At 45.1% G+C, this 257,834-nt stretch overlaps 4 protein-coding genes across 8 annotated transcripts; 1 reads left to right on the top strand and 3 right to left on the bottom strand.

Moving 5' to 3' along the window:
* Positions 1 to 16,711: 16,711 nt before the first annotated feature.
* On the bottom strand, positions 16,712 to 38,707 carry atpaf1 (ATP synthase mitochondrial F1 complex assembly factor 1). Of its 2 annotated transcripts, XM_038794017.1 has the most exons (9): positions 38,308 to 38,707; positions 34,795 to 34,903; positions 32,459 to 32,515; positions 31,176 to 31,238; positions 27,162 to 27,212; positions 27,020 to 27,067; positions 24,789 to 24,884; positions 19,486 to 19,593; positions 16,712 to 18,365 (listed from the first exon to the last, which is right to left on the bottom strand). In XM_038794017.1, exons 1-9 carry the CDS (start codon positions 38,535 to 38,537, stop codon positions 18,138 to 18,140), a joined length of 990 nt encoding a protein of 329 aa, XP_038649945.1. In that variant the 5' UTR covers positions 38,538 to 38,707; the 3' UTR covers positions 16,712 to 18,137. The 2 variants fall into 2 exon arrangements, with proteins under 2 accessions (XP_038649945.1, XP_038649946.1); XM_038794018.1 differs by lacking the exon at positions 38,308 to 38,707 and having other exon boundaries at positions 32,459 to 32,513; positions 34,792 to 34,903.
* Positions 38,708 to 38,731: 24 nt separating this feature from the next.
* On the top strand, positions 38,732 to 59,934 carry lrrc41 (leucine rich repeat containing 41). Of its 2 annotated transcripts, XM_038794015.1 has the most exons (10): positions 38,732 to 38,943; positions 39,522 to 39,608; positions 47,190 to 47,260; positions 48,238 to 49,939; positions 50,980 to 51,219; positions 51,924 to 52,088; positions 53,204 to 53,302; positions 55,459 to 55,581; positions 57,046 to 57,121; positions 58,392 to 59,934. In XM_038794015.1, exons 1-10 carry the CDS (start codon positions 38,826 to 38,828, stop codon positions 58,630 to 58,632), a joined length of 2,922 nt encoding a protein of 973 aa, XP_038649943.1. In that variant the 5' UTR covers positions 38,732 to 38,825; the 3' UTR covers positions 58,633 to 59,934. The 2 variants fall into 2 exon arrangements, with proteins under 2 accessions (XP_038649943.1, XP_038649944.1); XM_038794016.1 differs by lacking the exons at positions 55,459 to 55,581; positions 57,046 to 57,121; positions 58,392 to 59,934 and adding an exon at positions 54,205 to 54,996.
* A 7,793-nt stretch (positions 59,935 to 67,727) lies between these two features.
* Positions 67,728 to 112,668, bottom strand: rad54l (RAD54 like). Its single transcript, XM_038794014.1, has 18 exons — positions 111,740 to 112,668; positions 108,741 to 108,806; positions 105,603 to 105,725; positions 100,001 to 100,061; positions 96,843 to 96,978; positions 94,512 to 94,581; positions 91,527 to 91,815; positions 87,826 to 87,950; positions 85,892 to 86,042; positions 85,525 to 85,651; positions 84,917 to 84,991; positions 83,538 to 83,677; positions 82,631 to 82,741; positions 79,789 to 79,912; positions 76,755 to 76,833; positions 73,008 to 73,187; positions 69,546 to 69,709; positions 67,728 to 68,641 (listed from the first exon to the last, which is right to left on the bottom strand). Exons 1-18 carry the CDS (start codon positions 111,740 to 111,742, stop codon positions 68,440 to 68,442), a joined length of 2,226 nt encoding a protein of 741 aa, XP_038649942.1. The 5' UTR covers positions 111,743 to 112,668; the 3' UTR covers positions 67,728 to 68,439.
* Positions 112,669 to 130,041: 17,373 nt separating this feature from the next.
* On the bottom strand, positions 130,042 to 169,154 carry pif1 (PIF1 5'-to-3' DNA helicase homolog (S. cerevisiae)). 3 transcript variants are annotated; one of them, XR_005460304.1, is made up of 14 exons: positions 168,979 to 169,154; positions 163,548 to 164,118; positions 161,207 to 161,336; positions 160,092 to 160,217; positions 159,160 to 159,313; positions 154,840 to 154,954; positions 152,011 to 152,117; positions 150,035 to 150,174; positions 144,978 to 145,084; positions 144,540 to 144,627; positions 138,006 to 138,151; positions 133,825 to 134,016; positions 131,901 to 132,057; positions 130,042 to 130,684 (listed from the first exon to the last, which is right to left on the bottom strand). XR_005460304.1 is itself a non-coding variant. In XM_038794012.1 (13 exons), exons 2-13 carry the CDS (start codon positions 164,109 to 164,111, stop codon positions 130,622 to 130,624), a joined length of 1,932 nt encoding a protein of 643 aa, XP_038649940.1. In that variant the 5' UTR covers positions 164,112 to 164,118; positions 168,979 to 169,154; the 3' UTR covers positions 130,516 to 130,621. The 3 variants fall into 3 exon arrangements, 2 of the variants coding, with proteins under 2 accessions (XP_038649940.1, XP_038649941.1); XM_038794012.1 differs by lacking the exon at positions 131,901 to 132,057 and having other exon boundaries at positions 130,516 to 130,684; XM_038794013.1 differs by lacking the exons at positions 131,901 to 132,057; positions 168,979 to 169,154 and adding an exon at positions 168,742 to 168,854 and having other exon boundaries at positions 130,516 to 130,684.
* Between the last annotated feature and the right edge of the window lie 88,680 nt (positions 169,155 to 257,834).

Here is a 257,834-nt window from a genome sequence, read left to right as displayed (position 1 = left end):
AGGCTGGTAGGATTTCTATTCTCGTCCAGAACCACGTCGCACGCAGTCACTGGGGTGGCCCCAACTGAGATGTTAATGGGTCATCGGCTTTGTACATGACTGAGTTTGATTATTCCGAACATAGGCATGAAGGTGTGCCATAGCCGAGATTTGCAAGGACGCGTCCAGTTCCACATCAACCTCTTCGACACTCTGCAACTGACGATGCAGTGTTCATTTGTAACTTCAATGATGATGCTTGCTGGCCCTCTGGGATTGTTGTTGTCAAACACGTCTGGACACCTACCAGGTTCGGGTCCGGGGTCAACTGATGCAACAGCATTTGGACTACCTTCACTTGAGGAGGGTGCTCCCACGTGAAGTCCTCAAAAGAAACCTATCCTGGATCCTCCGGCTCCATAATAATACTGACCTTTATTGTCACAAGTAGGCTTCCATTAACACTGCAACAAAGTTACTTTGAAAAGCTCCTTGTCGCCACATTTTGAACCTGTTTGGACACATGGAGGGAGAATTCAGATGTCCAAATTATCTAACAGCACGTCTTTCGGGACTTGTGGGAGGAAACTGGAGCACCAGAGGAAACCCACGCAGACACGGGGAGAACATGCAGACTCCACACAGACAGTGACCCAAGTCAAGAATCTAACCTGACACCCTGGCACTGTAAAGCAACAGTGCTAACCACTGTGCTAATGTGCCAACCTGCTGCGATGCCTCCAGTCTCTCTCGACGTCGTATTGTCAGATTCTGAAAAGGTGATGAGGACTCCTGAGGTTACGGACACTGATCAGCCACCTTCTCCTGATGATCCGCCACGGCGTTCCTGCATCAGACGGCTTTCCCCAGAACTGTATACACCGCCTAATCCAGCAAATCAGCTGAATGATGAATTGCCAGGGCCGAAACAAGACAACAGCCACTGCTTGCTCATCCTTCTCCGTCTCATCGGTCTTCAAGGGGGTGTTCAGACTTTGGGGAGGGAGCAATATAATAGCCTGCATAGACCTAAGGAATTGGAATGATTATCTCCTCCATGGTCCTCGCAGAGTACTAGCTCCCCCACTATGGGTGGGGGATCTCTATTAATTGCTGTATAAAGTCGGCCAGAGAAGGAGCACAGTACGGATCTACCAGGCTGTGTACATAGTGCATTGTAAATAAAATAACATTTCTTTATTTCACTCGGTGTGGACTCCCTTGTCTTTATTAAAGCACCCATCAAGGCAGTGTTTAAGGTGTCTGTAAACCTCCCCTCAGTGCATATACTGAAACACAAGCAGTTCATGAAAATCCGCAACTCCTCTGAATTATTATAAAGTCTAATTTCTAATACCAGAAATGGTGGGGATCGCAGGGATTATTGGGAGGGAGGAACTGAAGGTAATCAATACTAGTAGAGAAATGGTATTGGGCAAATTGATATGATTGAAGGCTGATAAATCCCCAGGGCCTGATAATCTACATCCCAGAGATCAAACCACTGACCACATGTGTCAGCATGAGATAGATAAGTTGAAGTCGTAATTCCAGATCTGGAGGGATCCGATGTGCACCTTTGGAGCTGTAAGAATCAAAGAATACGGAGGAAGGTGAGGTAGATTGGGGTGTACTGGGCGAAGCCGCGCAAGAATCCAGCGATCTGGAGGAAGTCAAGAGGACTGACCCTCCTCCTCCTCGGTCTGAGGATCCTAGCCTCAGTCTCTCCTCTCCGCAGGGAGAACCAGTTCAAAAAAGATCACGTTATATGAACCATCTGCAGATGCTCACAAGTTCTTTAATTAAATCCATCAACAGGGGTTTCTTCGCAGTTTAGATGCAAATGTGGAGAGAAAACGCCTGTTGATGTGATTAGTTTCGGCTGTTTGCTCAGCCTTACGAGACCCTGGGGGGTGGGGGGGGGGGGGGGGGGGACACTTGGGGAAGTGAAGATGGTCATACTAACGGCTGTGGGACCTGGTAGAAGGTCTGAATGAGTGCAGACAAAGGAAAGGGGAACATCACACATCCTTTTCTAACCACCGGTTGGCGCTAATGTCCCAGGGATGTGACACTACAGTTGAGAGAATCAGAACACCCACCTTCCTCGCAGACAATCCCGTTTAGGAAGGGGAACAGCATGAATGTCAAGTCTTGACGGTGAGCAATCCCAAGGGACCATTCGTGTCAAAACAAAAAGGGGAGAAGCCTGGGGCACCAATGCCTGGGCTGGGCAGCCTGGAGCCTCCGCCGCCCCCACCACTAAAAACATTTGTTGAAGCACAGCAGGCAGTTGAAGATTTTAATCAGGTCAGGAATGGACTGTTTCCAGCATCTTAGAACAAATGCAATCTAAAATAGTGATAGAGGTTGGTCTTGTCCTTAAGGACGCAAGTTATGTGGTGCCGATCCAGGATCGGAACCAGATTATCAATCAATGTCATGTTGTCCAGGGACACCGAGGTGTGGAAACAACAACGAATGAATTAAAGGTTTATGTTGGTGGCCCAAAGTAGATGGAGATGGAAAGCATTATGTGGAGAATTGTCTGGATTGTGCCCAAAATAATCCAGACAAATAAGCCAAGACAGGAGAGTTTAGACACCTCAGGCCGGTAAATGGGCGGTGGACAAATTTACAAATAGACTATGTAGCTCCCTTGCCACCATGTAAGGAGGGTTACATTCTGGTCATCATTGATACCTTTAGTAAATGGATTGAAGCATTCCTACCAGGGTGAACACGGCAGAGGTAAAAGCCAATGTGCTGGTACAGCAGGTGTTCACTACATGGGGACATCCCGCAGCATTGAATCAAACCAAGGAACTCATTTCACTGCCCAGGTGATGCAGAATGTAATGACCCTATTCGGAATGAAACAGTAATTCCACATAGCCTATCCCCCACAGTATAGTGGTATAGTGGAAAGATTGGAACCAGATTTGAAAAACATGATTTGGATAACTGTCCAACAAAATACCTCCACTTGGAATGTAGTCTTGCCCTTTGTCCTAAAGATAGTACAATATCCAGCTCAACAGGTTTTACTCCCATTGTCCTGACGATAGGACGCCCCATGAGAGGGGTGAAACTTTTGTTGGGCTCAGATATGTCAGAGGCAGAATTGGAGGCTGTCAGCCAGGAGAAGGCTGTACAACAATTGATGGATAATATCCAAGCTGCTCTTATAGCTGATGCAGTGAAAATGGAACAGGAAAAGAAGGGGGCGAAGCACATTTTGATGAGGAGTTCAAGACTGTGGAGTATGAGATTGGGAAAAAAGTCATGCATTCAAAAGGCATCTTGACAATACATGGATAGGATGGGTATAGAGGGATATAGCACAAGGAAGTGCTGAGGGTTTTGGCCAAGGTTAGTATCATGACCGGTACAGGCTTGGAGGGCCAAAGGGCCTGTTCCTGTGCTGTATTGTCCTTTGTTCTTTGTCCAAATCCACCAACTGCCCATAAATATAGTGGACCACATTCTATAGTAGACAATACACATCCCTCGGTTTACAAAGTCTTATTAGACTATGATAAAACCGGGTGGTACCATTTACAGCTATTCAGCCCTCAGGGTAATCACCAGCCCCATGTGGATGTGGGTGAGGAAGAAACAGTTACACCTCCTGCTCCTTCCGAGTACGGACTGGAGCATCTGCAGGTGCTGCCGCCAGCTCTAATCAGGCGCCAAGAGGCAAAATCTCGAGGAGATACCCCCAGTTTGAGAAAGCGATAAAGGGAAAGGGGAGAAGATTAAGCCGATAAGATCCGAGTGAAGAAGAAAGTTTGACCGATTGGTTTGCAAGATCAAAACTGTAAATAAGAGCATATACTATCTTGACCTCAATAATAGGTACGGAACAATGGACTGTGGCACTATAGCATTAACAGAGATAATCATCTATGCAAATTACACCACGATATCCGGGATTCACAAAGCAAGAACTGTGAAAGCATGAAACAATGTCCGATGGGGAAACAACAAGAATTAATAGACTGGGAGAACTGTAACAGGACCTAAAAATGGCATTGTCTTGAGGAATATTGGAAAAACACTGCATGATGATGTACACCATGAATTAGTATCAGTAGTTTTAAATGTTGCAAAGTTAGGACTCCTGAATTGAATTCCTGCCCAGATCAAGAGATTATATAACCGACAGACTAAAATACTGTTAAGCCAAGAAACAAGGGATGACGAGAAAGGGAGATGAAATGTCGAGTACAACAATGTTAACATTTTAAACTTGCAGAACCTGGATGAAAAATTAAGAGTTTGAACAAGGCAAGTGAAAAGTATGTTGGGAAAATTAAACAACAAAACATCTTTAAAAAAAAAACCCCACGAATAACCAGATAATAAAAGAGAACGCTAATGATTGAGATCAGAATTAGAATCAAATTTGTTGCAAAATTTGTTTTATGGAAATTGGATGATAGAGCAATTGAGGGGTTTTATGGACGAAGTGAATAATGAATTCATTTGGAAAGGGAACTAAAATCCATTTAATTTGAAATGCTGCAAATTTCTGTGAAAAGAAATTCAGTCTGTGAAAAAAAAATAATTTATGCAAACCTCGAAAGGCCAAGTAAGTAATCCATGTTTAGGGAAGATGTCACTATTCCATTACACAAGATAAGGCAAATTTGGCAGAAATCCAATTCGAGTCTTCCAAAGCATTTGGAGGAACAGAAGTTTGGCGTCTCAACTTTCTCTGCCCACTCTCCACTCCTTTAGGTTCGGTAGGAAAATTAACCAGTTCAGCAAACAGCTGATTTGTTCTAAATTGCACAGAGAGTTGTGTGTCTTTGATTATGTATTGCGCTATGTTAATTTATATAAAGTTTAATTGTGAATTGGTGGGAATTCAGCAAAACCAGTTAAATGTGAAATTTTAAGCATGGTCCAGAGGAATTTGGAATAAGTGTGAGAATTATAATATGTTTGTCGCATCCCCCTAGGTAACGGAACAAAACATTAGTAGGAACCATACTGGACAAATGTCAGCAAGCCAGCAAAATTATAATCGGTCCCTATCCAATATACCTCTCCAATCAAGCCAAGTATGGATTTAAAACAAATGAGAAATGTTGAATCCCTGGTAGGCAGAACGCATAGTCGAAAGTAGAAATTACAGAACAAGGTTTAATTCGATACAATTACAATACTTCTCCATTCCATTAAAGGGCTCCCAACCTGCAGCTGGGCAGGGTTTTTTATAAAACTGGGCTCACCGTGTAAAGGGGAAAGCTCTCCCCCTTAAAGGAGAAGGCCTGCCTGCCTGAATGGAAAAGTACATATTCTGGGGAGGTCATGGGAAACCATATAGTCCTGATCCCAGGACTTCCATTGCGGTATGACAAGAATATCACTTGTATCCTAGAAGTTAGAAACCTAAAAGCAGAGATCACAACGGTTGCACATGTGGGTGAAAGAGAATATTGTGTTACCACCTCACTGAGAATACATTGGTATGGTACCAGAATATGCCCTGTTGAGAAATTCACATTTGGTGTAAAACCCCAAGTTTCAGTGAGAATTGGTAAAACTGAGCTGGTTGATATTCATACACGAAAGCAAGAGTGAATTGATGTCTCGGACAAAATTAAATCTGTATTTAAAGATTATTGGGGAAAATGTGCAACAAATGTACAGCTGTTGCCAGAAACGTTAAGAAATATTTTTAAAAGTGCCTTAAATATGCTCATATGACATATCAGAATGTGTTAGAAGGAGTAAGTGTAATCAAAACTGATTCAAATTAAATTAAAGAAACTAGTTGGTGGGATGATATTTGGAACTGGGGAACAAATATACAGCTGTACCCATGGGAATGAACTACATCACATTTAGCAATAATAGCCAGGCTTATTATATCAAACTTATATTAAAGTGGTGGAAAGTTGGGACAAAAAAATTAGAGATGGAGTTGTTTTTATAAAAATGGGAATGATTGATGGGAAAATGAGATGGTAATGAATTATATATATGTTATATGAATGCACGTTAATATTATTGCTTTAAGAAGTGATAATTAGTTGTAACAATTTTTGAACCTTTAGTGTCTGCCTGATGGATATGGGTTAGCTCAGGTTCTTTGTGATCCATTTTGTCAAATTCAATGAATCAAAGGGGGAGTGCTGAGTGGGAAAGATGGCCAACTTGAGCCGTAAGGCATGATGGGAAAATATGTCAATGACTATCTTTAAAGAAGCCAACAAGAAAAATGTTGCCCTGTGCAAAATGGATTTCATGAGACCCAGTGACAATAACATCACTGATAACGCCCTTGTTTTCAGAACACGGGGATATAAAGTGCGGTAGCACCGAGATTTAATCAAAGATAACCTGGGATCAACCGCGTATGTGCAGACCTGACTTTCGAAGCTCATCAGCTCCTAAGAGTGAACCTGGCAAAGCTCTCTCTAATGGAAAGTATACTTGATTCAAGCTGTGAGTCTTGAAAGTTTTGTAACTGCATAAATAAACACATAGCTGTAGTCTTGGTGAAGTCTTAGCGAAATAAGAAAAGTTGTATTTAAAGGTAAATCAACCTTACTGAGAGTACTCAATCCTGACTGCATTCATCAGTTGCGGCCAACAGAGGCACAACTTGCCGAATGGCCTCCTTCGGCACTGTAGGAATTGTATGGTTCCATGATTCCCACTGTCACCGTCATTTTATCAACCTGGATGGGTCTCCACTACTTGGGGACTCTGGTGTACCTTGGCAGTCTCCCTGTGGACTGTGGGCGGGGCCCTGTGGACTGTGGGCGGGCGGGGTGGGGGGGGGGGGGGGTGGGGGGAGTCCCTCCCTATTTGGGCACTTTGTTTCCCGCAGAGAGGCCCTTGACGGCAATGGCCAGCCTGTATAACAACACACCAGCCCTCATCAACCCACAGCAAGGGCCTTTCTGAATGGCCCCGGCATGTCCATACCCCACTCACCTGGTTGAGAGAGCGGTCCGTTTCCATCGCGTCCTCTTCTTCCAGTCACCATCCCAGTAGTGCCCACCGCTCCCAGGCAGCGCCTGCAGGTGGGCAAACATCCTTCAAAAGGATGGCAGCCCTGACAGCATGTAACATAAAATGAGCCCAAGGGTCCCACAAACAGCCAAGACAAGCCCCTGGCTTGGGATCCCATCATCAGGACCCCTACTGCGGTGACAAAAAACAGCTTTGAGAATTGCCTATTCATTTATCTCTAAACTCAGAGTGCCCCAATGAGACAAATGATCCCTACATTTTAATTACAAAACTGTTATAGTGTTGATGCAGTCTCAGAACATTCCCTGACAATTAATTGTCTGCTTTTGTTGTCCATTTATTAAATCCAGCAGGTTGTTAGCTTGGCACTTTGTGTGGCTGTTTTGTAAGCGGGCTAATCTCATCAGGCACTCACAATCTGACTTTGTTCTGAAAAGAGGATGGATGACAGGACACAGCCTCTGCGACATCAGTTTTGTGTCTTTCTACCCGACTATAATTGAGAACTTCACTGTGAACGATCTCTCGTTTGCTCTGAAATAAGTGCTTATTATCAGCTCCTCGCCCAGGCAGAGAAATATATTTGGCAGCGTTTGCTCGTTTAGTAGTTTTTCTTGCTCCATCAATGTAAAAATGAATCTGCAAAGGTTCCATGGATCATATGAAATGTGATTTGCAGCAATGCATCTTTGGTTATGATGTGAATTAAGGTACAGTATCTAAAAGTTGTAACTCAAATTTGTATCGACCATTTGCTTTTTAATTTGAATCAGTCTAATTCATTGTTGATTGCTGTTTACCTAAGCTTTGAAGTTTCACATGATGATTCATCTTTCATTTCCCAAAGATTGGTCGGATGCTAAAAGGCTCATGATATTCCATTGAGAACACTGCCTGCCCTAGGGCAGTACTACCGTGCTGGGTATTCTTTTTTTAAAATTTAGTGTACCCAATTCATTTTTTTTCCAATTAAGGGACAATTTAGCGTAGCCAATCCACCTACCCTGCACATCTTTGGATTGTGGGGCCAAGACCCACATAAACACGGGGTGAATGTGCAAACTCCACACGGACAGTGACCCAGAGTCGGGATCGAACCTGGGACCTTGGTGCCGTGAGGCAGCAGTGCTAACCCACTGCGCCACCATGCTGCCTCCGTGCTGGGTATTCTTCATGTAATGCCACATTTCGGTTCATATAGAATAAGAGCTTGTTTAGTCTTCAGTTCTGCCCTTTCTTAACATGACGGGCCAGATTTGAAGCTTGACGCAGGTGAAACTATGATCTGAAGCCAATGCCCACTATTCTGCAGTTTGTTTTATGGAGCTGTGCCACCTTCATCCTGCACATTTCAGCCCCATACCTTTTCCCCAAAAAAGTGAGGAAACAAGGAAGAAAATCTATTTCAAATGTAGTAAATCAGAAACTTCTGATAGGTTCAAAGAATTGCAGAGGTTTAATAATCATGAACAGAAGTTTGATCTAACCATCTTAAAATCTTAAGATCTTCTCTTAAAATCCTCACCATTTTTCACTTAACTTCATATTCTAAATCTCCTCAGAGGGACACCTGCTATGGACAGACATCTGGGGCTGTATTCCCCGATCCTGCGGCTATGTCCACAGGGTCTGCCTGGTCTTACGACCAGAAGGTCGGCGCCACCCCTGCACCGATCCTCCGTCCAGTGGGGGCCCAGCAGCCATGCAACGTAAAGCCCCTACTTGCAGATAAGACTGGAGAATGGCTGGGTCCGTGGCCATGCATGAGCACTGCGGAACCTGCGGCGTCCATGCCACGCAACATGGCGCCGGCAGCATGCGGACCCGGCCTGATAAGAACTTCCCCCCTGTAACCAGCCTTGGAACCCCCGGCCCACCCCTCACCAGTTCCCCCAGCCCCCGTCAAAGTGGAATGGCTCCCCCCCGACTGTGGCAGTGCTGGACTCAGTCCGTAGCCGCCATGTGAGGTCCCCGAACAGTGTGAGCACAGCACAAGCGAATGACGCTGTCGGGGACTCAGCCCATTGGGGCCAGAGAATCGGGGGAGGGCCTCAGGTGACGTCCTGAAGCTGGACATACGGCGTGCAGTGTACACCCCAAGTATGCCGTTTTTGAGGGGGTGGAGCATCGCAAAACTGCGCTGCCCCCATTCCGGCATAAATGGAGATTCTCCAGGCGATTGCTGAACGCGATTTTGGCAATCGGAGAATCCTGCCCATGATCAGCTCTCAACAGAGACTAAGAGACTGTACCAGGACAATAATTTTTTAATGTTTTAAGACGGTGCGGAAAGATTGATTTGTTCCAGGAGTGAAAATATAAGAAACCGGGCTTGGTTGTTTTATAAACAAACTTTATTAAAAGAAAACAACATTTAAACTTTTAAACTTCAACCCTAACAAGGAAATATTACATGGAGTGTCTTAACCGTAACACACTATTTCACATTAAACAACACTGTAACAGAACATGCAGCTCTCATGCCACTTTCACAGGCAGACAATTTCATAGAATTTATAGTGCAGAAGGAGGCCATTCGGCCCATCGAGTCTGCACCGGCTCTTGGAAAGAGCACCCTCCCCAACCGCACACCTCCACCCTATCCCCATAATCCAGTAACCCCATCCAACACTGAGGGCAATTTTGGACACTAAGGGCAATTTAGCATGGCCAATCCACCTAACCTGCACATCTTTGGACTGTGGGAGGAAACCGGAGCACCTGGTTCGATTCTGGCTTGCGTCACTGTCTGTGCGGAGTCTGCACATCCTCCCCGTGTGTGCGTGGGTTTCCTCCAGGTGCTCCGGTTTCCTCCCACAGTCCAAAGATGTGCAGGTTAGGTGGATTGGCCATGATAAATTGCCCTTAGTGACCAAAATTGCCCTTAGCGTTGGGTGGGGTTACTGGGTTATGGGGATAGGGTCGAGATGTTGACCTTGGGTAGGTTACTCTTTCCAAGAGCTGGTGCAGACTCGATGGGCCGAATGGCCTCCTTCTGCACTGTAAATTCTATGATAATCTATGAGACATCCTGTGTATTCCCACGAACGAGTTTAAGTCTGACAGAGCAATGTAACTTGGCCAGGCGTGGGTGTATCCCTCTGACTCTGAATCAGCAGTTTTTTTTTTCTCCTCAGTCTGTTTAACCTCTAAATTGCCTTCTACAATGAGGTCTCATTTCTGAACCCAACTTCTTAATATTTCCCTTGCGAGACACACCTGTTCCTGCCCACAGTTCGCGCTGGCACATACATTAAGAATCAGAAGGTAATAAATATTTCTGTTTCTAAGTCATCTTAAACATAGATTTTGGACAGTTTGGATCAACTATAGTTTTCTTCAAGCAGAAGATCAGAGGGATTGTTCCATTGACTCTGAAGGAATGTTTTTCGCTCTAATATAGTTCCTTCCTGTGTGAACTTGGATCATTAGGAATTGCAGCAATTATCATTTCTCAGCTCCTTCTTGCCTCTGCATAAATTCTCAATTAACTGGTTAAATTCAATGTACCTTTGAAATGTATTCTTAGCAACTGAGCTTTGCAGATTCGTCATGTGCTAAAACGGAGAATTGCTACACAGGATATATCAACCTGACTTGAAATGGAAGAATTTTGCTCTCTTCTCGAGCTCTTAAAACAACTTGCATTTATACAGCACCTTTAACTCAGTAAAACATCGCAAGAATTTCATGGGGATATTTTCAGACAAAATCTGACAGCAAGTCATATAGAGAGATATCATGCCAAGTGACCGACTGCTTGGTCACAGATCTAGGTTGCAAGGAGCATCTTATAGGGATTTCCAGTGCTCAGTCAAGGAATCAATGGTTATAGGGATAAGGCAGGAAAATTGAGTTGAGGATTATCACATGAGGTCAATCACAATCTCATTGAATGCTGGAGCAGACTCGGCGGGCCGAATGGCCTACTGCTGCTCTTACGTCTTATGCTCTTAGGCCCATAGATAGCTGAAAGCATGGCCATCAATAGTAGGGTGTTAGAAATCAGGAATGCAACGTGCCAGAATTGGTTAAGATTTCATGGGTGGTTCTGGGGATGGAGGAAGTTAAGGATAGCCGTGGTGGATTTGAAAAGTAGGAAACAAATTTTAAGATTGATGGAATGCTGGACCGGGAGCCAATGTAGGTCACTGAACACAGGGTGCGAGACGAATGGGACTTCTTGTGAACTGGGATACGACAGAAGCGTTTTGGATGAGCTGCAGTTTATGAAGGGCAAAGACTGAAAGCAATGGAATAGTCAAGTCCAGAGATGAATGAAACCTAAAGCGGAATAATAAGATCTCTTGCTATTGGCAACACGGGAGATCTGCAGCAACACGGGAGATCTGCAGCAACACGGGAGATCTGCAGCAACACGGGAGATCTGCAGCAACACGGGAGATCTGCAGCAACACGGGAGATCTGCAGCAACACGGGAGATCTGCAGCAACACGGGAGATCTGCAGCAACACGGGAGATCTGCAGGAACACGGGAGATCTGCAGCAACACGGGAGATCTGCAGCAACACGGGAGATCTGCAGCAACACGGGAGATCTGCAGCAACACGGGAGATCTGCAGCAACACGGGAGATCTGCAGCAACACGGGAGATCTGCAGCAACACGGGAGATCTGCAGCTCAGAGGGAACCTGGGTTTAAGTTTTCATATGTAACACGAGAAGAGCACAGATTGCAGTTGTGTGGCCTAGGAAGACTATAACACGGACTCCCCCTGCTGTTTATTACTTTAATCCTCAAATAATTTCCATGCAAATAACTATCCAATTATCTAGATATTGTTCACACTACCTATTTCCATTGCAGGACAATCTTTTCCAACTTTTACTAAAATCTGAGTAAAGAGTTCAGTCTAAATGTTGCATTATTGTTCCCTATCAATCCTATATGCTGCTTTGCATTTCCAGCCAGTTTTGTTGTTACATGAGATCTACATATTCGATCTAAAGCTCTTTCCTTTTAAAAGACGTATGCAAGGATTCTTCAGAAAAAAATAAAACTGACAAGAAAGATATTCTCTAGCTCTCTGAATATTTATGCATGATTGACTGCTCCTTCCACATATTTTGCAAATTACAAATGTGACTATCTCACTGGGGCCTGTCTGTCATCAAAAATAAAACAAATTCATGACAGTTCTAAACAATAATTAAAATTAAAATAAAGTGTAAAATAATAAAAAGACAATCATGAACGTTGCAATACGCAGGTCTTCTCAATTTACAGAAGGTGTACTCCACTCGACATTTTGTGTTAAAGTCCAGACATCATGGGCTGGATTCTCCATTTTTGGGACTAAGTCCTCAAGCTGTCGGGAAAACTGGTCTTTTCCGCCAGGAAACCTGACGCCAAAAGGGCACCGATTCCCCGTTTTGCTGGGGGCTAGCAGGCAGCTGTCGTAGAGCTCGCAGCTCTAGCTGCCAATACGGCTCCTCGCACTTCCGGGTCAGAGACCGCGGATGCGCACAGCGGCGGCCTCCAGAGGCTGCGCTGTACTCCATGGCGGATTCAGCCCATGGATGTGGACCGGCAAAATAGTACCCTGCATCGGCTGCTTGCGCGCCATGAGTACTCCACGAGTGCGCAGATTTTCAGTGGGGTGGAGAATTGAAGAACCAGCGTCGCTCCTGATTTCGTGCTCCAAAACGGATTCTCCGCCCCATCATCAAACGCAATTTTGGCGTTGGGGTGCGGAGAATCCAGTCCCATATGTTGACATGCTGGGTCCATTAAATTTTCAATCATTTACATGATACTTATTGTAATAACCTGCATGGAGCTCACCGGGCTGGCTTATCTTCCCAGTGTGGCTCGAGCTCCCCTGCAAGCTACGGGGCAAATACTATGTTTATATAAGGTCAGTCCGATAGGACCGGACTGACAGAGAGAGGACCTGGTGAAGTCTAATCGGGTCCCTTTGGACATAGTACGTATTATAAATAAACGTCTTGTTTATGTTACTCGTCTGACTCCCTTCGCCATTATTAAACTTAGGAGTGATATGTAGTGGCATGCAAAACTGGCACTTACATTTGTTTACCTGTCATTAGCGGGTTGGACGTGGTGTGCTCCGGTCCTCCGCAATTCTCTACCCCTCTCAGGTGGAAGTCACGCGGGTAAACTTGTGGTTTACTACAGGTCTTTACCAGTGGGGATTGGGCGCCATGGCTGCTGAGGGGGAGAGAGAAGGTAAGTGTAGTGTTAAAACTGTTAGAAATTGTGGGGTTTGCTGTCAGGGCCAGGGGGAGTAGCAGGGAGCGACTTGGTGAGACGCTCCGTGGTTTTGGGGGGTCCCCCTTGGGATCGGGGTGGCCTGGCTCAGGCTGCCATTGCTGCAGTATTTGTTTTAAACATCCCCATTTTATACAAGTTACAGGCCCCTGGCTGCTCACTCTGCTAACTGCTCAGTGTGTCCTGTAAAGGTTCACAGAGCTTCTGGTCATTTGGGAGCCCACCCAGACCACCCCTCTGGAAACCCTCAGACCCCAGCTGACCATCACCAGGACGGGCATGGCCAAGCTCAATCAGTGGCCCACCAGGTGCTGCCACTGCTCAGCGCACTCATCAGAAGCGCAGCCCCACTGCAGGGGACAGCAGAGCTTACCTCAAACAAAGGACATGCAGTGTGGCCTTTGGCACACTGCCCCTCTCAGGGCAGAGGCCTCATCAGTCACACTATCAGCCACTCCACCGAACCACCAGCTGGCTCTAAGCCCTGCCTGCCCCCTGCGCTCCTGCTCCCACCCATCCTGCCCCCAGTCAGGTTGGCACAACCTGTGTGTCACACCCAGGACTCACATCACACTGCAGCTACGCTCCCAGCAGACACACACTTCCCTCGCTCTCCCCTACCTGCAGGACCTGCCCACGCACAAGCACCTCAACATGGGGGCTTGATGGCACACCGTGACCCTCTCCACTGGGCAACCAGGTGCCACCCTGCTGTCGGGATAACACACGGCCCACCCAATGAGGACACCCACAGTAGACCACTGAGGAAACAGGACAAGGGCCGCAGAGGGCATCATTGCTACAGGTTGTGCAGCCACTGTTACCCCTGTTGATAGGGACGGGTGATGAGAATGGAGGCTCCCTGGTGCTACTCATTGCTGGGGACGGGTGCAATGTGGAGGACAACATATCGGAGAGAACGGTTGAGGGGTGGGGTGGGTTTTGGGGGGAAATGTAGAGGATGGATGAATACTCATCTTGATAACATGTCTTCTATTTTGCCTCCCTGCAGGAGATGGATTTTGGACTACAATGCTAGCCATCTACCGGGCCGCAACTGCCATTGTGGATGCACGGTGGCTGGATGCACTGGGCCTGCTTGGGAGGAACCTACACAGGAGGAGCCGCCCCAGAAGTGCAGGGGCCAGCCTGTGAGGCAGGAGAGCTGGCTGTCCAACAGGCTGAGGAAGAGGTGTAAAGGAGGTGCCACATGAGGTCATCTTTATACCATCAGCGCCTGTCCTTTGCGGACCTGCCGGACCACATGTGTCACCAGGGATACCGGTTATTTAGGGCGACCTTGCACCACCAGTGCCAGATGGTGGCACACCTGGCATCTCAGGGGTATGGAGGAGGATACCCCCTCCCGGTGACTGTGAATGTGATGGCTGCCCTGGTTTTTCCAGGCGCCAAGCGGGAACATGTCTCAGATCTTGCAGACATCCGTACACAGGTGCACCCATGCTGTGACAGATGCGCTATTTGCCTGGGCAGCAGACTATGTAAACTTCAATCTGGACCAGGCTCACCAGGCTGCACGGGCAGCGGGATTCGCACCATCACTGCCATGGTCAGGTTCCAGGGGATTATAGAAAGGAAACATCTCTCCCTATGAGCTATGGCTCATCAAGGGGTCCACTTCATCGGAAGGGCTTCCACTCCCTGAATGTGCAGTCGGTGTATGACCACCAGCAGCAAGTCTGCGTCCAAAATCCAGGCAATGCCCATGACTGGGCAGCACCGGAGCACAGTGGTTAGCACAGTTGATTCACAGCACCAGGGTCCCAGGTTTGATTCCCGGCTTGGGTCACTGCCTGTGCGGAGTTTGCACGTTCTCCCCGTGTCTGCGTGGGTTTCCTCCGGGTGCTCCGGTTTCCTCCCACAGTCCAAAGATGTGCAGGTTAGGTGGATTGGCCATGCTAAATTGCCCTTAGTGTCCAAAAAAAAAAGTTAGCTGGGACATCCAATTGTCCTGGGTGCCCTGCCCCATCCCATAACACCCACACCAACCTCCCACACCCCCCAACTGGCACACCCTCTACACCCAACCCCTCCCTCACAGTGGATTGAGGCAGGTTGCAGTTTTGGTGCAGATATTTAATTGTGACTAACTACAGTATTGTGCCCTGACCCCTGTGTCAACCTATGTGCTGCGCCTGTGCCATCTTAACTGGTGTCGAACGTTATCTTACATGGCCTACCACTCCTTCTAGGTTTGACCTGAGACAGCATATCAGACATGGAGACATCTCTCCCTCTGACCGGGACCAAGTTAGACTCGGCTGACTTTTGGGTGTCAAAAGTGACGATGTGCCACCCTGTTCTGCCAGTGTCAGGTGGGGGAGGGGGATTCAACACTTCCCTGCAGGAGTCATCGGCATGGGTCCCATCACGTCCTCCTCCCTTGCTGGCCCCCAGGCTACTCCAAGGGATGGAGGTGAGGCTCAAGTAAGCTCTGGATACTCAACCGTCACCTGGCGCTGCCAGTCCTGGAGGCCCGGTGTCATCTGAGCCGTGGTCCCGATGCCCTCGGCTATGGTGCACTAAGGCTGGGCATGTCCCTCAACGAGACGTGTACCGCACTGCCTCGGTCATGTCCCTCTGGGACTGTGACAGGTGCCAGTTCAGTCAGCACCCCGCCAATGCTCCTGAAGTCCTCAGCCATCACCGTTTGTGACTGGATCAAGCTCTGGAGTGCTGAAGCAATGTCCATGTGGGCCCGGTACATGTTTGCCTGTGACAGGGCTCCCACATCCTGAGCCTCAGGCATCTAACCAGGACGGTGCCAGTGATGTGCGCGGATTGCCGTTGTCCCAACGGCATCCACGTGAGTGGCGTAAAATGCCGTGGCAACATCTTTTTTTAAACATTTTTTTTTTTAAATTTAAATTTAGAGTACCCAATTATTTTTTCCAATTAAGGGGCAAATTAGCGTGGCCAATCTACCTGTCCTGCACATCTTTTGGGTTGTGGGGGTGAAACCCACGCAGACACGGGGAGAATGTGCAAACTCCTTACGGACAGTGACCCAGGGCTGGGATTCGAACCCGGGTCCTCAGCGCCGTAGGCAGCAATGCTAACCACTGTGCCACCGTGCTGCCGCCTTGGCAACATCTAACATTGACTTTGCAGGTCCATATGAGGGGCGGCACATGTTCATGGTTGTCATAAATGCACATTTCAAATACCTGAGGTGCTCCTAATGAAGTCATGGACTTCCAAATAAACCATCGGAAAGTTCAATGAGGTTTTCGCCAGATTTCAGATACCAGAACAAATTGTGAGTGATGATGATCCACAATTCACGGTTCAGGAATTTGAAGACTATCTAAAAATGAGTGGCATCTAACAGTAAAATCAGTGTCTTACCACGCATCCATGAATGGTTTAGCCGAAAGGTTTGTTCAATCCTTGAAGCATGCACTGAAAACCAAGGTTCAATAAATCGCTGTCTAAAGTTAATTTGGCAACACTACACACGTGACTATTCAGAGTTCTCAAACTTTACTATTACTGAAAAGGAAGCTGAAAGCTACATTTGATCCACTTTTACCGCAAGAAACGTCTAAGCTGGTAGGACGCAATTAGCAATTCCTAAGGGAAAGTAATTCCAAAAGACGCTTGTTTTGACAAGGAGAGCAAGTTTTGGTGCGCAGCCATACCACCAATGAGATGTGGATTCCTTCAATTGTATTGGCTCAAACTGGCCTTGCCTCCTATACAGTACAAACTGAAGATGAGCTTGTGTGGAGGTGATACAGAGATTATTTCTGTCAGTATTGTGTATGCCCAGAACTATCTCAGGATGAACATCCATCCAGATTACCGATCGTGCAACTGCAAATTCTGGTCAATCAGCAAGTAGTCATGGCAAATGAGAAGTTTTGTGTGATACTTTGAATGGCCAGAATTTCCGATCGTGTGCAACCAGTATAGTATCAACTAAAGCTCTAAATGTTGCTCAGCATGAAATATTGTTAATCAGTACTATGCTGTCTATGCTTTAGGCAGTAGAAGTGAATTTTTAAGTACTGTGCAAATGTAATCTCTTTTTGAAAAGTATATGTAGCTAGTTTATTACTAAGTTTTCATATGAGATTTGAATAATGTGCTCCTAGGATGAGCATCGCTGCCAAGATTGACATTTCCTGTCCACCCCAATTCCCCATAGTTGGTGATGAGCTGTCTTCTGGTGTCGGTACACTCATAATGCCATTCGGGTGAGAGTTCCAGGTTTTTGACCCAGTGATAGTGAAGGAACAGTGATATCGTTACAATTCAGCACGGTGTGCGATTTGGAGACTATACTCTCTGGAAATTAGAAAAATTAAAACATAAAAGGATTTGAAAAGGTTTGACAGGGAGATGCTGAGAAGCTCTTTCCGCTGATGAGGGGATTTGGAGCTAGGGGGCATAGAGGGATGGACATTTCAGACTGTTATGAGGCTATTTCTCTTCCAATCAGAGGGTTGTCAATCTTTAAATTAACAAATATGTGGATCAGGCAGGAAAGTGGATTTGAGGTTTAGGATCAACCATAATTTTATTGAAGGATTGAGCAGACTTGAGTGACCATAGGATCTGCTCCTGTCCTAATTTCTTAGGCTTTCAATTTCGCCAAAATTGAAACCCTTTACTTTTAGTGAGTCTCTTGCTCATGTGTTAACCTGTTATAGTGCCTCATCTGAAACTCTGCAAAGTCAACTGCTTCATCACATTCAAAGTTTGTACTTCATATATTCCCATGTGGGGTTACCGGTCATGAGTCCTCGGGGATCATTCTTACTTGGATCATCCCTAGTTGCTGGAAAAATGTTGTACTGGACAATGTTGTCCTTCGAAACTGCTAGCAAAAGTGCCAAACTTTTAGTGTCAACCTTTTTAGGTCAATAACAAAGGTCATAAGGATTTATTTATGTCTTCGCCTTTTCTCCAAAGTTACACAAGTCCTCAGTCTTTACACTCTGATTTCCCATCAACGAGGCTCCAATTCCATGCTGCTCGATCTCAGCAACAACTGACATGTGTTTGAAATCACTGGGTTTATGGTTAAACATTTCCACCAGATTGTAGATCTTTTGGCAGTCTGTTGCGTAAAAGAGTTGTGCTTCATTGGCTAGACACTGTGCCTCCTGTACATTCTGTAAGTCAGAAACACAAAGTTCAGTAAATACCAATATTATGACCTAGGTTTTTCAATTGAAATGCTGTCTGTAGCCTTATCTTTTCACTATACTGTTGCATCAAAATTGGAAAATTAAGACTTATTTGGTTGTTACATTTTCTTCTCCCCGAAAGGATGATTCAAACTGAGGCATTTTCACAGGGCAAGAAGCTTTGCAAAATTACTTCTATTTATCCATTTTACAAGTTGCAAAGACTGAAGTGCTCTTGTAAACAAAGGCAACAGCTGCACATTGTAAATTTGCAATCTAGAACATCTTTCAGTTTTAAAAACACTGCATTTGCCACTATTAAAAACTCAAATTAACTGTAATTACTGAAGTAATTGCTTAGAAGTCACTAAAACATCAGGGCTTTATGTTTTATCTTTCTTCATCTTGAATTAAAATTTCCTTTTACTCTGTTCAACAGTTTTGCATGCCCTTTAAAATAGTGGTTTTCTGTGGTACAGCATGCATTTGCATTATTGTTTGCTCCACTTGTAGTGGTGCACCCTCAGTCTCAGCTGACACTCAGGAGTTTGGAGTGGCCAAGGAATGGTGAATAAGACCCTTTACCACAGGAGATGAGAAAATGAATCAAGTACAGATCCTTCCTTGGGTTATTTTCATGATTTTTCTCCAGTTTAAATTGAGTGACCATACAAAGTGATTGTCTGAGTGGAAGGGATACACATAAAAACTGGTACTGTGCAACTCTTAAAGATCGCTGACACTTATCTTGCCTCAGGATGTATTTGTCGTCAGCATTTTCCCCACATACAGGAGATAAAGACTGGATCTTACTGCTTATGAATATTGTATGGTTTTTTCTTCAAAGGCAGCATTTACACATTGGTGAATACCACTGTCAACACTCAAAGAGCAGTGGTGTGCACTGTTCTTTACCTCTGAAATTAAAAAAACTCCAATATCAGTTTAATATAATTCTAACCACACATGATTAATTTGCCCAACTCTATAATTTTCAATTCAACTCCTAGCCAGATATTTAGAAAGGAGTCAATTGCCATAGCAGTCACTACTTTTGATGGAGATTTATTGCACATTTACCAAGTAGTAAAAGGAAATTTCTTACCAGAAATGTTGTGTCTAGTTCTGCAGTAAGAAGCACGATGCCCTTCTCCTTCTTGAGATCAGGATAATGATATATTATAAGCTGACTTGGCGAATTCGCCCCCAAAGACTGCAAGGCAAAGAAAATAAAACTTTGGAAAGGGTACAAAGAGACTTGAGAAGCACGTTACCCCAGTGGTTCTTGAACAGTGGGATAGTTGGTCTATAGACAAGCGGCATAACAAACAAAAAAGATTAAAAACCATCGTGGTTTAATGCAGCCATAATGATTCTTTTTAAATAATGACTTTTCCCTGCACATCTTTTTCAGGATAGCAGCCAGTGATTAGTGGCGTGCCTCAGGCGTCCGTGTTGGGACCACAACTTTTCACAATATACATTAACGATCTGGAAGAAGGAACTGAGGACACTGTTGCTAAATTTGATGTGATACAAAGATCTGTAGAGGGACAGGTAGTACTGAGAAAGCAGGCGGGCTGCAGAAGGGCATGGACAGGCTAGGAGAGTGGGCAGAAAATGTAGCAAATGGAATAAAATGTGGAAAAGTGAGAGGTTATGCACTTTAGAAGGAAGAGTGGAGGCATAGACTATTTTCTAAATGGGAAATGCTTAGGAAAACAGAAGCACAAAGGGACTTAGGAGTCCTCGTTCAAGATTCTCTTGAGGCTAAGGTGCAGGTTCAGTTGGCAGTTCGGAAGGCAAATGCAATGTTTGCATTCATGAGCAGGGATGTACTTCTGAGGCTGTATAAGGTTCTGGTCAGACCCCATTTAGAGTATTGTGAGCAGTTTGGGCCCCATATCTAAGGAAAGATATGCTGGCCTTGGAAAGTTTTCAGAGGAGGCTCACAAGAATGATCCCTGGATTGAAGAGCTTGTCATATGAGGAGCGGTTGAGGACTCTGGGTCTGGACCCGTTGGAGTTTAGAAGTATGAGGGGGGGATCTTATTGGAACTTACAGGATACTGTGAGGTCTGGATAGAGTGGACGTGGAGAGGATGTTTCCACTAGAAGGAAAAATTAGAACCAGAGGGCACAACCTCAGACTAAAGGGACGATCCCTTAAAACAGAGATGAGGAGGAACTTCTTCAGCCAGAGGGTGATGAATCTGTGGAACTCATTGCCGCAGAAGGCTGTGGAGGCCATATCAATAAGTGTCTTTAAGAGAGAGATCGTAGAATCATAGCATTCACAGTGCAGAGGAAGGCTGGAACCACAGAGCAGGGGCATGTCTGCCTGCATTGCTAATAATGAGAAAAGCACGGTAAAATATGCAAAGACATAGCCAATGTTATAATTAATTTACTGTGGATAGTACATCATGGGAAGTTGTGAATTTCTTTTAGTGGCGCATGGCATGAAAAAGATTGAGAGCTTATGAATTAGAGATACTGACATCTGACGAATGCTGACCAAACATCAACATGAAATACAATAGTTAAAATCAGTTCAGCTAACTATGGGTCAAACATTTATCTTTGCTAATCTGTTGAATTTCAGAAAGATATTTTAGAAAAAACCCCTAGGCTGTCTCCTGGGGGGGAGATTTGTTAGTACTCTTTGGGGGGGTTTAAACTAATTCAGCAGGGGCATGGGAACCTGGATTGTAGTTTTGGGGTGCGAGAGATTGAGAGTAGAGAGGTCAGGAGCACAGATTTGACTTCGCAGGAGGGCGGCAGTGTTCAGGTAGGTGGTTTGAAGTGTGTCTATTTCAATGCCAGGAGTATACGAAATAAGGTAGGGGAACTGGCAGCATGGGTTGGTACCTGGGACTTCGATGTTGTGGCCATTTCAGAGACATGGATAGAGCAGGGACAGGAATGGTTGTTGCAGGTTCCGGGGTTTAGGTGCTTTAGTAAAGTCAGAGAAGGGGGCAAAAGAGGGGGAGGTGTGGCGCTGCTAGTCAAGGACAGTATTACGGTGGCAGAAAGGGTGCAAGATGGGGACTCTTCTTCCGAGGTAGTATGGGCTGAGGTTAGAAACAGGAAAGGAGAGGTCACCCTGCTGGGAGTTTTCTATAGGCCACCTAATAGTTCTAGAGATGTAGAGGAAAGGATGGCGAAGATGATTCTAGAAAAGAGCGAAAGTAACAGGGTAGTTGTTATGGGAGACTTTAACTTTCCTAATATTGACTGGAAAAGATATAGTTCGAGTACATTGGATGGGTCGTTCTTTGTACAATGTGTGCAGGAGGGTTTTCTGACACAATATGTTGACAGGCCAACAAGAGGTGAGGCCACTTTGGATTTGGTTTTGGGTAATGAACCAGGCCAGGTGTTAGATCTGGAGGTAAGTGAACACTTTGGAGACAGTGACCACAATTCGGTGACCTTTACATTAGTGATGGAAAGGGATAAGTATACCCCGCAGGGCAAGAGTTATAGCTGGGGGAAGGGCAATTATGATGCCATTAGACATGACTTAGGATGTGTAGGTTGGAGAAGTAGGCTGCAAGGGTTGGGCACACTGGATATGTGGAGCTTGTTCAAGGAACAGCTCTTGCGTGTTCTTGATCAGTACGTACCAGTCAGACAGGGAGGAAAGGGTAGAGCGAGGGAACCGTGGTTTACCAAAGAAGTGGAATCTCTTGTTAAGAGGAAAAAGGAGGCCTATGTGAAGATGAGGCGTGAAGTTTCAGTTGGGGCGCTTGATAGTTACAGGGAAGCGAGGAAGGATCTAAAGAGAGAGCTAAGACGAGCAAGGAGGGGACATGAGAAGTCTTTGGCAGGTAGGATCAAGGAAAACCCAAAAGCTTTCTATAGGTATGTCAGGAATAAAAGAATGACTAGGGTAAGAGTAGGGCCAGTCAAGGACAGTGGTGGGAAGTTGTGTGTGGAGGCTGAGCAGATAAGCGAGATACTAAATGAATACTTTTTGTCAGTATTCACTCAGGAAAAAGATAATATTGTGGAGGAGAATGCTGAGACCCAGGCTATTAGAATAGATGGCATTGAGGTGAGTAGGGAAGAAGTGTTGGCAATTCTGGACAAGGTGAAAATAGATAAGTCCCCGGGGCCTGATGGGATTTATCCTAGGATTCTCTGGGAAGCCAGGGAAGAGATTGCTGAGCCTTTGGCTTTGATTTTTAGGTCATCATTGGCTACAGGAATAGTGCCAGAGGACTGGAGGATAGCAAATGTGGTCCCTTTGTTCAAGAAGGGGAGTAGAGATAACCCCGGTAACTATAGGCCGGTGAGCCTAACATCTGTGGTGGGTAAAGTCTTGGAGAGGATTATAAAAGATACGATTTATAATCATCTAGATAGGAATAATATGATTAGGGATAGTCAGCATGGTTTTGTGAAGGGTAGGTCATGCCTCACAAACCTTATCGAGTTCTTTGAGAAGGTGACTGAACAGGTGGACGAGGGTAAAGCAGTTGATGTGGTGTATATGGATTTCAGTAAAGCGTTTGATAAGGTTCCCCACGGTCGGTTATTGCAGAAAATACGGAGGCTGGGGATTGAGGGTGATTTAGAGATGTGGATCAGAAATTGGCTAGTTGAAAGAAGACAGAGAGTGGTGGTTGATGGGAAATGTTCAGAATGGAGTTCAGTTACGAGTGGCGTACCACAAGGATCTGTTCTGGGGCCGTTGCTGTTTGTCATTTTTATAAATGACCTAGAGGAGGGAGCAGAAGGATGGGTAAGTAAATTTGCAGACGACACTAAAGTCGGTGGAGTTGTAGACAGTGCGGAAGGATGTTGCAGGTTACAGAGGGACATAGATAAGCTGCAGAGCTGGGCTGAGAGGTGGCAAATGGAGTTTAATGTGGAGAAGTGTGAGGTGATTCACTTTGGAAAGAATAACAGGAATGCGGAATATTTGGCTAATGGTAAAATTCTTGGTAGTGTGGATGAGCAGAGGGATCTCGGTGTCCATGTACATAGATCCCTGAAAGTTGCCACCCAGGTTGATAGGGTTGTGAAGAAGGCCTATGGTGTGATGGCCTTTATTGGTAGAGGGATTGAGTTCTGGAGCCATGAGGTCATGTTGCAGTTGTACAAAACTCTAGTACGGCCGCATTTGGAGTATTGCGTACAGTTCTGGTCGCCCCATTATAGGAAGGATGTAGAAGCTTTGGAACGGGTGCAGAGGAGATTTACCAGGATGTTGCCTGGTATGGAGGGAAAATCTTATGAGGAAAGGCTGATGGACTTGAGGTTGTTTTCGTTAGAGAGAAGAAGGTTAAGAGGTGACCTAATAGAGGCATACAAAATGATCAGAGGGTTAGATAGGGTGGACAGCGAGAGCCTTCTCCCGCGGATGGAGGTGGCTATCACGAGGGGACATAGCCTTAAATTGAAGGGTAACAGATATAGGACAGAGGTCAGAGGTGGGTTTTTTACGCAAAGAGTGGTGAGGCCGTGGAATGCCCTACCTGCAACAGTAGTGAACTCGCCAACATTGAGGGCATTTAAAAGTTTATTGGATAAGCATATGGATGATAAGGGCATAGTGTAGGTTAGATGGCCTTTAGTTTTTTTCCATGTCGGTGCAACATTGAGGGCCGAAGGGCCTGTACTGCGCTGTATCGTTCTATGTTCTATGTTCTATGTATTACCACCAAGACTATAGAGCCCTTTAAACACCTGGCCTTAAAAGCACAGAATAAGTTAGCAGTTAAATATCACCACTTTGGTCTAGATGAGAGAATCTATAAAGCAACACCACAAGAGATCTAATTATGAACAAATTCACGGAGATATGCTGCTTTCATTGTAGGTATTTTGAGAACAGCATTAATGCACAGTCTGCAAGGTTATGATTACTTCTGCTACGTAATGCATAAATACAGTCAGGCATACATTAGATAAGTAGGAATATTTTATAAAGTAATTACAGTTTAGAGATTCGGAGACAAGAGTGAGACTCAAATTCAGATTTGCACGTCATTGAAGCACTTTCCAATATAGTTTAATTGTCATAAAAATTGCAATGAATTTACTCAAGAACCTTGTAGGGTAATTTTACCAGTCTCCACTTCCAGCACAAAGCTTCATCCACCAGCTGTACAGATTCAAAGTACAAATATTCTCTATCCTTGTTTTGTACTGATCACCTGGGACTGGGGGTTGCAAGTGCACAATGTAAAATGCCCTCCCTTTGGGAGATACTGTGTTAAAGTTCTATGTGGTATCCCCTTTCGAGAAACTGTGATAGAAAGTTTGATGAAAGCAGGTATAATTATCAAGAGTAATGTTGTTAACACATCAACATTGCAGCAATGAGCTGATAATGAAATGCTTCCCCCAACATCAGTTGTATTTACTCTGGTGCTCCTCCTCCAGTTAGTCACATACCTGAAGATTTATTAAAGAAGAAAAGTGAAGCTCAGTTGCAGACCACTGACCCACAAAGAATTCATAACCTGCTTCTCGTGGTAAAGCATACAAGAACTGGAAAAGAACAGGACAGTTATTAACATATGTGTTCAATGAACTATACGAGGAGTTCTGCTTTAGATTTCTTCGGCATGGAAAATGTTATAATATACAGCCTGAAATCATAGGTTTATACCAATAAATGACATGTTACACAGCTCGGAGTGGGGAAGTCTGTCACCAGAATCCCTTCTAGAATTTTGTCACCAAGACTGGAGAATTATTTTTTTGTCAGGTCATTATCAGAAATGCCAAGGAGATTGGGTAGAATATCATGGGCGGAATTCTTTGTTCCTGCAGCTAAGTGCCGGCTTGAACAGAGAATCCACAGGAGGTTCACATCAAAAGAATCGGCGTGAGCCCCACCGACACCGGCGCCGCGTGAAACACCTTGATAACGGCCGGGTCCCATGTTCATGGCTGATGGCCTGCACCAGTTGTGCTTACAACATGGCGCCGGCCCTGCGTGTAACCTACCCTTCGACCGCAACCCCACCCCAAGCCAGTGGCACGGATCCCGGACGAGTGTGGCGGCGGTGGACACAGTCTGCAGCCAACACTCCGATTCAGACCACACGTGTCCCGTGCCATCGGGGGCGGAGCACCATGAGTGGGCCAGTCGATGAAGTGTCAACGGCATTGCGACTGCGTGTGGCGCGCGTCACGATGATGCCAGTTGGAAGGGGGTGGAGAATCGCAAATTGGCGTGAAATCGGTGACGTCCCCGATTCCAGGGCTGGATTCGATTTTCCGCCCGATCACCGATTACGATTTTGGCGTTGGGCAACGGAGAATCCCGCCCCCCAGCTCTGAACCCAGCCACAGCAAAGCTTTGAACCTGGCTGCAACACAGAGAAGAAATTCATACACAAAAGGGAGGGAAGCCTGATTGCTGGATTGTTTTGACACAACAGCTGAGGTCACTATCTGCCCCATTGCTGGATATCTGACAGCATTTTTTTCCTCTTTTGTACCAAATAATTCTTAGGCTTGAATACTGTTCCCATGTTTCGTGAGGTTCTTCCAAACCATTCCACACACCTGGGCAGGATATAAAAGTAGCTGGCTTGATAGATCCAAACCATCCCGCCTAAATTCCAGCCTCTCGTGATCTTCTCAGCTCTTGCCAATCACATCTGAACTAAAACCAGCCATTAGCAATATTGATATCTTAAAAATGTTTCTATCATATTCCTTCTCAACTGTATATGCATTGTCCTTTCTTCAACCTCCCTCTATCCATTCCTTGGATTCCTATCTATTCCTTGCCCACAATCTCAAAGCTTTGGAATTCTTTGCCTTCTTCAGTTTCTCCTTCCTCCTTTCTACAATTAATTCCTTTTACTCCTCCTAACTGGAGAAAAGTGTTTCCCCAGGAATAATCTGTTGGTCCTGTTTGGAACATTACGAACAGGAGCTGGCCTTGTGCCTCTCGAGCCAACTCCACCATTCAGTAGATCAAGGCTGACCCCCACCTCAAAGGACCCTTGATGCTCTTACCCAAGAAAAATCCTCTCTCTCGGCCTTGTAAGCTCCACATTCGCAGTCTTTTTAAAATAATACATTTCTATGATCACGGTTGGACACTTCTAAGAAATCCTCACCATCATTCAAATCCCGTGCAACCAAAATCACAACTAACCCACCTCACCTTCCCACGATCAAAGAGCAGGGGCTGACAACCCAGAGAGGCAGGCAGCATCAGGTCAAAAGCCAAACTTAAATTACAAAGCAACTGCAAAACTAAGGGCTAGGGATTCTCAGGCGCAACAGCATCACCTACCTTGGACGACTGAGCAGTAAGTTTAATTGTAATGAAAATGTGCAGACTTGTGTGACAGAAATAGCACACTCGCAAATGTGCCATAAACATGACAAGAAAATGTTATGGAAAACAAGTGCAAGACTCTAATATACTTGGATGCGCCTTCACGTTTGTGTTTGTTCATGTTTCCTGTTTTTTCAATATTTGTGATCAATTTGACAAATTGCATATCTGCAGCTCAGAAATATATGAAGCAAGAACAAAATTTCCACTAAAGCAACAAGCAGAATTTGCATTATTTTTCCCACAATGTAACTAGTCAGTCACATATCATATTAAAACAAAGATCCCAATGTGTTGACAATGAACAGTACTGCATACTCACAGTGGGGCACTTCTGTGACCTGCTGTGCATCAGATCAAATGTTGCACCCTTTCAAGAAAAACAAATCTATTACAAAATGTGCAATTTAAAGGCCAAAACAATCAGTTTTCTCACATCAGATTTAAATCAAAGTGCTACTCACAGGAATTACTGCAGAGATAGTATTCCTCAAAGCAAAATACTGATTCCAAATCTGAAAAAAATATAAATATGAATGGAACACCTCAAGGATATCTCCAAGATTTAAACAGCTTTTGAAAGAAGCAAGTGTTATTTTTCAATGGTCTGCGATGAATGTTGGAATTTGAGATGTATTGCATTTTAGGTATTTGGTGCAGTAAGGGGAAAAGCCTGGGTTAGAATGTGTGTGTGACTGCTGCAATTATGTTGTAAAATAAATCCTAGTTTGAAAGGCAAGTATATTTTGGGAGCCAGGGGTGCAATTAAACCATCGAAAAAGGCTTGGGCAAATGCAATTTTGTTTGGATTAAAGGGAGTCCCTGTGGAGTTAATTATATTTCAGCTTGGTAAGATTATGTTGTTGCTGGGTGGAGCTAAGGCAGTGTTTTTAAACTTATTTTCCCCCAGGAATATCTTCTACCAACCGGCTGATCATTGGGACTCATGCTGGCCGAACTTCGCAACAAACCATTTTCACTTACCTTTAATGTGACAGGTGAGCTTGCTTGGTCCTTACGATTTCATTCCAATCAGATTCAATGCGCATATTAGATGCAGAGTTCAGCCGGTCTTTATCTTTGTGAGGGTGGAAATTCCAACCTCACGCATGTAGGTCGTTGTGAACCAATTGCAACAAAACGCTTCTTTTACTCAGCACTGGATACTCTTCAGAAACGCTACTCCGAAGCTACTACCGGGTGCCATGGTAGCACAATGGGTAGCACTATTGCTTCACAACTACAGGGTCCAGATTAGATTCCCGGTTTGGGTCACTGTCTGTGTCGAGTCTGCACATGTCTGCGTGGGTTTCCTCCGGGTGCTCCAGTTTCCTCTCACAAGTCCCGAAAGACGTTGGACATTCTGAATTCTCCCTCTGTGTACCCGAACAGGCGGTGGAATATGGCGACTAGGGGCTTTTCATTTTTAAAAATAAGTTTAGAGTACCCAATTCATTTTTTCCAATTAAGGGGCAATTTGTCGTGGCCAATCCACCTACCCTGCATATCTTTTGGGTGGTGGGGGCGAAACCCTCACAAACACAGGGAGAATGTGCGAACTCCACATGGACAGTGACCCAGAGCTGGGATTGAACTTGGGGCCTCGGTGCTGTGAAGAAGGAGTGCTAACCACTGCGCCACCGTGCTGCCCGACTAGGGACTTTTCACAGTAACTTCATTGCAGTAAGCTTACTTGTGACAAAAAGATTATTTATTTTACTCCAGAATGCTGACAGAGCCTAATGGACTTGTGGTATGTTTTAACGTGCTGTCACAGGTGAAGTGCAGAGTTCAGTTTCTTCATTTGGAGTCAGCTACAAGTTAATAATTGAGTCTGGGGTCTCAAACTCAAAAGGATTCGTCACCCATCTCTTCTCTTTCAAAATCTGAAACTTCTCTGGAAGGAATAAGATTGAAACATAGAACATAGAACACTACAGCGCAGTACGGGCCCTTCAGCCCTCGATGTTGCGCCGACCTGTGAAACCATCTGAAGCCTATCTGACCTACACTATTCCATTTTCATCCATATGTCTATCCAGTGACCACTTAAATGCCCTTAAAGTTGGCGAGTCTACTACTGTTGCAGGCAGGGCGTTCCACACCCCTACTACTCTCGGAGTAAAGAAACTGCCTCTGACATCTGTCCTATATCTATCACCCCTCAATTTAAAGCTATGTCCCCTCGTGTTGGTCATCACCATCCGAGGAAAAAGACTCTCACTGTCCACCCTATCTAACCCTCGGACTATCTTATATGTCTCTATTAAGTCACCTCTCAGCCTTCTCCTCTCTAACGAAAACAACCTCAAGTCCCTGAGCCTTTCCTCGTAAGACCTTCCCTCCATACCAGGCAACATCCTAGTAAATCTCCTCTGAACCCTTTCCAAAGCTTCCACATCCTTCCTATAATGTGGTGACCAGAACTGCACGCAGTACTCCAGGTGCGGCCGCACCAGAGTTATGTACAGCTGCAGCTTGACCTTGTGGCTCCGAAACTCAATCCCCCTGCTGATAAAGGCTAGCACACCATATGCCTTCTTAACAGCCCTATTAACCTGGGTGGCAACTTTCAGGGATTTATGTACCTGGATGCCGAGATCTCTCTGTTCATCTACACTACCAAGAATCTTGCCATTAGCCCAGTACTCTGCATTCCTGTTACTCCTTCCAAAGTGAACCACCTCACACTTTTCCGCATTAAACTCCATCTGCCACCTCTCAGCCCAGCTCTGCAGCTTATCTATGTCCCTCTGTATCCTATAACATCCTTCAGCACTATCCACAACTCCACCGACCTTCGTGTCATCTGCAAATTTACTAACCCATCCTTCTACACCCTCTTCCAGGTCATTTATAAAAATGACAAACAGCAGTGGCCCCAAAACAGATCCTTGCGGTACACCATAGTAACTGAACTCCAGGATGAACATTTGCCATCAACCACCACCCTCTGTCTTCTTTCAGCTAGCCAATTACTGATCCAAACCGCTAAATCACCTTCAATCCCATACTTCTGTATTTTCTGCAATAGCCTACCGTGGGGAACCTTATCAAACGCCTTACTGAAATCCATATACACCACATCAACCGCTTTACCCTGATCCACCTGTTTGGTCACCTTCTCAAAAAACTCAATAAGGTTTGTGAGGCATGACCTGCCCTTCACAAAACCGTGTTGACTATCGCTAATCAACTTGTTCTTTTCAAGATGATTATAAACCCTATCTCTTATAACCTTTTCCAACATTTTACCCACAACTGAAGTAAGGCTCACAGGTCTATAATTACCAGGGTTGTCTCTACTCCCCTTCTTGAACAAGGGGACAACATTTGCTATCCTCCAGTCTTCCGGCACTATTCCTGTCGACAAAGGCGACATAAAGATCAAGGACAAAGGCTCTGCAATCTCCTCCCTGGCTTCCCAGAGAATCCTAGGATAAATCCCATCTGGCCCAGGGGACTTATCTATTTTGACATTTTCCAAAATTGCTAACACCTCCTCCTTTTGAACCTCAATTCCATCTAGCCTGGTCGACTGAACCTGAGTGTTCTCCTCGACAACATTGTCTTTCTCCAGTGTAAACACTGACGAAAAATATCCATTTAACGCTTCCCCTATCTCCTCTGATTCCACACACAACTTTCCACTACTATCCTTGATTGGCCCTAACATCACCAACAATCTGTCCTGATCCACCCATGTTGACGCTACAACCAAGAAAGCACAAAAGCACCTTTACTTCCTCAGGAAATTAAGGAAATTCGGTATGTTCACAATGGCTCTTACCAATTTTTATAGATTTACCATAGAAAGCATTTATCTGGCTGCATCACAGTCTGGTATGGCAACTTCTCAGCCCAAGGCCGTAAGAAACTACAGAGAATTGGGAACACAGCCCAGTCCATCACCCAAGCCCGCCTCCCATCCATTGACTCTGTCTACATTTCCCACTGCCTTTTGAAAGCGGGTGGTATAATTAAAGACCTCTCCCACCCAGGTTATTCTCTCTTCCAACATCTTCCATCGGGCAGAAGGTACAAAAGTTTGAGAATACACACCAATTGATTTAAAGACAGCTTCTTCCCCACGGTTACCAGACTTCTAGATGGCTCTCATATGGACTGAACGTATCTTTCTACGCTTCTTCTCTACCATTGCAGCTGTATGCTTCACCCGATATTTATGTCTATGTATTCACATTGTGTATTTATAATATGCTCTATGTATTCTTGTATGGAGTGATCTGCCTGGACTGTACACAGAACAATACTTTACACTGTACCTTGGTACACGTGACAATCAGTAAATCAAATCAAATGACGGCGATGTATTATTTTGTAGCGTCATTCTCTAAAATGTGAAACCTTAATAAGTATAGTTCAGAAACATGAAACTTTAGTTTATGGCGAACTAAATAAGATGTTTGATAAAGTACTTGGTGCTTTTTTCAAAATTTGACTTCTTAAATAATTACCTGTCTTATTTCATCTGAAGTTTTTTCTTTCACCATATCGAGATTGAGAATTGAATGAAGCGTCTAAAACAAGAATTAATCAAAAGAATTCAACGAGCATCAGACAAATTAACTGAGCAAAGACAATAATGAAGGCCATTGAAGTTGGAAATGTTGACTGACATATAGACAAAGTAATCAAGCGCAATACTTCAGACTAAAAGCTGTTTTTTGTTTTCTTTTTATATCTTATTTATCTTACCTCTCTGAACAATGTACCATTCCATAGTTGACAGGTCAAGATGACCTATGTGAAAATAACTGCTGATCTATAAACAGATGCTAGAGCTCTCACTAGAGTTGTGAGAATCTTTTAACCTTCCTCTGTAAAGCACTCACTTCTATTCATCATGGAGTGAGGAAGGTTCCAAGCTCCATATTACTAGCATATATAAATGTAAATGTCGGCACAGTCCCAGAGGACCATAGGCTGCTCTCCCCTTTGAGAGCTGACTGGTGGTGATTTAACTTGAGGGGCGATGGGATAAGGTTGAGGAGGCAGGGCCTTCATGAATAACCATGGGAAAATTGAACCCACGCTGTTGGCGTCGGCATCACGAACCAGCCGTCCAACCAACTGAGCTAAGCGTCCACCTGCCAGAATATATACCAGATGATCAACACGCTGAAGCAGGTAATCAGTCAACTGTAATCCAGTTCAGGTTTACAACTTCAAAATAATCTCAATCTAATTGCCCAAGATCCCCTTGAATTATTCAGTTTGCATGAACGTAGAACATACAGTGCAGAAGGAGGCCATTCAGCCCATCGAGTCTGCACCAACCCACTTAAGCTCTCACTTCCACCCTATCCCCGTAACCCAATAACCCCATCTAACCTTTTGGACACTAAGGGCAATTTATCATGGCCAATCCACCTAACCTGCACATCTTTGGACTGTGGGAGGAACCCAGAGCACCCGTAGGACACACGCAGACACAGGGAGAACGTGCAGACTCCGCACAGATAGTGACCCAGCGGGGAATCAAACCTGGGACCCTGGTGCTGTGAAGCCACAGTGCTAGTCACTTGTGCTACCGTGCTGTCCCATGAGATCAAAGTAGTTCTAAGCTTTGCACAGTGCTGATCATAGCTGTCACAGTTTTCATTGCATTAATACAAAAACAAAGAAAACCTGCAATTTAATCGCATGGTTTAAGCAAACTTACCGAGTATAATAGTAATGAGTGAATTTCTCTATTATACCACAGCCTCAAAGATTCAGGAAAATAGACACCTCTTACCTTATCTTTATCAAAACCAATCGTCTTTCCAGTTGCTCTTTCACCTAGTTTTTTTGACTATGAAACAAAAAAAACACAAATTAGCATGCAACAAAGATCTCAAATACAATCAGGTTCTGGTCATCCCAGCACAATTTAACTATGAGTACCTTTAAAAAACTAACTGAACTCAATCGTAAGCTACTGCTCAAATCCAGGCACCTAGTAGTTTAATGAAAGGAACTTGCAAATGATTCTGTGCGACGGATTACTGATTCAATTTTACACTAATTACTGATACATTACATTTAAAAAGGATTTTAAAAGGGCGGCACAGTGGAATGCACTGCTGCATCATGAAGTTAAGGACCCGGGTTCGATCCCGGCCCCAGGTCAGTGCAGAAGTTGGAGTTTGGAGTTTTCACATTCTCTCGTGTTTGTGTGGGCCATGCTAAATTGCCCCTTTCTTGGAAATTTTTTAAATAGAAAGCTTTTAAGGTCAATGAGCACAACATAAAGGGCACAATCCGCCGGCCGGGATGCGCTCTGCTCGAGCGCAGTGCGGCCGGTGAATGCCGGGAGAGGCCCCTTGCCGGTTACCCGGCAGTCTTATTGCCTTGCGGGATCTACCCAAGTCTTGCGAGGCGTCCGAGTGAGAAACGCGCTCAGAAGGGGCGGAACCAAACAGCGCTCGCCAAAGCCAGTTTTAAACAGACTTTGGTGTGCTCACCTGGAATCTTCCAGCCTCCTACATGCTGTGTTACATTGGTACCTCACAAATAGACTTGGCAGCAAAGCCATGCAAGGTGTGAAATTGCAGTAACTACTCATTTGTTAGACATTAAACACAACAGAAAAAAGGTGGGCTGCTGCATTCAGGCATAAGTAACTTTTTAAAAGATGTGATGTTACCATTACTGCCAAAACACCTCTGTGGCACGGAATTTAATTTTGCAAGTGTGGAATCTCATCCCTTCAGAATTAATCTAGAGTTGGAAATTTAATTTAAAACTTTATCTATCGCTCTCTTAATTTCGTGTCCCTTTCTTCTTAATATTATTTGATAGCACAGTGGTTAGCACTGTCGCTTCACAGCGCCAGGCTCCCAGGTTCGATTCAGCTTGGGTCATTGACTGCAGACTGCAGAGTCTGCATGTTCTCCCCATGCCTGCGTGGGTTTCCTCCGGTTGCTCCAGTTCGTCCCACAAGTCCCGAAAGACGTGCTAGTCAGGTGAATTAGACATTCTGAATTCTCCCTCTTTGTACCCGAACAGGCGCAGGAATGTGGCTACTAGCGGCTTTTCACAGTAACTTCATTGCAGTGTTATTGTAAGCCTACTTGTGACAATAAAAATTATTATTATTTAAATCTAATTCATACTTTTTGCTTTAGATTCTGTAGACCTGAGAATCCTTCAATCTGATTGAAGAATTATACCGTTCCTTGAGCTGGGGATACATGCTTTAGGCCCCCCTGTAGAGAATTACACGCTGGATCAGACACCCAATGACAAATTTCCATTGAGAAGTCTACAAAATCTCTGGACAGCTGTCAGTGCGTGCTGTATTTTCGCTGCTGACCATAAAAGTTGGATCACATGAAAGAAACAGTGCAACATAGCTGATGTTTCCAACTGATAACACGTAGGCACTGCAACTATTTCTGACAAAATTCTGGCCATTCCAATACACTGCACAGAGCAATTTTCATTCTTCCATGGATTGATGCTTGTAATGAGCCAACAGACATGCAGAGTCTAAAGCAAGTATAAATTAGATGCAAACCATGTGCAACAGCAGCTTAGCAATATGACAAAAACACATTTCCATTAATATTCTTTCACTGACTTAACTGCAGTCACAATAGTTGTAATATCTGAAACATTTCAGAACATAATCACTGTGAACTTCCATGAAGATTATCCTGTTCTACCACTGCATTTCCAAGCATACTCCATGTTTCTGCTGTAGTTGCAGCATGGGGTAAATCCCAAAGAAAAATTACATTGTACCATCACCCACCCTACCAACTCTGGCCACCAACATGTCCAGTTGCATATGGCCTGTAAAAAGAAGAGAGACTTGGAGTGTGTAATTGCTAATAAGGTACTTGTTTACTATCAAAGTGATGTATAGCTATGGAGTTAACGTGCTCTGACCCACCCAGGCAGTTGATATATAGTGACCATTCTACTGCAAATATTCAAAAGAAAATGAAACCACAGAACTCGCACTCTAACAAATAGGGATTTGAGGAAACATATTAATTAATGATCGAATTAAGGTGTTCATAAGGAGTTTCTTTTTAACACAATTCAGGTACAACATATTTTAAAGAAACTTATACAGATTCTTGCCTTTTCTTCCATGAGTCTGATAAAGTCGCCCTGTTTTGAATGCCCTAATGGATGCCTCTTAACATCTTCTTTCTTTGCCATACGAGCTTCATATTCATCTGGTTTTAGCCTAGAATCCAAAAATATGTGCCTTTAAGGAGCTGTTTAATGCAAACTTTAAAATAAATTCATTCATGGGATGTGAACATTGCAGGCAAGACCAACATTTATTGCTTCCTAATTGTCTCAAGTAGGTGAGCCATTTTCCTAATCTGCTGCAGGCTATGTAGTACATGAATACGAAGTTGTGTTCAGGGAAGAGTTCCACAATTTGGCTCAACGACAGAGAATGAACAGCAATGTAGCCCCAGGTCAGGATGGTGTGTGACTTAGAGCAGACCTCAGAGGTGGTGATGGCATTTCCATGCATCTGCTGCCCTTGTTCTTCTAGTTAGTAGAGGTTTCAGGTTTGCAAGGTGCTGCTGAAGCAAACTTGGTGAGTTGCTGCAGTGCATTTTGTAGATTATACACACTACTGCTACTGTGTGTGGGTGGTGGAGGGAGAAGATTTAAGCTGGTGGACAGAGTACCAATCAGGCAGCTTGCTTTGTTTAAATGGTGTCAAGCTTCTTGAGAGCTGTTGGAACTGCACTCATTAAGTCAAGTGTTCGGGTATTCCAATGCACTTCTGGCACGTGCCTTGTATATGATGACAGTGTTGGGGAGTTCAGTTTTTGGTTAATGGTAATCTTGAGGATGTTGATGGGGGGGATTCAGTGACAGTAGTGGCACTGGATGTCAAGGAAAGAGCGCTGTGATTTATTATGGAGCAAAATGGTCAGCAACGTCTAAACCCTGCAGAGGTGAAGTTAAATGCAGACACTGCAGTCCAAGTTACTCTGCTCCTCTACAGGTTGCATTATATTGGTATCTCACAAATAAACTTGGCAGTGAAATCCACATAAGGGCGTGAAATTGCAGTAACTACCCATCTATTAGACAGGAAACACAATGGAAAAAGTTAGGGCTCTCTCATCTCATCTCTCTCTCATTGGCAATAGCTATTGCTTTAGTATCTGAGGAGTCACGAATGTGAACAATGTGTAATCATCAGCGAACTTCCCAACTTCTGATCTTATGATGGAAGAGAGGTCATTGATGAAGCAGCTGAAGATGGTTGGACCTAAGGCACTACCCTGAGATAATCCCGCAGTGATGACCTGGAACTTAGATGTTTGACCTCAAACCACCACAACCATCTTCTTTGTACTAGGTATGATTTGATCCAGTGAATGGTTTATTCCCCTGATTCAGTTTTGCTAGTGTTCTTTGAAACCAAACTTGGTCAAATACTGCCTTGATGTCACTCCCAACTCACTTCTGAAATTTAACTCTTTAGTCCATTTTTAAACCAAGACTGTAATGAGGTCAGGAGCCGAGTGGCCCCAGTGGAATCCGAACTAAAAATCAGTGAAAATGTTATTGCGAAGCAAATGTCATTTGATAGTACTGTTAATGATCCCTTCTAGCACTTTACAGTATTTGTATGGCTAGTCCAGTTGTGCTTCTGGTCTCTGGTAGCCCCTCAGGATGTTGAGAGTGGGGTTTTCAGTGATGGTAATGCCGTTGAATGTCAAGGGACAGTGGTTAGATTCTCTCTTGTTGGAGATGGTCATTGCTTGGCACTTATGTGGTGCAAATGATGTGGTGCAAATGTTACTTGCCACTTGTCAGCCCAAGGCTGGATATTGTCCAGGTCTAGCTGCAGTTGTACATTGACTACTTCTGTAACTAAGGAGTCATGAGTGGTGCTGAACATTGTACTATCATCAACAAACATTCCACTTCTGACATTAAGATAGGGAGTGGGTCATTGATGAAGCAGCTGAAGATGGTTGGGTCTAGGACACTACACTGTAGAATCAAAGGTTATCAGTGGGAGGTAGATGGGAATGTGGAACTCAAACACAAACAGATCAACCATGATTTTATTAAATGGTATGGCAGGCTTGAGATACCAAATAGCCTACTTTTGCTACATAGTATGTCCTTCAGCATTGTCCTGGAGCACAACTATCTTCCTTTGTGCTAGGTCTGACTCCAAACGAGTGGAGAGTATTCCCCAATTCCAATTAACTTCAGTTTTTCAAGAGTTCCTTGATGCCACAGTCAAATACTGCCTTGGGAAATACTTACCTCATCCAAGTTAGCAAAGGCTGTAATGAGGTCAGTTGATTGGGCCTGGTGGAACCCAAACTGAGCATCAGTAAGCAGTTTATTGCTGTGCAAGTGTCGCTTGATAGCACTAGCGACGAAACATTCCACCGCTTTGCTGATGATCGAGAGTAGGATGATGGGGCAATAATTGGCCGAATTGGATCTGTCCCACTTTCTGTGTACAGGACCAACCTGGACAATCTTTCACATCTTAGGCAGTGTTGTAGCTCTACTGGAACAGCTTGACTATTGGTACGACTTGTTCTAGAGCACACATCTCAGTACAAATGCCAGAATGCTGCCAAGGCCCATAGCCGTTGCAGCATCCAGTGCCGTCAGTTGATTCTTGATATCATGTGAAGTTTTTATTTCTGGGTTATGTGCTTCACTGACTAAGCGAGCACACATCACCCATCCCAAATTGCTCTCGAGTGTGGTGGGGAGCTGCCTTTTTAACCTGCTGCCGTCCCATGTGATATAGATACACCCACTGTGCTGTTAGGGAAGGAGTTACAGGATTTTGACCCAAAGAATGAATGAATGGTAATATATTTCCAAGTTAGGATGGTAGGTGGCTTGGAGGGGAACCTCCAGGTGGTGGTGTTACCATGTTTCTGCTGCCCGTGTCCCTCTAGATAGTAGCGGTCATGGGTATGGAATGTGTTGTCTAAGGAGCCTTGGTGATTTCCAACAGTACATCTTGCACATGGTTCATTACTACTGTGCATCTGTGCTGTAGGGAGTGAATATTTACGGAAGGGATACCAATCAAATGGACTGTTCTGTCCTGATGGTGTCAAGCTTTTTGAATACTGTTAAAGCTGCACTCATCCAGGCAAACGGGGAGTATTCCATTACACTCCTGACTTGTGGTTTGCAGATTGCGAACAGGCTTTGGAGAATTAGGAATGAGTTACTTGCCTCATGATTCCTGGTCTCTGACCTACTCTTGTAATCACAATATTTACACAGCTAGTCCAGTGTGTTTCTGGTTAATAGTAATCTCCCAGGATGTTGATAGTGGGGGATACAGCAACAGTAATGTCACTGAATCTCTTGGGGCGATGGTTAAGATTCTATCTTGTTGGAGATGGCACTTGTGTACGCGATTGTTACTTGCCATTTGTCAGCCCAAACCTGGATATTGTCCAGGTCTTGCTGCATTTGGGACATGATCGAATTGGCTGAAGACTGGCATCTCTGACACTGGCAAACTCAGAAGGTTGAGTACATCATCCACTCGGCACCTCTGGCTGAAAATGCAGATCCATAAGTCACACAATAAACCACGGCAGATAATAACACCACCTCCCTCACCTCCGCAGCTGCTGGATTTTGCTCTGGTATTTGTTGTAAAAGGGATTGTTCTGCAGCTCCTGCTCATTCCCGGTATGATTTAAAACGCCGCAGATGGAGAAAGTGCGGAGTTGGTCGGAGACCACACCGAGCCCAAGTGGGAGAAGGCAGCGATTCCTGACAGCGAGGGTCCGGTTGGAGAAAGACCAAAGTTCCCTCACCGCCGACATCTTATTGGCCCCCGTGCACATCACACGTCCCGGAGGGAACCGCGTCCCGGCATAAACGTTCCGTCCGCCAAACTTTAAATGACACCGCTTCGTAAATCAACTGGGAATAAATACTTCTCTAGTCTCACTGTATTGTATGAAGAACAGCCTTGACATGTAACCGCTGGGCTGAGCTACCAACGTGAACTGCGCGGTTAAACATTTCCACAGTGTCGGACTGATCGAGTTGGCGGACCTTATTCAGATGGACGCCCAGAGCGACGGGCGACCTTCTTCAGATGGCGGCGTAGCAACGGTGCGAGGGCGCGGATGGAGCCGGGCAATCCCGGGGCGGAGGAGAGCCTCAGTCACTATGTGCCCACTCTGTTCACCGTCTGTGCAAAGAATGTCAGTGAGAACATGGTCCGGCTGGAGCAGGGAGTCTGCGGTAAGACTTGAAGCTATAATTACAACAACGCTTCACTGCATCTCTCAGTGACTGAGGCCCGACCGGTCGGCCGGGCACCTGCTTGGTACAGGACATAAGTCAGACATAAGAGGAGGTTGGCTCGGGCAGCTCAGCGTCTGTCCGGTAGTCAAAATTGTGAAGGACCTTTGTCAGACTCGAGAGAGCAAAGCCAGCAACAAATTTCCACCTGCTGCCTTTTCAATGAAGTCGCAACTAATAAAGCAATTTAAGCGTAAAACCTACTTTGAACAGAGCCAAATGGGTGTAAAATTGGATCAAAGTGTGTGCATCCGACACTTTACTCTTGTGGTGTTCACTAGTCACAAAAAAGTCTATATTAATGCCATTGGAGATGCTGGCGCTGGACTGGGGTGAGCACAGTAAGAAGTCTCACAACACCAGGTTAAAGTCCAGCACGTTTGTTTGAACTTACAAGCTTTGGGATCAAAGCTCCTTCCTCAGTTGAAGTGGAGGCAACCTGCTATTCAGTGGAAAGTTTGCACTTCCTTGTAACTGCCACTTCTAAATCTCCATTCTGTGTTGTGCTCCATACACAGGTTTGCCAACTGCAATTCTTCGAGAGCTGCTGCAGTTCCTTAACATTTACGACCTGGAGAGGATTGAAGAGGTCGCAGCAAAAAAAGGTAAAATTACTTCAGAAATTTCACCTTCAAAATTCAAATGCCTGTAAATCATCTGTTTGGATCATTGAAATCTTCACAGTGTTAGGATATTCATAGAATCCCTACAGTGCAGAAGGAGGCCATTTGGCCCATCGAATGCACTGACCCTCTGAAGGTCAGGCTCCACCCTATCCCAGTAACCCCACCTAATGTTTTGCACACTATGGGGCAATTTAGCATAGCCAATCCACCTAACCTGCACATCTTTGGACTGTGGGAGGAAACCGGAGCACCCGGAGGAAACCCACACGGACACGGGTCGAAACTGCAAACGCCACACAGTCACTCGAAGTTGGAATTTAACCCGGGTCCCTGGTGCTGTGAAGCAGCAGTGCTAACCACTGTGCCACCCATATTCTTACAAATTAAAAATTATTTTTTCCCCCAATTAAGGGCAATTTATTGTAGCCAATCCACCTATCCCGCAACATCTTTGGGTAAGACACGGTAAGAATGTGCAAATGTGTAAGACATGGTAAGAATGTGCAAACTCCACATAGGCAGTGACCCAGGGCTGGGATCGAACCCGTGACCTCGGTGCCATGAGGCAGCAGTGCTAACCACTGTGCTACCGTGCCGCCCACAAAGTTATAAGTTATTAATTTCAATATCCGTCTTTTCCCCTTCTATATATTTTATCTGTTAATGCACTTGATTTGATCAAAGGAAAAGTTCTGGTCGAATTTCTTCTGAATTGACGTACAAGGTAACTGGTTAAGGCCACTTTTAATCAGAACCCCAATTCCAGACAACTGAATTTTGTTTAATATAACAAATGAAGGAAGTATGTTCCTTCTCTGATTTTTGAGCATCTGAATTTTTATTTTTAAAAATCTGTTATGTATTGTAACCAATGGCAGTCTGTATAGTGTGTCACATGATTATGTGGTGACATCATCAGAGGCACTTGGGACATTTGCCCTCTCTTCCATCCAAGCAACACCTCCGTAAAGAAAGTCTGACAACTGGTTAAATGATCTACAGTGTGACAACCTTTGTATCCTTTGTCTTTATTGTGAAGTAAAAGCAAAATCCCCAAAACATAACAGTAAAAGACAAAACTGGCAACGAGAATGTGAAAATAGTCAGAAGAAACAACACAGACTTGAACCTCAAGTTAAGGATCGATTTTCGGGCGAGCACTCCACCATTGATTGAAGTGCAATAAATCTGGCTGTTGGAAAATTATATTTAGCCTTTGCTGAAGGAGCACTCTAAACCTTGATTAAAACAATGTGGGCTATGGCAGCACGGTGGCCTAGTGGTTAGCACAACCGCCTTACGGCGCTGAGGTCCCAGGTTCGATCCCGGCTCTGGGTCACTGTCCGTGTGGAGTTTGCACGTTCTCCCCGTGTCTGCGTGGGTTTCGCCCCCACAACCCAAAAATGTGCAGAGTAGGTGGATTGGCCACGCTAAATTGCCCCTTAATTGGAAAAAATAATTGGCTAATCTAAATTTATAAAAAAAACAAAAAACAATGCGGGCTCAAAAACCTCCTAGAAAATGAGCAAAGTAAGGAAATAAAGGAGTATGTTCTGAAAAGTTATCAAAGCTAGGGATCTTTTCCAGCTGTGCGCTAATGCATGTGGTGGGCTGCAGAATCGGATCCTCGAGCTCAGTGAGAAAAAGAGAGAGCGCTTTTTGGAAAGCAACTGCTCAAAAAATGAAAAAATAATGCAGTAGTAACCAACATTAAGCAAACTTGTAGCTGAAATTTTCTGTTTTTAAAACAGATTGGCGTTTGTAAAAAAAATTCCTAGAGCCACAGTCCAACCAAGAAAATGACATTTTTAAAGAAACGCGAAAAGAAATAATACAAGTTAAATTGTAAGAGAAAAAAATTAGAGGTGAGGAAAAGTTTAAGAAAGTTCTCCAACGTAAGAACTGGGAAATGCGATGGCAGGAAATGGAGGCGCAATGGAACCATTCGATGAGACTGGAATCGTGGAGTTCCTATGAAAACAGATTGCAATGCTACCTTGTCAAAAACAGGATACCAGATCAAATTAAAGTAGCAACGTTCTTGAGTGTAATAGGATTGAAAATGTTCACCCTATTAAAAAGTCTTGTCCATCCTGCAATGCCTGATACAATAACTTACCAGGAATTGACCGAGACCCTTGAAGAACACTTCCCACCCAAACCATTAATTATAGGAGAGAGATTTAGAGTTAATCGACATAGTCAAGAAGAGAGTGAAAATATTTCACAATTTTCAGCAGTACTATGGAAATTAGCAAAGAATTGAGCGTTTGGATCGGTTCTTGATGATATGCTCCAAGACAGACTTGTGTGCGGATTGAGAAATGAGACAGTCCAGAGACGTTTGCTAACAGAAAGCTTTTTAACATTCAAACGTGCTGTTGAACTAGCAGTGTCTATGGAGTTGGTAGCCAAAAAAGCTTCTCCAACCCGAGCTGCCACCAAAATAAACAACATGAATACTAAGAAAAGGCGATCTCTCCAATGTGCAAGCATGGCCTCAGCTGAGGCATTCTCCACAGGAATGTTGGTGTTGAGAAAACAAATGCCATATTTCTGGCAAGAAAGATCACATAACAAAGGTGTGCTGGTCTAGACAGAATCCCCAAACCTCGAAGATGGGGAAACTCAAGAACACACCCATATCCACAAAAATAAGTCTACAAAATGACTGAAGACGATGAAAATTCCAGGGAAGACACAATGCTTACGGAGATCAAATAACTGAAACTCGGTGTATTATCGATGCAAGACAGAGGTTTGGGGTCTATTGAAACTGAATGGTAAAGAGAGAGACCTGCAAATATTTCCTCTCCTCAATAAACTTTCATCGTCTTCAGTCATTTTGTAGACTTATTTTTGTGGATATGGGTGTGTTCTTGAGTTTCCCCATCTTCGAGGTTTGGGGATTCTGTCTAGACCAGCACACCTTTGTTATCTTGGCCATGCAATTGATAAGAAAGGGGCTTCACAAGGAACCAGAAGATGACTGTGATTTTAGATACGCCAAGGCCGCAGAATATATCGCAATGGAGATCGTTTTGGGGACTCTATGGAAAATTAATTCCAAATCTCGCTACCGTATTAAAACCACTTCATATATTGTTATGTGCTAATCAACAATAGGCTTGGACAAAAGACTGCGAAGAGGCATGTAATGAAGTCAAAAATGTGCTGAAGAAATTTGAATTCTTGGTTCATTTCGACCCTAAGTTAAGAATACAACTCTCATGTGATGCATCGCCCTATGGGTAGGCACAGTTGTCGCTTATATAATGCCAAATGGAGATGAAAGACCAAAGCTTTCGCATGGGGAACGTTGACAAGCACTGAACAGAATTGTGCTCAATTGGAAAAAGAAGCCTTGAGTATAATACTTGGACTCAAATGATTTCATCACTGCCTGTATAGAAGACATTTTACCTTGTTAACAGACCACAAGCCGTTGACGACGATATTTGGTATACACAAAAGAATACCGTCTCTAGCAGCGAGTTGTTGTCAGAGATGGTCCCTCATCTTATCAACGTATAATTACGAGATTCCATAAAGAAGATCAAAACAGTGTGAATGCTGTTGCTCTTATCACACTTAACAATGCAGGAAATCCAAATCACAGGAGAACTATGTGTACTTTTCCCAGGTGGATAGTGTACCTATTACAGCATCTCGGGTGCAAAGACACATGAGGTCAGATCTGGGGATGGGGAAGGTCATGGACATCATCTTGAAAGGTATACCACTGGATAAATAGAGGAGGAATCCCGAATTCAAGGACAAAGAATTTGAATTAACGGTAGAAAACTGAGTATTTCTATGGAGAATCAAATTTGATTTGCTCTTGCCACCTGAAGCTAATACCATTTGTCGAGCGACAACAACAAAACCAAGTTATTTGGCGTGAATAGACATTGAAACCGAGGTATTTTGAACAAGGAGAAAGGAGAGTTTTAGCAAGAAACTAACTTTGAAGTGGGTACCTGCCACAATACTCAAAGATGTATTCCTTATACGATCCAAAACAATGACGAGAGAGTTTGGAGAAGATTTACCAATCAAATCCTCGCTTCAAAATGAGAATTTGCAGAGTCGGTATCTGAAAGGCCATGATGGAACATCAAAGGTTTGGCAGTCCCAGAACCTATGACTCTGATTCAGTCAAATGCAGATTCTACATTAGTTGACCCAACAGCATCTGTCGAAGCTGAAGAAGTGCCAAATTTATTAGATGATGTGCCTGAGCCAAGTGTGGAACAGACTAATAAGACCATAAGACCATAAGACATAGGAGTGGAAGTAAGGCCATTCGGCCCATCGAGTCCACTCCACCATTCAATCATGGTTGATTTCAACTCCATTTACCCGCTCTCTCCCCATAGCCCTTAATTCCTCGAGAAATCAAGAATTTATCAATTTCTGTCTTAAAGACACTCAATGTCCCGGCCTCCACCGCCCTCTGTGGCAATGAATTCCACAGACCTACCACTCTCTGGCTGAAGAAATTTCTCCTCATCTCTGTTCTAAAGTGACTCCCTTTTATTCTAAGGCTGTGCCCCCGCGTCCTAGTCTCCCCTGCTAATGGAAACAACTTCCCTACGTCCATCCTATCCAAGCCATTCATTATCTTGTACGTTTCTATTAGATCTCCCCTCAACCTCCTAAACTCCAATGAATATAATCCCACGATCCTCAGACGTTCATCGTATGTTAGGCCTACCATTCCTGGGATCATCCGTGTGAATCTCCGCTGGACCCGCTCCAGTGCCAGTATGTCCTTCCTGAGGTATGGGGCCCAAAATTGCTCACAGTATTCTAAATGGGGCCTAACTAGTGCTTTATAAAGCCTCAGAAGTACATCCCTGCTTTTATATTCCAAGCCTCTTGAGATAAATGACAACATTACATTTGCTTTCTTAATTACGGACTCAACCTGCAAGTTTACCTTTAGAGAATCCTGGACTAGGACTCCCAAGTCCCTTTGCACTTTAGCATTATGAATTTTGTCACCGTTTAGAAAATAGTCCATGCCTCTATTCTTTTTTCCAAAGTGCAAGACCTCACACTTGCCCACGTTGAATTTCATCAGCCACTTCTTGGACCATTCTCCTAAACTGTCTAAATCTTTCTGCAGCCTCCCCACCTCCTCAATACTACCTGCCCCTCCACCTATCTTTGTATCATCGGCAAACTTGGCCAGAATGCCCCCAGTCCCGTCATCTAGATCGTTAATATATAAAGAGAACAGCTGTGGCCCCAACACTGAACCCTGCGGGACACCACTTGTCACCGGTTGCCATTCCGAAAAAGAACCTTTTATCCCAACTCTCTGCCTTCTGTCTGACAGCCAATCGTCAATCCATGTTAGTACCTTGCCTCGAATACCATAATGAGAGTGTGAAAACAAAAACTCCTGAATGACGGACTCTGCCTAAACGGATCCGACATCTATTTAAAAGACTCTCGTACTGATTTTGTGTGTGTCTGTAATATTATTGAATAATAAGCTCCCCTATATTGGGTCACATTATGTGGTGACATTAGAGGCATTGGGAGATTTTCTTCCTTCCACCTGACACTGAGCAAGCAACTCCTATGTAAATAAAGTGTTGACAACTGGTTAAATAATCTACAATGTCACAACCTTTGTATCCTTTGTCATTACTGTGAAGTAAAAGCACAGCCCCATAAAACTACCAGTATACTTGTGTCTATATGTTGGATCATGCCATAATTAGCAAAGTAGTTTAAAAAAATTAATTGCTGAAAAAAGGCATGCTGTTGGAGTTTTTCATCTTGCGTTCATCAGGACAGATGCAAGAATACCAAATTTCAAAGGGAGGAACAGTTTATACTGCATGAGTAACAAGTGTTGATTTGTTGACAAGTCAACTCTGGTCGGGGTGTTGTCATGGAGAATACACCAGGGAATCTGGTCCCCCATGCTTCATTCAAAAAAGAGCAATGCCTGTAGAGTAAAGGTTCCTGTATATGATTCTATGTAGCTTCTCGCAAGTGTATGTGAGCCACATTGTGAGCCTGACTGATGATTTTAAATTGGTTGTTAGTGTAATTCTTGACATACTTGAGATTGGACAGTGCTTGCTGAACAATCACAGAAACACAGTGAGGGACAATACTTCCCTGGTGCATTGGTCAAGGCATTACCATGGATAATCAAATTCGACTTGCGAACCAATCAGCAACTTTTTCCTATGCAGTATAAATTGTTGCTCTCTTTGTAATTTTGCATTCTTGTATCTGTGCTGATGAGTACAAAACAAAGTTTAAACAGCCTATCTTCTTTCAGCAATACTCCAGTTCAGTACCATTAAGCAATTATAGAATCATAGAATACCTACAGTGCAGAAAGGAGCCATTCGGCACATCGAGTCTGGACCGACCATCCGAAAGAGCGCTCCATTCCCCCACCTTATCCCCGTAACTCCACCTCCCCTTTGGACACTAAGGGTCAATTTAAGTGGATTTGGCCAATCCACCATCTAACCTGCACATCTTTAGACTGGAGGAGGAAACTGGAGCACCGGAGGAAACCCACGATGACATGGGGAGAATGGGCAGATTCCACAGACAGACACCCAAGGTCACAATTCAACCCGGGTGCCTGGTGTTGTGAGGCAATAGTGCTTGCCACTGTGCTGCCTCGGTAATTATAAAAAATAATTACTCTGATCAGAATGCATTGACAATTATCTGCTCCAACATTGCGTTAGATTAATAGCTTAAAGGCTATAAAAAAGAACAAGGGAGGGTTGGATGACATTAGCCTAATTGTGTGATAATAGTGATATTCCTTCACTTATTTGTATTTTCATGTTAAACTTTTCATGTAGCTACTTTTCGTTTGTGTGTTGTTAAACTAATTCCCATCTGTGTCTTCTGTGTCAGATAAATACCAAAGAGTTCATAGCACAGTTTGGAGAGGAGCAGGAGAACTAGCCAGTGTTCCAGCCAATATTTCTTTCCCTAAATCAATATTACAAAAATAAACAATTACTTGCTCTTTTATCACGTGGGATGTTTCTAACATAGAATTGCACTCCAGTAAAGGCACAGAGCAAAGCTTTGGGATGTTTCAATAAGTAAAGCCATTATATAAGTGGAAGCATATATACTAAAAGCCACATTTATTTATACTTGTAAAGGTTAATGCATTTGCAGCATGTTTGCTCTTTCCCACACAGAATACAGTATGTTAATGGCAGTCATTCATCTCAAAAGACAATGATGGAAGATCCAAAACAGTTTAATTACTTTGCAATAGCTGAAATGTCCAATTCTTATCCCACAATCCTTACTGCACTGTGTGCACATACAAATCATGGGATCAGATGATGAGGTCTGAGCAGTATTGACTCGTGAACCTTGATGCACATCTTTTTAGCTTTCTTTTCTTTCCTTTCTCAACCTGCTTGATTCTTTGAAGAGGACCAGCCCTCCATTGTGGCTGCTAACTATATATTCCCAGCATTTGGTACCAGTGATAACGGTTTTCCAAACTCTCTGGTATACTTTTATTTTGTGACTTAATATGTTTTATAGGCATTTCAACGCAGGCTCTTTGGCTGCAGCTTTGGAAGGATTTAATTGGAACTAACCCTAAAGTAAGAACGGTAAGTTTATTCCACCCTGTCCTCTTTTCATAATTTTTATGCTGTCAGTTCTTTATTTGACGATTAATACATCTAGAAATTAACAGTAGGGAATTCAACACAGCATTGTTGCTGCCCTTGCACATTTTGTAAAAGCATAGACTGCAGCAAAACTGCTATTTGGAAAGCACTAGCATTTGAAATGAAATGAAAATGAAAATCGCTTATTGTCACGAGTAGGCTTCAATGAAGTTACTGTGAAAAGCCCCTAGTCGCCACATCCCGGCGCCTGTCCGGGGAGGCTGGTACGGGAATCGAACCGTGCTGCTGGTCTGCTTGGTCTGCTTTAAAAGCCAGCGATTTAGCCTTGTGAGCTAAACCAGCTAAATTTGTGTTTAGGTTTGCAATACATTCTGCCGAATCTAAAGAAGTTTAAAGCTAGTAACGAAAAATTTATTTATTTTATTACTCCGATCTTATTACAGTGATTTGTAGTGGGTTCATGCATCAGTCTGCAATAGTCAAATAAAAAGTGAATGTTATTACAGGGTATGAGAGCTAACAAATGTTGCGGTGGGTCTCCTATTCATTTGGCATTAATACAGATTGTCAATATTGTGCAATACTGGTCAACAACTTTATGGTTTACTTGTGACACAATCCTTTGCTCCTGTGCTAATTCTCCACAACAATACTGCTTCAGCATTAGCTGACAGGATCTGCTTGTTTGCTGTCGAAAAACTGGGTCTATCAAATCCAATGTTTGAATGTTACGGTGACTTCCCCTACATAGAGAGAGAAAGAAAGAACATTCACTTGTGCATTTCTTAGCAGTATTCGCACAAGCGTTGGCTGAGGTTGCTTGAAAAAAGTGTTCTAGAGTGTAGAGAAAACTGAATTAAAGTTTCTTCTTAAGCATTCTTGGGTTGAGTTTAGAGCTATCATCATAAGATATAGTTGCTTCTGTGTACTGATTTGTCTTTTCTTTAATATTCCAGGAACCTTTTAACTGGAGGCAAAAATTCCTGCAAACATTCTTTCATGGTGTCTTATGGGGAACGTTAGATATCTTGAATGACAGGCGTTTAATTAATTCTCGCTCTTCTGCCTTGGTACTCGGATCACGACATGTAAGCAAACTGGTCATACGCAACAAGCTCCAAGGTGTGAAAGAACTTGCTGATAATCCAAGTATTTGTGCCCGTTTGACCTGCACTGTGCATAAGCTGGTGTTTCAACATCTTCGTTCTGTGGATCCACTGTTAGAACACTCGCTGTTAAAGTTGCTTCATAACCTCGTTCACCATGGAGTTGTAAAGGAGGTGGCATTGTCACATTGGAATGAACCCCATCCTGAATTATTGTCTCACATACTAAGGACAAGTGCAGGACTTTGGTGTGAAGGGAAGAGAGAAGATGAGGTTACTTATTGTTGTGATGAGAGCAGATTAAAGATGTGTGTTAAATCAATGGAGCCAATGGCTCAGAGTAATATATTAGATTGCTGCCATCAACAGCCTGAAAAGACTACATACGGTACTTCATTTGATTGGACATTTACTACTACTGAAAGCAAAAAAATCATGTCTCCAAGTGTTAACATGCCTTCTGCTAACCTGATATCTCCAACTGCACATTCTGAAAAAACACAATGCGAGGAACTTTGTTTGATGAATAGTTCTAATTGCTGTGAAACACATAGGATTTACCCCAAAAAGCGCAGATCCAATGGCACAATGTGTGGAGCATTGAGCAGTCCTGATGTACACAATGTTGTTTCAAAAGTGCAGCCTTCTTCTGGAAGTCAAAGTATGGCTTTGGTAGAACCAGATTCTTGTGCACCTAGAAGTCAGTTAGAGCAAACGCCCACCTATACATCTGGCAAGACTTGTGATGAAAGCAATTATTGTAATGGGCAGAAGCTTCGAAAGGGGCAGTTATATCCTTATGCAGGCAGCAGGGTTGTGAAAGAGCTTCAATGTCCTGATCAATATCATTATAGTTCTGAAGAAAAACCAAATTATTCCCATGAAACTGATAGCAGAATGTTCACCGAACGATCATCATCCAGTTTGATTACTAGAACTTCAGAACAGTTAATGTCTCATTATGAGTTTACTAATGGTGTTGAAAAGCAAAATGCTGTAATTGCAGAGGAACAAATATACTCAGAAGGTTCGGCATCTCCTGGTAAGATTTCTGGAGAATTTGAATCAACAAATATATTAAATAGAACTTTGGAAGAGCCAGGTCTTTTGAATTCATGCACTTGGACCCCAGAAGATCCAGTGTCATGTTTTACAAACCAAAGATCATGTAAGAAGCCAAGACTCACTGATACATTTAACGACCAGTCAGCTGAAAAATCAAAGGTTACTGGTTCATCTGAAGCACTTGAGAAGCCAGAAGATATCTATGATTATATTTTCATGATAGCTGGAAATAAAACAGACACTGAGCAGAACATCTCAGAAACTGATGAAAACAACGGCGTCCTACTGGAGGGTTTGAATAACCCACATTTCTTTGGCCAAGATCAAGTGGACAATATACCTCTTTCTTGCTCTCCTGAGCTCTACCTGAGGAGTGTGTCAGTGCTGGAAATGACATCAGTCTCATTGTCATACAAGTCTTCCAGGATGCTATGCAAGTTGCTCAGTTCATGGGTGTCCCTCAAGAAACTAGTCTTGGAATATAATGGTTAGTTGGTAAGGTTTGTGAAGATGATATAAAATATTGCACAATTTGATTCTGTAGTTACTTCAAAAGCAGAAGCTTGCAATACAGCAACTTCTGGCATTGTTAGCTGACTTTATTTAGCTGCATTATGTTCAATTTCTAAAATAAATGTTTCACCTTTTTTTAATATAAAAATTTAGAGTACCCATTTTTGTTTCCAACTACGGGGTAAGTTAACGTGGCCAATCCACCTAGCCTGCACATCTTTTGGGTTGTAGGGGTGAGGCCCATGCAAACACTGGGAGAATGTGCAAACTCCACATGGACAGTGACCTGGGATCGAACCCAAGTCCTCAGTGCCGTGAGGTAGCAGTGCTAACCACTGTGCCACCCCCATAAGTGTCTCATCTATTCTTTGTTTGTGTAACAGCAAAGGACAAATCTTACTTCACATTAAAGTCGTGGATTTCTCCTCCACAAGCTCCTAAAAGGAAGTAAAGAATTAGACACAAAGGTTTGAGCACTTCACTGGAGGTTTTACCTCTGAATGTATTTTTTCAAACATCACTTACCATTTGCAATTCTCTTGGAAAGTATTTTCAGACTATTTCCACTTTCAGAAATGCTGTCAAGTTAATGTTTTCAATTTTGTGTCTGTTATTCACCTCTTTTCAATGTATGCCTGGGGCTGGGGATTTTTGTCCATGTTGACAAGTTTATGTATGTGTTTTAGTATCCTAGTGAATGGTTTACTGAATGACCTTTGCAACATTATTTTTGTTATTGTTTAAATTAATTTCTGTTTCCACACTGTTCCCTGGCTAAATAGAAGCAGGAAGTCACCTGTTGGTAACTCTCAGCATCCTCCAGACTAATCTTTATTGTCGCAAGTAGGCTTACATTAACACTGCAATTAAGTTACTATGAAAAGCAAGTAGATTAAGGTTGATTCAGCCACAGAAAACCACAACAATTTATATTTACCACTAAGAAACCATGGTCATGTTTTCTGTTTTATATGGGCAGCATTAGTTATACTCTCTTGTTGCTTCTGCTTTAAGGCCTGGGTCCTGCCATCTTTCCGATTCTCAAGGAACTCTGTGTCCTCTCCCGATGTCATGACAACAGTCTTTCCACTCTTGTGTTAAAAGATGACATCCTTCACCTTCCAATGATAAAGCTGGTTAAAATCATTCTCGGCATCTTCCCCCGCCTGCACACATTCCATATGGGCTTCCTGCTAGAAATACAAAACGAGTCCCTGGAAAATGAGTTGCTGATGGCTGCTGCAGAGGTAACAGGTGAGAAATACATTTTTATTGTATCTTTTTTTAAACAAATATATAAAATGAGTCACCCTTATTCCAAGGGAAACATGTTCTGAAAGCTCTTGATTCAGTCTACCTTGTCATCAGGTTGTTTGGGCATGAGAGCTATGTCGAGCTGGGAAAGTTAGTAGAGTAGCTGGAATGTAACCCAGGTTGAAATTATTTTTAAAGATTTTGTAGACGATTGCTGATGGAATTCCAGCTGTAGCATAGTGGTTAGCACAGTTGCTCCACAGCTCCAGGTACCCAGGTTAGATTCCCGGCTTGGATCACTGTCTGTGCGGAGTCTGCACTTTCTCCCCATGTCTGCATGGGTTTCCTCCGGGTTCTCCGGTTTCCTCCCACAGTCCAAACGTGCGGGTTAGGTGGAGTGGCCATGATAATTTGCCCTTAAGTTTCCAAAAAGGTTAAGTGGGGGTTATTGGGTTACGGGGTTAGGGTAGATACGGGGGCTTGAGTGGGGTGCTCTTTGCAAGGGCTGGCACAGACTCAATGGGCCGAATGGCCTCCTGCACTGTAAATTCTATGAAATTCGATAACCCACCTAGATAGTGGATGGCCCAGCAAATTACACAGCTATGCTTTCATGTTTTAATTGAAAATGTTTGTTAATTCTACTAAAATTTGGATGTTCACTTTAGAACGTTCTCTAATTGTCCACTGCTGTGTTTTCTCAGAGAGTCGTTTGGAAGATTTGAGTTTGAGTTGCACAGATAAGCCCCTACAGGTTGACTTGCTGCTGCCTGTTTTAAGACAATTGAAATTCCTCAGACGCCTGTGTCTGCACAGGGCATCATTCGGAGCTCCAGAGGACCTTGGCAAACTGCTGCATGCAACTACATGTGCGTGGTAATATACATTGAAGGGATAAGTCATATATATTTTTTAATTTTAAAAGATATTACGAGCATTAAACATCTTCGGTGGGATTCTCTTAGCCCGCGCCGGTTCAGAGAATCGCCGGGCCGGGTGCGATTCGCGTGATGCTGCCCCGACGCCAGTCCGCCAGTCACCGGAGAATTGGCGGCATTGGTGCTGGCGTGGCGCCGGTGGCACCCCCCCCCTTGCAATTTTCCGCCCGGGATGGGCCAAGTGGCTGCCAAGAAAGCCTGAGTCCCGCCGACGTCATTCACATGTGCTCTTACCCAGCGGGACCTCGGTGTCCATCCTGTCGGGGGCAGCCTGGTGGGTTGGGAGGGGGGTTCCGACCCCAGGATGGGGCCTCCACGTGGCCTGGCCTGCGATCGGGGCCTACCGAACGGCGAGTCGGCCTCTTCTGGTGGTGGCCTCTTACTCCGCGCTGGCCCCTGTAGCCCTACGCCATGTGGCTTCGGGGCTGGCGCGGAGAAGGAAGCTACCGTGCATGCGTGAGTTTGCGATGGTCGCAGTGTGCATGCGCGACTTTGCACTGGTCACAGTGTGCATGCACGCATTTGTGCTGGTCGCAGCGCGCATGCGCAGACCTGCGGCACCCGTTTGACACCGGTATCGGCAGCTGGAGCGGCATGGGTCGTTCTGGTGCCGTGCTGGCCTCCTGTAGGGCAGAGGATCGCTACACTTAGTGGTCCAATGACGCTGTTAGAAGGGAGAATCCCACCCCTTATGTATGTTTTCCTGTGAAACCAGAGATACTGATTCCCTTGCCTTAAACAATCAAATAAACCTGCAGTTTCGCTTACAGCAAATAGGTGCACACTGGCTCCAGGGAAGCCCTGTAGATGCATGTTTCCCAGTAATTATGTATTGACTGAGTTCAGTAATCTTCCCTGGATGGCCCATTGCTTGGAGATCACAATGATTTTCCTGGTGCTTCCTTCTAATATTTTCCAGTGTGATGGGGGATGAATCCAAATAGAGAAACCTTTGTTATCTGTCAACATGAAATCCCAGTTTGAAATGTTACCTTTATTTGCAAAGCAGCATATTTAACGTTGGAATGAACAATTTTGTCTCCTAGACTTTCTCTCTGCATTAGACTGGGTTGCCATACAGGATGTGAACCTTGCTGTTTGCTTTAAGGAAGTTCTAGATCTTTTGCGTAGTGCTCCTCTTAAAGGTGGGAACAAGCAAGTAGTGCAGCAATAGATAATTTAAATTGTTATGAACTGTAGTGTTACACAATGTCGGTGCAGTGTCTCGAATCTGGCTGTCCAAAAAACGGCATTGTCTGAAAACTGAAACTATTCAAATGTGCCACGCAACAATTTCAAAAGCTTAACTTACCTGGACAATTCGGCTCAGCACTGCATTGGCACAGTGGGGCACCGGACTAGTTATCCACTTCACCGCATGCGCCCCAGTCTATTTCCAAGCAAATCTTGACCCAACCAAGCTTGGCCCCAAACGCCCATGACCCGAATTTCCAGGCTCAAAATCCAGCATGGCCTTGGTCCTGAAATTTTGAGACACTGTACTTGTATTAGAAGTAAATTGTCATACTAATCTGAAGTTGTAAGTTCTGCTGCAAGATGCATATCAGAAGTTAGTAATCTTGTTTTCTCCTACCTCCTCCAAAAGTGTATGAGTGGAATGTAGGAATTAGGTTCTCTCCCCCCCCCCCCCCCCCCCCCCCCCTCGGCAAGAATGAGGTCAGCTCAGAACTCTGCAACAATCGCTTAAATTGTTTATTGTAGGTGCTCAAAAATGGTGTGGGTTGGATCACTCCTAATTGTGCCTATACTTTTGGATGAGACTTTAAATCAAGACCCTGGCTGTCCCCTCAGGTATATGTAAAAAAAATCCATAGCAATATTTGAAGAAAAGCTCCCTGCGCCATAGCCAGTATCTCAGCCAACGTAATTAAATCAACAATTTGTTTGATTTTAATTAAGTACCTCCAGTTGTATAATGCTGCATGCTGAAGTCCCACAAGGAACCAAATTAGGCCCTATTATGTTTTTAACCAAGATGAACAATGCCTGTATTGATATCACCATGTCTATTCATTGCTATAAATAGGTGGATGATCTTGCTCTCGTGGTGTATTGCAATCAAGGCGACACATCTCACGTGCAAGGGGCAATTACTTCATTGAGTGAATGGGCAACAGCAAATCATATGAGACTGTACCGCCCCAAAAATGCAACATATGGAATTCTGTTTCATCTGCAAACCCCGTGATTCCCTTCTTACCAATTTAGACAATGCTGTGATTATGCATTAAACTATTAGGAACCAACATTCAAAGTGATTTGAAATGGGATTGCCAAGGAGGTGAAGTGCTTAAAGAGCAAAATGGAAGACTTCACAAGCTGTGTTTTCTAAAGCATCACAACCTAACTCTACTGACCTCTTCACGACCCATTGTTAAATATGCAGCACAGGTTTGGAATGCTAGACTTACAGAAGGGCATTTGGAAAATGTTCAAAAAACAAGTATTGAAACTGATCCTAGGTACCAAAGCTACTTTGACCTAATCAAACAACTGAATGTGTTCCTGCGCTTAAAGGTGTAAAACTCTGTCTGGACGTTGCCAGAAAATCTTGAATCCAACCTCCCATTGTCACTGTCTTTTACGGCAGCCATGGAAAAGTAAAGGTACAATGGAATTAAGGAGAAAATACACCATTCCTCAAATAAGATATGGAGTGACTAGAATACAAGACAATCCAGTGTTCCATTTGATAAGATTAATAAATAGTATGTAAATGATTGAGAATTTACGATACTCAACCTGAAGACACGTGATGTACTGACCTTAATACAAAATACAGAGTGAAGTAAACCTTTCATTTTTATTCTGTAAATTAAGGAGACCTGCATTTTGCAATGTATTGTAATTATTTGTATGTTAAAATGTTCATAGTTTAAGAATCCTTATTATTTATACTCTTTTATTTTCGTTGTCTGTAAATGTTATAAATTGTGTCATCTAAATTCAGCGTCTGCTGCTATGATAATTTTTCAATATATCAATTATCTACTTAGCTAAATAGATCATCAGGTCATTATCTCATTGTTGCTTGTGGCACCTTGCAGTGTGTAAATTAGCTGCAATATTTCAGTACACTAGTTACTAATTTCAAACTGCTCCATTGACCATAAAACATTTGGGATGTCTTGAGGTTGTGAAAGTTACTATATTAATGCAAGTCATTCCATTTATGTATTACCTTTGAGGAATTGCAGACATGAATCTACAGTTTGTCTCTAGCAAAGGCCCTTGTTGCAAAGACTAAGAAATAAATGTCTTTTCCACTTCACATTCACAGGTTTAACATTGGATAACTGTCGGCTGTTTGAAAGGCAAGCAGCAGAAACAGTGTCTAAAATTGTCGCTGCTCTGAAGCAAAATCAGTCCCTCAAATTCCTATCTTTGCCAGCAAATCGATTAGGTTCGTACACCTAATTTTATTTTCGCTCCAAGCTTGGTTGGCGGTGTAGCTCGTAAACCTGCAACAATATTTATTATTGTCCCTAGATAAAATGTCCTTTAGTATCTCTCAACCATCATACAGACTATTCCCTATCTTTGTTTCAGTTGTACCACTTAAAATAGGAAATATACAGCCCATCAAAGGGTTTGTATATTTTTGGCAGATATGAAAGAGCAATAATTGTACTATGCTTTGAGTTGGTGGTAATTCGACTTAAGTTGTGAGTAGGATCCTATAAACATTTTTTTTTGTTCTTAGAAATTTCAAGTACAAATTCTGTTTTTGCCAATTAAGGGGCAATTTAGCATGGCCAATCCACCTACCCTGCACATCTTTGGGTTGTGGGGGTGAGATCCACGCAGACATGGGGAGAATGTGCAAACTCCACAAGGACAGTGACCCGGGGCCGGGATCGAACCCAGGTCCTCAGTGCTGTGAGGTAGCACTGCTAACCACTGCCATTGTGCTGCCCCAGGATCCTATAAACAGTCATTCAAATGTCTTGCCGTCATTCACAACTTTTTTTGGCACTATTTCATTTATAGAAATATTACCTAGCTGTAAACCAGCAGTAAACAATAAATATATTCTGACCTATTGCTTTTCAAACACGTTTTTTCCAGGTACCAGTAATCATTGAAATATTTAAGCTCCTTCATGATTTATGAAGACCAACCTCTAGATATTAGATTTCCAAGCTATTTTTGGAATTTGCCAACAACAGCCTTCCTGTCTGAAGACTGGTGTGAAGAATTAAATTACCATCTCTGTCTTGAATACACCACTATTTGCACAACTTAAAGCTTTTCTTTGCTGTTTGTTTACTCTTGCTGCTTTGTCAATTCTGATGCTCACTGCAGATATCCCAAGTCTTATTACCCAAAATTATCAGTGCTTTTTATAACCTAATAGCTTTCAGTTTAATTTTGATCATTTTGCAATGATACAAATATGATGTGATTTAAGATTTGTTCCTACTCTGGTGTGTATATTTTGTGGGCAACTTCATTAATATTGAATTGGTGAGTTGCCAACACTATGCATGTTTCTTACTGAAAGGGTGGGAAATACAATTGACCTTTTAGTAGGTACTGTTTTTCACTCTGAAGGTGTAAAGGAAGATGTTTATAGTGATGGGGAAAACTTATTAAATATCAAAACTTAGAAATCAAAACAAGTGAATGCAATAATATTGAGTGCCGGACCTTTCTAACAAAAAGGATTACATGGCGAAGAGCGGTATATTCACAGGTTTGGAGACAGAGCTTGGGGAAGTAATTAATTGAAAGTTTAAATACAGAAGTTTTTTCTCCTCCAAAGACCAAAAACAAGCAAGTTTGTTAGCTTCTCATACAATTTCTGAAATTGTGGCTGTTTTGAATTAACACCTTGTATATCAAACACTGTTCTTATCCTTACCAGGCAACGAAGGGTTGCTCTCATTGGCAAAACTCTTTACTGAGGATTCTTTGACATGCATCTCCAGCCTGAACGTGAGGTAATCAAATTTTTTCAAATTCCTTTCTCACTCCACACACATGCACACCATTCTCTCGTTAAGTGAGGAGATGAGGTGAGTTGTTCCAAGTTTGTAGGTGTTCAAGAATGGCAGAAAATAACTTGTGCTTAGAGAAATCTAAGCACAAGAAAGTTTTCTTACCTTTGGAATCTAACCATTCAGTACAACAAAAGGTTTATCTTCATTCACATTCATGCAAGGCTGAAGTTTCCGATATTCAAAATTTCCTCTTTCCTACAACTTCCTCCATTGTTCTCAGCTCGCAAGTCAGGTCATCTAGGGCAGCACAGTGGTTAGCACAGTTGCTTCACAGCTCCAGAGTCCCAGGTTTGATTCCCGGCTTGGGTCACTGTCTGTGCAGTGTTTTCACATTCTTCCCATGCGTGCATGGGTTTCCTCCCGGTGTTCCGGTTTCCTCCCAGTCCGAAGATGTGCAGGTTAGGTGGATTGGCCATGATAAATTGCCCTTGGTGTCCAAAAAGGTTGGGTGGGGTTACTGTGTTACAGGGATAGGGTGGAGACGTGGGCTTGGGTGTAGGGTGCTCTTTCCAAGGGCCGGTGCAGACTCGATGGGCCGAATAGCCTCCTTCTGAACTGTAAATTCTATGATCTACTCTCAGATCTCTGTTTTTGCACTTTTGAAATTGAGATGTCGGGGGCAGCCCAGGGTAACTTTCCAGTAGAAAAGTGACTGGCTTCCAGTTGTTGCTACAGCTGAGACCAGCATCCCAGCTTGTGGAAGGTGACAACTGTGAATGTACTTTTCTGCAAAGCTCTGTTGACATTCCACCATTCTACTCGGGTATAGCGATATTTTGAAGTAGCATACTGTATTATGGTTATAGGCAAAACCACCTCTTGCTGGTGTTATGTTTCCAAGGCCAACTGAGATTTTAAAAATGTAATTGGCATAAGAAGCAAAAGTGACAATGGAAGCGTTTCCGCAGTCAGTGGCTAGGGTTTGGAATGTACTGACAATGTGGTGGAGGCATGTTCAATCGAGGCATTCAAAAATTAATTGGACTGTTACCTGAAAAGTAAGAATGTGCAGGGTTATGGCAAGAAGTTGGGGAATGTCACTGATAAATTGCTCATTTGGAGCGCTTGCACAGACATGAAAGGCTGAATGGCCTGCGCTGTAACAATTCTATGATTCTATAATGGGATTTATTAAATAACACACAAAACAAAATGAATCATTGATGTATTTCCAATTGAGTTAAATCTCACTATGTAATTTATTTTAAAGTGCAAATTGTATTCGAGGAGATGGATTACTCAAGTTTGCAAAACACCTTCTGACCTCTGAATCCGAACTATCTGGTGGGCTGAAGCTAAAGGAACTAAACGTAAGCGAGAACCTATTCTTCAGAGATCCTGCACTGACTCAGGAAGCACTTGAACTCTTCAAAAATAAATGTCATATAATCACAATACAGTCGCTTACTGAGCCATTACAAGCATTTGCTGACCACATCAGTGTAATGTAGACATTTGAATATGATACACATCCAGAGGCCTCTTTGTTAACCACTATGAATTACCAGGTTCAGATGTCTTGGTTATTTTACTTCATTTATACCCAGAGCTGTTGATTTTGTAACTGGAGTGTTTCTGTTAATTTACAAAAGTGAATGCAGCTCCAAGAAAATATATCACCAATTGTGTTCTTAGAAAGCTATCATTTCTTCTTTCTTGCTTGGTTGGCTTAGGATCCAAGCTGACCTAAAGCACCTACTCAAGTAGAAATGGATGCGCTACATTGATGACCTGAGCATATTTTTGGGAGTCAAAAATGAGTTGTGAATTTGGACTTTATTTTTCAATTTTTATTTGAAAGTATTTTATTTTCCTTTTCCTTTTCCTACATAAAGCAAAAACGAGGGAAGACACTTTCCTTTTTGAGGGTGTAGCGGCAGGCCCTTCACAGCATGCTGGGCTGCACTGATAATAAATATGAATTTCTATGCCCTCTTAACATTGGTTTTCTAAATATTTTTAAATATTGTAAAACCGTTGTGTTCATTTAAGTTCTTTGCAAAGTGGTTTATTTTCCTTCTACGCAAATGTGATTTAAGATGAGCTTTGATTTGGACCAGTAAAGATCCAATCTCAGCCATGTTCATCAGATGGATGAAGGCCGTACTTGCAGAGACAGGGAATTCCACTGCATCATAACCTTCTGGGCATCCATACCTTCACTACAAGGACTCCTGCAAGTGAGATATGTAAAATGATCAACATTGATGCTTACAAATTGGAGACAATCACTTATGGCCGTGACTGCCTACGGCTGACTATACAGAAGGCATTGGAAAAGGTGAGCTTGAAACGGAAAGTTCAGCTGGCCAATGGAGGGCCCAGAGAAAAGAGAGGCCGATGAATTGTGCACCTTCTCAGTTTACTGTCTTCCTTTGCAACAAATGCAGCAGAGACTGCTATGCTGAAGTGGGGCTTCGGAGCAACATCAGGTGAAGCTTATCAAGTTGACTACCACAGCACAAACCTTCGTCTTGAGTCGGAAGGCTGCCGCCAGTACAGGATCCAATCTGTATAATTAGTCCTGCGCTTGTATGAAACGTTACTTAGATTCTAGTTTTAAGTAAGGCTGAAGTCAATATGATAAAACAGAGACTGCCCACTGTGAGCTGGACAAATCTGATAATGAGTGAAAAGATAAAAATCAGCCAGGGGTGTTTTATTATTACTTATTTTTTTTAATAAACATTTTAATGAAGTATTTTTTGGTTTTACAGCGACAACAAAATAAACAATATATATGGATCTATAAACATAGTGCAAAAGCCGTCTTCCTTTATTAACCCCCTATTCTAAGCTAAACTAACCCCCCCCCCCTTTCTGCTTACGATTAATTTTCCGCAAAGAAGTTAACGGTTGCCACCTCTGGGCGAACCTTAACATTGACCCTCTCAAGGCGAACTTGTTTTTCTCCAAACAGAGAAAGCTAGCCTTGTCCAATAGCCAGGTCTCCGACTTCAGGGGCTTTGAGTCTCTCCAAGCTAATACTATCCATCTCCGGGCTACCAGGGAAGCAAAGGCCAGAACGTCGGCCTCTTTCTCCTGGATTCCCGGATTTTCCGACATCCCGAAAATTGCCACCTCTGGACTCAGTGTCACTCTTGTTTTTAACAGCGTGGACATGACATCTGCCAACCCCTGTCAAAATTCCCTAATCTTTGGACATGTCTAGAACATGTGAACATGGTTCGCTGGCCCTCCCGCACACTTATCTTCTACTCCAAAGAACCTGCTCATCCGGGCCACTGTCATGTGAGCCCAGTGAACAACCTTGAATTGTATCAGGCTGAGCCTGGAACATGTTGTGGACGCGTTGATTCTACTCAACGTGTCCGCCCATAGACCATCCTCAGTCTCTCCTCCCAGCGCCTCCTCCCACTTGCACTTCAGCTCCTCTGTCTGCGTCTCCTCTGACCTTACAAGTTTCTTGTAAATGTCAGAGACCCTCCCTTCTCCCACCCACCCTCTGGAAACTACCCTGTCCTGTATCCCCCTTGGTGGTAGGAGCGGGAAGGTTGAACCTGCCTGCGTGGGAAGTCCCGCACCTGCAGGTACCTGAATTTGTTTCCCCTCGCCAATCCAAATTTCTCCTCCACCTCCGTCAAGCTAGGAAAACTCCCCATTATAAACATATCCCCCATCCTCTCAATCCCTGCTCTCTGCCATCTCCAAAACCCCCTAACCATCCTTCCCGGGGTAAACCGGTGATTATTACAAATTGGAGACCAAACCGATGCTCCCTCTGCTCCCGCATGTCTCCTCCATTGCCCCCAAGCTCTCAGGGCCGCCACGACCACAGGGCTGGTGGAGTACCGTGCCAGTGGGAACGGCAGAGGTGCCGTTATCGACGCCCCTAAGCTGGTGTCCTTGCATGACGCTGCCTCCATACGCTCCCATGCCGATCCTCCCCCCACCACCCACTTCCTGATCATGGCTATGTTCACCACCCAATAGTAGAACATATAGTGCAGGAGGCCATTCAGTCCATCGAGTCTGGACCGACCCACTTGAGCCCTCACTTCCACCCTATCCCCGTAACCCAATAACCCCATCTAACCTTTTTTGATCACTGAAGGGCAATTTATCATGGCCAATCCACCTAACCTGCATGCAGATACGGGGAGAACGTGCAGACTCTGCACTGACAGTGACCCAGCAGGAAATCAAACCTGGGACCCTGCTGCTGTGAAGCCACAGTGCTATCCACTTGTGCTACCTTGCTGCCCGGTGCTGAAGTAGTTACTGACGTTTGGCAGAATTAGCCCGCCCTCTCCCCGGCTCTGCTCAAGCATCCCCCTCTTTACTCGCAGGGTCTTGCCCGTCCATACAAAGCCAGTGATCACTTTGTTGACCCGTTTAAAAAAGGACCGTGGAATAAAGATGGGGGAGACACTGAAACACAAACAGGAATCTCGGGAGGACCGTCATCTTCACCGTCTGCACCCTCCCGGCTAGTGACAGCGGGAGCGCGACCCACCTCTGAAAATCATCCTTCATTTGGTCTACTAGTTGGGCCAGATTTTGTGCAGCCTTTCCCGTGCCACTTGGATGGCTAGATATCTAAAGCTCCCCCCTACCACTCTAAAACAGCAGCTCCCCCAGTCGCCTCACCTGGACCGCAAACATCTCACTTTTCCCCATGTTTAGTTTATACCCCGAAAACCGGCCAAATTTCCCCAGAATCCTCATGATTCCTTCCATCCCCTCTGCTGGGTCCGATACATGCAGGAGCAGGTCATCTGCATAAAGCGAGACTGTGTTCCAACAACCTGACCCAGTCAATAAAGCCCCGCCCAAATCCGAACCATCCCAGTACCTCCCACAGATATTCCCATTCTACTCGATCAAAGACCTTCTCTACGTCCATTGTGACCACTGCCTCCACCTTCCAGGGGTATCATGATCACATTTAATAGCTTTACATTGGCCACCAACTGCCTTCCCTTAACAAACCCCATCTGGTCCTCCCCAATAACATCCAGAACACAATCCTCAATTCTAGAGGACAACACTTTGGCCAGTAGTTTAGCGTCCACATTCAATAGGAATATCAGCCTGTAGGACCTACACAGTCCAAGTTCTTGTCCTGCTTCAGGATCAGCGAAATTGTGGCCTGTGACATCGTCGGGGGAAGCACCCCTCCCTTGCCTCATTGAATGTCCTCATCAACAATGGCCCCAATATCCCAGATAACTTTTTATAGAACTCCACTGGATAACCATCCGGCCCCTGACTGAATGGCCTTCAGACCCTCTGCTATCTCTTCCATCCCGATAGGGGCCCCCCAGCCCTTCTACCAGATCCCCGTCCACCTTCTGGAAATTCAGCCCCCCCCTAGGAAGTGCCTCATCCCCTCCGGCCCCATTGGAGGTTCTGACCCATACAGCCTACTGTAAAACTCTTAACTCCTTATTCACCCCTGCTGAGTCTCCAACCAGGTTCCCATCTCCATCCTCTACTTTCCCCATCTCCGTGGCTCTCTCTTTTTCAGCTGCTGTGCAAGCATTCTGCTGGCCTTCGCTCCATGCTCATAAAACGCCCCCCTCGCCTTTCTCAGCTGCTCCACTACCCTCCCTGCGGTTAACAAGCCGAACTCCGCCTGTAGCCTCTGCCGTTCCCTTAAAAGTCCTGCCTCTGGGGTCTCCGCATACCTCCTGTTGACCTATAGTATCTCCTTTACCAGTCAGTCCGTCTCCGCCCTGTCTACCTTCTCCCTGTGGGCCCGTATCGAGATCAGCTCCTCTCTAACCACCACCTTCAGTGCTTCCCAGACCACGGCTACCGAAATTTCCCGTGTCATTGACTTTCAGGTAGTTCCGAATACATTTCCTCAGCCCCCCGCACACCTCTTCGTCAGCTAAAAGACCAACGTCTAACCTCCAATGCGGGCGCTGGTTACTGTCTTTATTAACCTATAGGTCAACCCAGTGCGGGGCATGGTCTGAGATTGTGATCGCTGAGTACCCCGTGTCCACCACCCCCATCAGTAAGGCCCTGCTCAGAATAAAGAAATCAATCCGGGAGTACACTTTATGCACGTGTGAGTAGAAGGAGAATTCCTTCACTCTCTGCTGCCCAAATCTCCATAGATCCACCTTCACATGTTGAATAATTACTTGATGTAAATATTTAGTAGAGGGAGAGAATGGCATGCCAGACTTCAATGTGCATATTGAATTAATCGTGGGAATGTATGAAACTTGATGCAAGCAAAATATATCTTCCAAACAGAAAATGCTTGAAATACTCAGGTGTGACAGCATCTGTGAAGAGAAACACAAGTTTTGGGCTGATGACAGCATGGATATGTAGAGGGTAAATTGTACTTTACATTTTTTGAAGAATGATTAGTGGATAGGGGAAAATCACTGGCTTTTATTTAAAGAGGGCCAGAAAGCATTTGAGGAAGTTCCTCATAAGATACTGTTAGCTAAACTGAAACTCATGGGATTGAAGGCAAACATTGACTTGGTTAGGAAATTAGCCAAGTGACTGGGTATGGCTAATTGCCAGGATGTTGCACCAAGGCAGATGGTGGAATTTGAATTCAAGTAACTGCCAATTTTTGTAAAAACCCATCTGGTTCCATAATATCCTTTAGGGAAGGAAATCTGTCATCCTTACCTGGTCTGGTCCTACATGTGACTCCAGACGTACCAGCAATGTGGTTGACTCTTAAATTTCCTCAGGGATGGGCAATAAATGCTAACCTAGCCAGAGACGCCCACATCCCAGGGACGAATAAATAACAAAAAAAATCACTGAATATTTAGATGGTGGGATAGGGAGCCCCATATTAATGTTTTCCAATGACATGCTGTCAGCAGTGTAGGTGAAAGCATAATATAAGAAATATATTAATCTTATCAATAAGTCAGGCAATTTGATTTTGGTATAGGTAAATTTAATGTCAGTTTGCACCTAAAATGGAATAAAACAATATTATTTGTTAAAGGGTGAGGGGGTGAACCGGTAGAGAAATAGTCAAAAGGGCGAATGGAATGTCGGTCTTTAAATATAGAAGTCCAGAATACAAGAGAGCAGAAGTTATGCTACACCTATACAAAGCCCTGGTACCTTAATCTCAAGTACTGTGAGCAGTTCTGAGCACCGCATGTTATTTTCACACAAAGGGTTATAGAAGTTTGGAACTCTCATCAGAAAATGGGAATTGATGTTAGACCAATTATTAATTTTAAATGGGAGATTCATGGACTTTTGTTTCTAAAGTATTCAGGATTTTGGTGTAAACGCAGGGGTATAGAGTTAGGTCACAGATCAGCCATGATCGTACTAAATGGTGGAATTGCCTCTTAAGGGCTAAACGTGAGATTGTACTAGAGAGGATAAAGAGGCAATTTATGAGGTTGTTAGCTGGACTGATGAAAGTTTGGATAGGTTAGGGTTGTTTATTCTTTGGAATAAGGAGGCTGAAGGGATTCCTAATTGAAGTATATACATAGAACATACAGTGCAGAAGGAGGCCATTTGGCCCATCGGGTCTGCACCGACCCAAATTAAGCCCTCACTTCCACCCTATTCCCGCAACCCATTAACCCCTCCTAACCTTTTTGGACACTAAGGGCAATTTAGCATAGCTAATCCACCTAAACTGCACGTCTTTAGACTGTGGGAGGAAACCGGAACACCCGGCGGAAACCCACACAGACACGGGGAGAATGTGCAAACTCCGCACAGTGACCCAGCAGGGAATCAAACCTGGGACCCTGGCGCTGTGAAGCCACAGTGCTATCCACTTGTGCTACTGTGCTGCCTTGAAATTATGCCCTGAAATTATTATTACCGTGCTGCCATACAATTATGAGGAATTGAGATACCTGCCTTATTTTCCTTGGTTGAGCAGTCCGTAACCTGGATCATGCGTTTAGAGGGAATTCAAGGGGAAATATTTTCACCCTAGCTATTAATCTTTCTTGTCACAAGTAGGCTTACATTAATATTGCAATGACATTGTGAAAAGCCCCTAGTCACCACATTCCGGCACCTGTTTGGGTACAGAGGGAGAATTCAGAATGTCCAAATTACCAAACAGCACGTCTTTCGGGACTGCACCCGGAGGAAACCCACGCAGAAAAGGGGAGAACGTGCAGACTCCACACAGACAATGACCCAAGCCGGGAACGAACCTGGGACCTTGGAGCTGTGAAGCAACAGTGCTACTCATTGTGCTACTGTGCTGCCCATATCCGATGCAGTTATCAAGCTGGTGAGGATTTGGAAGTTAGAGCCTGAAAGTGTGGTAAAGACAGAAACCCTCATAACAATTTTTAAAATATTGGATAAGGTTGTTAGGTATTGCAAATATTGGATTTGCACTTGAAGCACAGTAAGTTACAAAGCTACAGATCACAAGCTGGAAAGTTGGATTAGGCTAGTTGGCTACTTGTTGGTCTGTTCAGAGAAGGTGGTTCAAATGCCTTCCTTCTGGTAAAAAAAACTTTTATTGTCACAAGTAGTTTACATTAACACTGCAATGAAGTTACTGTGAAAAGCCACATTCCGGCACCTGTTCGGGTACACAGGGCGAATTCAGAATTCTGAGTGCATATAGTTCTATTATTCTAAGTGGCCTCTTCCTTTTCACATATTCCTCATGGCAGCTGTGAGCAGCATAAAATGTACTCTGGTGGGGGGAGGGGGGGGGGGGGGGGGGGAACGACTTAACTATCCAATCACAAAGATCGGCTTTGTAGCACCACAACAGACCAAGCTGGCTAAGTGCTCAAGGGTATAGCTGCTAGACTGGGTCTGCAGCAGGTGGTGAGGGAATCAACAAGGGAAAACATACCTCAACCTCACATCACCCCTTGACATTCAATGGCATTACCATTGCTAAATACCCCACAATCAAAATCCTGGGGTTATCATTGACCGGAAACTGGACTACCAATTAGCACTGTTGCTAAAAGAGGTCAAAAGCTAGGAATCCTGCAGTGAGTAACTCACCTGACTCCCCAAAGCCTGACCGCCATTTACACGGCACCTTAGGAGTGTGATGGAATACTCTCCACTTGCCTGGATGAGTGCAGCTCCAACAACACAGTAGCATTGTGGATAGCACAATCGCTTCACAGCTCCAGGGTCCCAGGTTCGATTCCCGGCTTGGGTCACTGTCTGTGCGGAGTCTGCACATCCTCCCAGTGTGTGCGTGGGTCTCCTCCGGGTGCTCCGGTTTCCTCCCACAGTCCAAAGATGTGCAGGTTAGGTGGATTGGCCATGATAAATTGCCCTTAGTGTCCAAAATTGCCCTGAGTGTTGGGTGGGGTTACTGGGTTATGGGGATAGGGTGGAGGTGTTGACCGCGGTTAGGGTGCTCTTTCCAAGAGCCGGTGCAGACTCGATGGGCCGAGTGGCCTCCTTCTGCACTGTAAATTCTATGAAACACTCAAGAAGCTTGACATCATCCAGGACAAAGCTGCCCACTTCATTGGCACCCCTTCCACAAACATTCACTACCGATGAACTGTGGCTGTAGTGCATACCATCTACAAATGCGCTGCAGGAACTCACCAAGTCTCCTTCGGCAGCACTTTCCAAACCCACAATCGCTGCCGCCATCTAGAATGACAAGGCCGGCAGATAGATGGGAACATTATCAGCTGGATGTTTCCCTCCAAGTCATTCCCCATCCTGACGTAGAAATATATCACCATTCATATATCACCATTCCATCAATGTTGCTTGGTCAAAATCTTGGAATTCCCTTTCTAACAGCAATGTGGGTGCACCTACCCTGCAAAGATTGCAGTGGTTCAAGAAGGCAGCTCAATGCCACCTTCTCAAGGGCAATTAGGGATGGGCAATAAATGCTGGCTGAGCCTGCGATCACATTTCATCCATGAATTTTTAAAAAACTTTCCGTGAACAAACGTGGCAAAAACTTTCCAGATGTTCTCAAGTCCTGCTGCTCGGGATTAAATTTGGAGATGATACAAATTCAGGGGGCAGCATGACACTGGGGGCACATTTTTTCTGGCAGTATCCAATTAATAGGCCACTCCTAACCCTGGCATCCAATTTTGGGGAGATAGTGGCACAGTGGTAATGACGTTGGGCAAGTAATCTAGAAGCCTGGGCTAATACAAACATTGAAAATAGGGGCCTTCTCCGCCATTCAATATGATCGTGGCTGATTCTCTATCTCAACGCCATACTCCCACTCTCTCCCCATACTTGTAGACGCCTTTATCTCTAACTCACTCCTTCTTAAATATATTCAGTGACATGGCCACCACCTTTTTGTGGTAGAGAATTCCTTCGAAAATGGGCAAAATGCTGTCAGATGCAAGAAGTGGTCTTTAATTGAATGCAAAGTGGCTCAATTGACCACCTACATACTGCTGAGGTATCTGCTGCTGGCAATATGCCATGGCGGCTGCCAATGACATTGGGTTCCCATCTCAACACCTTAACTAACCATACTGGCACAGCCCTCCCAGCTGCCATCCCATCTCTGAAGGACTGGGAAAATTCAGTCCATAGCGTTTTTTGTCAGAAGCAAAAAAAAATGGAAACTGCATCTTCATAAAAACAAATGAGGGAAACATTTAATATTTAACAAAGAAAATGTACATTTTCTAGAGGACCATCCTTTCTCAATAACACACATGAAGTGATCATAATTGTACAGAACTATTAATTTAGATATGTGACTTAAAGATGCATGGTCTTCAGATGTCGAAAATTAATTCAAACTAGTTTTTTGAGGGTATCAGTTGTAACAGACAGGAAAGATGGCGTCACAGCCCCAAATTGTGAGAATTTTCAAGCCAGAAATTTCTCAAAAAAGGGAACTTGAAATATTTTACCCACTGATTTTCCTCCTGCATATTAGAATTTACCAATGTCTTGTGCAATATATACAAAGAAAAACTCCCATTCATAGAATAGATCGTAAAACTCCTCTGCATTGTATGCTGTTCAGTCCTTCACATTTCACTACAATGGAGAAGTTACAGGAGTGAATATTTTATATGAAAATATACAAAATCCAAGAGCACTTTGAGGACCAGTGATAAATATTTTAACCATGTATACAAGAGCTTCAATATGTAAAATATCAACTGAAGTCAAGGTGGGCGAAGGAGCCTGCTGATACTCATTGATATGCTATAATGAAGTTGAGGGACTCCAACTGAAAGCAGTGCTGTCAAGTCTGTGTTGCAATCAGACTTCACAGACATGAAATTCATTTCACTCCTTGTTTCTTTCTTCTCCACAATTTTGAATCAATCACCTCAGGTAACTCCACGCTGTTGCTCATGGGAGTAGTGATGAAACACAAAGGAGACTGCGGCATCCCAGGCAGACTGAAGGACCATGTCACGTAGTCCACGTTTACCTGCACAGTGGTTCCACTGGGAAAAATCAGACGTACAATCTGAGCCCTCAGGAGGACAGCGCACCTGGTGTCCATTGACACATCTGCGACACTTCAATCTGCAGAAAGGAAACAGGTGGTCGGTCACATTACAGTGAGCTTCAGATACAGACAACTAATAAATGTGCAAACACTGCTGTTTATTAATCATAATAATAGACATTATTCGGAATCAGAAAATGATTGACAGAGCACAGTTTAGTCCTTTGACTGGTTAGCTGTCCTCAGTTTTCCACTTAATTTCAGTGTTTTATGCAAATGTATGACTGGAGTGTTAGAAATGCAACAGGCTATTAAGAATGGTCATTTCCCCATGGTCAGGGAAGGGAGAATAACAAAGTCACTCTGGATTGCTGATAAATCTCAAGAGGAGATGAAATGTTTTACAGGCATTTTCATGTCTGGTAGGGGCTGGTTTAGCACAGGGCTAAATCGTTGGCTTTGAAAGCAGACGAAGGCAGGCCAGCAGCACGGTTCAATTCCCGTACCGGCCTCCCCAAACAGGCGCCGGAATGTGGCGACGAGGGGCTTTTCACAGTAACTTCATTTGAAGCCTACTTGTGACAATAAGCGATTTTCATTTCTTTTTCATGTCAGGCACAATATGTGGTACAAGGATATTAAGGCAATAAAAAAAATAAGTATATTGAAATCCCCATCTGTGTTTTATATTTCTCCATTAGCTCATCTTTCTCTTCGTCTAATGTGCACTTATTCATATTCTTAAGTGTTTTTTTTGGATAAATCACATCTTTTTTTCCCTCTCCCTGTGGGAAGCTTGGTGTCCCCTGCAGTTATTCTTTATACGCCTTATGGACTTAACCAACATCAAGGGAATAGGTTCATTATCAATCAAGGCACTGCCTTACACCAACTTCTTATACCACATTTTCTTGAATTCATACATTTGAAAATAGCTTCGCCTCAGGTTAGCTGGAAAGTTGATCCAGTGAGAATAGTTACCTATCGTGCGTGTCACTAGTTGTGTTCTCATTTAGAGTAAAGAGCTCCTTAAGTTCTCCGAGCGAGAAGTGTCGTTCAACATCTTGTTCCTCATCCACGACACAGCTACTCAGGGCCTTTTTATGTGTCTGACGCTGGAAAATCTTCTCCTCGATTGTCCCTGTCTGAAACAATACAGGATATTACATAGTGCGTTATCGCATCATTATCTCTCAAAACTCTTTATACAATTACTTATTTACTCAAGTACCGAGTCGACTCAAGCCATCATTTTTCATTTTGTTTGGAACTAGACCTCAACATCTGAAAGGACGCTCCATTTGGGAGGCGGTGGCATAGAGGTATTGTTAGTGGACTAGTAAACCAGAGACCCAAAGTAGTGCTCTGGGGACCTGAGTTCAAAACCTGCCAATGCAGATTGTGAAATTTGAATTAAAAAATATCCGGAATAAAAAGTCGAATGACCACGAAACCATCGTTGATTGTTTTAAAAATGGTTCACTAAATGTCCTTTAAGGGAAGGAAATCTGCCATCCTTACCTGGTCTGGCCTACATGTGACTCCAAAGCCACAGAAATGTGAATAAAGAACAATACAGCAGAGGAACAGGCCCATCGGCCCTCCAAGCCTGTACCGGTCAGGAAACCAACCTTTGCCAAAACTCTCAACACTTCCTTGTGCCGTATCCCTCCATACCCATCCTATCCATGCGTTTGTCAAGATGTCTTTTGAACGCTGTTAATGTATCTGCTTCCACAACCTCCCCTGACAACATGTTCCAGGCACTCATCACCCTCTGTGTAAAAGCCTGCCTCGCTCATCTCTAAATTTTGCCCTACGGACCTTAAACTTATGCCCCCTGGTGACTGACCCCTCCACTCGAGGAGAGAGTGCCTGCCCATCCACTCTATCCATGTCCCTCATAATCTTGTAGACCTCTATCAGGTCACCCCTCAACCTCCGTCTTTCTAATGAAAACAGAATCTATTCAGCCTCTCCATATAGCTAACACCCTCCAGACCAGGCAACATCTGGTAAACCTCCCCTATACACTCTCCAAAGCCTCCACACGTGGTAGGACTCTTAACTGCCCCCTCAAGGGCAATTAGGGATAGGCAATAAATGTTGGCACAAAACATTTAATCAAAATTTTACATGTAAATAAAACGAAGCTCAAATATTTTCTTAGCCAAAATTTATGTTATAACGCGTATGCCATAACAACTATACAGGAAAGCTCAAAGTTTACCATGGGGATACCTTACTTTCTCTTCACAGTAAAACAACCCTGCTTTGCAAAACAAAAAAGGAATCAATGAATTTGTATCAAAGAGCACCTGCTAATGCATGGCCTAAAAATGTTCTAAAGAAAGAAATGGAATTAGATGGCACCTCATCACATCCTCAGGGCGGCGCAAAGTACTGCATAACAATCGATTACTTCTGAAGTGGAATAATTTGTTATATGGGCAAACTGAGCAGCCAACTGTGCACAGAAAAGTCCCACAAACAGCAGTTGAGATAACTCGTGTTCAATCAGAAAACATCAATTCACAATGTACCACTCAGTAGTGTTGAAGTGTTAGATTATGTACTTAAATCCTGGAGTGAGGCTTGAAGATCCAATCTTCCAACTCAGCGCTAGTAATTGAAGCAACCTGACACTTTAAAGAAGGATTAAGACCAGGCTAACTGAACAAATGCAGGTTAGTATATTTATTTGCTTAAATACATGATAGTAAATCATGTCAAATCCTATTGTTTGTTCTGAAGATTTGAAATTAGCTATGGCAACCTGTGAAGAGATATTTAAGTGCCTCGATCTGTTCATCAAGCTAAGTTCCTCGAAGGTAATTGAACCAATTGCAGATTTCAATGGAATACATTTGAGGTAGGCTTGTTAACTCCCACAGTCAGAAAAGGTTGCAAGAAAAGGACAATATGTAGAAACATTACTTGTATAAGCAAGTATTCAATTTTTCATTATTTTGTCTAGTAGAGAAGTTAAAGAAAACTATTTAGATAGATACCTATTATAGCAGTTTAATTATTTTCAAGCTAAAGGATCAAGCGAATAAAGAGGTCTGATGGGATGCTTTACTACTTTCAAATACTTTCTAGAGACACATTAAAGCCCGACATCCAATAATAATTACCAAGAGTTTGTTGCTCACCACCCTCTCCCCTCCAACTCCCTTTGCTGTTGGTGCCAATGTGAATGACGACCGCTGACTGTTCACCCTTCCTGCTCAGGGTGCTCTGCAGCATGCAGTAACATCCTTGACCCAGGCACCAGGGAGACAACATACCATCCTGGATTCATGTCTGCAGCCACAAAATCATTTGTCTGTTCCCCTAACTATTAACTCTCCTATTGTTATTGTTTTTCCAGTCTTCTTTATGGTCCCCTCGACAGCTGAGGTCCTGGCTCTGACTGCACTCCCCAGATGAACCATAACTTTTGTTAGTATTCAGAAATTAATACCGGTTGCAGAGTAAGATGTACTCAGGGACTCCTGCAATACCTACCTGATCCTTCTTGACCGGCTGGCAGGCAACCATTCCCCCTCCCGGCATACCCTTAATCTGCGAGGTAATCACGGCTATAAAAATGCGATCCACAGAGCTCTCATACCTTGTGGATGCGACACCCGCTGCTGTTCAAGATCTGAAACCTGGATCTCGAGCTGCTGCATCTACTGACACTTCCTGCACATAATCCTGGAGCTCCCATAGGAAGAGGTGCACTCAGGGCTACCCTGCTTTTCCTCAATCTATCAGATAATAAATCTTGCTACTTAAAAACAAAAGACTCACCAGCTACTTACTTTTCTTCTGTTCTCACTTGAATACAGGAAGGTTACTTGAAATGCTTTATTCAATCCTTATCAAAGTACATTTGAATTGTTTAATTTCCCAGATTCCCTGACTAACTTCCGAACTTTGGAGAAAGGGCAACAAAGTTACAATTCTTGCCAGCCAATCGACACTTTGCTCTCTTGTATTTTTAGTTTTTTTCTAATCACTTCAATGCTCCTGATCTGCTTCACCGTGATCCCCGGTCTGCTTCACTGTGATTCCGGTCTGCTTCACCGTGATCCCGGTCTGCTTCACCGTGATTCCAGGGTGCAAACTACTTGGCTGGAATATTGCCTTCAACTTTCTTCCAGGTCTTATCATATAAATGCAGCATTTTAGGATGTTTTATTCTGTGAACTGCATGTAACTGTTGTATCTTTAGGCTAACAGTACGAAAGAAATAAATTGCTGATGCATGTGGGTTGAATGAAACATCAACAGAGGTTTATTAAATGGGTGTCCCCTATACGAAGGCTAGTACTAGAGTAAGGGCAAAAGCCCGCAAAGTAGCCAATGATGTCATACATGTCATGTGACTTGGTTCTTAAAGAGATATTACATACAAATACAATAACCCACATATATAACAAACCAGATTCTTACCGACAAAAGCCTGTAGATGTAGCAAATTTTCTTCTGTCCATCTCGCCATATACGAGCCATTGCTTGTTCATCATTAGCTGGATTCCAGTCTGGATCGAACATGACTAACCGATTGGCACCAATCAGATTCAAGCCGCACCCACCAGCTTTGCTGCTCAGCATGAAGATAAATTCAGGACTCTAGAAAAGAAAATGAATAAATAATGAAACCCTTGTAAAACCCATGTTCAAACTGAAAATTTATTATCGCTATAAAATTCAATTGGAAAATTTCATTGTTTTCCTGACATATCAAGATGCATCATATTAGATTTTCTCAACATGCCAAGAAATGGCCAAAAAGTAAAACCTCAGGATAGGTTAATGTTTCAAGTCTAGACCCTTCATAAGAACTGAATTCCAGCAAGAATAGCAAGCTGTATAATTATTTGAGCTATACAGCAGACTACAGTTATGTTTGGTATTGAGAAATATACAATGAGAATTTTGACACTTAAGCTACCATTATGGCCGAGGTAAATCAGTTAGATGCACCTAAAAATCCACTTTATAAAACAATTATATATAGCTGGAATTTGTGCACATTTTATATGTAGGGGTTTTGAAAGAAATCAAATAGGAAAACACTTTGTATACAATTGTTATTTACATTTAAGAGGTTGATTCTAATTCATGTGTTATTAGTTGGCCTTTCTAATAATCAAAAATCACAGAAGGGTAGGAAGAGCATCATGGTTGCGAGGGGGTAATGAACACCAGAGCATTTTCAAAATATATCAGCAGATATCACCAATTTTAGCACTGGCTGAGCTTAATTTGTCCTGATATTTTTTCTGCTACTGAGCTTCCTAATCTTCACACATCCTGCCACATAATAAGAAATGGAATATGACTACAGGGAAGCAGAATTTCCAGGAGACCGCTACTTGCCATTTTTTTGTCCCCACCTAGAGGAATTTTAATGAGAAAATGCAACAGTAAGGTAGTTCCACAGTTTTGTCAGCCCAGCTCCCACTAAAATATTCAGTCTCCTGTATTCCCTTCACTGAGAATGCTGGTAGAGTTAAGAAAAGAAATGCACCATTTCTCTGTGCTTGCTGCTCCTTCTCAACTTTCCTCTCCCTCCATCCACTTCCCTCTCCCTACTTTAACTTCTCTGGTGTCAACGGTAGCATTTCTGCCTCTCCGATTCAATACTCTAGATTCAAACCCAGGATTTGACCACATAAGCTAGGATAACATATCAGTGCAGTGCTACACCATATTATAAAAGGATTGAGAGGCAGTGGGACAGTATAGAAAGGAATTACAAAAATAAAATAAAAAATTAGAGTAATCAATTATTTTCTTTTCCAAATAAGGGGCAATTTAGAGTGGCTAATCCTACGCTACACATCTTCAGGTTGTGGGGATGAAACCCACGCAGAGAAGGGGAGAATGTGCAAACTCCACACAGACGGTGACCCAGGGCTGGGATCGAATCTGGGTCTTCAGCACCGTAGGCAGCAGTGCTAATCACTGCACCACCATGCTGCGCCCCCCCCCCCCCCCCCCCCCCCAGGAATTACAAAAATAACACCAGAAAAAATAACTCAGTAACCGGGTAGATGCTTTTATAACTATGAAAGGTTTTGATAAAGAAGCTACAGACAATACTTTCGTTTGTGAGGATGTACAGCATTAGAGGCCTTCAACGTAAGATAATCACCAAGAAATCCAAGAGGGAATTCAGGAGAATCTGTCCAGAGTGAGAATATGGAAGTTTGATATAAGCTGGGGGAAATGATTGAGACAAATAGTGAAGATGCATTTAAGGGAAAGCTAGATAAGTATATGAAGGAGAAGTGAACAGAGGAGTATGTTGACAAAAGTTAGATGGCGAAGGAGGATCAAGTGCAGTACAATCACTTGTGTGAACAAATAAATCTTTTATATGCTGCATATTCTATATTCTCCAAGGTGTATTCTTTTAGATGATATGTTAAACCAGTTTGCTGGATGTAAACAATCTAATGGTGGCATGATCAAAACAGCAGGGGAGCTTTCCTGCTTTCTGGCCAATAGTTGTCCTTCAAGCAAATCAAATTAACTGATCATTTATCTCATAATATGCAGATGCTGAAAGTCTGAAATAAAAAAGAAAAATGCTGAATAACCTCAGCAGGTCTGGCAGCATCTATGGATAGAGAACCTTTTGGACCTGTATGACTCTTCCTCAGAGCATTTATCACATTTTTATTGTATGAGGGATATTTACTGTGCGCATATTGGATGCCATGTTGCCTATAAAAATAGTGATTGCATTTCAAAAGCAATTCATGGCTGTGGAGTACTTTGATTTTGAGAATGTGAAAGGTGCCATATGCATCTTTATCTTTTTCTTCCACTTCTCTTTTTGCTGCTCCCTCAAACAGATTCTCATTCTATACTTCACTTTTCCTTTAGTGCTTTTACTTCCACTTCTCTTCATATAATGTAATTTTTCCTCCCATTTCTTTGACGAAGGAGATGGTAGTACAGCAGTAATGTTCCTGATCTAGTAAACCAAAGGTCTGAACTAACTCCTCTGGAGACACAAGTTCAAATCCCACAAAGTCAGATGGGGGAATTTAAATTTGATTATTAATGAACCCCAATAAATTATTTAGGAAATTAACGACAGGTTAGCAGGAGGCTTCAGTGAAAAAAATCCAAGGCCTATCCTTACTAAAAAAAAAATCTGAAATATCACTGATTCAGCAAATGTTAATCATTTAATTTTCATATTAAAGAGAAAAAACACCAATTTCATTGCAAATAAACCAAGCTAGGACCCACCATCTCAATGTACCCATGTGGTAAGATTACAGGAAATAGCTCATCTTGAATTCATTTTAGGAACAGGAGTATTTTCTACTTGCAGCTTCATTTTATTAATGTGGCCACCTCCGTATAAGAAACCTCAAAGTGTGATAAAATACTGAATTTCTAATTCCAGGCCAACGTGAAACAGGATGTGGCTTCGATAAATATGTAGTTAACATCAAATAAGGTTATTGGGGCTTACCAAGTGGCAAGCCAGGAGTGTAATGGAATACGTTCCACTTGCCTGGATGAGTGTAGCTCCAACAACATTCAAGAAACTCGACACCATCCAGGAAAAAGTAGCCCGCTTGATTGCTACCATTTCCACAAACATTCAAACCCTCCACCAACGACGAACAGTGGCAGCTGTGTGCACCATCTACAAGATGCATTGTATTGACTCATCAAGGTTTCTTAGACAGCACCTTCCAAACCCACGGCCACTACCATCTAGAAGGACAAGAGCAGCAGATACCTGGTAACCCCAACACCTGGGTGCTCCTCGCCAAGTCACTCTCCACCCTGACATGGAAATATATCGCCGCCCCTTCACTGTCGCTGTGGCAACATCCTGGAACTCCCTCCCTAACAACACAGTGGATGTACCCCCACACCTCAAGGACTGCAGCGGTTCAAGAAGGCAACTCACCACCACCTTCTGAAGGGCAACTAGGGATGGGCAATAAATGCCCACATCCCATAAATGAATACTTAAAAAAAAAAGATAGATATTCCACCATGTTCCCATAAACATGAAAGATCTGTATCTTGGTAGACTAACTCCATTCATTGGCGGGACAGTGACATTTCAGCAGCTGTTTCAAAGTTCCAGTCATGTGATACATTATCTCACAAATTACTTTATGGGAATAAGATGTTGCACAGAGACATGCTGTCACTTACTGTGGGATTATTGAAACGTTCCACAATTTTGGCCCTCTTTTTCACTGTCATGGTACCATCCAGTCTAACATACATGTATCTGAGAGAAGGAAAACATATTAAAAGGTTATTCTTCCTTCAAGAAGAAATAAACAATATTTAATGCTAAACAAGAAGAAACAAACATTCAGCCGTCTCAAGATAAAAGCAAATTACTGCGATGCTGGAATCTGAAACAAAAGCAGAGAATACTGGATTTTCTCAGCAGGTCTGACAACATCTGTGAAGAGAGAAGGGAGCTAACATTTCGAGTCTGGGTGACTATGTCGTTCAGCTACAGTATCCACATAATCTGCAGTGTGAACTGCAAAATTGCAGCAAGAGAAAAACACGTTACCTCAAACAGAAATAAACCAAAGGATGTTCTCAGTCTCACTGTTGTCTTTTATCATACACACATGCAAAAATGTCCCTGTAACTAAAGTTATAACCTAGAAGTAAACAATTTATCTTGTTAACCAAACAACTTAAGATTCTATGTCTCCATCACCTCTATTGCTGGTTCGTCTTTGTTGCACCATCTCCACTACAATGCTCAAAATAAATTATTTAAATGTAACTCTTAAATTGTTGGCATCTTCAGAATCCCCCAGTCACTCATTAGGTTTCAGCTGAAATTACTACAATGTATGAATCAAACCCTCCTACTAATGTAATAAAACCACTAAGATTCCAAATAGTAGTTTCTTTACAGTAATATACCAGAGCAAATGGTATTTTCTTAAATTTAAAAAAACTTCTACTTGCTACCTTTTTTGTCATTCACTTTTCTATTTTGATTAGAACTTTATTTTAAAATAATAATTCCAAATCATAATATTTCTATAAACGACAATTTTATAATGATTTGCGCAAATTCAGGACATTCCATGGACTTTTCTGCCTTGTTTCAGATTCCAGCATCCACAGTAATTTGCTTCTGAGATGTAGACACTGTGGTATTTTAGGAATGCGGCAGACAATTTTCACTCAGCAAGGTCGCACAAACAAATCAACACTCCAATTTAATAATATTGGTTGGGTATAAGTATTGGCCAGGCCACCAAAGATAACTTTACTGCTTTTCTTCAGATTATACATATATGTGCTATGATATAGCCCACAGGCCATATCACCACAGGTACTCTTCATTTATTTTAAAAACAAAATGTGGGGAAACTGAGTGCTGAGTATGTTAGTCCACAGATCTCTGAAGGATAGAGCCGTGAAGAAGACTTATAGTGTGTTAGCGTTTATTAACAGGGGGCTTGAGTTTAAGAGTCGCGGGGTTATGCTGCAACTATACATGACCCTGGTGAGACCACATTTGGAGTATTGTGTGCAGTTCTGGTCACCTCATTATAGGAAGGATGTGGAAGCATTGGAAAGGGTACAAAGGAGATTTACCAGGATGCTGCCTGGTTTTCAGGATAGGTCTTATGAGGAAAGGTTGAGGGAGCTAGGGCTTTTCTCTTTGGAGCGGAGGAGGATGAGAGGCGACTTAATAGAGGTTTACAAGATGATGAGGGGGATAGAGTGGACATTCAGAGACTATTTCCTCGGGTGGATGTAGCTGTTACAAGGGGGCATAAATATAAGATTCAGGGTGGGAGCTATAGGAGGGATATCCGAGGTAGGTTCTTTACTCAGAGTGGTTAGGGTGTGGAATGGACTGCCTGCGTAATAGTGGAGTCGGACACTTTAGGAACTTTCAAGCGGTTATTGGATCGGCACATGGAGGACACCAGAATGACAGGGAGTGGGATAGCTTGATCTTGGTTTCGGACAATGCTCGGCACAACATCGAGGGCCGAAGGGCCTGTTCTGTGCTGTACTGTTCTATACCTCTAGGATTTTTGCATCCATCAGAGAGGGGAATTGGGTGCTCGGTTCAACATCTCATCTGAAAGACAATACTTCTATCAGTACCGTACTGAAGCACCAACCTAAGTTACGTGTCCCGGCCTCTGGAGTGGGACTTAAACCAATTCAAGAAGCAAGAGCGCAACCACTGAGTCAAGGCAACATTTTTAGAATTGTATAAATACCGTTCTTTCCATTTTTCTATTGTCCGCATCGAGAATCCATGTGGGAGGTTTAGCTGTGGGAGGGACTGGTTTAGCTCACTGGGTTAAATCGCTGGCTTTTAAAGCAGACCAAGCAGGCCAGCAGCACGGTTCGATTCCCGTACCAGCCTCCCCGGACAGGCGCCGGAATGTGGCGACTAGGGGCTTTTCACAGTAACTTCATTTGAAGCCTACTTGTGACAATAAGCGATTTTCATTTCATTTCGGGAGGTTCAAACCATGTTTTTAAAAAAAAGCCTCTGATTGGCTGATAATGAGCTCCAAAATAAAGTAAACAGTTGGCTAAAAGCTTGGTCAAAGAAGTAGGTCTTAATGAGTGTCTTAAAGCAGAATAGAGAGGTTGTGAGGAGGAAAGGAAATTCCAGAGTTTGAGGCCTGGGCAACAAAACACATAGCCACCAAAGGTGTAGGGCTGGAGAAGGTTACTGAGATAGGGAGGAAAGAGGTCGAGGAGGGATTTGAGAACAAGAATTAGAATTTTAAAATTAAGGTGTTGCTCTACTGGGAGCCAACGTAGGTCCGGGAGCACATTGGGTAAATGGGATTGGTGCATGTTAGAGTACGGACAGCCGAGTTTCGAATCAGCCCCCAGGGACATCAGAACACCCAAGCAAATTTTTGAATTATTTTGCAGCATTATAGACGAAGGACAGCTGATCAAACTGGTAACTATTTCACCTCTGAATCAGAAGGTTGTGGGTTCAAACCCCTTTTATAACCACAGAAGCCAAGATTTACAACTGCTATAACTTTCAGCCAAATCTAATGATCAAATTCTGAAGCTGTTTTTTTGTCTTCAGAATACTTGTGCTATGTAGGATTTAGTCTCATGATTCGACGTTTAAAGTTTCTTCCTCCCTTATCCACATTAGGTAGGTCAAAAGTGTTCCAATACATCACTTATTTAGTTGCAATGTCACACAACTCACCTCCTGTCTCTGCAGAGCTTCTCAAACAAATCAAGAGTCTGTGTGTAGTTTGATACGAGTACCACCTTATCAGAGCTAGTACTTCGAGTTATGGCCAGGATATAATCAAGGGTAAGCATCTTGCCTGAAACAGTAAAACATGGGAGGATTCAAATAATTGTATTAAAAGTGTATTTTCCATCCTGTGGTATAATTATGAAATATTCCACATGCTGTTCAAGAAAACTGCTCAGTTGTAAAACTGAATTTCCTCGAGGTTAGAGTTATACCCAGGGTGTAACCCGGAGTTAACTGCATGCAGAGTAGAAAATGGGCTGAAATCTCAGTTGTAAAACTGAATTTCCTCGAGGTTAGAGTTATACTCGGGGTGTAAACCAGAGTTAACTACATGCAGAGATGAAAATGGGCTGAAGTCTGGTGAACGCAGGTCTTTTTCTGAAGATAGCCATGTGAAAACTCTCTCAAGGAACATGGGCGGGTCGTGGTTTTGTATGCCTCAGAAGCTGGACCATCATAAAAAAATTCCCCCAGAATTCTCACTGCTGGGGCATCACCTTCCCTGAATGTACTGCACGAAAAAATGTTACAAAATAACTATTAAAAAAAAATCACTAGAATGGACTCTCAGTTTCTCACGGATCCATCTGAACCTTCACCCTGAAACAAGCAAGAAAATTAGGCATTTCAGATTTCAAATCCAGCCCTGGATGGTGTACCAGATTTATGAATAACAAGCAATTTTGTATTGTGGCAGAAGACCAAGATTTGACAGCGTCTCCCAACAGAACATGATGACAGGCTTATCACATTTCAGCAATTAATACAGATTGGCCTGCATTGGAAACGTGGATGAGACTCCCATGTAGTTTGCCACATCAGCCTGTTGAACCGTGAGCTAAGTTGGAGAGAAAGCAACTGGCCCTGAAAATAGTAGATTCACTGTTGAGCTGTTGTGTATGTCTTACGGGACAAAGCTTATGTCAATGGTGATATTCAAGTGAAAAACCCTCCCAAAATAGCAATTCCCAAAGCGGTAATGGTCCAAGTTTATGATAAAGGATGGATGGATGAAAGCGGCTTGATAACATATCTGAGGAAAGTTTCGAGTTTCCGACTAGAGAAAATGTCTTCTCATCTGAGGCATGTTCAGATCACACCTTGGCCATGAAGTTGTTGCTGAAATTAGATCACAACAGTGATATTGCAGTGATTTCCCCTGGTCCATCCAGCTTTGTTCAATCATTGGACATCTCTCCAAACAAGCCGTTCAAGGATAGCATGAGAAAAAAGTAGAATGATTGGACGATCAGAGGAAAGAAGATATTTCCCAAAGATATGGCTCGGCATTAGTAATGTTAATTTGAATGGGTTGTAGAGGCCAGGGATGAAATCGGAACAGAGATTGTCATCAAATAATTCAAGAAACATAGGTTATCCAATATAATTGATTATCTGTGGAAAGGTATGGCCAATGATGATAGCATTGCTGATGAAGATGATGTATATGATATGCCATTCAAGAAGCAGTTTGGGACACATTATTTGTTTATGAAGATGAGGATTTTTATGGATTCTAATACGCGCACAGAGCAGACTCTCCTGCCAAGTAGTATTCTTTTATGCACAGTGAAAATAACTGTGCAACTTGCAATCGCGCGGCAATGGGAGAGGATGCATTGCAAACTCTCAAAACGATTACATATGAACATAAATGCAACATACGAAATAGAAAAGTCGGCCATTCAGCCGCTCATGCCTGCTCCCCCATTCAATAAGATCATGGCCAAAACTTGTCAATCAGAATCTAATTCCACCTGTAAAATATAGGGGCTGGTTTAGCACAGGGTTAAGTTGCTGGCTTTGAAAGCAGACCAAGGCAGGCCAGCAGCACGGTTCAATTCCCGTACCAGCCTCCCCAAACAGGCGGCAGAATGTGGCGACTAGGGGCTTTTCACAGTAACTTTCTTTGAAGCCTACTTGTGACAATAAGCGATTTTTATTTCATTTCATTCAATGACCTGCTGACTCTGCGTCCTGGGAATCATAATTCCACAGACTCAAGTCCCTCAGAGAAAAACTCTTTCCTCATCTCGGTCTTAAAAGGGAGACCCCTTATTTTTAAACCTAATCCCCTAGTTCATCTTCTCCAATACAGTGCATTGGGATGCAGTAAGTAAAGTTGCCATAGTCCCAGATGACCCGAGGCTGCTTTCCCCTTTTGAGGGGGAGAACTGGCTGGTGGTGATTTAACCTGAGTGTCACCACATCTCAGACGAGGGGCCAGCTTGAGAAGTTAGGCCTTCATGAATAACCTCAGCTACAGGAAATGAACCCACACTGCTGGATCTTCCTCTGCATCATGAACCAGCTGCCAACCAACTGAGCTAAACTGGCCCCCATTGCACTGGAGCTCCCATAATAAAAATTCATGAGCAAAGTTTTTTTCCATAATGTAGAAAAAATATATTATGACAGGCTTGTATCCGTTAGTCACTCATGAGACCTGACTGTTGTCTTATTACTTTACTTCCAAACACTTCTTTCACAAAACTGTTGAATAATAAAATCAGCCATGCCAGGGAGAGCAGCTGCTGCCTTATTGCACTCAGTAAATGGAAGGAATAAACAACATTTCAGATTGGCTGTCTGGATTCTAGGCACCTGTAGGCACCTTGCCCCAAGCAAACTTTCTTCTAGACAGGAATTGGAGGTGGTTCTTTACATGCAAATCCAAATCTGGAAATGTTGCTGCTAAAGTTATGTGACGTTTCTTCCAGTTTCTGAGTTAAGAAAGGGATTTTACCCATACCTAAATTTTATAGGCATTGACTTAAAGCTTTACCAGACAACTGAGGTTCCACAGATTTTGTGCTGTATCCTGATGGAAAGAGATCGAGTGCTCCCTGAAATCCTTCTTCACCTTCCACACACTTCTCATAGATCAATGCCGGGTCTGCGCAGAAAAGAAACAAAGCATTAGGTGAAACTCCTCACATAAAAGGAATTATTCATTTTTGATCTACTTCCTCCACAGTGTAATAAATTGTACCCAGACTTCTGTAGTATATTTTAGTTCATCTTTTCTCTCATTCTTTGGATTCCTTCAACCTCTGAGGCAAGCTACTCCCAGGCCTTTGTGATACAGCTGGTTGCCAGAAGATGTACAGCAGGTTTGTTCCCTTGACTCTGTCCCATCAACCTCACTTAGTGCCTCAGCTGTGAATCTTAGCACCTGCAAACCAGACCTGTAAACACACCTAACCTGCACATCTTTGGACAATAAGGGGCAATTTTTGGATGGTCAATCCACCTAACCTGCAGATCTCGACACTGGAGGAAACCTACCCAACCACGGGGAGAATGTGAAAACTCCACACAATCACCCAAGGCTGGAATTGAACCCGGGTCCCTGGCGCTGTGAGGCAGCAGTGCTAACCACTGTGTCACCGTGTCACACCAATATTCTATGCAATGTTCCCTACTATAATTAGTTCTTTCCTAGGATTTCAAAACTGAAATTCTGTCTTTCCCTCAACCTGCTACAAAATTTAGACTTCTAAAATTATAGTTGGAGTCAGTTAAACCTCCTCTTTTATACCTTGGTTTCTCAATAAAAAGAAAATGATTTTTAAAAAAAATTATTAGTATAGTGGCAATGAATTGAAGTATGAAATTTCTCTTTCAGAAATCTGGCTTTTCAGACATTAAAAAAGAAAAATGAATCCAAATCCAATCATTTTACTACTCACGGTTACAAAGTTTTTTCAGTGAAGTAATTGAAGATAGAGAAGAGACACTCATCTTCCCACTGTGAGATTGTTCCATTTCTATTGCCGGTTTGGCTTGTTTTAAGAACAGTTTGTACAACTCTGACTGCAGAGACGTCAGTCTGAAGAAAAGAGGCAGAAGTTTAACTAAAATTATAGGAGGACATGGGCAGGTCCACTTAATTTTCTTACCCTTCCCTGCAGGATGCAAGGGTGTTTGAAAGAAACAGACTCCAATGACAGAAGCATCTATCGGCTTAAGGTGGACATAAATATATTTAATTAGACAAGTGTAATTGAATTGTAGTTGCCCAGGTCATATTAGTTATATATTATTTGATTTAAAAAATATCATGCAGAGCAAAACCAAAACGAGTGATGAATGTGATCATTAATAATGACAGCAGAAGCCTTTACAATTCGCATAATAGTCGTATTGGCAGAGTGGAGTTTCCTTAAATTACCTTTATCCTCCCTTCAACATAAGTATTGCCTTGATACACAGGGAATAGAAATTATTGGAAAGATTTCAGAAAAAATTGCACTGAAGCAGCTGTGCCTTTTAAGAATGCATTATTTCCAAGCATTAGTACTCCCCGCAAGATTGTTCCTATTTACCAGTAAAGAATAAATGTTGCATTTTGCAGTCACATCAGGCCTGATCTTGTTCAACGGGAGGAACAGAAGCAGGCCATTCAGCCCCTCTAAACTATTATGCCATTCAATCAATCATGATGATCTGTATCTCAACTTCGTTTACCTTTTTTTGTTCCATATACTTTGATATCATTAATAAACAAATTATCAATCCTAAATACTTCAATTGAGGGGCGAATGGTCCAAATTTTGGGTGGAGTGTTTCCTGATTTCTCTCGTTCTCTTGTTCTAGGTTCCCTGGCAATGGAAAATAATTTCACTGCATCTATCAAATCCCTGAATCATTTTAAACAGCTTGATTATATGACCTCCATGTCCTCAATGCAAAAGAATACAAGCAGAGTGTGCGTGCAACCTATCTTCACAATTTAACCCTTTAAACTGTGGGACCATCCCAGTGAATCTGCGCTGTACGACTTCCAAGGCCAATACATCTTTCTTGATTCAGTGGCCAAAACTGCATGTAGGAGTTGAGTTCCCTTGTGTATCACAACAAAATAAGGAACACATTATCCCTCTCCTCACCATACAGTTTACATATGCCAGTAGAAAATAAGGAGTATATCATCCTGTGTCCTGCTTCAGGCATGCTGAATCAATGTGAAGGATTTAAACTGATACCAGTAGGTCAACTAGTTTTGCATTAAGGGATCTAAATCAGACATATTATAACAAAACACATACAATACTAAATGTGATATTACCTGCAGCAGACAATCTGCTCAATCTTCACCGGCAAGTATTTGGAGAGAATATCTGATGTTCTTCGAATTAAACACCTGAAATGAGGATTTGGGCGATATGCCAGATAAAACAAATGTTTGTTAACTCAGATTAAACTTGCCAATTGAGTAATTCATACATAAACAAGGAAGGAACTTTTAAACACAAAAATTGAATATTGCAAGATGAAGCATACAAGACACATTTGGACACATATCTTAAACCTGTGCACCTATCTCCCCTGTGATCTCCATCATTGACAAAAAACAAAAGCAGCAATATCACAAGAGCACCACCAACTCGAAGTCTCATTTCAAGACACACAGCATTCATATTTAGATATTTATTGCCGTTCCTTCTTTGGCGCTGAATCACAATGAGGGAACTTCCTAACACCATTGTGGAAGAACTATAGGACCACAAGAACTGCAACTCCCCCAGCACCTACGCCTCAGAGCAATGAAGAATGAGCCGGTTGTCACCCACATCCCAAGAACCAATACAAAAAAGATAATTTAGGAGTTACTCCGGAATACCACCAGTAATTCTTTTGCCAATTATTTATTTTCTTAAATATATGTTCCCTCACCTGTTCACAATGCCAATCAACTCTTTTAGCTTCTCCTCACCATGCTGTCTTTCATTCTCACTTGCAGCTGCGTCACGGCCCTTCAATATGGGCAATTCAAATCGCTTCTTAAATTCCTGTGCAGTCCCTTAAGAAAGGTTAGAATCATTATTAATCTGCTTTAGAATTAACCCGTAGCCACACGAGGTGAATCTTCAGGTTCTAGGGTACTTTGCAGCACTCAGGTACAGAAACTGATGTTTTATCTTTTGAATGCAATCAGCAACTAGTTCCAGAAAAAACTCTGCAGCTACATTAAATGCCAGCAAAGGTCCAATTTTAACCAAAATACAACTGTGCAGATCACACAATGGAAACAAATACTTACCGAGTATTCCTGCATTGACAAAATGTACAAGGCTGAAGTACTCAAGTAGGTCATTCTGAATTGGAGTCCCCGAGATCAACACACGGCGCTTGGCCTTTAGATTGTTCAGGGCCTGGTATGTCTGGTTGTCGGAATTCTTCAACCTGTGGCCCTGTAATGTGAATGGAATACTTTAGAAAGCTTTCACTTGCTTAATTCTTTTGGGGGTTTATATATATATATATATATATATATGTTTTTAATTTCTAAAAATTGCAGCAATATGGAAGAAATTAATATTGAACTCAAGGTGTCAGTGAAAATCAGAATCATAGAATTTACAGTGCAGAAGAAGGCCATTTGACTCATCGAGTCTGCTCCAGCCCAAGGAAAGAGCGCCCTATTTAAGCCCACACTCCATCCTCCCCGTAACCCAGTTATCTCACCTAACCTTTTTTTTTTGGACTCTAAGGGACAATTTAGCATGGCCAATCGACCTAAGCTGCACATCTTTGGGCTGTGGGAGGAAACCGGAGCACCCGGAGGAAATCCACTCAGACACGGGGAAAATGTTCAGACTCCACACAGACACCTACCCAGGCCTGGAATTGAACCTGGGACCCTGGAGCTGTGAAACAACAGTGCTAACCACTGTGGTACTGTGCCGCCCTTTTTAAAGTTTTGTTTAAAAAAGTTATACAGTACACATTGCACCCGAGTAGGTGTCAAATGTATTTCACACAGGACTGCATATCACATGTACAGCAGAGAGGCACCATATCCCTTGGGAGGTCCTGAACATCACCTTGTATGCTCATCTCAAATATGTGCCTGTTTTCATATGGCGAGTTCACAGGTTACAAAATCTACAGCATCGCACACATGTATCTCACACACAACGCAGGACATACCAGACCTATATGAAACATTAGGATTTTCTGTACACTATACAAGAACCAATACTGAGGCATACGTTAAGAGTGACTAATCAGTTTATACGCAATGTGTTCTGAATTCTGCAGGCAAGATGTAGAACTTAAGCAGGTTGTGTATATGTGCAGACAGTTTTGCAGTGTATGAAATTATGAGGGGTCTGGAAACTGAAAAAGAAGGATCCGTTTGCCTTAACAGAGAGCTCAATAACCAAGGGACACAGACTTAAACTAACTGGCAGAAGAATTAGAGGGAAGTTGAGAAGGTTTTTTCACCAGCGAGTGGTGCGGATCTGGAACACAAAGCCTGAAGCAGTGATAGAAGCAGAAATCTTTGTTCAGTTAAAAAATACTTGGATATTTAATAAAAATGCTCTAACCTTCAGACTACTGAAATTGGGATTAGGCTGCAAAGCTATTTATTCCGCTGTAAATGGACACAAAATGTCGATTGGCCTCCTTTATAGATTCTCAATGTTTCTTTGCAAATCAAACAAAATGTTTGCCTCTGAAAGTAAAGTCATAGAGACATATAGGATTGCTGAAGGTATAAAAAGCCTCAACCCAGATTATTACTTTAAATTAATCCATCAGAGTAGAACCATGAGATAGGAGTCCAAACTAGCAAAACCTAACTATAGAACCAAAATTAGGAATTGCGGATTCATTCAAAGAGTGATCAGTGCATGGCTTTAACTTCAGGTAGAGCAGCAGAAGCAAAACCCCTAAAATCATTCAAATTTAATGCAGCAATGGGAGAGGCATTAATTAGGGGATCAAATCCCACAGGTGGATTAATTAACGTGTGCCAAAAAGCCTTGCCCCGCCTTATTTTGTGACCGTGTGAATCGAGTATCTGCTATCACATAGACATGCTGAGACACAGTTACAATAGGCAAAATAGGAAGCAAATGGAGTTGGTCAAACACCAAACGCATCCAATTTGGTCAGATGTCACACAAAACAGCAGTATTGTTAAATTGCAGAATAACGGAGTTTAAGCTACATTACTTAGAATCCTACCTCATCACAAATGACCATCCCAACAGCACTCTTGCAAAGCACGTCGGCATGTAGCCGGAATGTCTCATAAGAAATTATCAGGATTGGAGTTGGAATCCGTAACCCATGCTGGCTCATGAATGTAGCTGCGCGAGGAGGAAAAGGACGAGAATGAAATAAACCTGTCAGCATACAAATTCTGCCTAAAGCACCAAGTTACAGTGGAGATCTGTCTGGGAATTCTCAAACTATGAGGTTTATCAGTAATTTCCTGCAGTATGACACTTGATCCTTAAAAACATCTTATACTTGCTGTCAATTGTACACTTTCTTTTATTCGCTCTTGGGGATGTGGGCGTCGCTGGCTGGACCAGCATTTGTTGCCCATCCCTACTTACCCTTGAACAGAGTGGCTTGCTAAGCCATTTCAGTGGGAGCAGTTTAAAAAGAACAATTTTTTTTAGAGTACCCAATTCTTTTGTTTCCAATTAACAGGTAACTCATTGTGGCCAATCCACCCACATGCACATCCCTGAGCCGTGGGGGCAAGACCCACAGACATAGGGAGAACGCCCAAACTCCACACGTACAGCGACCCAGGGCCGGGACCGAACCCGGGTCCCCAGTGCCACGAGGCAGCAGCTCCAACCACTGCGCCGCCCCCAGTGGGGACAGTTAATAGTCAACCGCATTGCTGCGTGGGTCTGGAGTCACATGTCAGCCAGTGGGAAGGGTGGCAGATTACCTTCCCTGAAGGACATCAGGGGCTGGTTTAGCACAGTGGGCTAAATCACTGGCTTGTAATGCAGAACAACCAGCAGCGTGGGTTCAATTCCCATACCAGCCTCCCCGAACAGGCGCCGGAATGTGGCAACTAGGGGCTTTTCACAGTAACTTCATTGATGCCTACTTGTGACAATAAGTGATTATTATTATTAATGAACCAGCTGAGCTGAATTTTTTTTAAATGACAATTGGTAATGGTTTTATGGTCTTCACTAGACTTTTAATTCCAGTATTTTATTGAATTCAAATTGCACCTTCTGTCATGGTGAGATTCGTACCCGGGACCCCAGAGTATTACCCTGGATCTCTGGATTACTAGACCAGTGATAATACCACTACGCCTCTCCCAGAAAGAGGCCATTCGGCCATTCAAGGCCTCCGAAAGAGCACTCTATCTATGCTCACGTCCCCACCATATCCCTGTATTCCTAGTTAACCTGTACATCTTTGGACTGTGGGAGGAAACAGGAGCACCCGGAGGAAATCCATGCAGACACGGGGAGAACGTGCAAACTTAACCACTGTGTCACCATGCCACCCAATAGCTGCTCCAAATATCTGCTGCTTGTATCCTATTCCATACCAAGCTCCATTCACTCATCGACCTTGCTTTTTAAAAATTTATTTTTTTAAATATAAATTTAGAGTACCCAATTATTTTTTTTCCAATTAAGGGGCAATTTTGCATGGCCAATCCACCTAACCTGCACATCTTTGGTTTGCGGGGGTGAAACCCATGCAGACATGGGGAGAATGTACTCATCGACCTTGCTGTCCTATATCAGCCCCCATTTGCTGGCATCTCAAATTTAACATTCTCAGTCTGGTGTTTAAACTATTGCATGGCTTTACTCCTTGCCATCTCTGTTAACTCTTCTACCTTGGAACCACACCACCAGTACTACCCCCCCCCCCCCCCCCACCTGCGAATATTCCCTTTAACTAAACAATAAATATTTGCGACACTACCATGGAGACGTCTGTGCTGTCTTTGAGTAATTCCATCAATTGTTTCTGAACGAGCAGATAGGGGCTCAGTTCACATCTCATTTGAAAGATGGCACCGCCAAAAGTAAAACGCTCCCACAGATCTGCACTGAAATGTCAGCCTAGGTTATGCTCAAGTCTCAAGAATCCAGAAACTTTGGACAGAGGTTGACAGTGCTACCACTAAGCCAAGTCTGACAACTTGAAAAGAGATAGAAATGTGCCCAAGATTAGTCTCCAAATAGACTGAACTAATTTGACAGAATAAGGAGTGCATTAATAGGGAAATCAACACTCACTCCTGACATTTTATAATTAGTGTTAAATATATACATTTCTTTTTAATTACAACTAAACATTTTCCTGCACTATTGCCAAGAATAATTCCTATCAAACGTGCAGTGTAGTCAGTAGCTACCAAACATAAGTTCATTCTGTCTAACCAATCTTGGCTTCTAGTCAAATTACTGTTAAATAAAATTACTGTTTATAATATAGAAGCTTCTTTATCTAATTCTTCAGCTTATTGGATCTCATCTCCCAGTGTACCACCCTGTCATTGCAACTTTCAAGATAAATCCACCTCGACACTTACCTAGGATTTGATTTAACACGTTACCCGAGAGATAGCAAACCCTCAGTACTGTACTTTGAATGCCAGCCAATTTGAGTGTTCAAGTTCTGGGGTTTGAAACTATAACCTTCTGACTTAGAAACATAGAAAATAGAAGCAGTAAGAGGCCATTCGGCCCCTAGAGCCTGCACCGCCATTCATTATGATCATGGCTGATTATCAAGTTCAATATCCTAATCCTGCCTTCCCCCCATATTCCTTTAGTCCCAAGAGCTAAACCTAATTCCTTCTTGAAGTCACATAACGTTTTGGCCTCAACTACTTTCTGGTAGTGAATTCCACAGATTCACCACTGTCTGGGTGAAGAAATTTCTCCTCACCTCAGTCCTAAAAGGTTTACCCCTTATCCTCAATCTATGGCCCCTATTTCTGGACTCCCCCACCATCAGGAACATTCTTTCTGAATCTACCCCGTCTAATTCTGTTAGAGTTGTATAAGTTTCTATGAGATTCCATCTCACTCTTCTAAACTCCAATGAATATAATCCTAACCAATTTAGTCTCTCCTCATAATCCTAACCAATTTGGTCTCTCCTCATATGACAGTCCCGCCATGCCAGGAATCAGCCTGGCAAACCTTCGCTGTACTCCCTCCATAGCAAGAACATCCTTCCTCAGATAAGGAAATCAAAACTGCACCTCATACTCCAGGTGCGGCCTCACCAATACCCTATACAATTGCAGCAAAATATCCCTATTCCTAGACTCGAATTGTCTTGCTATGAAGGCTAGCGTACCATTTGCCTTCTTTACTGCCTGCTGTACGTGCTTGCTTACTTTCAGCGACTGATACATTAGGACACCAAGGTCTCATTTGTGTATCCACTTTTCTCAATTTACACGCAAATAAAAATCTGCCTTCCTATTATTTCTACTGAAGTGGATGACCTCACATTTATCCACGTTCCAATTCCAAACAGGGGCAGCAGGGTAGCATGGTGGTTAGCATAAATGCTTCACAGCTCCAGGGTCCCAGGTTCGATTCCCGGCTGGGTCACTGTCTGTGTGGAGTCTGCACGTCCTCCCCCTGTGTGCGTGGGTTTCCTCCGGGTGCTCCGGTTTCCTCCCACAGTCCAAAGATGTGCGGGTTAGGTGGATTGGCCATGCTAAATTGCCCGTAGTGTCCTAATAAAAGTAAGGTTAAGGGGGGGGTTGTTGGGTTACGGGTATAGGGTGGATACGTGGGTTTGAGTAGGGTGATCATGGCTCGGCACAACATTGAGGGCCGAAGGGCCTGTTCTGTGCTGTACTGTTCTATGTTCTATGTAAATTGACAAACACTGACTGACAAAAATAAAAGAAGAAAATTACCTACCCAGTTTCTGGTCAATCTCTGACTTAGTTCCTCCATCAATAGTCAATGATTGTAACTTTCCTGTCAGCCACTTCTCCACCTCATTGTACCAGTTTTTCACCAAACTGGATGGAGTCACAACAATGATTTTCTCAATCTCTGGCTTGACATCTGGGCTTTGTCGCAGAAGGGTCCACATTAGGGAAATGCACTGCAATGTTTTCCCCAATCCCATTTCATCTGCCATAATACAGCCAAAGCCATCCACAATGCGTCCGCCTGTCACACAGTCCCACATGAACTTCACACCCTGGAAGAAGACACATAATTTACTTGCTACTTTGAACGAGCAGAGGTAAATCCTTTTGGGGATCTCAAGTGAAAATGTACATGATCTCAATCAGATCCTAATCTGCCATGTTGCTTAATGGAAGGCACAAAGTGGAAGCCAGGTCCTTAATCCCTGGGAGGAAAAATATAAAGTGCTAACCACATTCTACACTGATACACCACCAGTGACCAGGTCATGAATTGCAGCAGCAGAAATTCTAGGAGCAGGTTGCCTCATGAGCATTTTTAATAGAGCTCGAAAGGAATAGAATATTCAGATTTAAGCAGTCGAGTTGCTTCTGGGATGTTTTCTTTCCGCGTCCATATCCACCAACCCCCCCCCCCCCCCCCCCCCCCCAAACCACCCACCACCACCAACTGACAGATGGAAGCTGGCACATACTCAAGGTCCACCTGGACTTCTTAATTTATCGTCTCCCTGCAGGAGAGCAAAAGCTATTACTCTGGACCTCTCTATAGTGTCAGTTTGATGAAGCGACAGGCACAGGACCAGATTCATTGAAGTGCAATATATTTCTAAAGCTCAGTGATCAGTGATACCGTAGCTTGTAACTTCCTTCTCCAACATTAAAGGTCACTGATGGTTAGATCTTGTGGGTCAACAGGGGTCTCAACCCTGGTTGGAGAACACTTGTCAGCTATGTGGGGGAGGCCTAAAGAAATCAAGTGTCCTTCAGGGATTAAATGGCCATCAGCGGGCATCCGAATTTCTGCTCTCGCAGCTCTATGCTAGTTTCTGCTCTATCTCAGTTCCTGCTCTCACCACTCTACCCCATTTCCTGCTCCATTCCAGTTTCCCCTCTCGCCGTTCCATCCCAGTTCCCACTCTCGCCGCTCCGTCCCAGTTCCCACTCTCGCCGCTCCGTCCCAGTTCCCACTCTCGCCGCTCCATCCCAGTTCCCACTCTCGCCGCTCTGTCCCAGTTCACTCTCTCGCTGCTCCGTCCCAGTTCCCACTCTCGCCGCTCCGTCCCAGTTAGCACTCTCGCCGCTCCGTCCCAGTTCCCACTCTCGCCGCTCCGTCGCAGTTCCCACTCTCGCCGCTCCGTCCCAGTTCCCAGTCTCGCCGCTCCGTCCCAGTTCCCAGTCTCGCCGCTCCGTCCCAGTTAGCACTCTCGCCCCTCCGTCCCAATTCCCACTCTCGCCGCTCCGCCCCAGTTAGCACTCTTGCCGCTCCGTCCCAGTTAGCACTCTCGCCGCTCCGTCCCAGTTCCCACTCTCGCCGCTCCGTCCCAGTTCCCACTCTCGCCGCTCCGTCCCAGTTAGCACTCTCGCCGCTCCGTCCCAGTTCCCACTCTCGCCGCTCCGTCCCAGTTCCCAGTCTCGCCGCTCCGTCCCAGTTCCCAGTCTCGCCGCTCCGTCCCAGTTAGCACTCTTGCCGCTCCGTCCCAGTTAGCACTCTCGCCGCTCCGTCACAGATCCCACTCTCGCCGCTCCGCCCCAGTTCCCACTCTCGCCGCTCCGTCCCAGTTAGCACTCTCGCCGCTCCGTCCCAGTTAGCACTCTTGCCGCTCCGTCCCAGTTAGCACTCTTGCCGCTCCGTCCCAGTTCCCACTCTCGCCGCTCCGTCCCAGTTCCCACTCTCGCCGCTCCGTCCCAATTCCCACTCTCGCCGCTCCGCCCCAGTTAGCACTCTTGCCGCTCCGTCCTAGTTAGCACTCTCGCCCCTCCGTCCCAATTCCCACTCTCGCCGCTCCGTCACAGTTCCCACTCTCGCCGCTCCGTCCCAGATCCCACTCTCGCCGCTCCGTCCCAGTTAGCACTCTCGCCGCTCTGCCCCAGTTAGCACTCTCGCCGCTCCGTCCCAGTTCCCACTCTCGCCGCTCCGTCCCAGTTAGCACTCTCGCCACTCCGTCCCAGTTAGCACTCTCGCCGCTCCGCCCCAGTTAGCACTCTCGCCGCTCCGTCCCAGTTAGCACTCTCGCCGCTCCGTCACAGTTAGCACTCTCGCCGCTCCGCCCCAGTTAGCACTCTTGCCGCTCCGTCCCAGTTAGCACTCTTGCCGCTCCGTCCCAGTTAGCACTCTCGCCGCTCCGTCCCAGTTAGCACTCTCGCCGCTCCGCCCCAGTTAGCACTCTCGCCGCTCCGTCCCAGTTCCCACTCTCGCCGCTCCGTCACAGTTAGCACTCTCGCCGCTCCGTCACAGATCCCACTCTCGCCGCTCCGTCACAGTTCCCACTCTCGCCGCTCCGTCCCAGTTAGCACTCTCGCCGCTCCGTCCCAGTTCCCACTCTCGCCGCTCCGTCCCAGTTAGCACTCTCGCCACTCCGTCCCAGTTAGCACTCTCGCCGCTCCGTCCCAGTTAGCACTCTCGCCGCTCCGTCACAGATCCCACTCTTGCTGCTCCATCCCAGTTCCCACTCTCGACGTGTGGTTTCATGGTTAGTTCTGTAATTCTCCTTTTTTTTATTGAATTCAAATTTCACCATCTGCCATAATGGTATTTGAACCTAGGTCCCCAGTGTTTCTGCACTGTCCTGGATCTCTGGATCGCCAGTCCAGTGACAATAACACGATGGCACCAAAGACTTGTGCCTTTGCCTGTTTTTAAATATGCAAATAATTATGTTAACAGACACAATAAGTCAACAAAGAATTATTTTCTCATCCATAAAAGACATCGACATCTATGCACCAAAAATATTCTTGACCTCACCTCTCTCTGATGTGGTCTCAAGACAGAGGATAGGATAGGATCGACCACCACATGTACTGGAAGCTTCTCTCTGACAGAAGAGAGAAATTAAAACAGCAAAATTAGAAAAATGTTGCTTGAACTAAGCTAACCCAGGGTCTGATTCACAGACTCGCATCACATTTATTATTTTATGTTTAGTGGAAGTATTTTCATATTTTTCCTCATGATTTTTTAAATGTTTAAAATTAGCAGTAAAGAATGCTTTGCAACACAATTTAATCTTTTTACTGTCCCAGCATCTCAAATACTTGAATTATACGAACCATTTTCAGAATTGCCTCTCCAGATCTCTATGATTAGGTTTTATTTTATTATATTTAGATTCCTCTTTCCATTCTTATTTATTTAAAAATCAGTACAATAATTTTAAGTCAGATATTGGGTACAATCCCAATATGCTGATCTGAAGTTTCTCTGCTTTCATTTTCACTGCCAAAGTCATTTACGAAGGAAGGACAATATTGGACAATAAATACTGGCAAGCCAGCGATGCCCACACCCCGTGAAAGGATTTGGTTTTAAAAAAGAGAGAATTTTAAACCTATGAACAGTAGCGGGTACAGATACATTTTTGGCTTTTCTATATTATTATTACTACTTGGAAAATTTCCGTCTCCATATTTTACATTGAAAAGTGAGTCCCAATTTCTTAATTTTTCAAGGCACTGGCCTCGATACCTCTGGAAGTGTGCAGTAATGAACAGAACAAACGTCTGTAAATTACTTTCGCCACTAAAATTAAATTTAATAGAAGCAAATTACTGCAGATGCTGGAATCTGAAGCAAATTACTGCAGATGCTGGAATCTGAAACAAAAGCAGAAAATGCTGGAAAATCTCAGCAGTTCTGACAGCATCTGTGGAGAGAGAAGGGAGCTGATGTTTCAAATCTGGATGACTCTTTGTCAAATTAATTTTGAGGTGGTAGGAGCCAACTTTCACTTTTCAGAAGCAGTTGAACATCACAAGTACAGCCTTCACTTTAAGTTTACGATATTAAGCAAATTTAACAAAAGATGAATAAGATGAATATTTACAGTAGGATTACTTCTATTTTTCTCTTTGAAAGCAAAGTTGATAAAAAGTTAGAATCCAAATGCTAATCTGTACTTGAAAGCCTTCATATATTACTTATTTTTGTCTTTCATAATGCGATAGAAGCGGTGGTATCCAAAAGATGTCTTTGAGAGGTTGTAAAATTGACTTTTAGGTTTGAACATCAACAGCTCCTTAAATAGCCCCGAAGACTACTATCAGGATTTCCTAGATTTGAACAGTCTACTATATTTGAAACATACATGAACGGGGCCGAAACGGGCAACCATTAATTTTTAAAATCGTATTCTTTTTAATAATCTTTATTGTTACAAGTGGGCTTGCATTAACACTGCAATGAAGTTACTGTGAAAAGCCCCTAGTCGCCACATGCCGGCGCCTGTTTGGGTACACAGAGGGAGAATTCAGAATGTCCACATTACCTAATAACATGTCTTTCGAGACTTGTGGGAGGAAACCCGAGCATCTGGAGGAAGCCCACATAGACACGGGGAGAACGTGCAGACTCCGCACAGATAGTGACCCAAGCTGGGAATCGAACCAGGGACCCAGGCCCTGTGAAGTCATAGTGCTACCCACTGTGCTACCGTGCTGCCCAATACAGATAGAGTTGGATTGAAAGTAGCTTGGTTCCTCCCTTTATCTTTTTTTTTAATTTAGAGTACCCAATTCATTTTTTCCAATTAGGAAGCAATTTAGCGTGGTCAATTCACCTACCTTGCACATCTTTGGGTTGTGGGGGCGAAACCCACGCAAACACGGGGAGAATGTGCAAACTCCATATTTTGTATTTATTTTCTTTTCATGTATGGAATGATCTGTTTAAGCTGCACGCAGAACAATACTTTTCACTGTACCTCAGTACACGTGACAATAAACCTATCCAATATGCAGCCTCTGACGTGCTCTTGTAGCCACAGTATTTATTTGCCGAACACAGAGAATAAAATGGAGAATACAACATGCTTATTGGTGAAAGGGTGGACGAAGTCCACCAATCTGCCAAGCTGAAAAACTAACTCTCAGTAGTACAGATCAGATATTTTGATCAAGCAGATTCTACTTTACAGGTTCCCACATGTCAAGAAGAAGAAAATAGATCAAACTATCATGAATTTTACACACTGTGGTTGGTTGGGAATACTTGGGGCAAGCCTTTAAGTGTACGGTAATTACATTAATTGGATATGGCGACACTCTATAAATCCTTTGACCAGGAATTGATGTTACTCACTTGTCAGCCTTTAGTTGGTCATGTGCACTCAGAGGTGGAGGTTCATAGAGTACCAGAGCACCATCTTCATATGGATCATGGAGAGATCGTCTGGCTCCTGCACGCTTAATCCCAAGTGCCCTCAATCCAAGAGAACCTTAAATACAACAATGCATGCGAGAATTAATTACAATCAAAACTTTCACTCACTATTATGTAGACCATCAAGATTTTGCTCATTGACAACATTTGGTGACCACAGCAGATTCAGCCTCCAAAAAAATAAGGGTATCTCTTCTGAATTGGACAGCATAAAATTAGGGTTTGTAACAAGAACAATTTGGGAAGCACTAAAATGTCAGCGATTACCAGAACAATGCTGACTGTGACTTTTTATTAATAAACTTTTAAAATTTTTTTACATTAGTATCACGTCATGTCACAAATTAAGCTCTGATGAAAGGTTATCGACCTGAAATATTAATGCCGTTTCTCTCTCCACACAAGCTACCTGACCTGCTGAGCATTTACAGCTTTCACTAATTTTATTTCAGATTGCCAGCATTTGCAGTAGTTTGCTTTTGACACTTTAATTTTGGAATGCAATGACCATCACATATACAAATGCTGCAGCCATCTTGTACTGACAATATTTCACAAACAGTTGTTCGTTGGGAAATGAATATTGGCCAGGTGTCACATGTCAGGTTTGGGTGAGGATAACGAAGGCCCGAAGGTGGCTAGAAATGATATATATCTCTCTCTCTCTCTCTCTCGGATGACAAAATACGCAATGCCACCTTCATGTGCAAAATTTACAATACACCCCAAAAGACGTTTTGGTAGACTAAAATAACAAAAATTAATCAAACACAAAACAAGCACTTCACCAGTGTGGCTTTCCAGGTATGAGCTACGGTCTCAGTTCCAACTGTAAAAATACAGTCCTTTCCAACCAACTCCTTTAACTTCTCATCCTCATCAGAAGGAGCAGTGCTCCGAAAGCTCGTGTTTGTAACAAACCTGTTGGACTTTAACCTGGTGTTGTAAGACTTTTTACTGTGCTCACCCCAGTCCAACGCCAGCATCTCCACATCTGGTCTACCATTTAACTTTGTTATTGAGCTTCTTTGTACCTTCCTGTTGAGGCATGTGATAGTCACCACCTTAGAACAGATGTTCATTATCACCTTCACTCTGAGCTCACTTGGCCATCATCGGCAAGGACGCTTTGTATCTCCTGACCTGTATCTCACACTGACTTGCTCGGGGTTTTGGGATAATCAGTCTCCAATAGTTAATACATCTGCTGAGTGTCACTATTCACTGACTGAGTGTCAGCAGTGGAGTCACCATATCCCCGGGTTGTTCCAGTGTGTGTATGTATGTTCCCTGCCAGTCCTCCAGCTGCTGTCCAGCTCCGTTTACATATATCCCCCAAATCCCACGCCCAGCCTCTCTCTTAAACATTCTCCGTCAACATTTTTTGAATGTGTGCACGCATCCTGACCGTTTATAGACCAAACATTTTCTTAAAGAACAATTTTCATACAGAGCCTAAATTAGACTGAGCATCTCCAATGAAACATGTCATATTCATGGTTCAAGAATAGGTCCAACTCTAGAGTAATAACTGCCCCTTTCTACATTAACATTTTCATTGGCATTTCAGTAAACAAACACAAAAAACTGGCAAGTCTACAGTTATATAGAACCTTGGTAAGACCGCACTTAGAATATTGCGCACAATTCTGGTTGCCACACTACCAGAAGGATATGAAAGCTTTGCAGAGGAGTTTGATCAGGATATTGCTTGGCCTGGAGGGTGTTAGCTATGCGGAGAGGCTGAATAGACTTGGAATGTTTTCATTAGAATGACGGAGGTTGAGGGGCAACCTGATAGAGGTCTACAAGATTATGACGGGCATGGATAGAGTGGATGGACAGGCACTCTTTCCCAGGGTGGAGAGGTCACTCACTAGGGAGCACAGGTTTAAGGTCCATGGGGAAAGTTTAGAGGGGATATGTGAGGAAGGTTTGTTTTTGTTTTTTTACACAGGAGGGGAGTGCCTGGAACGCGTTGCCAGGGGAGGTTGTGGAAGCAGATAAAACGGCGTTCAAAAGGCATCTCAACAAACACATGGATAGGATGGGTAGAGAGGGATATGGCACTAGGAAGTGCTGAGGGTTTTGGCCAAGGTACAGGCTTGGAGAGCCAAAGGGCCTGTTCCTGTGCTGTATTGTTCTTTGTTTAAACTCAAAACGTAGCTCCAAACCAGAGCAGTTTTCTCCCCCATCCTGTTTAATACCAGTCTTCATCAAGCAACTATCTAATTCCCTCCAGACCAAAAATAAAATTCTGTTGACTTTTTGCATATAGTCTATGTGCTCTTTGAATGACATCTATTACCGTGTGTAAATGAATAATATTGGACATTAGGGCCCAGTTTCAATTCTGGGCAAATAACTGTGTTTTGAGTGAGTTTAAATTGGGTATCAGATAATTACTTAAAGGTTACAAACTTAAACACAGTTTTGTGAATTATTTTGTCTTCACCCTTGCAGTTTATGATTTCCTTGGTTTGATTAGTGTAAATCCTTCTGAAAATCTGTCCTATGATGCGACATATCAGCAAGGTAGCATAGTGGTTAGAACAGTTGCTTCACAGCTCCTGGGTCCCAGGTTTGATTCCCGGCTCGAGTCACATGGGTTTCCTCTGGGTGCTCCGGTTTCCTCCCACAGTCCAAAGATGTTGTTCGATGGATTGGCCATGCTAAATTGCCCTTAGGTTAGGTGGGGTTACTGGTTTATGAAGATAGGGTGGAGGTATAGGCTTAAGTGGGGTGCTCTTTCCAGGAGCCGGTGCAGACTCATTGGGCCGAATGGCCTCCTTCTGCACCATAAATTCTATGATATCATCTATAAATCGTCAGATCCACTTGATTAAGAGTTTTGGAACTAACTTTAGTATATCTATTTTATCTTAAAAGTGATCCAATTACAATGTTCAAAGTTAACAGATCAGCTCAGGAGTTCCTACTTTTGGGGCTAGTGCATTAAAGCTCTACAATATATAATGTAGTTATTATATCTAGTCTAACTACTATATTCTACCAGATGCTACTGATAATAGTTCAGAAAAAATAGGAGATTTTTCTATTTGGGTTGCTGATTATACCTGTGTAGTTTGGAATAGGCACTCGGAAAGGTTTGGCCAAGATGCTGCGAATGAAAGCCTCCTGTGGGGAACAGAAAGAAATGTCAGCACATACATCCATTTTACTAATACACTGATGATAGATCAATTTGAAATGCTTCCTTGTTGTCACTGAGATGGGTTAGGTAGGCTGCAATAATCTTTTACATTCTGTATATTTCTATTGATATGCTTATTAATAATGGTGTAATTGTTCTGTTTGGATATTTTTGAGAAAAAGAGACATGCTATTCAAGTTTTTTTGTCTTGCACTCATCAAAACTGGCAATTAGTTTAAGATTTAACTGGCAGTTAACAGTTCCCTGCTGCATTTTCCATAGCAACATCTCTGCCGACCAAACAGCACTCTATTTTCATGCAGTATAAATTGATGTTCTCTTCACTGTTGGTTTATCTTGTAGCTACCCTGATGAGTGCAAGACAAAATGCTTTGACAAAATGTCTATGTTTTTCAGCAGTAGTCAAGTTCTGTACTATCAGACAATTATTGAGATTTACTTCAACTCTGTCAAAAGATTTCCCAAGTTTATCAACATGATATGAAATTATTCTGAAGTGAACCACCCACACCAGGAAATAAGAGTGTAAAACTTCTAAATAAATTGATTAGAAGGGCAATGTAATTTAATCTTTTGGATCCAACTTCAAATCCAGATCAAACGGATAAAGGTCAATGCTACCCACTGGCTATATGGGTTCTATAACAAATAAGGTTAGGCTGCCTTGATCAAGTTCCTAATAGATGAGAGAGTTCTCAGCACAAAATCAGCTCCAGTTTAGGTCTAATGTGTCAGATATACCACAATCAATGGCTAATGTAGACAATGGAAACGTGACACTGGTAATGTAAGAAGCATCTTCTGTTGAGGCAATATTGTTGGTGTTACTCTGCATCTAAACATCCCTGTGCCTGACCTATGATTGCAAGATGCTAAGAATAGGTGCCACTGCAAAAGCATTTAATTTCCTCTGTTCAAATGTAATAAATGGGGGCGGGGGGAGGCGAGGGGAAATAGTGAAGGCCATCCTCTCACATTGTAGAGACTGTTGCATAGAAAAATTCAGCAATTATTTTGAACATCAAAAGATCATACAAGCCAAGACACTAAGATAGAGGTTTACAGCCAATCATGTGGGCTCAAGCTCCATTCCAGGACTTGAGGACACTGAAAGGTGGCATTCACCTGAGGAAGGAGCAGTGCTCCGAAAGCTAGTGATTTGAAACAAACCTGTTGGACTTTAACCTGGTGTTGTAAGACTTCTTACTGTGCTCACCCCAGTCCAACGCCTGCATCTCCACATCATGAAATGTCTCGTTAGACGCATACTAGACATATGAGCTGGAAATTAATTCATTTATTTTTACATAATATATAATTTGAAAGTTGACTGAAGCCATGTGTCTCAACCAGTGATGCGGTTTTTAATTTCATGTTCATTTTTCATCTTTCTCTTGGGAGGAGGAAAATAACAGACTTTTAAAAACACATAATGGGATTGAAAGGCACTGCAACCAGACTCAATCCTATCTTCATGTGCAGCTATGCCTACACATTCCAGGCAACTTATGTCCTTTCCCCTTCGTCCAGAAAGCAAGATCTATGGAAGGAGTCCTAACACCCAGATCAGCAAACACAACACAGAGTAAAGCTATAGTGCCCAAACATGTCCTCATCCCCACCTTTGACACTTAAAGAGCGTCAAAGCCAGGAACTCAGTCCTATTGCATTTATATTTAATCTTCATTGGCTTGTTCTATGTTACAAATGTTACGTTTGTAAGACTGCTATGTTTTGGGACTGTCACTTTAATTTAGATTAAAATGGAGGAACACAGGGGGTTATAGGAACATTGGATTTAGGAGCAAATGCAGGCTATTTTGGGCCTAATCTGCCAATTTTGTGCCCACTTGTTTGGCCTGTTTTGAACTCCATTCAAGGACAAGCTTGGGCGACTTGGTTGTTAAAGATTAAAAAGAGGTCGAGATGGTCTTACTGGGAAGAAGGTGTGGAATATTCACATCTGCAGCACAGTAGCATAGTGTTTAACACTATGGCGTCACAGCACAAGGGTCCCAGGTTCGATTCCCGGCTTGGGCCATTGTTTGTGCAGAGTCTGCATGTTCTCCCCGTTTCTTCGTGAGTTTCCTCCCGCAAGTCCCGAAAGATGTGCTGTTAGGTAATTTGGACATTCTGAATTCTCCCTCTGTGTACCCAGACAGGCACCGGAATGTGATGACTAGGGGCTTTTCATAGTAACTTCGTTGCAGTGTTAATGTAAGCCTACTTGTGACAATAAAGATTATATGATATATAAACAATGACAGTGGATAGACTGTTGGTTGCCACATCATGGGGAGGTGCGACGAAAGTCATGGTTTGTAAGTGTTTATCTTTTTAACCATCTACTTTATTTCAAGTTAGAATGAATTCGAGGGATTAGAGAATAGGGGCCTCACGGTAGCATGGTGGTTAGCATCAATGCTTCACAGCTCCAGGGTCCCAGGTTCGATTCCTGGCTGGGTCACTGTCTGTGCGGAGTCTGCACGTCCTCCCCGTGTGTGCGTGGGTTTCCTCCGGGTGCTCCGGTTTCCTCCCACAGTCCAAAGATGTGCGGGTTAGGTGGATTGGCCATGCTAAATTGCCCGTAGTGTAAGGTTAATGGGGGGGGATTGTTGGGTTACGGGTATACGGGTTACGTGTGTTTAAGTAGGGTGATCATTGCTCGGCACAACATCGAGGGCCGAAGGGCCTGTTCTGTGCTGTACTGTTCTATGTTCTTCTAATAGCTAATTAGCATATTATTCACGTTTTCATGAAGATGGGCTCTGGGAATAGAGAAGTCCATAGGAAGCCACTGTAGAATTGAGTTGCAGCTTTCTCCAGTCAGTCTGCAGATCGAGAGTGACAGAAAGAGAGTGGTTGCAAGTCCTGAGACAATATTGGCCCTGTCAATCACCACGCAAGCCTCGTTTGGCAGCTCGTGCTCAGGTTGAAGCGATTGACTTCATGAGGATTTAAGCGAGACAAGAAGATGCACTTAGCTTGGCTAGAGGGAAGAATCTCTAATTCATTGCTTGCCGTGAAAGTGAGATCAGGAATTAGACATGATCCACCTGGAAAAGGAAAAAGGAAGCAAGCCATCGGGAACTGAGAATAGCTTTGGGAAGGTTCCTTGTTATGGCTGTGAGAGGGTTAGTTTAAACAACTCAGATTTCACCTCTCACCACCCATCTGTAAACTGAAAGCTTTTTTTCACCGAACCCTACAGTGCAGAAGGAGGCCCATCGAGTCTGCAATAACCCTATAAGAGCACCTTACTTGGGCTCACTCCCCCACCCTATCACCGTAACCTCACCCAACCTGTACATTTCTGGACTCCAAGCAACAATTTTAGCACGGGCAATCCACCTAACACATCTTTGGTCTGTGGGAGGAAACTAGAGCACCCGGAGGAAACCCACACAGACACAGGGAGAACATGCAAACTGCATGCAGACAGTCAGAGAGATCGAGGTATACAGGTCCAAGGTCACTGAAAGGGGCAACACAGGTGGAGAAGGTAGTCAAGAAGGCATACGGCATGCTTGCCACCATTGGCCAAGGCATTGAGTATAAGAATTGGCAAGTCATGTTGCAGCTGTATATAACGTTAGTTAGGCCACACTTGGAGTATAGTGCTCAATTCTGGTCGCCACACTATCAGAAGGATGTGGAGACGTTAGAGAGGGCGCAGAAGAGATTTACCAGGAAGTTGCCTGGTATGGAGGGCATCAGCTATGAGGAGAGGTTGAATAAACTTGATTTGTTCTCGCTGGAACAACGGAGGTTGAGGGGCGACCTGATAGAGGTCAAGAAAATTATGAGGGGCATAGACAGAGTGGATAGTCAGAGGCTTTTTCCCAGGGTAGAGGGGTCAATTACTAAGGGACATAGGTTTAAGGTGCAAGGGACAAGGTTTAGAGGAGATGTACGAGGCAAGTTTTTTTTTTTTACACAGAGTAGTGGGTGCCTGGAACTCGCTGCCGGAGGAGGTGGTGGAAGCAGGGACGATAGTGACATTTAAGGGGCTTCTTGACAAATACATGAATAGGATGAGAATAGAGGGATACGGACCCAGGAAGTGTAGAAGATTTTAGTTTAGACGGGCAGCATGGTCGGCACAGGGTTGGAGGGCCAAAGGGCCTGTTCCTGTGCTGTACTTTTCTTGTTCGTTGTTAGTCACACTAGGTTGGAATGAAACCCGGCTCCCTAGCACTGTGAGGCAGCAGTGCTACCCACTGTCCCATCGTGCCACCTTTTGATTTGGTTCTCCCCTTATAAGCGGTGGAACTTGTCACAACCTCTCAGTCCTGGTGTGATCCAATTTCGATTAATAACCCTACAGCAAACTAAAGGAAGGATGAACTTGGAGGGTTATTTTGTTTACAAACAAGAGATTCTTTAGTACCACAGGGCAATATTACTGGTTCCACAGGCTGGGGGTGGGGTCATGCCACATGACTCCCTTCTCTCTACTCTGCCTTTGTCAAAGGATGTGTATCCCTTTGCCTGGGTCCCGGAGATTGCAGATGTTCCAGCTGTTAAATGTTCATGGGAGGTTGCAGAATCCTTTGTCTCCAATTAGCCAGGCCTAGCTCATGAAATGTAGATGGCCTCTGTATAGTTCCCTTTGAATTGGGTCTCTTCAGAGATTAGGAGGTATCAACTTCTGAAAAAATGTCCATATTAACCTTTATTACTCAAGGGTCAGAGACAGACATAGCTTCAGCCATTTTAAAATGGGTCCTTGTCCAATCTATCAATTGGTAGAAATTAACCATTAGGCTCTTTCTATATAAAACGGTGGAGGAGGATTTTCTGCTGATTTAAAATACACATTTTTTCTGAGGTTTAGAGTGTAAGTTGCCTACAGAATAGTATTTAGATAATGTGGATTTTGGTTCAATTACTACAGTAAAAGTCGTAAAAGTTGAAATCTTGTGTGATCCTGCTAGTCATCCTCTAGAAGTTTCAAAAACTTTCTAAAAGTTTATGATCTCTAAAGGGATCGTGACACCTGCCCTAGCCTGGAAAATATTGTTTTTACAGTGTCTTATCAATGAATCTATCCTAAATAGAAAACCAAGATCTGATGGCATCAGCAAATTAGCATATGTGCATAAATGAAACTTTATACATTAGCAACTAAAGCTCCATATGATAATCCACATGCTCAAACGGTAAACAACCTGTTTACCTAGACCTTGGACGAGCAAACAAACCAACAATTTCCTTGGTCTACATACCTTAGCAGCACACGTAACAGCCTCCCCGAACAGGCGCCGGAATGTGGCGACTAGGGGCTTTTCACAGTAACTTCATTTGAAGCCTACTCGTGACAATAAGCGATTTTCATTTCATTTCATTTTCACATGATCAGTAGATCGAGGCAAAATTGTATCACAGTTGTACAGTTATGTAGATTCTACTATACTTATTGAAAATTGTAATCTACATCTGCAGGGCCCTTCCACTAACAATCTTTCTCCCATAATCAACAATTTGTGGTATTGCTCACTCACATGCTGGCTGCTGTCAAGGCACACAGGTTGATTGGTCAGCTGTGCTAGTGGTTTCCGAAATGGTGACATAAAACTTTCATCATCATCGTCATACTCGGATCGCACCTTTTGCCTTTTTGGATTCTGGAAAAAAAAAATGTTTAATTTCATGCTTTGTGATTTTACACAAACTACATAAACTAGCTCGTCTCATCAATCACCCACCCATTCCTGTCACCAAATCACCGGGGATATCAAAGATACTGCACATTAATATTCCATCGAGAGAAATAATTCTATGTGGACTTTAGCCCAGTGACTCCCTAATCTCAAGTGGGAAAATGAGACAAGATTTGATCCATTAACCGTAAAGTTCTTAAATCAGTAAAATCCAACTTGAGGATTGGATTACATCGAATATTAGGGACGGGATTCTCCGGCCCCCGCCCTGGGGGGGGTGGGTGAATCCTGCCCTGCCGCTGGCTGCCAAATTCTCCGCCGCTGGTTTTCTGGCGGGGGCAGGGATTGCGCTGCGCCGGTCGGGGGCCATTGGCAGTGGCCTTCCGGCGATTCTCCGGTCCTCGATGGGCTGAGAGGCCGCCCATTTTCGGCCAGTCCCACCGGCGTGGATTAGAACAGGTTCGTACCAGCGGGACCTGGCTCTGAGGGCGGCTTGCGGAGTCCTCGGGTGCGGGGGGATCTGGCCCCGGGGGGACGGGGGCCATGGTGGCCCAGCCCGCGATCGGGGCCCACCGATCTGCGGGCGGGCCTGTGCCGTGGGGGCACTCTTTCCCTCCGCGCCGACCTCTGTAAAGCTCCGCCATGGCCGGCGCGGAGAAGAAACCCCCTGCGCATGCGTAGGAATCACGCCAGCGTTTCTGCGCATGCGCCAACTCGCACCGGCTAGCGGAGGCCCTTCAGCACCGGTTGGCGCGGCGCCAACCACTCCAGCGCCGGCCTAGCCCCCGAAGGTGCGGAGGATTCCACACCTTCCGGGTGGCCCGACGCCGGAGTGGTTCATGCCACTCCTTGCTGCCGGTACGGCCCGCCACGCCGGATACCGGAGAATCCCGGCCTAGGTGTTTTTAGGTTCAAGTTTGTGGGTGTCCAGATCACCAACAACCTGTCCTGGTCCCCCCATGCCGACACTATAGTTTAAAAAATGTTTTAAAAAAATAATAATAAATTTAGAGTACCCAATTATTTTTTCCAATTAAGGGGCAATTTAGCGTGGCCAATTCACCTAATCTGCACATCTTTGGGTTATGGGGGCGAAACCCACGCAGACACGGGGAGAATGTGCAAACTCCACACGGACAGTGACCCAGGGCCGGGATTCGAACCCGGGTCCTCAGCGCCGTAGGCAGCAGTGCTAACCACTGTGCCACCGTGCTGCCCTAGCCGACACTATAGTTAAGAAAGCCCACCAACGACTCTACTTTCTCAGAAGATTAAGGAAATTTGGCATGTCACCTACGACTCTCACCAACTTCTACAAATGCACCATAGAAAGCATTCTTTCTGGTTGTATCACAGCTTGGTATGGAGCCTGCACTGCCCAAGACTGCAGGAAATTACAAACGGTCGTGAATGTATTCCAGTCCATCATGCAATCCAGCCTCCCATCCATCAACTCTGTCTACAATTCCCGCTGCCTCGGAAAGTCAGCCAGCATAATTAAGGACCCAACGCACCCCCGGACATACTCTTTTCCACCTTCTTCCGTCAGGAAAAAGATACCAAAATTTGAGGTCACGTACCAACCGACTCAAGAACAGCTTCTTCCCTACTGCCATCAGACTTTTGAATAGACCTGCTTCGTATTAAGTTGATCTTTTTTCTACACCTTGCTATAACTAACATTATATTCTGCAGTCTCTCCTTCCTTCTCTATGTACGGTATGCATTGTTTGTACAGCATGCAAGAAACAATACTTTTCACTGTATACCAATACATGTGACAATAGTAAATCAAATCAAAGATGGGAGGGAGTGGGTTGGGGCGAGGAGCACTGTATGTGTTAATGGTGACTGTGGGTGATTCCTGATTCCGTTTTGTTATTTGTTTGTTTATGTTAACATGCAAGCTGCTGTCTGGAGGTTTGGTGGGAGGATGGGATTATTGTTATTGATATGGGGATTGACACTGTATTCGTTACTGATTATTGTTGGTGGGTATAAATTTGGGAGAAAATGTGAAAAAGGAGAATAACATTTTTTTTTAAAAAGTCAGTAAATCAAAAACCTTCAATTTTAGCCAATCTTCTCTCCAAATGTTCTGCTTCATTTGATTTCACACCACCATATATTATATTTTTAAGCAATTATTTTCAGCTCGTGAGGAAGAAATTCCAGCGTTACCTTGTTGAAAGCTTTCACTGCAACTTTCCTGAAGAGATAAGGAAAGTCTAGACCAGGGGTGGGCAAACTACGGCCCGCGGGCCGCATGCGGCCCGCCAAAGGTATTTCTGCGGCCCACCAAGTCATTAAAAAAAAAACATTTTTAAAATTTTTTTTTAAGGTTAATGGGGGGGGGCTGTTGGGTTACTTACTGGTATAGGGTGGATACGTTGACTTGAGTAGGGTGATCATTGCTCGGCACAACGTCGAGGGCCGAAGGGCCTGTTCTGTGCTGTACTGTTCTATGTTCTATATCAGGCGCCCAGAATCATAACCGGGTGAAGTAATTATTTTACTTAATATACTATGCGGCCCTTTGTGAATTGTGAATTTCTGAATGTGGCCCTTGCACGGAAAAGTTTGCCCACCTCTGGTCTAGACTAAGGAAAAACCCTTTTGGCCTCCTGAAACCTATCCCATTAGCTGAAATGAGATGAAAAGGAAAAGGCCACTATATTGCAATTCAAACATGACCAGTTGCAAGGAGTGGTTCAGCAGGTCAGTGTTTCTCAAGTAATGAAGTTTCTCAAGTATGGAACTTGTTTTCTTTGATTTAATTTTCTTTTCACTGCATTTCAACAGGTTTTACCTGAAGAACAGCAATTTCAATTGAGGAGCCATCACTCTTCATAGACACTCAAAGATACATTCCTATTTACATCAGGCACAGTAGCAATCACTTGGAAAATAACACGCACAAGCACCTAATAAAAGACATGAATCATTCTGTAATTTCTAAGTTGTATTAGGTTACTGTACCGTATCCTCATCAGGCAAATGTCCTGGCTTACGCTTGGCAAGCTGACTCGGGGCTAAGCTTCTTCTCTATGGGAGGAAAGTAACACATTTACAAAAAGTATTTTTACACCACCTTTTATAACCTCAGGATATCCCAAAGCGCAAAGCAGCAAATTAGGTACTTTTGAAGTGCAGAAAACAAATTGGCAATAACTTACAGCAAGCTCCCACAAACAGCCATGAGATAAGTTTGTTCATTTTAGTGATATTGGTGGAAAGATATACACCGATTAGTAGAAAGCTTCTTTGTACAGCTTGAGCACCCCTTATTCAAAATTCCAAAATGCGAAAAGTTATGAAATCCGCATGGATGGGCTACTGCATTATATAATTTTATAGGTATTCCAAAATACAAAAAAAATCCAGAATCCGAGACACTTTCGGCCCCATACATTTCGAATAAGGGATGCTCAACCTGTAATAAACTTCAACTTACTATAACATGCACACAGAGTTTGAAAATGCAATTTAGTTTTTACCTCTGCTTGGAACGTCTTGACAACTGTTAAATAACCAACATTCTGGTTTATATATAAATGGAAAGCAATCGAAGGAGTGTGCTCTGAACATACTTTAAATATAAAGCAGATTCTCAATTAAGTAAAGATTTTGGATCAACTACTTGGCAAGTAATCATAAAGAAAATCGGTGTTAAGTCCTAAACATGCATCCAACCTGCAATGCACTCTTTCTAGTTTAACAATATCCTTCCTATAATAAGGTGACCAGAACTGAACACAGTATTCAATGTGTGGTCTTACAAAAGTCTTGTACAACTTCAACAAGATGTCCCAACTCCTGTATTCAATATTCTGGCCAATAAAATCTAGCATGCTGAATGCCTTCTTCACCACCCTGTCCACCTGAAACTCCACCTTCAAGGTGCTGTGATCCTGATTTCCTAGATCGCTTTGTTCTGTAACTGTCCCCAACTCCCTACCATTAACTGAATAGGTCCTGCCCTGATATGATCTACCAAAATGCATCACCTCACATTTATCCAAATTACTCCATCTGCCATTCATCGGCGCACTGGCCCAATTGGTCAAGATCCTGTTGCAATCTTATATAAACTTCTTCACTATCCACTATGCCTCCAATCTTGGTGTCATCTGGAAACTTACTAACCATGCCTCCTACATTCTCACCCAAATCATTTATATATATCACAAGTAACAGTGGACCCAGCACCGATTCCTGAGGCACACCGCTGGTCACAGGCCTCCAGTTTGAAAAACAACCACCCTTCGGATTCGGTCGCCAAGCCAATTTTATATCAAATTGGCTACCTCGCTCTGGATTCCGTGAGATTTAACCTTCTGCAACAACATACCATGCGGTACCTTGTCAAAGGCCTTGCTAAAGTCCATGTAGACAACGTCAACCCCACTGCCCTCATCTATCTTCTTCGTTACCTGTTCAAAAAACATAATCAAATTTGTGAGACATGACTTTCCCCTTACAAAGCCATGCTGACTTTCCCTAATTAGCCCTTGCCTGTCTAAATGCCTATAGGTCCTGTCCCTCAGAATACCTTCTAACAACTGACCCACTACAGAGGTAAGACTCACCGGTTGGTAGTTCCCAGGCTTACCCCTACAGCCCTTCTTAAACAAGGACACAACATTTGCTACCCTCCAATCTTCAGGCATCTCTCCTGTGGCTGTCGATGATTTAAATATCTCAGCTAGGGGGCCGGCAATTTCCTCCCTAGCCTCCCACATCGTCCTGGGATACATTTCCTGCGCCTCCCTAGTCACTCTTTTGCCCTTTATGTATCTGTAAAAGCTCTTTGGATTTTTCTTTGCCTTATCTGCCAAGAGAATCTCATGTCCCCTTTCTGCCCTCCTGATTTATCTCTCAACTCTACTCCGATAAGCCCTACACTCTTCACGTGATCCAAGCTGTCTATACATGTCATGCCTCTTTTTTCCTTTTGACCATGGCCTCAATATCCTGAGTCATCCAGGGTTCCCTACCAGCCTTACACTTCACTCTAAGAGGAATGTGCTCACCCTGAACCCCAGTTAACATACTTTTGAAAGACTCGCACTTAGCAGCTGTCCCCTTGCCTGTAAACAGGCTCCCCCAATTAACTTTTGAACGTTCCCGCCTAACACCATCGAAATTGGCCTTGCCCCAATTTAGAACCTTTTGGGGAAGAATTCAGTTTTCTGTACGGTTGGTATGTCAGTTGATTTGCCAGCTTGGCAATCTTGTTTAAAGAAAGATTTGCCGTTGCATATTTATCAAAAATGTTCCAAAGCGTTTCATATAAAATGAATTGTAGTGACTATTATGTCAGGTAGTGTAACAGGCAACTACATACAGCAGGCTTTCACCAACTGCAATTGTTCATCAGGTTGGTTAAGGGGGTAATGTTGACTGCAACACTGGACAAACACCTTGTCCTTCTTCAAATATTATCACAAGGTCGTTCACACCCAATTCATCCATACAAGTCCAATGGGGCCAGAGTTTAACATCTCTTTTGAAGAATGGGATGTCTGACAATGCTCCGCTTCTTTAGCATAGCATTGCAAGCTCAGCCTACAGGATGTGCTACAGTTTTGGACTGTCACTTTAAGCCACAAGCCTCTGACTCAGGGATGAATGGAGTAGCAAATAAACGTGCCGCTGACACTTTGCGCAGTAGTTCTCTTTTAAAAATTAATTTAGTGTCCCAATTCATTTTTTCCAATTAGGGGGCAATTTACCATGGTCAATCCACTTACCCAGCACATCTTTGGGTTGTGGGGGCGAAACCCCCAAATTCCACACGGACAGTGACCCAGAGCTGGGATCGAACCTGGGACGTCGGTGCAGTGAGGCTAACCACTTCACCACTGTGCTGCCCTTTCCATAGTAATTCTGATGGGAATATCCCAATTAAAAACAGGACAGTTGAAAGAGAAATCCCAAATGCTCTGCCAACTTAGTCAGCCTCTTGCTTTACTTACCATTTTCTGAAACGGTGGTTCCAATGCAAGTCAGAATATCCACTTAGTCCATCAGTTTTAAAGTTGCATCGTTCTCATCAAAATTCCATTTTGAAATTTACTTGGAAGACCTGAAGGCGGACCGGCTTTGTCTCATCCAACTTCTAGTCCACAATCACTGAACAGTGGGACTTCTTCAGCTTCTGTTCTCTATTCTATTGCTGAGCAGTTGATTGACTCCTTTAGCGACTCCAATTATCAAGTCTTAACTTCATTTGGCAACTCTTTTCTAGCTTCCACAACTGAAGTCATTCTTAAAACCTCAACATTTTCTGATAAATTCGGGTACTTTATAAATCAATTCTAAACAATTCCTGTGTTCTTAAAACCCTTTTCAATCTTATGTTTCAACTTGATGCTGAACTGGTTTATTTTCTCCCCTCCTCTCATCATTAATTGCTCATTTTTCTTAATATTATGAAATCCTCTGAAGAGTGCCAGTGCCTTTTACAATCTTAATGTCTACTCATTTACATCAATTACTCTAATAAACACTATTAATCACAATCTCAGTACATCTGTCAACAAATGTAAGCATGATTAGTTCACAATTCATCAGTTAATCAGGTGTTTGTGCAATTCTTGATTTGCTTCATTTTTAAACATACTTAAGCTAAAGAAAGCAGCATTATATTCACCGTCTAACAAACACAAACTATTCAGAAAGCACACCGCTGTCTTAATATCTGGATTGTACTTTGTACCCCTCTCATATGATTTGTCTCTTTTACAGACCTTAGATTGTAGTTGTCACTCCACATAAATTAATTGGCAAAATCTCAGTCTCCCAGTGCCAGCCCCTGGCTCAGTGCCTCTGTGCTGGTCCCTCTCCCTGTATCAATCCCTCTTTCTCTCTCCCTCTATCAGTTCCTCTTTCACTCTCCCTGTATCAATCCCTCTCCTCCCTCTCTCTTTCTCACTCCTCCCTCTCCCTCTCTTTCTCTCACTCACACTCTCTCTCCTTCCCCTCCGTCTCTCCTCCCGCTCCCTCTCTCACACTCTCCTTCCTCTCTCACTCACTCACTCACTCACTCTCCCTCCTCTCAATCTCCCTATGCCGGTACCTCCCCGATCCCAGCTCTTCCTCTAATTCAGGTTCCGGGATCGCCCAATGTCTCCAACTCCAATACTTTCACCGCCTTTCCCCATTAGCTGGCAGACACTCGCGGCATCTCTCTCTGTTTAAATATTTATCTCTGCGATTCTACCTCCTTCTATTCCTCTCGAAATTACCGCCAGGCGGTGGTGCGCAAGTGCAGTGCGGGTTACGGGTGCCGCTGAGGCTCAGGAAGGTGAGCGGGACCGCGCTTCACAAAGAGATTGCCCTTTGCTCAGTTCACTGCCAACTGAAAAATACCTTCAAAACCTTTACACCGACATTCAGTCTGTTGATCATTAAACCCTCGAACCATTCTCAGAGTGTTCTCTGGGAATCAAAGAAGATTAATTAACTCAGCTCATACAATTATTTTAAAGAGCTTTGACAAAGCCTCATCCAGACTCGAAACGATAGCTCCCTTCCTTCTCTCTCCACAGATGCTGTCAGACCTGCTGAGATTGTCCAGCATTTTCTGTTTTTGTTTCAGGTTCCAGCATCCGCAGCAATTTGCTTTTATTTTAAAGAGGCATTACCTTCATGAAGTGGAGTCGGCCATTTGGAAAAATAGAATTTTGTACAAATTTTTTTTTCTAGTTAATGACGTGTTGGGTAAGCTGGGTCTACGAGGACTGTGTTTACTGCAGTGGTGAGAGAGACAGGCTTCCAACACTTGAAGAAATTCAACTTGATTTTATTGAACACTTAACTATAATACATGCTACTGTGGGTTGACACTATGCTGACTTGACTGGAGACCTGAGGCTAACCTGACCAGACTATCTTACTACCACATGGTGTTTGTTCTAGTTGCTGCTCACGAGCTCTGACTGTCTCAGAGGCTGGATCCTGACAGAGCAGGAAAACTAGTGCCCTCTGGCTTTATAGTGGTTGTGTCCTGTCTGGTGATTGGCTGCTGTGTTCTGTGTGTTCACTGGTCATCCTGTGTGTCAATCACTGTCTGTCTGCACACCATCATATACCTGGATGTATATTATGACATCTCCCCTTTTTTTAAAAAATGTGTTCAGGTCAATAAATCGTGTGTGTGTGTATAGGAGCCTGATTATATACAGAATATGCTAACGTATTTACATGGGAAGGTGTCCAGTGCATATAGAAGGCAGATAACACATGAGAAAAAAACTGATATGTACAGATGTGTAAACGATGAAATAACAAGGTAATGCAACATTCAGTCTATAAATTCAGTCTTGTGGCGGGCGACAAATTCTGGTTGACCGAACGAGCATTTGGCTCTGTTGAGTCGGAGGCCATGCTCGTGGATCCTGTGGAACACCCGCTTGAGGCGATCGATGTGCTCCTCAGGAGTTGTGGACCAGATAATGATATCATCGACGTACACTTGCACCCCCTCGATGCCCTGCATCAGTTGTTCCATTATACGGTGAAACACCTCTGTGGCGGAGATGATGCCAAAGGGCATGTCCAGTTGTATTTGCCAAAACCCCTTGGAGGCATCCAGCTTCGTGAAGAACTTGGCATGAGCCATCTCGCTGGTTAGCTCTTCTCGTTTAGGTATTGGGTAGTGTTCCCTCATGATGTTATGGTTCAAATCTTTGGGGTCGATACAGATTCGAAGTTCCCCTGACGGCTTTTTGACACAAACCATGGAGCTAACCCAGTCCGTGGGTTCCGCGACCTTTGAAATGACGCCCTGGTCCTGGAGGTCTTGCAGCTGCTGCTTGAGGCGGTCCTTAAGGGTGGCCGGCACCCGACGCGGTGCGTGGACCACAGGGGTGGCATTTGGCTTCAACAGGATTTTGTATCGGTAAGGGAGTGTGCCCATACCTTCGAAGACGCTGTGGTATTGTGCTATTATATCATCGAGTTTGGCTTGGAAGTTAACATCTGGCAAGGCCATTGCCTCTGCGGACGACATGGTGTGAACCCGTTGCACAAGGTTCAGGAGTTTGCAGGCCCAAGCACCGAGCAGGGAAGCTCTGTTGGTTCCTACAATTTCGAAACGTAGCATTGCTTTTGAAGAATGATGGGACACCGCAAGCTGGCATGAGCCACTGGCAACAATGGCATTGCTATTGTAGTCGAGGAGCTGGCAGGCCGGTGGAAGAATGCTTGGCTTGACGCAGATGGTGTCAAGGTCAGACTTTGAAATGAGATTTGCTGAAGCGCCGGTGTCCAGCTTGAAGCGTACGCGAGCCTTGTTGACCGTAAGGGTGGCACACCACTCGTCGTCCGGATCAATGCTCATTATTGGGAGTTGTTTCACCATCGTTGATAAAGGCAGCGTATGCTTGGTGATGATGCCCACCCGGAATGGGGATGTGAGGCCCTCAGTGTCGGGATCTGGAAGAATGTCAGGGTCGAAGTCTGTGACGGGTTGCTGTACTGACCGGATGCTCCTGCGCTGTGGCTAGGATTGCTGTGTGTTGGGCAGTGGAGCAGATCTGCAAAGGGCTGCGTAGTGGCCAAGCTTGCCACACTGGAGACAGCGTCGAGATTTTGCGGGACATTGCCGCTTTAAATGGGCGGAGCCACAGTTGGAGCACGTCATGGTGCCGCCGTCAGGACGTTCCGTGCGCCACCGCGCATGCGCAGTGCGGTCGAACGACGTGCGCACCTGCTCGGTTCGGTCGTCGGCCTCGCCGTACCCTTGATCGTGGCGCACATGCGCAGGAACCCGGGAAAAGTGCGCAAAATGGCCGCCCTCATCCAGACTCAGGCCCTGCATTTGTTTGATGGCCTGCACCCGTTCCGCATCGTGGGGGTTTTGCCGTGCCGTTTCTGCCGCCTTGCTATGGGAGTACCGGTTGTTAGCGTGCTCGTGGAGGACGCAGGTCTCGATGGCGATGGTAAGTGTGAGCTGCTTAACTTTAAGGAGCTGCTGGCGAAGGGGATCGGTGTGGACCGCGAAAACGATCTGATCCCGCATCATGGAATCGGAAGTGGAGCCATAGTTGCATGACTGCGTGAGAATGCGGAGATGGGTTAAAAAGGACTGAAAAGGTTCATCCTTACCCTGAAGCCTCTGCTGGAACACATAGCGTTCAAAGCTCTCATTGACTTCGATGTCACAGTGGCTGTCGAACTTCAACATGACTGTTTTAAACTTTGTCTTGTCCTCGCCTTCAGCAAAGGTGAGGGAGTTAAAGATGTGGATAGCGTGGTCCCGGGCTGTAGAAAAGAAGAGTGCGATCTTCCTGGCATCCGAAGCGGCCTCGAGGTCGGTGGTTTCAAGATACAGCTGGAACTTCTGCTTGAAAATCTTCCAGTTAGCACCGAGATTGCCGGCGATGCGGAGCTGAGGTGGAGGGCGGACGCTGTCCATGTTACCGGATGGCTGATCGCTGGTCAAAGGCAGATTATCTCAAGGTAGGTCCGTCAAACACGAGCATAACTCACTGGTACCATGATGTGTTGGGTAAGCTGGGTCTACGAGGACTGCGTTTACTGCTGTGGTGAGAGAGACAGGCTTCCAACACTTGAGGAAATGCAACTCGAATTTATTGAACACTTAACTATAATACATGCTTTAACTGTGGGTTGACACTATGCTGACTTGACTGGGATCTGAGGCTAACCTGACCAGACTATCTGACTACCACATGATGTGTGTTCTAGTTGCTGCTCACGAGCTCTGACTGTCTCAGAGGCTGGATCCCAAGAGAGCGGGAAAACTAGTACCCTCTGGCTTTATAGTGATCGTGTCCTGTCTGGTGATTGGCTGCTGTGTTCTGTGTGTTCACTGGTCATCCTGTGTGTCAATCACTGCCTGGCTGCACATCATCATATACCTGGATGTATATTATGACAGTTAAAATCTTTAGATGCTGGGAAAATGGAAGTTACTGGAAACATCCCCTGGATGATTAATGTCCTTGGAGGACAGATTGTGATTATTTACAACTATACCCTCTTCAAATTGAAAATTGAGGATGAACAATAATCAGAAAAAGGTCAAAAGAAATAGAGCATCAAAGCACTGCTAACCTAGCATTGTCCAGCACCAGCTTACCTCCTTCATCTCTTAGTGGCCCACTGCTACTTGGGTGAAAGGTAGAATTGGATATTGTCAACATATGTACATACAGATCTTCACTGTCGCTGGGTCAAAGTCCTGGAAGTCCCTTCCTAACAGCACTGTGGGTGTACAAGAAGGCAGCTCAACACCACCTTCTCAAATGCAATTAGGGATGGGCAATGGGTATTGACCTAGCCAGCGATGCCCCGTCACATGAGAAAATAAATAAAAGCTGACCCCGTGCCTTTACTTGATGTTACCTAGAGATGGAGTCCTGAGAGGAAAAGGAAGAGCACAGGCAGAAATATTGTGTTATTTGTCTGGAGACTGTGCTGGGGCGGAAGGTACTGGAGGAAAGGTGGTCAGTACAATGGAACAGGTAGAAATGAAAAAAAGCAAAGGCAGCAACATGAAGATGAACCAATATACGTGGGGGCGGATTGTGTCACACATTGACAAGAGGAGGTAATTAGTGGAAAATGTAGACATGAAACAATGTTCAGAAGAAACGTAGTGAAGAGTTTAAGAGTAATTACTGGAGATGGGAGATTATCAGAACTTTTAAAAATGTGTTCATCGGATGTGGGCATTGCTAGCTGGGCCAACATTTATTGCCATCTCTGTTGAGAAGGTGATGGTGTGCTGCCTTCTTGAACTGCTGCTGTCCATATTTTGTAGGAACAACCACAATAATGCTATGAAGGGAATTTCAGGATTTTGACCCAGTAACTGAAGGAACAGCAATATAGGGGTGCGTACAGTACTTTGCTTCCTGAAGTCAATGACCAGCTCTTTAGTTTTGCTGGCATTGAAGGACAGATTGTTGTCGCTGCACCACTCCACTAGGTTCTCTATCTCCCTCCTGTATTCTGATCCGTCGTTATTCGAGATCCGACCCACTATGGTCATGTCGTCAACAAACTTGTAGATGGAGTTGGAACCAAATTTGCCACGCAGTCTTGTGTGTACAGGGAGTATAGGAGGGGGCTAAGCACGCAGCCTTGCGGGGGCCCAATATTGGGGACTATTATGGAGGAGGTTTTGTTTATTCTTACTGATTGTGGTCTGAGGGTCAGAAAATCGAGGATCCAGTTGCAGAGTGAGGATCCAAATCCTAGGTTTTGGAGCTTTGATATGAGCTTGGCTTGGATTATGGTGTTGAAGGCGGAGCTGTAGTTAATAGTCTGATGTAGGAGTCCTTGTTGTCGAGATGCTTTAGGGATGAGTATAGGGCCAGGGAGATGGCTTCTGCTGTGGGCTGGTGGCGATGGTATGCAAATTGCAGTGGATCTAGGCGTTCTGGGAGTATGGAGTTGATGTGCTTCATGACCAACTTCTCAAAGCACTCAATTACGATTGATGTCAGGGCCAACGGACGGTAGTCATTGAGGCACGTTGCCTGGTTCTTCTTTGGCATCGATATGAAGGTGGTTGATTAAAGATTATGTAGAATTCAATCAAAATGGGGAGGTGTTGGCAGCCACTTTTGGGAAGCGCTAAAAGCAGTGGTTCGAGGGGAGATTATCTTGTTCAAGGCACAAGCGGATAGAAAAAGGAGGGAGGAATATGAACCGAGATCATATTGAATGAGATGGTAGAGGTAGATAGGGGTACTCGAAGGTGCCCACCATGGAGGGATTGGTGAGGAAGACAAATTTACAGGGGCAATTTGATAGGCTTACAACGGGGAAGGCGGTAGGACAGCTGCGTAGGACAGGAGAGGTGCAGTATGAATACGGAGAGAAGGCGAGTCGAATGTTAGCGCATCAGCTCCGGAGGCAGGCTGCGTCCAGGGAAATATTGAAGATACAGACTGGTGCAGGGGATGTGGTGTCGGAGCCGGGGAAAGTAAACAAGGCGTTTAGGAATTATTATAATGAGCTGTACAAGGCGGACCATGTGGGGGGTGAAGAGGGGGACACGGGACTTTTCTTAGACACACTGGAGTTTCCGCAGTTGGAGAAACAGAAGAGGTAGGCACTAGAGGAGCCCCTGGGGCAGAGGGAGATATTGGACAGTATAAGGGGTATGAAGTCGGGGAGGCCCAGGGGCCCAATGGTTACCCGGCAGAATTTTATAAGGAGTTCGCAACAGACCTGGCAGCACATCTCTTGGGAGCGTTTAATGAGGCATTGGAGAAGGAGGAGCTGCTGGAGATGATGACACAGGCAACGATCACATTAATACCCAAAAAGAGGAATGACCCATTGGAATGTGCGTCTTATCCTCCCCGAACAGGCGCCGGAATGTGGCGACTAGGGACTTTTTACAGTAACTTCATTTGAAGCCTACTTGTGACAATAAGCAATTTTCATTTTCATACATTTCATTTCATTTCATATAGGCCCATATCTCTGTTAAATACAGATGTGAAAGTGCTGGCTATGTTGATGGCGGGAGGATGGAGTGTTGTGTCCCAGGGGTGGTTGTGAAGGACCAAACAAGCTTCGTAAAGGGCAAGCAGCTTTCTAGTAACATAAAGAGGCTGTTAAATGTGATTATGACTCCATCAGGAGCTCAGGTACTGGAGGTAGTGGTGTCCATGGACGCAGAGAAGTCATTCGACCGAGTGGAGTGGCGATACCTGTTTGGGGTCCTGGGAAGGTTTGGGTTTGGGCCAAAGTTTGCGGCATGGGTGTGTCAGTTATATATGGAACCGAGGGCAAGTGTGCGGACCAATAACATGGGTGCACGGAACTTTGAACTGCACAGGGGAACAAGGCAGAGGTGTCCGCTATTGCCTCTGCTGTTTGTGCTGGCTATAGAGCCTCTAGCAATGGCTCTTAGCGGGTCAGCAGAGTGGCAAGGGATTGGAGGGGACAAAGGGAGTATTGGGTGCCGCTCTATGCCGACCACCAAAACTTATATTTTGGACTCGCTGAAGGACATGGAGAAGGTCATGGGCCTGTTGGGGAAATTTGGGGCGTTCTCGGGATAAGTTAAATGTAGGGAAAAGCGAAGTGTTCATAGTGAATGAGTTGTGTCGGCGATCCAATTTAGGGGGGATGCCATTTAAGGTGGCTAGAGGCAGGTTTAGATACATGTGGATTCACGTAGCGAAGGAGTGGGCGATGCTTCAGAAATGGAATTTAACAAAACTAGTGGAGGAGGCTAGGGAGAATCTCAAGAGGTGGGACACGCTGCACTTGACTTTGGCAGAGAGGGTCCAAGTGGTGAAGATGAACATTCTGCGAGGTTCCTGTTCATATTCCAGACACTCCCGATCTTTATACCCGAGGCCTTTTTTTCGGAAACTGGACACATTTATTTTGGACTTTGCATGGGCAGGGAAGGTGCCAAGGGTTAAGAGGACCCGGTTACAGAGGCAGAGGCAGCAGGGAGGGTTGGCATTGCCAAACCTGATACATAGAATTTACAGTGCAGAAGGCCATTCGGCCCATTGAGTTTGCACCGGCCCTTGGAAAGCGCACCCTACTTAAGCCCACACCTCCACCCTATCCCCGTAACCCAGTAATCCCCAACATTACTATTGGGCGGTGAACATGAAGAAGGTGAGGGAATGGTGGGAAGGAGAAGGGGTAGAATGGGTTCAGATGGAGGAAGAATACTGTAGGGGTTCCAGCTTAAGGGCCTTGGTGGACGGCAGCCCTGCCAATAGAGCCGAGCAGATATTCAGGGAGCCCGGTGGTGTAGTCCATGATGAAGATCTGGAACCAGCTGAGGAGGCACTTAAGGATAGACGGGATGTCAGTGTTAACGCCGTCGTGTGAAAACCACGGTTTTGAGCCGGGGGGTTAGTGGCCGTGTGGGAAGTGGAAAGAAGTGGGGCTGGTTAAGGTCTGGAAGAAGGGTTTGCCAGTATAGATGAATTGAAGCAGAGGATAGAGTTCCCGAGAGGAAGTGAGTTTAGGTACCTGCAGGTAAGGGATTTTGCGCGGAAGGTTTGGAAAGAGTTCCCTAGGTTGCCGAGGTACACCCTGCTGGAGTGACTGCTGCTTCCGGATGTGGAAGGGGACAGGATTGGAGACATATACAGGTGGCTGGGAGAACAGGAAGGTGAGTGGATGGTGACGATTAAGGAGAAGTGGGAAGGGGAGCTGCAAGGAGAGATAAACTGGGGAGTATGGGAGTGAGGCGCTATGAAGGGTAAATGCGACCTCCTTCCGCGCACCGATGAGCCTGATACAGTTCAAGGTCGAACACAGGACACATATGATGCAGGCAAGAATGGTTCTTTTAGTGGGTGGCAGACGAGTGTGCGAAGTGTGGGCGGGGACAAGCGAATCACACATATATGTTCTGGAGCTGCAAAATGTTGGAGAGATTCTGGGCGGGAATGTTTGCGGCGCTAGCAAGGATAGTGGGGGAGGAGGTTGAGTTAGACCACTTGGTGGGGATATTTGGAATATCGGAGAAGCCGGAGCTGATGGAGGCCGATCACGTCTCCTGCCTGGCGACAAATCTTATTGGAGTGGTGATTAGCAATGCCATCAGAGGTGGCGCCCTGGCTGGGTGCTTTTTTGACTTTCTTTGGCTGGAAAAGATTAAATTCGAGTCAAGGGGTTCAACGGAGGGTTTTGAGGCAAGGTGGGGGATGTGCGTGACCGTGTTGGAGTTGTTTGTCACGGGGGGCTGGGGGGGGGGGGGGGGGGGGGGGGGGAGATGAAAAATTTGTACAAACTGTATAGTTGTGTGTTGGGAAGTTTGTTTCCAGAATTGTTTGTGTGTTGTAACTTTTTGTATACGCTTGGAATAAAATACGTTGAAAAAAAGTTAAAGAAATCCTCACCCTCTAGATGGCAGCACAGAACCTCACAAAATTTATCCCAAGGTTTAAGTAGGTATTTTAAATTTGTAATGGTTCCAATAGCTGTGTTAGTTGAGTTTTAGCAGTTGCCTGCTAAAAGGGGAGTGAACGTTTACTGCACCGTGACAAGTTATTTGACCCAAGTGCTCCATTGTTGTGCTGATGCTCCAGTTTTATATTGAAAGCCACCCTGACTGTAACGTGTCATCTAAGCATGACCACGTGACGATTCTTAGTGAATACTTCTATCAAAAGTAAACTTACTCATACAAAGCCAGTTATGAATGATGGAATGGGCACCCCGGTTTCTAACTCCATACTGTAAGAACCGGGTTGGCACAAGGCTGACATCCTGTGCACCCAGTGAAAAGAATATACGGGCCACTCAAATAGTAGAAGCTGGCCCTAATTGTCCCTCATTCCAGGCCTAAACCTGCAAAGATCTTGTGAAAAATGTAAACGATTCTGCCATGTTCCTGGGGGGCAGAAAAGAAGTATGTCTGGCACAAACCCAGAGCCATAATAGTGGGGTGGAGGGTTCAGTTTTAAGTTAAAGGAGAAGGTTAATGATGAGGACTTTAAACTAATTAAAGGGGTGAAGGGCTCAGGAGAGATTAGTAAAGTTTCCAAAACATATAATAGAACAGAGAGTATAGAGGGTGGCAGGAATCTAACTTCAGGCAGAGCAAAAACAGGGACAAATATGAGAGGGGGGGGGGGGTGCAATTAACACAGGACTGAGGGTGTTGTACCTAAATGCACGCAGTACATAAAACAAGGTCAATGAGCTTGTTGCGTGCATTGAATTTGGCTGGTATGATGTTGTGGGAATCACAGAGACATGGCTGCAAGGGGATCAGAGCTGGGACCTAAATATCCAAGGATACGTGTCCTATCGAAAGGAGAGGCAGATGGGCAGAGGGGATGGGCTTACATTGTAGTAAGGAATCAAGTTTAATCGACAGCCAGAAGCGATATAGGATCGGAAGACATAGAATCTGTGGGGGTAGATTAGAGGAATCGCAAAGGAAAAAGACCCTGATGGGAGTTACGTAGTAGTAGTCAGGATGTGTGGCAGAAAATAAATTAGGAGCTAGAAAAGGCATATAAGGAAGGCAATATTACAATAATTATGGGGACTTCAATAAGTAGGTGGACTGGGAAAATAAAGTTGGTAGCGGATTCCAAGAAAAGAAATATGTAGAATGTCTACAAGATGGTTTTTTTGGAGCACCTTGTGGTAGAACCGACGAGGGAACAGACAATTCTGGATGTGTAATGATGCAGACGTGATTAGGGAACTCAAGGTGAAGGAATCTGTGGCCATCTAAGATGGCCACCTGCAAAGGCCCATGGGAATTATGGCCAACCCAGGACTCAGACAGATACAGAGCCTATGTGTATTTGAAACACAGGTAATCAGACCCGATTGATACCCTCCGCTCATTTGCATTTCAATGGCCCATTTTCCCAGGACAACAGAACTCCAGTCAAGAAACCGGTACAGCCACTGACTGATCGGCGCCACTCACCTTTCTCAGAAAGCCCAACTGCCAAGGTTAATGACCACTAAGAACCCGCCCAGCTACCAAGGTACCTGCACCTTTATTGGCCGAAATTGAAGACAGTGATCAGAGCCCTGTCAAACTATTGGGTCCAAGGTTAAGGACCGCCCCAAAGAGCGCAAAATCCCAGAGGGATAAAAGAGGACACAGCCATGTGTTCCGTCTCTTTTGGATCTGGCCTGTGCCAAACCAATCGTAGCAGGAACAGTCAGCCAAGTTCAAGACCAACGATTGCTACCTGACGGATGAGCCCAGCAGAGACAGAGCCGCTTTCTTCGAACCAGCCATGTGAGATCCAGATAAAGGCCTTATCCATTTACACAGTGCTGGTCGCCCTGAAGTTAAGTATAGGTTATTGTAGCTGATAGGTGTAGTTTAACTCGTAGTAGATATGGTGTTTGCATGTCGAGGTAACTCTTGTGTATGTAAATAAACCATCTGTTGAACTAACTAACTGGTTGTGTGGTCGATATAAGGGAAGGCTTGTGGTTCACCAACATTATCATTAATATCAGCAACAGTATTGTCAATTCTGACGGGACTCGATTAGAAGCGACATTGTCACTCCGAGAGAATCCACAAACTTTGAATCCAATTGCGAGAAAGAGAAAGAACCACAAGTGCAAGTCCCATATCGACCAAATAACCTCATATCAGAAGTGTGTACTAACCCGCATGCGTACCTAACAGGAAAAGAAATGTAAACTCGTTAGAATTGTATACAGCTATCAAGGGATTGTGAGCCAGAAGATAGCTTAAGCCATACCCGCTGTTCAAATCGCCGCCTTATTCCCCTGTCCCAAATTAAAAGTAGAGCAAGAGATAAGAGAAGTAGTGGCCACTAAAGCAATGGAAAGATTGATGAACCCACAGGAACCCGAGGTCGCAGCGACCAACAGAGCAGAGCAATGCCCCATATGGGAGGAAGAGTTAAGGAAATACTTAAAGGAGAAAGGCTGGCTCCTTTGGTTGAATTTTTGTGCTAATGATTAGTCAAGTCCAGGAAAGATAGGATAAACTTGGTGGGAAAACCTAAGCGAGGGCCACAAGAAAAATGTAGGGAAAGTCAGAAAGCCGATGGCAGTAGTGTCCTGTTTGGCACAGTTGCGAGGCACAGAGGAGGTCGTGAGGACACTCCATTGGCAGTTAATTGAGAAGGAAGAAAAGAACGATGGAAACAGTAACAGAAGCGAGAAGATAATTGAGCAACTCCGGGAACAGTTAGCAGCCAAGGATAAGGAAATGGCCGATGTAAAATGTGCACATCAATCTTGTCTAGTTCACCTTAGTAGCTTCCAGACCCAGTACGATAAAGCCTACCAAGATGCAGTGTGCAGTCCTGGTAAGAGAAGAAACAGAACAACAGGTCACCCAGCTAACTAAGCAAATGCGCGGATTTAAAAGCAGCTTTGAGAGCACTCCACAGCTCCACGAAGGAACAGAGGTAGAGTATCGTCGACCATGCTAAATGCCGACAGATAGAAAAGTTACAGTCGCTACTGTCAGTACAGAATGGCTTCAGGTACACTTTCGGGCAGGATTTAGATGAGGAAGATGCTCCCGATTGGCAAGAGTTAAACAAAAGCTCCCAAAGATACGTAGAGGACACGGGAAATCAAAATCGAGCCACCCATGCCCCAAAAAGAAAAGCACCCGCAGCACCGACTGCACAGGCAGCACACACCCCCACTCACAATTCGACCCCCATGAATCCGGTTACCACACAACACAAATCATCGGATTAGCCAGTCCGTAACATCAGCTTTGCCCGAACCCCAAAATGTAGCAGGAGGAGCCCTGCAGGAAATGAAAACAGCCATATTAGATACCGTCAGGTATAAAAAAGGAGATCCAGTCAAGAGTTTAAATCACTGCAGGCAAAAGAAGGGAGAGCATCCGACTGGTCGCCTATGAATTCATTTCACGGCAATCTATGGACAATTGGCGACACTGTTGGGATCGAAAATGGGCAACAAATCCTTCGAGAGCAGTGACCACAATATGATAGAATTTACCCTGCAGTTATAGGAGAAGCTGGAATCAGATGTAATGGTATTACAATTGAATAAAGGTAACTACAAAGACATGAGGGAGTAGCTAGCCAGAGTTGTTTGGAAGGGGAACATAGCAAGGAAGGCGGTGGAACAGCAATGGCAGGAGTTTTTGGGGGGTTTTCGGCAAACAATGGAAATTTATCCCAAGGAGGAGAAAACATGCTAAGGGGAGGACAACGCATGCATGGCTGACTAGGGAAATCAAGGACAGCATAAAAGCAAAAGAAAAGACATACAAGGTTATGCGGATTAGTGGGGAGCCAGAGGATTAGGAAGCCTTTAAAAGTGAACAGAGGACAACTAAAAAAAAACAATAAAGGGGAGAAGATTAAATATGCGTGTAAGCTAGCTGGTAATATAAAAGAAGATAAAAAGAGGATTTTTAACATATAAAAAGTAAGAGAGAGGCAAGAATAGATATTGGGCCACTGGAAACTGAGGCTGGAGACGCGTAATAGGAAACAAAGAAGTGGCAGAGGAACTGAAAAGGTAGAAGACACCAGGAGAATCGGGGGCAGAGGTGAGTGCCGTGGCCATCACTAAGGAGAAGTTTCTGAGGAAACTGAAAACGTTTGAAGGTGGATGAATCATAAGATCATAAGAACTAGTAGCAGGAGTAAGCCATCTGGCCCTTTGAGTCTGCTCCGCCATTCAATTAAATCACGGCTGAGATCATAAGGACCGGATGGACTACACCCCAGGGTTCTAAAGGAGATAGCGGAGGAGCTGAGTCCACAAAAGATCAGCCATGATCTCATTGAATGGCAGAGCAGGCTCGAAGGGCCAGATGGCCTACTCCTGCTCCTTGTTCTTATTGTGGAGGCTTTGGTGATGATCTTTCAGGAATCACTGTAGGCGGGGAGTGAAACAGAGAACTGGAAAATAACTAATGTAACACACCTGTTTAAGAAGGGAGAGCTGAGGACCCAGGCTCATTGCACATTCTCCCCATGTCTGCGTGGGTTTCACCCCCACAAACCAAAGATGTGCAGGTTAGGTCGATTGGACACACTAAATTGCCCCTTAATTGGAAAATAAAAAAAATTGGGTACTCTAAATTTATTACAAAAATTATTTTATTTTATTTATTAAAAAAAGGGAGAGAGGCGGCACGGTGATGCAGTGGTTAGCACTGTTGCCTATGGCGCCAAGTTTGATCCCGGCCCCACGTCACTGTCCGTGTGGAGTTTGCACATTCTCCCATGTCTGCCTGGGTTTCATCCCCACAACTCAAAGATGTGCAGGTCAGGTTGATTGGACATGCTAAATGGCTCCTTAACTGGAAAAAAACATTGGGTACTCTAAATTTATTAGAAAAATGAAAATGAAAATGAAAATCGCTTATTGTCACGAGTAGGCTTCAATTAAGTTACTGTGAAAAGCCCCTAGTCGCCACATTCCAGCGCCTGTCCAGGGAGGCTGGTACGGGAATCGAACCGTGCTGCTGGCCTGCCTTGGTCTGCTTTAAAAGCCAGCGGTTTAGCCCTGTGAGCTAAACCAGCCCCTGGTTTAGGGAGAGAGGCAGAAGATGGCAAATTGTAGGCTGGTTATCCTGACTTCAGTCATTGGTAAGATTTTAGAGTCCATTATTAAAGATGAGATTGCAGAGTACTTGGAAGTGCATGATAAAATAGGACTGAGTCAGCACGGCTTCAAGGGGAGGTCATGTCTGACAAATCTGTTAGAGTTCTTTGAGGAGGTAACAAGAAGTTAGACAAAGGAGAACCAGTGGACGTGATTTATTTAGATTTCCAGAAGGCCTTTGACAAGGTGCTGTATAGGAGGCATCTAAATAAGTTAAGAGCCCATGGTGTTAAGAGTAAGATACTGGCTTGGATAGAGGATTGGTTGACTGGCAGAAGGCAGAGTGTTGGGACAATGGGGTGTTTTTCAGGATGGCAGCCGGTGACTAGTGGTGTGCCTCAGGGGTCTGTGCTGGGACCACAACTTTTCACAATATACATTAATGATCTGGAAGTAGGAATTGAGAGCACTATTGCTAACTTTACAGATGATACAAAGTTATGCAGAGGGACAGGTAGTATTGAGGATGCAGGGGGCCTGCAGAAGGAATTGGATAGGCTCGGAGAGTGGGCAAAGAAGTGGCAGATGGAATACAATGTGGAAAAATGTGAGGTTATGCACTTTGGTAGGAAGAATTGAGGCATAGACTACTTTCTAAATGGAAAAAGGCTTAGGAAATCAGAAGCACAAAAGGACCATGGGAGTCCTAGTTCAAGATTCTCTTACGGTCAACGTGCAGGTTCAGTAAGCAGTTAGGAAGGCAAATGCAATGTTAGCATTCATGTCATGAGGGCTAGAATACAGGAGCAGGCATGCACTGTTGAGGCTGTATAAAGCTCTGGTCAGACCCCACTTAGGAATACTGTGAGCAGTTTTGGGGGGCCCGTATCTAAGGAAGAATGTGCTGACCTTGGAAAGGGTCCAGAGGAGGTTCACAAGAATGATCCCAGAAATGAAGAACTTGTCATTGAGGACTCTGGGTCTATACTTGGTCAAGTTTAGAAGGATGAAGGGGGTTCTCATTGAAATGTGAAGAATGCGTAGAGGCTTAGAGTGGACGTGGAGAGGATGAGCGGGATTCTCTCAGCCCCGCACTGGGCCGGAGAATCCCCGCGATCGGGCCACACCGCCGGCACGTGATTCTCCGCAATGCGGAGAATCATGCGCCGGCATGGCGCCGGTCGCGGGCTGCTCTATGCGGCCAGCCTGCCAGTTTTCCGGCCCAGGTGGGCGAGCGGTCGTAGGAAAAGAGCCGAGTACCGCCGGCACTGTTCTAACCTGCTCTGGGCCAGCAGGACACGTGGCGTGTAAGGGTCGGGTGGCGGCCTGTGGGTCCGACCCGGGGGGGGGGGGGGGGGGGCCTGCGATGTGGCCTGGCACGCGATCAGGACTCACCAATCAGTGGGCCGGCCTCTGTGGCCGGGGGCCTCCTTTCCTCTGTGCTGGCCCCTGTAGCCTTGCACCATGTTACATCTGGGCCAGCGTGTTGAAGGAGGCCACTGCGCGCGTTGGTGCCGGCGCAGAAACATATCAGCCATGATTGAATGACGGAGCAGACTCGATGGGCCGAATGGCTTAATTCTGCTCCTATATCTTACGGGTGACCCCACCAGTTCTGACTCTTGTGTCTCAATTGATTGACTGTGGTTTCAGCTTCTCAAGTTTTCTTCTGCACCATGACAAGTTATTTTCTTTTCTTGCCAGCAGATGGAGTACAAGAGCTGTATGATATCTCAAGATTCATAACGTAGTTCAGATGGGAAAGAAATTATACATCTTCAGCAGGGCCAGGGCACGAAATCATGGGTCCCAGTGCTTCTCCTCTTTCAGGATCCCTTATTCCTTTTGTTTTACAATGTGCAGATGATAACACTGATTTCAGTGACTGTCTCAGCCCTCCTTAACATGTTCTACACATTCACCATATAAATACGGTATAGTAAATTCATATTTTTTGAGGAAAAACTCAATACTTGCACAAGGTCTTTTCCATTCTGTGGAAGAATTAGAAGATGTTCTCCTGCGTCGGTGTATATTATTCAATATAGTTATTTCATAAAAGGGGCATAATTGGATTCTGTTTTATCAGTAATCTCACAAGGTAGAAAGATCAATGACTCCTGAATGATTGAACAACTGTCAGTGAGAAGCGTTGGAGTTCCCTGGTGTCTCCATGTGACACAACCTTTAAGAGGCCATAAGACAAAGATGGAATTATGTGTTTTCAGTGTCCGAAGACTCATTTGATTGCTGCTTCCTAACAAAATGTATATTCAATAGCTACTCTGCAACATAACTTTAACATGATAATTTATTTCTAACAAAAACTCATAAGAGCACCACGCTCGAGTGGAATAATAGGTAAGTATACAAAAGGACAAGATTGAAGTTGATGGAAAAGACTCTTGAGAATGACGTGCAGATAAAACACTTAACTGATTTTTCTACGAGCCCACTACGACTCCTGTCCTTGCAATTTCACCCCACAAAGACTGGTCACAGTAAACTTTTAGTAAGGGCAGTCTCCCAATACTGACTGGGCATGGGGTACCCATCAGGTGGCCATCCGTGAAACAGTAGTGGACTCCCAGTGGCAGACCAGGTAGACGTCAGGGTTGGAGCTTCCATTCAACATGGAAGGTGCTATTCCAAAATTGACTGCAACCATTACTCTGGGTGGCTTTCCCCTTGTATGTTCAACAACCCTAAATGTTTTGGTCCTATTTACCGTTATTGTGGCCAGTGACCAGGAATGGCGGTGCCTAGTGCCTCTCAATACAAGTCAGCAGCTCCCACCTCTGGCAGTGGGGCAATGGCTGCTGGAAGACTTACGATTGAAACCCCCAAGACCTGGGAGTCCGCACACCATCCTTAACTAAATAGGGCTCCTGGAGGCAGTCATTTCATTGGACACCTCCTTCAAAATCACCTTCTTGGTCCCTCCACCGACATTTGAGAGTTCCTAGCCGATCATATTTCTAACTTTAACAAGACCATTGTGGGGTAAGCAGGGAGGCAGAAGTTGGAAGTTTTATCACCACTTGAGGAGTTGTGTGTCACATTGGCTGGTCTTTATTGTAGAGGTCTCTTCAGGGATCCCGGCAACACCACTGGGTCCCATGGAGCAAAGTAATAATCGTTATTAGTGTCATAAGTCAGCTTACATTGACACTGCAATGAAGTTACTTTGAAAGTCCCTAGTCGCCACACTCCGGCCCTTGTTCAGGTACATGGGGGGAGAATTCAGAATGTCCAAATTACCTAACAGCACGTCTTTCAGAACTTGTTGGAGGAAACCGGAGCACCTGGAGGAAACAGGGAGAACGTGCAGACTCTGCACAGTGACACAAACTGGGAATTGAACCCGTGCCCCTGGTGCCAGGAGCCCAGAATGCAAGTTAAGCTCGGCGCTCACCAAGGCATAAGCAGGCCATCCTACCAAGCTTCCCTGCAACCCCGTCGTAGACCACCTCCTGCTGGGCTAAAAATTATGGGCTGGCAAAAATCAGCCTTAAATGGCCACCCGCAGATAGCAGGATGGAAACAGTTTTATTGACTACATTTTATTAAATCGAAGGTTCATTTATGTGATGGAGAGGTGAAATGTCATTGTTGATGATTTGAAAATTGACACTGACATTTCTATTCCCACAGCCTCGGTTTCTTCTCTAGTTCTCTCTTCGTCTAGTCTTCCCGCTAGTTTAAAATATAAAGCAAACAAGACCAGTGTTTGAAACGCATATTTAAAAACACCACAAGTTACAGTGAACAAGATTAAAATGGAGTCTTTCCGAGGACGACGTAGCAGAGGAGGATCTTCATCAACGAGCACTCTACAATCTTCCAGGAATCCGGTTTTCCTGATCTTCCATTTCAATGTGACTATCCAGCGTGGACTACGATAAAGGGGAACAGGAGCAAGCAATTAGCAAGGAAAGTTAAAAGAGAAAATATTTCAAGAGGCATTGAAGCAAACAATCTGGCATGCTCTGGTAAACCCGGTTACATCCCCGTCACTATCGATCCGTATAAATCCCAACTCTTAGCTGAAGGCAGAACCTGTCATCTGCCACAAGTTAAAATTTCCAGCCATTTATATGCTTTAAATTACCAGCACCATTTTCAACATTTAAACAGAGTCTCACTATCAATATCAAAATGTTTCAAATTCAGCGACAGTTCAAGTGACAGAATTTCTATGCTCTGTCCATGAGTTTAAAAAAAATTAAAATGCTGTGTTCATGAATCACGAGGATCGCTTGCTTGAAGTGCGTAAGAGTTAAAACCGGAGGGCGGCATGTGGCACAGTGGTTAGCACTAGGCTGTGGCACTGAGGACCAAGTTTCGAATCCCGGCCCTGGGTCACTGTCCGTGTGGAGTTTGCACATTCTCCCCATGTCTGCATGGGTTTCACCCCCACAACCCAAATATATGCTGGTTAGGTCGATTGGCCACGCTAAATTGCCACTTAATTGGAGAAAGAAAAATAATTGGCTGCTCTAAATTAAAAAAAAAGTTAAAACCTCACAGTTGATAAGTCATTGAGCTCATGGCTCTCTCTGCTAAATGGAAAAAATACATTCCGCATGGTGGTTTAGATGAAGGAATCGAAGAAGGAAGGGCATTTATGTCCCATCATCTAGGCGTCTTACATGCTTTACATTAAATTAATACCCTGGCAATGCAGTGACAATTCTGTAGCACAGAATTTGCAGAAAGTGACATTCCACAAACAGCAGTTAATATGAATGGGTCAAAAGGAACATCGGAACAGGAGGAGGTCATTTAGCCCTTCGACCTGTTTCACCATTCATCGTGATCGACAGTTGAGCTGCAACTCCTTATAGCCACCTTTGCCCTACAATCCCTTAATACCTCTGATCAATCAGTAAACCTTTGTTTTCAATGTAACAATTTACGTCACACCAATTGCCAACTTTTGTTTCAGAAGGTGTTGCTTAATTTCACCTCTTGGAAAGTTTGGTTCCATTTTCCCTTGAAGGAAGACTGCAATGCCCCCATCCCCCACAACCAGCAGAAATATTTTCTATCCTTCTCCTCTCTGTTCACTTTAATGTTGTGGAAAACGATCAATCAAAAATCACCCCTAACCTTCAAAATTCCATTAATCACGACTCTTTCTTGCAGACTGTTATAATATAAATGCTGATGAGCCTGCTCATTTAGACAGCCCACTGGAAACAGATAGGTAGAGGTCTTTGGCGAGCTCTTGGTGCAAGATAAATTGGCATCATCCGTACGTATTCTCCTTCACAAACACACAATCAACATCATAACTCAAAATAAATTACAGTAATTTACCACGACACTTGGATAAGAGAAACTGCCAATCAAACACAAAACAGAATCTTGGATATTCTTGAATAAATGACACTGGAATTTACAAAAAAAAAATGTAAAAGAAAAATGATGAAAGAAATCAATGCTGGGGTTGGGGACATTTCTCCGCCCAGTATCAGGAGCTGTCAGATCAACTGTAATGCAGTTTGGATACAGAATATGTAAAAGAGATTTTCAATGCTATAGGTTTTTAACCTTGGATCCATCAGAAGGGAGATCATCAAATATCTGTCCAACTGCAGCCCGGCCAAAAGCATAATGCCGTTGCAATTCAATCTCTCTGTACTTCGCTACTCCCTAACTTGTAATTATTTTTTACCTTAATGTAATAAAAACATTTTCTCCAATGTCCTCCCTCAGTTAGATAATAATTTTTTGTATAGGGAGTAAGTTATTACTTACAAGCCCTCTCCAGACACCATTGAAGTTTACTCTTCTATGCTATCTCGACCTTATAATGTCCAAAACAGAAAAAGTTAACCTCAATGCACCAGGGAAGCTTTTTCCATTTCCTGCGAAAACCAGCTTTATGGCAAGGGTAGTATTGCACATTTATGCTGAATAATGTGCAGTTTTCACCCTGTGAACTAGATCTCTCTAGAGTCAGTGCAAAGACTATTGCAGAGCTTTTTGCACTGTATTCAGTCAGGACAGAATAGCAGAGAAACTTTTTATCTAATTTCAGCATGGGGGCGCAAGGGTGAAAGATAATGCCAATCGCCGCAAGTTGCTTTTTTGTCGTGTGTAAAGAAGTGGATAAGTAATTCAAAAATGCAGTATAGTACAAAGCAAAGGGGCACGTTTTGATCTTGGAATTAGACATCAGACCCATCACATGATGCATCCATTTGGAAAGTTGGCAAGCAACACTGGCAAAGCACTGGTAACAGATCAGAAAACAGCACATGCAGGGGAATTTTTAATCTCTGGTTGGTGGGAAAAGGGTGGGAAGCAACTAAAATGGAGGAGCTGCATGTCCTGCTCCCATTGAACGAATGTGGGTGGCCCAATCACATCCTTCCCTGCCAGCTAATTGACACACACTGTCAGAAGCAGCTGACCAGTGACAGCCAAAGAAGAACAAGGGCAGCAGATGCAAGGGAACACCACTACCTGCAAGTCACCCAGCATCCTGACTTGGAAATATCTCACCGTGCCTCCACTGTTACTGCATCAAAATCCTAAAATTTCCTCCATAACAGCACTGTGGCGTACCTACACCACATGGACTACAGGAGATCAAGGTGGCTGCTCACCAATACCTTCTTGAGGGCAATTAGGGATGGATGGTAAATTCAGGCCTACCCAGTGACACCCACATCTCGTGAAAGAATTTCAAAAACGTTAGGCTGCACAATTAAAATTTGCCGGGTCATCAACTTACTGCATCCTCCTGTGTCGGCTTCCTATTGCAAGTTAAAATCATGCCTTTTGGTTTCAGGATACATAAAATCTCTGATTGGTTTGGATTATTTAAATTAAATAAAAACAGGCTTCCTGCAGAGAATTGATAAAATCAATTTTCTATTGAAAAGTAAAACAAATCTAATACATGTTCAAAATGGACCTTGCAAATAATGGAGCTGCCCCCCTTCTCTGAGCAAATGCTCCAGGATTCTGCAAAATGGCAAATTCAAAGGGCTGAAATTTAGGCCTGACGTTACATCCAACTCACCTGCATCAGGACCCGTTCCTTTTTTAATCTGCTATAAAAACGTAGGACGTCAGTGTTCGCGTGGACCACTCTGCTGTCAAAGTCCATCACTCGAAGACCTTCCAGGCTTCGCGCACGCGAGAGAGCCACGTATGCCTGTCCGCTTTCAAATACCCGTGCCAGTGAGATCTCCACACAGTCTAGCGACATGCCCTGAGACAGAGGGAGGAGAAAACAATTTAAGCGAATGAAACAAAATATAAAATCCACATATGTTTCAGGTGCACACACAAACAAACACTCCATTCTCGCAAATGTACAAAAATAAGAATGGGCTGTTGACTTTCCATCACCTGTTTCACACTATTGCGCAAAGTCACCATCTACCCACCTCACCATTGCAGCCTCCATTTCAGGTTTCCGAGTTAAATCTCTACAATGAACTATGCTTGTTTATAGGAAACAAACTAAAGGGACACCTGTGTAATTGTCATCTCCCCATTTGCCAATCCCTGGCCTGGAGAATACCCCTCGGCTAGCGAAAAGGTGACGAGAGAACTACAGTGCCTTACAACGCCCATCAAATGTAATCTCTTCCAATAACTGACTTCCCACCCCTCCAACAAAAGATCACAGAGCCCCAAGCCATCTCTTAATTAATCTTTGTGCACCAGTCACAAGCTTTACTGGCAAAGCTGAAGAGTCCCACCCACCAGAATCTGTATCTGTCCCCAGGAGGTTTGATGGAGGAACTTTGAAGTTGTGGACTGAAAATATCAGCGACAGCCCATCCGTGAAATGTTTTGTTTCATAACTCCGTGCGGGGGTGGTGGGAAGAGAGAGAAATGGTATATTAACCCTTGGAGAGCCAATGGAAGGATTCAGCATCAAAATAAAAGGAAACAGAGATTTGAGGGACTGGCTTGTTGCGTTTCCCCAGAGGGCAGACAACGCCACATCAGCTCTGATTGGTGTCACAAAATTGATCCCCCAGTTAAAATGAGTAGAACTATTGACAGGATATTCCTTAGCAGCTCCTGGTTCATGGTGCTGCCAGAGTTGCTGACAGGGAAGGAAAGCGGAAATTTCGGTCTCACTTCAGTTTGGGAGGCCAATGTTTTTTTTCTTTAAAGTTTAATAACTATAATTATTCACTTTATAAAATATTACTGAGGAAATTCTTTGAAAAAAAGATTTCCTGGGTTTCCACTTCAAGGGAGTTCCACAACCAACCAGACCGGTCAATTGGCCAAGGAATTGGGCGGAATCTTACCTCGTGGAGAGTTCCAGCCTCCATTCTGATTCAGTCTATGGCAGCAAGGTCTGTGTATGGCCTTCCCACCAACTGGGGCCCTTAAGGAGGAAATATCCTCACCCCGCTGACATTAACCCAGCGGCGGGAGGGGGCTCACCCTGTGGGGTGAGTACAAGTAAACCTGTGCGGGGAACCATCGTGGTGGGGGCCCCTGGTTCCAAGGAAATACCGTGGTGCAGTAACGTCACTGGACTGTAAAACGTCGGGGAGCATGGATTCAAATTCACCATGTAGACTGGTGGAATAAAGATCAATTAATAAAATTAAAGGGCCCTGGAAGACAACCCCTTGCTCTTAGTTCCCAGATCCCCCCTCTTGACTCCCATCCTGTGACATCTCCATTCCACCCCCCTAAAAAAAAAAAACTTTCCTCTGCCCTGGAACCCAATGATGATCCAAGGCCTCTGGTGGGTGTCACCAGCTCCCCGGCACTGCCATTCAATATAGCTGCCAGCTTCTGATTGACACAGCTCCCAGAGCTGGGACTTCCACTCATGGATCCTGGGGAAGTCCCACTGCTGACCTTACAAGTGCCCGAGTAGAAGAAGATGTGGCAGGCGTTCCAGAAAAAAAAAAAGAGGAGCTCCGAGCAGCTCTTCAGCCAATGCCAGAGACCTCCATTGCCTCCATAAGATTCCGCTCACCAAAAGAGACAGTTTCCCCACATTTATTAGCAACATTTTCAATTCCGTGTATTGCTCAACAGGAATATGGATGTATACCATCAATATTTAGGCGAGGGAGGGGGGAAATGTATCTGAATTTTCAAATTTGTACTTATAAATTAGTTTAGATTACATAAAGTGCCTCAGTTTGCAGCACCCGGGCCCTGGGGTGAAATGATCGGGGCTGGGACTATACAGTCTATAATAATACATAGTGCGGTATACCAGCAACAGTGCACTCCTCAGAGCCACTGTTCTTCAGATGAAATATAAAATGGACAATCAAATTAGCAGTATTCAAAGAAGGAGTGCGGTATACCAGCAACAGTGCACTCCTCAGAGCCACTGTTCTTCAGATGAAATATAAAATGGACAATCAAATTAGCAGTATTCAAAGAAGGAGGAGGATTTATTCCAGGGTTCTAGCCAATATTCCCCTATATTTGCACAAAATGCTGCATTTGTCTATAGAACACACCTCTGTGACATTATCATAAATGTACAGAACTTACACTTAATTTTATGTCCAAATCAATCACTAGAGGGAGCTAAATGTATAACTATATAAGGCATTGATGACAAGCCTTGTGAGTGAGAAGTCGAGGAGAAAGCTCGAAAACAGACTGTAGGAAAGATAGTGCGAATGAGTGTAGAGATGAGTATATCAGTGTAGATTGTATTTTTTAAATTATCAACAGTGTGTTACACAAAAGTAAGTGTCAAATCCAATTAAGTAGTGTAAATAAATCTATAGCTTTGTTCAATATAAAAGCTATTTGTGGTCTTTGTGAACACCACGCCAACCATCCTCAGATTAGCAACACAAAGAACACCACAGCCTCCACTTTATGAGACTAAAATCCTTCTGCCAGAACACAATACCTGACACAACGTGCTCTTTTTTTTTTAAAAAAAAAGGAAGATCGCACATTGTAACGAAATATTTTGGATGCATGTGTTTTTCAGACTCTGTTCCTCGTTGGAGCACAGACCAGGGGTGAAATTCACCGACCGCCAGCAGGGTCGGAGAATCGCCCGGGGCCGCCGAAAATCCCACCCCCGCCGTGACAGAAATTCTCCACCATCTGGGATTTGGTGGGGGCGGGAATCGCGCCACGTCGAGCGGCGAGGCCCCTGCGGCAATTCTCCGGCCCATGGTGGGCCGAAGTCCCGCCACTGGGAGGCCTCTCCCGCCGCCGAGGTTTGAACCACCTCTGGTGCCGGCGAGATCGGCGGCGCAAGTGGGCCCCCGGCCGGGGGTCCTGTGGGGGGCGCAGGGCGATCGGACCCCGGGGTGCCCCCACGGTGGCCAGGCCCGCGATCGGGGCCCACCAATCGGCGGGCGGGCCAGTGCCGTGGGAGCACTCTTTCTCTTCCGCCGCCGCCACGGACTCCGCCATAGTGGAGGCAGACGAGAATCCCCCAGCGCGCATGCACCGGTGGTGACGTCAGCGGCAGCTGCCATTGACGTCATCACCGGCGCATGCGCGAACCGGCGAAGGCCTTTCGGCCAGCCCCGGCGCCGGGCCTGAAAGGCCGCTGGTGCTGGTTTTGGCGGCAGTCGGTGTGGTGCCAAACACTCCGGCGCGGGCCTAGCCCCCAAAGGTGCGGAGAATTCCGCCGGGTAGGGGAGAATCCCGGCCCTGGTTTCTGGAGGAAGTGTTTCCAAATTGGTTTACCTGGTTGCAATGCCATTTCTGAAAATAAAAAAAATAAATAAAAAACAGCTTCTTGCTTAGTTGCCAAGCAAAGCCAATTGAAAATGAAAAAAAAAATGAAAATCGCTTATTGTCACGAGTAGGCTTCAAATGAAGTTACTGTGAAAAGCCCCTAGTCGCCACATTCCGGCACCTGTTCGGGGAGGCTGTTACGGGAATCGAACCGTGCTGCTGGCCTGCTTGGTCTGCTTTCAAAGCCAGCGATTTAGCCCTGTGCTAAACAGCCCCATTGGGAAGAGGAAATAGGCTGGGAGTTTGAATTTCAGCAGAAGGAGATGAGATCCATTAACAGTACAGAGCTGGACCAGTAGGGCTCTTTTAAAAAAAATAAAAATAAATTTGGACAAGGTGTGAAGTGTACTTGCGACTGAGATGGTAGGTATCCCAGTGGAAGGAGAAAAGGACAGAGACTGTGAAGTTGTGAGTGTAAGGCAGCTGAGGTGAGCATTAATGGCACAGCTGAAGATGAGGTTCAAAACAATGAAGTAAGGTTCAAAACAATACCTGACTCTTGTGAATGGAGATGGCCCAGGCCAACTTCAGAGGTAGCTGGTGTCTCGTCAGGTAGGTCCCACCTAAAGCTTTAATCATCCAACGCTCTGGCTTTATCGTCTCTATAACACCACATAAAAATCGCACTCTGGGCAGCGCTGTAGGAAGAAACCTTCTCCAGTTCATATGTTTCATTACTAAAAAGATATCTGTAACATGTAACCACTGTGTGGATGCCTCAATATATACAAAGACCCAACACAGTCGAAACTAAAAATGGATGGAAATGCACTTACGCCACTTTATTTATGGAGGGCACGGATGGATATGGATCTTGTGCCCAAAATATCAAAAGTATTGATTAACCAGATAATCTGCATATGTTAACTGAAAATATTTTCTGCATGTTTCCTGCCCTACAGCCAGCCTGAGAACAGACTAGCTGCCTGTCAACAGGAAAGGGCTGCAGGACCAGTCCGCAACGGAAAGCAGAGAGGAGGAAGGAGGGAGAAATCACAGACAGGGAAGAGAACTAGGGTCTCAGATCATGCTGCTGGAGGTGGGCAAGATCGTTGGGCTGTGAGAGGATACAGGATAAACATTCCTGCTCTGCCTGGCCCACAGGCAGTACTGTAAGAGTTTTTCTCATAGAGCTGGTCCTTTTGGCTTCAATAGACCCAGAGTACCAAAAATCTTAACTGAAATGTGTTAAAGATGAAAGACCTGTAAAAAGGTGAATACCCTAACCCTCACACAATATCCTTAACCACCTTTCTCATGCAGCCCCTCACCGAGAGCACATTAATCCCCTGCTCATTTCTGTTAAAACAAGTGGACAGATTTGTTAGTGGGTTAGTGTCATGAAAATGTTACCTTCTCACCTGCTCTACTTTTCTTGGAGGGGTTAAATTACCACTGTATCTCTTGTCACTGCACAGTCATCATCGCTGTGTGCCCATTGTTGCTGCCTTCCACGCATTGCACCTCTCGCTGTCCTGCTTCACTCATTGCCTACCCAATGTTGTGCTCTCAAAATCTCAGCAAGGACGATTAAGTAGAACCTTCCTCGAAAACTTTTTTGGCTGCCTTTACTACATTATGGTCACAAATAACAGCTCAACACTATTTCATGCAATGTTGATGAGATTTGCTTGAATCCATTTTGTCATCATTTTTGAAAACATCTACCAAAATAGCTTGATTTCACCATAGCAACACTTTCCCAGTCTTTTTATTTATTTATTTATTTTCCAATGAAGGGGCAATTTAGTGTGGCCAATCCACCTAACCTGCACATCTTTGAGTTGTGGGGGGTTGAGACCCATGCAGACACGGGAAGAATGTGCAAACTCCACACAGTCTCAACTGAATCCTTATAATTGACTCCCTTACATGACCATCAGCGTTCCACAAATCTCATCTCCCCTTTCTTAATGTCCTTGGAAAAAAAAATACTATCCACCCTATAAGAGTCGTTTAGATGTCCCAATAAATGAAATATCCTTTTGTCTCAGCATAGACGCTCTATACACTTAAACCCAGAATTTTCCTCAAGCAACATTGATTAGCACTGTATTGAGCCTGGACGCCAGTTAGCTTTATTTACAATGTTGTTAACTGAACCTGGATTATCACCAATTATCGAGAATCTGATACTTTTCCCCAATAGCCACTAAAAAAAAACGCAGTACTGGTCAGTATGGGCTGAATAATATGCTCGAGTAGGGTGCGGGACCCAGACTTCTGACTTCCAGGCCCAACGTTCAAACAAACTCACCGTATGAAACACTACTTAATCCACTTATGCTCGGGAGGGGGGTAGTTTTGAGGCTTCAAGGCGGTGAACAATCTGCTCAGTGTTGGAGGGTGGGATGTCTGGCCTCAAAAGACATTGGATGTGACCCAGAACGAGGCCAAGGCAAGTAATTTAAAGGGCCCCTGACGGGGGGCATTGTCAAGGGACCCAGCAACTGTCTGCACTGAGCGGAGTTCAGTATTATTTTTGTACAGGAGACATTTGCAGGCCTTTTAAGGCCAATGTGCATCTGTTGAACATCGGACATGTCCAGAGTTTGCCATTGAGCAGAGGCGGCAATCTTTTTGAACATTAACATGTTTTCCAAATCAGTTATCTGGTTGTCACATGTTTCCCTCCAGAGACGTCCAAGCCATTAGAGCAAGGGGAGAGATGGGGGAAGAAGAGCCAAACTAGCTCTTCGATTTAATGATGACCCCTGTGGGCTCTCCTCTGTGCCATTTCAAATTGACTGCATCAACTAATGCCATCCAGTGGGAAGGAGAGTAATCCGTCTAAAACACATGCAGTCCAGGAGGTTATGCTGCTGAGCTCATTAGCATTGAGCTGGTAAGGTGCATGTGGTCCTAGTGACCTTTATGAGGTGGGCCAAGCTCAGCAAGTCCACAGTTTGTGCAACCTTGTGCCAGTGTGCTACATGGTAGCGTTGCAACTGCTGGAGGAATGGGTGATTGGCTGGAGGCAGCATGGTACAGAATGGGTGTTGACGTTAGTGCCAATTTCAGTGTGCACTTATTTCTGTGGTCCAGTTTGAGCCTGGGGGCTGGTACCCTGTGTAGATGAGGAAGGTGGACATCATCTCGGCTACCAAGTGTGCTAATAATGGATGGGAAGAATGATGCAAATAAACAACCATTGCTAGTGACTGCAATGTTACACCTATTTTCAGGAAAAGTGTCTCCATAATGCCCGGGAAAGAGGCTGGACTGGAAGAGGTGTGCCAAACCTTGTACTGACTCCATTTGAGGAAGAGGTGGTCATGCTGTGGGAATCTGAGCCACCCAGGTCCATTGGTAGAGGCAAGATCGGAGGAAGGCATGTGTCTGGAGCGATGACAAACGGCTGAGACAGAGAAAAGGGGATCGGACAAGTAGGAGGTGGAAAGAGGTTTGGCTTGCTTAAATGAAAGTTAAAAACCTTGGTTCATTGTTTAAACTGAGAGAAGCTTCATACTCGGAATGTTGCTACGTCTGTATAGTTCCTGCATAGTCTCATCTCTCAGATTGCACATGACTGCAATGTTGCTGAGGATTGGTACTTTGTGCAGCTGTGTAAAGGTTTGTGATGACCAGTAACCCCCTTACTTCTGTCTCTGTCACAGGTCAAGTATCTTCTGCTGACCCTCATCTAGATGCCAGGATGTCATTCCCCTCTGGGGAATTAGGACGAGCTCTCGGGAATGCAGCGTAACATCCTCTCTCTGTCCCAAGCACCAGTAGAGATCCTTGGGAAGGATTAGTGTGTCAGGATGAAGGCATGCACAATCCAGTGAGGACACTTCACAATCACACAAGCAGTTGCCAGAGAGTGTGTGGTGGAGCAGACGTCGTGCAGTCAGAGGAGTGTCCAGGGTGATCCAGAGGCCATTGCAGAGTCAGATGATAAGCCTTTGGAATCGTCCATGAGGTAGCAGATTCTGGATATCCAGCATGTGGAGATTTGGCAGATACACCAGAGGGATTGTTCGCTCTGGCCCGGATTGTGGAGGTGTCCATCCAGGCATGTGCACTGCTATCACCCACTCAAAACAAACCTACTGGACTTTAACTTGGTGTTGCAAGACTTCTTATGGTGCTCATCCCAGTCCAACGCCAGCATCTCCACATCATGACTCTTTGGGATCATGACTCTTTGGGATCATGACTCTTTGGGATCATGACTCTTTGGGATGCTATGCTTACTGCATTCATAGACTGATAACTGTTTTGAAGCGGCTAAACTGAGCACATTGCAAATGCTATCGTGGGTATGCATTCTGGCCTGTACACCAATGCCCTGGCTTGTTGTTCAGGGATCCAGAGCCAGAGAGATCAGGAACATGGGCACCAAGCCTGCTCCTGGGACCTCACCGGAAGGCAGGGAGGATCAATTGATCTAGTGGCAGAGGACGAGCACCAACGGCCACCATCTGGAAGAATTTAGCCATGTCTTCACCCGAGTCACCCAGAAGCCATCATAAAGGGCATCAGGGCCGCTGAATAGTCAGGCACCTGCGAGTGTCGCTGCTGCCCAGTTTCTGGCGCAAGCCTGCATGATCATTCGATGATAAATACAGACAAGCTGGATATTCGATGAGTGGACACCCTTATGAAGGTGCAGGGCTGTCCAACAGGTGCCTTTATGGCAATGTGTGTACAATGAAGCCTAGGGAAGCCTGCAAATTCTCTCCCATGGAATCAACAGAATCCCTACAGTGCAGAAGGAAGCCATTTGGCCCATCGTGGCTGTACCAAACTTCCTAAAGAACACCCTATCTAGGCCCCCTCCCCTATCCCCGAAACCCCATCTAAGCTGCACATCTTTGGACTGTGGGATGAAACTGGGGCACCCAGAGGAAACCTACGCAGACACGGGGAGAACATAGAATCTCCATTCAGACAGCCAAGTGAGGGTGATGTAATTCCTGGCCCTTCGCATCAGTGAAGACCTTAATGCAGTGGTGTGCAGCAGGCTGCGTTCCACAGAGGTCTCCACACACTGTCTGACAGGATCCTGTCACAAAGAGGTTGAGTGCAACAGTAACCAGGACAGCTCCATGCATTGGTTGTTCCCAACACAGTGGGACAAAATCTCCCCTGCCAGCATGTCACAAAGGGATGTGGCCTTGGCTCTTGACTGCCCGAGCCTCTTCCTGTATTGTGTCTTATAAATCTGCAGCTGTGCCTAAATATTCAAAGGGCTACACAGGACATCCTGCCCCTCATTTGTGGACATATGACGGCTTCATCACCCTCTGGTGTGGGGTAGCTCTGGCACCCTCATGCACAGGCAGTGTTCCCTGGAACTCCTGATGTGCCCTTCCTCCTCTCAATCTCCTCCTCCTCTCTGGACGTTTGTGTTTCTCACAGACACCACAATCCCCATGTGGCCTAGTTTGAAGGCTAAAGTGATGGTCAAGGCCCAAATGGATCTCTCAGCCAGAGGAATAAGGCCTCTAATTAGGATAAGTTTAAAATGCAGCTCTGCTTCTCACATGAAGCACTTCCAGCAGTCACAGAACCTGAAACTTAGGGCTCAGCTGAACCTTTTAAACCTCCCAATAAAATAGGAAACCCACCAGATGTGAAACACACCGAGGAAGCGTTTTATTCCAGATGCTACATATTATTCCAGTCAGTTGCCTGATTAACAAGCTTAAATACCCACTTTACTTAAATTTGAATAACCTGCACAGGCTCCCAATGTTTATTCCTGCCTGCCTGCCCTATTATCCAGAACTGACATAACATCGGGAACATGAGCCGACAGCTAACGTAATTGGCGTGGGTGCAAAACGCCATGTTTTCAAGTTCTATAGTTTGCTGTCCGTTTCATAGGATGCCTCCAGTGCAGAAGGAGGCCATTCAGCCCATCATGTCTGCATCAACCCTCTGAAAGAGAACTCTAATCCAAGCCCAAACCCCCGCCCTATCCCCGTGACCCCACCTAACCGTTCGACACTAAGGGGCAATTTAGCATGGCCAATCCACCAAAGCTGCACATCTTTGGACTGTCCGAGGAAACCAAAATACCCGGAGGAAACCCAGACAGACACAGGGAGAAAGTGCAAACACCACACAGTTGCCAAAGGTCAGATTTGAACCTGGGTCCCTGGCACTGTGAGACAGCAGTGCTAACCACTGTGCCACCATTCCTTACCTTAAAATACATCTAAAACAATTACATTAGAGATAAATTGTCCTAGTTTTAATTTACTTTAATCCAATCAGAAAGTAAGTCACACGCACTGTATCAAATAATTCTTGTACTTCAAAATTCTATTCTTTTACAACCTATTTTTAGACAAGTTAATATATCTGTATAATTGCATTTCTTTGCATTTATTTACAAGCAATAGGAATTAGTCGCTTTCCTCCTCAAGGATTAGAGGAAAACAGTTGTTTAACCTCTGCTTGAATAACTGCTGTTCAGATACCATTTGAACAGTTTCTAGTGTTTGCGAATGGTAGAGATTCCTCAAAGAGAGAGGAAGAAAATGGAGAGGAGATCTGATAGATGTATTCGAGATCTTGAAGGGTCTGGACAGAATAGTTGGGGAGAGAAACTGTTCCCACTCATGAAAGAATAGAGAATGAGCGGACACAGATTTAAAGTAATTGGCAAAAGAAGCCAAAACCATACGAGGAAAAAAGCTTTTTCAGTACAGGCGAGTAGTTAGGGTCTGGAATGCACTGCCCGACAGTGTGGTGGAGGCAGGTGAGCCATTCAAAAGGGAATTAGGCAGTTACATGAGAAGAAAGAATGTGCAGAGTTACGAGGAGAAGGAGAGAGAATGACGTGAGGTGAATTGCTCAGAGAGCTGTTGCAGAGACGATGGGCTGAATGGCCTCCTGTGCTGTAACAATTCTGTTATTCTGTGAAAAGCACTACATGAACCTCTTACTGTTCTATTTTGCTAGCTGGAAAAATCAGAATAAAAAAAAAAACATTTTCCCATACATCCTACTTTTGAAATAATTAACCACATTCCATCACCTCCTAACTCTTGACAACTGTGCAAAAGCACTTACTTTTGTTTCCAGGTTCAAAATCAACAACAACGCCTCGAGCACCGTTTACCATTCCCCTCTCGATGTCCAAGTTTTTAGTCAGAATCACCTGCAGAACAGAGGAAGCCAGTTCAGGATGAAGAACAGTAGGGTCAGAGCTGTTCCCGAATACAAAACATCATTTACTGACTGCCTTAGCGTACAGAGTCTCTCTTTTGGCACTGGTAACCAATGTTTTCCTCTGGATATCATTGAGCAACATAGTCCAGCATTGTTTAGATGCCAGGTCATCAAACCAGTTGAAATACAAATCATAGGGTCTAATGGGTGAGAAACCAACAGGTACCCAATAGAATGGGAATTGGGGTCGAGGAGGATATCCAAATACAGGGATGATAATAACATCAGAGTGGACTTGTTCTAGCGCAGAAACAATAGCCTCGGATATTAAATACAAACCTGTGCCCCTTTCTTTAGTTGCAGTGTCTGCCCTGCTGGACATTGCCTATTTAACGTTTGTATGAGCATGGGGTCACTATCAACAGCTTCAAATGTGTGTGACTCTCCTGTAAACACAAAAATAAAAATGAATGGGTGAACCCAGTTGCCTAGCTTCTCTCATGCAATACAAAAAGTGCTGCATTAAATTGATTTAAAGGTATTATATTTATCGCAGTGAAAGAGTAGCTCATCATGACTTATCCAAAAGGTTAAGAAGTGAAAACTTAAGACGATGGAACACACCCAGGTTCTAGCATAGAATTTTACCACATATATAGCAGGAATACCGCAACAGGATTTTCAGATGTCCAGACAGAGGCTGGGAAAACAAGGGGCCAATGCCATTTTGCTTGAAGCTCATCATTGTCCAAGGTTTGGGTGTAATTTGCATGCTTCATGCTGACAGATTTAAAAGAATAAAATTCCCTCATAACTCCCCTTTCACCTGCCTCTCCCATCAAAAATAATGACCTCACCTTTTCTGGAGAACCTTTTAGACTGAATAAAAATAATTTTTCAATATATTTTTAAAAAACAGTCAAACAATGCATCTCATTCCTGCAGCTTCATGTGGCCTGTTATATATCCTTGCACATATATTCCATATGCCCTTCCACGGTTTCATGCTCATCATAGTCTCTCGTTTTCTGCTGATGAAGAACTTGCGTGGGTGACCCACAGACTCGGAGATGAAAAACAAATTGGGCAGCATACGTTTTACAAACATGCGAGGTTAACACGGTAGCATAGTGGTTAGCACAATTGCTTCTCAGCTCCAGGGTCCCAGGTTCGATTCCTGGCTTGGGTCACTGTCTGTGCGGAATCTGCACGTTCTCCCCATGTGTGTGTGAGTTTCCTCCAGGAGCTCCGGTTTCCTCCCACAGTCCAAAGATGTGCAGGTTAGGCGGATTAGCCATGTTAAATTGCCCTTAGTGTTGGGTGGGGTAACTGGGTTATGGGAATAGGGTGGAGGTTTGGGCTTGGGTAGGGTGCTCTTTCCAGGAGCAGGTGCAGACTCGATGGGCTGAATGGCACTGTAAATTCTATAACTGGGGTTAAGAGCGATAGGGTGGGGGAGTGGGCCTAGGTAGGATGCTCTTTCAGAGGGTCAGTGCAGGCTCGACAGATTGAAAGGCCTCCTTCTCCACAGTAGGGATTCTATTCTATGAAAATGCAGAGCTAGGTTTCCTCAAGATGCTCCAAATTAAAAATACCAGGCATTGAAATGAAAATCGCTTATTGTCACGAGTAGGCTTCAATGAAGTTACTGTGAAAAGCCCCTAGTCGCCACATTCCGGCGCCTGTCCGGGGAGGCTGGAGGGGGCTGAAATCTTTTCTGTCTACTGATTACAAGGGTCTAATGTAAAACAAGTTTGGACAGTCGAATGGACATGGCTCTATAGCAGGGAAAAAAAAACTCTCTCCAATTGGGAATTCCATTCAGGCAGTCTTTCACCCAGAGTTTCAAATGAAACAAAATGATACAGCTCCCATTCATGAATAAAAGCTTGCAACACGCGAAAGCAAATAATTATGTTCAAAGTATAAAAATAACAATTAGCTTGTAACTCAAGCTGTATGTCGCTGCAGCCCCAAGAGGACCATAAACTGTTCTCCACTTTGACAGTAAGCTGACTGGCGGTGTTTTAACCAGAGGGTCACCACACCTCAAGCCGAGGAACAAGGCTGAGAAGGCAGAGCCTTCATGAATAACCTCTGCTGGTATGGGAATTGAACCAGCACGGTTGCCGTTGCACCGCATCATGAACTAGCCGTCCAACCAACTAAGTTAACTGGCCTCCCACATACATTTGAGCTGTAATTGTACCCACTGTAATAGCCCCAGCTGAGGCCAGGCGAACACAAACTCGGGTTTACTCCTTAACAAAATAAAGCGGCAATCATGATGTACAAAGCTAGCACCCCAGCCCGTGACCACCGGTCCGGATCACATATTTGAAAGTATTGTCAGCGAGTCCTTATTGGGGAGCCTCCGCTGTTCATAATGGGAACTCATAATTCACAAACCCCACAGGGAACAGGGAGATCAATCGATAATCCACAGTGGTCATTGAGAGCGCCGGAACATTCTCCCACCCCTCCCCTCAAGCCATTTTCATCCCCAGTGCTCCCCCGGCAATGAAGTCTCTTCCACTTCTTTGCACTTGGCCTAGAATCCGCAACAGATGCAGCCAGATTGGGAGGTGTAACACGGACAGGTGAACTCCTCTTTGGTCACCGACGCAGGCTCTTCATCAGTACCAGACACGGGGTTGGGGGGGGGGGGGGGGGGGGGGGGACAAACCGGATAATATTGAGTGGGGTGCTCTTTCCAAGGACTAGTGAGGACTCAGTGGGCCAAATGGCCTCCTTCTGCACTGTAAATTCTCTGATTCTAAAACACATCTCATTGACCAGTGCTCACCAAGCTCCCGTGAGGATTTGTTAATGTTCCTGTGACCGCTCAGCTCTGCCCACATGCATTCTGCTTCCACTGCATTAGCATGCCCGAAAATTACTTGATTTAACTCTTCGCCTCCACTTAGCACTCTTTGTTTCCTACGCTATCTGCCAAGCTCATTTATCAAATAAAAAACAAATGTCCATGCAGAGTACCCGAACTCATCTTATAATGATGACCATATTGTAAGATATTGTAAGATTTGGTTGTACCTCAAAAGGACCATCCTCACAGCCATAGAATGGAGAATAACGGGTGGGAGAATCGGCGGGGGTCGGTGTGAATCCTGCACCCGCCCTCCTCCCAATTCTCCCTCACCCCAAAAATCGGCCCGGCGTGAGTCGCGGTGTCCTCCTCGGAGAATGGCAGAGTCCGGCGTGAGTCAGTGGGGCCCAGGGCTGTCCGGATTCTCTGGCCCGTGATGGGCTGAAGTCCCGCCCGTTCTATGCCGGTCCCGCTGGCGTAAATTGGAGTTGGTCCCTTACCGGCGGGACCTGGTGGCGCGGGCGGGATCTGGGGTTCTTGGGGGGTCGTGGGGAGGAGGGGGGGATCTGGCCCCGGGAGGTGCCCCGACGGTGGCCTGGCCCACGGTCAGGGCCCACCAATCCGCGGGCAGGCCTGTGTCATGGGGGCACTCTATTCCTTCCGCACCGGAGGCCGTGGTCATCCGCCATTCCCGGTGCGCAAGTGACTCCATGTGTGCATGCGCTGGCATGACGCCAGCACGCGCATGCACTGACTCGCGCCGGCCGGCGGAGGCCCTTCGGCGCCGGTTGGCATGACGCCAGGTCCCTATCCCGCCAGCGGAGTGCCAACCACTCCGGGGCGGGCCGAGCCCCTGAAGGTGTGGAGGATTCCGCACCTTTGGGGTGGCCCGACACCGGAGTGGTTCACGCCACTCCGTCCCGCCAGGACCCCCTCGCCCCGCCGGGTACGGGAGAATCTCGCCCAACGTGCGTATAGAGAAGATGGAAACTAAAATAAGGAATAAGGGGAGCTAACAAATGACTGCAAAGGACTTCACTCGAGACAAATGAAAATCTAGTCTGCAAAACATTTCTTCTGTTCTGCCCCTCCCCAATCAACATTTCCATGGTGACAATCGTTTTTAAAAAATCTTCTCAAAACATCTAACGCAAAGTCTTAATAATGTTGACCTCCCATGAGCATATTAAGGCTTTCTTCCATGCATTATAATAGCAAGGAGTTGACCAAGATTCTTACGGTTCTTCAACATTATTATAATATTATAGATACATTCAGCCAGTTTAACCATATAGAACAGTACAGCACAGAACAGGCCCTTCGGCCCTCGATGTTGTGCCGAGCCATGATCACCCTACTCAAACCCACGTATCCACCCTATACCCGTAACCCAACAACCCCCCCGCCTTAACCTTACTTTTTTTTTAGGACACTACGGGCAATTTAGCATGGCCAATCCACCTAACCCGCACATCTTTGGACTGTGGGAGGAAACCGGAGCACCCGGAGGAAACCCACGCACACACGGGGAGGACGTGCAGACTCCGCACAGACAGTGACCCAGCCGGGAATCGAACCTGGGACCCTGGAGCTTCTGTTGTTCACTTCTGTTACAGTAAACTTGGCCCACTTGGTACCATAGGTTAACACAATCTTCTTTAAACAATGGGAACGGTCCAGACCAATAAGGTGAAGTAACCAAGTGAAAAACATTTGAGCTGGTCTCATTCCTGCAGAAAATGGGTCAAAAGAGAGCTCCCGACCATTCTGCACTAAATTTATAATCTTCAAAAGTGGCGGTGTTGATGAAGTAGGATGCTCTTGAGATGGAGGATAAGACAGATGAAACAAGCTTTACTATGAATAGCACTGCTTGATCCCAACAGTTAGTGTTCTACATTCTCCTGGCATTGAGATTCCACACTGGGATGAAGGAGAACAAACTGGAAAACTGTACTTTGAAAGTAGCTGAATAATTGTTACAACAACCGCTTGCCCAGAGCTACATCAGAATGTTAAACCATTCCTATCATCTTCACTGCATGGAGTACCCTGAACACAAATGTAAAACTATCCAATTAAAAAGAATTACAAACCTAATTGTAAAAGGAAAACATATTGGGAGTCACACCAGAGGCTGACTGAATAATGACTCAATAAATACAAACTGGATGGTCTATTATGGAATGATAATTACATCCAAATGAGATCCCGAACGGCCATTTCCAACTTTTCCCAGTTCTGATGAAATCTCATGGGCCTGAAATGTTAAACTGGGTTTCTCACCACAGACGCTGCCATAACCTGAGTATTTCCATCAATTTCAGCTCTCCAGCAGTGCTATGCTTCGATTGGTCCTCAAAGTGTACCCTTTGTTTACTAAGCAGCTGCTGTCCAATTACAAATAATACTGAATGGAGGTTAAAAGCATAATGGATCAGATTATCAGGGTGGAAACAGGCACATTAGGAGTTTGCAATGAAGCAAATGCTGAAAACATAGTCAGCAGCACGGAATAGGCATTGGCTGGATCGGTTTCAGAATCCTACACAGGATTTCCACCCATTACCTGGTAACTGCTGGAGCTTCTGCTGGTTGGTCAATTCCACATCATCTTTATGCGTGCAAAGCCGTGTTGCTAGGATTCCATCTCGATCTATCTTCTGGTTGGCTGTTTTGATCAACTGGGCTGTGACTTCTTCTGGGCACCTGATTTCAGAACAGCCTCAAGTAATTTCCAATATACATCAACAGAAATCTCCACGCCAATGGTGCTTCCAAAGCAGCCAACACAATAATTCTTAGTCAGTGGCTGGATAGATCTTGACACTGGTTCACCGGCCACCCTTGTCTATCTAAAAATGTATAGTGAATTAACGGAAGCACAGAATTCCCTGGGGAGCAGATGCAGTGGAGCGCCAGTCAGTGTGTTATTCCAGTCAGATATAACAAAGTTCCCTCTAAGCCACACAGCAACTAAAAAAGTTCCCACACAAGCTGTGCACAAGTTAACCTCTTTAAATTACCCTGCTTGTGATGTTGCATAAAAAAAATAAAGGGGCAACACCCTTAAATAAATCGCCCATGCACTCCAAATTTTAAAAAAAAAATCCAGGGAACGTTGCTCCTGAGCTCCAAAAGAAATAATAAAGATAGTATGGGCCACATGACATTGCTAAGCTAATCGCTGAAACATAGATTACTGCAGCACAGAAGCTGGCCATTTTGCTCTTCAAAAGTCCACACCAGGGCTTTTTCTCCATGTGAAACTTTTGATGCCGATTGTTCCAACTTCACTTCATGTTTGATATCCATCTCGATAAACTGCCGAGTGAGATCATAACAATAATGATAATAATAATTTGGTGATCGCTTAGTCAGGGTTACAGGTTGGCCAAGACAACAAGCAGAACCCTCCTGCTCACCTTTGAATCGTGCTTTAAAATAGTTTAAATCCACCTGGCAGGCAGATAGGCATTTATTTTAAGTCTCGTCTGAAAGCAGCACTTTAGACTATGCAATGCTGTACTGGAATAATTGGTCTGAAATTTCTGGAAAGTGTCTTGAACTCACAACCAACTGGCTCCCCGAGGAGAGAATGCCACTCCCGGAGCAACAGCTGGCACGTTTACCAGTCATTAGAGGGACAGTAACTCGCTGGCTCATATCTCATCGACTACAATGCTCGCCAGATGAAAAATAATAATAAGAAAAATATCAACTGCTGTTTTCATCAGATACGATGTTGGGGGGGGGGGGAAGAATTGATCCTATGTTGGCCAAATGCAGAGTGCAGAGAAGCAACTTCTAACAAAATTGAAAGTGTTCAAATCAAATTGAAAGTATTCAAATCATGGAACCATCCCTACAGTGCAGGAGGCCATGCAGCCTATCGAGTCTGCACCGACCCTCTGAAAGAGCACCCCACCCAAGCCCACCCCCCACCCCCCCCCCCCCCCCCCACCCTATCCCCGTAACCTCACCTAATCTGCACATCCCTGTGTACACTAAGGGACAATTTATCATGACCAAGCCATCTAACCTGCACATCATTGCACTGTGTAAGGACACCAGAACACCTGAAGGAATCCCACACAGACTGGAGGAGAACGTGCAAACTGCACATAGTCACTCGAGGCCGGAATTGAACCCAGGTCCCTGGCACCGTCAGGCAGCAGTGCTAATCACTGTGCCACCGTGCCAAATCACTGGGCACTTAAGAATGGAAAATAATCTTTTAGAAATGGGAGAAGGCCATTAGCCTCAATTTGTGAAGAATCAATCACATTTATAATAGCCCTCAGTCCTCGTTTTCTCTCCAGTTACACATTGAATTGCATCTTAAATTTGTTAATATGGTCTACCCGAGTGGCTGTATCTGCTGTGCTTATGTTTTTGTCAAAAATCAAAAATCTTATCCACCTTGATGGAAATCTGATTTATCCGGTTTACCGCGGTTTAATGACTGCAATAACTGCCACTAAATGCATCACTGAAAATGGAGGTTACAAGATTTATATGCAAGATACTCTATGGAATACTTGCCTCCCAAGCCGAATAGCCTGCAGCATTGCAATGAACTTTTTATCAGTTTGTCTTCGCACATCTGTTAGTTCCATGTTCACGTGGATGCACTTCTGCCAACTCTTAGCCTTAAGTCAAGTACAAAGTCCATTCACTTTACTGAGCAATTGAACAAAGGCTCCAAAAATCTAAGAGACTAGAATATTAGGGGCTGGTTTAGCTCGCTCAGCTAAACCGCTGGCTTTTAAAGCAGACCAAGCAGGCCAGCAGCACGGTTCAATTCCCGTACCAGCCTGCCCGGACAGGCGCCGGAATGTGGCGACTAGGGGCTTTTCACAGTAACTTCATTGAAGCCTACTTGTGACAATAAGCGATTTTCATTTCATTTTCATTATGATCACCTGTAAATTCTTCCTCACTTACAAAATAAATAAAACACATCAGTGAGTATAATTATGCATCCTTTTCCTGCCTTGTTGCACTTCTTCTGCTACCCCTTGGTGTAACTGCTACAGTTCATCAATTCCCTCCACTATTTTCCTCTGTATGTTCTCTTAATATAACGGAGGACATTTAAATATTATACAATTTGCAGCTCGTTACCATGTTTATGACTGGCGTTACGATCTGATACAATTTTTTAAATAAATCAGGATGCGTCATAGAACCATAGAATCCCTACAGTGCAAATGGAAGCTGTTCGGCCCATTGAGTCTACATCAACCCTCGCACCCCACGCAGGCCCAAGCCCCCACCCTAGCCCCATAACCCCACTTAACCTTTTGGGCAGTAAGGGATAATTCAACATGGCCAATGCACCTGACCTGCTCATCTTTGGACTGTGGGAGGAAACCAGAGCACCCAGAGGAAACCCACGCAGACATGGAGCGATCTCCACACAGACCTAAGGCTGGAATTGAACCCGGGTCCCTGGAACTGAGAGGCAGTAGTGCTGATCACTATTCCACCACGCTGCCCTCAGGCCAAAGTAGACCGATGGAAACTGTTCGCATTGGTAGAAGGATTGTGAACCAGAAATTATTCACTTCAGGGGATTGGCAGAAAACCAGAGGCAAATTGATGAAAAATCTTTGTTTACTCAGTGAGTGGTTAGAATCTGAAATACATTGCCTCTATATGTGGGAGAGACAGATTCAATCATGGCTTTCAAGACAGCATTGGGCATACACATTTGGGGATAATATTTGCAAGGGTACAGGGAAAAGCCAAGGGACTGAGACCAGGAAAATTCCTCTTAGTACAGATACAGTGAGCTGAATGTTCTTGTTCTATGCCGATTCTATCAGCCGGACTTTAATAAGAAAAAGTTCCCAAATTTAGTCCGAGCGAGTAAAACCCTCCTAAACTCTACAACTTGTTCAAGCTGTCCAATTTAGTTCTTCTTCCCAAGGACCTATACATGGCGACCAAAACCGTTGAACACAAAACACAATAAACTTTAACAAAAATGCTCAAAACATCATTAGCGGTGCTTAAAAGGGGTAGCTGTCACATAAATAGTAGATGTTGAATTATTGTCACGAATGTAAAGAGTTGGAGACCAACAGTGGGCTGGAGATGAAAATAGAACAGACAAATAATACTAGCAGGCACAGAGAGGAATAATGAGATGTGATTTGCCCAGTAACAAGAGAAGCAGGTGTCTTGAGTCATTGAGGTGCGAATGGTCACATCAAAAACAATTGTTTACCAGAAATCAGTAGGGCTATTGAAATTATAACTTCTAAATGCAGGGGATTGGAGGTAGGCAGACAACAGAATCCACAGAGGAGACTATCAAAGACTGCTAGCATCCTCAGTGGGGATTCCCGTTCTCCATCCAACAGCCAGACAGGCCAGTTCCATCTGCAATCCAAACCACAGAGGCCTGTTCTATCTAACATTGAGAACCATGACAGATATTCTCCTCTCACTGAACTAGACATTTTCCCAGACTTGGTCACCCAAATGGTATTGTATGATTTGACCCTTGGAGTTATTAAAATTGGATGGTGCTTGGGAAAAGGGGTGTCTGAGAGTTCAGGTATATTTTGGGAACAAAAAGCGACTTCAGATAGCAAGGTGTGTGTTTAGTTATAAATGTACTCAAGTGTCATAGTGTAGATTAGTTATTTGCAGTGTTTTTCTTTCCCTTTATTTAATAAATATTCTTTATTAATTGTTCACATAACCAGTGGACTGCTTCCTCACTGGGTTGTACATGGTTCCTCATGTTATTCCAAACAAAGATACACCTCAACAAACCAGTGTTTCAAGTTATCCTTCCTGGTTTTTAAGACATTGTCACAAGAAACATCAGTGGGGCTCTTAACATCCTTTAACATTTCAACACCTTGGTATGATCCAAGATAGTTACTCATGTTGACAACTTGTAATCGTTGTCTGTTGACCACATGCTGTGCAAGAGAACCCAGATCACAGCTCTTGCACTTCCATTCATTTTCTGTCAGGAACAAGCACTCTGAAAAATGCCCAAACCCAATCTGTAATGATCATCTTTGTCACAAATAGCCTTATTGTGAAGTTTTTGTGAAAAGCCCCTGGTCGCCACATTCCAGCGCCTGTTCGGGTACACAGAGGGAGAATTCAGAATGTCCAATTCACCTAACAAGCATGTCTTTTGGGGACTTGTGGGAGGAAACTGGAGCACCCGGAGGAAACCCATGCAGACACGGGGAGAACATGCAGACGCCGCAGAGGTAGTGACCCAAGCCGGGAATCGCACCTGGGACGTGGCGCTGTGAAGCAAGGTGGTAGAATTTTATTTATTTTGCAAAACTTGTAAACCTCTTTTGATAAAAACAGGGGTTGGATTAGTTAATTCATTACCTGGAAGCAAAATTTGGATTTTTCATTTTTGCGGGACACGGGAGGAAGCTGTAGAAAATCTCCACAAATGATCAGCTGGATTCCACCAAATGGTTCATTGCTATTCCGAACGACCCTGCAAGAATAAAATGGAACACTGAATCAGCCCAAGATGCTCAGCAACCAGTGACTACAAAAGAATAGGACATTCATCCATCAAGATAAATAGGTTCTTCAATTTGAAGGAAATTTTATTCCACTATAACTTGGGATTTTCAGAGCCTCTTTCAATCATGTTGCACTCAAATGTCTATAAAAATAGTTGCCAGTGTTTCTCAAGTCAAGATCACGATAATGTTCAGCATTACAGCTGTCCACAAGTAAACAGCAGCCTCCAACCAGTTCCATCTGAGATAGAGCACCTTAAGCAGATTGAAACACAAGCTAATAAGGAGATCTATGGCAATAAGTACCATCCGAAAACGTCAGTGTCGCTACACTAGAAAACCCATTGTAATCACATCCATTTCTGTTTACGGTACATTTAGAAAAATGTCTCAACTATTCTTCACAGAAAATAACTGACAGTAAGCCAGAGAGAAATATTCGGGCATGGTCACAAAAGGCTTGGTGGGAAAGATAGCTTTTATTAAACAGCATTGATAACATATGGGATAACCGGGGGGAATTTCAGAGTATGCAGCCGGGGTATCTGAAGGCATAGCCACCAATGGTGAAGTGAAATATAGAAACTGGGAGCTGGAGTGGGCCATTCAGCCCTTTGAGCCTGCTCCGCCATTCAATAGGATCATGGCTGACCCTCATCTCAATGCCATAGAGGAAAGGGTACGCAAGAGTCCAGAGTCAGAATTCAGGGAGGAGGAAAGGCCATGAATGGACGAAAAGTTTAAAACGACTGAGAGCCAATGTATGTTACCAAGGACAAGAGTGTGAATGAGATGGTCTGGTGCAGGCCAGGCTATAGGCAGTATGGCGAATTGAAGTTTATAGAGTATACAGGATGGGAAACCAACAAGAGGAGAAATTGAATAGTCAAGACTGGAGGTGACAAAAGGCATCAATTGGAGTTTCAACAACAGATAGGCTAATACTAGAGGAGAAAGTAAGCAGCCTTTGTGATGCAAGGTACGTAAAATCAAATCAAGGTTGAACAGAACACCAAGATTACAAACCATTCAATTGGAGACAGTCGGGATGAGGGCTGAATCAATGACGAAGGTGTGGACATTGTGCCAGGGGCAAAAGATGGTTTTAGGTGGCCCTAATTGTGGTTCGCCTAAGATAAGCAGTCTGACAGCACAGAGATAGTGAAGAGATTACAAAGTGATACTTAGCTACAGCTGGGTATTATTAGTGTACAAGTGGAAGCTAACGCAATGATTTTGAATGATGGCAGCAAATTAGACCATTTTATGATGCTTGCCAGCTAAATATCATCGCCATCATGATACATGAGCAGAAATCAAATCATTTGCAGCTTATTAACTGTTATACTTTCTGAAACCACTGCAGCCTTAACAGGTTCAAGAATGCTGGATATCAGAAAATGCATAATTTATGGAATTGCACATTTGACAAGTTCCATGCAGTGATGAATGCAGGAAAAAGTACAACCGGGAACATTAGTGGCCCAGGTGCAATGAGCTTATAAAATAGATCTCTTTAGCTTTTGTGTGAAAACAATCAGCACAGGTCAGATGCTTCCTTTTAAAGGAAGGTGGCCACATTTGACAATGTGGGGATTTCTCACAGACCTTCCAATGGCCAACTGTGAACAGCATTGCCTCTCAGCCAGAGACAGGATCCAGCAGTGATAACATTACAATACATATTCCTACTAAAAAGCCAGGGATCTTTAAAGAGATGGAAAAATAAGTATTTGCACTAATGGTCTGCCAGCTCCTATGACAAAACCTTTTTTATTGAGTTTTTATATATATCCCATCCCCCAATGATGAGCCGGTGTGTATCTATGTCGGGGATTTCTACCATGGTTTTCTTTAAGATTTCCGCGTCATCCCAGTTGGGAGCATACACGTTCATGAGGACCATTGGTCCTCCTTACAGAGCACCACTAACCGCGACATAGCGTACCCCCCCCCCACCCCCGGGTCCGTAACCATCTTTGTTACCATGAATGCTGTCTTGTTCAGTAGTATGGCCACCTCACCAGCCCTCGGCCCGTAATATGATTGGAAGATTTGACCCACCGAGCCCTTCCTTACCTTCAGTCAGTCCTTATTCCTCAGGTGTGACTCCTGGAGGAAGATTACATCGGCCTTCAGACTTTTCTGATGGGTGAAGACTCTGGATGTTTTCACCAGGCTATTAAGTCCCCTGACTTCCCATGTGACCATCCTGATGGGCGGTTTCTGTTCCCCCCCATTCTGTGAGATCCCAGGTCACCATCCTGATGGGAGGTTTCTGTTCCCCCCTTTCCTGCCAAATCAATCATCCAAGGTCTTGGATGCGCTATGGGCTTTCCTTTGTTATGGGGCCATCCAAGATGGCCGTCCTTGCCAGTCACTCCAAGGTATCTGGGTCCCTGCACTCCCAGATTTCCCTTTGTTTTGGGGTCCATCAAGATGGCCGCTCTAGTTGCTGCTGTTTTCACTGCCACCATGTGTGACTTGTAGCCAGCATTTAACCTAATCCCTCTTTCTCCAACCCCCCCCCCCAGGTTCCCCTTCTTGAGTCTGTCCTCCTTTCTCGACCTCCCATCTCTGTTCCCGTATGGGCTGCCCCCGCCTTTCCCCTTCTTTTCCCCCATATTCTAGCACTGTTCCCCACCCCCCCCTCCGTTGCCAGGCAATCCTTCCCTGTTGGGAGCTGTACCATGGCCTCCCGTTCGCTTGTACCTCCCTGCACTGGCTTGCTATTGTGGTGCCCCCCCCGGGAGCAATCCTTGTCTTCACCCATCTGCTGTGATCTTCCTCTCCCCCCTCTCTATCTCCACCTATTTCTCAATCTCTCCGCTCTCACCCACTTCTTCCTGGTACTTACAGCTAAGTCGAAACCGAGGCAGTTCTGCCCCACGCAAGGTTTGCTTGGTACAGCATCCCAAAATCGTACCCCACTCTTGTACAAGGCTGCCCTGGCTGCATTAAATGCAGCGCAGCACTTGGCCAGGTCTGCCCCAATGTCTTGGTAACTCAGATTGAATGGCCTTCCCGCCGACAGAACTGAGTGTGCAGGGCAGCACGGTGGCCTAGTGGTTAGCACAACCGCCTCACAGCGCTGAGGTCCCAGGTTCGATCCCGGCTCTGGGTCACTGTCTGTGTGGAGTTTGCACATTCTCCTCGTGTCTGCGTGGGTTTCGCCCCCACAACCCAAAAATGTGCAGAGTAGGTGGATTGGCCACGCTAAATTGCCCCTTAATTAGAAAAAATAATTGGGTAATCTAAATTTTTTTAAAAAAAGAACTGAGCGTGCGTCTTGCCCAGCTCAGGATCTTCTCCCAATCCTGGTATTGGTGCAGCCTCATTATTACAGCTCCCTGGCTTTAGGTTTCAGCCAGAGCGACCCTTGGGCTCGGTCTCTCTCTGGGGAAGCTCTCCCGTCCGACCAGGTTATACAGCATCTGGGCCACATATTCGGTGGAGTTTCTGCTCTCAATGCCCTCTGACAGGCCCACGAAATGGAGATTCTGGCGCCGTGACGAGATCTCCTGATCCTCGACCTTCCCCTTTAGTGCCCCTTACATCGCCACCAACGTTGCCACTTCTGTTTCCAAGGAGGCGATTCGGTCACTCTGATCAGTTGCCGCTTTGTTTTTTCCAAACGCCACCTTGAAGGAGGCCAGGGCATCCATGACTGCTACCGTCACTGTCTCCATCATTGCCAACTTGATGGCATGTGTGTTTCTGGAGCTCCCGAGTCAGGACGCCCATCCACTCACTGATCGGTGGATAGTCCGGCATGAATCCCGGCAGCCCACCTCGCTTGGGTATAGCCGGCTCCGACTCGCTCCTCGTGCTCGCCGTGGACCTGTTCCTCCTCTCCAGGCTTTTGCCAACTCTGCCACCCTTTGGGTCCTGGACTTATTGCCAGTCATTTCTCGACAGTTGTGGCTGTCTTGTGAGAGAGGGAGAGGGCGTTCAAACAGGAATGGTAGGCTATTTTTGCGTGAAAAGTGCATTTTTCTGTGTTCCCGGAGGAAAGCCATCTTCCCTGCGTCCGCTCAGCACACCCCGCTCACCGGAAGTCCAGCTCTGCTGTTTCTAAGCCACAAATGATTATCTAACAGCCTCTCTCTACTTTTGGTTTGAGGAGGAGGGAAGGTTGGAAACACTACAGCAATGTAAACCTCCTATGACATACCTGGCCACTGCTTCAAGTTTGTCAAAGAATTCTCCTTCTATCATGGAGATTTCATCTATGATAAGGTGTCTGCAGCTTTGCCACTGTCTTACAATCCCAGATCGCTGAGCCAGCTCTATGCACTGCTGCAAGGGAGCTTTTCCTGAACCGATTCCTAATAACAAAACAAAATCCAAAATTTGCAGCACATTTTAAAGAGAGGCATATTCATTGTGATCCTTTTACTACCTCAACTGAAGCTACTCATTCATTCGTGGCAATTTTTACTCATTTGCAGCATTCAAAATGTGGATAATAATCTGAATAATAATAATAATCTTTATTAGGGTCACAAGTAGGCTGCCAGACGTTACTGTGAAAAGCCCCTAGTCGCCACATTCTGGCGCCTGTTCGGGTACACCGAGGGAGAATTCAGAATGTCCAATTCACCTAACAAGCACGTCTTTTGGGACTTGTGGGAGGAAACCGGAGCACCTGGAGGAAACCCACACAGACATGGGGAGAACATGCAGACTCCACACAGACAGTGATCCAAGCCGGGAATCGAACCTGGGACCCTGGCACTGTGAAGCAACTGTGCTACTGTGCCACCTATAAGTATAGAAAAATAGGAGGCAGTGGGAAGAGGGCAGTACATGTTCTAGCATAGGCCTGCACAAACTTGATGGGATGAACAGCCTATGTTTTGAACATCTAATGTTCAAGAGAACTATTTACATAATACCTGGTCACTTGAAATTGCAAAACTAAATATTTGAGTCCGAAACTAGTGGATCATCAAGTTCATGGTATTAGTGAACATTAGTTTGTTGAGAGGCATGGTTAGGTTTCTGACTGGGCCCCTGTAGCAAAAATACCACCTCATGACCTTTCTCTCATTCCTAGTGCTGTACAGTTTACCCTAGAGAATTGTACTGTGGCGCATACCAGACCTGCAAATGCATGGAGAGTTGTTCCTCCAATGTGACAGGCAGCCACTCCAGTACTCGCTGTGGTATAGGTACTTTTTGGAGGCAATGCCCCCACAATCCTCTTCAGCAAGAAGGATTTTCCAGTTCCTTGAATTAAAGTTAAAAAGAAAGCGAGTGGTTAGGAAAGTATAGATTTGTACACGTCGTAAGAAGATTCAGCTTCAGCGAGAAGGCAATTTACCTCATAGTCAGCATCATGACTTTGAAATAGGGTACAGATCTATCACCTCTACCCAGACAACGTGCGTTAGATCAAATCTTAGAAAATTACCTTGCATGACATTTCTGTTCCTCATGTTAACCTTGCCCTTTTCTGAGCAGCAATTCTTGTGTTACCCCCAGGTAATGCTTATCCATGGAGAGCATTGCCTTGTGAACATGTAATCACAAACGCTGGTTTGCCATTCCTCAAGAACAAACCAGGCAAGAAGACATTTGGCCTGGATTCCAGGTAGCAGAGGTGGAATAACAACATGCTAACCCACCAAGATCCCCTTTCCATACAGACAGCATTGGGCAAAGTGAATAAAGCTACTCTGACCTGGTATAAAATGCAGGAGTAAGAAATTCAGGAGTAAGAAATGGGAATAGAAGGATCCCAAATTTCCTTACGAATTGTTAACACCAGCTGAATCAGCCAAAGACAGCAGGGCTGGGCTGTGCAGGATTTTTGTCATTTGCAGGATAATCTAGTCTGCCTTATAAAGGAGTTAAACCTCCGCTTGCTCCTTCCTTATACCAGCCATACATTCAAGCAAAGATTCCGTTTTGCTGATGGTTAATACTTTGAACCACCCCATACTAAATAAATTTATTCCAAAAATGGGGGGTGATGACTGTTTCTTTTTCTTATTGCTGGGGGGGGGGGGGGGTGAAGATTGGGATGGGGGTGAAAATGCTTATTGTACCATGTTTATGTCACTATTATTGTTATAAAAATTTGAAAATACCCTAATAAAAATATATTTTTTTAAATAAATAATTTCTTTAAAAATTTGGGCCAGAGACCATAGTATTTTCAATAAATTCACAACAATCTACCTCTATAGTAAACCTAATTATATCTACTGAATTACCAGCACTTCCAGTGAAGAAGACATTCTTTCCTTTCAGAACCATGCCAAGGACATGTGACTGTTCCTTTGTGAGCTTCCTTATCACTGGCATTGTCAGTGTTGGCTTTTTGGAAAGTTTCATCTCGGTAACCTGCAATATACAAACATCAATAAATGTTTTTTCTCTTCTATACAGTCATTATGGCACAGGAGGTCATTCAGCCCATGCTGGCTTCCTCGAGCAATCCAGTCACAATCTGGTCCCCCCCCCCCCCCCCCCCCCCCCCCCAATACTCCGAGCTTCTGAACCACCCCAAACGTCCCACCCACTTTACTGCCTGACCATCCACAGTAAAAACGCAGAGGGAACTTCAACAGATAAAACAGAGGGTTTGGGTCAGGTTAAAGCCTTAACACGCAAAATTAGGATCTCAAACAAACCGCACTTCTGGCTTTAACGGAGATGAGAAGGTGGGTGTCCACTGACATTTTAGATACAATAACCTCCCTGTTCTTCAGCTATTCAACTTGAGGGGTCAGCAAACTTTCCCCCAAGAGGAAATGAGTGTAAAAAAAAAAAAAAGGGCAAATGATTTCAACTTGTAATGCTCAGAATACGTGGGATGCATACATGGATTTTACAGTGACACAAAACAGCGAATTCAAGTGCAGTCGAAACTGGGAACTGTTAAAACTCATTTCACTCCAGACCCCCACTAAAGAAGAGATTAGCTCCTTACTCTGAAGGTTTTGTGGTCTCAAGTATGGATTTTCCTATTCACTTTTATTACTGACTTCTTCCCATTTTGGCACACAATCATACGAATTTACAGTGCAGGAGGCCATTTAGCCCATCGTGTCTGCACCGACTCTTGGAAAGAGCACCCTACCCAAGCCCACACCTCCACCTTATCCCCATAACCCAATAACCCTACCCAACACGAAGGACAATTTAGCATGTCCAATCCACCTAACCGGCACATCTTTGGACTGTGGGAGGAAACCGGAGCACCCGGAGGAACCCATGCACACACGGGGAGAACGTACAGACAGTGACCCAAGCTGAGAATTGAACCTGGGACCCTGAAGCACAGAGACATTTCTCTATGTTGGCCTTCTGTTCAATTTTGGTCGCCCTCCTATCAGAAGAATCTGGAGGCTTTAGAGAGGGTGCAGAAGAGATTTACCAGGATGTTGCCTGGTATGGAGGGCATTAGCTAGGAGGAGAGGTTGAATAAACTCGGTTTGTTCTCACTGGAACGACGGAGATTGAGGGGCGACCTGATAAAGGTCTACAAAATTATGAGCGGCATAGACCAAGTGGATAGTCACAGATTTTTTCCCAAGGTAGAGGGGTCAATTACTAGGGGCACAGGTTTAAGGTGCGTGGGGCAAGGTTTAGAGTAGATGTACGAGGCAATTTTTAAAAATTTTTTACTCAGAGGGTAGTGGGTGCCTGGAACTTGCTGCTGGAGGAGGAGGTGGAAGCAGGGCCGATAGTGACATTTAAGGGGCATCTTGACAAATACATGAATAGGATGGGAATAGAGGGATACGGACCCAGCAAGTGTAGAAGATTTTAGTTTAGACAAGCAGCATAGTTGGCGCAGGCTTGGAGGGCCCAAGGGCCTATTCCTGCACTGTAGTTTTCTTTGTTCTCACAATCCCCATACTAGGCAGGAAGGGGGAGATTATCCTACAATTTTTTCAGGGAAATAATTATTTATTTCCTGCTTGGTGTCTTTCTTGACAGTCCACCTGGCATGGGGAAAAGATGGTGGCATTCTGATATTGTCACTGGACTAATAATTAAGAGACCCAGGGTAATGCTTTGGGGACTCGGGTTCAAAACCCGCTGAATTCAATAAAAATCTGGAATTAAGTCTATTGATGATCATGAAACCGTTGCCGATTGTCGCAAAACCCTTCTAGTTCACTAATTAATGCCCTTCCAAAGATGTACAGATTAGGTGGATTGGCTGTGCTAAATTTCCCTTGTCCAAAGCTTTGGTGGGAAGTGGGTGCTCTTCGAAGGATCCGTGCAGATTGATGGGCCGAATGGCCTCCTTTTGTACTGTAGGGATTCTGTGGAAGGAAATCTGTCACCCTTATCTGGTCTGGCCTATATGTGACACCAGACCCATAGGATTGTGGTTGACTCTTAAATGCCCTCTGAAATGGACTAGCAAACCTGTCAGTTCAAGGGCAATAAATGCTGGCCCAGCCAGTGACGCCCACATCCCCTGAACAAATAAAAAAAAATCTTCAAGTCAACCAGCTATCTGTTTTCCTATTGACATTCTGCTCTGCCATAGCATTGAAATCAACACTAAATAAAACAGCCTGGGAAGAGATTACATACCAGACAATTTTCTGATGAGATGGTCCGTGAGCGTTTGATCTGCTTGCTTGGCCCCCCAATGCCTACTTGATTCTTCAACCCTTTGGCAGAAATCGGTGTTTGTACAGTCCCCTGTGATTGAAGCTGGTTAGCTCGTTTCACGTCCTGTACCTGCACAGGACTGATCGTGTCAAACATCCGTGGGAGTGTGGAGAGTAGCCGCGTTCGCCCACTGACAGGTCTGCTAATCTTATCTGCAGCGTATTTGATGGAAAGGGTCTTAAAGAGTACTTTCAGCTTGTCTGGCGGACAGTTCGAAATTAGGATCTGAATATTTTCAGGAATCAGTTTGATCGAACTCTTTCCATCCCGAATAAACTGCGTGAAAAGTTGGATTTCACGTAGGGCAAAGTTTTGGTATAGTTTGCCATCATGTACTCGGAGAATAATGTCACGGAATTCATTGCGCCCAAGGGTGATAACGGCATTGCGAATACTTTTGCGTTTGGTTGCCTGGCCGGCCGGGTTGAGGTATTCAATTGTCAAGCTGCATTGGACCTCAGCGCCTGTAGAGGCAGATAGCATCCTACCCCTGCAAGTGAAAACAAGCGTTACCTTAGAAATGTCAAATAAAACTGGGCAACTCACTATGCTTCACCCGATGTCTATGTAATTACATTGTGTATTTATCGCAATTCCTATGTTTTTCCACCTTGGTATACATGAAAATAAATCTAAATCGTAAGTTATGTACTATTGGACCAAGTGTTGTCAGGTATTTCTAACCGAGTTTCATATAATGGAGAAAATAGTAAAATTACACCAATCAGGGAAAATCCTTGCTAGCCGGTTGCCGTCCCTCTGGCAAAGCTGTTTCAAACAAACAATAAGCAGATTTCAGTGGAGCATAAAGACAGATGGCAGGCACTGGTTTAGTCCTCATACATAGAAAATAGAAGCAGGAGGCCATTGAGCCCTTCGATCCTGCTCCGCCATTCATTATGATGATGGCTAATTATCAAGTTCGAGACCCTGATCCTGCCTTCCCCCATTTCCCTTGATAGCTTTAGTCCCAAAAGCAATATCCAATTCCTTCTTGAAATTACAAAACTGCAAGAAACAGACATCAAAAATGGAGGGACACAGAAAGCGGGAAACTGCAGGCAAGTTAGCTTAACATTAATCACAGGGAAAATATTAGAAGTCACTTTTTTAAAAAAGTTATAGCAGGGCATTCGGGCAAGCACGGGGAAATCAGTCAGAGTCAACATAGTTTTGTGAAAGGGTAATCATGTTTAACCAACTTATTGGAGTATTTTGAAGAAGTAACATGTGCTGTGGACAGGTGGATGTCTTGTACTTAGATTTCCAGAAGGCATTTGATAAAGTGTCACATCAAAGATTATTGCAGAAAATAGAAGTTCATGGTACGGGGTAACATATTGGCATGGATAGAAGATTGACTGGCTAACTGGAGGTAGACAGTTAGCAAAATGGATCTTTTTCAGGTTGGTGAGATGTAACATATGGTGTGCCAAAAGGATCAGTGCTGGGACCTCAACTGATTGAAAGGATGGTTGCCAAATCTGCCGATGACACAAAGATAGGCAGGAAAGCACGTTGTGATTAGGAGGCTACAAAAAAGATATAGATAAGTTCTGACAAAGACTCTATGGACTCAAAACGTTAACGCTGTTTCTCTGCTAATAGATACTGCCAAACCTGCTGAATTGTTTCCAGCATGATCGGTTCTTGATACAGATAGGTCAAGCAAGTGGGCAAAGGGGCAGCACGGTGGTGCAGTGGTTAGCACTGCTGCCTCACGCGCCAAAGTCCCGGTTCGATCCCGGCTCTGGGTCACTGTCCGTGTGGAGTTTGCACATTCTCCCAGTGTTTGCGTGGGTTTCGTCCCCACAACCCAAAGATGTGCAGGCTAGGCAGATTGGCCACGCTAAATTGCCCCTTAATTGAAAAAAATGAATTGGGTATTCTAAATTTAAAATTAAAAGTAAGTGGGCAAAGATCAGGCAAATGGAGTATAACGTGGAAATGGTGAGAGATTGCAGAGCTCGGAGATGCAGAGGGATCTGGGTGTCCTAGTGCATGAATCACAAAAGACTAGTGTACAGGTACAGCAAGTAATTGGGAAATCTAATAGAATCTTTTATTGCAAGGGGAATTGAATACAAAAGTAGGGAGGTTATGCTTCAGTTGTACAGGACACTAGTGAGACCACATTTGATATACAGTTGTACAGTATTGGTCACCTTACTTAAGGAAAGATGAAAATGCTTTGGAAGCAGTTCAGAGAAGGTTTACCAGATTAAGAGCTGGAATGGGTAGGTTGTCTTATGAGGAAAGGTCAGACAGGTTAGGTTTGTAACCACGAGAGTTTAGAGAAGTAGGAGACAACTTGATTGAAAGATACAAGATCCAGAGTGGTCTTGATAAGGTGGATGTGGAAAATCTAGAACTGGGGGTCACTGTTTAAAAATAAGGCGTTGCTCATTTAAAACGGAAATGTTTTCACTCAGATGGTTGTGAGTCTTTGGAACTCTCTTCCTGAAAAGGTTGGGCAGCAGAATCTTTGAATATTTTTAAGGCAGAGGTGGATAGATTCTTGATAAGCAAGGGCATGAAAGGTTATTGGGGTAATCATAGAATTTATAGTGCAGAAGGAGGCCATTCAGCCCATCAGGTTTGCACCAGCCCTTGGAAAGAGCACCCTACCCAAGCCCACGCCTCCACCCAATCCACGTAACCCAGTAACCCCACCCAACCATTTTGGACACTAAGGGCAATTCAGCACAGCCAATCCACCCACCCTGCACATCTTTGGACTGTGGGAGGAAACTGAAGCACCTGGAGGAAACCCACGCAGATGCAGGAGAACTTGCAGACTCTGCACAGTCAGTGACCCAAGCCGGGTATCGAACCTGGGACCCTGGAGCGGTGAAGCAACTGTGCTAACCACTGTGCTACCGTGCAGGTAGCATATTTGAGGTCATTGTCAGATCAGCCATGACCTTATTAAATGGCAGAGTAGTCTTGAGGGGCTGAATGGCCTCCTCCTGATCCTTGTCAATCCTATGCAAATTCTTTAAGACAAAAAGACAATTTCCATTTTGAGTGCAATCTTCATCTAAGGGTCATTGGCACCCAAAATTCAACCTTGTCTGTTCTCATTACCTATTGCTGACCAGCCTCTTTCCAGCACATTCTGCTTTTTTCAGAGGTAATTTACCGTTTGTTTGTCTCAGAGACCAGGCATTTGCACTAAAATGGAATTCACTGCTCTCCTACTTATTTAACCATTTTTCAAATTCAACGTGTACATGTTTGTCACTAATTAATATTAATAATAATCTTTATTTGTGTTACAAGCACGCTTACATTAACACTACAATGAAGTTGCTGTGAAAATCCCATAGTCGGCTACACTGAGGGAGAATTCAGAATGTCCAATTCAACTAACAAGCACGTCTTTCATAAAGAAACCGGAGCACCCGGAGGAAACCCACACAGACACAGGGAGAATGTGCAGACTCCGCACAGACAGTGACCCAAGCCGTATATCGAACCCAGGTCCCTGGTGCTGTGAAGAAACAGTGCTAACCACTGTGTTGATCATAGAATTTACAGTGCAGGAGGCCACCCAGCCCATCGAGTCCGCACCGACTCCTGGAAAGAGCACCCCACCCAAGCCCCACCCCCACCCCATAAACCCAGTAACCCCACCCAACACTGAGGGCAATTTTGGATACTAAGTGCAATTTAGCATGCCCAATCCACCTAACCTGCATATCTTTGGACTGTGGGAGGAAACCGGAGCAGCTGGAGGAAACCCACGCACACACGGGGAAAACGTGCAGACTCCACACAGTCAGTGAGCCAAGCCGGGAATTGAACCTGGGACCCTGGAGCTGTGAAGTAATTGTGTTAACCACTATGCTACCGTGCTGTGCTACCATGCCATCCATATCTACCTGTATCACACTTATGTTATCTGCCAACGTCGAGATCTAAAATTGGCTTTTCTTCCCCAAAAGAAACAGCACTGAATAATATTGCAACTCTTCAATTTAAACAGATAATGGTGGAAATAATCACTGGGCAGATAGCGGCATAGTGGTAATATCACTGGGCTAGTGATACCTTTGGGGACAAGGGTTCAAATCCCACCATGCAGCTGGTCGTATTAAAATAAAAATTCTGGAATACAGACTATGACAACAATTGTCGGTTGTTGTAAAAATCTCCTCTGGTTCAGCAAGAAAACCCATCACCCTGACATCAGTTTGGTTAGCTTTTAACTGCCCTCTGAAATGGCTGAGCAAGCCACTCAGTTAAGAACAGAAGAACTAGGAGCAGGAATAGGCCATCTGGCCCCTCGAGCCCGCTCCACCATTCAATGAGATCATGGCTGATCTTTTGTGGATTCAGCTCCACTTTCCAGCTTGAACACCATAACCCTTTATCCCTTTATTCTTCAAAAAACTATCTTTATCTTAAAAACATTTAATGAAGGAGCCTCAACTGCTTCACTGGGCAAGGAATTCCATAGATACACAACCCTTTGAGTGAAGTAGTTCCTCCTAAACTCAGTCCTAAATCTACTTCCCCTTATTTTGAGGCTATGCCCCCTAGTTCTGCTTTCACCCGCCAGTGGAAACAACATGCCTGCATCTATCCTATCTATTCCCTTCATAATTTTATATGTTTCTATAAGATCCCCCCTCATCCTTCTAAATTCCAACGAGTACAGTCCCAGTCTACTCAACCTCTCCTCATAATCCAACCCCTTCAGCTCTGGGATTAATGTAGTGAATCTCCTCTGCACACCCTCCAGCGCCAGTACGTCCTTTCTCAGTTCAAGGACAATTAGCGATGGCCAACAAATACTGATGCCCACATACATTTTTATAAAGCATCTGAGAGGAGATAAATCAAGTTGTTTCAGGTTATTGACCTTTGTGACAAATGTTAGGGATGTTATAGTTTTTTAAACTGGGCCAAGAGCAAGAAGCAGGAGTGGTTAAATGGCAAAAGGGATGACAGTACAGAAAGAGAGATTGGGATAAGTAAAATAAATGGTGTACTTCTGGTGAAACCAACTGCAATGGACAAAGCAGTAAATGAATTACAGGTATTACAGCACAGGAGGCCTCCGTTTAACCCGTTGTGTCTGCACTCGCTGTTTGAATGAGCAACTCACCTAATGCGTAACCCTGCACATTCTTCCTTTACAGATGCAACAATTTGACACCCTTTTGAATGCTTCAGTCGGACCTGCCTCCCCACAATATCAAGCAGTCCATTCCAGACCCTGACCACTAATGCAGCACAACGGCAGATTTTACCATCCGGAAGTTACCGGACTCCTGATACTAGTTTACCTCCAGAATTATCTGTAACGTTCTTGCATTACACTTGAACACTTAACATTACTCACTTGCTTCCTTATCTGGGTCAAGTCACTGAATATGAATCGGCCCTGCAAAAAAAAAAACGATTTATGTTACTGGGTATTACGAGTCAACTGCAGATGTCTTTTACTATGGCTGGTCCAGGTGAACAGGTCCGCTACAACATTCATTCATTCATTCAGTCCCTCTCCGCACCAGTTGCAACTTTCAAACCGGCCGGCGCAACCTCCACCAATCAGAGGAGGGCACTCTGAAATCCTAGCCAATCACCTTCCCCGGCATTTGGACGTTTAGAGTCAAGGGTCCTCCCTCCTTTGTGACATCATTGCGGGACGTTGGGTGGCAACGTTTGCGGGGCACGTGCCTCGGGCAGACGGGGCAATATCCACACACTGCGGTAGATACAATGGGGGGCAGAGGCAGGTTAAAGGCTTCACTTCTTTTTCGGATGAAGTGCGTTATTTCGGATTTCTAGAGGCGACAGTTTTTTTTGAAGGGGCGGGGCAGGTGATCAGAGCCCTTCCAGAGTTTTGTAGCGAATACTAATACTCCTGTGAATACTAATACTCATGTGAAGCGCCTTGGGACGTGTTATTACCTTAAAGGATAAATCATTGTGGAGAGACTGATATTTTGGATTAACTTTTTGCAGCCCCCAAGTCAAGGGAGCGGTTGCATTGGCGTTTAAATACGTCATTTGAACGCCGTTACACCACTAAAGTTTGAGATAGCTTCGCTTTTTTTTAGATGCTTGCAGACAGCACAATTAATCACTGGGTGACATTGTTCCGCCGATGGTCAGGGGCATTGTTAAAGGTTTAGTGCCTTCATGACATCAGAAGGTCCAACCAAGTATTTCTGAAGCCTGTTCACTGATATAGGAAATGCAGCAAGCCCACAAACAGCAGTATGATAATGAACAGATTTTTAAAGTTATGTTGATTCATGGACACTCAGGAAAAGTGGGCTGGATTCTTTCTGAGAGAGAACTGACAGAGAGAACTGACAAAGAGAAAGAGAACTGACAAAGAGAGAGAGAGAACAGACAAAGAGAGAGAACTGACAAAGAGAGAGCGAACTGACAGAGAGAGAGAGAGAGAACTGACAAAGAGAGAGAGAACTGACAGAGAGAGAACTAACAAAGAGAGAGAGAACTGACAAAGAGAGAGAGAACTGACAGAGAAAACTGACAAAGAGAGAGAGAACTGACAAATTGACAGAGAGAACTGACAGAGAGAACTGACAAAGAGATAGAACTGACAAAGAGAGATAGAACTGACAGAGAGAGAGAACTGACAAAGAGAGAGAGAACTGACAAAGAGAGAGAGAACTGACAAAGAGAGATAGAACTGACAAAGAGAGATAGAACTGACAAAGAGAGAGAGAGAGAGCTGACAAAGAGAAAGAGAACTGACAAAGAGAGAGAGAGAACTGACAAAGAGAGAGAGAGAACTGACAAAGAGAGAGAACTGACAGAGAGAGAGAACTGACAAAGAGATAGAACTGACAAAGAGAGAGAGAACTGACAAAGAGAGAGAGAGAGAACTGACAGAGAGATAGAACTGACAAAGAGAGAGAGAACTGACAAAGAGAGAGAACTGACAAAGAGAGAGAGAACTGACAAAGAGAGAGAGAGAACTGGCAAAGAGAGAGAACTGACAAAGAGAGATTGAACTGACAAAGAGAGAACTGACAAAGAGAGAGAACTGACAAAGAGAGAGAGAACTGACAAAGAGAGAGAACTGACAAAGAGAGATAGAACTGACAAAGAGAGAGAGAACTGACAAGAGAGAGAGAACTGACAAAGAGAGAGAGAACTGACAAAGAGAGAGAGAACTGACAAAGAGAGAGAGAACTGACAAACTGCGAGTGCCGGTGGGTTGGGGGGGGGGGGGGGGGGGGGGGGGGGAGGTGGAAAGAGAGATAGAACTGACAAAGAGAGAGAGAACTGACAAAGAGAGAGAGAACTGACAAAGATAGATAGAACTGACAAAGAGAGAGAGAACTGACAAAGAGAGAGAGAACTGACAAAGAGAGAGAGAACTGACAAAGAGAGAGAGAACTGACAAAGAGAGAGAACTGACAAAGAGAGATAGAACTGACAAAGAGAGGGGAAAGAGTACGTCCCCTTGAGACGCCGGCCCGACGATCGGTGGGCACCGATCACGGGCCAGTCCCCTCCCGAGCACGGTCGTGGTGCTCGATCCCCGATCCGCCATCCCCTAGGCCCCACACTTACCTGGCGCGCCATGTTCACGACGGCAGCGACCAAGTGTGGTTGCCGCCGTCGTGAACAGGTTGGGAACGGCAGGCCGCTCGGCCCATCCGGGTCGGAGAATCGCGGGCCGCCGTGAAAAACGGTGGCCCGTGTTTCTCCGAGCGGCGTGTTGGAAAATGGGACACGCCATTTTGGGGGGGTTGGGAGAATAGTGGGAGTTGCGGGAGCGGGCCTCCCGCTATTCTCCCACCCATCGTGGTTGCGGAGAATCGCGGCCGTGCTGTTAGGTAATTTGGACTTTCTGAATTCTCCCTCTGTACCCAAACAGGTGCCGGAGACCAGGGGCTTTTCATAGTGACCTCATTGCAGTGTTAATGTAAGCCTTCTGGAAATCTAAATAAATCACGTCCACTGGTTCTCGTTTGCCTAACTTCCTTTTTACTTCCTCAAAGAACTCTAACAGATTTGTCAGACACGACCTCCCTTTGACAAAGCCATGCTGACTCAGTCCTATTTTACCATGCACTTCCAAGCACTTCGCAATCTCATCTTTAATAACAGACTCTAAAATCTTACCAATGACCAAAGTCAGACTAACCGGCCTATAATTTCCCATCTTCTGCCTCCCTCCTTTCTTAAACAGTTGTGTTAAATTAGCCATCTTCCAGTCCTCTGGAACCCTTTCTACCTCCAGTGATTCCTGAAAGATCATCACTAATGCCTCCACAATTTCCTCAGCTATCATTTTTTTTTTAAATTTTGAGTACCCAATTTATTTTTTCCAATTAAGGGGCAATTTAGCGTGGCCAATCCACCTAACCTGCACATTTTTGGGTTGTGGGGGCGAAACCCACGCAAACACGGGGCGAATGTGCAAACTCCACACGGATAGTGACCCAGAGCCGGGATCGAACCTGGGACCTCGGCACTGTGAGGCAGCAGGGCTAACCCACTGTGCCACCGTGCTGCCCACAGCTATCTCTTTTAGGACCCTGGGGTGTAATCCTTCCGGTCCAGGTGACTTATCCACCTTCAGACCTTTCAGTTTCCCCAGAACCTTCTCCTTAGTAATGGTCACTGCTCTGACCTGTGCCCCCTGGTTCTCCGCAGCTCTGGCATCCCACTGGTGTCTTCCACTGTGAAGACTGATGAACAGTAACTATTCAGTTTGACTGCCATTTCTTTGGTTCCAATTATTACTTCTCCAGCCACATTTTCTGGTGGTCCAATGTATATTTTTGCCTCTGTCTTTCTTACCTTTTATATATTGAAAAAATATCTTCCTATCTTCCTTTATATTACTTGCTAGCTTGCACTCATACTTCATCTTCTCCCCCCTTATTGCTTTTTTGGTTGTCCTCTGCTCACTTTTAAAAGCTTCCCAATCCTCTGGTTTCTCACTAATCCTCGCCACTTTGTATGCTTTTTCTTAGCCTTTGTGCTGTCCTTGACATCCCTGGTCAGCCATGGATGCCTTGTCCTCCCCTTAGCATGTTTCCTCCTTCTTGGGATGAATTTCTGTTGTGCCTCCCTAATAACCCCCAAAAACTCCTGCCATTGCTGTTGCACTGTCTTCCCTGCGATGCTCCTTTTCCAATCAACTCTGGCCAGCTCCTCCCTCATGTCTTTGTAGTTACCCTTATTTAATTGTAATACCATTACATCTGATTGCAGCTTCTCCCTCTCAAACTGCAGGGTAAATTCTATCATATTGTGGTCACTGCTCCCTAAGGGTTCCTTCACCTTAAGTTCCCTAATCAAGTCTGCCTCATTACACATCACCAAATCCAGAATTGCCTGTTCCCGAGTAGGCTCTGCCACAAGCTGCTCCAAAAAAAACATCTCTTAGACATTCCACAAATTCTATTTCTTGAGATCCACTACCAACCTGATTTTCCCTGTCCACCTGCATATTGACGTCCCCCATGATTATTGTACCAACTCTCCAAATATTGCCATCTCTGGAGTCGAAGTCACCCTCCCTTCCAGGACCTCTGACATGGCATCTGAGAGTCCCTCCCAAAATCCCCTCAGCTTTGGGCATGCCCAAAACATATGTACACGATTCACACGACTCCGCCCACATCTGTCCTCCACCTCCTTGAAAAACCTACTCACTGTGGCGCTAACAATTATACTCAAAGCCGAGAGACTAGTACAATAGAGGCTTTATTGCTGTACGATGTTGTCCCTCCATCCGCAACTGTAGACTGAGGGTCTGAGCAGCTCTCATACATATTTATACACAAGCTCCCTGTGGGCGGAGCTAGCCGGCAGGGGCTGACCGGAGGAACCTGTATTACAGGTACAGGCATACATCCCCCTACTGCAGTACACATAACTACAGTGGTTATCTCACCACATTCACCCCCTGTAAAAAATGAGTCCGGCGGGGGTGACATGTAACTCTAATACAAAGGATGCTATTTACAAGAGGGTCCAACAAGGAAAATCAAGAGTCCATCCGGTTAGCAGGTTACAGGTTGAGCCGAATCGGTGGTCGGACGTTCCGCTGTGATCGGCGTAGCTGTGGTGGTGACGTCGGCACAGGCGGTGATGGCCCTGATGGTGCAGGTGCTGGCGGTGTTGGTGCTGGCTGCTGGCGGGATGACTCCGCGAGCAAGCCGAAATCTTCCATGTCCTCCAGGATGGGCAGGGGGATGAGGGATGGACCTGATGGGGACGAATAGGGGGGCGCTGGGGTTGGCGCGGGAAGGGGTGTGGGCATGGGATCGGCACCTGAGGGAGCCAGGTCCCGGAGCGAGACTGTGTCCTGGCGGCCGTCGGGGAACTCCACGTAGGCATACTGAGGGTTGGCGTGGAGAAGGTGTACTTTGTCCACCAGGGGTTCTGCCTTGTGGTGCCATACATGCCTACGGAGAAGGACTGGGCCCGGAGTCGTGAGCCAAGTCGGGAGCGACACTCCGGATGTGGACTTCCTAGGGAAGGCAAAAACGCGTTCATGGGGTGTACTGTTGGTTGCGGTGCACAGTAGCGACCGAATGGAATGGAGCGCGTCAGGGAGGACCTGCTGCCAGCGAGCGGCTGGGAGGTTCCTGGACCGTAGGGCCAGCTGGACGGCCCTCCATACCGTCCCGTTCTCCCTCTCTACCTGCCCGTTTCCCCGGGGGTTGTAGCTGGTCGTCTTGCTGGAGGCGATACCCCTGCTGAGCAGGAACTGACGCAGCTCATCGCTCATGAATGAGGATCCCCTGTCACTGTGGATATAGTCGGGGAAACCGAACAGGGCGAAAATGGAATCCAGGGCCTTGATGACGGTGGCAGACGTCATATCTGGGCATGGGATGGCAAAGGGGAACCTAGAAAATTCATCGACCACACTAAGGATGTAGGTGTTGCGGTCGGTAGAGGGAAGGGGCCCTTTGAAGTCCACGCTGAGGCGTTCAAAGGGGCGGGATGCTTTCACCAGGCGCGCGCGATCTGCCCGGTAGAAGTGCGGCTTGCACTCCGCACAGATCTGGCAGTCTCTGGTGACTGTCCGTACTTCCTCGACGGAGTAGGGCAGATTGCGGGCTTTGATCAGATGGTACAAGCGGGTGACCCCCGGATGGCAAAGGCTGTCGTGCAAGGCATGGAGCTGGTTCACTTGTGCACTGGCACATGTACCTCGGGAGAGGGCGTCTGGGGGCTCGTTGAGCTTGCCGGGGCGATACAAGATCTCGTAGTTAAAGGTGGAGAGCTCGATTCTCCACCGCAAGATTTTGTCATTCTTGATCTTGCCCCGCTGCGTGTTGTTGAACATGAAGGCTACCGACCATTGGTCAGTGAGGAGAGTGAATCTCCTGCCGGCCAGGTAATGCCTCCAGTGCCGCACCGCTTCAACGATTGCCTGGGCTTCCTTTTCGACAGAGGAATGCCGAATTTCGGAGGCGTGGAGGGTGCGTGAAAAGAATGCCACGGGTCTGCCGGCCTGATTCAGCGTGGCGGCAAGGGCGACATCTGAAGCGTCGCTCTCTACTTGGAAAGGCAGAGTCTCGTCTACGGCGTGCATCCCCGCCCTGGCTATGTCATATCGAATGGAGGCGAAGGCCTGTTGTGCCTCGGCCGAGAGGGGAAAATGTGTGGACTGGATAAGTGGCCGGGCCTTGTCTGCGTATTGCGGGACCCACTGGGCGTAATAAGAGAAAAACCCAAGGCAGCGTTTGAGGGCCTTGGGGCAGTGGGGAATTGGGAGCTCCATGAGGGGGCGCATGCGGTCGGGATCGGGCCCCAGTAGTCCGTTTTGGACTACGTAGCCAAGGATGGCTAAGCGGTCTGTGCGGAACACGCATTTCTCCTTGTTGTACGTGAGATTAAGGAGAGATGCGGTGTGGAGGAATTTATAAAGGTTGGCATCATGGTCCTGCTGGTCATGGCCGCAGATGGTGACATTGTCGAGGTACGGGAAGGTGGCCTGCAATCCGTACCGGTCAACCATTCGGTCCATTTCTCGCTGAAAGACCGAGACCCCATTCGTGACGCCGAAGGGAACCCTCAGAAATTGGTACAGACGACCGTCCGCCTCAAAGGCAGTGTAGGGACGGTCCGATTTACGGATGGGGAGCTGGTGGTAGGCGGATTTCAGGTCAATAGTAGAGAAGACCCGGTACTGTGCAATCTGATTGACCATATCAGAAATGCGGGGGAGGGGGTACGCGTCGAGCTGCGTGTACCGGTTGATGGTCTGGCTGTAGTCCACGACCATCCTGTGCTTCTCCCCGGTCTTAACCACTACCACCTGGGCTCTCCAAGGGCTGTTGCTGGCCTCGATGATACCCTCCCGAAGCAGCCGCTGGACTTCGGACCTGATGAAGGCCTTGTCCTGGGTGCTGTACCGTCTGCTCCTGGTGGCGACGGGCTTGCAATCCACAGTCAGATTGGCAAAGAGGGAGGGAGGCTCGACCTTGAGGGTCGCGAGGCCGCAAACGGTGAGGGGAGGTAGGGGTCCACCGAATTTGAGGGTGAGGCTCTGGAGATTGCACTGGAAATCCAGGCCTAGTAGGAGTGAAGTGCAGAGGTCGGGGAGAATGTACAGACGGAAACGGTCGAATTCCACACCCTGTACAGTGAGTTTAACCAGGCAGAAACCCCGGATCGGGACAGAGTGGGAACCAGAGGCAAGGGAGATCGGCCGGTCGGCGGGATGGATCGCAAGGGAATAGCGCCTTACCGTGTCCGGGTGGACGAAGCTCTCGGTGCTCCCGGAGTCGATGAGGCAGGAGGTCACATGGCCGTTGACCAGCACCGATGTGGAAGAGGGTGCCAGGTTGCGAGGACGGGACTGGTCGAGCGTAACGGAGGCGAGCAGTGGTTGGTCGGCGGTTGAGTCAGATGAGTCCGACGAGGAGCGGTAGCGACCCGTGTCCCGTGATGGCGGCCCCTGGAGACGAGATGGCGGCATCCGCAGTACCTGTGGGTAAAATGGCGGCGTCCATGGAGCGCACGTTATGGGGTCGGAACAAAATGGAATGGTCCATGGAACGCACATGGCTGTGGTGGATGAAGATGGCGGCGCCCATGGGGCGCACGTGGCGGGGGCGGCAAAAGATGGCGGCGCCCACTGATTGCACGTGGAGTCGGGGGAAGCGGACGGCGGGGCCCATTGAGGGAGCGGCTGAGGCGTGGGGACCGGCGGCGTGATAGCGGCGACCGTCCGGGACTGACACACCGCTGCAAAGTGGCCTTTCTTTCCACAAGCTTTGCAGGTCGCTGTGCGGGCCGGGCAGCGTTGGCGAGGGTGCTTCTGTTGGCCGCAGAAGTAACAGTGGGGACCCCCAGGGGGTGCGGTGCGGCGGGCAGCGCAGGCATAGTGCGCGGGGGCGGCTGCTGGGGGGGCCGTTTGCGGGGTCCACGAGGGGTGGGACGGATGGGCCTGGGGAGCCGTTTGCGGGGTCCACGAGGGGTAGGACGGGTGGGCCGAGTGTCTAGCGGAGTAAGTGTGCGCACTAAGGGAGGCGGCCATCATGGAGAGCGCCAGGGCCTTTGCGGCCGCGAGGTCGGGGGCGACCCCTTCCAGCAGTCGTTGCCGGATGGGGTCCGATGCAATGCCTGTAACGAAGGCATCGCGCATGAGTAAATCAGAATGTTCCGCGGCTGTGAGGGCCCGGCAGTCGCAGTCTCGTACCAGAGATATAAGGGCCCTCCAGAAGTCCTCAATCGACTCACCCGGCTGCTGGACGCGAGTAGAAAGTTGATGCCTCGCAAACAGGGTGTTCGTCGATGGTGCATAATTCTCCTTGAGCAGTTCCATAGCTGCGGTGTAGTCGGTCGCATCTCGAATGAGCGGAAAGACGCTGGAGCTAAGTCTGGAGTACAGGAGTTGCTTTTTCTGAGCCTCCGTCGGGGGAGGGTGTGCTGAAGAGATGTAGGCCTCTAAGACTGCGAGCCAGTGATCAAAGTCTTTTCTGGCGTGAGGCGAATGTGGATCCAGCTGCAGACGGTCAGGCTTGACTCTGATGTCCATGGTGACTGGGAAATCGTACAGCAATAAATTGTGGCGCTAACAATTATACTCAAAGCCGAGAGACTAGTACAATAGAGGCTTTATTGCTGTACGATGTTGTCCCTCCATCCGCAACTGTAGACTGAGGGTCTGAGCAGCTCTCATACATATTTATACACAAGCTCCCTGTGGGCGGAGCTAGCCGGCAGGGGCTGACCGGAGGAACCTGTATTACAGGTACAGGCATACATGCCCCTACTGCAGTACGCATAACTACAGTGGTTATCTCACCACACTCACCCAGGCCACAGTCATATGAGCCCTATGAACCACCTTGAACTGGATCAGGCTAAGCCTGGCACTCATCCACCCACTGTCTCTTCACCACCCCGATTGGGACCCTTTCCCACTCCATCAATTCCTTATATATTTCCGAGACCCTCCCCTCCCCAAACCCTGTTTTTGACATCACCTTATCCTGTAGTCCCCTTAGGGAAAGGCGGGGGGGAAACCCTGAACCTGCCTCTGGACAAGGTCCCGGACCTGCAGGTACCAAAATCCGTTCCCACCCGGAAACTCAAACTCCTCCTCTAGCTCCTCCAGGCTCAGGAAACCCTCCTTAATGAAGAGATCCCCAAATCTCTAAATCCCTACCCGCTGCCACCTCCTAAAGCCCCCACCCAGCTCCCCCCACTCCCAGAGCGAACCTGTGATTGTCACAGATTGGTGACCACACCGAAGCCCCCTCCAATCTCATGTGCTGCCTCCATTGCCCCCACACCCTCAGGGCTGCCACTACCACTGGGTTTGTGGAGTACCGAGCTGGTGAGAACGGCAGAGGTGTGGTTAACAGAGCCTCCAAACTCTGCCTTAGCAAGATACCACCTCCAACCGCTCCACACTGACCCCTCCCCCCACTACCCACTTCCATTGATATGTTAGCCGCCCAGTAATAATTAATAAAGTTCGGAAGGGCCAAACCCCCTCCCTGTGCCCCCGTTCCAGAAGGACGGTCTTCAGCCTCGGGCCATTCCCAGCCCATATAAATCCCAAGATCACTGCGTTCATCTTCCTGAAAAATGGTCCTTACGTTCGCCACCGGTGCCTGATATAGCAACCGGACCCCGTCCACGAATCCCTGCCCGAACCCAAACCTTCCCAGGACATCCCACAGGTACTTCCATTTACCCGATCAAAGGCTTTTTCTGCCTCCATGGCCACCACCACCTCAAAATTGCACCCCTCCGCTGGCATCATTATCACGTTTAGGAGCTGTCTAATATCGGACGTCAGGTAACGTCCCTTCACAAATCCCGTCTGGTCCTCCATTATTACCCGCGGGACAAAATCCTCTATGCGCGTGGCCAAGATCTTTGCCAGCAATTTCGCATCCACATTTAACAGGGAGATCGGCCTATAAGACCCACAACTCTCCGGATCCTTATCCCGCTTCAAAATAAGGGAAATCGATGCCTGCGATAACGTTGGGGGGGAGCACTCCCAACTCCTTAAACCTGTTAAAAGCCTTCACCAGGAGCGGACCCAGCAACCCGGAAAACATTTTACAGAACTCAACCGGATATCCATCAGGTCCCGGGGCCTTACCCGATTGCATTGGCCCCAACCCGTCTATCACCTCCCCGAGCATCATCAACATCATCCCAGTTTGGGGCATATATATTCACCAATACCACGGCCATTCCCTCCAGCTTCCCACTAACTGTAATGAATTTACCCACCCAGGTCTCCCTCTATCTTCCCCACCTCGAATGTCATCCATTTAGCGACCAGGAATGCCACCCCCCCCCCCCCCCCCCCCCTTATTTTAAAGTCCAATCCTGAATGGAACACCTGGCTGACCCATCCATTCCTCAACCTAATCTGGTCCCCCACCTTCAAATGTGTCTGTGGCAACATGGCCACGTTTGCCTTCAGTTGCCTCAAGTGCGCAAACACACAGGCCCTTTTGACTGGCCCATTCAGTCCACGCGCCCTGCACACACACACACACACACACACACACCCTCTCCCCTGGCGATCAACCATAACCTCTCCTAGGCCAGTCTTTGGCCCAGGGCCCGCAGCTCTCCTGGCCCGCCCTCAGGCAACTACCGTCATCAACCCACCTCCTCCACCCCCTTGAAAGTCCCCTCCCCATCAGCAGTCTATTCCCCTCCCCCCCACCCAGCCCCACCCCTCCCAATCCCCCCCCTACATCGGTCTTCATCTCACCCACCACTTTGCTTCCGTGAACTAGCCCTCCCAGCTAGTCAGGCAGCCCCCGCCCCTGGCGCCTAGCATCTTATTCCCCTCCACTGGTTCCTCTCCACCCTGCTCTTAGTGCAAACAATCAAAGCAAAGGCGAGAAGCAAAAACAAGCAAACAATCCCTCCCAAGGTCCATGCACAAAGGCCCACCCCTCCTCCCTTAACAAAGTACTATATACTAACCTAATCCCAAACAGAACTGAAAAGACAAAAAGAAACAAATAGAATCTCCAAAATAAGTCTGAACATCGCAAAGCAAAAGTTAAAGGTTTTACAAAGCATAGCTCAGTTCCCTGCAGTCAAAGTTCAAGGTCCTCCTTCTCCTATCAGTTTATTCTCTTTCATAAAGTCAACTGCATCAGCCGCCTAGCCAACGTAAAGTTCCCGGCCCAGAAAGCAGCGGGAGTTCAGAGACAGAGGGAGCCCATAAAGCAGCGGGAGTTCAGAGACAGAGAGCCCAGAAAGCAGTGGGAGTTCAGAGACAGAGAGCCCAGAAAGCGGTGGGAGTTCAGAGACAGAGGGAGCCCAGAAAGCAGCGGGAGTTCAGAGACAGAGAGCCCAGAAAGCGGTGGGAGTTCAGAGAGAGAGAGGGAGCCCAGAAAGCGGTGGGAGTTCAGAGAGAGAGAGGGAGCCCAGAAAGCAGCGGGAGTTCAGAGAGAGAGAGGGAGCCCAGAAAGCGGTGGGAGTTCAGAGACAGAGGGAGCCCAGAAAGCGGCGGGAGTTCAGAGAGAGACAGAGAGCCCAGAAAGCGGCGGGAGTTCAGAGACAGAGGGAGCCCATAAAGCGGCGGGAGTTCAGAGAGAGAGAGAGAGCCCAGAAAGCAGCGGGAGTTCAGAGAGAGAGAGAGAGCCCAGCAAGCGGCGGGAGTTCAGAGAGAGAGAGCCCAGAAAGCAGCGGGAGTTCAGAGACAGAGGGAGCCCAGAAAGCAGCGGGAGTTCAGAGAGAGAGAGAGCCCAGCAAGCGGCGGGAGTTCAGAGACAGAGAGCCCAGAAAGCAGCGGGAGTTCAGAGAGAGAGAGAGAGCCCAGCAAGCGGCGGGAGTTCAGAGAGAGAGAGCCCAGAAAGCAGCGGGAGTTCAGAGACAGAGGGAGCCCAGAAAGCAGCGGGAGTTCAGAGAGAGAGAGAGCCCAGCAAGCGGCGGGAGTTCAGAGACAGAGGGAGCCCAGAAAGCAGCGGGAGTTCAGAGACAGAGGGAGCCCAGAAAGCGGTGGGAGTTCAGAGACAGAGGGAGCCCATAAAGCAGCGGGAGTTCAGAGACAGAGGGAGCCCATAAAGCAGCGGGAGTTCAGAGAGAGAGGGAGCCCAGAAAGCGGTGGGAGTTCAGAGACAGAGGGAGCCCAGAAAGCAGCGGGAGTTCAGAGACAGAGAGCCCAGAAAGCGGTGGGAGTTCAGAGACAGAGGGAGCCCAGCAAGCAGCGGGAGTTCAGAGACAGAGGGAGCCCAGAAAGCAGCGGGAGTTCAGAGACAGAGGGAGCCCAGAAAGCGGTGGGAGTTCAGAGACAGAGGGAGCCCATAAAGCAGCGGGAGTTCAGAGAGAGAGGGAGCCCAGAAAGCGGTGGGAGTTCAGAGACAGAGGGAGCCCAGAAAGCAGCGGGAGTTCAGAGACAGAGAGCCCAGAAAGCGGTGGGAGTTCAGAGACAGAGGGAGCCCAGAAAGCGGCGGGAGTTCAGAGACAGAGAGCCCAGAAAGCAGCGGGAGTTCAGAGACAGAGGGAGCCCATAAAGCAGCGGGAGTTCAGAGACAGTGGGAGTCCATAAAGCAGCGGGAGTTCAGAGGGACACAGGATAAAAGAGCGTGAGGAGAGCGGCAGTGAGTCAGTGAGAGAGCGGGAGGGGACACATTGAGAGCGGCGGGGTGCCAGTGGGAGCAAAGATAATATAAGGCGGGAACCGGAAGTACGACCCGCGGACTTCTGGGAAGGATTTTCTCCTAGCCAATAAATTCTGGTGGAGAGGAAACCCGAGACACTACACGTGTAGTGTCTCCCACCCGCCCTCCTCCTCTAACCTAATAATAAGACCCATTGGTGACAAGGATGTCAGGCAGGCCTTTAGGGAGCTAGGATGGAAGCTCAGAGCGAGAACAAACAGAGTTGTTATCTCTGGGTTGTTGCCCGTGCCACGTGATAGTGAGACGAGGAATAGGGAGAGAGAGCAATTAAACACGTGGCTACAGGGATGGTGCAGGCGGGAGGGATTCAGATTTCTGGATAACTGGGGCTCTTTCTGGGGAAGGTGGGACCTCTATAGACAGGATGGTCTACATCTGAACCCAAGGGGCACCAATATCCTGGGGGGGAGATTTGTTAGTGCTCTTTGGGGGGGTTTAAACTAATTCAGCAGGGGCATGGGAACCTGGATTGTAGTTTTGGGGTGCGAGAGATTGAGAGTAGAGAGGTCAGGAGCACAGATTTGACTTCGCAGGAAAGCGGCAGTGTTCAGGTAGGTGGTTTGAAGTGTGTCTATTTCAATGCCAGGAGTATACGAAATAAGGTAGGGGAACTGGCAGCATGGGTTGGTACCTGGGACTTCGATGTTGTGGCCATTTCAGAGACATGGATAGAGCAGGGACAGGAATGGTTGTTGCAGGTTCCGGGGTTTAGGTGCTTTAGTAAAGTCAGAGAAGGGGGCAAAAGAGGGGGAGGTGTGGCGCTGCTAGTCAAGGACAGTATTACGGTGGCAGAAAGGGTGCAAGATGGGGACTCTTCTTCCGAGGTAGTATGGGCTGAGGTTAGAAACAGGAAAGGAGAGGTCACCCTGCTGGGAGTTTTCTATAGGCCACCTAATAGTTCTAGAGATGTAGAGGAAAGGATGGCGAAGATGATTCTGGAAAAGAGCGAAAGTAACAGGGTAGTTGTTATGGGAGACTTTAACTTTCCTAATATTGACTGGAAAAGATATAGTTCGAGTACATTGGATGGGTCGTTCTTTGTACAATGTGTGCAGGAGGGTTTTCTGACACAATATGTTGCCAGGCCAACAAGAGGTGAGGCCACTTTGGATTTGGTTTTGGGTAATGAACCAGGCCAGGTGTTAGATCTGGAGGTAAGTGAACACTTTGGAGACAGTGACCACAATTCGGTGACCTTTACATTAGTGATGGAAAGGGATAAGTATACCCCGCAGGGCAAGAGTTATAGCTGGGGGAAGGGCAATTATGATGCCATTAGACATGACTTAGGATGTGTAGGTTGGAGAAGTAGGCTGCAAGGGTTGGGCACACTGGATATGTGGAGCTTGTTCAAGGGACAGCTATTGCGTGTTCTTGATCAGTACGTACCAGTCAGACAGGGAGGAAAGGGTAGAGCGAGGGAACCGTGGTTTACCAAAGAAGTGGAATCTCTTGTTAAGAGGAAAAAGGAGGCCTATGTGAATATGAGGCGTGAAGTTTCAGTTGGGGCGCTTGATAGTTACAGGGAAGCGAGGAAGGATCTAAAGAGAGAGCTAAGACGAGCAAGGAGGGGACATGAGAAGTCTTTGGCAGGTAGGATCAAGGAAAACCCAAAAGCTTTCTATAGGTATGTCAGGAATAAAAGAATGACTAGGGTAAGAGTAGGGCCAGTCAAGGACAGTGGTGGGAAGTTGTGTGTGGAGGCTGAGGAGATAAGCGAGATACTAAATGAATTCTCTTCGTCAGTATTCACTCAAGAAAAAGATAATATTGTGGAGGAGAATGCTGAGACCCAGGCTATTAGAATAGATTGCATTGAGGTGAGTAGGGAAGAAGTGTTGGCAATTCTGGACAAGGTGAAAATAGATAAGTCCCCGGGGCCTGATGGGATTTATCCTAGGATTCTCTGGGAAGCCAGGGAAGAGATTGCTGAGCCTTTGGCTTTGATTTTTAGGTCATCATTGGCTACAGGAATAGTGCCAGAGGACTGGAGGATAGCAAATGTGGTCCCTTTGTTCAAGAAGGGGAGTAGAGATAACCCCGGTAACTATAGGCCGGTGAGCCTAACATCTGTGGTGGGTAAAGTCTTGGAGAGGATTATAAAAGATACGATTTATAATCATCTAGATAGGAATAATATGATTAGGGATAGTCAGCATGGTTTTGTGAAGGGTAGGTCATGCCTCACAAATCTTATCGAGTTCTTTGAGAAGGTGACTGAACAGGTGGACGAGGGTAAAGCAGTTGATGTGGTGTATATGGATTTCAGTAAAGCGTTTGATAAGGTTCCCCACGGTCGGCTATTGCAGAAAATACGGAGGCTGGGGATTGAGGGTGATTTAGAGATGTGGATCAGAAATTGGCTAGTTGAAAGAAGACAGAGAGTGGTGGTTGATGGGAAATGTTCAGAATGGAGTTCAGTTACGAGTGGCGTACCACAAGGATCTGTTCTGGGGCCGTTGCTGTTTGTCATTTTTATAAATGACCTAGAGGAGGGAGCAGAAGGATGGGTAAGTAAATTTGCAGACGACACTAAAGTCGGTGGAGTTGTAGACAGTGCGGAAGGATGTTGCAGGTTACAGAGGGACATAGATAAGCTGCAGAGCTGGGCTGAGAGGTGGCAAATGGAGTTTAATGTGGAGAAGTGTGAGGTGATTCACTTTGGAAAGAATAACAGGAATGCGGAATATTTGGCTAATGGTAAAATTCTTGGTAGTGTGGATGAGCAGAGGGATCTCGGTGTCCATGTACATAGATCCCTGAAAGTTGCCACCCAGGTTGATAGGGTTGTGAAGAAGGCCTATGGTGTGATGGCCTTTATTGGTAGAGGGATTGAGTTCCGGAGCCATGAGGTCATGTTGCAGTTGTACAAAACTCTAGTACGGCCGCATTTGGAGTATTGCGTACAGTTCTGGTCGCCCCATTATAGGAAGGACGTAGAAGCTTTGGAACGGGTGCAGAGGAGATTTACCAGGATGTTGCCTGGTATGGAGGGAAAATCTTATGAGGAAAGGCTGATGGACTTGAGGTTGTTTTCGTTAGAGAGAAGAAGGTTAAGAGGTGACCTAATAGAGGCATACAAAATGATCAGAGGGTTAGATAGGGTGGACAGCGAGAGCCTTCTCCCGCGGATGGAGGTGGCTATCACGAGGGGACATAGCCTTAAATTGAAGGGTAATAGATATAGGACAGAGGTCAGAGGTGGGTTTTTTACGCAAAGAGTGGTGAGGCCGTGGAATGCCCTACCTGCAACAGTAGTGAACTCGCCAACATTGAGGGCATTTAAAAGTTTATTGGATAAGCATATGGATGATAAGGGCATAGTGTAGGTTAGATGGCCTTTAGTTTTTTTTCCATGTCGGTGCAACATTGAGGGCCGAAGGGCCTGTACTGCGCTGTATCGTTCTATGTTCTATGTTCTATGTTCTATGGTGTGAGCAGGTAAGTGCTATATTATATTATTATTTTTTATTTGTTTTATATTTGTTTACCAGAACTTGGTTGAAATTAAGTGGGATGGCAGGGAAGGTAGTGCAATGTTCCTCCTGCAGGATGTTTGAGGTGAGGGATGCCGTTAGTGGCCCTGCTGATTTTACCTGCAGGAAGTGCAGCCAGATCCAGCTCCTACAAGACCGAGTTATGGTACTGGAGCTGGAGTTGGATGAACTTCGGATCATTCGGGAGGCAGAGGTGGTCATAGATAGGAGCTTCAGGGAAGTAGTTACACCAAAGACTGGAGATAGATGTGTAACTGTAAGAGGGACTGGGAAGAAGCAGTCAGTGCAGGGACCCCCTGCGGTCGTTCCCCTGAGTAACAAGTATACCGTTTTGGATACTTGTGGGGGGGGGGACTTACCAGGGGTAAGCCATGGGGTGCGGGACTCTAGCACGGAGTCTGCCCCTGTTGCTCAGAAGGGAAGGGGGGAGAGGAGCAGAGCATTAGTAATTGGGGACTCAATAGTCAGGGGCACAGATAGGAGATTTTGTGGGAGCGAGAGAGACTCACATTTGGTATGTTGCCTCCCAGGTGCAAGGGTAAGTGATGTCTCGGATCGTGTTTTTCGGGTCCTTAAGGGGGAGGGGGAGCAGCCCCAAGTCGTAGTCCACATTGGCACTAACGACATAGGTAGGAAAGGGGACAAGGATGTCAGGCAGGCCTTTAGGGAGCTAGGATGGAAGCTCAGAGCGAGAACAAACAGAGTTGTTATCTCTGGGTTGTTGCCCGTGCCACGTGATAGTGAGACGAGGAATAGGGAGAGAGAGCAATTAAACACGTGGCTACAGGGATGGTGCAGGCGGGAGGGATTCAGATTTCTGGATAACTGGGGCTCTTTCTGGGGAAGGTGGGACCTCTATAGACAAGATGGTCTACATCTGAACCTAAGGGGCACCAATATCCTGGGGGTGAAATTTGTTAGTACTCTTGGGGGGGGGGGGGTTTAAACTAATTCAGCAGGGGCATGGGAACCTGGATTGTAGTTTTGGGGTACGGGAGATTGAGAGTATAGAGGTCAGGAGCACAGATTTGACTTCGCAGGAGGGTGCCAGTGTTCAGGTAGGTGGTTTGAAGTGTGTCTATTTCAATGCTCGGAGTATACGAAATAAGGTAGGCGAACTGGCAGCATGGGTTGGTACCTGGGACTTCGATGTTGTGGCCATTTCAGAGACATGGATAGAGCAGGGACAGGAATGGTTGTTGCAGGTTCCGGGGTTTAGGTGCTTTAGTAAGGTCAGAGAAGGGAGCAAAAGAGGGGGAGGTGTGGCGCTGCTAGTCAAGGACAGTATTACGGTGGCAGAAAGGATGCTAGATGGGGACTCTTATTCCGAGGTAGTATGGGCTGAGGTTAGAAACAGGAAAGGAGAGGTCACACTGCTGGGAGTTTTCTATAGGCCACCTAATAGTTCTAGAGATGTAGAGGAAAGGATGGCGAAGATGATTCTGGAAAAGAGCGAAAGTAACAGGGTAGTTGTTATGGGGGACTTTAACTTTCCTAATATTGACTGGAAAAGATAGTTCGAGTACATTGGATGGGTCGTTCTTTGTACAATGTGTGCAGGAGGGTTTCCTGACACAATATGTTGACAGGCCAACAAGAGGTGAGGCCACTTTGGATTTGGTTTTGGGTAATGAACCAGGCCAGGTGTTAGATCTGGAGGTAGGTGAACACTTTGGAGACAGTGACCACAATTCGGTGACCTTTACATTAATGATGGAAAGGGATAAGTATACCCCGCAGGGCAAGAGTTATAGCTGGGGGAAGGGCAATTATGATGCCATTAGACATGACTTAGGTGTGTAGGTTGGAGAAGTAGGCTGCAAGGGTTGGGCACACTGGATATGTGGAGCTTGTTCAAGGAACAGCTATTGCGTGTTCTTGATCAGTACGTACCAGTCAGACAGGGAGGAAAGGGTAGAGCGAGGGAACCGTGGTTTACCAAAGAAGTGGAATCTCTTGTTAAGAGGAAAAAGGAGGCCTATATGAAGATAAGGCGTGAAGTCTCAGTTGGGGCGCTTGATAGTTACAGGGAAGCGAGGAGGGATCTAAAGAGAGAGCTAAGACGAGCAAGGAGGGGACATGAGAAGTCTTTGGCAGGTAGGATCAAGGAAAACCCAAAAGCTTTCTATAGGTATGTCAGGAATAAAAGAATGACTAGGGTAAGAGTAGGGCCAGTCAAGGACAGTGGTGGGAAGTTGTGTGTGGAGGCTGAGGAGATAAGCGAGATACTAAATGAATACTTTTCGTCAGTATTCACTCAGGAAAAAGATAATATTGTGGAGGAGAATGCTGAGACCCAGGCTATTAGAATAGATGGCATTGAGGTGCGTAGGGAAGAAGTGTTGGCAATTCTGGACAAGGTGAAAATAGATAAGTCCCCGGGGCCTGATGGGATTTATCCTAGGATTCTCTGGGAAGCCAGGGAAGAGATTGCTGAGCCGTTGGCTTTGATTTTTAGGTCATCATTGGCTACAGGAATAGTGCCAGAGGACTGGAGGATAGCAAATGTGGTCCCTTTGTTCAAGAAGGGGAGTAGAGATAACCCCGGTAACTATAGGCCGGTGAGCCTAACATCTGTGGTGGGTAAAGTCTTGGAGAGGATTATAAAAGATACGATTTATAATCATCTAGATAGGAATAATATGATTAGGTATAGTCAGCATGGTTTTGTGAAGGGTAGGTCATGCCTCACAAACCTTATCGAGTTCTTTGAGAAGGTGACTGAACAGGTGGACGAGGGTAAAGCAGTTGATGTGGTGTATATGGATTTCAGTAAAGCGTTTGATAAGGTTCCCCACGGTCGGCTATTGCAGAAAATACGGAGGCTGGGGATTGAGGGTGATTTAGAGATGTGGATCAGAAATTGGCTAGTTGAAAGAAGACAGAGAGTGGTGGTTGATGGGAAATGTTCAGAATGGAGTTCAGTTACGAGTGGCGTACCACAAGGATCTGTTCTGGGGCCGTTGCTGTTTGTCATTTTTATAAATGACCTAGAGGAGGGCGCAGAAGGATGGGTAAGTAAATTTGCAGACGACACTAAAGTCGGTGGAGTTGTAGACAGTGCGGAAGGATGTTGCAGGTTACAGAGGGACATAGATAAGCTGCAGAGCTGGGCTGAGAGGTGGCAACTGGAGTTTAATGTGGAGAAGTGTGAGGTGATTCACTTTGGAAAGAATAACAGGAATAAGGAATATTTGGCTAATGGTAAAATTCTTGGTAGTGTGGATGAGCAGAGGGATCTCGGTGTCCATGTACATAGATCCCTGAAAGTTGCCACCCAGGTTGATAGGGTTGTGAAGAAGGCCTATGGCGTGGTGGCCTTTATTGGTAGAGGGATTGAGTTCCGGAGCCATGAGGTCATGTTGCAGTTGTACAAAACTCTAGTACGGCCGCATTTGGAGTATTGCATACAGTTCTGGTCGCCTCATTATAGGAAGGACGTGGAAGCTTTGGAACGGGTGCAGAGGAGATTTACCAGGATGTTGCCTGGTATGGAGGGAAAATCTTATGAGGAAAGGCTGATGGACTTGAGGTTGTTTTCGTTAGAGAGAAGAAGGTTAAGAGGTGACCTAATAGAGGCATACAAAATGATCAGAGGGTTAGATAGGGTGGACAGCGAGAGCCTTCTCCTGCGGATGGAGGTGGCTAGCACGAGGGGACATAGCCTTAAATTGAGGGGTAATAGATATAGGACAGAGGTCAGAGGTAGTAGTGAACTCGCCAACATTGAGGGCATTTAAAAGTTTATTGGATAAGCATATGGATGATAAGGGCATAGTGTAGGTTAGATGGCCTTTAGTTTTTTCCATGTCGGTGCAACATTGAGGGCCGAAGGGCCTGTACTGCGCTGTATCGTTCTATGTTCTATGTTCTAACCCTCATAGGTCACCCATAGGCGGCCGAGTACAGCAGTCCAAACTTTATAACTGTCTTCTTATACAGGGCCGATTTGACCTTATTAAACCTTGTCCTCCTCTTTGCGAGTTCTGCTCTCAGGTCCTGGTACACCTGGATCTCAACATCTTCCCACGTACATCGCCTCGTCTGCCTGGCCCACCTCATAATAAGTTCCTTGTCCAGGAACCGGTGAAGTCGTACCACCCCTTGGGGGCTCACCCCCCCTGGGGTTTGCGCATTAACGTCCTGTGAGCCCGGTCCACCTCCAACAGTCTGTCGAATGCCCATTCTCTAAGCTGCTTCTCCAACATCTTCCCCACATACGCACCTGCGTCCGATCCTTCTCTTCTCTCTGGCAGACCCACAATCCGAATGTTCTGCCTCCAAGGACGGTTCTTTAATTCCTCCACTTTCTCCAGCAGTCGCTTTTGCTAGTCTTGCAGAATCCCTGGTCGTGATTCTCCGCAAATGCGGTGAGTCGTAAAGGCTGCCGTGAAACTGGCCGTGTTTCACGGCAGCCTCCGCGCCCCCTCCCAGGACCTGATTCTCCCCCCCGGGCGGGGCTAGCAGCGCGGCCCCGTGAAGCACGGCATCGCGGGCTTAGCGACAGTCGCTAAGTCCGCGTGCCAAGCGTCACAGCGGCTGACGCGCACGATGCCGTCAGCCGCATGTGCAGGCCATCATGCCATTCAGCCGCCCCGCGGACTGATCATGCGGGGCGGCGGAAGAACAAATAGTGCGCGGGTATCGGACCCGCTGCCTGCGATCGGTGCCCACCGATCGCAAGCCCATGCCACCCTTGGCACACTCGGTGCCATGGTTGGCCGGGACGGCACTTTGCGTCCGTTTTCACGAACAGTGAGAGCAGGTTTGATTGCGTTCGTGAAAACAGCCATAAAGGCCTGGGAACTCGGCCCATCGGCCTGGGGAGAATCGCTGTTCGCCGTAAAAAACGGCGAGCAGCGATTCGTGTCGTGGGGCGGCCGTTTGGGGGGGGGGAAGAATAGCGGGAGGGCGTGAAAATTGTCGGGAAGGCCCTCCCGCTATTCTCCGACCCGTCGTGGGCAGCGGAGAATCGCGCCCCCTATCTCTGCCATCGAGGTGGATTGCTCCTCACGTTCCACCGCCAGCTCCTCCAGCCTCTGGATCGCCTGTCTCTGGGTCGTCAGTCTCGCCTCCACGCGGTCAACCAGCGCCTTGATCGAGTCCACCCGGGCCACGTCCTCCGCACACTCCCTACATTGTTGGATGAACTTCTCGTTCAGGAAGCTCACCAACTGGGCTGTCAACCAATGATCTGATGGATCTGGGGCCTGCGCATCTGCCATTGCCACACTCGATGTCTGCTCCTCGCTCGCCACCACCTTCTGGTTCCTCCTTTTCCGATTTTTTTCTGGGCCGCAGCTCCATAAACTAGGGATCCCTCTCCTTCTGTTCTCACTTCTACACCTTTACAAAATTCCTGCAACAATCCGGCGTAAAAGCCACAGAAAGACCACCTTGAGCGGGAGCTGCCAAATGTGCGACCTTTCACTCCATGGCCACCACCGGAAGTCGTAACTAAAGTTATGAACTGGCTTAACACTTTAGGACTGAATGTGATTGACTAGAAGATCTGAACAAGTTATTTTGTGAAGGGAGCGTGAACAATGGTAATATCATGACCAGTATATTAGACAAAAAGCTGTTCATAAATTCATAAGATTATAGAAGCGGAATTAGGCCATTTGGCCCATCGAGACTGCTCCGCCATTCGGTCATGGCTGATCTCATCCTCTCCTTAACTACACCCTCCTGCCCGTTCTCCATAACCCTTCAACCCATTACCAATTAAAAATCTGTCCAACTCCTCCTTAAATTTACTTTGTCCAGGCACCCACCGCACTCTGAGGTAGCGTATTCCACAGATTCACAACCCTTTGGGAGAAATAGTTTCTGCTCAACTCCATTTTAAATTAGCTGCCTTTTATCCTGAGATTATGACCTCTTTTTCTACAATGCCCCACACGAGGAATCATCCACTCAATGTCTACTTTATCCATACTTTGTACACCTCAATTTGATCTCCCCTCATTCTTCTAAACTCTAGAGTATAGGCCTAAACTGCTCAATCTATCTTCACACAACAAACCTCTCGCCTCTGGAATCCAACCAAGTGAACCTCCACTGAACTGTCTCCAATGTCACTACATCTTTCATAGAATTTACAGTGCAAAAGGAGGCCATTCAGCCCATCGAGTCTGCACCGGCTCTTGGAAAGAGCACCCTACCCAAGGTCAACAATTCCACCCTATCCCCATAACCCAGTAACCCCACCCAACACTAAGGGCAATTTTGGACACTAAGGGCAATTTATCATGGCCAATCCACCTAACCTGCATATCTTTGGACTGTGGGAGGAAACCGGAGCACCCAGAGGAAACCCACGCACACACGGGGAGGATGTGCAGACTCCGCACAGACAGTGACCCAAGCCGGAATCGAACCAGGGACCCTGGAGCTGTGAAGCGATTGTGCTATGCACAATGCTACCGTGCTGCCCAAATGAAGGGACCAAAATGTGCACAATACTCCAGGTGTGATCTCATCAAAGACTTGAATTGTTGCAACAACACTTCCTTACCTTTGTACTTTATTCCTTAGCTATAAATGCCAACGTTCCATTCACTTTCTTTATTATGTGCTGTACCTGCAGGGCAGTTTTCTGTGACTCATGAACAAGGACACTGAGATCCCTCTGCACCAGAGCATCCCGAGTCTCTCCCCATTTATATAATAAGTTGACTTTCCATTTTTCCAACCAAAATGCGTAACCTCACACTAATCCATGTTAAATTTCATCTGCCACATTTTGGCCCACTCTCTTAACCTATCTATATCCATTTGTAAGGTTCTTATTTCCTCCTTGCAACTTACTGTCCCACCTATTTTTGTGTTGTCTGCAAATTTGGCTATTGAACCTTCTAACCCTGTATCCAAGCCGTTAATATAGATTGTAAATAGCTGGGGCTCAAATACCGAACCCTATGGCACCCGCGAGTTACATCTTGCGATCCAGAAAGAGACACATTTATCCCAACTCTCTGTCTTCTGTCTGTCAGCCAGTCTTCTATCCAAGCTAATAAATTACCCAAACCCCAAGTGATATAACCTTGTGAATTAACCTTCTGTGCAGCACCTTATCAAGTGAAATGAAAATTGCTTATTGTCACAAGTAGGCTTCAAATGAAGTCACTGTGCCCCTAGTCGCCACATTTCAGCGCCTGTTCGGGGAGGCTGATACAGGAATTGAACCTGCGCTGCTGGTCTCGGTCTGATTTATAAGTCAGCTATTTAGCCCACTGTGCTAAACCAGCCCTCTGGAATCCAACCTAGTGAACCTCCACTGAACTGCCTCCAATGTCACTACATCTTTCTTCAAATAAAGGGACCAAAATGTGCACAATACTCAATACACAATACACAATACATGCCTTATGGGAGTCCAGATATACTACATCTACAGGATCTCCATTATCCACTTTGCTTGTTAAATCTTTGAAGAACATGAGCAAATTAGTCAATCATGATTTACCCTTCATAAAACCATGGTGACTCTGCTGGATAGTGTTTTGACTTTCCAAATGTTCTGATATTACTTCCTTGATAATTGATTCTAACAATTTCCCAACAACAGATGTTAACCTAACTGGTCTGTAATTTCTCACATTCCACCTCCCTCCCTGTGACAATATAGATCATTATTATTATTATCTGGTTGCTGATAGTTACATGCCCCCACTCTCAAGTGTTATCCCTCACTAACTGGCTGCTACAGTCCTTGGATTTGGTATTCACTCCCTGTTCTATAAATGTGTACAACTAATTAATATCATTGGAAGGAGATAAAGAATTCCACTGTTCCCCATTGCCCACACACCCTGTTCTTTGGGATGTGATCACATGCACATTCTAGTGCAGTAAATCACTGTCTCCGAAACAAAGCCCGAGGATGTTTCTCAAACATAATTTCATCATGGTTTACCCCTCTAACTGGTTGAGTCAGATTGTGACATCACAGAGCAAATCTCACCCTCACAATGTGCATCACAGAGATCAAACATTACAATAGTCTCATAAATGGGACGTTTGAGGCAGAATGCAGCCAGTTTAAGTAAAAGAAATAGAGCTGCATTTACTAACTCGTTGATCTCACTAGGACTGAATGTGATTGCATGAATGGTAGATCTGAATAAGTTTACCTTGTGCAGGTATAAATGTAGAAAAACAGTTTATCAATTTCTTGTGGATATGTTAAAGATCATTTATACTAATACTTAATGAATAGATATTGAATTAAAAACTTAGAATCACATGGAAATAAGTTTTTAACAATTATTCTCTCATTGTGATACAAATGAAACCCCCAAGGGTGCCTTTCTAATACTTTCATTAAGGTGAGGCACTTAGCTGGTTGAGTCAAACCTTGACATCACAGAACAAGTCACACCCTCACAATGAGCATCACAGTGAGATCAGACATCACAATAGGTTTGTAAACTGTGTACATTTGAGGCAGCAGACTGCATGACCAGTTTAAGTGAAATAAATTGAATTTAAACTGGCTGTACGTAACTGTCTCATCTCTCTATCTCATCTCTCCAGGACTGAATGTGATCAGCCATAAGATCTGAACAAGTTAATGTGTGAAGGGAAAGTGAACAATGCGAACATTGTCAACCAGTAGATTAATCGGAAGGCAGTGAATATTGAAAGGCTTGTCTTAACATGGTTATGTTTAATTTGTGAAGGAGAAATTCAATTAGTACTGTTGGATGGAATAGTTGTATTTGTTGTCATGAATGCATATTCCTCATAGGTAGTTGGATGCAGATTTACAAATAGATGGGGACGCCCAGGATGAGGAAAGCAGTGTTTCGGACCGGGGGGGATCAGAGCAGCATCCAGGATTCAAAACGAAGCAAGCTTTATCTGGCTCTGCAATAAATAAAGCAAAGGGAATATCTGGCGAGCAGCATGGTTTGTAGATGGGGACTAATCAAAATGCTGGGCAGATCAACTCAGCCTGGATGAGAAGGATGGGTTTGTTTATGAAATTATTCGGAAGGCCAGCCTAAACTGCAGTCTCAAACTCAACAGCAGCCTCAAGTTCAAAGTCAGTCAACATCATCAACTCCAGCAACAGTCAATGCAGAATGAAATAAAACACCATCACCAGCTAAGAAAAGGTAACCGACTTTTACAATTCCCTCCACTTATGTGGTTTACTCTTAACTGCCCCCTCAAGGACAATTAAGGATGGGCAATAAATGCTGAGCCAGCCAACGACGCCCACATCCCATAAACGAATGAAAATGAAAATGAAATGAAAATCGCTTATTATCACGAGTAGGCTTCAATGAAGTTACTGTGAGAAGCCCCTAGTCGCCACATTACGGCGCCTGTCCGGGGAGGCTTGTACGGGAATCGAACCGTGCTGCTGGCCTGCTTGGTCTGCTTTAAAAGCCAGCGATTTAGCTGAGTGAGCTAAACCAGCCCCTATTAATGAACTGCTAGTCATAATTTCTGCTTCATTTGATGACCTGTTCAGCTAAGGAGAGGATCTCTTGACGTGCTGTTAGGTAATTTGGACATTCTGAATTCTCCCTCTGTGTATCCGAACAGGCGCCAGAATGTGGCGACTAGGGGCTTTTCACAGTAACTTCTTTGCTCTGTTAATGTAAGCCTACTAGTGACAATAAAGATTATATTTAAAAAAAACATCACTGGCATTGTTTGAGATATTCTAGAGGTTGGGCAATCAGTATCAATGTTTTCTAGATCATTCTAAAGTTTGTAGACATGTACCCCTGGCTGGCTCATCTCCAATAGCCTTTCTCTCGGCAAGGATTTGTTGAAAAATGTCAGCAGTAACAACACACATAGCCAACAACAATTTGATTCAGCTCCAAGTGAGGTTCTGAAGTATGGTCCCTTCTCTCAGGCACAAAGTCAGTATGAGTGGATCCTAATCAATGGTATTGGGCAGCGCTGATGATCAGGAATGTCCAGCTGTAGACTGCTCCAAACCCAAGCAACACAAACACTTTTGAAGCACATTGGAATGTTAAAACCATCCTGCACCATGAAAGGAAGAAACAGAGAAGGCAAACAATCCCATCGCCATTGCCTACCCATTGGGTTGAAACCACAGGGAAACCTGTTTTTTACATTCTGGATTATTTTGTCATTGTGAACTAAATTAAACCCCTGAGGTTTTGCCTAAAATTTGCATCACGATGTGCGGCCTTTAGCTGGTTAAGTCAAATCAAGCCTTCACTCTTACACTGAACTTTAGAGTGAGACCAGACATCACAATGGGTTTGTAAACTGGGTACATTTGAAGCAGAAGGCTACACAACCAGTTTCAATACAATAAATGAAACTGTACAAACTTATGAACTGGATGATCTGTCTGAGAAGGAAATGTGGTTAACTAGAAGATCTGAACACATTTACTTTGCGAAAAGAGTGTGGCCAAAAACGATGTCATCAACTGGTAGAGTAGACAGACGTCCATGGATATTGAATGGTTTGTCTCAACATGGTTACCTTGTATCATAATTTGTGAATGTTTTAATGAGTTATTTGACATATAACAGAGCCGCTAATATTCTAGGGTAGACCAGTTGAATTTGCTGTTGCAAGTAAATCTTCAATATTGTTGCTCACATTTTGTAGGAACCCGTTTCCTGATGGTCCCTGATGGTTCCTGATGGCTCCTGATGGTTCCTGATGGTTATATAGTCCACTCTCAGGTACTTCCCTACTATCCCTCATTCATTGGTTTCAACCAGTTCTTGGATTTGGTGTTTAATTCCATTGTTTTGGTGCCACTTCCATTTTCCTGTTTGGACCTGTATGAATTTCGCTTCCAATTTCCATCCCTCTATCACATTCAAAAGGTCCATCTCCGGCACTTCCCTTCCCTTCCTTGAGCTTTCTATTACAATTTCTGGGGATAGACTGTCCATTAGTATTCATTACAAACCCACTGACTCCCACAGCTACCTTGACTACAGCTCTTCACACCCCACATCCTGTCAGGATTCCATCCCATTCTCCCAGTTCCTTCGCCTCCGTCCTGTTCCGATGATGCCACTTTCAAAATAGGGCCACTGACATGTCTTAATTCTTCATTAATCATTGTTTCCCAGGACAATTTTCTGTGACTCATGAACAAGCACCCCTAGATCCCTCTGCACCAGAGCATCCCGAGTCTCTCCCCATTTATATAATAAGTTGCCTTTCCATTTTTCCGACCAAAATGAGTAACCTCACACTTATCCATGTTAAATTCCATCTGCCACATTTTGGCCCACTCTCTTAACCTATCTATATCCATTTGTAAGGTTCTTATTTCCTCCTTGCAACTTACTGTCCCACCTATTTTTGTGTTGTCTGCAAATTTGGCGATCGAACCTTCTAACCCTGTATCCAAGCTGTTAATATAGATTGTAAATAGCTGGGGCCCAAATACCTGTGGCACCCCGCTAGTTACATCTTGCGATCCAGAAAGAGACACATTTATCCCAACTCTCTGTCTTCTGTCTGTCAGCCAGTCTTCTATCCAAGCTAATAAATTACCCCAACCACATGTGATCTAACCTTGTGAATTAATCTTCTGTGCAGCACCTTATCAAGTGAAATGAAAATCGCTTATTGTCACAAGTAGGCGTCAAATGAAGTCACTGTGCCCTAGTGGCCACATTTCGGCGCCTGTTCGGGGAGGCTGGTACAGGACTTGAACCTGCGCTGTTGACCTTGGTCTGCTTTTCAAGCCAGCTATTTAGCCCACTGTGCTATACCAGCCCTCCGGAATCCAACCTAGTGAACCTCCACTGAACTGCCTCCAATGACACTACATCTTTGTTCAAATAAAGGGACCAAAATGTGCACAATACTCAATACACAATACACAATACATGCCTTCTGGAAGTCCAGATATACTACTTCTATCACCCTGTTATGTATTTTCTTGCCCTATTATGTATTTTCTTGTTTTTTCCTGAATTCTGTTCAATTCCCTTTTCTTCCCATGTACTGAATGATCTGTTGAGCTGCTTCCAGAAAAATACTTTTCACTGTACCTTGGTACACGTGACAATAAACAAATACAACCAATCCAATCCAATCTACAGGATCCCCATTATCCACTTTGCTTGTTACATCTTCGAACAACATTAGCAAATTAGTCAAACATTATTTGCCCTTCATGAAACCATGGTGACTCTGATGGATAGTGTTTTGACTTTTCAAATGTCCTGATATTACTTCCTTGATAATTGATTCTAACAATTTCCCAACAACAGATGTTAACCTAACTGGTCTGTAATTTCTCACATTCCGCCTCCCTCCCTCTGACAATATAGATCATTATTATTATTATCTGGTTGCTGATAGTTACATGCCCCCACTCTCAAGTAATTCCCTGTTGTCCCTCGCTAACTGGCTGCTACAGTCCTTGGATTTGGTATTCACTCCCTGTTCTATAAATGTGTACAACTAATTAATATCATTGGTAGGAGATAAAGAATTCCACTGTTCCCCATTGCCCACACACCCTCTTCTTTGGGATGTGATCACATGCACATTCTAGTGCAGTAAATCACTGTCTCCTAAACAAAGCCCGAGGATGTTTCTCAAACATAATTTCATCATGGTTTACCCCTCTAACTGGTTGAGTAAGATTGTGACATCACAGAGGAAATCTCACCCTCACAATGTGCATCACAGAGATCAAACATTACAATACTCTTATAAATAGGACGTTTGAGGCAGAATTCAGCCAGTTTAAGTAAAGGAAATAGAGCTGCATTTACTAACTCGTTGATCTCACTAGGACTGAATGTGATTGCATGAATGGTAGATCTGAATAAGTTTACCTTGTGCAGGTATAAATGTAGAAACACAAGTTTATCAATTTCTTGTGGATCTGTTAAAGATCATTTATACTAATACTTAATGAATTGAATTAATAACTTAGAATCACATGGAATTAAGTTTTTAACAGTTATTCTCTCATTGTGATACAAATGAAACCCCCAAGGGTGCCTTTCTAATACTTTCATCAAGGTGAGGCACTTAGCTGGTTGAGTCAAACCTTGACGTCACAGAACAAGTCACACCCTCACAATGAGCATCACAGTGAGATCAGACATCACAATAGGTTTGTAAACTGTGTACATTTGAGGCAGGAGGCTGCATGACCAGTTTAAGTGAAATAAATTGAATTTAAACTGGCTGTACGTAACTGTCTCATCTCTCTATCTCATCTCTCCAGGACTGAATGTGATCAGCCATAAGATCTGAACAAGTTAATGTGTGAAGGGAAAGTGAACAATGTGAACATTGTCAACCAGTAGATTAATCGGAAGGCAGTGAATATTGAAAGGTTTGTCTTAACATGGTTATGTTTAATTTGTGAAGGAGAAATTCAATCAGTACTGTTGGATGGAATAGTTGTATTTGTTGTCATGAATGCATATTCCTCATAGGTAGTTGGATGCAGATTTACAAATAGATGGGGATGCCCAGGATGAGGAAAGCAGTGATTCGGACCAGGGGGATCAGAGCAGCATCCAGGATTCAAAACGAAGCAAGCTTTATCTGGCTCTGCAATAAATAAAGCAAAGGGAATGTCCGGCGAGCATCATGGTTTGTAGATGGGGACGAATCAAAATGCTGGGCAGATCATCTCAGCCTGGATGAGAAGGATGGGTTTGTTTATGTAAATTATTCGGAAGGCCAGCCTAAACTGCAGTCTCAAACTCAACAGTAGCCTCAAGTTCAAAGTCACATTCAACATCATCAACTCCAGCAACAGTCAATGCAGAATGAAATAAAACACCATCACCAGCTAAGAAAAGGTAACCTACTTTACAATGCCCTCCACTTAGTAGCTTATGTGGTTTACTCTTAACTGCCCCCTCAAGGACAATTAAGGATGGGCAATAAATGCTGGCCCAGCCAGCGACGCCCACGTCCCATAAACGAATGAACTGCTAGTCATAATTTCTGCTTCATTTGATGACCTGTTCAGCTAAGGAGAGGATCTCTTGAGGGGTGTCATTTTTAATTCAATCTTTATTAAGTATGAGTATAAATTGATAAACTTCATCAATAAATTGATAAACTTGTGTTTCTACATTTAAAGCCATTTTTGATACATTTGCATCCTATTTCCCTTAGCAAATGTCTGCCAAGGCGATAAGAGGGCTGCAACATTTGTCTTCAAATTTTCCCTTGGTTATGACTATGGGTTAATAAATATCAATATTATTTTTCCTTTCCCTTTGAGCCCAAAATGAAAAATTGCACAATGGTGCATTTTGTTCTTGTATTTAATGTATTAATATAGCAAGCTGAAAATATTGTGTGCTTAAAGAGTACAAATGCAGTATATGGTACTAACGCAATAGCACAGTGGTTAGCAATGTTGCTTCACAGCACCAGGGTCCCAGGTTCGATTCCCGGCTCGGGTCACTGTCTGTGCGGAGTCTGCAAGTTCTCCCCGTGTCTGCGTGGGTTTCCTCCCACAAGAACCGAAAGACGTGCTGTAAGGTAATTTGGACATTCTGAATTCTCCCTCTGTGTATCCGAACAGGTGCCAGAATGTGGCGACTAGGGGCTTTTCACAGTAACTTCTTTGCACTGTTAATGTAAGCCTACTAGTGACAATAAAGATTATATTTAAAAAAAAATCACTGGCATTGTTTGAGATATTCTAGAGGTTGGGCAATCAGTATCAATGTTTTCTAGATCATTCTAAAGTTTGTAGACATGTACCCCTGGCTGGCTCATCTCCAATAGCCTTTCTCTCGGCAAGGATTTGTTGAAAAATGTCAGCAGTAACAACACACATAGCCAACAACAATTTGATTCAGCTCCAAGTGAGGTTCTGAAGTATGGTCCCTTCTCTCAGGCACAAAGTCAGTATGAGTGGATCCTAATCAATGGTATTGGGCAGCGCTGATGATCAGGAATGTCCAGCTGTAGACTGCTCCAAACCCAAGCAACACAAACACTTTTGAAGCACATTGGAATGTTAAAACCATCCTGCACCATGAAAGGAAGAAACAGAGAAGGCAGACAATCCCATCGCCATTGCCTACCCACCATGTTCATTGGGTTGAAACCACAGGGAAACCTGTTTTTTACATTCTGGATTATTTTGTCATTGTGAGTAAATTAAACCCCTGAGGTTTTGCCTAAAATTTGCACCACGATGTGCGGCCTTTAGCTGGTTAAGTCAAATCAAGCCTTCACTCTTACACTGAACTTTAGAGTGAGACCAGACATCACAATAGGTTTGTAAACTGGGTACATTTGAAGCAGAAGGCTACACAACCAGTTTCAATAAAATAAATGAAACTGTACAAACTTATGAACTGGAAAAAGAAGGAAATGTGGTTAACTAGAAGATCTGAACACATTTACTTTGCGAAAAGAGTGTGGCCAAAAACAATGTCATCAACTGGTAGAGTAGACAGACGTCTGTGGATATTGAATGGTTTGTCTCAACATGGTTACCTTGTATCATAATTTGTGAATGTTTTAATGAGTTATTTGACACATATAACAGAGCCGCTAATATTCTAGGGTAGACTAGTTGAATTTGCTGTTGCAAGTAAATCTTCAATATTGTTGCTCACATTTTGTAGGAACCTGTATTCTGATGGTTCCTGATGGTTCCTGATGGTTCCTGATGGTTATATAGTCCACTCTCAAGGTACTTCCCTACTATCCCTCATTCATGGGTTTCAACCAGTCCTTAGATTTGGTGTTTAATTCCATTGTTTTGGTGCCACTTCCATTTTCCTGTTTGGACCTGTATGAATTTTGCTTCCAATTTCCATCCCTCTATCACTATCAAATGGTCCATCTCCGGCACTTCCCTTCCCTTCCTTGAGCTTTCTATTACAATTTCTGGGGATAGACTGTCCATTAGTATTCATTATAAACCCACTGACTCCCACAGCTACCTTGACTACAGCTCTTCACACCCCACATCCTGTCAGGATTCCATCCCATTCTCCCAGTTCCTTCGCCTCCGTCCTGTTCCGATGATGCCACTTTCAAAATAGGGCCACCGACATGTCTTAATTCTTCATTAATCATTGTTTCCCAGGACAATTTTCTGTGACTCATGAACAAGCACCCCTAGATCCCTCTGCACCAGAGCACCCCGGAGTCTCTCCCCATTTATATAATAAGTTGACTTTCCATTTTTGCGACCAAAATGCGTAACCTCACACTTATCCATGTTAAATTCCATCTGCCACATTTTGGCCCACTCTCTTAGCCTATCTATATCCATTTGTCAGGTTCTTATTTCCTCCTTGCAACTTACTGTCCCACCTAGTTTTGTGTTGTCTGCAAATTTGGCTATCGATCCTTCTAACCCTGTATCCAAGCCGTTAATATAGATTGTAAATAGCTGGGGCCCAAATACCGAACCCTGTGGCACCCCACTAGTTACATCTTGCGATCCAGAAAGAGACACATTTATCCCAATTCTCTGTCTTCTGTCTGTCAGCCAGTCTTCTATCCAAGCTAATAAATTACCCCAACCACATGTGATCTAACCTTGTGAATTAACCTTCTGTGCAGCACCTTATCAAGTGAAATGAAAATCGCTTATTGTCACAAGTAGGCTTCAAATGAAGTCACTGTGCCCTAGTGGCCACATTTCGGCGCCTGTTCGGGGAGGCTGGTATAGGACTTGAACCTGCGCTGTTGACCTTGGTCTGCTTTTCAAGCCAGCTATTTAGCCCACTGTGCTAAACCAGCCCTCCAGAATCCAACCTAGTGAACCTCCACTGAACTGCCTCCAATGACACTACATCCTTCTTCAAATAAAGGGACCAAAATGTGCACAATACTCAATACATAATACATGCCTTCTGGAAGTCCAGATATACTACATCTATCACCCTGTTATGTATTTTCTTGCCCTATTATGTATTTTCTTGTATTTTCTTGAATTTTGTTTAATTCCCCTTTTCTTCCCATATACTGAATGATCAGTTGAGCTGCTTCCAGAAAAATACTTTTCACTGTACCTCGGTACACGTGACAATAAACAAATCTAACCAATCCAATCCAATCTACAGGATCCCCATTATTCACTTTGCTTGTTACATCTTCGAACAACATTAGCAAATTAGTCAAACATGATTTGCCCTTCATAAAACCATGGTGACTCTGATGGATAGTGTTTTGACTTTCCAAATGTCCTGATATTACTTCCTTGATAATTGATTCTAACAATTTCCCAACAACAGATGTTAACCAAACTGGTCTGTATTTTCTCACATTCCGCCTCCCTCCCTCTGACAATATAGATCATTATTATTATTATCTGGTTGCTGATAGTTACATGCCCCCACTCTCAAGTAATTCCCTGTTGTCCCTCGCTAACTGGCTGCTACAGTCCTTAGATATGGTATTCACTCCCTGTTCTATAAATGTCTACAACTAATTAATATCATTGGTAGGAGATAAAGAATTCCACTGTTCCCCATTGCCCACACACCCTGTTCTTTGGGATGTGATCACATGCACATTCTAGTGCAGTAAATCACTGTTTCCTAAACAAAGCCTGAGGATGTTTCTCAAACATAATTTCATCACGGTTTACCCCTCTAACTGGTTGAGTCAGATTGTGACATCACAGAGGAAATCTCACCCTCACAATGTGCATCACAGAGATCAAACATTACAATAGTCTTATAAATAGGACGTTTGAGGCAGAATTCAGCCAGTTTAAGTAAAGGAAATAGAGCTGCATTTACTAACTCGTTGATCTCACTAGGACTGAATGTGATTGCATGAATGGTAGATCTGAATGAGTTTACCTTGTGCAGGTATAAATGTAGAAACACAAGTTTATCAATTTCTTGTGGATATGTTAAAGATCATTTATACTAATACTTAATGAATAGATATTGAATTAAAAACTTAGAATCACATGGAAATAAGTTTTTAACAATTATTCTCTCATTGTGATCCAAATGAAACCCCCAAGGGTGCCTTTCTAATACATTCATCAAGGTGAGGCACCTTGAGTCAGGTGAGGCTGGTTGAGTCAGACCTTGACATCACAGAACAAGTCACACCCTCACAATGAGCATCACAGTGAGATCAGACATCACAATAGGTTTGTAAACTGTGTACATTTGAGGCAGGAGACTGCATGACCAGTTTAAGTGAAATAAATTGAATTTAAACTGGCTGTACGTAACTGCCTCATCTCTCTATCTCATCTCTCCAGGACTGAATGTGATCAGCCATAAGATCTGAACAAGTTAATGTGTGAAGGGAAAGTGAACAATGCGAACATTGTCAACCAGTAGATTAATCGGAAGGCAGTGAATATTGAAAGGCTTGTCTTAACATGGTCATGTTTAATTTGTGAAGGAGAAATTCAATTAGTACTGTTGGATGGAATAGTTGTATTTGTTGTCATGAATGCATATTCCTCATAGGTAGTTGGATGCAGATTTACAAATAGATGGGGATGCCCAGGATGAGGAAAGTAGTGATTTGGACCAGGAGGATCAGAGCAGCATCCAGGATTCAAAACGAAGCAAGCTTTATCTGGCTCTGCAATAAATAAAGCAAAGGGAATGTCCGGCGAGCAGCATGGTTTGTAGATGGGGACGAATCAAAATGCTGGGCAGATCAACTCAGCCTGGATGAGAAGGATGGGTTTGTTTATGTAAATTATTCGGAAGGCCAGCCTAAACTGCAGTCTCAAACTCAACAGCAGCCTCAAGTTCAAAGTCACATTCAACATCATCAACTCCAGCAACAGTCAATGCAGAATGAAATAAAACACCATCACCAGCTAAGAAAAGGTAACCTACTTTACAATGCCCCCCACTTAGTAGCTTATGTGATTTACTCTTAACTGCCCCCTCAAGGACAATTAAGGATGGGCAATAAATGCTGGCCCAGCCAGCGACGCCCACGTCCCATGAACGAATGAACTGCTAGTCATAATTTCTACTTCATTTGATGACCTGTTCAGCTAAGGAGAGGATCTCTTGAGGGGTGTAATTTTTAATTTAATCTTTATTAAGTATGAGTATAAATTGATAAACTTCATCAATAAATTGATAAACTTGTGTTTCTACATTTAAAGCCATTTTTGATACATTTGCTTCCTATTTCCCTTAGCAAATGTCTGCCAAGGCGACAAGAGGGCTGCAACATTTGTCTTCAAATTTTCCCTTGGTTATGACTATGGGTTAATAAATATCAATATTATTTTTCCTTTCCCTTTGAGCCCAAAATGAAAAATTGCACAATGGTGCATTTTGTTCTTGTACTTAATGTATTAATATAGCAAGCTGAAAATATTGTGTGCTTAAAGAGTACAAATGCAGTATATGGTACTAACGCAATAGCACAGTGGTTAGCAATGTTGCTTCACAGCACCAGGGTCCCAGGTTCGATGCCCGGCTTGGGTCACTGTCTGTGCGGAGTCTGCAAGTTCTCCCCGTGTCTGCGTGGGTTTCCTCCCACAAGAACCGAAAGACGTGCTGTAAGGTAATTTGGACATTCTGAATTCTCCCTCTGTGTATCCGAACAGGCGCCAGAATGTGGCGACTAGGGGCTTTTCACAGTAACTTCTTTGCACTGTTAATGTAAGCCTACTAGTGACAATAAAGATTATATTTAAAAAAAACATCACTGGCATTGTTTGAGATATTCTAGAGGTTGGGCAATCAGTATCAATGTTTTCTAGATCATTCTAAAGTTTGTAGACATGTACCCCTGGCTGGCTCATCTCCAATAGCCTTTCTCTCGGCAAGGATTTGTTGAAAAATGTCAGCAGTAACAACACACATAGCCAACAACAATTTGATTCAGCTCCAAGTGAGGTTCTGAAGTATGGTCCCTTCTCTCAGGCACAAAGTCAGTATGAGTGGATCCTAATCAATGGTATTGGGCAGCGCTGATGATCAGGAATGTCCAGCTGTAGACTGCTCCAAACCCAAGCAACACAAACACTTTTGAAGCACATTGGAATGTTAAAACCATCCTGCACCATGAAAGGAAGAAACAGAGAAGGCAGACAATCCCATCGCCATTGCCTACCCACCATGTTCATTGGGTTGAAACCACAGGGAAACCTGTTTTTTACATTCTGGATTATTTTATCATTGTGAATAAATTAAACCCCTGAGGTTTTGCCTAAAATTTGCATCACGATGTGCGGCCTTTAGCTGGTTAAGTCAAATCAAGCCTTCACTCTTACACTGAACTTTAGTGTGAGACCAGACATCACAATGGGTTTGTAAACTGGGTACATTTGAAGCAGAAGGCTACACAACCAGTTTCAATAAAATAAATGAAACTGTACAAACTTATGAACTGGAAAAAGAAGGAAATGTGGTTAACTAGAAGATCTGAACACATTTACTTTGCGAAAAGAGTGTGGCCAATAACGATGTCATCAACTGGTAGAGTAGACAGACGTCCGTGGATATTGAATGGTTTGTCTCAACATGGTTACCTTGTATCATAATTTGTGAATGTTTTAATTAGTTATTTGACACATATAACAGAGCTGCTAATATTCTAGGGTAGACTAGTTGAATTTGCTGTTGCAAGTAAATCTTCAATATTGTTGCTCACATTTTGTAGGAACCCGTTTCCTGATGGTTCCTGATGGTTCCTGATGGTTATATAGTCCACTCTCAAAGTACTTCTCTACTATCCCTCATTCATTGGTTTCAACCAGTCCTTGGATTTGGTGTTTAATTCCATTGTTTTGGTGCCACTTCCATTTTCCTGTTTGGACCTGTATGAATTTCGCTTCCAATTTCCATCCCTCTATCACATTCAAATGGTCCATCTCCGGCACTTCCCTTCCCTTCCTTGAGCTTTCTATTACAATTTCTGGGGATAGACTGTCCATTAGTATTCATTACAAACCCACTGACTCCCACAGCTACCTTGACTACAGCTCTTCACACCCCACATCCTGTCAGGATTCCATCCCATTCTCCCAGTTCCTTCGCCTTCGTCCTGTTCCGATGATGCCACTTTCAAAATAGGGCCACTGACATGTCCTAATTCTTCATTAATCATTGTTTCCCAGGACAATTTTCTGTGACTCATGAACAAGCACCCCTAGATCCCTCTGCACCAGAGCACCCCTGAGTCTCTCCCCATTTATATAATAAGTTGCCTTTCCATTTTTCTGACCAAAATGGGTAACCTCACACTTATCCATGTTAAATTCCATCTGCCACATTTTGGCCCACTCTCTTAGCCTATCTATATCCATTTGTCAGGTTCTTATTTCCTCCTTGCAACTTACTGTCCCACCTATTTTTGTGTTGTCTGCAAATTTGGCTATCGATCCTTCTAACCCTGTATCCAAGCTGTTAATATAGATTGTAATTAGCTGGGGCCCAAATACCGAACCCTGTGGCACCCCGCTAGTTACATCTTGCGATCCAGAAAGAGACACATTTATCCCAACTCTCTGTCTTCTGTCTGTCAGCCAGTCTTCTATCCAAGCTAATAAATTATCCCAACCCCATGTGATCTAACCTTGTGAATTAACCTTCTGTGCAGCACCTTATCAAGTGAAATGAAAATCACTTATTGTCACAAGTAGGCTTCAAATGATGTCACTGTGCCCTAGTGGCCACATTTCGGCGCCTGTTCGGGGAGGCTGGTACAGGAATTGAACCTGCGCTGTTGACCTTGGTCTGATTTTCAAGCCAGCTATTTAGCCCACTGTGCTAAACCAGCCCTTCGGAATCCAACCTAGTGAACCTCCACTGAACTGCCTCCAATGACACTACATCTTTCTTCAAATAAAGGGACCCAATTTCTTGTGGACACAATACATGCCTTCTGGAAGTCCAGATATACTACATCTATCACCCTGTTATGTATTTTCTTGCCCTATTATGTATTTTCTTGTATTTTCTTGAATTTTGTTTAACTCCCTTTTCTTCCCATGTACTGAATGATCTGTTGAGCTGCTTCCAGAAAAATACTTTTCACTGTACCTCGGTACACGTGACAATAAACAAATCCAACCAATCCAATCTAATCCACAGGATCCCCATTATCCACTTTGCTTGTTACATCTTTGAACAACATTAGCAAATTAGTCAAACATGATTTGCCCTTCATGAAACCATGGTGACTCTGATGGATAGTGTTTTGACTTTTCAAATGTCCTGATATTACTTCCTTGATAATTGATTCTAACAATTTCCCAACAACAGATGTTAACCTAACTGGTCTGTAATTTCTCACATTCCACCTCCCTCCCTCTGACAATATAGATTATTATTATTATTATCTGGTTGCTGATAGTTACATGCCCCCACTCTCAAGTGTTATCCCTCGCTAACTGGCTGCTACAGTCCTTGGATTTGGTATTCACTCCCTATTCTATAAATGTGTACAACTAATTAATATCATTGGTAGGAGATAAAGAATTCCACTGTTCCCCATTGCCCACACACCCTCTTCTTTGGGATGTGATCACATGCACATTCTAGTGCAGTAAATCACTGTCTCCTAAACAAAGCCCGAGGATGTTTCTCAAACACAATTTCATCACGGTTTATCCCTCTAACTGGTTGAGTCAGATTGTGACATCACAGAGCAAATCTCACCCTCACAATGTGCATCACAGAGATCAAACATTACAATAGCCTCATAAATAGGACGTTTGAGGCAGAATTCAGCCAGTTTAAGTAAAGGAAATAGAGCTGCATTTACTAACTCGTTGATCTCACTAGGACTGAATGTGATTGCATGAATGGTAGATCTGAATGAGTTTACATTGTGCAGGTATAAATGTAGAAACACAAGTTAATCAATTTCTTGTGGATATGTTAAAGATCATTTATACTAATACTTAATGAATAGATATTGAATTAAAAACTTAGAATCACATGGAAATACGTTTTTAACAATTATTCCCTCATTGTGATCCAAATGAAACGCCCAAGGGTGCCTTTCTAATACCTTCATCAAGGTGAGGCACTTAGCTGGTTGAGTCAAACCTTGACGTCACAGAACAAGTCACGCCCTCACAATGAGCATCACAGTGAGATCAGACATCACAATAGGTTTGTAAACTGTGTACATTTGAGGCAGCAGACTGCATGACCAGTTTAAGTGAAATAAATTGAATTTAAACTGGCTGTACGTAACTGTCTCATCTCTCTATCTCATCTCTCCAGGACTGAATGTGATCAGCCATAAGATCTGAACAAGTTAATGTGTGAAGGGAAAGTGAACAATGCGAACATTGTCAACCAGTAGATTAATCGGAAGGCAGTGAATATTGAAAGGTTTGTCTTAACATGGTTATGTTTAATTTGTGAAGGAGAAATTCAATTAGTACTGTTGGATGGAATAGTTGTATTTGTTGTCATGAATGTATATTCCTCATAGGTAGTTGGATGCAGATTTACAAATAGATGGGGATGCCCAGGATGAGGAAAGCAGTGATTCGGACCAGGGGGATCAGAGCAGCATCCAGGATTCAAAACGAAGCAAGCTTTATCTGGCTCTGCAATAAATAAAGCAAAGGGAATGTCCGGCGAGCAGCATGGTTTGTAGCTGGGGTCGAATCAAAATGCTGGGCAGATCAACTCAGCCTGGATGAGAAGGATGGGTTTGTTTATGTAAATTATTCGGAAGGCCAGCCTAAACTGCAGTCTCAAACTCAACAGCAGCCTCAAGTTCAAAGTCACATTCAACATCATCAACTCCAGCAACAGTCAATGCAGAATGAAATAAAACACCATCACCAGCTAAGACAAGGTAACCTACTTTTACAATGCCCTCCACTTAGTAGCTTATGTGGTTTACTCTTAACTGCCCCCTCAAGGACAATTAAGGATGGGCAATAAATGCTGGTCCAGCCAGCGACGCCCACGTCCCATAAACGAATGAACTGCTAGTCATAATTTCTGCTTCATTTGATGACCTGTTCAGCTAAGGAGAGGATCTCTTGAGGGGTGTAATTTTTAATTTAATCTTTATTAAGTATGAGTATAAATTGATAAACTTCATCAATAAATTGATAAACTTGTGTTTCTACATTTAAAGCCATTTTTGATACATTTGCTTCCTATTTCCCTTAGCAAATGTCTGCCAAGGCGACAAGAGGGCTGCAACATTTGTCTTCAAATTTTCCCTTGGTTATGACTATGGGTTAATAAATATCAATATTATTTTTTCTTTCCCTTTGAGCCCAAAATGAAAAATTGCCCAATGGTGCATTTTGTTCTTGTATTTAATGTATTAATATAGCAAGCTGAAAATATTGTGTGCTTAAAGAGTACAAATGCAGTATATGGTACTAACACAGTCGCACAGTGGTTAGCAATGTTGCTTCACAGCTCCAGGGTCCCAGGTTCGATGCCCGGCTTGGGTCACTGTCTGTGCGGAGTCTGCAAGTTCTCCCATGTCTGCGTGAGTTTCCTCCCACAAGAACCGAAAGACGAGCTGTTAGGTAATTTGGACATTCTGAATTCTCCCTCTGTGTATCCGAACAGGCGCCAGAATGTGGCGACTAGGGGCTTTTCACAGAAACGTCTTTGCACTGTTAATGTAAGACTACTAGTGACAATAAAGATTATATTTAAAAAAAAATCACTGGCATTGTTTGAGATATTCTACAGGTTGGGCAATCAGTATCAATGTTTTCTAGATCATTCTAAAGTTTGTAGACATGTACAACAATTTGATTCAGCTCCAAGTGAGGTTCTGAAGTATGGTCCCTTCTCTCAGGCAAAAAGTCAGTATGAGTGGATCCTAATCAATGGTATTGGGCAGCGCTGATGATCAGGAATGTCCAGCTGTAGACTGCTCCAAACCCAAGCAACACAAACACTTTTGAAGCACATTGGAATGTTAAAACCATCCTGCACCATGAAAGGAAGAAACAGAGAAGGCAGACAATCCCATCGCCATTGCCTACCCACCATGTTCATTGGGTTGAAACCACAGGGAAACCTGTTTTTTACATTCTGGATTATTTTGTCATTGTGAATAAATTAAACCCCTGAGGTTTTGCCTAAAATTTGCATCACGATGTGCGGCCTTTAGCTGGTTAAGTCAAATCAAGCCTTCACTCTTAAACACTGAGCTTTAGAGTGAGACCAGACATCACAATGGGTTTGTAAACTGGGTACATTTGAAGCAGAAGGCTACACAACCAGTTTCAATAAAATAAATGAAACTGTACAAACTTATGAACTGGATGATCTGTCTGAGAAGGAAATGTGGTTAACTAGAAGATCTGAACACATTAACTTTGCGAAAAGAGCGTGGCCAATAACGATGTCATCAACTGGTAGAGTAGACAGACATCCGTGGATATTGAATGGTTTGTCTCAACATGGTTACCTTGTATCATAATTTGTGAATGTCTTAATGAGTTATTTGACACATATAACAGAGCCGCTAATATTCTAGGGTAGACTAGTTGAATTTGCTGTTGCAAGTAAATCTTCAATATTGTTGCTCACATTTTGTAGGAACCCGTTTCCTGATGGTCCCTGATGGTTCCTGATGGCTCCTGATGGTTCCTGATTGTTATATAGTCCACTCTCAGGTACTTCCCTACTATCCCTCATTCATTGGTTTCAACCAGTTCTTGGATTTGGTGTTTAATTCCATTGTTTTGGTGCCACTTCCATTTTCCTGTTTGGACCTGTATGAATTTCGCTTCCAATTTCCATCCCTCTATCACATTCAAATGGTCCATCTCCGGCACTTCCCTTCCCTTCCTTGAGCTTTCTATTACCATTTCTGGGGATAGACTGTCCATTAGTATTCATTACAAACCCACTGACTCCCACAGCTACCTTGACTACAGCTCTTCACACCCCACATCCTGTCAGGATTCCATCCCATTCTCCCAGTTCCTTCGCCTCCATCCTGTTCCGATGATGCCACTTTCAAAATAGGGCTACTGACATGTCTTAATTCTTCATTAATCATTGTTTCCCACCCACTATGGATGACAGGGCTCTCCCACACATCCTCTCTCACCCCTTCCCCTGCCTCCCAGGATAGGAACCCTCATATCCTCATTTTCATCCCACCAACCTCCGCATTCAAAGAACCATACTTTGCCAGTTCCGCGAACTCCAGCATGATGCCATCACATCTTCCCCTCACCCACATCCGTCGGCATTTTTGCAGGGAACATTCCCTCTAAGGTACCCTGATCCATTCTTCCACCACCCCAATACCTCACCCTCTTCCCATGGCACCTTCCCATGCAATCGCAAAAGGTGTAACACCTGCCCCTTTACCCCCTTCCTGCTCACCATCCCAGGGCCTAACTCTTCAGGTGAGGCAGTGCTTCACATGCACCTCCGTCAATCTGTTCAAAATGCATTTGCTTCTCCCAATGCAGTCTACTCTACATTGGAGAGACTAAATGCAGACTGGGTGACCATTTTAAAGAACACCTTCTTGCTGTCGCAAGCAGGAGGACTCAGACCTTCCTATCGCTTGCTATTTCACCTTACCATCCTACTCTCACGTCCATCCTTGATCTGTGGCAATGTTCCGATGAAGCACAGCGCAAACTGGAGGATTAGCACCTCATCTTCTGATTAGGCACATTACAGCCTTCCGGAATTAACATTGAGTTGAACAAGTTCAGACTGTGAACTCTCTACTCCATCTGGTATGGCAACTGCTCGGCCCAGGACCGCAAGGAACTTCAGAGAGTCGTGAATACCGCCCAGTCCATCACACGAACCTGCCTCCCATCCATTGATTCCATCTACACCTCCCGCTGCCGGGGGAAAGCGGGCAGCATAATCAAGGATCCCTCCCACCCGGCTTACTCACTTTTCCAACTTCTTCCATTGGGCAGGAGATTCAGAAGTCTGAGAACACGCACGAACAGACTCAAAAACAACTTCTTCCCCACTGTCACCAGACTCCTAAATGACCCTCTTATTGACTGACCTCATTAACACTGCATCCTGTATGCTTCAACCGATGCCAATGCTTATGTAGTTACATTGTATATCTTGTGTTGCCCTATTATGTATTCTCATGTATTTTCTTGAATTGTTTAATTCCCTTTTCTTCCATGTACTGAATGATCTGTTGAGCTGCTTGCAGAAAAATACTTTTCACTGTTCCTCGGTACACGTGACAATAAACAAATCCAATCCAATCCAATCTTCACCTCATCTTTATTTCTAGCAATTTATTTTCATGCCCTCTATTGTTCTGTTGTTTCCCTCATCATTGTGCCCCTGCCTTCCTCCCTCCACCCACTTGGGCCATCTGTTCCCTGTTCCTAGTTGCCCTTTGACACACTGCTCACCGTTGTTCAACCATTAACACATTCTAATCTCTTTCTGTGCCACTATCAGAACCCTGCTTAGCCTTAATCACCTCCATTTACATTCCTTTTGTCTGTCGGTCCACAATATCGTTGTCAATCTTCACCTATCGCTGGCCCTCTCTCCAGGCCCACTGCTCCATACCTCCCCCCCCCCCCCCCCACAACAGTGTAAATCAGACTCTATTCCCAGTTCTCTCCAGCTTTGAAAAGAGTCATCCAGACTCGAAACGTTAGCTCCGTTCTTTCTCCACAGATGCTGTCAGACCTGCTGCGATTGTCCAGTATTTCCTGTTTTTGTTATTTATTCTGAAAGAATGTTTTACTACTTGTTCCACCACCTCGGGCAAGTGTGCAGTCGATTCCAGTCCCACATGCCCCAGAGTTGCAACTCAAGTGAATTAACCAATAATTCTTATAAAAACACAAATGCCGAGATTGTCCATTATCCGACGCCGAAATTGGGAAAGGCAATTGGGCGGAGAATCGTTTCCGATGCTGAAATGTGGCAGGAACCGATTTGACGCTGTTAAATGCCCCAGCACCTCGACAACGGCGTTATTGCGTTCTGGAATAAACACTGTTTGCATCTCATTAGTGGGCCCGACCTGGTATTCTCCGGGGCCTCCGCGATTCTCTGCCTTCGATGGCTGAGTTCCCAATGGCGTGGGTCACTTCTGCTTTTAAAAATCCTGAAACCAGCGTGGCGACTGCTGAGGGGGAGAGCGGGTGTGCGGAGGGTGACAACATCGCTACAGTTTGCTGACAATTGTGCCGCTGGCTGGGGGGCTTCTGCCAGGGCCAGGGGGAGTGGTGGGGGGTGGCCAGGGGTGGACGGGCAGTGAATACCATTGTTGCAGCTGGCAGCCATGCAGCTGCGCACACCGCTAACAGCCCACTTTGAACTTAGTGCCACAGGTCATAAAGGTATCCTGGGTGCCTTCCGGCCTCAGCCGACCCAGCAGCTGTATGGGCTCGCTCCAGCACAACCAGTGCCACCTTGTTGGCTGGGATGAGTGTGTGTGGGGATTGTAATGTGTATATTGGGCTGCGGCCTGTCAGCCTCCCAAGTGTCAATCACGGACCCGGCAAATCCCGCACCGTTTTTCATTGGAATCGATTGTGTTCAACGCGGCATTAGCGCTAGCAACGGTAGTGGAATCGGTCCCAGTGCGGCGTCAGTTGTTCTGTCATAAAAGTCCACAGATTCTGCGTTGGTGTCAACACATAGTCTCAGAAATGGAGAATCCGGCCCAAAGCCTTTGGCCCTTGGCTGCCCAATAATTACAGTCACTGGCTTTGCAACTTTAAACACATTTGCTGTTTATTTTATAACTAGAACAAATGCGGGATATGCAACAAAAACAGCTGGTCAAATGTCCTTTAACATCTGACCTCCCTCTTCACTGCCCCACCCTTTACCCACTAACACAGAGGGGAAGGGAAAGCATGCAAAATAATAAGGATTAAGGCCAAGATGATGAGTTCTTCAGTGCGCTCTCTTCACAGTATGAATGTGGTGTAAAGTCTCTGGCCTACAGCCCATGATAAGCTTCCTTGCAGTTTGCAATATTTTATTCATAGCTTTGCTAGGAGGGCTTCAGATCAGCCTGTTCTGGAGAGAGAGTTATCAGATTCTGGTCTCCGCTGCGTCAGCCAGTTCTGGAGAGAGAGAGTTCTCATATTCTGGATTCTGTAGATGGAGGTGGTTTGCACAATGGCCTTTTGCTCAGAATTAACTGGATCTTCCTGGAGTGAGTTGATTAGATTCCTCCATCCAGCCTGCAGAATTGAAAGTGAAAAGAAAAGTCTTGTGGAACCGAGAAGCACAGCATTGGGATCAGATCAAATCGCCACCTGCCACCGGGCAGAGCACTGCCCCTTTTGGCCAATCCATTGGCCATCAGCCAAATCAATCAATTTGCGTCATCACTAATCTCTCCTGCTGTAATCCTCTGCTTGAATTTAAAGTCATAGGTGACTTACAAGCTGCTTTACCTTCAAGTCACAGGTCCATTAATCATCCATGGATCAAAATGGTAGTCGCAAAAAAAAAGAAGGAAATAAGGAAATAAACAGGAAACAAACAGAAGGGACCCTTACACACTTGACAAGGGATTTCAAACCTCTTAGAAGGCAGTACACCATTTTCAGCCTCACTCCCCTTGCTCTGTATGTCCTTGCTGTTGTTGTTCAACAGGAGCAACACCCACCCCATAAGCATCAGCCCACCCATTCTGATCGGCCAGTAAATGTGGAAGCAGGGTGCCAATACTGTGGCTGCGTTAAAGAGCCATGGTAAAATCTGCTTCTCAATCAAACAGCTTCCCCACTCACTAGCGACCTCCCCACAGTGTGAAGCTCTCTTACATTCTGGGTTGCATTTAGATATCAATCTGAGTTACAGGGTGAGCTAAAAGTTGACATTAAAGAGGAGCCACTCAGGTTGCAAAAGCATGTGGGCACGCTCACCAGAGTTAGGACATTTTAAAATAATCTTTGAAAGTGAGATTGTAGAAGTGGATTTCATTTGGAACTTCGCTGATAGGGTTAATATAACAGTTCTGAAAAGCTCTGTGAAAGAGATGTCAACAGGTCAAGGGATGAAATAAAGGGAGCATGTTCTGACCGGCATCTGTGAAAGCAGAGATGTCAGAAGGTCATGGGATGGAAAAAGGGGAGTGTGGCTTTGGTACCATTTAATGTTCTGACCCGCATCTGTGAAAGCAGAGAGGTCAAAAAGTCAAAGAATGGAATGAATGGGAAGCGTTACTTTATTGCGGAGATAGCGCATATAAGCTCGTTTGACCAGTTGAAACAAATAAACATTGAAATGTAAAAGGAATGGGCTTTGGAGTTAGTTGGGCCAGATGGCCATGGGATAAGAAAAACCTTTGTAATAGCATTAATAGTGACTTGTGCTAATGATTATGTCAAAAATAACCTCCCGACCTCGAAGAATAATTCCATATATGTACATGTTCTGGATCCTTGCCAAATCATAGGTGTATCTAGGAATTTAAGGGGACCACCCCTAAGCTGTAAAATGTATAAAAATACAGTCCTTATTCTGGGATTTTGGCACTTCTCGAAGGTGGTTACCCGACTGCTTAGAGATTTGTCCCGGCCGTGAATAAACGAATATTCGTTACTGACGTGTTCGAGTGTTTTACTTCTGGACTGACGATCAGATACGTGAAAGCGCAATTCACATTTGGTGGCCCGTACGGGGATCTCCAGAGGGGTCTGCGCAACTAACCGGCGTAATCGACTGAGCTCGTTCAAAGTAGAGGACGAATTTGGCCCCCAACGTGAGTAAAAATTTCTTTTCCACCTTGGTATTCGCCTACTACTAGTTTGATCGTTGCTCAGCCTTGCCGTTGGTTTGTCGAGAAGCCTCTGCGAGATCCAGGTCAGTCCAGCGAACCCGTTTTAAAGAGGGTAAGTGAGTGAACCCTGCGGTTATCGTCTCTAGGGGCAGCCTGAGACTGCCGCCGTGATTCCAGGCAGTGTTCGCTGGAGTTACGGGCGGGGTTGTCAGGACTGCTAGGGGCAGCCTGGGACTGCCGCCGTGATTCCAGGCAGCGTTCGCTGGAGTTACGGGCGGGGTTGCCAGGACTGCTAGGGGCAGCCTGAGACTGCCGCCGTGATTCCAGGCAGTGTTCGCTGGAGTTACGGGCGGGGTTGTCAGGACTGCTAGGGGCAGCCTGGGACTGCCGCCGTGATTCCAGGCAGCGTTCGCTGGAGTTACGGGCAGGGTTGTCAGGACTGCTAGGGGCAGCCTGGGACTGCCGCCGTGATTCCAGGCAGTGTTCGCTGGAGTTACGGGCGGGGTTCTCAGGACTGCTAGGGGACGATTCCGGGCTGTGGGCTCCGGACGGGACTGCCGCCGTGATTCCAGGCAGCGTTCTCTGGAATTTACGGGCGGGGTTCTCGGAGCCTATCCCCCGGTATAACCCATACCTTCACCGAAGAATTTTACCTACTTACCCCTTAATAGCATTGGTGTCCTGGGTCCTGCGTTATTAAGGAAGTGAAGTAAGCTAATAACCACTTAAAATCTGGTCTTCTTGAGTTGTATTAGCTGTTTAAACTCGGCTGCTTTCCTTGTCTTTCTCCAGCCGGCTGCGTCTCTCTCTCTCTCTCTCTCTCTCTCTCTCCTGTTGGTGTTGCAGAGTGCTGCTGCTTCTGCTCCCTGGGTTTATATTCTCTTTCGAAGAGTTATTAAGTTTTAACGACTGTATTGTATATGGGCTTGTTTCACTTTGATAGTTTAAAAGTATCTTTGATGTAAACATCTTACTACAACTCGTTATTCATTTTGGGCATATCGTCTCCTCTCAGATCTGATTTTAAAAAATGCTTTCGTTTCAATAGTTAACTTTTATTTCTGTGATTTCAAATCGTTTAATTTTCCAATTGTCCCCAGTTCATAACTTTGCCTTTGATTTTGACTTAAATGATGTTTCTCGTAGCCAGGTCATCTCCAATTTTCTTTTAATTAACTTGATGTTCGTAGAATTTTACCCCTTAAATTGACACTAAATTCGACTGAGCATCTTCCATTCTTTCCAGCTGTTTACTAAGAGAGTTTATTTCAATTAAGGTGTGAAACTTTGCTTTTAGCTGTATGCTAAAATTTAACTTGGTTGTGACTTGAAAGACTTGCCCGTTTTAAACATTCGTCACTTAATGCAATTGAAACTCTCATCCATGCTTTTTCAGATGCTTTCTGAGATAGTTACATTCCATGAAGGTGTGAGCCATTGTTTTAGCTTACCACATGAAGCCTGTGTGTCTGCTGAAACCTGCTTGTGAGCAAGAATCTGCATTTTATAACCCTGCTCTTTGCAGCTGCTATTAACCTTTTGTGGGATCTTTCCCTGTACCCTCTCAAACCAGATATTGCCAGACTTTCATGTTTCAAATGACACATTTTTCTGTATTATCAAGAACCCACCGCAAAGAAATTAATTGCCTTGTGGAGGGAATACTGTCAGTCAGTGAAAGATGCATCTATACTGGCTAGCTGGCAGGACAATGCCTCAAAATTGGGTATTGGCCTCACCAAAGGGGGAATTGTTAAAACAGTAGAGGTCTTACAAAGGGAATGTAAAGAATATAAGAAACGTATGAATGCTACTCCTACCCCGGCGCCGGTCAGCAATGCAAAGCAAGGTTGGGAGGAGGGGGACGATGGGGATGAGGAACCTCTGTTCAATTGCGGGGGACGTCAGAAGCCCCCACAGCCTCCACAGCCCCCACAGCCCCCACAGCCTCCACAGCCTCCACAGCCTCCACGGCCACCTCCGCCACTGGAATGTGATCAGTATTATGAGTAACTCAGTATGTTCAGAACTACATTGGTCTCAGAATAAACAGATAAAGAATTTGTGCTGGGCAGCAGTCAGCTGCTGCAGACTTCGAAACTGCTGCGTTGAAATTGACACTGCATGGCTCCGCAGGGTCCTAGTGCCCGCTGATCACAAACAGTCACTAGCAGAACCGCCTCAAGGAGGCACTCCTCCAGGCCCCTGCCCTTGGTCGACCCTTATATGATCGCCCTTTTCAGCTCTATTGCACAGTCCTTGCCGACTGCGCCACAGCTGTCCTGACCCAACGCCACGGCGACCGCTGTCGCCCGGTTGCATACTATTCCTCTAAACTCGATCCGGTAGCCCTTGGCTATCCTATCTGTACCCAAATTCTTGCAGCTATCTACAACAGCCTGCAATCGGCTGCTAATATTACCCTCCAACAAGATATTACTGTCTATAGTTCCCATTCTGTTACGGCCTTTTTGGGACAGCTACAGACTCAGCATCTCACGATGGCTCGTCAGAACAAATATGAGATTGCTCTCCTTAATAACCCGAAGATCCAGTTTGCCCACTGCACCACTATCAACCCTGCTGACTTTTTGATGCATCCTCCCACAGACATGCTCGACCCAACTCATGACTGTCTGCAACTGTTGCAAGAAGTCTCCTCGGTTCGAGACGACCTCTCCGATATACCCCTCCCAAGTGCAGATTGTTCCTTTTTCACCGATGGAAGTTCTTCCGTCGGCGAAAGGGGGGATAGACAATCTGGCTATGCAATCATCGATCAAGACGGTGACGTAGTAGAAGCAGCAGCATTTGAAGTTCCCTTTTCTGCCCAACAGGCAGAATTGTTTGCGTTAATACGAGCATGCATATTGGCACAGGGAAGGAAGGTTAATATTTATACAGATTCCCGATACGCCTTCGGGGTAGTACATGATTTCGGGCAATTATGGAAACACAGAGGATTTCTAACCTCCGCTGGTACACCCATCTCACACCAGCAGTTAGTAACCCAGTTATTGCAGGCCCTTATGCTCCCAGACAAGATAGCGGTGATAAAATGCGCAGCGCATACAAAAGGCACGGGACTGGTGGAAACGGGCAACAGGAGAGCGGACGAGAAGGCAAAAGAAATTTCTAAATCTGGCAAACTAATGGTGCCTAGAATGATGAGGCAGACTAAAACCCCCCCGGAAAAGTCTCCCTCTGAAAAACCTATGCCAACCATTGCTGACATAATCCAAATGCAGGAGGACGCTCCTGCAACTGCTGTAAATATGTGGAAAAACTTAGGATGTATATATGATATCGAAAATAAGCTGTGGGTCACCCCGGTAGGACAAACATGTATGACCGATGCATTAGCAGCCTGGGTGACCGAATGTGTACACTTTGCAACTCACTGTGGAGCTCGTGCCACAGGGGACATATTGTTAAAAAGCTGGTGGCACCCACGACTGCAAGAAATGGCCCAACAAATTAGCAGTCGGTGCCTAATCTGTCAACAGCACAACCCCGGTAAGGCCGTCCCCTGTGATCCTGGCACAACCCCCTTACCTGAGGGTCCATTTGAGACCCTACAAATGGATTACATTGAGTTGGAAAGATGTCAATGCTATAAATATGCGTTAGTCATTGTGGACACTTTTAGCAAATGGATCGAGGCCTACCCGACTACGGATAACAAGGCCTCGACAGTAGTTAAGGTGTTAATGCCAGAAATTGTTCCGTGATTTGGAATTCCAGCCCGGCTGAGCTCTGACAATGGTCCCCACTTCATAGGTCAAATCAATAAGGAATTCTGTGCTCTGCTAGGAATAAAGCAACAGTTTCATTGTGCCTACAGACCACAAGCCGCTGGAGTGGTGGAAAGGGCTAATCAGACTCTAAAGACTAAACTCGCTAAACTACAAGCAGACACTGGGGTCACTTGGCTCAAACTCCTGCCTTTAGCACTCTTCCAGCTACGTGCCACCCCCGCAGGAAAAACTCGCCTAAGCCCAGCGGAAATACTATATGGCAGACCCTTTCGAACGCCTTGGGACAGCAGTGTTCCACGGAATGTTCAATTCCATTACATGACTACCGAGATGGCTAATTATATATTAACACTAACTAGAATTTTGAAAGGATTACACTCCCGAGTTCGTGCCACCCAGGAAGAAGTCCCCTCCATTACTCATGACGTCTCCATCAACCCTGGGGATTATGTCCTAATTCGAAATTGGACACGTAAAGGTTTGGAACCTCGATGGGAGGGTCCCCTACAGGTTTTACTCACTACCCCCACTGCAGTAAAAGTGGAGGGCCGGAACATGGGTACATATGCACCATTGTAAGTTAATTAAGTATCCATGATGTTCTAAACTTTTCCTTTAAGTCCTAGGAACACGAGTACCAGGATGAGGCCCCTCTTCGCCGTCACAATACTCGCCACCCTGCTCTCTCTCGCTGCATCCGAAAGAAGGAGATGCCTGTACGGAAGCCGACACCCACCCATGTGCCGGGAAGGAACCCCACGATGTGGAACAACGACAGATCTCCGATGGATCACCACCGCTATCAGAAACTGCCCGACCACCGTTCCTCCCGACGACCAGAAGCGCCGATTCCTGATTACGTACATGGTTCTAATGTACGATCGCCGCACATGCAGGTGGAACCACCGGTGCATTGATAAGGACAGGGTACAAATTTTACCATCAAGGACTACTCACCCCTACTCGCCTTCCAGAAGGAAGCGGGCAACGCACCATGTAACGGCAAATTCATTTCTGTTTATGTCCTATGTCTATGCTAAGAAAGTGGGTGTCTCCTCTTGCTGGGTATGTACACAGGTCCCGACCCATGCCCATGGAGGCGTTCCCTTGATATCTGTTCCTTTCTCGATCGAACAGACGGCTGAATGGGTTATATTCCAGACAGTTCAGAGAATATCACGCGTCTGGTAACCCATATCAGAGATGGAGTACAGCGCTTGCGACTCGCCGGTCAGGCTGACTGGTGGAGCTGGATGTGGTCCAATTCTTGGGCCACTTACCTGTTCCATGGGCTCATTATCTTCGTTACCATCTGTTTGTTGCTCTGTATCATAGCTACTGGTGTGAAATGCCTATGCAACCGTTTGGGTGCCACTGCATTACCACAGATGCTTCAGAGATCCGCCCTAGACGAAAAAGAAAAACTGGTTCCACCTACCCCTGACCTATATGAGGAAGTGGCATCCTGCCGGAGCCTAGTAGAGGAGGAGTACCTCCGCCTCGCTCTCATTTCCATCTAAAGTATCCTGAGTGTTATGTGATCATGGAATGATCAAAGGGGGGAATGTAGAAGTGGATTTCATTTGGAACTTCGCTGATAGGGTTAATATAACAGTTCTGAAAAGCTCTGTGAAAGAGATGTCAACAGGTCAAGGGATGAAATAAAGGGAGCATGTTCTGACCGGCATCTGTGAAAGCAGAGATGTCAGAAGGTCATGGGATGGAAAAAGGGGAGTGTGGCTTTGGTACCATTTAATGTTCTGACCCGCATCTGTGAAAGCAGAGAGGTCAAAAAGTCAAAGAATGGAATGAATGGGAAGCGTTACTTTATTGCGGAGATAGCGCATATAAGCTCGTTTGACCAGTTGAAACAAATAAACATTGAAATGTAAAAGGAATGGGCTTTGGAGTTAGTTGGGCCAGATGGCCATGGGATAAGAAAAACCTTTGTAATAGCATTAATAGTGACTTGTGCTAATGATTATGTCAAAAATAACCTCCCGACCTCGAAGAATAATTCCATATATGTACATGTTCTGGATCCTTGCCAAATCATAGGTGTATCTAGGAATTTAAGGGGACCACCCCTAAGCTGTAAAATGTATAAAAATACAGTCCTTATTCTGGGATTTTGGCACTTCTCGAAGGTGGTTACCCGACTGCTTAGAGATTTGTCCCGGCCGTGAATAAACGAATATTCGTTACTGACGTGTTCGAGTGTTTTACTTCTGGACTGACGATCAGATACGTGAAAGCGCAATTCACAAGATCATTACTTAAGATGTTTTCCTGAGATAAATTGTGCTGATGTGTTTCGATGATAAGATCTACATTCTGATCCTCTCAGTCAGTCTGAAGGGCGGTGGATGCTCATCGCACTTCTTCTGAAAATGTGCCTTCACTGCTTGACAGGAGATTTACAACTGCAGGGAAGCCAGTTTGCCTGACCTGGACTCAGTCACCTTGATTTGCATTTCCTTGCTGTCAGCCTCCCCCATAGCACCGGGAGCAGTTTATGCAGCTCCACCTTGACCCTCTGTTGAGGAGCAAGAGGAGCAGCAACAACAGCACCAAGTGCCTATTCCTCAACCACATGGTGCTCCACAGGGCAGAGGCAACGAACGTAGAGATCCTGTTGGGCCGAGGCAAGGCGCCCAAAACAGCGTCTACAGTCAGAAGTCAGTTCTTTCACCATGAACGTGTAATCATCAGATCCAAACAATTAAGCTTAATCATGAGGCTCAGGTTTTCATGGCAGGTCGTAGTTGCCATGAGTACTATACTGTCTATGATTTCTCAATCTTTGCACTGTGAGCAGGGAAAGTATGGCGTGTGTGTCAGCTCCCCAAAGGGTGAGGCAACAGTCCAGTTCTTCTGCAGATGACTCCAAACGGTACAGTATTGATGGGCATGAACACAACAGATGCTTGTTGCATTGGAAAGCTTCCCTCAAAACCTGTCAGTGTCGAGGAGCATGGAGGCGCCCGGCTCCAACCTGGCACAGGGTTTCACGATGAGTTTGCAACCAATCCGTTCCAGTATTGAAATGGTGTACGACTCCATTCGAGTACTTGTGCATGCAGCCATGAAACAACATCCAGTGATCGAAAGAACACATTACAAAAACTCTTTAAAAAAGTAAAAGAAAACAATTGAAAACACTTTAGGGGAAATAATCAAAGTCATAGGCACGGCTCAAGATAAACCCTGATAGCACCCCTAAATGCTTAATTTCAAGAACTGTGCCATATCAAACCAAAAGTCAAAGCGAAACTTGATGAAAGTTGGAGTGATCCAGAGTGTGTTGAGTGATTGGGCAACCCCAATCGTTCCAGTTATCAAGCCAGGTGGCTCAGTAAGAGTCATTTTAAATGGTGATTTTAAAATTACGATCAACCCAGTGTAGTATACCGACCAGTATCCCTTACCATTAATAGAAGACCCATTTTCTGGATTGTCGGCTGGACAAAAGTTCAGAAAGATAGATTTTTCCCAAGCCTATCTCCAAATGAAGGTAACAGCTGAGTCACAACCTCTTCTAACCATTGTAACATAAAAAGGACTGTTCAGGTACGTGCCATTCAGAATAACGTCTCCACCAGCCCTATTCCAACAGGCCGTGGCCCAAATGCTTAATGTACTCTGTGATGTTGGATGACATTTTAATTACTTGCAGGACTAACAGGAGGACCTAACACATTTAGAAGGCGCATTGGAGCGTCTTTAAAGACGCAATCTTCGCATTAAGAGAGAAAAATGCAATTTTTTCCTATTATCAAGAAACTAACTTGGCCATGTAACTTATAAGGAAGGGCTCCAAAAGGACTGCGAATTTTAGATACGCCATGTCCGCAGAATATATCACAACTGAGATTTTTTCATCAATTACTATGGAAAATTCATTCCAAGTCTCGCTACCAAATTAAAACCACTCCATACATTATTATGTGCAAACCAACAATGGACTTGGACAAAAGACTGTGAAGAGGTATGTACTGAAGTCAAAAATTTGCTGAAGAAATTGGAAAACTTAGTTAATTTCGACCTTAAGTTTGACCTTAAGTTTAAAATACAACTCGCATGTGATGCATTGTCCTTTGGGATGGGTGCAGTTGTTGCTCATGTAATGCCAAATAGAGATGAAAGACCAATAGCTTTTATATCGAGAACATTGACAAATGCTGAACAGAATTATACTCAATTAGAAAAAGAAGCCTTGAGTATAATATTCAGATTCAAACAATTTCACTATTCCTTGTATGGGAGACATTTTACCTTGTTAACAGACCACGGGCCTTTGACAATGATTTTTGGCCCATACAAAGGAATATGGTCTCTAGCTGCGAATCGTTTGCAGAGATGGTCACTCATCCTGTTAGTGCATAATTACAAAATGAATTACAGAAGATCAGAGCATCATGCGAATGCCAATGCTCTATTACGGTTACCAAATGTAGGGCAAAGCCGACTGACAGGAGAACTATGTAAACTAGGTGTACTTTTCCCAGGTTCATAATGTGCCTATTACTGCATCTCAAGTGCAAAGATACACGAGGTCAGATCCAGTGATGGGGAGGGTCATGGACATGGGGCCCGAGTCTCCATTTCTGAGTCCAAGTGTTGACGCCAACGGAGAATCTGTGGACCTTCACATCAGAACAATTGGTGCCACACCTGCACTGATACTGCTACCAGTGAGGGGCTAGCACTGGCGCCATGTGGAACACCATTGAAATCCACAGAAAACGGTGCAGGAATCGCCGGGTCCATGATGGACACTCGCAAGGCTGACAAACTGCAGCCACGCTTAAACAATACACCCCCTCACACACACACACTAATTGGGGTCAAAAAGATGGGACAGGTTGTGCTGGAGCGCCATAAAGCTGATGGGTCATCTGGGGCCAGAGGGCACACAGGAGGGTGCCCCAGGGGGTCACCTCAACGACTTTGGCACCAGGTTTAAAGCGGGCTGTCAGCAGCATGCACAGCCTCATGGCTGCCTTGCTGGCTGCGGTAATGGCATTGCGTACCCATCCACCCCGACCCCAAAGTCACCTACTGGCCATCCCCACTACTCCCCCCGGCCTTGGCAGAAGCCCCCCGGCCAGCGGCACGGCTGTCAGCGAAGTATGGCGGTGCTGGACACTGTCCCTACGCCCTCTCTCTCTCTCTCAACAGCCACCACACCAGTTTCATGATTTGCGAGAGCACATGTGGACCGCGCCATTGGGAACACAGCCCATCAGATGCGGAGAATCGCGGGAGAGCCTATTAATGATATGAGAACGGTGTTGCAACTATGTGCGGCGTACGTCATATTGACGCTGTTTTCGATGGAGGCGGAGCATCGCGATTCGGCATGAAACCGCTGCCTGTTGCGATTTCAGCATCGTGAGCTATCACCGCCCAATCGCACGCCCCAATTTCGGCATCGGCTAACGGAGAATCCCACCCATGATCTTGAAAGGTATACCACTGGATAAAAAGGAGGAATTTGGAATTCAAACTGTATTGAACAAGAGAATCCGAATTAATGGTAGAAAACAAAATACTTATACAGGGCATCTGAGTCATCATTGCTCCATACTTGCACAGTCGTATACTGGATTAACTACACGAAGGACATCGAGGAGTTGTACATATGAAAGCGCTCACAAGGAGTTATTTCTGGTGGTCGGGACTAGACTCACAGATTGAAGAAAGAGTACGTCAATATCAGTCTCACACGAGGATATTCAAAATACTCCACCTCTTCAACCACTTCACTTGGCCAAAGCAACCATGGCAAAGAGTACATATCAATTTTATGGAACCAATTGAAGGATATATGTTTCATGTCCTAGTGGACGCATGTTCCAAATGGCCCAAAATAATGATAGTGAAGTTGACGACTATAGAAAAGACAATTGAACGTCTGGACGAAGTACTTGCATGGCTTGGCAAACCGGAACAACTAGTTATCGATAATGGACTCAGTTCACGTCAAAGGAATTTGTGAACTAGCTTCAAAACAATGGCATACACCAAATAAAACCTGCACTAACCATCCCTCCACAAATGGATTGGCGTGAGGTTGGTATAGGCATTGAAGAATGCCATCGAAGCATCAAAGCACTGTCAGCTAAGAGAGTAAACAAGTTTCTAATTTCCTATAGAAGTACTGTCAACAACCCAAAACTCGTCGGCAATATTGTTTTTAAAACGGAAGTTGAGAACCAAGTTTGATTTGCTCTTAATGCCTGACTCCATGACCATTGTAGAACAACAACAAAAGCAAGTTACCCGCCACGAACAGGCATCAAAACCATGAAATTTTGGGTAATGCGAGAGAGTTTCCACAACAAACTACATTTCAAGTGAGAAGTGGGTACCTCCCACAATACTCACAAATACTTATTTCTTATATGGTGCAAACTGATGATGAGAGGGTTTGGAGGAGAGACATCAATCATATCCTCGCTTCGAAAAGCCAACATCGGACACAAAATTGGGAAATCTTTGGATGTATGATCATGGCTGAGTCAAATTTAGATTCTACAGCAGTCAAACCAGCAGCTTCTGTAGAAACCGAGGAAGATCCAACTTTATTAGATGATGCGCCTGAGCTAAGTGTGGGACAGACTAATGGCAGCGTGAAAACAAAGACTCCTGAATGATGGACTCTGCCGAAGCATAGAGCCACCTAAAAGACTCGTACTGATGTATTGCTATATATATATAATTGCACAATAATAATACTTGGTTAAATCATCATTGTTTTTTTTTATAAATGTTTTTTATTCAGTTTTCATGTTTTATATTGAACAAATTACAAATTGTTAGAGAGTGAAAAAAAAAACACGCAAAAATTAACATATATATTTACAGGTGAGCATCTTCGTAGTAATAACTGTGGCCTCCCCCTCTTTGCCGGCATACATATTTTACATTCCCCAACATGTTTATTGGCATTTATTTAGTTTGGTTTTGGGCCTTAGCTAGCCATCAAACCCCCGTAACGAGCCCGTAGCCCCCCCACTCCCCGCCGGCTACCTTCCCCCGACTATTCTTCCTCTTGTACGTTGGCCACAAACAGGTCCCGGAACAATTGCATGAATGGCTCCCACGTTCTGTGGAAGCCGTCGTCCGACCCTCGGATGGCGAATTTGATTTTCTCCATTTGGAGAGAATCCGAGAGGTCGGACAGCCAGTCTGCAGCTCTGGGCGGTGCTGCTGACCGCCAGCCAAACAGGATTCTACGGCGGGCGATCAGGGAGGCAAAGGCAAGGGCGTCCGCCCTCCTCCCCAGGAATAGATCTGGCTGGTCTGAAACCCCGAAGACCGCCACTATCGGGCATGGCTCCACCCTCACCCCCACCACTTTGGACATAGCCTCGAAGAAGGCTGTCCAGTACTCCACAAGTCTGGGGCAAGACCAGAACATGTGGGCGTGGTTTTCCGGGCCACTTTGGCACCGCTCACATCTGTCCTCCACCTCCGGGAAGAACCTACTCATACGGTTTCTTGTTAAGTGGGCTCTATGTACCACTTTTAGTTGCGTCAGGCTGAGCCTTGCGCACGTGGAGGTGGAGTTGACCCTATGCAGTGCTTCGCTCCAGAGTCCCCACCCTATCTCCATCCCCAGGTCGTCCTCCCATTTCCTTCTTGTTGCGTCCAGTACGGTGTCGTCCCTATCTACCAGTCGGCCATACATGTCACTACAGTTCCCTTTCTCTAGGATACTTGCGTCCAGTAGGTCTTCCAGTAGTGTCTGTCGTGGCGGTTGTGGGTACGTCCTTGTCTCCTTTCGTAGGAAGTTTTTGAGCTGCAGGTACCGTAGCTCGTTCCCCCCAGCTAGCTGAAATTTCTCTGTCAGTTTGTCTAAATCATCATTGTTGACCATGAGTAAAATTTTAAATTAATATTTGTTAATATTTGTTGTCACACTTCAGGAATAAAGGGGGAGGGGTGTTATGCATCATAACCAATTCCCTTCTGTACAGTATGTCACATGATTATGTGGTGACATCATCAGAGGCACTTGAGTGGTTTCCCTCCCTTCCATTTTAGACTGTGAGCAAGCAGCATCAGTGCAATAAACTCTGACAACTAGTTAAGTAACCTACGGTGTGGCAACCGGTCACCCTGTGTCTATTCTGTGGGATTGCTGGTAAAGTTGCCTTATTGTTCTGAGTATAAATAAAATCTGAAATGTAGCACATTTGCTGACAATGTTTCCTTCTTTGGCCTTGCACCACCAACTCTTCTGTCATTTAATTTCTCCTGACATCCACCCTATCTCAGACCTTCCCTTTCTTTGCCCCACCTTCCCATCTCTCACTTGCTAAAACCCATTAAATTTCTAACTTTTCCCAATTCTGATCTTCATCGACCTGAAACGTTAACTCTGTTTCTCTCCCCACAGATGCTATCTGGCCTGCTGAGTATTTTCAATATTTTCTGTTTTTGGTGAAATTTTCCCCTTACTTTCAACAAGACCATGGGCAAACCTGAAAATCTACCCTTGTGGCATAAAGGATATTCTGCATAGCTATTCTGCTAACGACTGGAGTGCATCATTAATGACGTCAGATCACATGTAACTGGAACCTGAGGGAAGAAAGTTTGGATGGAGTCCTGCTTATTTATCCACCTGTAAATGGTGTCAATCGTCCATAAATGTTTACTCGTTTATAATAGAATCGTTTCCAGCTATCTTCTATTCAAGGTACCCAGAGCCCAGGTGTGATAATAATACATTGTGGCGACTGTCCACGAACCATTTACTAAGGATCCCTGTCAACACCGGTAAAGCCGGGAAACGTGAAGGCCGTTGGTCAAGCGCAGCGCACTCGAGAAAAGCCCACAGTAGCGATTGGCATTTATAGCAAAAGGAATTGAGTTTCAAGGTAAGGAAGTTTTGTTGCAACTATAAAAGGCATTGGTAAGACTGCACCTGGAGTATTGTGCACAGTTTTGGTCCCCTTATTTACGGAAAGATGTAGTGGCATTGGAGGCAGTTCAGAGGAGGTTTACTGGATTGATTCCAGAGATGAGGGGTTTGTCGTATGAGGAGAGGTTGAACAGTTTAGGCCTCTCCTCTCTAGAGTATAGAAGAATGAGGGGAGATCGAATTGAGGAATACAATGTTGTACCTGGCTAAACCACAGTGTCTTAACCCATATATAGTGGACAAATGAGACTCAGTTTATAAAACAGAACAATATTTATTCACACATACACAATGGTTATGGTTATTCAATCACATGCTCTCAAACATAGGTTACACTATACATCAATAGTTCCAAGATCTTAACTTAACTTGGCATTGACTGACAAGATACAGGCCTGTTATCTGTGATCACAGTCTTGTAGCCTCCATTAGTTGGATATCAATATGGTTCTCTTCTGGCTCTGGTCTTCCTTCTATTGGTAGCTGGGTGGTCACCTTCTTTGGCTGGTGAAGGGTCACCGTTGTTGGTTGGTGCTGCAGAGAGAGATTCTAAGGTGGTGCAGAACCTTTTAACCTGCTCGGATTTTGTGCTCTTTGGTGGGCTGTCTCTGGATCATTTGTCAATCAATTGATCAGGACTCAATCAGCCTAATCGATCAAGCCCAATGAGGGGCCGCCACATCAATTTTGGGGTAGGCACTCAATGGCCATGCTTGCAAGCATTGGAGGTATGTAGGCCCTTCCAAATAAGGAGTTTATCTGCCGCTGTGTCTGGTAAACAAGTTTGATTGACAGGATAGTTCTATTGTTCCTGGGGTGGCCTGGAGATGGCCTTTTGCCTATGATGTTTGCACCAACCTGTGAAATCTTTTCAAGTCCATAAAGCCTTTTGCTGCAACTTTGTTTGATCTGTTCTACAGCCTGCTTGTCCATGAAACCTGACCACTTTTCCCAGCATGCCTCTCTGGACACCATTTTAGGTGGCCACAACAAGATGCTAAAAGGCATGGATAAAGTAGACGTGGAGCTGATGCTTCCTCTTGTGGGGCATTCTAAAATGAGAGGTCATAATCCAAGAGTAAGAGGTAGAAAATTTAAAACAGATTTGAGGAAAAACGTCTCCCAAAGGGTTGTTAATCTGTGGAATTCGCTACCCCAGAGTGCGGTGGATGCAGGAAAGTGAGTAAATTTAAGGAGTTAGACAGATTTTTAATTAGTAATGGGTTGAAAGGTTATGGAGAACAGGCAGGACGGTGGAGTTGAGGCCAGAATGGGATTAGCCATGATCACATTGAGGGTGTTAGGCTCGGGAGGCTAAATTGCTGACTCCCACTCCTGGGTCATGTGTTCTAGGGAGGAGATGCTCTGGCTGATTTTGCAATCCAGCTCTTGGTCTGTAACATTGTAGGTAGCAGATGAGGAACATATCAGCCATGATAGAATGGCGGAGCAGACCCGATGGGCCGAATGGCTTAATTCTGCTCCTATATCTTATGAACTTATGAACACTCGGAGCAACTAATTGTTACCAGAGTTCCATGGCAGCCGAGTAGAATTATACACAGCTATGGAGAAAGTCTTACCTCTGTCCGAGCCCCTGAACCTCGTGGAAGACTTTGACTTGCTGTGCACTGGAGAAACTGGTGTGACCAATTCAGTTGATACTGGACGGCCTCCGGACTCGCTCAGATAAGGACCAGTTCAGCGTTGTCCTTACTGCAAACGGCAGCTGTGCCAGCGTTATTTTAAGATGACAGTGATTTGATGAAGAAACAGAAAGAGATGAATGGGTAATCAAAGCCTTTGATTCCTACTTTAACCTACGGCCCAATATTATAACAGATTGGGCAAAATTCAAATGGCCCCAGCATTGCCAGACGTCTCACAGAACTGCAAAGACCTCACTTTGTTACCAAGCAGGCTGGACTTTGCAAGTAAGACATGCTATTCATCCAATGTGATTGGGAGCCTTCCCAGGGACCGATGACTGACTCATTTTAATTTGTGAACCATAGGACCATCAGTGCCCTTCCAGAAAACATAGCCAGTATGAAAGCATTGTTGCATGTTCATATTGTGCTGGGGAAATTCTCAGCGCCGCGGACCTTGCCCAGCTGCTGGTCATTGGTCAAGCAGCTGAAGATGGTTCTGCTTAGGACCATACGTGAGGAACTCCTGTGTTCTGAATCACTCTAAATAATTACTCCCGATTGTATGGACCTAATTTCAGACACTATAGTGACAAGTGCTCTCGACCAACACCATTGTGAAACAGAACAAGTACAAACGTATTTGCACTCGAATCATATCATTTAATTAAATGTATTATATTCTAAGCATTAAGCTAACATTCAGAAATACAACTTGCTTACATCATGTAACACGGACAGGTCAATTTAATGATGTTGTCTCAAAACACATCCTCCTTGCATATGTGAAAACAATCAATGCAAATACACAAATTTATTTTGCTCACATCCGTGACCTTTGCTACTTGTGAAATCCATCACTTGTACCTTTGAGGAAAATGGTTGTTTCCTTTCGTTATTTGATTCTGCAGCAGTTCCAAGGGATTAAATGAAGATTTAGTATTCCATTTGAGTTTATTTAATGCTTAATGCCTGCAGCTACAATGATGACCTCATCTTGTAGGTATATCGGTCCACGGTTCTTCCCTCCTGCAGGGGGCGCATTAGAAACCCTTTAGAAACGGTTCGGAGCTATACTCTGGACATAACAGGAATGAGTGACAATGCCAAGTGCTGGGTTGAAACAACAATTTTATTGAATAATGAAAATTAGAATAATTATATACAATTATAATTGATAATATAGAAAGAAATAAGTAAGTAAGAAAAAATAAATAAATGTGATTTTATTGAAAGGGCAACTCTACTTACATCCTGTAATTACTATATTACAGATATACATGATTGTTCAAATAAATGGCAACGTGTTAGGTTCTGTCTGAAAACCAGTGTGTTTCGCCCCGTAAACACAGCCAGGTTTTTTTGTCCAGACATTTTGACACCTTGTCAGAAAAAAAAAATCGACCAGCCGCCACTCTGATGGAGCGGCGCCTGATAGAGCTGGCAAGACTGGCTACACAGCGATCAGGGCATAATCTTTAAAGGACAACCCATCAACAAGAAAAATGAACTGCCTTACCATCACCCCGCCCACCCTCTCCCAACCACCACACAACACCAGCTTTGGGGAGACTCCCAACCACAGAAGTATCAGGGGGCTTTCCACACACCCCCCTCCCCGTCCTCAACAGATTGATGACCTCTCCCTTCCTGTCTGCCCACTGAACAAAGACCTCCAGTGCTTAATCAGATCACCTTGGAGTACGCGCTCTGCCCTGATTTGCCATTTCCACTATCGTTCCTTCTCATGAGAATTTCACAACAGGAGCTGCAGCAACCATAGTGCACCTCAACTTTAAGTGATATCCCAAATATCAGCAACAATTTTGTATGAGCGGCATGGTAGCACAGTGGTTAGCATTATATTACTCATTGGTAATATGCCGTTACTCTTTGCTTTATATTTCCAGAATGGTCCCAACTTAAAGCAAAATAGGTTTAATGAATAACAAATTGATTAATGTTGAGTTTGTTCACTCTTACAGAACTATAACTAGTGATTAAGTAATTCAGAATAAAGTATTAACTCCTTTTAACTACACGTGCTAACTATGCTATTATTTATCTCTCTAACACACTGTTGTCCAGTCACTCCTGGTTTGAAGAGACCCAAGATCCTTTGAGTGCACATATTTATATATGAATCTAGTGCTGCCATCTAAGTTGTCTTACACTATGATGTAGTCATTAACCCTTTATATATCTCTATATATACATATCACTACAGTTAGCATGGGTCACTGTCTGTGCGGAGTCTGCAAGTTCTCCCCGTGTCTGTCCAAAGATGTGCAGGTTAGGTAGATTGGCCATGCTAAATTACCCTTAGTTTTCAAAAAGATTAGGTGGGGCTACTGGGTTACGGGATAGGGTGGAGGTGTGGGCTTAAGTAGGGTGCTCTTTCCAAGGGCTGGTACAGACTCAATGGGCCGAATGGCCTCCTTCTGCACTGTAATTTTTTTGATTCTATGATTTGTGTGCTAGGCTTAGCCTTATTCAATTCAAAGTAGTCACATATGACAGTGGCCAGAATGAGCAGGTTTTTTGAGGGGGTGGAGGATAGGTATGGTTGGTGTGCGTGGGGGGCTCCATGAACCATGTCCATATGTTTTGTGCCTGTCCGAAACTGGAGGGATTTGGGTGGGTGTCTGCTAACATTATATCCAATCCGAGTCCAGAAGTGCCGATTTTTGGAGTGTCGGAAGAGGATGCATTCACTCTCCTCAAATCCTCCTCCCATAGCCCAGCCTCCAACTCCCTCCCCAGCTCTTCCGCTCACTTCCACTTAACGTCTCCTATTGGGGCGCCCTCCCAGTCCACTAATTCCTTGTAGATCTCTGACCCCCTACCCTCCCCAACCCCTGTTTTCAACACAACCTAGTCCTGCAACTCTGGGGACGCCAGGTCGGGAAAGGATGGCATCTGTTTTCTTACATAGTCCCGCACCTGTAAGTGCTGGAACCATTCTCGGTGGGCAGCTCATACTCCTCTACCAATCCCTCCAAACTTGAAAAGCTGCCCCCCACGAATAGGTCTCCAAACCACGCAACCCCAGCTTGCCGCCACCCCCAGAACCCAGTGTCCAGTCCCCCTGGGGAAAACCTGGGATTCCCTCAAATTGGTGCCCAAACCGAGGCCCCCTCCAGCCTCAGGTGCTGCTGCCACTGTTCCCACACCCTCAGGGCTGCCCCCACAACCGGACTTGTAGAGTACTTGGCCGGCGAGAACGGCAGAGATGCCGCCAACAATGCTCCGAAGTGAGTGACCTTCCATGAGGCTGCCTCCATCAGCTCCTACACAGGCACCTCCCCCACTACCCGCTTCCTGACCATCTGCTGCCCGGCAGTAGTTCATCACATTTGGCAAGGCCACCCCCCCCCCCCCCCCCCGACCTCCCCATGTCCACTCTCCGGCAGCACCTTCTTCACCCGTGGAGCTTTTCCCGCCCACACAAACCGCAAGATCAATGCATTAATTTTCCTAAAAAAGGCCTTTGGAATAAAAATCAGAAGGTTCTGGGACACGGATAAAAACATCCTCCCCTGCCCCCACGCCTGGATCGGGAAGACCCCACTCTTCCCCATGTTTAACTTGTACTCAGAGAACCATATTCCTCCAAAATGTCCATGATCCCCCCAATACCTTCCAATGGATCCGATATGTAAAGCAACAGATCGTCCACACATAACAAGATCCTAGGCTCCACCCACCCGCACTATCCCCTGCCAACCCCTTGCCGCTCTAAGCACCATTGCCAGTGGCTCTATCGCCAAGGCTAAGAGCAAGGTGGAGAGTGGGCATCCCTGCCTTGTCCCACGATGCAACCTGAAATACCCCAAACTCACCTGATTCGCCCTAACACTTGCTGCCGGCGCTCAATACAAGAACCGGACCCAATCCACAAACCTCTGTACGAACCCAAACCGTCCCAGTGCCTTCCACAAATATTCCCATTCTATCCAATCAAAGACCTTCTCTGCGTCCATAGCGACCGCCACCTCCACATTCCGCCCCTCCGAGGGCATTATTATAATGTTCAACAATATCCTAACATTAGCCGACAGATGCCTCCGCTTTACAAGACCCGTCTGGTCTTCCCCTATCAGCCTCCGGCACACAGTCCTCAATCCGCGAGGCCAAGATCTTTGCCAGAAACTTGGCATCTACATTCAGCAGTGATATCGAACGGTAAAATCCACACTGCTCCGGGTCCATATCCTTCTTCAAAATTTAGGAAATCAAGGCTTGCAATAATGTGGGGGGAGGCTCCCCTTTCCCACTGGCCTCACCAGGGGCAGGGGCCCCAGGTTTCCTGTAAATGTTTTGTAGAATTCTATTGGGAAGCCATCTGGGCCAGGGGCCTTCCCTACCTGCATCACCCCATAGCCTCCAACACCTCCACCAGTCCAATAGGTGCCCCCAACCCCTCTACCACGTCCTCCTCCACCTTGGGGAACTCTAACCCATCCCTCGGTCGGGGACTCCGATTTATATAACCTCTTATAAAAGTCCTCAAAAACCCCATTCACCCCCAGCAGATCTAAGACCACTTTTGCCCTCCTATCCTTCAACTTTTCGATCTCCCCCAAAGTCTCCTGCTTCCTCAGTTGATGAGCCAACATCCTGCTTGCCTTCTCCCCATACTCATAGACTGCCTCCCTGACCCTCTGCAACTGCCCCACTGCCTTACACATAGACACCAGTCCGAACTCCAACTGGAGTTTCTGCCGTTCTTTCAATAACCCAGCCTCCGGGGTCTCCGAATACCTCAAATCAACCTGCAGGATCTCATCCACCAGCCTAGTCATCTCTGCCCGCTCCATCTTATCCCTAAGTGCCCAGATCGATTTAACCCCCCCCCCCCCCAACGACCACTGCCTTAAGCGCCTCCCACAACGTGGCGGCCGAAAACCCATATCATTCGGCTCCACGTACCCCCGAACAGCAGTCCTCACCCGCTCGCACACAACCTCATCCGCAAACAACCCCACATCTAATGTCCACTGCGGGCTTGGCCAACCCCCCGCCCCACTCCCGGTCCACTTGCAAGTCCACCCAATGTGGCGCGTGGTTCGAGACCATAATCGCCGAAGTAATCGATCTCAAAGTACACCCTCAGCACATGGGAGAAGTACAAAAATTCCTTCGCCCTCGGCCTCCCAAACCTCCACAGGTCCACTCCCCCCATGCGCTTCATAAATCCCTTTAGCACCATCGCCACCCTGATATCCTCCCCTGCCAGTCTCGATCGGTGCAAACTGAGTTTGATAACTATATTAAAATTCCCCCCCCCCCCCCCCCCCCCCCCCAATTATCAGCCGGTGCGAGTCCAGGTCCTGGATCTTCCCCAGCACCCACCTCATGAATTCAATGTCATCCCAATTTGGGGCATAAACATAAACATCTCATCACACTTCAACAGCCCCACTCCCGTCAGCATCCCCCCCCAAGCAAAACAACAATCCTAACCCCCTCTAACACTCTAACCACCTGCTCACCCCCCACTATGCTCCAATGAACTAGCCCGTCCAGTTAGTATGGCGCCAAACATCTTACCCCCCACTGATTCCCCTTCCCCCCTCGCGCACTTTCATGGTGCAAACACCAATAACAAAAAGAAAAAAGGTGCACTCACCCAGCTCGGTCCTCCCACATCCCACCAAAGAACCCCAGAAGAAGGAAAAACCACCTGAGTGAAAAGAGGTTCTCCTCTGAGTACCCCCCAAAAGAAACAAAAAAAAACCAAAAGGGGGGCCGAGAGAACCAACATCCCATACACCTCCCCCAAGTTTAATGTCCTCCTTCTCCTGCCAGTCCATTGTCTCTCACAAACTCCATTACCTCCTCCAGCACTCCAAAATAATACTTGCGACCATTGAGGGTCACCCAGAGGCTGGCCGGGTACAGCATCCCAAACTTCACCCCCTTCTTAAAGAGGGAAGTCTTGACTCGGTTGAAATCCGCTCTTCGATTGGCCAGTTCCGCACCCAGGTCCTAGTTACCTGGAGCTCATTACCCTCCCAGGTACATCTCCTCATCTGCCTGGCCTACCTCAAGATCTTCTCCTTAACCTGGAATTGATGTAACCTCACCACTGCTCGTTCGCCTGCGGTCTCCTCATCAGCGGACTATGCGCCCGAGCAACTTCCAGGGGCCTGTCAAAGGACACTCTCCCAACAGCTTCTCCAGTATTTTGGCCACATAAGAGCCTGCGTCCCCTGCCGCGATGCCTTCTGGTATCCCCACAATTCTCAAATTTTGACTTCGGGAGCAGTTCTCCAGGTCCTCCACCTTCTCCTTGAGCCGCTTCTGGGTCTCCTGCATCATCCCAATTTTGGCCACCAACGAGGTAAGCTGCTCCTTGTGCTCCTCCACCGCCTCCACCACCTTCTGGATCACCCAACTCTTGGGTCTCCAGCCTCAGCTCCACATGGTCGATCCCCGCTCTCAGTGGATCTATCACCTTCGCCAGATCCTCCAGAACCTCCCTCTTCTGCTGACTGAACTTTTCATTCAAAAAGTCCACCAACTGCTCCGCTGACCACTGAGCTGGTAGGGCCGACCCCTTCCTCTCCATCATCTCTCCCTATGCCGCACAAAGAATTTCGTGCTCTTGCAGCTCCTTTCTTCTAAACCCACTCTGGTCAATGAATCCAATCACCGGTGGACTATAATCGCCCTCCACCACCCCTGCACCCTTTTCCATCAAAACATCCGCCCGGCAACCGGGGGAAAGGACTGAAAAAACCGCCTTGGGCGGGAGCTGCCAAATGTGTGACCACTCACAACATGGCCGCCACCGGACATCAACAACTAACAATGTTGTAAAAAATTTCTTCCCGACAGTTTGATGAGGATTCAGACTCTCATTCCAGAGGTGAATGAATGTGTGCTACTCAATGGCATCCCTCATACCACGTGTAAGCGCCAGTTTAAATTTCACGCATTTAATTGCCAATTCAGTGCAATTGCAGCCATTATCTACAAAAAACAGTTGTGGTAATATGCTGCAACATTACCAACTTCTGGCCTTTTAGGAGAGGCGAAAATGGATTTAGTTCACACTGCAGTCATCTAGTCGCCTTGCCTTATTACACAAATAATTACCTTTCCTGATAATCTTTAAAGACATACGGATGATGTGTAACTGTTAAAACATGCTTCCTTTTTCACTTAACAGAATTTTTTGATTGCCCAGCTGTCAAAATTGAATGTGATTCAGTGTTTGGATCCTGTTCTGTGGAAGTCATGCTTGACGTGGTCAGATCAGTAGCAAGCTTTCAAATTATGTCACAGATGACTAGAACATGTGACAGGTTTATCAATCTATGTTAAATTAATAATGAAGATTTGTGACAATAATGCCAAGACCCAGCAACACTGGTTCAGAACTGAGAGATGGAATTTTCACCTTATTATTCAGCATCATTATATGGCACAGCATGGTTTGCACAGTGGTTAGCCCTGCTGCCTCACACTGCCCTCTGAAATGGCCTCGCAGTTCAAGGGCAATAAGGGAAGGGCAATAAATGCTGGATCAGCCAGTGATGCTCACATACCACAAATTAATTTTTAAAATGAATACCAAATTGGTGTTTTCTCAGTTTTTTTGCAGGCTTTTCCTGTAAGACTTTGATACGCTAGTATTTAGCTATATATGCACATACAGCTAAAAATGCTATATCCACTGGTTCCCCCTTACCCTGCTACTTATAATATCATCCCGTGAATTAGTCCTCTACCCTATTACTGCAAATTTCATTTGTTCTGTCTATGTGACAATTAAAGTGCATAACTGCAGAATCACAGAATTGTTATGGTATAGAATGAGGCCATTTTGCCCATCACGTCTGCACTGGCTCTCCAAACAAGCATCATGGCTTGGTGTCATTCCCCTGCCTTATACCATCTCCCTGCACATTGCTTCTATTCAAATAATCATCTAATGCCCTCTTGAATGCCTCGATTGAACCTGCCTCCACCACACTTCCAGGCCGTGCATTCCAGGCTGCGCCACTCATGTAAAAAATGTTTTTTCCCACATCACATTTATATCTTGTTACATTCACCTCTAATTTCCCGATGTGTACATGGCCCGATGTAACAACCTCAGTTTAAAGCCTATAAACCATTGCTTTCTGCCTCTTGCTGATTCTTAGCTCCGTCCAAATTGATTCTACATCTTAATTTTCTGAGCTAAGCTTTCTAAAACCAACCATCTCCGTCACGTCCATAGACCCTCTCTCATCTTTCCCAGAATTCCATGATAAATCCCCCCCATTCAGGTCTACGCCCCTGACCCCATGGTACAAAAACAGTTCTCATCAAAGTCACAAATGACATCTTGTGATGGTGACAAAGGTGAGCGATCTCCCCTCAACCGTCTTGACCTGTTTTTGACATAACTGATCACACCATCCTCCTTCAACATCTCTCCACTGCCACCCAGCTAGGTGGGGGCGTGGTGGGAAGGTGGGGGGGGGGGGGGGGGAATGATTTTTCCGGGTTGGGGTCATGGGTAGAGGGGTGTTGGAGTGTTCATAGCAAGGGCATGGGGGTCGCTCTCAGTGGCAACCCCTCCTTCGCAATATCAACTCTCCCGATGATGGAGCCCTGCCACCCGCCACGCCCCCCCCCCCCCCTCCCCGCCCCCCCCGGCCAATCTGGGAGGTGGCAAGCCACAATGGTTCCATAAGGTCTCAATAGGCAGTGGGGCCAGAAGGTCAACCATGGACCTTCCCGCCCAGAACTTAATTCTGGTGGAGACAGATACGCAGCGGGGTTAAGGCGCTCCATCATCCAAGTTCGCCAGCAGTGAGAGCAGAAGATTCTGTCCCTTGAGAGAAGATTTTCCAGGTGAGCTGAACTCGCTGGCGAGACTAGCTCCTCAGAGATCTGGCCACCAGTTTGAAATGGTGACCTGATCTGTAAATGAACTTGAGGGTCCCCCACACTCGCCACCCACAGGCAATGACATCCCCGCACACATGGCCATTACAAAGAAACATACATAGAAAATAGAAGCAGGAGGAGGCCCTTTGAGCCTGCTCCACCATTCATTATGATGATGGCTGATCATCAAATTTAATATCCTGATCCTGCCTTCCTCCCATATCCCTTGATCTCTTTAGCCCCAAGAGCTGTATTGAATTCCTTCTTGAAATTGCACAATGTTTTGTCTCAACTACATTTTGTGGTAGTGAATTGCAGATTCACCGCTATCTCGGTGAAGAAATGTCCCCTCCCCTCAGTCCTGAAAGTTTTACCCCTTATCCTCAAACTTTGACCCCCACTTCGGGACTCCCCCACTATCGGGAACATTCTTTCTGAATCTACTGTTGCTCGTTATGCTTTTACTTAATTGCTCTGTTTAATAACCTTTGCTCTAGAGTCACCAGGTATCTTTTTGATACCACCACGAGGTTCAAAGCCAAGTGCTGATCAATGACTCAATACACCAGTTAGTAAGTTTCAAATCAAGACACATTTATTATACACACAGTCAATCACTATTCACGCATAAAACTCTACTTACTAGACTATCACTACCACTAAAGGTCTGTACTTAGCTTTCAACTGGCCCACCAGGTCAGAGGAACAATGGCCTTTGTCCGGTTCTGAGTCTGCAGGCTTCAAGCTGGTATGGGATAGTAGCTAGGAGCATCTATCTCGTAGTGCGTGTTGACTGGAGACTTACTTGGTTGGTGCAGCTGCTAGGCAGGTCTCTCCTCACTGAGAGTCACGGTCAAGAGTTCTTTGAGAGCTGCCAAGAGAGCGAACTGAACTTGGGGACCCTACTTTATAGTCCCCAGGGGTTTGTGGGCGGACCCCGGACCTGGTCCCATTTAATTGGACCATGTCCCAATCGTTTCAATCGATTTCTCCAATACTGGAGCTGTTCCCTGATCGCTGGGCGGGCCCTATGTGTCCATTGGCCTGCCTTTGTCCTGGCTCCCGCTGGCGCCGGGGAGTGTGGTTGGGTCCCGATCGCTTCAATGGATCTAATTGTTGCTGGGGATTGCTCATTACTATGTAGATGGCTATTGGTTTCGGTTCTGTCTGGGTTCTGCAAGTCTTAATACACAGGAAAACTTGCACCTGCTTGTTTTCCTGTGCCTGGCCGATTTTCCCTGTATTCTTAGCGGGCCTCCATTTTGGAATCGGGAAGTGGCCACCCCAGGTGGCTACACTACCCTGACTAATCCTGTTAGAATTTTATAAATTTCTATGAGATCCCTCCTCACTCTTCTAAACTCCAATGAATATAATCCTAACCGATTAAGTCTCTCCTCATATGACAGTTCTACCATCCCAGGAATCAGCCTGGTAATCCTTCGATGTACTCCCTCCACAGCAAGAACATCCTTCCTCAGATAAGGACACCAAAACTGCACACAATACTCCAGGTGTGGCCTCACCAATGCCCTATACAATTCTAGTAAAGCATCTCTACTCCTATACTCAAATTCTCTCTCCATGAAGGCCAACATACCATTTGCCTTCCTTACTGCCTGCTGTACCTGCATGCTTACTTTCAGTACTCCTAGCCTGGTTTCTCTGCCTATATCTTTTTTTATTCTCCTTGCCCTGCTCTGAATCCTTACATAGGTTCCCATCCCCCTGCCATATTAGTTTAAACACTGCCCAACCTGCTCTAGCAAGTACCCCCCCTATGATATCAGTCCCGGTCCTGCCCAGGTGTAACCCGTCCAGTTTCTACAGGTCCCACCTCCATCAGAACCAGTTCCCACCTCCCCTTTTGGCCCCCTGCCACCCCGCCTTCCCTTTCAGGACCCATACACTTCACTTGACCAACCTTTACGAGGCCCCTTCATATCCGTCCTTCACCCCTCCCACCCTTACCCTCATCCCCCCTTTCATGGACATGGCTCCCACCAGGCGCTAGCGCTTTGCAGTGCCATGCAGGCATGCTGGTGGTGTATCTGTCAGTCTCACAGTGCCAGCCTGGCAGTGCCACCCAGGCAGTGCCATCTGGGCACTTTGGTGCCAGGTGGGCAGTACCACCCAGGTACCTTGGCAGTACCAGCCTGGCAGTGCCACCCAGACACCTTGGCAGTACCAGGGTGGTAGTGGCAGCATGCCAACCTGGCAGCGCCAAAGTGTCCAGCTACCAGAGGGAGAGCCAGGGTGCCACTCTGCCCTGTCCTTGACCACCCAGGGGTCTCCAATGGTCTGGGACACCTCCCCAAGTGCCGTTATGTCCACATTTGTGTGGACCAGTGCTAAACAATGCCATGATCTAATGGCTCATTTAAGTATGTTTATCTGGATCTCGCCCAGTGAGGTCCAGATCGCGACGTCTTGCGGGATCCTGTTAAATCTCACGAGGTGTCCCAAGCATCGCAAATTTTGCGAGATTTAACGGTGTTGTCGTGTCACCAAGTTGGGCACGATGAACCCGTTTGTTCATGCCCATTCTCTCCCTCTCTCAAACAAACTCTCTCTCTCACTCACACACGCTCTTCCTCACCCTCTCCCATCTCCCGCAGTTTTTTACTCCCCTGGGTCCACCGCACTTCCTCCGCCACTCTCGGCCCGCCACACTTTCACGTTGCCCCCTCCCCGCACCGGCATGCACCTTTAGCCCACTGAGTCTGCCGTGCCTTTGCTCCCAGGCCCCAGCAACCCTCAGCACACTCCCCACTCCCAGTGTTCACTGCTCCTCCAATCAGAAACCATTTATCTCCCTTATTTGCTGCAGATTGCCTCACTGGTGAGCCTATCAGCAGCAAAAGCGGTAAAGGAGCGGACTGTGGTTGGAAGAGTTACAAAATCATGAATTTCACTTTCCTACCGTACCAGCATTTTGAACAGGGCCTCCAGGGCCTCATTGAGGGGCTAAGTGGGCCTCAATGCGGCCTGCAGGTGGCCAGTTGGGCAGGCCTGATACATTCTTTGCAAGTTACACACCAAGATGATTTGAACGTAGGTCAGCATTCCTTCATCGTCACTGGATCAAACTCCTGAAACTGAGACTTGGGCCTGGATCAGAATTCCTTCATCGTCACTGGATTAATTAAACTCCTGAAATTCACTTCCTAACATTAACAGGGATACCATTCAGTCCAAGGTCAGCAATGTCATAATATACATCCATGTATATGATGGAGTGCAGACAGGCAGTGATTGACACACAGGATGACCAGTGAGCACACAGAACACAGCAGCCAATCACCTGACAGGCCACGACCACTATAAAGCCAGAGGGCACCAGTTTTCCTGCTCTCTCGGGGTCCAGCCTCTGAGACAGTCAGAGCTCGTGAGCAGCAGCCAGTGCAAACACCATGTGGTAGTCAGTTAGTCTGGTCAGGCTAGTCTCAGGTCTCCAGTCAAGTCAGCATAGTGTCAACCCACAGTTAAGCATGTAACATAGTTAGATGTTAACTAAAATTGTGTTGCATCTCATCAAGTGTTGGAAGCCTGTCTCTCTCTACACTGCATCAAATGCAGTCCACATAGATCCAGCTTACCCAACACATCAAGCAATGTTCAAAGTGTTGGTCCATCAGCATCTCCTCAAGTCAGATGAGGGGCAATTGTTCCATACAGGTCCTCACACACTTAAAATTGTGGAGAATGACCGTTCAATTGTTCCAGTTCACCATAAGCTTTAACCACACACCTGTCTTGTGTTAGACACTGTGAATAGATTAACACTGTAACTGGTTTCATGAGGAAGACATTTAAGGATGTTCGAATGCAAAAGTGCCTAATTTGAATCATCTAGCCAAGGTACAAAATTCTGAGTTTTCATTTTTTATGTTTTTTATGTCAAGTATTTGGGAAATGTGAGTCGGCTAATTAGCCAAATCTTTTGCTGTATGTGCTCTAATGTCAGCAGAATGATCCATGGTCTTCATTATGAAGAAGTCTGTTGCAAAGTTAATTGAATTATTTCTACATGTTTTATTTATTTTTAAGTGCCAATTACTGTCAATTGCGCAACTAGTTTTGTGCTGTTGGTGACTCAGGGCCCAATGGAAACAGTCACATTTTCACCAAGTTAATTGCGGTAAGAATATATTATAATCATGAGAGAATTGAGCTTTTTACCCTCAATAGCTTGCATTAACCCTGCCTCTGAATATTAGTTACGCTGGCCCAGACCGTACTATGTGTCTGCAGTATTAGCGAAAGAACGCTTAGTATATTCTTACAATACGCAATTGCCCATTATTGGAGCAGAGGCATTAACTTGTCCAAAGTAGATGATGTAACTAATGCTAAACGATATCCTCAGATAGATGAGGCCCTGAAATTCCTGAAGCTGGAGTTCACTTGGACATGGATTAGAAACTGGCTGTGTTTGGATTCTTCCCCATTTGGTCAGGACCTTTACCGATTGATCCTCCATCCTACTTCCAACAGGGACATCAGGCAGTCCACCTGAGGACACTTGCCATAAGATGTAGGAGCTGAAATAGGCCATTCAGCCCATCAAGTCTGCTCCACCATTCAATGAGATCATGACTGATCTGATATGATAATCCTCAACTCAATTTTCCCACCTTATCCTCATAACCCTTGATTCCCCGAGTGATTAAAAGTTGAACTTTGAGCTGAGGCAGCTTCTCTCATCTGCCCTTCTATTCAACAATAGACTGCACCATCAATACAAATGACCTCTCGCTTGGCTCTCCACCTTTAAGCAAAGGCAAGTGGAAGTTCTGCTCTGCTGCCACCAACATTTCTAAATGATGATTTTCAATTTCTCTTAAATTCTCCAGTCTGCTTTCACTGTCCATTCTGAAAGGAAACAGATCACAGTCATGACTTCCTCTGGCATTAATTGCAACATTGTGAAGCACTCTGATGGGGGCAATGGATTAACGTCAGCGGTTTGAGTGCAAATCCAACTCAAACTGATTTAACAAACCATCCTGCCATGTCTATGTGGCTTATGTGGAATGAGCTTGGCATCAATAAAACCATAAGAAATAGGAACAGGAGTAAGCTAACCAACCCTTCGAGCCTGCTCTGCCATTTCTTAAGATCAAGGCTGACCTAAAACTCAGTTACTCCACTGTCCTGTCTTCTCTCCGAACCCCTTAATTTCTCTCCTGATTAAAAACCTATCGATCTCAGCCTTGAAAATGTTCAAGGACTCAACCTTCACAGCTTCCTGGGGTAAAGCATCCCAAAATTATTCCTCAAATTAGTCTTAAATGAGCACCCCCTCTGTGACTGCCCTCTGGTTGTACATTCTACCATGAGTGGCATCCTCCTCCCAACATTTACCCTGTCTAACCTGCAAAGAATCTTGTATGTTTCAATCATAGCACCTCTCATTCTCCTGAACTCCAAGGAGCAATGACCCAACCTGTTTGATCTTTCCTCATATGGGAATCCCTCCAAACCCAGGATCATCCATGTAAACCTCCTCTGTACTGCCTCCAATTATAATACATTTCCTAAATAAGGGGACCAAAACTGTACACAGTATTCTAAATGTGGCCTCACTAGTCCCATGTACAGTTGCAGCAACATCTCTTTCCCTTTATACTCCAGCCCCCTTGAAATAAAAGCCAGCATTCCATTTACCTTCACCGTGTGTGAGCTTTCTGGGTTCCATGAAGAAGGACCCCCAAGTCCCTTCGTGCTACAGCTTTCTGCAGTTTCTCTCCATTTAAATAATAATTCCGCTTCTCATTCTTTCTTCCAAAATGAACAAGCTCACATTTTCCCACATTGAATTCCATTTGACAATTGTATGCCCGCTCACTAAACCTGTCAATACCTCCCCGTCAATACACTCCTTCCAACCTGCCTTCCCTCCCACCTTTGTATCATCCACAAATTGTGCCACTGTGCACTCTGTTCCTTCCTCCAAATCATTAGTATATATTGTGAAGAGCGCAGTTCCAGCACTGATCCCTTTGGCACTCCACTGGTTACTGCCGCCCAGTCTGTGATAGACCCTCGTGCCACTAGTCACTGCTTCTGAACCCAGTTCCTGAATTATACACAAATCCACAGCACAAAGTTCCCTCCAAAAGTCAAAAGCCACCGTGTCTTACTTTAATTCCACTTCTCCTGGTCATCCGTTTCTCTGATGTTTAAGCCGACCTGCAACTTTCTCTGTTATTCTCTGTTGTTATTCTTGGTTGGGGTTTTCCCAATTATAATTCTTGGTCTGCTGCTGTAACCTCAGTTTTATGCCCTGCCATTGGGAATTTTTCACTCCAGGCTGAGCGATCGCTCATTTGTTCCTGGTGGTTCTCACCTTCTTTTGAACTCTGCTCCACTGTAACCGAATGACCTTTCCTTTGCTACTTTTTTTGCCCACTTGCAATAGAGGAAGCTATTGGGCACGATTTAATTAGATGGGAATAAAGTCCCACAGTGAGCACGTTTAGTTGCGTGTTTCCCAGCGCTCACAGCGCTGACAAACACAAGGCTATAAAACATACCAGCGTTAGATAAGGAGCCTCAATGGGGAACGGGTGGCCAAGGCCACACATAGCTCCGTTTTGTGCACCGAAGAGCTCCGGTCGTCGAATCCCCTCTGTGTAGCAAGGGATTGGGATGGTACTCCCGCACCCCCTCCAACACCCGCAAAGGGCATCCCCGGCCTGAGAGCACCAATGCACAAAATGCCACCTTGGAACCTTCGCAGTGCCAACCTGGCAGTGCCATCTGGACACCTTGACAGTGCCAGGATACCACCCGACCCAAAGGACATGCACGCGACGGCCTCCGATCTCCTGGTCCCCATTTGTGGTGACCAGTACTGAACGGCGCTCGCCGAGGTCTGCGAGGGTAATTTGTGAATCTGCACGTTAAAGTGAGACATGGGGCTGGATTCTCCAACCTCCCTGCCGGGTCGGAGAATCGCCGGGGGCAGGCGTGAATTCCGCCCCCGCCGGCTGCCGAATTCTCTGGCACCGGATATTCGGCGGGGGCAGGAATTGCGCCGCGCCTGTTGGCAGGCCCACCCCGGCAATTCTCCGGCCCGCGATGGGCCGAAGCCCCGCTGCTGTTATGCTGGTCCCGCCGGCGTGAATTAAACAAGGTATTTACCGGTGGGACCAGGCGGCGCGGGCGGGCTCCGGGGTCCTGGGGGGGGGGGGGGGGGGGCGCGGGGCGATCTGGCCCCAGGGGTGCCCCCACGGTGGCCTGGCCCTCAATCGGGGCCCGCCGATCCGCGGGCGGGCCTGTGCCGGGGGGGGCACTCTTTTCCTTCCGCGTCGGGCATCAGCCTCAGTCCCTTCGGCCCCGGCTGGCGTGGCGCCAAAGGCCTTTCCCGCCGGCTGGCGGCGCGCCAACCACTCCGGTCCAGGCCTAGCCTCTAAAGGTGTGGGCTTGGCCCCTAAAGGTGCAGAGGATTCCTTTGGGGCGGCCCGACGCTGGAGTGGTTCACGCCACTCCATCCCGCCTGGACCCCCTGCCCCTCCGGGTAGGGGAGAATCCAGCCATAGCTCTCTCGCTTTATTATGCAGTTTTGCTAAAAAGTGATTGCTCCCACAATGGGCGGGATTCACATTACAACGTCTCGCGAGATCGCATTAGACCTCGCAAGGCGTTGCAAGCCGGGTAGATCCCAGGAGCAGTCATTAAATCGCGCCCGTTATTTATTTTGTTTGTTGATGCTTTTCCCAATCTGACAGTGTTCGATACTGACACTGGAAATCAAAAATGTCAAACGTTGACATTTCTCATTCGAAGTCCAAAAAAAGTAAATAATTTCTGAATTGTTCCTTTTTCCTGCTCTCTTGATGTCACACAGTTCTGTGACATTATTGATCATGTCAAGAAAGCAATCATATTGTCAATACATGCTCAGGTTAATGGATACCTAAAATGGTTTTCATCAGATGTGTCTCCCTTCTGACCATTGTACCTTGATGTGTGACTATTTTTTTCAATTCATTCAACAGTTCCTTGAGTGACAAATTAGAGTCCTGCATTTCTACTATAAACTAAACGTAATTCCCACACACTTGTTTTAATAAATCATTCTTTAGAGCAATGAAAGCAATATCATTTTGATTTTAAACTTAACATTAGGAATGCTAATTTATGTGGTGTCTGTAGTTTTCTTCCATTCCCTGTAGAAATTAATCTGAAGGCTGTTTAATTGTATTTTCAGTATTAAACAAATTGATGTTTTTAATATTATCAGATTTAATTGTGGAAGGCTCAGCCAGATATGCTTGGGGCAGAATCTGAGACCTGTGAATTTGATCATAGCCAAAAGCAGCTGCAATGGGAGTGAGCACTCTGTCAGGCAACACATTGGCCCAAATTCTTTGGTCTTCAGATTGTTGGAGACCGGATGCATGCCCAGGACATGTGAACCTCTGTGGGATTGGCTTGTGAAATTTCAGCATCCAATGACAATTCCCCTGCTCCCTGGAACCCTCTGTAAACGTTGCTCAGAGTTAGTTTGAATCGGGACAGTTCTGAATTATTTACCTAGGTAGTTACTCAGGAAATGTTAGACAGATTGAAACAGAGCCTAATACCTGGGTAACTTCACAACTGATCCCCAATCACCACCCCCACCTCACCCACCAACAGTCCCATCATCACTCGACCTAAACCAACTATCTCCTGACCACCCAACCACCTGTTGGATCCAAACCGACTACCCTCTTATCCTTACCCTCTGACTCAGGCACCATCCCCCCCAACCCAACTGACCATCTACCACTTCATCCACCTACCACCTCAGTCACCAACTGAGGTGTCACCTCTGTCACCTGCCTCCTCACCCACCCTCTCGCTTTATCAACCTTACCCACCTTACAAATGGCACCCACCTACACACTTACCCATCTTAACTCACCCACTTACCCCCATACTTATCTTCCATTCACCAATCCATTCAGTTATTTAACTACCCATTCACTAACATTCATTCACTAACATTTAAGCGGAACCTTTAAACCTACCATATGTGCCATAAAAATGGTGTGCGTCCTATCTTATCCAACTCTACTTCACTTCGACAGAGATCCTTAATGGGCACTGTGCTGTACATTTCTAGGGAAGCTGGATTTGGAAGGCTGGGTAGAAATGCGCAGCATTGTTGAGTCGGGGGACTTTGCAATTACAGCTGCAACCCAATGATCATTGTCATAGCTCAGAAGATCCAGGCCATTGTATTTGTGCTGATTATCATGGCCAAATCCTCCAATCAGCACGAGAATCACTGCGTCACGCACTCAATTAGAAAACTGCACACTTAACCCGAGAGACTCAGTGTAGGAATCATCCATACAGAAATCTGCAAAGGGAAACAGTGCAGAAGGCACACTCCCTTTTTATTGAAGATGTGCACCTACTTCACCCCTGACCCAAGGGTCACTTGGGCAGCAGCTCAGACTTTCGAGACTAATGAGAAGATGGGTCTTCACAAATTCAATCACCAGGAATAAGGAGGAACAAGCGCTGAAAGATGATCAATGACCACTTCAGAGCCACTTCCTGCCCAGCCTCACATTTTAGGCTGCAGGGAGATTGAAGCTCCCTGGGGGGAAGACCAAAGTACAACAAAGTTACATCTTGGACAGGAAGCGGGGCTTGCACCTCCATTGGCCATTTAAGGTCCAGTAGCCTCAGGACCTCCCTTCTCATTGGAGATTAAATTGGCTGTAGAGCAGCTGGGGTTGGCGGGGATGTGTTCCCCATCAACTCTTTGAATGGTGGGAAAGAAGCCCCTGCCATTGGAAAAATTCAGGCCTGTGATTCTATACTCCATCGGAACACGAGGCTAGGAAAAGGGACACATAAGACAGGAGCTGATGTCTGACAGCAGAGCTATTTAGAATTATGTCTATGGACTAGTAGATATAGATATAATTGAGTTGCTTGATAAAATTGCATCTTTTTCTGACCTGAAACTTTTCTCTTCAAAGATACTGCCTGACTTGCTGAGTAATTCCAATATTTCCTGTTTTTCTTTCAGATTTCCAGCATCAACGGTATTTTTCTTTTATACCACTTTTTATGGCCCCCAGAACATTGGATGTAGGAGGCTGGGTCCCTGGATTCTGCTGATTGTGACAGTACGAGGGCAGAGAGTTGTTACACCAGGCCAATGGTGCTGTGCCAGCAGGAGAAAAAGATAGTGAGATGCCATTTGTCCATCCTGTCCTTATCTGCTATGTCCTCTCTGCTGACCATTGATTTCTGGTTGGTAGGATCGCATCCAACTTTCCATCTGGGCTAACGTGGGAACCATGCCCTGTCATTGCCATTGATGGGCGCGTTTACATTCACTGGAATTTCCATCTGGAAAATGGGATCAGCAAGGTGAGGAGAAAAGAGGTAGGGAGAGAGTGGTAAAATTGCAATTATACAGCAACTTTCACATCTTAAAGTTGTTGCAGGGGCTTCACAACCCAACTAAGTAGTTTTGAAGTTAAGGCACCTTAATGATGTAAGGATACATTACAGCAAAATTACCCACAGCGATGACCCATACGGGGCAACAAGAAATACAACCAGATAATCTGTTTCAGTGATGTTTGTTGAGGGAGAAATATTGGCCAGGATACTGGGAGAACTTTGCTTTTCTTCCTCAAATACCGCCATGGGATCTTGTGCACCCATCTGAGACAGCAGCTGGAACATTCAGTTAATGTTTAATGGATTCAGACGGTGAATTGTCAACTTTGAATTGAGAATTCAAATCAGAATATCTTCGCACTGGTGAGAGTAGCAACTGTGGAGGAGTCGAGGGGTTTAGGTCTCCATGTACTCTTATCATGAAAAATCAGCTAACAGATGTCAAAAGACTGCTGGAATGTTCGCATTTATCTCCGGAATCAGAATACGATACTGAGTAAATTACACGTTAATGTAAAGAGCCTTTGCCAGATTGCATCAGGAATACTGCGCACAGTTCTGGGTACTTAACCCCAGGAAAGACAAAAACAGAAAATGCTGCAAATATTCAGCAATCGGACAGCAAGGGTGGAGAGGTAACTGGCGGGATCCTCCAACCCTGCCCGATGTCAGGATTTTCCGGTTCCGCCAAAATCAGTGGACTTTTGGTTGGCTCACCACATTTTCTGACTCCATCCCGCCACGGTGAGGCCCTAAAATCTCAGCCAACATCCACGACCCTAAATAAGGTCGTGAAGGGCAGCACATGGCTAGCATTGTGGCTTCACAGCTCCAGGGTCCCAGATTCGATTCCCCGCTGGGTCACTGTCTGTGAGGAGTCTGCACGTTCTCCCCATGTCTGCGTGGGTTTCCACCGGGTGCTCTGGTTTCCTCCCACAGTCCAAAGACGTGCAGGTTAGGTGGATTGGCCATGGTAAATTGCCCTTAGTGTCCATAAAGGTTAGGAGGGGTTATGGGGATAGGGTGGTAGTGAGGGCTTAAGTGGGTCAGTGTAGACTCGATGAGCCAAATGGCCTCCTTCTGCATTGTATGTTCTATGTTCTAAGGAAAGACATATCGACCTGGGAGTAAGGGCAGCGCAGATTCATGATACCAGAGATTAAAGGGTTAAACTATGAGGACAGGTTGCATAAACGTGGCTTATACTTCTGGGATTTAGATGGTTGGGGGCTGTGGTGAGCTAATAAAAGTCTTTAGCATGGTGAAATAATCAATGGACTCCATACAAAGGAACTATTTCCACTGTTCGGGGTTACAGAAGAAAGAGGCATGATCTTAAAATTACAGTTGACCCACATAGGAGTGAAATTAGAAAGCATTTTTCCACAGAAAAGATAGTGGAAATTTGGAATGCTCGCACCCAAAAGGTTAGTTGTGCTGGGTTAATTGAAATTTTTAGATCAATGAAGTTTTGATAGGTGACAATATCACAGGATATGGTGAAGAGGCAGATAAATGGAGCTGAGATGCAGACCAGCTATAAGAACACAAAAAATATGATCATGGCTGATCTTGGGTTTCAATTCCACTTTCCTGCCACTCCCCATATCCCTTGATTCTCCAAGACACTAAAAAATCTGTCTATCCCAGCCTTAAATATAATCAATGATGGAGCACCCACAGCCCCCTGGAATAGAGAATTCCAAAGATTCAACACCCTTTGAGTGAAGACCCCTCTCCTCATCTCAGTCCAAAATGATCGGCCCCCTAATCCTGAGACTGTGACCTTGTGTTTTGGATTCTCCAACCAGAGGAAACAATCTCTCAGCGTCTACATTGAATTTTGTAAATTGCAATGAGATTACCTTTTATTCTTCTAAACTCCAGAGAATACAGGCCAAATTTACTCAGCCTCTCATGACTGGACAATCCCCTCATCCCATGGAATTATTTAGTGAACCGTCACTGTACCACCTCCAATGCAATATCCTTTCTTAAATGTGGAGCCCAAAACTGCACACTGTGTTCCAGGTGTGGTCTCACCAAAACTCTGTACAACTCCAGCAAGATTTTTTTAGCACAGTACTCCAATCCCCGTGTAATCAACGGCAACATGCTATTTGCCTTCCCCATTGCTTGCTGCACCTGCATGCTAACTTTCTGTCTCCCAAGTTTCTTTCAGCATCAACACTTACAAGTTCCACATCTTTCAAAAAATATTTTGTTTTTCTATTTTCACGACCAAATTGAATAACTTCACACTTCCCTACATTATACACCATCTGTCATCTTATTACCCACTCACTTAACCAGTCTATTTCTCTTCAGAGCCTCTCTGTGTTCTCCACAAAGCTTACCTTTCCTGCTAGCTGAGACTCGTCAGTAAACTTTAGTACATTATTCTCTGTCTCTTCATCTAACTCAAAGTCATTAATATAGATTGTAAATAGCGGAGGATCCGGAACTGATTCCTATGGCACTCCACTATTCACTGCCTATCAACTTGGAAATGGCCCCTTTATGCCCACTGTCCACTTTCTATCAATTAATCAATTCTTCACCATGCGAGTATATTACCACTGATTCAAGAACTCTTATTTTGCCTATTTTAAGCCTCTTCTTTTAATCTAATACTATCATTAACTTTGTGAGTGATCCACAGATGGGTCTTTCCTGCTGAGCGTTTGTTTTTCAATTGAATGTTTTTTTTAAACATTTTGAATTGTTAGTTAAATGTATTCCACAGTTCATTTATCTCCATACCTTTTAGTCTATTTGCCCAATTAACCTTAACCAGTTCGCCCCTAATATCTTTGTAAATTGATTTTTTTAAGTTAAGGATTCTTGTTTGTGATTGGAGTATGTCGCTTTCAAACTTAACATGGAATTCAATGGTATTAAGATCACTATTGCTCAGCGAATCTTTTACTGTGACATAACTAATTAACCCTGCTTCATTACACAACACTATACCTAAGATAGCTTTATCTCTGCTCAGTTTCACTGTATAAGGCTTCAAAAAACTTGCATAAAAATATTCTACAACTCATCTTCTAGACCACTCTTGCCAATTTGATTGTTCCAGTCTGTATGAAGATTAAAGTCCTCCACAATTGTTACATTGCCTTTGTCACAAGTTCCAATAATTTATTGTTTAATGCTCTGTAAAATAGTATGACCACTGTTAGGAGGCCTATAAACGACTCCCACCAGTGTTTACTGATTCTTAATTTCCAGCCATACTGATTCAATTTCATGATCATCTGAGGCCAGATCCTTTCTCATTAATATCCTACATCATCCATTACTATCAGGGCTACCCCATCTACAGCCCCTCCATTGTCAATGGGATTTCCTGTTGATTGCATGCCTAATCAACAGGAAACCCGTGCACCGTCGTGGGACCGCAATATCCTGCCAGCCTGAACAGCCAGTAAATCCCACCCACGTCTCTGTAATGAAGATTAGATCTAAATTAATTTTCCTCTATTTGAGTCATTAGTTCACCTATCTTATGCAAGATGCATAATTTTGTTACTTCTTTTCCCTGCAACGCCTTTATTCACTGATGTACAATTTTTTGTTAAACTCTCTGGGGGAGGGGCACTGTGGCACAGTGGTTAGCACTGCTGCCTCACAGCCTCAGAGACCAAGGTTCAATTCCGGCCTTGGGTAGCTGCCTGTATGGAGTTTATACATTCTCCCTGTGTCTGTGTGGGTTCCCTCTGTGTGGGTTCCCTCCGGCTGATCCGATTTCCTCCCACAGTCCAAAGGTGTGCAAGTTCGGCAGATTGGCCATGTTAAATTACCGTTAGTGTCTAAAGATACGTAGGTTAGGTTAAGAGGCTATTGTGATAGGGTAGGAGGGGTGTACTTGGGTGGAGTGCTCTTTCAGATGGTCGGTGCAGACCCGATGGGCCGAATGGCCTCCTTCTGCACTGTAAGGTTCTATAATTCTCTGTCCCTTCCTGGCCCACTCTGCTTGACTTTACTTAAGTTGCTGGGTGGCACGGTAACACAGTGGTCACCACTGTTGCTTCACCGCGCCAGGGTCCCAAGTTCGATTCCTGGCTTGGGTCACTGTCTGAGTGAAGCTTGTACGTTCTCCCCGTGTCAATATGAGTTTTCTCCCACAAGTCCCGAAAGATGCGTTGTTAGATAATTTGGACATTCTGAATTCTCCCTCTGTGTACCCGAACAGGTGCCAGAATGTGGCGACTAGTGGATTTTCACAGTAACTTCATTGCAGAGTTAATGTAAGTCTACTAGTGACAATAAAGATTATTATTATTAGTATCCTGTTCCGATGCCTCGACCTTTCACTTTGGATTTTGAAGTCCCCCTTCTGCTAAAATAGTGGAATGAGCTTAAGGGCAGCATGGTAGCATAGTGGTTAGCACAATTACTTCACAGCTCCAGGGTCCCAGGTTCGATTCCCGGCTTGAGTCACTGTCTGTGCGGAGTCTGCACGTTCTCCCCGTGTGTGCGTGGGTTTCCTCCGGGTGCTCCGGTTTCCTCCCACAGTCCAAAGATGTGCAGGTTAGGTGGATTGGCCATGCTAAATTGTCCTTAGTGTCCAAAATTGCCTTTAGTGTTGGGTGGGGTTACTGGGTTATGGGGATAGGGTGGGGTGGGGGTATGGGCTTGGGTAGGGTGCTCTTTCCAAGAGCTGGTGCAGACTCGATGGGCCAAATGGCCTCCTCCCGCACTGTAAATTCTATGAGGCTGAATTTCACCTGCGCAGCATTTCCTCACGACTGCCCTGAGGTGTCAGCCTAAATTATGCGATGTCCTCTCTGGAATGAGACTTGACCTCACGATCTCCTGACTCAGAGGTGAGTACACTGCCACTGAATCATGGGTAACACAATATGTGGCCTGCTGCACATTCCCAGCCCTGTCTGTTCAACGCAATGGGAAAAGTATCTCTTTTCACCACCATGATTTTCCACTGATGGAGATATAGGCCAGGATTTAAGACCCCACCACAATGCCCGCGCTCCCCCCCCCCCCCCCCCCCCCCCCCCACCTGGTGGACACTGCGGGCCCTTTAAATTGGCATTTACTTTGGCAGCATTGTAATATCCTGCTGGGCAGGAGGGCCGGTAAAACCTTGGCCATGATTTACCTATTTAAATACTTGAACTTGCTGATGATGATGTTCCTATGTCTCTATACTTCTGCAATATGCAACACTGCCACGATTTTGGGAGGAAGAGAACTCTGAGTCAACAGTGAAATGTAGTGGATGTTGTGTGACTTCATTTGGCTGGAAACTTGCGCAGCTGAGAACAGAATAGCACCAGTGTTGAAGGACCACAGCAAATTGTTTGACTGGATTTTCTGCTCACGATCACTGCGCCTATTTTGTTAAAATTAAATGTCTGTACTCGACAGTTATTTTCACTTCACTAACAGAATCCACCCAGGTTGGTGGTTAGTTATGACTACCTGAGTTGTTGCCCAGTGTAAAATCATTACAGGCCTGGTAAACCCAGAGGTAAATTCCTCCTGAGTGCCTTTTAAAAAAAAAAACAACAAGAGCAAGTTAGCCCAAGGAGCGTCAATATAATTTTGGGGACCATGGCGTAATCCCTCATTGAAGTTTAGTATTGCCACCTTTGAACAAAGAGGTTTGAGTTACAAGCTGGAATGCACTGCCTGAAAAGGGGCGGAATTCTCCGTTCCCGGGAAAAATCGGGAGGGCCGTCGTGAACTCGGCCGAGTTTCACGACGGCCTCGGAGGCTGCTCCTTGCCCCCTATTCTCCCCTCTCGGCAGGGCTAGGAGCTGAGGGGGCCTTTTTAGCTGCACCTCTACCGGCATGGGGGTCAGGTCGAGGGGTGTATATCGAGTTGACAATCGCCTTTATCGTGACGAACGATGGAGAGTCATGCCTGAGGCTCGGCTCCGGTTACGGCATCGTTCATACATGCTGACGTCTCCATGTCCATGCCTGAGGCTAAGTCATCGTCATCCTTTCAGTCCTGATGCTGGCCCCTGGTTGGTTGTGCCTCTTGACTGTATGATGGTAGTAGGAGTGGTGGAGGCACTGATGTGCCTGGAGTACTTTCCTCCAAGGCAGCTTCCCTGCCCTTGAGGAGATCCACGTGTTCGATATGCCTTAACCCGGTGACTAGCATAAATGATTGGAACTCCTCACTAGTGAACAGGGCCCCATTGTCCGTGACCAGTACCACCAGTACCCAATGGGTCCTATGATGAGAGATTGAGGAGACTGAGCCTGTATTATTTATGGTTTAGAAGAATGTGAAGTGATCTCGTTAAAAGTTTCGAAATTGTTAATGGGCTAGACAGGGCAGATGCAGGGAGAATGTTTTCCATGGCTGGAGGTGGGGGGGGGGTTGGGGAAAGGGGGGAGGTGGGGGATTTGAACCAGGGGTCGCACTCAGAAAAAGGAGCAAGCCATTTAGGACTGAGATGAGGAGGAATTTCCTCACTCGAGGTGGTGAATATTTATTATATTTTGATTAAGTGGCAACACATGAGGGAAAAGCACTGGCTCCACTGCTGGCTTTTCCCACCATATTCTTAAGCATCATGGGATTGTAGGGTGGAGCAGAATTGAAAGGCTGAATGGCCTACTCCACTCCTGTTTCTGTGTTCTTATGACACCTCCCACTGCTGGCAAAATTGCAAAGGGAGGAGGCCCTTAAATGGCCATTAATTGGTCACTTAGGGCCTCAATGGCCCAATGACACCTGACTCCTCCCCTGCCGCAGTGAATCACCAGCAGAGGTGTGGATACAGAATGCGTGGTGCTGCCACATAGCAGCCGATATTACAGCTGCCCCCCCCCCCCCCCCCCCCCCCCCCCCCGCCCCCGCCCCCGCCAGCTATGCTCCTGGGAGGCTGTAATAACAACACCATTGGAGGGTTTCAGCTGGCAGGTAACATTGCACACTACTGCTTTCCTCCTACAAATTGCTTGCATTTTAGAGATGTGTGTTCTGTACAAGATCTGAGTTGTTTAAGACCCATTTCACAGGATAATGCCAGTCTCCATTCACCAGGAGCAACACTGATAGACTTACTCCGCCAGATGACTGTAAACTACTTCCCACATCTTGAGCATCAGAGCTAAATTTAATTGTCACATACGTTTGATAAATGCCAGCATAACTTTGCTTTGTACCTACTTGTTCTGGACCTGATTCTCCTTTCTTTATGCAATATATTTGAGAACATTTCAAAGGTTTATGTGACATTGAGGCGAAGAAAAAGAATTGAATGACAGTGATGAAACTAAGTCACAATACATGCTACCACAAAAGATTCAGTTTGTTTAGCTGGAGTTGGTTTCCTAGGGAACAGTCAAAAGCACATACAATATGGCTTTGACCTTTGAGGATGGATTGCTTCTTATACTTTGTCTTTGAGCAAACACATTTTCTGTTACATCACCTGCTTTCCAATTATATTCAGGCATCTCACACTGAAAACTATAATATTAAAGATTGAGGTTATTAAGAGGTGGTAACTAGATGACAGTTTAATTATGACTCAGTATTTACAGCATTTTGCCCAGTTAGTCCAAGCCAGCCTTTATTCAATACATGACCCTCCTCACACTCTTCTAACTCCATGAATATAGCTATCTATTGTATTCTCTCTCATGTGTTTATCTAGTTTCCTCTTAAATACATTCAAGTTATTGGCTGGAATTCTCCCGCAATCGGCGTGGCGGCCTGCCGCCGGAGCCAAGAGCGGCGCAAACCACTCCGGCGCGGGCCGCCCGGAAGTTGTGGAATCCACCGCACTTCCGGGGGCTAGGCCGTCGTCGGTGAGGTTGGCGCTGCGCCAACTGGCACCAAAGGGCCGGCGCAAGTTGGCGCATGCGCAGAACCGCCGGCGTGTTTCCTGCGCATGCGGGGGGTCGGAGAATCCCGCTCAATATCTTTCAATATTCTTTGTGGTTGCAAGTTCAACATTGCAAACAATTTCTGGGTAAATAAATTTCTCCTGAATTCCCTGTTCAATTTACCAATGCCAATTTCACATTTATAGTGCATGGTTCTGATCTGGCACACAAATGGAAACATCTTCTCTATGGCTATCCTTTCAACCTAGTTCATAGTTCTGTAATACCAGCAACCCTCTCATCGTGTTTGTAAGAATCCAAACTCAGAGATATAACAATGCTCAACGTAACTTCTCTGCTGTTCAATTCTATCCCTCTAGAAATTAACCACAGTACTTTACTTACTTTTTAACATGGTCACATTAATCTTTTTTTTGTAACTTTTAGTGATTTGAACAT

This window comes from Scyliorhinus canicula, chromosome 4 (genome assembly GCF_902713615.1).
Source record: "Scyliorhinus canicula chromosome 4, sScyCan1.1, whole genome shotgun sequence".
In the NCBI taxonomy this organism is placed as follows: Eukaryota; Metazoa; Chordata; class Chondrichthyes; order Carcharhiniformes; family Scyliorhinidae; genus Scyliorhinus; species Scyliorhinus canicula.
The sequence above is the reverse complement of the archived record's forward strand: the minus strand, read 5'-3'. Positions and strand labels throughout refer to the sequence as shown.

Bases quoted from the DNA above. Each gene is read 5' to 3' on its own strand.
- atpaf1 (XM_038794017.1), bottom strand. From the start codon at position 38,537: ATGTGCACGGGGGCCAATAAGATGTCGGCGGTGAGGGAACTTTGGTCT. The intron at 32,516-34,794 runs GCAAGAATCTGT...TTTGTTTCATAG, and splicing joins TCAGACTCATGGAAGAAAAG to TCAAAAAAACTAGGTGAAAG. The intron at 24,885-27,019 runs GTGAGTATGCAG...GTTCTTTTCCAG, and splicing joins GGTCACAGAAGTGCCCCACT to TTCTTGTATGCTTTACCACG.
- pif1 (XM_038794012.1), bottom strand. From the start codon at position 164,111: ATGCTATCTGCCTCTACAGGCGCTGAGGTCCAATGCAGCTTGACAATT. The intron at 160,218-161,206 runs GTAATTCAGTAG...CTTTAATTCAAG, and splicing joins CTTCTTCACTGGAAGTGCTG to GAACTGGAAAATCCTTCTTG. The intron at 130,685-133,824 runs GTGAGTTGGATG...CCTTTATCGTAG, and splicing joins AGGAACGGGTCCTGATGCAG to TCCACGCTGGATAGTCACAT.
- lrrc41 (XM_038794015.1), top strand. From the start codon at position 38,826: ATGGAGCCGGGCAATCCCGGGGCGGAGGAGAGCCTCAGTCACTATGTG. The intron at 38,944-39,521 runs GTAAGACTTGAA...CTCCATACACAG, and splicing joins GCTGGAGCAGGGAGTCTGCG to GTTTGCCAACTGCAATTCTT. The intron at 47,261-48,237 runs GTAAGTTTATTC...TTAATATTCCAG, and splicing joins CTAACCCTAAAGTAAGAACG to GAACCTTTTAACTGGAGGCA.
- rad54l (XM_038794014.1), bottom strand. The intron at 82,742-83,537 runs GTGAGTAGTAAA...TTTTCTGCGCAG, and splicing joins ACTGAAAAAACTTTGTAACC to ACCCGGCATTGATCTATGAG. The intron at 76,834-79,788 runs GTGAGTTGTGTG...TCCTTCTCTCAG, and splicing joins AAGCTCTGCAGAGACAGGAG to ATACATGTATGTTAGACTGG.